The sequence below is a fragment of the Antechinus flavipes genome, chromosome 5, assembly GCF_016432865.1.
Source record: "Antechinus flavipes isolate AdamAnt ecotype Samford, QLD, Australia chromosome 5, AdamAnt_v2, whole genome shotgun sequence".
Classification (NCBI taxonomy): domain Eukaryota; kingdom Metazoa; phylum Chordata; class Mammalia; order Dasyuromorphia; family Dasyuridae; genus Antechinus; species Antechinus flavipes.
The window spans coordinates 66,876,068-67,164,425 of NC_067402.1; the positions used below are offsets into that span (position 1 = coordinate 66,876,068).

The 288,358-nt window shown below is 36.8% G+C and overlaps 1 protein-coding gene and 1 long non-coding RNA gene across 4 annotated transcripts; both read left to right on the forward strand.

The window, feature by feature from the left end:
* Positions 1-4,617: 4,617 nt before the first annotated feature.
* Positions 4,618-197,354, forward strand: ZEB1 (zinc finger E-box binding homeobox 1). 3 transcript variants are annotated; one of them, XM_051961227.1, is made up of 9 exons: positions 4,618-4,715; positions 150,763-150,963; positions 158,462-158,521; positions 165,238-165,399; positions 174,279-174,481; positions 184,302-184,407; positions 188,362-190,145; positions 193,150-193,330; positions 194,809-197,354. In XM_051961227.1, exons 1-9 carry the CDS (start codon positions 4,658-4,660, stop codon positions 195,408-195,410), a joined length of 3,357 nt encoding a protein of 1,118 aa, XP_051817187.1. In that variant the 5' UTR covers positions 4,618-4,657; the 3' UTR covers positions 195,411-197,354. The 3 variants fall into 3 exon arrangements, with proteins under 3 accessions (XP_051817187.1, XP_051817188.1, XP_051817189.1); XM_051961229.1 differs by lacking the exon at positions 4,618-4,715 and adding an exon at positions 73,895-74,000; XM_051961228.1 differs by lacking the exon at positions 165,238-165,399.
* On the forward strand, positions 57,756-64,324 carry LOC127537898 (uncharacterized). Its single transcript, XR_007947639.1, has 2 exons — positions 57,756-59,191; positions 64,228-64,324. It is a non-coding gene; the product is annotated as an uncharacterized LOC127537898 (long non-coding RNA).
* Positions 197,355-288,358: the final 91,004 nt, after the last annotated feature.

Here is a 288,358-nt window from a genome sequence, read left to right on the forward strand (position 1 = left end):
TCTATGTAAAGGAGAGAAATACTTCTGAGGACAGTTAGATTTCAAAAGTCCTTGAAGAGTCAAAAGGGAGTTTTGACAAGCTGAGAAGAGGTATTTCAGGCACAGGACAAAACAATACCAAAACAATAAAAGGGGGAATAAGATGATGAAGAGATATGACAGTATTCTTGCCTCTAAGTCAGCAGAATGGGCAAAGGAATAAAGAAAATGAAGGCCTTATAGGACAAAATATTTGAAGGCAATTTGACTAAAGACTTTACTTCAAGAAAAACTTTAGACTTATGCATGAAATTGCTTCTGATGCATTGCTTTTTGACTACAAATGAAATATTTAAAATCTATACTTGCAATACTTAATATGCATACAACTTACCTGTTCTCCAAGAATTTTATCAGCAATTTAATTGAGAGAAAAGTGGAAGAAAGGAGCTGGAAATCAAAGGTCTAATCAGGACTAACAACAAAAACAGCAAATGATATGTGAAGTCAAAAAAGTCAAACAAAAGTTTGCGACAAAAGACAAGTGGCATGAACCACATATCTGTAGACTATCATTTGTGGAATGTGCCTAAAACAAGCCAAAAGGCAAAAGATATAGCATTCTGTCTGAAGAAGTATATTATTTCTCATCTTGTATGGTGGAAAATGAAATTTTAGTCATGCAATCCAATAATATTAGGAAATGAACTGTTTATAAATATGCCTTTTAAGGTGACAGTTTGGGGAAGCATTCCATTTTAAATATAAATTATGATTTGGGGGAAAATTATTTTATTTAGTACTTATTTAATGATAGCTTATGAATAGCATACTGATAATATATTTATATATAATCTCAAAAAGAGGTCTACGAAAAATTCATTGTCTAACTCTTTTTGTTGCCCATTGACTAACAATTAGTTTCAATATGGTATAAAGGAAGAGTTATCAGATTTACAATCAAAGAATTGGTTTAAAATTCCTGCTCTGTCATTTACCATCTCTGTTACTTTGCACAACTCCCAAAACCCTCTGGGAACTTATTTCCTCATCTTTAAAATAAGGGTGTATTAATGAACATTGTGTGACATCTCAAGTCCCTTTTTGCTCTAATTCATGATCCTATAAAAAACCACCATGACCACAACTGCACTTCAAGTTGGAAAGAAGTTCTTGTTCTTAGAAAGTCTCGTTGGGAGAGGAGGGGCTGAACTGGGCCCTCACTGTGTCTCATTCTGTCGTTTTTTTTGAGCCTCACTGCTTGCAGAATTTTGCTGCTGATACTATGACACAAGAGCTTTTGCTTCTGCTCCATAAACACTGGGGAGGAATCAGCAGGCTAGATGGGAACTTAAAATTCTATGAGTTTGGGGATAATATACCAACACTTTCATCAATTCTGTACTATCAATATATTGCATATTGAATTCTATAATAGGATCAATTGATTCTTCTGATCATCAATGTAATCAATCTTTTCTTTTTGAAGCATATTATAAGAATATTAGCATATATAAATATTGCAATCAATAACTGGGTATTATATAAATGTTTTATTCATATTGTCTTATGGTCTTCTTGCTTCCATTATGATGTTATATGAATACTGAAAACCTAAAAAAATTAAAATACCTACCAGGTGACTAAAAGGACAACAAAGAAAGAGATATCAGCTCAGCCAGGCTTTGGAATTTGCTAACACATACATGCAAGAATTAGGGATATCATCCAGAAAATAGTTGACCCAAATGTACATGAAGCAGAAATGAAAGATAATGGAAAAACTGAGTATTATTTAGCCATGATATATAAAGAAGAATGTTGGCTTTGAAGCTGGAAGATTTAAAGGTTCAAATCATATAGTCCTAACATGTATGACTTGTGAAATCATAGGCAAGTCACCTCAAAACTCTAACTCTCTGTTTAGTCATTGTATAATGAGGATTTGGGGCTAAATGTCCTTCCAGGTCTGATTCTATGAGAGTTTATGGAATGAAAGACAGCTTCTCTGTGGAAGATATAGGTGAAGATATTTTCAAGAATACCAACACAAAATATGATACAACATGAATATCCAGCAAAAAAGTAAAAAAAAAAAAAAGAAAAAGAAAAAAAGGGCAAGAATATGATCCTAATGCATTTTAGAATTACATATAAGAAAAGGCTATCAGTCCATTTGTGCATTATGCATATCTTTGTTAATACACGTTTATATATGTCTCTGAACATAAATGGATACTGTCTGTAAAAGATTTTGACAAGATAAAAAGAATACTTTTTGTTTTTTCCAAATTCACAAAACGTTAATTTTTCCCACCCTAATCTGAAACTCTAGGTGGAGGGGTTAAGTATGGAAGTTGAGAAGAAGAGGCAATTCCTGGAGTTACTAAATCCTGGTACTTCTAGCAGCACTATTGAAAAACCGTGAAAAGGAAAAGAACAAATCCCTTAATCATTAGATTTGGGTTCATGTCTTGATTCTGAAACTGGATTATGATTCTGTCCTAATCATTTCTCTTCTCTGGGGATCAATTTCTTCATTTATAAAATGGGGATATGTACTATATACATCAAAGGATTGTTCTAAGAAAAATGCTTTCCAAACCTGAAAATGCTATACAGAAATGTCCCTCTATATGCATTTAAGTGGAACATAGTTTCATGATATTTAAACATATATTTGAAAAGTGAAAACAATAAGGAATGGGGGTGTGTGTGATTAGAATCCAATGAGAACAACTTTATGTAGTACAGAATCAAGAATAAAGTACAGAAAAACTTAGACAAGACATGTCAGAAAAGAAATGGCACATATAAAGTATCCTGAAAGTAGCAAATAAATTTGTCTAATTGAAGCATACAAATGAAGTAAAATGAAACAAAATTAGAGAAGAGCAGCTAATTAAAAAGATAATCAGTTAATCTACCAAACTTAAAATCTAAAAGTCACGGGAGTCATTGGAAGGCCCTGAGAAATGATATATGAGAAATGCTAATTAAAGGCAGGCAAAGTCTTGATTCTTTGCAGATCTGTAATACTAATCTCATTCATTTTCAAGCATATCTTGAATATCAATAAGCAGCACATATACCTCTCTAAAAAGTCTATACCTAAATATATACAAGACATGGAACTGTCATTTACCTACAGAAGTAAATCTTCTAAAAATAAAAATTATCCTGTTTCATTATTCATACTTTTAAACATAATTTAAAGTTAGTAGACTTTACTCTTCCTGATTTCAAGGAAGGCTGTAAGAGTCCATTACAGAATTTTCCAAAATTAAGTAGGATGTATTAGGAAGGCAATTTTCACAGAACAAGGAAAAACTGAATGCATTGCATGTTAATAGAATATAGACAGAGAATATATCTACTTTCTCTGTCCTATGAAGGAAGAAACTTCTACCATTGATATTTTTCATATTGTCCAATTACAATTAGTGTATTTCAAACATATCTAAGTTAATCCAATGGGTACTTAAAAGTTGATCCTAACCCTCTCCATGTGCAACTACTATACTCAAGACACATCTAATAGATTAATTTATGGGGAACTTAAAAGTTGATAACCAAATTTTTCATTTTAACTAGTGTATTTAAAATACATTTAGGCCCATCTATTGGGAATTTGAACTTTCCATTTGCAATTAATGTATATTTAAAGTACATCTAAGCTTATTTATTTGGAACTTAAAAGATTCCAAAACTTTATAATTTCCATTTGCAACTGGTATTTACTGGATACTTAAATTTTGTGGAGGTTTCATGCTGTCTCGGGGGTGGGAAGCCAACCTCTCCAGTTCAGTTAAGGTTAGATCCGGGTGGTGGCCAGGGCCAAGGGGCATCAGGTGATCTTTATTGTACCGGGTCCCCCGCTTTTTTCTGAACTTCGCTCTCCCCACTTTTCCCCCAAATAAATCAGGACCGGTCAATCCGCTAACTCTCCAGCCCAGACGGCTCACAATCCGTTATGTCTGCCCGGAGGGTGGGGGAGGGGCCGGAAGGCTGTGGCCATCACAGGTGAGATCCGGGCCGGGTGCCCCACCTCATTCGTTGCGCTTAAGCGGGGCTCCTTGCGTCCTCCCCCTCCCCCCCATTCCCGTCCGAACACCCCGGATGCTCGGAGGCGGGGGGGAGGGAAGGGTACGACTGCTGTCAGAGACCTCAGGACGTGTCCATGCGACAATCCCCCAACTGCGCGTCATGGATGGGAGGGGTGGCTGAGGCTCCGGGAGAGGGCGCAGCGGGGGCGTCCCGGGGCAGGGAGGGGGCACAAGGGACATGAACGCGTTGCTTCGTTCGACTCGCTCTTTACCTTGCCCAGCCCAGGTCCCAGCAGTCTCCCGCTTCCCCGCCACCCACTGGGTACCTGAGGGGAAACTTTTCCCTCGGCCCCTCAGTTGCAAAGCTCGCCAGCGCCCACCGTTGCCGCAAACCGCCCTCGCCCTAGCAACAAGGTTCCGGTCGTAGAGCGAGAGCCTCTAGGTGTAAGGAAGGTGATGTCGTAAAGCCGCGAGTGTCGTAAACCAGGTGCGGTGGGGAGCCCGGGGAGGGGGGAGCGGAGGGAGGGAGGGAGGGAGGGAGGGGTGGAGGCGGAGGGGTGAGGGGGGGAAGGGGGAGGGAGGGAGGGAGGGGGAGGAGGTGACTCGAGCATTTAGACACAAGCGAGAGGATCATGGCGGATGGCCCCAGGTGTAAGCGCAGAAAGCAGGCGAACCCGCGGCGCAATAACGGTGAGTCCGCGGACGGGCCCGGAGAGCGGCGGGGCCCAGGGCGAGCCCGGCCGCCGGGGCGCGCCCGGGGCTGAGGAGGGAGAGCCGGACCGGGCTGGGGGGCTGCGGGGCGAGAAACGGGGAAAGTCGAGTGGGAAAGTAGAAAGTAGTGCTGGGAGCCCCCCGCCGCCTCCTCCCGGCTGGGCTGGAGCCGGAGCCGGAGCCGGAGCCGGAGTCGGAGCCGGAGCCGAGCCGAGCCGAGCCGAGCCGAGCCTATGCCCCAGCCCGGCGGCCGTGCTGCCTCTGCCTGAACCGTTAGCTCGGCTGCCCTTACCTGGCGTCTCTCCGCCTAGCGGCTCCCGCCGCGCCTGCCTCCCTGGACCGTTAGCCGCCGCCGCCGCCGCCGCGGCTGCATCCCGGCCCCCTCGGGGCGGTGGGGCCACTTCTCGGGCTGCGGGCGGAGCCGCCGATGAGGCTTTTCGCACTTTTCCCCTCTTCGGCTCTCTCTCGCTTCTCCCCCCTCTCTTCCTCCTCCTTATCCTCCCGCTCCCTGTTCAGTGTCATTCTCCAGCAACCCGGAGGCCCCCAGGAGCCCGAGGAACAAACTTGTTCCCCGCGTCCCCAGAGGCTAAAGTGGGCCCCCCGCCCCCTGCACCCGCGCGGCCGGGGGGGCATGCTGTTTGCATTGCCCCGGGAGGGAAGAGGGAGCGTTGAGAACTGTTTTGGGTGCGCCAGGAGGGGCGGGGAGCTCCTGCCGCCCCCCCCCCCCACATTCAGCTCCCAGGGCAGGGGCGAGGGGAAGCTCGAAGTTGTCTCTCCCGAGTGGAGAGAGCGGATGCGTGGGGGAGGCTGCTGTCCGCCCGCTCTGGGTGGTGCCCGCGGCCGTCGGGCAAGTTACCTGGCTCGGGAGCCCCGCTGCCCAGGGAGCTGGGCCCGGAGCGCCGGGGGGCACGTGGGGGAGAGGGGTCGGTGCGCGTGTGTGTTGTTGGGGAAGTTGTTACCTGGGGGAGACGCGCTGAGCCGAGCTTGAAGCTGTCTGCGGCTGGAGTGGGAGGGGAAGGGGGGAACTGACGGACAGGCGGCCCCGGCTGCAGCTGCAGTGGTGCCTATTGATCCGGGCTGATTGGCGGGCGAAGCCCCCCACCGCCACCCCCACCTTCCCATCGGCTGCCCCCGGGCGGCTGCTTGGCTCGGGCCGCCGAGCCCTCGTAAGTTTTTTGCGTCTCCGCTCGAGTCCTTCCTGGCCGGCCTGAAACTCCCCTGGCCGGGCGAGCTCTCCTGGCGTGCCCGGCCCCGCGGCTGCCTTTCTACCTGCGTGGACAGTCATGGGTGGGAGTGGTGTGGCCGAGTCGCCGAGGCTATATAAAGAGAGACGGACGTCTCGGATCTAGGGCTCGGGGCCGCTTTAGGGCGATGGGGATTCTTTTTGAAATGAGTTTGAGGAGGGGGCGATGGGCATCCCGTGCCAGTGACAGCGGCTCCATCCTGTGGAAAAATGAGGGGCTGTGCTGAAGCAGGAACACTCGTCTCCCCCTCCTGTGGGCTCGGTAACCTTTCCAGCAATTTGAGGTGTTGTGTGTGGGGGGCTTCCTGTCTAGAGGTGGCGAGGAAGCTCCGAGTTGCTCCCTCCAGCCCGGGAGCGGGCTCCACAATAGATCTGGACCAGCCCTGCGGCTCCGGGCCTTGCATTTCGGGGACCCCTGAATCGCGTCAGTCTGCACCCCCGGGGAAAAGAACGCGCGAAGTTGCGGTGGAAAGTTGCGTGGTGCCGTCACCGCCGCGGGCCCGGGGGCGGCCGGGGGCGGCGGGGGCGGGAGGGCGCGCCGCCCAACCTCGGCCGGCTCCCCTGGCCCGGTAGGCAGCGCCCGGGCGTGGGGGCTGCGGGAAAGGTAAGTTCGGAAAGCGCGGCGCCGTCTCTCCGGATTACGGGGTTGGGCGTCCGAGGAAGGGGCTTTTCTTGTTGCTGACGACATGTGTGTGACATGTGAGTCTGAGCCACCAGTGTCTGTGCAGCTGCTGTAAACATGTTTACCTGCCCGGGAGAGAGAATGGATCTTCTCCTCCGCAGCCCGTCCTAGGCTTTTCTCGGGCCGAGCCATATCAACAGATGACCTAAGGGGAAAAGGCGTTCCGGAAAGGTCCGGGAGATCCCCCGTGGAGAGAGACCGACTCCCGATCGCCGCGGCAAATGGCAACTTGTGCAGGTAGACAGACACAAAGATGGGGTTGAGTTTTCTGCTGCCGCCGGCATGTCAGCCCCCTCCTGTCTGCCGCCTTGTCCTCCGGGGACGCCTTTATTTACCGCGATGCCTGTCAGTGTTTTTCCTTTGTGTTTAATATTAGACAAACAGATTTGAGGCTGCTTAGCGCAAAACGGTTTGTCTGCGGCATGCATCACACAGAAAACAAAAGGTGTCTGAGATAGTACTATTACAGGTACCTTCCATTTTCATCACTTTGGGATCCTGGCATTGCATCTTTTTCTGTCGTTGTTCTGAAATGCATTTCATTCATAGATAATTAGCATAGCCATGTTCTAGGTTGTAAATAGCAATATATCTTGCGAATTAAAAATGAGCTTGTCATGCTATTGCAGTGAAATCTCAGGATGGGCACTGGTTAATATTTCTTAGCAACGCAGTCATGTTTAAGTTGCAGATATTTTCTGAGGAGAACTGCCAGTAAAAATGTTAACCCTCAAAGGCTTATGGTTAACAAATAAGCATTGATTACAGTGGGAGGTGTTCATAGAGGTGTTTAATTTCATTTGTATGGAAATAATTTTTGTTCATACCAGATTGAAGCATAGCAGATTGTGTTGCTTATGTAAATAAAACATTTTAATTTCCGTTCTGGAATATGTCTTCTGGGTGGGGGTGACGTACAATGAGGTGGCAAGTACTGTTAAGTTGACATCTAGTCAGCCAGTTGACTTGTGTTTGCCCATGGAACAAACCTTACCCAGTGAGCAGTGACTTTTATGTTAATGTTGTTTGTTAGTCATCTGTAATGGAGGTAAATCAGAGCTACTTAAGTGGATTTCAAAATGACCCTGATTGCTTTGTGTATTATATATTATATATATTTTAAGAGTTAAATTTTCTTACTTCCTACTTCTTAGAATCTTTTTTTTTTTTTTTTAAAGTCTACTCCAGTATCTTATGCCTGTCATTCTGGTATATTAACCAAATGGAAAGGTACATGCATATGTTAGAGGCACTTTTCCTTGCTGTCTTTGGAATCCACCAGTAGAGGATGCTAACAAAAGAGATATATTGTGTACTACTCTACCATGAGTCTTTTTACCTCCTACTGTGTTTGAAACCTTTAGTATTCTGGGGTTTTTTGTGAAATTATTTCACATTGTGCTAGTTTTAAGTAGCAGATGTAACATAATTGAAATTTAGATAGAAATATTTTCAAATTTAGCAATCTTTACCTTAAAATTGCAATCGAACCAAACTGTTTTGCTAAAAGGCCTGTATTCTTAATTTTTCTTTATCTTTTATACTGGTGCGTGTGTGTGTGTGTGTGTGTGTGTGTGTGTGTGTGTGTCTTTTGGGAGTGGAGCTTGAGAACTTAATGGCTTTGCCATAGTGGTTATATTTTAATTACAAATGGAGCAGAGCAAATGTGAAATCTCATGAAAATTCTGATAACAGAATGGCAATCATATCTTTTTTCCCTCATGAGGAAATATTATAATTCTTGAAATAAGTAAAGAAATTTTAGAAATTATTCCTGTATCTCTCTTTAAAAAGTAAACAGAGATTTAAAAAAAAATTTTTTTAAAGTAAACAGAGATGATGTGGCAGTTAAGTGAACTTTAAGGTGTTACCAGTAGACTACAGACATTAATAACTTAAGGATACTCCTCTCATTTTTAGTCTTCCTTATTTGTCCTTTAATATACCTTCTCTTCATCTTCTCCTCACCTTCTCCACTCTCATCCTTCTCAGTAGGGTGCATGTTTTGTATGAATTTAAATTGCCAACTCAAAGTAGTACTGTTTTCAATCCAATACAGTCTTACATAAAAATTGAAATTACAGTTTTAAAAATGTATGTTTTGTTTAATGAAGTTAACTCCAAAGGCAGTATGGTATAGGGGATAAAGGGCTGTCCTTACATTCAGAAAGTTTGGGTTCAAGTTTGGTTTTAACCTCTACTGGTTATATTATGACTATGATCAGGTCAGTTGTCCCTTTGGGCTCAATTTACTTCTGAAACTGCCCACTTACCTGCACAGGAATGGGGTTTCTTTTCCAGTTGCTCATCATACTAATGAAATTTCAGATTTGGATCACTAAAAGAAAATCTCTTTGTGGTTGGAATCTTTCATCAGTTGTATAAATACACTATTAAATTGCTTTTTATAAATCTTTTAATTTGGTTCAAATGTCAGAAATATCTTATTGCCCACTTATTGTAACATTGTGTAAATATACCACCATTTTTAATAAAAAGTGATAGTTATACCTTTTTATCTTACAATAAACATGAAACTTAATACCATAAAAATAAGATTTGTTTTTACATAATTTTTCTTAGTGTTATCATGTAAATAGTGTAGGCTTTTATAATTAGGTCACCTTAGAGGCGTTACTTAAATTTGACATTCTCATAATTATCAAGAGCCTAGCCGAAAATGTAGTGTTGCTGATCATACTTTTTTCTGAATTGCTGAAACTTATTATTTTTTAAAATAACATATTGTAGCATGGAGTAAAATGTCAATATAATGTTTATTTTTTAAAGTAAGACCCACCTCTCACTAATGTGTTATTTAGTTTAACTTACACTCAGTCATACATTTTCTTCCTCTCTTTATCAACTGTTGCTAAGTGCCATGATGCCTTTCCATTCTAAATATGGCCAAAGGATCCTAATTAGCAATGCAGGATTTTTAATAATGACAGTATTACTTATTATAGTGGTTAAGCTTCTCTTATTTTTTTTAACCTTTTCTGGTTAATCACTTTCAAACATTTGAGGAGAGCCAGATGTAAAAAACAGATGCTCTATCATGTGGGATTACATTAGTGGCTCCTCAACTATTTTGTGTACTGATTTGAGGTGGGGGAGGGAGGAAGCAGCTCTGCAGGTGTTAAATGTAGATATGCCCCTAGTATGCCAAAGTGCAGAGGGAAAGTTCCTGAAAAAAAGGTCTAGGGGCTTGGTGAAATTACTATCTACAAACACTTTGGACTTTGAAGATGTGACTTACGTGAAACATTTGTGTCTAGAAATAGAAAATAAAAGTGGAAATTGTACTTGGTATGGGACACATTTCAGACTTTTTTAGTAGAGAGGATAGAAAGAATTCTTGGGCTTCCTGTTAGCACTGGATCTCTGAAGCAGTTAGCTGGTGGAGTAAGAAACTAAAGGAATGAAATTTGAACCACTTGTAATATATCAAAGCCTCTTTGCCACTGGAAAGCAGTGCTTTGGTCCATCCTCTTTGATGAGAGAGTGATCAGAAGGCACACCTTGCCTTGCCATTCCTTTTGATGGTAGACATCATTCTATATTCTCAGAGTACTTCCTATGGAAGAAAACTACTATGAATTTCCATCATGCTATGGGCATGTGTGGATTTTCACTGGGCTGCATTTGGTATTTTGAAAAAAGAAAAGAAAATTTACTATGAAAAGTTGGCATTTTTTTAAATTTAGAAGTGACTCTGTCCTTTTGACAGTTTAATTTTTTTTTAATATGTAAAATTAGAATGTCTTCAAAGTTGAGGTTTCTGAAGTGTCTAACATAAGCATAGATACTTTATGGTGTTCTCCATTTGTTAAGCTCCAAATCTTTTCTATTCAGTTTCTATCTTCATTTATTGCTCCTCACTTAAGTGGTTAGTCTCTTGAGATAATTGCATGCTGATTCATCCAGTTCTGTACTTCATATACAGTCATTAGGGTGAGGATAGGCAGTTGGTTTTTCTTTTGAAGTGATGATGGGTTGCATTATTCTATATCTTTTTTCTTGATCCCTCTAGTGACCAGTAACAATCATTTGTGAAAACTATAGGTTGTTTGAGTGTAGGTTATGGACTATACTTTTACCAGACGATACAACTTAATATACCAAATTGGGAAAATTCCCTAAATCATCTGTCAATTGTTACAAGCACTGAATCACCAAATATGTAACTGGCTTGACTGGTAATTGCTGTTTTATTCATACTTGTTACTTCTGCTCACTTCATAACATTTCATTTTTTAATATAAATATAAAATGAATCTAACAACTTAAATTTGTCAGAGCTACATTTGCCTGATGAAAGAATTCATGAAGTTTTCTCTCTTCTTTTTTCTTTATACTTCCCTATTGGTTTAATGCCTTACAAAATTATAATTCACATACTATCTGGCATTTTAAAAGTTATTTTTAAATGTTGTTTTTTGGATTTAGGACTTTTCCTTTGATTTTATCTTACCAGAATCTGTTTAGTTTAAGATTGTAGCATATTATCTGCTTCTCTATTTCAAGAGAAACTTCTTGGAAATTGGAACAAGGCATCCGAGTAGGAAATCTGCAGAAAGTTATGTGGCCATAATCTTAAATATGGGGTCTTCTAACATTTCATAAAGAACCTCAATTTCTTTGTTAAATATATAACAGAATTTCCTATGAACCCTCTTCACACTACTGAGAACAGTGTAGTTTAATGGGAAGAGCTCTTGGTAGGCTCCTGTCCTCTCACTTGTGTCATTTGCTGCTTGTGAAATCTTAATTTGTTAATTTGTTCTTTCTGCTTTTCAATTCTTCACCTGTAAAAGGGGGAAGTTGGATTGGATGATCTCTAAGGACTCCTCTACCTCTAAATCATAAGATGAAATTTTCCCTAAATCGTACAGGGACTACTCTGGCAATATTTGCCCCATTGTAGAGGAAGCAATAGTAAAGGAATCAATGTCATCATAATAGTAACTAATTAGTTAGCACATCAAGATTTACAAAACATTTTACATTTTCACATTGATACTCACAATAACCTCATGAGACACTAGCTATTATTATCCCCATTCTGTAGAGGCAAAAACTGAGAAGTTAGTGGATTTGTTCCAGGAGTCACATAGCTAGTAAGTATCTGAGATAGGATTCAAACTCATATCTTCCTAATGCTAAGTCTAGGGCTTTATCCACCAAACCACCAAGTTTCCACTTAAGTTTTGAATTAGTAAAATTAATCTAATGTATCATTTAGAAGGGTGAATCTTGAGAATTTTTTGGACATTGTTTTTAATCCTAGATTTTTATTTTCCATTGCGCCTTCCCTCCTCATTTGGCCCCTATTTGTACTCCATTTTCTCTAATGAAGTTATTCTGCTTTCCCAAATTCCTTATAATGAACCTAATGCTTTATTTAAAATTGATTACTTTTAATTTCTCCCCACTTTTTAAACTTGTTTTTGCCTCTCTTTAGTGTCATATGCTAATTCTAGGCATTAATTTGATAATTTTGTCCTTTTGTATTTAGAATTCTAATCATAATGTAATAGAATGTCAGTGTAAAAGACAGGAGGCCTGGATGGCAGGTAAGTCTCTGCAGCTCAGTAGTATGATCTGTGGCAAAGTGCTTAACCTTTCTGAGCTGGTCTTTCCTTATATAGAATTGGAATAAAGTTCTGATTCTGAATAGAAAGATAGCTGTGTATTTCAAATCCACGCTGAAAATTTCCTATTTTCTGGTTCTTTTTACAATTCTATCAATTTATTCTATCAAAATGTAGACTGCTCCATCCAGAGTTGTCTTTCTGCAACAACACTTGGGCTATACTTTGATTTAGGATAATTTTTGATACCATTTAAGCTAATATATTTTGAATTCTGTTTACTAAAAAAAAAAAAGACAAACAAACAACAATTTGGGAGTTGTGAGGCACTCCACTGGCCATGGCAGCCTGAGAAACAAATCTGATTCATAGCTGGTTTGTGTATGGTCCATGAGTTAAGTAATGTTTTTGCATTTTAAGTATTTACTATACTTTATATTATTTAAGTTGTATTAACTTAAAGATGTTTTTTCTAAGCTCCCCTTTAATGACACAAGTGATGATTCAACTTAAGGGAGAAAGTTGTTTGTTTTTAATTATGAAAGAACAGTGCTGTAAAGGCAAGAGTACATGATTAAGATATCTAAAATAATTACTGGTATAGTCGTTAAGATTTAGCAGTGCTTTTTGTGGATCAAGAATCATAAATTTAGAATTGGAAAGTCCTGGGGTCCAAACCTCCTTATTTGAAAAATGAGGAAACTAAGGCTGAGAAAAAGTCCATGACCTCCATGTAGTAAGATTTAAACCCAGATATTTTTTGACTACCCAGTCCAGCATTCTGTTTACTACTTGTGTACAGTTTTAGCCTCTCCTGAATGAATTTGACCTCCTGAAGGATTTAGTAAAGAGCCACTTTTGATATAGTTTAAGATAGCCTTTAGAACACTTTGAAGTTCAGAAGTGGATCATTGAGCTCATCAGTGGGGTGATCATCTGTGCCCCTCTGGACCAAGACCTCCCCTCAGTTTCCCATAAGTAGTTGACTCACCTGCCTGGGCCTTTTTTCCTTTTTTTTTTTTTTTGGCATTCTAAGGACAGCTGCAGACCATCATTTATCCCTTACTTCCCTTTTGCCATGTGGTACTCTTCTTCTCCTTTTTTTTTTTTTTTTTTTTTCAAATCACACGTCTTTCTTTGACAATATCTTCAATGCTGGTTCTTCATACATTTATTGTGCAACCATGCTGTGTAGATGGTTAGGGCAGATTTTTTTTGGAATGATTGTCTTTTTTTGGTCCACATATCTCTGTGATGGCGCTCAGTATGCCATCCACACACGAGCATTTGTAGGACATAATCATATAGCAGGATTCTAAGGCTGGGGCTCATGAACTTGGATGGGGAAAAAACAATCTTTATTTTCACTCACCTCTAACTGAAATTTAATATTTCCTTCAGTTACCTAAAAACATTAGTGTGATTAGTCCCCTAAGTTTCACCAGACTGATCAAGTGATCCATGATCCAAAAAAGGTTAAGAATTCCAAACTCTGAAGAACCCCCTTTAATTTGGACTTTGGACATGCATTCAAGCACTCCAAGCTTACATCTTTCTATTTTATGCCCTATCTAATATTAATAAGAGGATCACAAAACAAAATTCTCTGCTGTTATATATTTCCAGGAATTTTGCAAAATTTTAATGTATACATGGGAAGCTAGAGGCTTTAAGGAAATGGTTTGCTCTGCTAAATGGAAAGACTTTTTTTTTCTAAAAAGTCAGTTATAAATACAGTATATTATGTGATCTGCATCTTTTGATACTTGTATATAAAGAGATGCTCTTCCAATGAAAGAATACTTAGAGTAACCTATATTACCCCTCATTATATATGTCATTGACAGGTAGAACATCCCCAAAGTTTCAGTGCAGCTTTAATCAAAGCTTAAAGCCTTTAATAAAGACTTACAGGTACACCATTTTTATACATCCTATATGTGTAATTTATTTCCATGAAAATTTTTTATAGATGAAAAAACAGACTTATAAAGCAATGGCTGTTGATGGTCTCCTAATTGGTTTTGGAGGGGGTGGTGATAATATCCAAGATTATTCTTACACACACACACACACATATGTACGTATGTGTATATGTGTGTATATATATAATATATATATATGTGTGTGTGTGTGGTGTGTGTGTGTGTATGTATATATATATATATATGTTATATACATATATATGTATATATATATCTTTCACTTCCAAATAGTTTGTGAATCAGTAATTTCATAACTATTTATTCTAATTCAAATCTCTTCCTTGATGTTCATTTCGTCTGATCCACCCTTTTATCCTGATTTTGTATTTTTGTTGTCACTTCTACTTCATCTATAGGTAAAACCATTACTGAGGTAAATTAAGAGTTCCCACAACAGTAGATTCATAGTGATAGATGACAAAAATTAACTGGGCATACAAGTATTCACAGTTCTTTTATATACATCTATTGATTGACCTTTCAGTTTCATCCTTAAGTTTCTTTTCCTTAGTTGTCTTATCAGGTTTTCTTCAAACTAGTTTTTAGTTTTTACCTATTATTGTATGTCTATCTCTTAGATAGTGGGAGACTATTCATTATTTTCTACCATCCTACTCTGTAAATTTCAAAATACATACATAAAATATGTATGTATTTATAAATAATCTAATTCTAGGCTTGCCCTTGGCTATCATATCTCTTGACTTGATGAGTCAAGTACTTGTACTTGTACGGCACTTAATAGGCTCCTTCAGCCTCTTCATCCTGGCACTTGACTTACATCTGTCTCATAAAAAGGTTTTGTTATTGGTGTTTGTTCTTTCTTACATCTGTATCCCATTGTTGCCATTACTAACTTGTTTAGGACACATTGAAATTGTGTTAATTGCATACCTTTTTTCGCGTCTTATTCTTCTAGCTTTATGCTTCTTTGTCTGAAAAATCCATGATTTTGCATATAGAATTATTTTTGAAATGATTCCCATATTAGTGACAAATTATTTCTTCATTATTAAAAATAGACTTTTATTTTATTTCATTTTTAAAAAAATTTTCATTATGCTCAATACCTTTTAATGCTTTTCTCAGAAATGGAAAACTAAGGCTGAGAAAAAGTCCCATTTGGAATTTTCTTGGCAAAGATACCAGAGGGGTGTTCCATTTTCTTCTCCAACTCATTTTATAGATGAGAAACTGAGGTAAATAGGGTTAAGTGACTTGCCCAGGGTTATTCAATTAGTAAAGTGTCTGAGGCCAGATTTGAACTAAGGAGGATGAGGCTTCCAGACTCCAGGCTTAGCACTTTATGCACTGAGCCAACTGGCTGCTTTCCTCAAAAATAATAGTTAATCTTTAATACGCAGTATTTATATAGGACTTTATAGTTTGCAAAACTCTTGATCTCACAACAACCCTTTTAAGGTAGGTGATATTATCATTGGAATTTTACAAGTGAGGAAACTGATGCTGAGAAATTAGATAATTTAATTAAATTAGGATCCCAGAGTTAGTAAATTGTCTTAAGTAGGATTCAAACTCTGGTCTTCCTCAGTCCAAATATAATCCTCAGGATTTGTATGATTAACATAAGTCTCCAGGGTTTTCATCATGTTCGTTATCACTTATTCCTGACCCCTCTTTTTCAATTTATTTTTTCATTTCTAAATCTATGTTTTCACAGATTCATTTGAGTATTTTTTTGTTGTCTTCATCTTCATTTATTGGCCCCTCCCACAACTTCCATTTAAGGAGGACACCTAGGCTAGCCAGCCATCTCTTCATTAACTTTTAAAAATTCATTTTAAGTTAAATACAAAAAGATCCCCTAAAATCTATTTCTATATACACAGCACAACATAACAAGAGTCTTCAGTATAAACCCATGAATTTCCATTTCACACATAAATTGCTCTTCAGGCTCCATTCTGGACTTCTCCGCTGGCCCCAGTCACTTGAATTCCTTTTGGAATTCTCACTTTGGATCCTTGCTCTTAGGGGACCTTCTCTCTGATTGGATGACTCCTAGTATGTGGATGTAAGGAGGGTTTCTAGGACAGCTATTTCTTTGTCTCTCACCAGGCTGTAATCCAATCTTCTCCATCATAGCCATCATATCTCTCCCCAATTTTCACTTTCCTTTTAGGTATTCTCGCAATAGATTATCAGCTCTCTGAGGACAGGGGCTTTTTTTTTTTTGCTTGAATTTGTAGTCATAGTACTTAACATATATAGAGATCACTTAATAAATGCTTGTTGTGTGGCCTACTATTCACTGTTCTTACCTTTGCATTGATCTTGTCCAATATCAGTTAATTTGGAAACCTTGTTGAGTTTTTTATTGAATATACTTCTTTATCCTATATAAAGATGTTAACACCTAAGGTCTAATTATTTTCATGTTGACCTTTTTGAAAGAACTTATCACAAGCACAGCAATGCTTATTGACTAATAAATGACTGGTGATACCTTTCCTCAAGGCTTTGTTTCATTAAACCAATACCTTTTTATTTTGCCTGTACAATAAAAACCTCTGTGAACCTTCTGTCCATTTAGCTACAGCTACCTCTCATCTTCTGATTTTATTTACAGTAAAAATGTTAACATTGATGTGATTCAGTTCTTTCAATAATTAAGTTCACCTATTTGGACAAAGATCTCACATGGAGAGCAGCCCCAACCAAGTTAAAGTTTCTAGGCGTGTGATCTTATTACCTTCTGCCTTGTTGTCCACAATTGTCAGTTTAAAATAAATGGTCTACATTAAGCTGAGCACCATTTTGTATTTTTCTTTATTTCTTGTATTGTAGTTGCCAAGGAATTCAGTGCCAAATAGCCAGTTTCCTTGTTACAAACCTCTCCATCCTTATCTTGATGGGTACTTAGAAAGCTCACTATATCTATTCCCAGGACTGTACTTGAAATCCCTCCAGCTTTGTAGAAAAGTTAAGAGTTTGCAGTCCTTTGGACAACCTTTTAAAAGCCAGGACTATGAGTACACTGCAATGAGGTATGAAGTCAGGACCCAAACGCAAAAGCATTTGAAACATAGGAGCAAAAACATTTGTTCTTTACTAGAAAGGAAACCAGTTAGGCTTATCTGCCTAACACTCTTTAAAACTTACATGAAATGCAATTATCTAATGCTTTTATAGTTCATCTAAGACAATTCTGTAAGATAGCAGAGAACCAAGAAGTAAGCAAGAATAGTTTCTGAGCAAGTAAGATACTTGAAAACATTTATGATTACATCAGTGTGGCTAATCCTTCCACTGATGTAGGTCACAACCTCTCCATGCCTTAGTAGATTTGCTGTGGCTAAAATAATTTAATCACCTGTTGTCACCTGGTGACAAATCTTTCCAAATTTAGTTGAACTTGTCATGACAAATACAGATTTGATTGCTTGGCTTGTATTTAAAACCGTGACAAGTTAGTATGATCCATAAGTTTTACGCTCAACTTTTATATACAGAATAACCCACTGCCCTGGCTACAGTATAAGAAGGTATAAGAATAGCATATTAATGGAGTGCTCAGAGGGTAGAGATTGGCAGAATGAAGCTGATTTGTGTTGGAAAGAACACTACATTTGTTGTAAGTTATGTGGCCTTGAACAGAGCAGTTAGCTTTACTGTGCTTTAGTTCCTTCAACAAGGAAGGATCATGACACTTGAATTTCCTACCTCAGAGAGTTGAAGTTCAGATAAGATCATGTATAAAATATGCAATATATGTTTGAGTTGACTATTGGTTTGCAAAGGCCATGAACAACAATTTTCTGACATGCAGGCCCTTAGAGCCTTCTTTTTATTTAATTTTTATACTTTATGAATTAGTCTTTCAGTAATTAGGTGTCACATGTGAGAAAGATTGCTTAAAAGCAGGCATATATGGTGACTCCTCCAAACCACAACTAACAGAGAAAGGGGGACCCCTAGAGGTATGAAATTTGACTAGTTGACCTCTTAAATTTCTTCCAACTCCTTTATGAAATTTCACAGAAAAACTAAGGGAAACAACAGAAGAATTTCTAAAATTGAAGCCTTTTGGGGCTCTTTAATGTTGAGAGAAATAGCTCTACATTGTTTAGTAGTGCTTGAGATCATTTCTGTATTATCACTATATTTAGCACGTTAAAAATCAAAATAAGTTCATTATCTCATTATCTTCTATTAAGGAAAGATAGTTAATGACATTTTAAAAGGTTTGCATTTTTTTAAAAAGTTTATTACTTAAAAAGAATAAGCTTCAATTATTTGGACATTTCATTTTGGAGGATCTTACTCTCAAATGCTGTGGGATAACATTTTTTGGAAGATTCCTTACATGTCTAAATGAGGAAATTGTTATGAATAACATATCTGGATTTGACCATTTTTCATGATCTCCTTGTGGGGACTTTTCTATCCACTGTGAGCCAGGAACAAGACACCCTGATGCACACTAGCTCTGTAATCTAGGCAGATCCATTCCCTTAATTTCCCATTTTAATTTCTCTGGGCTCTAAACAACTCTCAGAGAAGGTGTTGTTGGTGTTTCCTCTTAAGGGAATTTCTCTATTACTGATACAGCCCCTTTCTCTACCAGCTAGTCTCAAGCTTCTTGACAGAAATGCGCATAACCTATAACTCATTTGTACTATCCAGTCCTTCTTCTGAACCTGAAAGTTAGGGGAATGCTTTGTAAGTTTGAGCTTCCTAAGAGAACTGGCACGGGGAGAAGCTGGGGATCCTGAAACAAGTAGCAGCGAAAGGAAGCAACAACCCTTTAAGTGATATTCATAATTTGGCATCTGGTGAATATCTGAGGAGTATTGATAGGAAAAATGATGGACAAGATTAATAGAGGTTATTAAAGAAAAATGTCCAGATTATAAATGCTTATTGTTTTGTTTTCACATAACATGGACTGCAAGTTTTTGTTTTACACGGTCATGGGATGAGTTGTTCAAAGAGTGATTATAATATTACTGATTTTAGGAACTAGAATATACCTCTTTATGCCAAACAATATTGAATATAATTTAAGTCAGTTGCTGAGTCACAAGGCACCTTGTTTTTGTGGAGCTTCAGCAAAATTCCCAAGAATATCAGTTATCACAAAACTCTCTTGTGGAGCACAGATGGGGATCCAAACCTGAGATCTTCTTCAGTGTGGCCAACCTCGGGGTGGGGGCACTTCCAGCTGCTGATTTTCTCCCCAGTGCACTGTTTAACTTGGAGCCTTGGGCACAGAGCCCGCAGAAAGCAGAGATTGCACTGGGTCTTGCTTGTCCAGACCCCGATGCCAAATCTCTACTTGCCAGGCCATATTGCTTCTCTCTACAGTGTATTATAAATGTGCCTGAAAAGATGAACTAGTGGAGTTCATCAGCTTTCACAGTATACCTGATTAAATAGGAATATTTTGAATAGTAACTGGATGTGACACACACTTCTGGATATCTTCACATGCATTGCCACATGCTGTGCCAGGTTTAGAGTCAGAAGTCTTGAGTTAAATCGCCAGCACTCAGACTTATTATCTTGGTGCCCTTAGTTAAGTGATCTAACCCCTGATCCTCAGTTTCTTTCTTTGTAAAATAAAAGCATTAGATTAGGTGACTTCTCAAGTCAGTAGATCTCATTCAATCTTCTGTTTAGAGAATGAAAACAGCAGGATGGGGAAGACCGAGAAAGAGGCAAGAAAGACAGACCTCCAGCCCGGGAAGTTAAGAGGAGAAAGAGATTATTACTTTCTCTTTATTTGCTATAGAATAAGTTATAGCGGTTTTATGGGTCATTAAAATCATTGTAAATTCTTTGAATTTCACAAGTCATTATTATTACATTACTTAGGTTTTCAGATGGAAAGATTTGCTAGTTTTCTTTCATATATCAGCTTCCTTATCTATTTTTTTAACACATAAAATGAGAAAGGAGCTCTGTAAACATGAGGACTGTTGAAGAGCTTGATCACCTGTGGAACTTTGATCCCCACTGGACCTCCGGTCTCCGAAGTGGCTCCTTCCCGATGTTTAGCATGCACGCAGACCTTTCTCCCCTAATTAGGACTGTTGTTTGTGGCCTTGGACACACCTGGAATGCTGGGCTCTTCTAATTCATTTGTTTTTGTAGGGGTAGCCAAGCAGCAGGGGATTTTTCCCTGGTCAACTCCATTGTCATAGGAAGCCATACCTTGGAGGAAATCTTTTTTAAAATCTAAGGCATTTTGAATGGACTCTTGAAGAATGGATAGGATTTCAGCAGGTGGACCTTCTAGTTAGAGGAATAGAATGTCAGGAATCAAGAAAAAGGTGAATAGTCTAGTTTGGCCATAATTTAAGCTCATGAGAGAGAAAAGATGGAAACAAAAAGAGCCATCCAGAGTATGGGGCTCTTGAATGCCTTAAGAATTAAAATTTTGGAATGAAAGTCAGTAGTCAGTAATTGGACATTGTTTTTCTGTTGTTTGTTTATTTTTCATCAACATACAAGTGGTGTGATTAAGAACTGTGCTTGATAGGAAGAATAGGATACATTTGAGAGGAGTGTTAGGCATGGAGAATGTGATAGAAGCAGGAAAGTCAGGGATGAGGCTCCTGTAATAGGACAGGACAGGTCCAGAGTTCCTCAAGCTAGTTTCACTACCTTTGCCATGCAAGAGAGGAGATAAGAGTTGAGGTAAATAGTGGAAGTGGGAGCTCAACAAAGACTTTTGCCTCTGATTGGATAAGAGTGTGGAAAGACCATAACTCTTAAGATATTGAGCCAGCTTTCCTGAAGAGATCATTAACATCCCAGGAAGACAGAAGATGGAGCAGGAATGAAATGGACCCACGATCCCACAAACTTATAAAATGTCTTCAGGCTTATGTAGTTCTACTTTGTATTGTTAATGTGTGTGATCTGATATAAATTGATTACCTAGATAAGGCTACTTTAAAAATTAGATGATCACAATTGTTCCGGGTCTTTAAAATTAAATGTTTCAGTACTATTATGGCATGTATTGTTTCAGTACTATTGTGGTCCTAAATTAAATGAACTTGATAAAGTACCTTGGGTGTTTCTATATACATTAAAATTAAGTAGCATCTATATAGTGTTTTAAGGATTTTCAATTTAAGCATTTACATACATATATATGCATACACACATATACATATATATCTTATTTGAATCATTATAAGCTCTACCTACATTTGAAAACTTTTAAATTTGAAATAAGACTCAAATTCAATAGTTTGAAAACTTAATGATATAGAATTTCTGTAATTCAAACATAACTTAAACAATTATTATTGAATAACAGCTCAGAATAATATCTTCTTCTTGGAATTTGAGGTAAATCAAGATCTAAAATTAGCAGCTTTTCCAAACCCCAGACCAAAGAAATTAGATTTCTTTATTATACCATCAGAAGACCTTACCCTTGTCAGATGGTTTAATATTCAAAAAGGATATGTTCTACTATTGGATATCATGTTAAAGATGCACAATTATCTTCTGCTTTTGCTGTTGTACTTCAAGAACCAATAGGCCTTTTTTCTCTTAAATTGGAATTAAAATCTATTAAATATGCTGTCACCCCTATTAGCATTTGAGTACTTGAGACTATGGACTTTATTTTCTATTTGTATTTCTAGGATTTAACACAATACTTTGTAGTAAGCACTTAATAAAATTTTTCCCCTTTCATTCATGTCTGAGTCCAATTATGTAACCCTAATATATTCAGGAAAAGTCCAATAAATTAATTATATTTAGGGAATTTTATATTTGATCAATGCAATCAATCATGCAAAGTTTATCTTATGAATATAACTTTTTTTATAATGTTATTTTACTTATGTGTGTTTAAACTTTAATTTGTTACATGTGGTATACTACAAAACAATGAAACTATTCTTCTTTGATAGTGTTATATAATACTCTTTTTATGGCATTCATTTTATTCTTTGAAGACTAGTTCCATGACTCACAGCCACACACAACTACTCCCATAGATTATTAGCATTAAAAAGATTTAAAAGCCTTTATTTCTGGAAGAAATTTGGGGTCATTAAAGGACCATTGCAGTTTCACGAAGGCAATCCTAACTCCCCTTCCTTTCCTGTTTAATTTTGGTTCCAACTCATTGTCCATTTCTAGTACCTGTATAAAATAAGCTTTATACACTATCCAACTTCATGTCATAATCTGGAAAATGGTCATTTTTCATCCATTTGTTTTTTCTATCTTCATGGTTAAGCCAAATTTTTAATTGGTTATGCATCATACATGAGAGATAATAGAAGTATATTAATATGAGCAGGCTGCAACACCAAAAGTTTTAGAAACAAACTGGAATATAGATAATCAAGAAAATATTTGATTAAAAAAAACAAATTGGTCATTTAGCAAGAGTAAAGGATAACTGGTGGACTGCCTGTATTCTCTCAATCTAATTTTTCTGATGTTAAAAGAAGACCAGTATGTTAGGTAGAGGTCCACATTTATGGGAAGATGCAGGCAGGAAAAGTGCAGATGAATGGACAGGGATATAGTAATCAGTATCATTAAGGGGGATACCCATATTGATGAGATCATAGAGCTTTTTGACTTTCATGCTATAGACTTTTCATTGAGATTTAGTAGCTTAAAAAATCCCTTCCATTTTTCAGAATAGATTTTATTTTATTATCAACTTTTAAAAGGGGTTGATTTGGTCTAGATTAGAAATTTCATCAGTAATCTTCTTGGGAAGCATATAAAGCAGATGACAGATACATTGAATTTTATTTTTAAATTCTTTTAGGATCAGAGTCCAATATGTTTATATCATCTGGTTTTTTTTTAACTTAGGAGTGTGGAATCTAGTCTCTCTGTTTAGTATCTGAAGAAAGTATACCCAGTAATGTTAGGGGCACCAAAGTAGGAACGCTGTTTTTCCACAGCCACAGTCCTTGAATTCTGCATACCTTATGCTGCTAAATTTAGATGTTTTTGGCTCTTCTTTCTTGATGAATCTGGACAGTGATATATACAGTACTGTATAAAATAGAACATTGGAGTATTTACTATACAGTAGCTTCCTTAGTCATCTTCTGACAGGTGGCATCATCATTTATTATCAATTATTGACTAATAGATATTAGACTAGTGGTAGGTAATGGTGAAAGTATAGTTGAAGACAGAGATAGTTGAAGACATTCTGACTTCATGGAGTGCATGTTACCAGTTTGTTGTTTTTATTTAATTTAACAAATACATAATAATTCCTTTTTAATTTTTAACACACATTGCTTTATGAATCATTTTGGGAGAGAAAAATCAGAACAAAAGTGAAAAACCATGGGAGATATTTTTAAAAAAAAAAAGAAGTAAATATAGTGTATTGTTGATTTACATTCAGTTTCCTTAGTTATTTTTCTGGATGCAGATGACATTTTCTGTCCAAAGTCTATTGGGATCGCTTTGGATCACTGAAACAATTAGAACCAAGGCTTGCATAGTTGATCATCACACATTCTTGCTGTTATTGTGTGCAATGTATTCCTGATTTTTCTTGTTTCATTCAGTATCAGTTTGTGTAAAATCTTTCTAGGCCTTTCTATAATCAGCTTTTCATCGTTTTTTATAGAACAATAATATTCCATTATCTTAATTTACCGCAACTTATCCAGCCATTCCCCAATTAATGGGCATCTCCTCAGTTTCCAATTCTTTGCTACCACAAAAAAAGCTGCTTCATGTAATAATTCTCAACCAAAATTACTGTGTTTTACAAATGAGTACAACAGGAACTCAAAGAAAGGTGAACTGGAGCAGTAAGGGAAGGTTGATGGGACTGGAACTGGGCCTTTAAGGTTGAAGGTGTGACTAGGCAGAATATTCCACAAAGGGTTATCTGAGTAGGAGAACAAAAACACCATGAAGATTTTGAGATGAGCTCTCTCTCTTATTCAGGAGGGAAGTTTAGCTGCCACACTTGAGCATGGGAACTTTGACCTGTTCAGTGTTTAACTTCTGTTGGTTTACTCCTTTTTAGGCAGCTGGTAGCCCCCAGACTTACTGGGAATATATGATAGGAAGCTCCCTACAGCTCAGAACTCATGAGCTCAAGATCAACTACATTCAGCCTCCCCAGTAACAGGAATTACAAATGAGAACCACTCTCTCTGGCAGTTTGGACTCTTAAAAATTTTTTTTGATTATTGAATTCATATTGACCTATAATTATCTTAATAATTTAATCCATAGCTCTACATCACAGATTAGAATAGGAGATAATGTGGGGAAAGTATATTGTTACAATAAATAGAAATTTTATCTCAGAAACCTGACAGCAATATTTTGCAGGACTAGAGAAAGTTCTGTGGTGTTTGTCTTTCATAAAACTATATATACATGGTTGGAACAATATTGTAATAAAACTTGTCTGTATTCAAAAAAGAATACAAAAAAGGTATGATGTGTCAAACAGCTTAGGTTTATCTGTTAATCAGATGATCATAGCATTTGAAAAATTTGGATGTGATTGCCATGGATGATTTTGTAAAAGTACCTTTTTAAAAAATCCAGTTCTTTAAAAAATAGTATACACTTAAAATAAAGACCTATGACTTTTGAAATAGAATAAAAGCAAAACCATCTCTGATAGTATTAATCCAATACTTATAATTCTCTAACTAGATAAAATTTTAATGTGATTCTTAAGGAAATCTCAGTTTTGCCCTTTGGGTATTTGATTATAGGTACATGAACCTGAGCTATCACAATCAGAAATATTTTTTTTCAATGAGAAATATTTCAAAAAAGGGAGAAGAGTACTAAATGTGAAGTGTTGATATGTTAGGACCAAAATCCAATGTAATTCACATCTTTTTTGTTTCAGACTGAAAATGTAGTGAGAAAATGGTGAGTGATTATAGACTAGTTATAGAATATTTTCTTTTTGAAATAAAATAGACCTACCAATTTTAATAAGAATGAAGTGTTAGAATTAAACAAGTTTTAAGTTACAGATGTAGAGTTTAGATTAATGGTCATTAGATATTTATTGTGTCCTTGACGAAGAGGTAAGATTCTATGATTTCTTAAGGGTTGTTAGGGACCTTTCAGATTCATGTGTTCAACCTCCTGTTACATATAGGGGTGCACTCTACAACATACATCCCAATTTGGCCTCTTTTTGAATATTTTCTGTGACGTGAAACTCTTAATCTTATCATGGAACTCATTCTCATTGGAACAGTTTTAATCATTCCACTTAAAATTGAGCTGAAATCTGCCGCAGTTGTGTCTTCTGATGATGCTATATTGATTAAATGCTTAATCTTAAATCTTGAAAATACCTATCACATCTCCCCTTTCCTCATCCCTTAAAATCATCTCTTCTCTAGGCTAAACATTCCCAATCCTTTCAGCTCTTCCTCATATGGCACATTTTTAAGATTTTACCATCTTTGTTGCCCTTTAGTTTACTAATATCCTTTAAAATTTTGGCACCCAAATCTGAATACTATACTGTACTCTGTGCTAATCAGCACATCTAGAATACAAGGGTTATTTCTCTTGTAATGAGCATTAATATGCTTTAAGATTTCATTAGCTATGTTGTATTGTGTGGTTGTATTTGCAACTTGACTGCTGACTTAAAAAACAGTCCTGAAAAATCTTTAAAAGATGGGAATGGTTTGGGAATGCTTAAGAGAATTCCCAGTCTGGCTCTGGAGAAGAAAATACTACATTATAACACAATATATATATATATATAATATATATATATATATATATATATATATATATATATATATATATATATATATTAACACAATATATATATATATATATATATATATTAACACAATACTATATATATATATATAACACAATACTATATATATATATATATATATATATATATATATATATAATATATATATATATATGGTGTGGGGCACACACATACACATATGTATGTATATATGTGTATATATGACTCAGCAATAGCATGAATAATAACTTTGTAAGGAAAGTGGTATTAGATGTAGGGGGATTGGAATGATGCATCCTAGGAATGTCGTCAGGAATTAGGGATTTTGAAAACAAAAGTGGAAAAGAAAGATTCCATGTAAACAGCATTTGGAAAGATGAAACAATATTGATTACTTAGACGGGAGGAGCAAGAAATATTGACATTTTGAGAGTATCTTTTTTGGGATGTTATCTCTTTGTAAAACCTTAAGCCACAGTTACATAAAATTGTTCTGGAATCCCTAGCTCTGGCTATTGCTTTTCTGTTTTTATTCTTATGGGCTCTGTGCAACAAATAATGCTTTTCAAATAGATGACTTGATTGCACAAAGTGCATTGATGCTTTAGACTTTTGTGTTTGAGGGAAGATGTATTCTTTAATTTCCCTCTGTGCTAAATTTGCCTTCACATTTTTTAGAAGAGATGAATTCCCATTTAATTTGAGAGAAGTGACCTATTTTGCCTTTGAATTTAAGTACATATATGTTGTATACATGTTACAAGCACTTTAAAGTATTAGAATAGAAAAAGGCAATGGCTACCGAAGGCAAAAAAAAAATTTAGTAAATTTGTTTAAAAATATAGGCTAGAACTCTCAAATTCAGACAGCTCTTGAAAATCTTTTGAGATCCAATTGAAGTCCATCCATCCACCACAGCTGGCAAATGTTTTGTTTATTTCTTTACTCCAGAAAGTAGCTGAATAATATATTGTTTAATATTGTCTTGATTTCTTCCTGAAAAGAAACATTTTAGGATTTAGTCACATAAATTATGAGGGTGATGAATTAAGAATTACATGTTCATTACAGAATTTTGGACAAACTTTCAATATCTAAGGTAATAAACTATCGTTATACAGGATGGTTGCTAGTGAAGAAGCAGAATTCTCTGTAATCTCAGTATTAGAATTGTGCACTGAGAATGTTTAGGTATTTCCTGAAGAAAGAAATAATAAATAATCACTTAATTTTCATCACCAGTTTTTGATGACTATAGAATTTGGGAATTGATGATCGATTTGAGTTAGAATTTACAAATTTGAAATAAACATGGTTTTTGCTTTCTTGGTAGTTAGTTTTACTGGACAACTTTATGTAGGATGCAACTTAAAAACTGAATTTCTATTGATATTAGACTATACATATATAAGCAAGTAATATTTTATTAAGTAAAATGAGAATTGGTACATAGATGTTTTGCTATTCCATGCTTAAATGTTTTTATTAATGTATATCAGTAATGTTCCAATCACTTCTCTTCCAAAAGAATTCCCACATCTTTTCCTATAGTAACTGAGTAATATATCTGTGCTGATTTGTGTGACAGCCAGACTTGATTCTTTTCCTCAACTAAGAATGTTCACTTCACAAAGATAGGAAAACAATACACATTTATTTTTGCTTCCAGTGCTATCACTGTCTCACAGTTTTTTTTTTCTTTTCCTATTTCCATACCCATTTTTCCTTTCCACTTAGTTTTAAAGTATTTGAGTAGTCTTGTTTTAAGAAACGCCTTAGTAACTTTTTTTCTTTCCAGACTTTGTGGTGAGACAGTTACACTCATTTCAAAAGTACATTCTCATTGACTCCTTAAGTTTAGCATTTTCAAAATATTAATGTACAGAGAAAATAAGTTCTCTACATTGAACTTTAGAAGGACCGGTAAATATGATCTTTAGTTAATTAGGCAGGGGAGCATATTTGTATTTTGATGGTATTGTAACTTGTAGTAGTTGTTTCCCTTTTTTAAAAAAGTGAAAATATAGCAATTTATAGCAGAATCATATTAGAGATTGTTATGTACATTAAAATTTACATTGTCTATACATGAATTTTGTAGTTGGATGATTACGCAAATTTAAATTTTATATATTCTATAGTAATCTTTTCTCCTTTTCCTTTAAGAAACTATGTGCTAAATAAATAGGTTATTCAGTTCTTTAAACATATGACAAATGACAATTTTCTCATATCAGTGCATCTTTTGTACAGTAGATATAGGGTTAAAATTAGCCATTTAAATCTTAGTAGGCAGCAGCTGATATACTGCTAAATGACCTTTGACATAGGAACCCATGAATGCCCCAAGTATGATTTCACTTTCACCATGTTCTTTGAAAACCTGAATGCTTGTCAAATCAGATGTGTGTTTAGACCTTTTCACTGAATGTGCCTTGAGGGGGAGAACAAAGCTTGGGGTCAACTTGGCATAATCCCCACGTTTATCTTATTCTATTATGGTGAGGTGTGGGGGCTGGGATAACTATTCTTTCTGAGGTGAAAGTGCCAGCAGCGTGTAGGTAGACTATCAGTCTTTTCTTCTAGACTTTTCCCAACATGGAGTTGGTCCCTTGTGATTTATACTCATTAATGTATGGCTGACTGTGTAGGGTGCTGATTGAAATGCACGATTACTATTTGTTCCACACACTGCTGTTATGTAACAGGCACATCAATTGCCTAATTATAAGAAGCAAACAAAATATACAGCCTTGGGCAGTAAATCTGCTTTTCCTTTTTCATTAAAGAAGGCAATGATATCACAATGCTGTATCTTTTAAAAAGATGTTTCATTTAGATGTATTAACTAGTAAGGTAATTCTAATTTATGTATAGGTATGTAAAATTTTGTGGATTTAGTTTATCTTCTTTAAAACTCTTGAATAACATAAACAGTGGAGCATAAATCTTAACATTCAAATTAGTAAATTTTTATTTAAAAACCTATTAGTGCTATATAGGTACTAGGAACAGGGATCACAAAGATGATAAACTAAAAGCTTATATCAATACTAGCTAGTTTTAAAGGCTGAATTCTTGGATCTTAAAATATTATTCCTTCCAAATCTAGCTGTCTTAAAAGTATCAAATTTTATAAATATAGTTTGTTTGTATGTGCATATGTATAGTGTATGTATGTATGAATATATGTATATGCTGCATGTTGTATTTATGTTTTAGAGCAGAAACCACAGTTTCTTTCCTGAATTTGGTTAGTTGAAATCAATAGTTATCATTCTACGTTAAAGGAATTTGAGTGGATCTTGTGACAAAAGGCTGAGTTACCTTTACAGTTTGTTCGCTGTACCTCATAGACTTTGTTTCAGAAGAAAAGCTCTATTCAGTGCCTTGTGTGAAAGACAGACTATGGCCTCCTTACACACAAGGCTTGTGGGAAACTTCTTTCCAATTTGTGCAGTTTAACTTGTTCAAGCCTATTTTGAACATACTTAGATTGGGCTTAGAACCATTGTGAACTTAGCTTATTTTTTAAAGTGATTTTTGCTGATTCAACACTTATGAATAAAATATGCAAATACTTTTTAAAGTTCATCTTAACAAAGAGGAACAAACACTCACAGTTTCAAACCTTATTTAAATAAAAGTCTTCTATAAAAGATTATTCAATAGTTATTGCATTTAATAAAATATAAAAATCAAATATTTAAAGATAGTTTATTTAGTTTTTAGTATTTGATGAGAAGAGGAAATATTTTAAAGTAGAAGAAGTAAGAAGTTCCTAGTCTTGAAACACAATTCTATTTGTTAGGTAACTCCTATGTGTCAGACATAGCACTAGATGATGTGTACAGAAAGTCCCTAAAAAAAGCCTTTTTATGTCCTTAAAGAGCCCTTTTTTGTAATTTAATATCTTTGATTGTTTCTTCTAGATCATTCATATTTCCAGAACTTCTTTTTGACATTTGTTAGGGTTGCTGGCTGGTGAAGGAGTTATTAGAATGGATTAAAGGAGAATTTTATGGGGATGTTTTCCTCTTCATGATGTATAGCATAAAAATATCAAGATTGCTAAAGATTAAAATAGGTATAATACAAAGTGAAACACAAATTTGCATTTGATTCAGAAGTTCCTTGCTGCCAAAAGATGGACTTAGAAGGTTGCAATCTCTGGTAATGTCCTCAATATACTTGTAGTGTTCTTAGGTCATCTGTCTCTACAGAGGCAAGGATGTTGTGTATGAAGCTGATTAAGGAGACCACTTTGCCTGGAATGCACCATGTGTGAAGGGCAGTAGTGGGTGATGTTCCTGAGAAGGTGGGCTGGAGTTAGATTGTGAATGACCCTTGATAACTAGCAGGAGAGTTTCTTATTTATTAATTTATTAATAAGCAGCAGATTATTAATCTGCTTTTATTATTATAAATTATTATATTAGAGAGTATATTATATTAGAGAGTGGGTGACCAGTTAGTAAGCATTCAACAAGCACCAGCCATAGGCCAGACATTGTGCTAGGTGCTAGAGTACAGACATAAAAGTGAGACAGCCTCTGTTCTCAACAATATGAAACTAGGAGATCCGAGAGATGGAGGTGCCCCTGACAAATATAGGGAAGCTAGCCGAATGGGTTTTTTGGGGAAAGATGAATTCTGGTATATACATATACATGTGCATATATATACATATATAACATGTACACACACATAGACGGATAGACATATACATATATATACATATACACATATACACAATACACCTATTTCCAATATACAGACATAAAATATACAAATATGCAGACATATATACATACACATAGACACATGTGTGTGTATGTTGAATTTGAATCGGAGATCCAGGAACCTTCTCTTGGATCTATCCTTCAGTGATTGTTAAGATATCTGGGACCAAATGTAATAAGTCTGATCAAACTTCTTCTATATGATGACCCCTCAAAAACTTGAAAACAGTCATTGTATCTACCTTTGGTTTTTACTTAAGTCTAAACATTCTCGGTTCCTTCAGTTGTTCATTATATGTCTTTAACTTGAGAGTCCCTTCTCCATCTTCTCATTCTGCAAAAATTCTAACTAGAATATAGTGCCCAGAACTATAGCAGCACCAGATATGGAGTGATAAGTTGCAACTACACTGTGACCTCCACGATCCTCTTGGTCATTATTTTTCTCTTAATGCATTGGAAAACAGTATTAGCTGCATTGACTATTGTTTCACATTAAGCTCAGTCCATGGAAACCTCCAACTGATTTTCAAATTGCTGTACTACACTCCCCCTCCCCATTTTGTACTTAAGAAGTTGACATTTTTGGTTTTTAAGTTAAGCATAATACTACATTTATTTCTATTAAGTTTTATAGTTATTGGAAATACTAATTCTGCCATCTTTCCTTTGTGTACCTTCAAATTTGATCAAGGTACAGATAGCACACTTATCCAAGCTATTGGTAAAAATGTTCTGTATCGCAGGACCAACAACAGAACCTCCTTCCAAATTGACATTGAACTCTTAATCTAATTCTGTTTCCATGTAATTGTGCCATCATCTAGGTTACACCTCTTTATCTTGTCCACTGTAATAACTTGAACAAAAGAAAAAGTATGTTAAATATTTACTGTGTGTCATGCATTGAGCTATCAAGTGCTAAAGTTCCAGATAGAAAAGCACAGGAATCTATTCTCTAAAGTAACTCATATCCTGATTGGTGGAGAGAACACTTAGAAGAGAGCTCAGATCAGCAGAGTGCCCTGGCCCTGGGCTCCAGCGGTTTATTGCTGAGGCAGAGGACATTATCAAAGGATCTCAAGGGTTTAGCAGGGTGTTGGACATTCAAGTGTAGAGGGATTCAGGAAATGGTGTCAGTGCAATGATCAGGCCTCCTGATCCTCCATTTCACTGGAAGGATCAGAGCTTTGGCTTGTTCTCATCCAAGAGAGACTTTTAAAAATACTTTAATTTAAACTAGATAAACTATTTTTGAGCATTCCCCTGACATTTCAGTCTAATAATGTTGTCACAAAAGGAAATAAGGTTAGTCTGGTATGTAACTTCTTGATGAAACCATGCTGGCTCTTTGTCATTTTCTGTTTTTCTGGATGCACTCTAGCCATCGTTTTATTAGTACATTATAACAATTCACCAAGAGTCAAAACCAATATGTATATATAAACTATACCAGAAGCCTTGTAGGGATTGCTGTGAGATAAGGATTAGGCGAGGTCAATGAGAAATGCTGCAAAATGCCCCTTGTGACTGCCAATCCTGACTCACAGGGCTGGTTCCCCGACCTCAGCTATCCCAAGTGCAGAGTATCTTATAGGTCTCTGCCGAGGTGGATAGCTTATGAGCCCCTCCTGGAGAGAGGCTCAAGGAGCCCAGTGGTGAAGCAGCTTGATCTCCAGCACTGCTGAGCCACTGGGTGTCTTCTCACGTTACCTTTGTGCTCCCTTCCCGAGGGACATCGATCGTCTTTGCTGAACTCGTGGCTCTTTTGAACCTCCACTTCTGGTTCTGGACATAGCAGCCAGTCCCAGTATGTGGCAGTGGTGACTATGATGGATCTTGTCTCCATCATCTAGTAGTGCTGAAATGCTGACCTAGGATTTGGGGAGGCCTTTTGCCAAAGAGAGCTGGGATTCCTTCCTCCTGAAATCAACAGTCCCCTTGCCAGAGATCCCCCAGTTATAGATCTGAATCCTGGGGCCAGAGAGCAAACATTTTCCCTTCTCATGACAATTTGACTCTCCCCCAAATTTGCACCTGGACAGGCATCCTACCACAAGATACCCTTATCACAATGGGAAGGAGCACCTCTGTAAGCAAAGGAAATAAATTTTATTGAAATAAAGATACAACTTTCCCCCTTTAAGTTCACAGATCCCCTGAATTCTACCTATAGCCTCCCTTGGAGTTAATAGTTCCTGTCTTGATTATTTCTCAAGTTACTGTTGGCTAGGGGCAGTGAACCAAAGAGATAAAGAGCAAGTCTAACCTCCCCTACCTTTAGGGGGTAAGCCTTCTTAGGATGAATCCTATTCATCCAAGCCTCTTGAAGGGCAAGGAGGCATCTAAGCTATAGATCCCATGGTAATATACTGTTATTATCTATATCATCTTTTCTCCTTTTAAGAAAAATTCAGAAGAATTAGATTTTAGAAAGAAATTAATTTTGTTCCCACCCAAGACTTTAATACTGAGGTTAAGGGTGAAGCTGGACCTCAGTATAGCTTAAAGAAGGACTTAAAGAAAAAGGACTTTTATTCTTTCAAGATAGATCAGTTACATCTTCTTCTTTGAAGTCTTCTTAAATTTTCCTTGAACTATATACTTGTTCAAATGCATGTTAGACATTTACAGTAGAATGTAACCCCTTGAAGACAAGGAGGTTTTTACCCCCCTTCAATGTTTCTAGGATTTATCATAATGCCTGATACTTAACAGTGTAGGTGCTTTATAAATGTTAGTTTAATTGATGCAAGAGCAATACAAGATCTAAGATTATTTTTTTCTGAATCAAAAACTTAAAATACCATTGATAAAAGCTGCAAGAGATGAAATGTTTTAGAATTGACATTAAAAATGACTGAATTTTAAATTTATTTTAAACATAAAATATTTAGATATATATTTAGGATATATATGTGTATATATATATATATATATATATATATATAGGAACAGGCAATCACTATTCTTTTCTCTGACATGTCTTAAGTCTCTTAAGAAAAGAACTCTCTATCTCTGGGGCAGCTAGCTGGTGCAGTGAATCTAGAGCATCAGCCCTGAAGTCAGGAGGACCTGAGTTCAAATGTGACCTCAGACACTTAACACTTCTTAGCTGTGTGACCCTGGGCAAGTCATTTAACCCCAGTTGCCTCAGCCAAAAAAAAAAAAAAAAAAAAAAAAAGAAAGAAAGAAAAGAACTCTCTCTTGCCATAGGATGGAAAATAAAATGAGAAAGGAAAATAACATATAAAATCAACTTTTCCTTTATGGCTTCAGCAGTTGATTTTCATTGTGAATTGTAATATTAACAGTCTCTTCATTTGCATAGATCATTCACCAGTTCATTTCTTTGCAGTTCAATTACATTTTTATCAATTGTCAGTTGTCAGTTAAAAAGTTCTGTATCATGATTGGCTGAATAACTTCTCATAAATACACTCAGTAATTTTCTTTTTTTTTTTTTTTTTTTTTTTTTTTTTTTTTTTTTTTGCTATCATGTAACCTGTGACAAGTTCCCAAGCTGTGGCTTTATATGGAGCAGGTTCAGTCTTGCCCTTCTAAAAATGTCTTACTTTTGGGCCATTTTGTCCCATCTAGACTTTCCTTAGATGACCACAAAATATAGTTTGTGAACTTTAGCCCCATATGAGCCCTCAAGATCTGACCTAAAATTCTATAGTCTGATGCAATGGAATGAATCACTGGATTGAATACTGGTTGTGATAACCTATGCCTGAATCTTGCTTCTGACTCATACTAGCTATGTGATCATGGTCAAGTTATTGGGTTTTCCAAAGTCTTCATTTGCTTCTGTCCATTCTTCCATTGAACAAGAACGTCCTTGGTACTGACTATGGAATTATTGTGAAGCTCAAATACAATAGTGTGTTTTCAAAAAAATGAAAGGGGAAAAAAAGTGCTTGCTTTTTCTAGGAAGACCTCATTTCATATTCCAAATGGTAATACTTTCACCCTAGGGACCACTATACTAATCCTAAGGTTTAGTTCCTACTTTGGGGCTACTAAACAACCCACTTTCCTTTAGAGATCTGCATTGTATGAATAATCCACCATTGAAATGGATGACAAAGTTCACATTTTATACATCATGTCTTAATCTCTTGTTGCTCTTCCAGCTTTAGTTCTCAAATCCAGATTATTAAAAACTCTTACCCTTCTATAAGTAGGATAATAATCATTCACCATAAAGGAGTACTTAGGCCCCATTAACCCTTCCCCCCCCCACCCCCTACACCTTGAGCAGACTGAGGATTTACCTGCCCTTTCTACAGATAGATGCTGTCAAATGTCTACTGCCCTAGAACCTCACCAAGTTTATCAGACTTTGTTTGTATTCAGATGCTATGTTTCATTCTGGTGTTTTCCTTCCTATTTAAAACAAATGCAAAAAGTATATACTTCTTAGTCCTCAATTTAAGAGGAACTTGACATTCATAAATACTTAGATGTGTTTACTTGTAATGGAGCCAAATATGATCCAAAGTTCAAAAAAATTATTTGGAATAAAAGTGTATCTTCCCTTGATTTTTTAAAAAAAAACAACCCTCAGTTCTCTGGCACATTGCAGTTTTGAGGTTCTGTCAGATAATGAATGGGCATTAAGAACTGGAAAGGACCTCAGAAATCATCTAGCTTCAACCATCTATTTTTTCAGATGAAGAAACTGAAGCCCAGAGAGAGAAAGTGACTGGCTTAAATTCACATAGGTAGAAAGTAGCAAAAATGTGATAGAATTCCGATCTTAAATTCCAGTGTTCTTTCATGGGGGTCCAGGGTGTAGGTTTATGTATGGCAGGGCAGGGTCTGGAATAGCAACCTTTAATGAACAGTCATTCATTCTGTTTAGGGAATTTTACTTATATTAAAATGGGTTACTTTATGTAATTTTCTCTTTAGAAAGTATAACCTTATGCAGTTTAATGGTACCAAAAATATAAAGGAGAAAAATGCATATGAAAATGTCCTAATTTACTCTGAAGTAAATAGGCTCAATAGTATTAGCATCAAAAATTTTGTAATACATACTATAAAAACCACTATTAAATGCCTTCCAAAGGTCATATAATATCTGTATTATGTGACATTCTTGTATAAGTTTAAGATGATGTTTTGTAGAAACTTGGAACTAGATGACTTCTAAAGTCCCTTTCACCTCTAAAACGGTGATCCCACAAACATATTCAAGTATATGTTTGGGTTGTACATTTTTAATGGCAAACCTCTCTGCATTGTCTGAACTGGGCAATTTAGTTTTACTTAGTCAGTAGAATACTTGAAGTAACTCATTACAAGAATTTTGGTCGTCTCCATTTTTGGATCTTTGTCTGAATGTCATGCACAGATCTTGTCTGAAGTCTAGAAGTTAGTTCTTGGTAGGCAGAAAGTTATAGAGTTAGTCTGTAGACCACTTTTTAGAGTTAGAGAGAATTCCTTGGTTAAAGGATTTTAAAACAGGTGGCTGTGGAAAAAGATCTAAAATATGGACAAATTAGAGGGAGCTGTCAGTGCAATTAAGAGAGCTTCTGAAAAGAGAATAAGCTGTCTCTTTTTAGGCCCACATCATATCGTAGCATGATAGGGCTTGAAGGTCATTATAATCTAGGGTTTCTTAACATGTTATTCATGGAATTAAGGATTTTCTTTTGTTTTGTTTTTACATTTTGATAATTATATTTTAAGGGTAGCTAGTTGGCACATTGAATAGAGTGCCGTGTCTGGGGATTTGACTTCAAATCCAGCATCAGACATTAACTAGTTGTTGACCTTGGGGGAAGTCACTTAACCCGGTTTGTCTCATTTTCCATCTGAAAATGATTTGGAGAAGGATTAGCAAATTACTCCAGTACCTTTGTCAGGAAGACACCAGTTGGGGACACAAAGTGTCAGACATGACTGAAAATGACTGAACAACAAAATCTGTTAATAATTGGTTTCCTTTGTAAACTTAAACATTTTGTATTTAAAAACATGAAGAGAAAGGTCCTATAGGCTCCACCAGACTTCCAGAGAGGTCCATGACAGGAAAAAGATTAAGAACCTAGTCCAACTTCCTCATTCTACAGGTGAGGGGACCAAGACTCAGAGAGGTTCAGTAACGCAGCACATGGAGAGCAGAGCCTGTAACTTTCAGTCAGTGGTAACTCTGTTGTTCTGGGCTGCCCTTGCTAGAGGCACATTCAGGTCCAGAGTAGAAAAACCTATTCAGTAGAGGCGATCAGTGCCAATCTTATTAACTAGACATGTCTGAAATAAAAGCAAAGGCAGAATCAAGGACATAGCCATTTTATAGAAGGGACACATAGAGACATAAAGTTAGGGATCACAATGTGTGATCAATCACAAGGTTCAGGACAACCCCTTTACTTTACACATGAAAAAATGACACCCAAAGAGGGTGAGATGATTTACTCAAAATCGGTGGCTGATCACTGACAGAATCAGGACAAAAACATGGGCCTCAACTGCTAATCCAGTGATTATATGCCATTATGTTATACTCCATTATTTTGTGCTATCTTGTATCTTCTAGACATCAAGAATGCTTGGGGCTTTGAATTAAAACAGGTTTTATGGATTTTAAAAAGACTTTTTGAATTTGTAAATGAGAATCTTTACAAAGCTAAATGTGATGTACTAAAGTCTTTCAGGGAATTGTTTCAAACTTGTCTTATATATTTCAGTCACACAAGTCTACAAGGAGTTAAGCGTAGAAACTAAGTTAAAGACATGAAAAATTAAAATTTGTACCAATGATAGAAATTTTAATTTCTTCTCTACTTACTATAATTTATATTGAAGAAGAGGAGGAAATGTATAACAAATGTATAGAAAAACGAATTACTTTAATAGAAACTGCTACCCTTTTTTTTTAAATTTGTATTTAATAATTACTTTATATTGACAGAATCCATGCCAGGGTAATTTTTTTTTACAACCTTATCCTTTGCACTCGTTTCTGTTCCAATTTTTTCCCCTCCCTCCCTCTACCCCTCCTCTAGATGGCAAGCAGTCCTTTATATGTTGGATATGTTGCAGTATATCCTAGATACAATATATGTTTGCAGAACCGAACAGTTCTCTTGTTGCATAGGGAGAATTGGATTCAGAAGGTATAAATAACCCGGGAAGAAAAACAAAAATGCAGATAGTTCACATTCGTTTCCAAGTGTTCTTTCTTTGGGTGTAGCTGCTTTTGTCTGTCATTTATCATTTGAAACTCAGTTAGGTCTCTTTGTCAAAGAAATCCACTTCCATCAAAATATGTCCTCATACAATATCATTGTCGAAGTGTATAATGATCTCCTGGTTCTGCTCATTTCACTTAGCATCAGTTCATGTAAGTCTCGCCAGTCCTCTCTGTATTCATCCTGCTGGTCATTTCTTACAGAACAATAATATTCCATAACATTCATATACCACAATTTACCCAGCCATTCTCCAATTGATGGACATCCATTCATTTTCCAGTTTCTAGCCACTACAAATAGGGCTGCTACAAACATTTTGGCACATACAGGTCCCTTTCCCTTCTTTAGTATTTCTTTGGGATATAAGCCCAATAGAAACACTGCTGGATCAAAGGGTATGCACTTTTTGATAACTTTTTGGGCATAATTCCAGATTGCTCTCCAGAATGGTTGGATTCGTTCACAACTCCACCAACAATGCATCAGTGTCCCAGTTTTCCCGCATCCCCTCCAACATTCATCATTATTTTTTCCTGTCATCTTAGCCAATCTGACAGGTGTGTAGTGGTATCTCAGAGTTGTCTTAATTTGCATTTCTCTGATCAATAATGATTTGGAACACTCTTTCATATGAGTGGTAATAGTTTCAATTTCATCCTCTGAAAATTGTCTGTTCATATCCTTTGACCATTTATCAATTGGAGAATGGCTTGATTTCTTATAAATTTGAATCAGTTCTCTATATATTTTGGAAATGAGGCCTTTATCAGAACCTTTAACTGTGAAGATGTTTTCCCAGTTTGTTGCTTCCCTTCTAATCTTGTTTGCATTAGTTTTGTTTGTACAAAGGCTTTTTAATTTGATGTAATCAAAATTTTCTATTTTGTGATCAGTAATGGTCTCTAGTTCATCTTTGGTCACAAATTTCTTTCTCCTCCACAAGTTTGAGAGATAAACTATTCTATGTTCCTCTAATTTATTTATAATCTCGTTCTTTATGCCTAGGTCATGGACCCATTTTGATCTTATCTTGGTATATGGTGTTAAGTGTGGGTCCATGCCTAATTTCTGCCATACTAATTTCCAATTATCCCAAAACTGCTATCCTTTTGAAAAAAGCAGGTAACTTATCGCTACCCTTTATCTCTATTCTTATCCAAAGGAGAATTAATCTCTATTAAAAATGTAGGCAACCAAACATCACTAATGGATGTGAGTAAAGTGTGACTCTGCTCTGACCGTGTTGATTAAATAACCAGCACCACTTTGCTGAGGCTTCTGTAGAAAGAAATCTTGTTGTCATTCTCAGAAGTAGAGATAGTGTTTATGGAATAAGTTTAAGGTGGTTATCAAACAATCCAATGAGATCCCCCCCCCCAAAAAAATTTAAATCTCAGGAAAGAAAGTGAGAATTTGAGATTTGCCACAATTCGTTTTATGACTGAATAATGCCAAAAGAAGAACAACACATAGATTACTAATTCATCAAAATGTCTATAAAATGTTTTTTTAGTTAATTTGAAATTTTAGTTTTCTTGTCTTGATATGATTTATAAAATTCATGTGTTTGACTCAGGGAGGTTCAGTAACCTCTGTTTTTAATTTAGTTAACTTAAAGTTCTGTTTTTCAGAATTTGTTTACAGTAGATTTTCTGAATAGTAAACATTTTTAAAAATTTAGTAGCCTGTGATGCCACTGTTTGGAGTTCCCTGATAGATGTGTTAGGGTTAGTTCATTGCTCAACTGAATAATTCACAAGGCACAAAAGGCGCTTTTTCTTTCTTCCCAATTCCTTTCTCCCCATTATATTCACCTTCTCCCTTTAAAAAAGCTCCTTTATAGCCAGAAAGTAACAGGGTGTGAATGTGCAGGGGCCTGGCATAGTCTTAGCCCTTATGTCAACCGAGTCGGGAGGGGGAGGAGGACAGCTTGTGAGAGAGAGGAGACACAGATTTGAATTGGATCTTCTTCAGGAAAGGCTTCAAAAGGAATGCACCCGAAGCCATACTCTGCTTCTATCTACATGGATGGGCAGAAGCCTCATAACAGGGTTTACTATAAATTATGATTGTAGTCCTCCTGGTGTCTGGCTGAAGTCATGGTTTTTAAAACATAATGAAAATTATTAACCTGTAATACATTTTCAGAAGCCCTTCTATCCCAAAGACAGTAATACTAATATCTAAATTAAACTTTACTTTTCTCTTAATTTATGAAAAGTTTTAAACTGTAATCTATTTTCAGAAGTCCTTCTATCCTGAAAACATTAATACTAACTTCTACATAAAACCTTACTTTTTTCTTAACTTAGTATTTTAAGTTCTTCGAAATTTGTTTTGTTTTTAATTAAGGAGATTGTTTTAAGCATCTCTGTAGAATTCATGATCTGTGTTCTTGGTTCAGCTAAGCTAGTACTATACCTGTGATAGTGGCACTGAAGGTTATTATTAAGATGATTGCCCCTTCCTCCCCAAAAGTCAGCTTCCTCTTGTGTTTTCCTTAACCTTTTACAAATTTTTCATCTGCAAGTTTAAATGCTGTCTCATGATAACACATTCTAGGCTAATTATTTACCAGTTGTATAAAAGTGAACGACAGCCTCTTAATCGAGGAGTATTTAAAAGCCACAGAGCTTGTAACTCACTTCCCCAGTACAAACCAATCCTTAATTAATCCTATGCATGTTCTGAATTCAGTTTTATTCATTCCATCGAAACTGTTCTCTCATTCCAAAATCCAGTGGTGTTTTTCCATCCTTAATTGTCTGTAACATTTGACTCTGTTAATTAGCTTTTTATTTTTAATCCCTTGGCTTCTGTGGCTCATGGTTGTTTCATTGTTTTGTTTTGTTGTTTTGTTTTTACTCATGGTTTTCCTCCTCCCTCATGAGCATTTCTATTATAACTGAACACACCCCTTTATTTGGTTTAGCAAGCATACAGAATAGGCATTTAATTGTTTAGGAAATCAAAATAAAGACAATTCCTGACTACAAAAAATGCAACTTTCTACTTGGAGGAAACAAGGAACACATGAATAAAGTGTAAAATCCATATAAAACTACTTCAAAAAGAAGGGAAGGGAAGCACTCACACAGAAGACGTCATGAAAAATATGGCATCTGAGTCATAGGCAAAAAGGTAGAGCATTAAACGCAAGGACTAACAACAGGTAGGTCAATTTTGATGGAAGATAAAGTAGAAGGGGAAAGAACTCTGTGATATGATATGAAATCAGTCTAAAAGTATATGCAACCTTACTGCATAACTACTATTTTAAATTCTTTTAGTGCTGAATAACTAATACTGGTCTGTTATTTTAGTGTAATTGGCCAATTTGCTGCTATTTTTGGAAATTTCTAGGTCCTTAATAGTTTCAGAACCTTGGGACAGTATTTCTTCCATCAGAACAGATCTCACACCTTAACTCCCTTGTTCACCTCTTACCCGCCCCCTCCTTCAGTAAACGTCAGTGACTATTACCATAAGGATCAAAAATGAATTCTTCTGCTCGGCTTTCCAAGTCCTTCACAGCCTGGCCCCCTTTCGGCCTTTGCAGTCTTCTTGTGCCTTACTCCTTCCACATATTCTCTAAGATCTGGTGACTCTGGTTTCTTGTTCTTCCTTTCCTTGAGGCATTTTTGTCCAGTATCTTCTGTGCCTAAATTGCTCTCCCTTTTTTATGTCTGAGGTTTCCTACATTCCCTTGGCTTCCTTTCAGGCTTAGTTAAAAACTGAAATATTGAGCAGTTGATGATGCATGATTAGTATTCAAGAAGAGTTGAAGATTCAAATAGATTTGGAAGTTGGCTGTTATATGTGATCTTAAGAGAATGGAGGAGATTTCCCAGAGAGAAAAGAGACTGGGACAGAGCCTTAAGATGATGGGTGGGAGATGGCTAGCTGAAAAGGAACACTTAGGTAGTAGAAGAGCCTCCCCAAAGTGGTCCATGGAGCCGTGGAGGAAGGTGATAATATCAGGTGTCTTGGAATGGTCATGAAGGATAAGGACTGGACTTAGTAATGAAGAGATCATTGGTAACTTTGGAGAACTGTGGGGATAGAAGCCAGATTGCATGGGATTGAGAAGGGGAAGGAGAGTGAGATATTGAGTATAGCAAGGACAAATGACTCTTTCCAGACATGTAGAGGTAAAAATGTAAGGGGAGCAAGGATTATGGCTTTAGATGAATGGCAGGGCCAAGTGAGGATTTTGGTAGGGCTGGATAGTACTGAGTAGGTTTGTATGTAGGCAGCTTGAAAAGAGCCAAAGAAAGAGAAACGTTGATTGTGACAAAGAGTATAATTGAAAGAAGGCTGAATATGGTGCCCCCCAAAATGGCCCAACCTCTCAGTATCTGTATAATCCTGGTAATGTCCCATAATCTCTCTGGTTTAGTTCCTCTTTTTTGACAGGGAAGACAGGGATAGAGATGGAAGCAAAATTAGGGGGTAGGTCTAGATAACTTTTAATGTTCCCTCTAACTCTCATTGTTAGGAATTATTAGTAGGAAAAGCTCCTGATGTAGGAGCAGATAGAGTGTGCTAGTAGAAGGATTAACTTTGACTCCTTCCCCCCAAAAAAAGGATAGAGCTCGGGTGAGCAAAAATGAGGTGGAATTTTGATGTGTGGCCATGAAAACATGTGACTTTTCTGAATAAAATAGAAGCCAGAATATCTGTAGGAGAGAAAGGGGAGAGAGGAATTTGATATTTGGGGGGAAGAGCGCTTCTTTTTCTAGACTACATTTCCCTTAGTTACACCAAATGTTGGCAGTCCCAGGAATTTCTTGACTTTTAACTTGTCATAGTTAAAAGAGATTTATCTTAGAGGGAACAGAGGATATAATGAGAGTTACACAAAAGTTGTAAGGAGAATGGTGTAGGTGGCCATTTACTTAATTTGTGAAACATGGTGTCAGATTAAATCACAGGTTTAATTCCCATGTGCATTATCTATTCTCTGTTTTGTTGCTGGTTGCATTTTAACCTCAACCTTAAAGTGCCTTCTCTTGGTCCCAAGGAAAACCAAGGAAGACTTTGAAATGAAACAAATTATATATCACCAGTACTGAGGGGAGAAAACAAGTCAAAATGCTTCTTTTGAATATCTTTGAAATACATCTCGAGGAAGGAACCTGATTAATCAGTTATGAATCTCCTTAGAACAAGAGAAAACAAAATTAGGTTAAAAATGAAAATAATAAGGTAACTATAAGAAAGACTAGACAATAAAGATGATTGAAAACTAAGCAAGCTTCTGTGGAGGTAATACGTGGCACTTGTTTTTATAGATGATTTACCCAATGCTTAGAATGGGAGAAGAACCAAAATTAGGGGGCTAGTCTGAGTTTTTCAGAACTTCAGAATTAGAAAGTTCCTTAGAAATTAGCTCATCTGACCCCTACTTGAAAAATTAATTCTCCATACATCAACTGTGACAAACAATCTGGTCTCTGATGGCAAACCTACCCACTGTTCTCTTGAGTTAGCCAGTTTCTTTTGGAACATCCCTAATTGTTAGTTGGATTTTCCTTTTAGTGAATGAGATCACCTGTAGTAGATTTCACTTATTCTCTTCCATAGTAAAACAGAAAGGGCTTAAAAAATGACATTCTTGATTCTCTCTTTTTTTTGCAGTTTTCCAAATTAAATATTATTAATATCTTCGGTTAGTTCTCTATGACATAACTTTTAGTCTCTGTATAATCCTGGGTTTGTTCCAGGATTTGTTTGTTCCTGGATTTGTTCCATCCACGTTTGTTCCAGTTTGACATTATCTTTTATAAAATATGATATCTAGACCTAGACACAATATATTAGATATGATCTGATAGGGATTAAGTATAGCTAGATTATTGCTACCTCTGTTTTTGGCAATTATTCTTAAATTAATGAAGACCAAAATTTACATGGGTGTTTTTGACCGCTCATTTATGTTACATGTGTAGTTGACAAAAACCATAGAACATTTTTCATATATGTGTATGTGTATATATGTCTAGAAGGCATTTAAAATTTCTCTGTCATCTCCCCCTTCTTCTCTGTTACACACATATACACAGACACACACACACCCATATGTGTATGTGTTGCATTCTGCCCATGTCTTTTTCCTCTTTGCCATGTGTAGATTCATCTTTAAAATATGTGGAACTTTTATATTTATCTCTCTTAGTTCATTTTAACTTTGATGCACTCTTTCAGTTGCACCTGTCAGGATCTTTTGGAGTCACAGCCTAGCACTGAGACTTGTAGAAGGAATGCTTAAACAGAATTTTTTTAGACCATCCACTACATACCAGACACTGTGCTAAACTCTTTACAAATATTTTTTCACTTAATCCTTATAACAGTCCTGTGAGATAGGTCGTGTTATCTATCTTACAGTTTAGAAAACTAAGTGACATACCAGCTAAGCAAGTATCTGAGGCCAGGTTTAAACTCAGGTCCTTCAGTACTCTTGCTGTACCACCTAAATATTTGGGAACTTCCAGTGTAGCCTTAGAGTTGCATGAGATTCAAAGGTTAAATGACATTGCTACAATTAATGTGTCAGAGGTGAAGTTTAAACTTAAGAGTTTCTTCTAACTCAATTCTAAGACTCTGTACAGTGTCATCAATTTCTTTAAAAATTTGACCAGATATATTTACATTCTACTTATTTGGATATCATATTTTAGGTAAATTGAAATTTAGGACAGAGCAAAGAACTTAGAAAGAAGTAAAAGAAGTCCATTCAATTTTACTTGTTAGGAAAGGTAAATGTAAATAAGAGGGCATATTAGGAGCATAGGAATAATATGTTTTAAAAAAAGTAACTTCACTTATATTCACTTATATTAGGTTGACCCTAACATAATCACACTTAAGTAGTTCCTGAGGATTTTAGTGTATTATGGGACATTGTTTTATGGATTGATTACCATTAAAGACAGTGAAATATAATATTTTTAGATCGCATAAAATAAATAGGAAAAAACATTGGTATTTTAGGAATGATGTTTCACTTACCTGAAAAACTCGCTTATAGGACAGTGCATACCTCTATTGTTACTGAAAATGAGGTGTTACATACTTTTATTCATACTGAAAAAAATATATATTATGAATTTCTAGGGAGAAAGTAAGAAAAGTTAAAAGTTTTTGTCTTATTTTCCCCAGGTACATCATGTTACCAGATTTCTCAGCAGAAAAAAAAAAGGCTTCATTGAGTTTTTATCATTTAACATAAATTTTGATTTTTATTTAGAACAGTCCATACTTGAGCCTTAGTGGCTCCATTGAAGATTTGTGTAAAAATCAGTTCCTTCAAACAAGCCTAATTAGTTTGGATAATTGTTTTTATGTTCTAATAAGTGTGATCTAATACAATCTAAGAAGTGAAGTAGAATTCACTATATTTGTGTCATCTTTAGTCATATGTTTTTTAAAATTTTAGTCGAATCTTATTAAAGTCAGTGTGTGTGTGTGTGTGTATAGAGATAGAGAGATAATTTAGCTACATATACATTCTCATAGATTTTTCTTTTGGCTTCTTTGTTTAGAATTTATGAACATTAGCTAGACTATTTAGTAATATCATTACAAGTAGACTAAAAAAAAGCTACATACTTCTTTCTCAGTTGTTAGTTTGGGTCTGTCTTTGATCATTCTTGGACTTTTTTCATCATTGCTTTGCACTTTCTCTTTCTCTCTTTTGAAGAACTGTACCCTGTTAATTCTTTATACCATGCCTGTCTCTCTGTTTTCTCATTTTTTAAATGATGGTAATGAAGCAAATAGATGACTGCAGTTTTGGCCGTTATAGTTTAGAATTGTTGCCGTGCAAAGGGTCATACATGTTAAATTACCTACTGCTGAGCTGACTATTGTGTGAGGCCCTGTTTAAAATGGTCAGGCTATGCTTTGGTACTTCTGCTGTTAAGATTTTCTAAATCTTAATGATTTAAGATCAAATGCCAGCAAACCCTTTTTTGAGATTATACATGAAATGAAAAATATATAGCCTTTTTGCCTTGTTGGGACTAAGCAAGGTAGCCTTTTTCTTCCTCTAAGAAAAAAAAGGCAGATATAGAGGGGGTGGGGGATGAAGGGTAAGGGTGGAGCTGATCAGGAGATAGGGGGAGAAAGGATATTATATCATTGGAAGAGGCTAGCTCTAATTAATTTTTTATTTTATTAATTTATTTTAATTTTCACCAGAAACTCATCTTTGACTTTGAATGACATTTAATAGATAAGTGAATTTGTCAGCTGTTTTGAAAATAAAACCACTATGATAAAGTGGCAATTCTACAAATTTCAGATAGATTTTTAAATGTGCATTTAAATTTTGACATGACAGACTTAATTTTTAAAAGAAATTTTAATGTGTTTTATTTTTACATAACACACATTTATTTTTACATAGCACACATTTCTCAACTTAGGTAATATAATATTTCTTTTCCTTCCAGACTGCTATTCATTCTCATTCTCTCTCTCTCTCTCTCTCTCTCTCTCTCTCTCTCTCTCTCTCTCTCTCAATGTGTGTGTGTGATAACAGAATTAACCAACACATTGAAGAAGTCTGGTTTCTGTCAGTGTTCCATAGCTATAGTTTGCCTCATTGGCAAAGGGAAAGAGGTGTTTACTTTGCCTTCTTTAGAGCCAGTCTTGGTCATTATATTTTTACAGCACTCAGTTTCACTTGCTTTATTGTTCTTAGTATCATTATTGTCATGTATGTTGTTTTCTTGATTGTAGATAATTTCATTTTGCATCAATTCATAGGGTCTTCATTGCCTTTCTGTCTTTTTTTTTGAAACATGGTCATGTCGTGGCCATTATATTCATTTGTTTGTTCTTCATTTTAGAAGAGGACCATGATATCAGGGGGGTGATGCTGTGACATATAAGTGAATTGGATTTAAGTGAGAGTGCCTGGGCAAGGTCCAGAGCTAGCCCGATTCAGTGGCCAGATAGAGATGAGGATGATTAGAGAGGACCCTAGATGTAAGGGGAGCCCTTGGCGGTTTTAAGCTAAGGTTTTCAATAAATCTCAGTCTGACTGAGGCTGCACCTATTCAATGATTAAGGCTGGATAGCAGTTGAGGCAAAGAATCTCTTCTTTTACCTATTCAAAAAAAAACTAAATGAATGAATTAATGAATAAATGAATCAGTTTGGGAGGTAAGGGCTTTGAAGTAGGGTGATAGCAGTAGAGAAAAGAGGAAGAGAAAGTTACAAAGAGGTATTATTAACATAGAATCACAAGGACTTGGCAACTGACTGAATAAGAGAGAGTTTGGGAAGAAGTATGCATGCCTTCAAGGTTTTGAGTCTGAGGGACAGAATTCTTGAACATTCCTTCATTAATCAACTAATTATTAATAAAGGTTTGTTATATGTATTAAGTCATTCCCAAAACAATGGATATCTCTATTCCCTAGTTCTAAAGGCTTTAACTGTACATTGCAGAATGATAACATGGAAGGATGTTCAACTTTTGAAGAAGAAAAGGCAAGATAAAGATAGTTATTGCCAGCTCCTTTTCTTATCATCGCAGTCATTTTTAATATTGCCATCTCTATTGGTGTATTATTTACAGATATTGTTTAGCAAGTATGCAAAAGAAATGCTGGTTAAGATATAGGGATGCTGTGATCAGTAGACACCAAAATCACTGTTATTTCTTCTTTAAGTTCTGACTCTGAAAAGGGTTTCTCTTCTACTCTGGCTGGGATACTCTGTTTCCACTCTATATTTATAATCAGGAATTCTGTTGTGTTTTACCACAAATGTGCTAGTGTCAATATATGGGTATATATAAAGTGTTTATTTTTAATCATTTACCTCCTTGGAAAAATCTGTGTGAAGCAATGGAATCTCTGAGATAAAGGTAAGAACTATAACTTGTAATGAAGTGACTTAATCATTACAAGCCTAATCATTTTTTTATTTTGAATTTTGAAATATTGAGAGCTGTGTGTGTATTGCTTTGCTAAATTAAGATGGCCATCTTCATATGAATATCATACTTAGGGACATATGATTTTATTTAAATAAATGATTTACATACTTATACAAAGAAATTAATAAATGATTTTTTTATTCAGTCATTTTCCATATAATTGAAATTTAATCCTTTTAGAGCCAAATTTTTTTTTGTTTACAATTCTCCATGTTTTCACTCTTCCATCTTTCTTAGAGTATAAAGAACATAACTTTGTAATGAATCAGGATTGTCATTTATTAATCTAAGTTATTGTATTGTACCAAATAATACAGTGAGAGGTTATTCAGGCATATAACTCTATTTGCCAGGCACTGTGCCAAATTCCGGAGAAACAAAGGTGAAAACAGCCTCTGTTCTCTAGGAATTCACAGTTTAAAAGGGGAGACCAGCATGCAAATCACTAGGTCCATACTATAAGGTTATTCCCTTAACCTTTCTACCTCAGTTTCTTCATCTGTAAAATGAGGAAGGCTAGTGTCTAAAGTTTTCCCTAGTTCTAAACCTATGGTCCAGTGCTCCATTGTAACATCTTATGAATTGAGAAAGCAGATAACCAAATTTGTAAGGATTGTGTGTGTGTGTAAACTAAGAGTATCTAGGCTTGGAGTGAAAGAGAAACTCCTCAAAGTAAAACACATCTTGATAGCATTTAGTGCATAATGAAATCAGTTTTGACTGGACAGGCTTTTTTTTTTTAAACTTTTTTTCTAGTTATCAGCTATTTTTTAATAAATCTAAGTTGCCAGATAAATGGGCATTGGTACATTTTGAACATGTGAACTATTTATATCAGAAAGATATTGGAAGATCATTAAATCTGTATACTTAAGATATCTTGAAAAACTGTGTGACAAAAAGACCATCAAATTACTTTAATCGGTAATGGAAATAAAATACATATCTAGGTTATTCTAAACCTTAGAACTTGTTTGAAGAAATATACGAATAAAAGTAACTAAGTTAACAAATAGGAATTGTAAATAATCTGTCCATTGAATCTAGCAATCTTCTCATTAATCTCAATAATTCCCTGGAAAATCAAATCAGTACATTGGCTTTGGAGTCAGATGACCCTGGTTCAAGTCTTGACGCTCTCACTCAGTACATGGGGGCTCATAGGCAACCACTTAGCTACTTGAATCATCACCTGTGAAATGAACAGGTAGAACTAACTAGCATTTAAAGAAAGACCTTATCAGCTCTCTATGATAAGTAGGATCCTAAGGCTAACACCTAAAAAGACTAAAGCTAAAGTCTATTTTTATGACAAGATAAAGGTTATACAGAATTCTAGTGGAACTCACCAACTTAATTGGCAAAAACTATTACTATATTTGTCTCTTGCTAGTGTTAGCTTAGCCTCAAAGACAATCCAGGATTAGAAGTTAGATGTTTATAATGTTCTAGATTTTAAGATAAGTGTAGGTGTATAAAAACTTAATAATACATAAATGTAGAAGAGAATCAAAACTTTGAACTAAAACTTGAATAATTGTTTCATATTTGAGGAAGAGCTTAGAATTAGGCAAATGAATTATAAATAAATATTTATAACTCTCACAAATTCATATTCCTAGATAGAATTGTGATTCATCTTATGTCTGGAAACATTTCTTAAAATTCTTAACTTACTAATGCTAGTAACACAAGAAAAACAGTAAGCCAGATTTAGTTACTGACAGCTAAGTTACTTAAGTTTCATTCATTCTTTAAAGAAAAGATAGTTCCCAGCAACAAATTGTCATATGGCAAAGGAAAATAATCTCTACAGACAGTGGAGATGATGATGGAATTTATATTATACTTGAATGTTTTTGACTTTTGAAATTAGCTAACTTTTAACTTCATCTAACAGTATTTCAGTATATATGTGATTATTGTGAGATGTGAGATGTGAGATTATTGCAATCTAGCCAAGCATTCTCATTTGGTACAATTTGTGTTCATGTGCCCCTCTCTGTGGATACTATTACAATATTTCATGTTGTCTGTTTTTTGTCCTCCCAGTCTTGCTGAGGTTATACATATCTTGTATAATAATGTCTTTTATTCTACTTCGTACACATAGATCATCATTGAAAATGGATTGCAGCCTTCTTATGACTCCTTTCCCCCACTTTTCTATCACATCTTTTGTCTTTGAGTTCTTTAGATATTGTGGTGTATTAATATTAGCAGCCATAAAGCATTCTGTTCTAAGAGGATCTCATCTTAATTCCTCTGTAATAAACTAACAGTCTGATGTTCAAAGCCTCTAGAGGTTCATAGATAACACTTTATATAATGTTTAATAAATACTTATTGACTGACTGACTGAAGGTAAGAAATATTTTCCCCTATGACTTATTTCATGATAAGGACCTTATGAAAGAGCATTGGAAGCTAGGTATGGAGTTCTGTATGTACTATCTCATTCTGTATTCGCACTGTGATAATCTCTGAATTTGGATAAGGCCTCATAGAATACAGTGTGCCTTAGTTTCACAGTCGGTTAATTGGCTATCAAAATTCTCAACCTTATTTTGTTATCAGAATAAAAAATGTAATAAATGTACAAACCTCCAAATGAATAGAATTTGTTACTTTTCTGGGTGTATAGGTTGAGGCAGGGTTAGGAGGAGTAATGGTGTCATAAAGGAAAATACATCTTTAGAGAACTGGGGAGCTTTGTTTTCATCAGTCAGTGCATTTATAGTTTCTAGTTGTTTGGGAGGCTCTGCCTATAAGAGATTATTACATCTTTTCTTAAATTTTATATGAGAATTACTAATCCACCAAATAATGTTTTATAAACGAGTTTGAGTAGTACTAATGAAATGTGAAATGGTCATAATGAAGTTTTGACAAAATGCAAATAAATCCAACAAGATTTTACTTTATCTCTTTGGCAGCCCAGGTGTGTCTTCAGTTTAACCCAACAGCTCTCTTGTGATAGCCCTCTTGGAGATGGAATTACAACCACAATGCCATGTGAAGGGAGGCCTTCCACAGGCTAATCAACATGGGACCTTTACGAATCATTTGTATTAGTCTCAGGCCACTGTATTCTTAATGACTCAAAACGTGATTTTAAAATAAGGAATTCTTTTTTTTGCAGATAAAGTTTTGAATTGTTTTTCTTTTACATTAAGAATTAATTTCAATAGAATAAGTTATTTCATATATAAAGCACATCAGGGATATTTGGCAGGTTTCTTTTTTTAATAACTTTTTATTGCTAGAACCCAAGCCAGGGTAATTTTTTACAGCATCATCCCTTACACTCACTTCTGTTCTGATTTTTCCCTTCCCTCCATCCAGCCCCTCCCCCAGATGGCAAGCAGTCTTATACACGTTAAATAGGTTACAGTATATTCTAGATACAATATATGTATGCAGAACTAAACAGTTTTCTTGTTGCACAGGGAGAATTGGATTCAGAAAGTATAAATAACCTGGGAAGAAAAACAAAAATGCAAACAGTTTATATTCATTTCCCAGTGTTCTTTTTTTGGGTGTAGCTGCTTCTGTCCATCCTTGATCAATTGAAACTGAATTAGCTCTCTTTATCGAAGAGATCCACTTCCATCAGAATAAATCCTCAAACAGTATCGTTGTTGAGGTATATAATGATCTCCTGGTTCTGCTCATTTCACTTAGCATCACTTAGACTCGCCAGTCCTCTCTATATTCATCCTGCTGGTCATTCCTTACAGAACAATAATATTATTTGGCAGGTTTCTTAAAACAACTTATATTTATTTCAAGTATTCTATCCAACAAATCAATTAAGTACCAACTATGTTCCAGAGGAACATAGGGAATATACAAGTACAAAATACAGAAAAATAAAGGGAAGTGAGAGGGGGAAGATCCAGATCAGATTATTTTTAGGTGGGAGAGAGATTGTCTTCAATTACAGAAATCTGGAATCCTTCAAGGAAGAGGTAGTATCTGAGCCCAGAGCTCAAAGAAAAAGAAAGATTTTATCAGACATAGCTCTAATAAGGAGTGTATTCAGGCTATATTCCCTCCTCTCCTCTTCCCTTCTTCCCTCCCTTCACCTCTACTCCCTCTCCTCTCTGTCTCTGCCTCTCTATCTATCTCTCTCCCCCCTTACTTTTTTTGTAAGTCAAATAAAATAAAGTCTCATGTTGCCCTAGTACAAAAATGTATATCTCATTCTTATCTAGACTGTCACTTTTCTGTTAGGAAAAGTGCTGTTATTGTCATCTTTTGTTCTCTGGAATTGTGGTTTTTCATTGCCTCAGTAAAGAGTTCTAAAGCCTTTCAATGTTGTTTTTGTTCATTAATGTTTCCATTGTATGAATTATGCCCCTAGTTCTGCTCACTTTACTCTCCATGAATTCACAGAAATCTTTAGTTTCCTCTGTAAATGTCCATTTTGTCCTTGTTAACTCTATGATATTCCATTCCCTTCACCCAGCATAATTTATTCAGTCTTTCCCCGGTTGAAGGATATCTCTCCCCTTAGTTCCAAGAGCTTTTTCCTGAAAATGAAAAAAGCTGCTAGAAATATTTTCCTACACATTGATCCTTTTCCTCTTCCTTTGATCTCTCTGGTATATATGCCTAGGAGGTGTAATATTAGGTCAAAGGAAAGTCTCAGGTTAGTGACTTGGAAGTAGGGGAGTGTAATTCCAAATTGTTTCCCGAATGACCAAACTAATTCATTTACTAATTCATAGATAAATTTGTACCTTTGAAAAATGTTTGGTCATATCTCTAGGATTATTTATTATAATAACTTAGTCTTATAAATTTGAATTAATCCCTTACATATTTTTGGATATGAGATCTTTATTAGAAAAAAACTTACTATAGAGATTTTTTTTTCCTAGTTTGTTTTCCTAGTATGTGGGGAGTGGGTAGGGATATGTGCAAAAACTTTTTAATATATAAACAAAATTTTATCATGTTATCTTCCGTGATTTTCTGAATCGCATATTTGGTCTTGAACTCTTCTTCTGCTCACTTTATTCTTCATTAATTCATAGAAATCTTTAGTTTCCTCTGAAAGTGTCCATTTTGTCCTTGTGGCTCTATGATATTCCATTCTGTGGAATGTGATCCTCGGTATCCCATATTTGGTCTTGAACTCTTCTTTCAAAGTAATTTCTTACTTGCTTTTCTAATTGCCTCATGATGTAACCTTTTATGTCATATATTTGAAGTTTATTTGGGCAATACAATATGAGATAATATTGTCCTGTACCTCAGTTATTATAAATATAATTGCCATGTAGGTTTTATGCCTGGAAGGATAAGATAGAAGGGGTAATATAGTGACAGCTATTTTCATTCTACATGGGAGCTTTCTTTAATTATTAATCTTTGCCATTCTGAAAGATTGAGGAAAAAGATAAGCATTTAATATAGTTATGGTATTAGTACAACTGATTATTTTTGACAAATGCTTTTTTCTGTTTTAAGTCACTGCTTCTTGTCGCAATATTTGTAAAGCTTTATATAAATTGATCCAACATCTTTACATGTTTCTCTTTAAATAAGATCATCCCTCTAGAAACCAGCATCACTAAAATTATAAAGGCACAAATTGTATAGAAAAAGTCAGATTTTTCATTTTGACATTCAGGGTTCCTTGCTAGAAGTGGTGCATGAATGAACCTGCTCATTATTATTGTTGCATTTTTTTTTCCCTGCAGGAATTATTACCTTAAGGGAAAATTATTATTATACTTTTAATGCAGCTTTGTTCTTGGAAAGATAAAAAAATGATTTTTTGGTATTCTGTGCTGAGTAGATATGCCCTCTATACTCCACTAAAATATTTGTTACAATGCTAGTGAAATATCTTTTTTAAAACGCTATTATAATTGTCACTCTGTGATAGAGTATTTTCAGTTAACTAGAAAGTTTTAGTTAGATTCATAAGAACAATTCTTTCAAATATACAATTCATAAGAACAATTCTTTCAAATATACATGATAAATTATATTGCTTAGTGTCTGTGTAGAATGTAACTAAGCTTCTAAAACTTACCCATATCTCTGTAATTAAAATTTTTCAATGACAATAAAAAGATTTTATTTTTAAGTGATAAAATCTTTGGTTCTGTTTCTGTAATAAATGGCAGTCAAGAGCAAAGCACACAGACTGAGTCAAAACTAGTTTTTAAGCTTTTTTGCCCATTTAATGGAGATATGTCGAATAATTTTTATTTATGTGAACTATGACTTGTGTCCTGTTAAAACAAATTTTCTTTATATAGAAATTTGACTCAAATTTATAAGAAATCAAGCCATTTTCCAATTGGTAAATGGTCAAAGGATATGAACAATTTTCAGATGAAGAAATTGAAACCATTTTTAGTCATATGAAAAGGTGCTCTAAATCATTATTGATCAGAAAAATGCAAATTAAGACAACTCTGAGATACCACTACACACCTCTTAAATTGGCAAGGATGACAGAAAAAGATAATGCTGAATGTTGGAGGGGTTGTTCAAAAACTGGGACACTGGCACATTGTTGGTGGAATTGTGAATGCATTCAGCCATTCTGGAGAGCAATTTGGAACTATGCTCAAAAAGTTATCAAACTGTGCATACCCTTTGACCCAACAGTGTTTCTACTGGGCTTATATCCCAAAGAGATTTTAAAGAAGGGAAAGGGACCTGTATGTACAAGAATGTTTGTGGCAGTCCTTTCTGTAGTGGCTAGAAGCTGGAAAGTGAGTAGATGCCTATCAATTGGAGAATGGCTGAATAAGCTGAGGTATATGAATGCTATGGAATATTATTGCTCTATTAGAAACAATCAGCAGGATAATTTCAGAGAGGCCTGGAGAGACTTACACGAACTGATGCTGACTGAAATGAGCAGAATTAGGACATCATTGTACACAGCAACAACAAGATTATACAGTGATCAATTCTGAAGGACGTGGCTCTCTTCAACAATGAGATAATTGATGCCAGTTCCAATGATCTTGTGATAGAGCCATGTATACCCAAAGAGAGGGTTGTGGGAACTGAATATAGATCACAACATAGCATTTTCACTCTTTTTGTCAGTTTGTTTGAACTTTTATTTTCTTTCTCATTTTTTTCCTTTTTGATTTGATTCTTCTTGTGCAACAAGATAATTATATAAATATGTATGCCTATATTGGATATATATATGTGTGTGTGTGTGTGTGTGTGTGTGTATAATTTTTTTTTTACTATGTTTTAACACATATTGGATAACTTGCCATCTAGGAGAGGAGGAGGTAGAAGAAAGGGAGGGAAATTGAAACACAAGATTTTGCAAGGGTCAATGGTGAAAAATTATCCTTGCATATGTTTTAAAAATAAAAAAGTTTCGATAAATAAAATAAACTAATTTACTTGTTATTCTTTACTAGATATAACTTGTGAATTGTAACTTGAAGAAGCTAGACCATGGCTAATTTTATCTTTAGAACTTAGAAAAATCCCAATTTGACCTTTCTTTTTGGAATTTCTACTAATACTTATTCATAATATTCTTTTTTTCTGTGAACTCATGTTACAAGCTTAAGTGTAAATCTTGTTGCAGTCCAGGAAAGACTCTGGAATTGTAGCTCAAACTCTAGTTGTTAGTACTTCTCCTCTCTGAAATTGTTTTGTATTTACTTCTGTGTTTAGGATAAGCCCTCCTTCAGAAGGAGAACTGTTTCTTTTTTATTCATGTGTCTCCAGTGCTTAGCACAATGTCTGCCACCCAGTAAAAGTTATTTTACCCCAAACATGACTAGTCAATGGCTGACCTCCATGCCTGAAATCCCCTCTTTCCACATCTCTGTCTCTCCTTCCTTAACTCCCTCCTCAACTCAGATCCCATCTTCTTTTTCTGGTCTGTCCTACCACCCTGTTAGGTCCTGGAGTCTTCCTTCTGAGATGAGCTTCCCTCTATTTTGTGTCTGTCTTATATCTACAGTTATTTACACATTGTATTCCTCATTAGAATGTGAACTCCCTGAAGATAAGGATAGTGATCTTGCCTTTGCATCCTCCACTTTTGGCATATTGCGTGGCATGTAATGAGTACTTAACAAATGCTAGTTGGCCTGAGTTGGAGTATCCTGGGTAATAACTTAGAATCATCTGTAAAGAACTGAGTAAAATGAAATACCAGAAAGAATAAAGTAATTTATTTATGGTGTTCAAGCCTGTTATAACAAATTTGGGGGGGGTACCCTTTTCTTTATTTCTTGGAACTGACATTCATAATCTGTAAGCATTAAAGATGAAACACTAATAACTTAAGTTGTATTGAATTACCAATTGAAAAGAAGTACTTTGAATTCTGTAAAGAGGTTATTTAATTTAACAAGCAAATATTTAACACCTGTTGTGTCCATGGTATTCAATAGATCCTAGAAATATAAAGATAAAAGTAAACAGCATGTGCCTTTGGGAAGTTTACAAACTCCAGGGAAAAAACAACACATGAACACATAAGTAAATACAAAAGAATTTCAGGGAGGGGGAGCACTTATCTCCAAGAGAATCATTGAGCTGGGCCTTGAAAAGAACTAAAGGATCCATAAAACAGAGAATGGGAAAACATTACAAGCAGAGAGAATGACAGTCTTACATCTCTCTTTCCTTCTCTAACATTTCTGATGTGGCTATGTCAGTAGTTTTTACTGGCAGCTAGGATTGCCATGTTTGAAAATAAGCAGAGAAAAGATTAACATGGCTACTTCTTGACAGTATCAAGAGTCCACCATTAGGTTCTTCCTCAAAAATGACTGTTGGATACAGTCACAAAAGCCCTATTCTAAAGAATTTGTTGTCATCAGTTAGGACTAGCAAACCATCCTGGGGAGTACAAAAGAGATTTTGTAGATCAGAATTCTTTATAATACCCTTTGTTTAGTAGAATTTGATCCATATTCTTTGTCCCATGGTTTTGTTGACTTGATTTCTGTATTAGGAACCAAGTTTTGATAATTAGGACATTTGTAAAGATAAATACAGTTCAGAAAGGCAGCATTGCCTCTACTTTAATTTCCTAACCTAAATTAGCCAAGAAATTTCTCTTTGGATCTCTTCTAGCTTGTGAAAATCTAGGCAACTTCATCCTTGCCCTGGATTTAATGTCATTTTCTTTGAGGTTCTCATCAGGCTGAACGAGAAGAAAATAACTATATGTGCTATGATTGATTCAAATTTGCTTCTTAAAGAAGAGCATACTCCAGTAAACCCCATATCCGTGTCTGCGCAGAATGGTAAAAAGAACTGAGATTTGTATCTTTATTGTTAGTGTGAGCAAGTCATTCCTACGCAGACTTGAGTTTCTTGATGTACACACTGTTGCTGTAGATGACCTCTCTTATTTTAAGGCTGCTCCTAAATCTAAATTCTTTTTCTGGTAACACATAGCAGAATGGTGTGGTAGAAGTATGATGAACCTGAGAGCCAACAAAATGGGCAGTATTGGGCAGTAGAAAGGATTCTGAATTTAGGATCATAAGATCTAGGTTCAGAATCTAGCTCTGCTAATTTCTGCCTATGAAACCTTTAGCAAGCCATTTACCTTTCTGGGTCTTAGGTTCCTCATCTGTAAAATGAGAAGTTTGGGCTCCTATAGCCCCTAAGATTCTTTTTAGTTCTTCAACTTTATCAATGCCTGGCCATGTGTGAACTTAGACAAGCCTTAAATTCATCATCTGTAAAATGAAAGAGTTTGGTAAAATGATCTTTGAGATTCACTTCAGTTCATAAAACCAAAGTTACATAATATGATTGGTTGTGCTTTTTGTTTTAAATTGGTCTTTATGTATTTTGGGCACTATTAGATTATAAACTGTATTTTCATTTGTTCTTTTCAATGTTCCTTAAATATTAACTTCTGGTTAGAATTTTCAATGAAAATTATTTATCTACTCTTGGATTGCCTTGCTTCAGTGGAGCAAGATCCAGACAAGAAAAGTGGATTCTCTACTTTATGAAACATCTCTGATTTTCTCTCATTTGTTGCCCATCTGCGTCTCAACTGTTTTCCATGGTGCTACATCAGTTAAGGGAGAAATTGGTACTAGATATGGAATGGGTAGATAAGTAAGTATTATATGAATGTCTCATTTTTTTCACAAGTCTAGATAATTTTGTAATCTGTGCTTTCACTCTGCTACATTAGCAATCATGCAGTTTCTGCATATGAATATAGAGGTTCTGTGCTTCACATATGGGACCAACTTTGTCAATGGTAAGGATTGTCCATGGATAGATACTTTAACATGTGAAGTGCAATTGGTCCACTGATACTGACTGTTGTCATTTTTATTCTGTTTCATGGAACTGAGTATATGATGAGAATGGAAAATGACAAAGTACATAGCAGTTATGCTTTGAAGTAAGCTACTACTGTACTAAAGGCAAGATGAATTATTTTAGGGATCTGTAATATAAAACTGAAAACCATACTAAAGCAGTAGGATTATCGTGGAAAGTAGAACAAGAGATGAAATACTTTGCTTCTTCATCTTTCTCAGGAGTTACAGGTAGACAAAGTGAGTCACTGTGAGAAATGTACTGATAGTTAAGACCAAACTAATAATGATGATAATAATATACCCCATGTTTTTGGCATTGAAAATCCATCAAAATATTCATTACAGCTTTTGTGCAATATGTTTATGGCAACCATCAATAGTTAATAAGGATATAACAGTTCAACTAGTTGGTAAATTGAGGGTAGTAGTCTTCTCTAAAGAATGCTGTAGAATCTCTTTGACATTTAGCCCCACATTAAAAAGTATTTATGTTTGATTATATTTTTACAATACTTGTAATAGAATGTGTTTAATTTGTAAATGCCAGTGAATATGCCATCTTTGTTTTACATAACTGTAGGTTGCAGGGTACTGAGGGAAACAGTTTTGTCAATGATTTATTCAAACTCTATCCTCACAAAATATGTACTGAGGCTATTTTTATTACCCATTTGTTTATTTTCAGTTTCTATCTTCTGTTTCTTGAGCCTAAAAGGAAGAAAAACTAGTGAGAAGATCCTTTGCTTTCAGTTTCCATTAGTACAAATTCTTCTCTCTTGAACATTTGGTGGGTCTGGGAGCATCTTAATAAAGTCTGGGTAATTTAGTTTTCAGTTTAAATTCTCAACTGGCAATTGGCCGAAAGGACACGTGTCTGAAGATTTGAGCATCCAAATGCCATTTTTGTGATTGGCTACTATCTGCTTGACATAGGCGGGCCCTATCAAGAAAGTCTAAAGGAATGACTAGTCATCGAAGAGAAATCAAAGGGTAAGAAATTTTCATTTTAACTATATTTATGTAAAATAACTATTTTCAAATAGGAATATTACTGATGTATCTTAATACTTGCTTATTTCAATGATTAAAACATGAGTAATAAAACATCAATGCTTTTATGGAATGAGAATGTATTATGTTGGTAATTGCAATATAACATATTTAACATTTTAACGTATCAACTATACTTGAGTGATGGATTCAATTGGTATGTGAGATAAACATATCATCAATTTTAAATCTTTATTTTTGCCATTTAGTTAAAGATCAGTTTTTATTAGGACTAGGTTGTGCTATAGTAATCTTGACAGATTGGTCTAGTTCTGTTTTAAGCACAACAATAAGTATTCCTTATTACTGAATAAAAATTACTTTGGCTTGCTATCATGAAGCTTCCTTTTTTAAAATTTCTGTTATAAATAGTCATTCCATTAGTGGGGGGAGTTGTTTTTGGATATAATAAAATTATACCATGAATATTAGTAAGCCTTTTAAAATCAAAGATTTAAAATTCATTACCTTAATACCATTATGGGAAAACATAAGCAAAACTGAACTAAAGATGAACATTCCCCCCCAAAAAAAACTCAGTAGCAATACTATAACTGAAAACATCATAAAAACCCAAACAATTCAGTTATGCTATGAAAAAATTTGGCTATATTTTTCACCAGATTCATACCATTTTAGCCCTTGTTTATCCATATACCTATAAATTCTCTTTCTAAAAAAGTTTCCTTTTCTCATCTTTTTTTCCCCTTAACTTCTGTAGAGGTTGGTACAGTATCTTTTCCTAGGAGGTAACAGTCCTCAGTTATAGCAGGGGAAGCTGGTTCACTTTCCCTAGACTTGGTAGGTTTTCTGACGAATTCTGTCTCATAGTGTTTAGGAAACTAGCAGGTGGTGTCTACTAACTATTCCTGTTCTCCAATTTATGTAATAACTTGTGCTCTTCTCAAAGAATGTTACCATATCAAAATTGGTTAAGCCTGCTCAGGTTCTAATACTTGTCAGATCTTAATGAGAGTGTGAGTGTTTGGAACACTCACATAGCATGGCATTTCAGGTAATCAGGGGTAGCAGGAAATAACTAAATGGATAGTACCCCTCAAATTTTGTGAGTTCAGTTAGTTCTGTTCTTTCAAATATTTTAAAACAGTTTGGGTTCAGAATTTGTAAGCATTTGCTATAAGATTAAGAAATCTTAAATTTCTTAATGATGAATATGGAGGCCTTATCATAGCATTATTCTAGTTTTACCTTATAGGTAAGAGTATATTTTCAAAGACTTTTTTAGTTTATAAGGCACTAAGATCTCTTGCTCTGGAAAATATTAGAGTACTTTTATCAGAGTAGCAGCTTAAGAATTCAGCTGTTACAGTTGCCATTTGGATAGAGTTTTTTGCTTTTTGTTTTTGGTCAATGTGTTTGGGCTTAATTTACCTCAGTTTTCCTAAGTTTTTTAAAATTATAACTGATAATTTAGTTTACTCAGCTAACTTTTGCTTTTGTGGTAGACAGAATTTTTCTGAACATCAAGAAAATTAGAAACTTACTATGTTGTAAGAAGTTAAGGCCCTGGGCTTCAGTTCAAGTTAGAAAGAATCAAAATAATTATTTTAAACTTATATGACATACATTTCTGGGAAATTCTAGACTCAACAGCTTAATAGCCAGTTATTAACATTTTGGTAGGACAAACTAAAAGACTTTATGAGGTGTTAAAAAATCCCTCAGATTCTTAGAATAGATTTGTTGGCGCTTTAAACCTCTGAAAATAGAGGTTGTACTGCTTCAGTTGGGCTAATAAGTTCTTCCCAGTGGCTGGTCTCAGAGGTATACTGAATCCAAAGATGATTTTATCCAGTTCAGGACTTTTGATAGATTTGACACTTATTATATCTTCTCCTAGTATATAATATGCAAGTCATGTTAAAAGTCAAAGCAATGTAAATACTTTTTTATGCATTTTTTAAATGCTTTAATCAAAATTAAAATCAGTTGTAAAGTATTCCACATCAGTATATGAAATTTAATTTGTGTTGATGTCTGGATTTATTATTTTCCAGATAAACCTGGAAAAGAGCTATTAGACTGGCAAGTAAGAAATAGATTTGGGCTTTTCAACTTAAAGACCTGGGCAGTTTCCTTGAACCCTGCTGAAAGAGAGAAGCTAGTGTGCTGGGATTATTCTAATCCTCACACATAAAGATTCACACATGCAAAATAGTCAGATGGAGCAAGAATATAAATATGACACATTAGTTTGTGATGTATACCAAAAATATTTCTTGCTCATAAGTAACTCTTCAGGCAGGAATTCTAACTAATTTAATTTTCACTGCAGAAAAAAATGCAGTTCCAAGCTTGGGCCTATCTTAAGTAAAGATATCAAAATGTGAGCATCCTGAAAATGTCAGCTTAGTATATAATAATAAGTTCTGGGGGTCTTGCTTTCAGAAGAAATAAGAATTTAAAAGAGTAATGATACAGAAATGGATGAATAGAAATTGAGATTGGGACTATGAAAAAGAAAAAACTAATACCTAATAAATTGTTTTTGTAGTCTTACATGATAGAACTATGGGAAGAACAGATATATATGATTATAAATAACTAAGTTGGATAATCACTATGGAGGAAAAAACTTTTACAATAATGCTCAAGTATAATATATCTGAAGATGTTCATCTCCTGTTAGAAAGCCTTTCTTTATGATAGTATTTTTATTGAATTAAATTTAAAAGTAGAAAAGCAAACCTGAAAATTGCCCAAAGCCAATCTAAACAAAACATAGAAAAGCCTTGTATTTTTAGGTTACCTAATGAAAGAATAAATTTAATTTTCTTATGCAGTGATGAAGCCCATTTTGATATGTAGATTGCATAACTTTCAGTAGAATTGATACATACCTGTTTGGGGATTATTTGAGACTGATTTAAAAAAAAATTAGTGAAGCTACTAATTTAAACAATTCTGTGTTACTGGTGTAAAGCAAAAAGGTTGCATGTGACTGTGTGTGAGTGAATAAGAACAGAATAGCAGAGGAGTACTTATAGGGTTGGTTGCTTGGTTGGTTTTTAAATCTAGGGTTTATATTTTAAAAAAAACCTTTAAAAGAAAATGTCCTGAAACTAACCCCCAAAACAATCTTCACCCAGAATAATGTAACCTGCTTAATGAAAATTTCAGTTATTCACTCATTAAAATATCTCGTATGAAAATGCATTAACCTAGCTATCTTTATTTTTTTTAAGCTCTTCTACCAGGAGCTTAGATCTTTCTTTAGTTTGTGGTTAAAATGGCATCTGGACCAGACAGTCTGAAAAACAGTTGTTATGAAAGAATGGTATTTCTTATCTCTATTTTGATTAACCCTCAATTAATGAAAACTATAGAATTTGTTGAAAATATAAGACCCCCAAATTTCAGCCAGATTTTTAATGTATATCTTTAGCTGCCTAATAGCAGGTAATGTTCCAAGGCATGGGAAAAAATCCTTAAATCTAATATATTTATCAGTATTGTGCCATGTTTACAAATGAAGTGATGGGAAGGTATTGATTATAAAGCATCATTGTCTTCCTGAATTTCACCAAGGCCATGTTTGAATTGAAATAGAAAGATGCCCCATTATTATTGATAGAAAATTTAATATACAGAATGTTGAATTTTGTAGGTTGTTTAAGAAACTTGTATTTGCATATGAACCAATTCATACTGATTGAATAAAGACCATTCTCTTTCAGAGTATGTCTTATTTTTATGCATTAGCTAATTTATACTCCTTTTCCATAAAGTCAACCACATAAAGACATGTTGTCAAACATGCTTTTATAACTATTCTCCCATGTACCATATCTTATCCTGTACAATTCAGAAATGAAAAGATCAAGATCTTTTTTTTTTTACACTTATGTAATATTTTCCTCTTTGGGGCTCTTTAGGAACCTAAGAACTCACGTACAAAGCTATAATGCAAATTATTTGTATACATAGTATAATATACAGATTTATGCAACTTGACAGAATACATACTTTATTACATACAGAATATGTAGTAAAAGAAATTTACCTCTAGGTACTTAAAAATCAATAAAATCCATTAACATTCTTTGGCCTTAAATCTGTAGCATTTCTAGTGATTTAATATTTAAAGATCCCAATATCTTAAGTCATTCTTTGAATTTATAAGTTTTAAGGTTATTTCTAAATTTGCCCTTAGACAAAGCTCAATCCAGACCACAAAGATAAAATGACCTACCTTCTGAGAAAAGAAGCCAGAGAGATCTCCCTTGGTTTGTACCCAAGACAGGTCAACACACACATGGACAAACTATTCAATTTCAACTTAGGAGGAGCACATTATAGTTACAATAATGTTCTTCTGTCTGTTCCTAACACATTACAGAGAATGGTCCCTTTCTAAAAATCTGTCCTATATTTTGTAGCTTTCTAGCCAGTAAAGTAGGCAATAGAAGGGATTCCAGAAGAAAAAACGAGATTTTGAAATATTCTTGTCAAAGTTCTCAATAAGGTAGAGGCTTAGTCAGGTTGGTAGCCTAAACTGATTAAGCAAACTACAATCACTTCTCAAAACCTGAACTGATTAGCACTTTTAACATTCCAGGAAGATATAATTTAAAATAATATCAGTGGACAGAGAGATTTTCAGTATTGCATAGAAGAAAGGACAGGGAGAAGGGTTTGGAAGCAATATATTGCTTCTCCTCTAAACTGGAAAGAGTTTCCTTATCCCTAAGGAGATAAGGAGACATAGACATAGGGACTGGCTTAAGAAATAGCCTTACCAAAGTCTCTTTGTGATCCTAGTAACCAGTTAAAACAAGCAGACACTTTCAAGGGAAGTTTCCAGGGTAAAACTTGAAAGGAAAGGAAATATGTCATCTGAAGGGTTTGTGATACATTTGTCTCCCTGATGAAGGCACTTATGAATTGTAGTGAAAGATGTTCTCCTTGCTAAAGGAGAAAATTAAGGGTTTGAAGAATGCTTCTCTGTGTTCCAGTTTGTCAGGATGAAGAGTTACTGAACAGATGGAGTGAAATAATCTATGAAGAGGAAACCAGGGAGAAACTCTGAACCATGTGGTCCTATACAACAGGTATGAGTCCTTTCCCATAGAGGATAAATCTGGGTTTCTAAAGGCGCAGCACCGTACATTTCATTGGACAATGAAGTATATTCACAGGCATTTAATAGTGTCTTTGCAGTTGCAAAAAAAAAAAAAAAAACTAATAGTGGTCCAGAGGAAGAGATATGTTCTTGTGGTTGGTGACCTCATGTTGAGAGGTATGGCTACAACTGATTGTAGACAGGATTCCCTGGAAAGCAGGGGTTGCCTCTTTCTGGAATAGGAATCCAGGCCATGACAGAATCTTTTCAGATTGCCCACTTCTGCTTACCCAGATGAAAACAAATTATTCCAGCAGTAGAAAATTTAGCAATAATGAAAGCCTTATCCAAATACAACAAGCATTTCCTTGGTATCTATTATGTGCTGAGTTCCAAGGATACAAATGAAATGAAAAATAGCCTCTGCCCTGAAAGAATCTAGATCCCCTGGGTGGAAAAAGAAGGAACTAGAAAGAGAGGAACCATTTCATTTCTGCCTTAAAACTTTCATTTCTAGAAGAAAAAGGAGAGGATGGAGGGATAAACAACTGAATTTTGAAAGGGTGCTTAAGGGCAGGGTTTGTTTTCCTTGATATAACTTAACATGTCAGTCCTGGTTAGGGACAATTTTGTCTCTCTCAAACATTAAGAAAGGCATGTTTGGAAAATGACTCGCTGATCTAATCAAGAGGCCTTTAAAACTGAAATTTGAAAGCAAGTGAGAAAAGTGTTTAGATACAGCCTGTAAAAATCTAAAGTACAAGAGGACAAGCAAACATGAAAAAATTATTAACAAACATTTATTAAATTCCTTCTGGTGTGTTAGATGCTAGGAATCCAAATGAAAAAGTCCCTGATCTCAAAAAAGCTTCTAGTTTATAGTGGGAAACAATAGACTATTAGTATAAATCATGGTAGGTGGGGGTGTCACATAGGAGAATGTCATAGAGAACCTCATGTGACATTTGAACCATGCTTTTACAGGAAATGCACAAAGGTCCAGAAATCTGGGAGCTAGAGTGTCATGTTAGAGAGAAACAAGGAGTCTGGTTTGGCTGCCAGAGCACTATGTAAAGGGGAATAATAAGACTGGAAAGGTGAATGAGTCAGAATCGTGAAGGTAGCCTAGCAACACTGTATGGTCAAAAAGAGGCATCTCTGCTTGGAGATCAGTGCAACAGAGAGTGGGAGCATGGTGGAGAGACCTGAAAGCAATACAGTGGGGGCCAAATGTATGCACAGACGGCATGTCTAATGGGGTCAGAAACAGATCTTGAAGCAAAAGGGCTGAAATGCCTTCTGATCCATAAAGAACTTGTGATTTTCACTTTCACTTCCTGTGACATGAGGATGAAAAAACACTTGATCTTGATGATGGCATTTCTTTTCTCTGAACCTTCTGAAATTTCTCTTCTATTAGCAGAGAGATTACATGTATCAGTAAATATGGATACAGAAAGATAGGAAATTTTAAAACACACTGTTCGAACAGTATACCTACAAATTATCATGATTTGGAGGACAGGATGGGGATTGAAGAAATCAAGGAAGTTACACATACATTCTGTGAACTCAGATTTTTTAAGGACAAGTGCAAAAGCTAGATAGATAAAATTATTTCAAAAGAATGACAAGAACCTATAAAATACAGTGTTAGAAAAATTCCATCCCAAAAAGATTAGAGAAAATATGAAGAATGATAAGAATAATAAACACTTTTAGTTATTTTAAACAATATGGGCTAATATTTTGAGGATGGCATATTGCTAAAAGTTGACAGAAAACAAAAAAACTTCTGAATTTCTCTTGCTTAAATCTTCTCTGTATAATCTTCACACTAGAACACTTAGAACATATTTTAAAAGAAATAAGTGAAGAAATGCTTAAATGTCTAGGTTCTCTTTTAAGTTAAGTCTTATAAAAATTTGCAGATCCAGTTATAGAGCCCTCTTAGTAATTTTTAAAGAAATATAGCCTGTTGGAGAGAGATGTCAGAAATAGGAAATCTGCAAATACTGTTCTCTTTAGAAAATGCTTTGCAAAGGGAAGCCTTCTGCATTTGGAATTAAAAGACTAAGCTTAGTATGCTGATTCTTCATTTTGCTTCCTGCGGGATCCTGGATAAGTTACTCAGTAGTCTTGAATGAAGACAATTCTCCATTTGTGATATTTAAAACCACTGCCATAGGAGAAATGGATAAAGTAAGTAGCAGTATATAACCTGGAAAGAAGAGGTTGGAGAATTGGGGCAAAGATAACCTGTCACTAATCTTATTCAGAAAAAGGAGAAATCCATCTCCAAGAGATGTAGAGGGAATTGATTACATGAAGCAGAATATAAGACTAGATGTACTTCTAGTCCTTTTCACTTTTCAATCAACAAATATGGTGATCACTATTTTGTTCTTTTTTGTAGTTTACTTTTATTCAGTTTCTTCCCCTTATAAACAGTTTTCAACATTTTAACGTGGTCTCATAAAACAAAATTATCTTCATCATAGAAGATAAAAAACTCTGTATTTAACAGTTTTCATGGTTTAATTTAAACACTGAAATATATATAAGAATAAGTAGGATTTATTTAATTTTCTTGGGAAGACATGTAAAGTGATTTTTAGACAAAAAATGTAGCTACGTGTAATTTTTAAGAAAAAATAAGAGTAGCACTAAGGGTACCTTTTCTTAAAATTTTTTGTTAAGTCTTAGTATATAAAAGTTTCACAATTTTGATCTATAAATATTTTCTTAAAAGGTAAAGTAATAAACAAAGGTAAAAAAAGCTTATTTTAATTTGATTCTCTGAAATTTTTTTCACTGAAAATCTTATGTGTTTTTATATTTTCAATATAGAATGTCTTCTTCCTCTATTGATGTAGATTGTTTGCATTCTCTATGAGGAGGAATGTAGAGGGAGGAAGAGAAAGATTTTGGAACTCATCAAGTTTTTTAAGTGAATGTTAAAAATTGTTTTTACATTATAATTGGGGGAAAATAAAATACTAAGCTGAAAAAACAAGAATTTTTTTTAAATCCCAGAAAAATCAACCAATAAGTTATTCTCAAACCAAAAAAGAAAAAAGAAAGAAAGAAAGTAAGGAAGAAGGAAAGAAGGAGGAAAGGAGGGGGGAGAGAAGAGAAGGGAAGAGAAAGAGGAAGGAAGGAATCAAGGAATCCTATAGTTTTAAGACTCTAAAGAGATCAGGAAAAAATGATGTGTCTGGGTATCACCTTCTCAATCCACAAAACGAGCAAGTTGGACCAATGATGTCATAAAATCCTTTTCTGCTATAAAAATTCTATAGTTTTAGAGCTATATAAATGTGTTGTTGATAATTTTATTTCTTCCTCAGCTTTAGTTTGCCTAAGTTTAACTTTTTTTTCTTCAGAGTTTAAACTATAAAATATAAATGCCAGAGAGATTAGAATTTCAGAACAAATCCTTCATGGAATGATCTTTCAATTTACTTTAAAAAGGAAATTGGACCTTGATATGAAAGTACATACTCTATATTCCAAACTGAGATTACACAATTCATTATTTCATATGCCATTATAAATTATTATTTGTATACCTATTCTATTATCTCACAATGGGAAAAAAGTTAAAGAAATTTTCTGACTAGCAATACATAGTCTCCTTTAAAAAATTTGTAACCTTTAATCATTTTCATAAAACATACTGCTAATGACAAAAAAAGAACCGAAAAAGACAGAACTATTCTAGAAGGATTGCATTATTAAGCACAGAAATTCTTCAGTCAAGAAAATGCTATACCAGTAATCACTATTCATTCCAATTTTGCTAATGAATATAATTTGATCCAGTGTTGTGTTATGTATAAAAATGGTCAAGATGAGAGATCTAAAAATGAGGATACCAACTAGTAAGTTTATAGTAATCTTTTGGGAAGGCATTTGGAAACATTTCTTATCAAAATACATAAACTCCTTCTAAGTCTACCAGATTATCTGATTCATTAGACCATTAACAGCCATTCCTTTCTACCCTTCTATCTCATGCCCACCATATCTACCATAACAGAAAAAAAATAATAAACCTATTTAGATACCTATCTCTTGAATAGTGCTCCTACCAACTCAGACTTTTATGATTTTGTCAAGAATTCTGTCCTAATGTTACTATATTTTATAGATAACAAATATTTAGAATTTTTAAAGGAAAAGTATGATATGAATCAAAAACTATTGTTAACCCTTAAGCCCCTTGTATGGCTGATTCAAAGAGAACTCTCTACTAGATGCTGTTACATTCCTAAATTATAAAAAAGTTTTAAGGATACAAAAAGAATTCAGTAGAGTTAAATTTAAATGATATTATAGAAGATGTATAACTACTCAAAGAAATTCATTCTTAAGTTCAAAAGTTTTGAACAACATTATAACATCTTAAATTGAAAACAATTTGGGAGTAAGGTTAATCTTCAAAATTAATAAATGTTTTATGAAAAAGAAGTTGGAGACAGCTAGATGGTGCAATGGGAAGAGCATTAGTCCTAGAGTCAGGAGAATCTGAGTTCAAATCCAGCCTCAGGCACTTACTAGCTGTATGATCCTGGGCAAATCATTTAACCCAATTGCCTTCCTCCCCCCCCCAAAAAAAAAACTATTAATAGGAAAACTTTTATAGTCAGGTATGTAAAAACTAAAATGCATTGAAAGATGCTGAAATTACAATATGGAAAATTTTTATTCCCTTGTAAGAATTACTTGCTATGGAATAAAAGTTAACATAAAAATCAAAAAGTAAATATAAGTTTACTAAAAAGAGAGTAGTTAAATAACATACATTAAAAATCATGTGCAGTTGAAAGGGCAGGTTTGCTAAATAAAGACAAATTTATCATATTCACAATATTTATTGGCTTTCTCTGCCTCCCCCGTTTTAGAGTACACTAAAAATTGAGATACAGATGAGACAATACTGTCATATAGTACATAGGATGGATTAATCATCTATTTCCAAAATAGGATGTTAAGAAGCTCTTTTTCAAGAGAGAAGATTATATAGATCATTTCAGATAGATAAGGAAAGAAGATGTACAGATTATCAACTAAACATCAATAATGGATTCACAAATTTCTCTTTTCAAATGAACATATGTTTTGATTGAAGCTTGTCAGTCTCACCTTGAAAAAATTGTTTTAATAATAGCACTTTTTCTGAAGTTTAACTGAATATATGCAATCTTGCTCTCAGTAAGCATTTATTAAATTCCTTCTATGTGCCAAAATGGATTAAGCAGTCTGAATGAACTGTATACTTTTTTGAGAAGCTAAAGAGCAGCATAAAGGCACTAGAGAATAAGGATAAAGGTGTACCAGAAGTAGAAAAAGGAAAGGAAAAAAATTGAGCCACTTAGATAGCATAGAATTATTGGGGGGGGGTGCAGTACGATTTGGAAGGAGCTTCATAGGTCATGTAGGGATAGTAACCATATAAGATATGAATGTTGAGACAGGAAGCAGGCAATTTCTTGAATCATCAACTGCTTATTAAAATAAATTATAGTTTTCAATGGTCAGTGGATATCAACTTACAAATTCCAGTCCTCTTAATGCTTAGAAAATTGCTTGTTATATTAGTTACCTATTCAACTGCTACAAAGGTATGAATTGATATAGTTTTTATATTTTACACTAAATAGGCAGTAGTTCTGAAGGAAGTCTGGAGACTTCACCTGTTTCATATTCCTGCCTTCAAAGCAGTTCAGAAAATAACCACTTGCCTTATTAGTCTTTCCAACCTAACCTTCCAGGAAAATATGATATGTTTGCTCATGTGAAAAACACTACAACATGTAACTGATTCAGATGTTCTATGCACAGCCTCTCCTTTACAACTAAAATCTTGCCCTGTAGAACAGATGTCATAGCATGCTGAGTCCTGGACATGTTATAGAATTCTGTTGTTGTGAGTGATCAGGCAGACCCCAGAAAATGATACCTAGAATTCTGAAAGCATGAAAAGTGCTTCCTGCAATGCCTGATTTTATACCTGGATGTGAATAAGACCACTAAGGGGAACCTATCTTAAGGAAAATACATTTTAGCGGGGCAGACACTACTTTGTACAAAAGGAAGACTTAAAAAATCTTTTGGTGTTGAATTGAATGAATATAGAGTACAGGTGAATATGCAGTTAAGCCATACATAATTAGGGAGAATACACTTTGGTCACATAGAATTTATGATTTTTATCTCTTGGCTTAGTTGCAGGAATCTTTGTAAGAAGATATGAAAGGATATCTTCTAAGGAAGATATGGGTGATGAGTAGGATTAGATCAAGGGAATATTTTCCCAAGATTACCCTATTAGGCAGTAAGATTTCTTTTTGTTGACTTTCTGTGGATTTCTAGTAAATATTCTTGATCATTTTGCTATTATATTATGAATATAAGCAAAATGATATAACATATTGGTAACTGAATTGACATAATTGAAAATAATTTCACATACTCTCTCTTGAATCATGTAACTTTATTATTGTTAAAGAAACCATTAAATTATGAGTTATAAAGTCTAGTCTGACTGTTTACTAATTTTATGACCATAGAAAAATCACTTAAGTCAGTTTCCTTCTATGTAAAATAAAAATACTTCACCCACTTACATAGAACTCATAGAAGGTTATGAATAACAAATGAAATAATAGATGTAAAAGCACTAGCTCTGTCTATGCAGAATGTAAGGGGATGGTAATGTTAGCTATTATAGAAAAAAACATAAAACATAAATGCAGAAAAATGAGCTTAATAATAGCCATCTAAGTGATAGAAGTTATTGTAAATGTCGACAAGATTAAAAATGTTTTGCTTCAAATGTTAGGGGAAAAAAATCACAACATTGGTATACATGATCAATCAGTACTTTGCTGAAGCCTTGGACATGTCATGGACATATCTACAAATTAGTGACAAAAGAAATATATATATATGGAAGTTTATTAGTGATTTGGGAGGGAGGAAGGGAGGAGCAAATGCCAAAAGAGGAACCACAACAAGAAGTATATTTTTAGACACCCTACCATCAGTTTGCTAGTTTTGTGTAACTAAAGGGAAAGAAATGAAGTGTTAGTACTATTAATATAACTATTTTTACAGAGCCAATATATGAGAACACTAAAACCTCTGGATCTAAGACTAATAGATGAATCTTATTTACACTCTCTAGTAAATTTTGGTAAAAGGCCAACTGTTTATGAAGAAGAGATTCCATGAAATCTGCTCTCAATCCCTTGTTCAGTTCTGCTGAAAGAATGTTGTTGATCCTACTCCCCAGAGCAGATCCTCATTCCCCATTCCATTTGTTCAGTAAATCTATATTCTCTTCTAGAGATTCCATTTGCCTATAATGTGGAATACAATCTAACACGTTTCATTTAGCAGACAACCTTCTGCTTTGTCCCTACCTTCCTTCAAAAAATTCTAAAGATCAAGAATTATTTGCACAGAATGAAACCATCAGGAAATTGATGAAATGTGCTTTGAACTTCTATCATCTAAGTTAATGTTTTAAATGTTTAAGACTTTCTATTGTGATCAGAAGTGTTAACCAAAGGAAATATTTGAACTTGGACATCTAATCAAAAATGGAACACTTAAAAAATTTAAGAATATTTGGTGAAATATAATTTTCATATAATCAAGGTGTAATATATTTTAAAATTAGCTTTGACAATTTGATTATAAATGGAAATATAATTTACACATTAGCTAATTGCTTTCTCATTTCTATTGGCTGTTTACTAAAGAATAGCCTACTAAATCAAGAGAATGCCCCTTCTTTAGTTTGCTAACAAGAAGTAACTTTATTAAATTTTATTTATTTTATTTTGATGGTTAAGAAGCACAACAATGTTCTTTTTCCTGATTAATGTGATCCTACACCAAAACATTATAACCCCTTCACATATGTAGGTTGGCCTGGCTAAAAATCTATTACCTAGTGGCTAAACTCCTCCACTTACCTAGATGACATCTTTGGCAGCCAAGTTTTTCCAACTAAGAAAGACCCAGCAGAACTTGTGTTTTGGACATAGGTGTTCTGAATCTCTGGAACTCAAATTGACTGTCAACTAAGAGGAGGTGTCATCTTTCAAATGTGATTGAATCAAAGAAGAAATGCTAAAAGTTGTCCAGTTTAATGAATTTGTTTTGTAACACTTATGTTTTATCAACCAACCATTTCCTCTTTTGACATGAAAAAGAATTTATTCAATTAATTTGGCATTTATGAAGAGCTTCAAATGTGCCAGGTACTATGCTAGGTAATACATAGGAAACCAACAAAGATTTATAGTGTCTAGTGTATTTAAGACAAATCAACAGGTTTGTTCTTCCTTTCCCCTTCCCCTCCCTGTATTTGGGAGGACCTGTTATGGTATGGTGGATAGAATACGGGGCCAAGTCAACGAGGCCCGAAATTAAATCTTACATCAGTGAGATCATATTTGTAAGGAACTTTGCAAACTTTAAAGCACTATAGAAATATTAGCTATTACTATTATTTTATTGATAATTTGGTTTAAGTTACTATTTGAATAATTTACTGGTATAAGACAACCCTACATAGAGGTTTTTTGTGTATTGCTAAAGTAGATTTACTTTTCAATAATTGAACTAGCTTGCCATGTTATCAAAATGAAGTTTAAAAATTAGTTTGAAATTCAATACAGTGTTAATATGTCTTTCTATTTTTTGCCTAATTGAAAAGTATTATGTATGGTAATGTGCTATAGGCACAATTTGCGATTTCTTGGGCCTTTATTCCAAAGCTTTATTTTCTTCTATTTTGAAAAGTCATAGTTTCCTTCTGCTCTTTTTATCTCAGATGTTTTCAGGTTCATGTTTGGAGCTGTGTGGATATTAGGTCATATAAGGTGGCTGTTGGCATTTTTATAAAATACTTGCTTGTTTCATCAAATATCTCTGAATGGGATTCCAATAATGTAGAATACCCAACCCCTAACAGTGACTACTTGCCCGAAAGTAAGAAGACATGGAAACTTTAGATCCCCTTGGCAGTGACTTGGTCTGCAGGTGACTGCTCCTTAGTCTTCTGCTTCCAGCACAGCTTGCTGTTTGAGTTTTTTGCCCTTTGTCAGGCAAGGGCTTGGATCATTCCTTTGAAAGAGAGGAGTAGAAAAGAGTTCCGTGGGGCTTCTCCCATGTTTTCCCTGTCTCTACCGCTTTTGAATGAATTTGCCTTGGTCATGTGAAGGTTGAGTTTAATTCCAGGTGTGACCGTTCATCAGGTCAGACATCAATTGTTCCTTCCCATTTCTCAGCCCCTCATCTGTTCTTTTAGTGACATACTAGACTTGCACTCATTTGAAGGATGTAGGCTTAATGTGGGTAGGAAAAAAAGTAGCTCTCTAGGAAATATTACTTGTTATTAGAGCCAACCTCTTCAAAGACTAAATTTTACAGGCCAGAATCATCATCTTGGATCAGATAAGTCACAGCCCCAATATAATCTCTTATTCTTCTCTCCTTCCTCAGGAAAATTCTAAACTACCACCACAAGAAGATTAAAAAGATGTCCCTCCTGCACCAAGAAAGATCTGAAGATCTTTTTCAGTGTTGTTGGAGGTGTGGGGTGTAAGAGCTTGATCTGTTGGTGCCCATCCACCTTGTTCTCTAAAGGTAAGCCACGTACATTATATGCACAATCCAGACCCATGCTCTGGCATGTGACTGATGGTGGAATGTGCCATGACTAGCTTCTAACTGTTAGATTAAACCCCCTCACCAGAGGGTAGTAAACACCTGTCACTGTGAACATCAGGTCACAACCAGCATCTTTCTGTGGTCCCTTTTCATTGTGCAGAAGTAACATTCCTTACTGATTTTTTGACACAATCTTTATTCTAGAAATTTGTTGGGAGGGTTCCTTTAAAATAATATATTTTTAAAAAAGACTTTCTTGCAAAAACTTCACTTTCTCTTGCAACTGGTTCAAAATTTAAATTGATAGTTGGTAATGGTGTTGCTCTTATGAAAGTTCCTTCATAGATTCATGACATTTGAGTTTTGATTTATCAAAATGTTCTTTGAAAGGTCAGCCATTAAAGCCATTTAATTAACTTTAATTAACTTAAATTCACTAAATCATCATGGGCATTTCTGAAAATATTTTCTTCTTAAATTTTGCTCTAGAAAGGATCATAATATAGAAAGATAGACAGATTTTTCAAATGGCTCAGAAAGATTCAGAATCAGCTCTTTAGATTATTTGTAGCCTCTGAACCTTCAAGAGTGTCTCAAGGCTCATCTTCCTAAGTTATGGTGAAGTGATTTCTGAGGTGGGATCTGAACTTATATATAGTTACTCAAATGGAGTCTCCTTTTCTTGCTACTAAACAGTAAGTGAAGGGGGTAATAACAAGGGCTGTTTTCTCAAGTAGATAACAAGTCTACTGAAGACGCCGATTCAGCAGGGAGAGAATGGTGAAGACTGTTCAGGTGCAGTGGCAATGTTGGTGATGATACCAACAGAAAACCTCTTGCTGTACGTTCTGCTGGCCACTCTCAAAATGATCAGTCCTCAATGAAGTAGTAACTCACAGCCTCTTCTCTCCGTCTCAGAACACAGTTGCAGGTTGAACTTGAGGATTTTTTAAAAGACTAGAAATGTGTCAGTAGGAATCACTTTAAGAACTGCTTTGGCTGCCAGGAAGCAGTACACCACTCTTAGTCAGATTTTCTGCTATTTTACCCGTATATCCCTCAGGACATGGCAACCCTAAAGATGAGGGCATCATCTTTGTTCAGTTTTGAGTCTCACTTCCTTTATTGGATCAGAGTTCTGAAAAAGAAGGCAATTCCAGAAGTCTGAACTCTACATGGCTTTTGTTATTTTCTGCAAATTCTTTTCTTGATGACACTGTACCATTGATGGAAATGACTGAGTTTTCCTTCCAGACGACTCTCTTTGCATTCTCTGTCCTATATCAGGCTTTGAAGAGAAGGAGTCTCTTTTGGATTAACTGATTAATAGTATTTCTCTACTCCAGGGATCTTCACTTTCATTCTTTATACTTCTTTCATCATGGCACATGCTTCTCTATACATCACCACTTTCCTCTGATCCAGTAGTTGATCTAAAATTGCTGTAGCCAAAAAATTTATCACCTTGAGGCCAACCTGTTCAGGGAAAAGCTTCTCTCTACTAATATTGTTTGGCAGTAGTGTTAACAAAAACATACTCTTTATGCAAAAAAAAAATTCCCAATGCAATGAAATTCTTGATGTCAGGAGAATAAAATCTAGCCTGCTTATTAGACTACAGCACCTTTTGAAGGAGAAAAATTGAAATAGATATTAAGTGAACATGGAAGCTTACAGTTTGGTGGTAGATATTTGAGCAGCTTAGGTATAATTTTAAAGAATGAATGTTAACTTTTCTAGTTAACTGAAAAAAATGCTTTGGAATAAAACCAAGACCTACTAGAGTTTATAATTTTTGTTATTAAATTAACCAAAGTGAACTAGTATATTTGAACTTGTCAGCTTTATATCTCATCTGTTCATCTGATTTTTCATGAGATGTTTTCAATTAATTCTTCAGTTTCATTGATCACTAGTTTTATCTGAGTTTTTAGAACATTTCTTCCTTTTTCCAAAATATCTGCCAATTGATATTCTGATTTTAAAAGGAAGTCTTACAATTTTCTACTTGTATAAACAGAAATTCTATGTGTATTTAAAATAATAAGTAAAATCTTGCCACCCCCCACATCCTCAGGAATGTTTTGCTTTACTGTTAACATTGCTCTTGGTAATTTGTATAGAATAATTTGGTATTTTAATTTATATCTCTTAACAGAGATCCTAACCTTTATCAATTTTGATTTTTGGTGATGACTGAATATTTTTACTGAAAAATAAACTCAATGGAAATATTTATTTTTATGTATACTAATGTTTGTTTTCGTCTCTGTAAATTTTTTAGAGGAAACTTAGCAAAGATTAAAAATCCTTCATTTGCCTCACCAACCCAATAAGTTGTTCCATATTTTTTTAATCTTCATAATCAGATGTTTAAATCAAGTAAAATCTCTTAAAGCTAGCCTTACTAGAAAGTCTGTTTTCTTGGTATAATAGAAATCATTTTACTATCTTGATTAAATTAGGTACACATAATGCTCTGGGAACCATTTTTTACATATACAAAATTAACATTGAGACTGAATAAGAGAGGCAAGTAACTCCATCGTTACAGTATCCCTTCAGTAGAAACATAGATCCCCATAAGTAACAATGCAATTAGAGTCATGGTGTTCTTGAAAGTGAGTGAATGAAGCATGTACTGTTTACATACTGTTAAGCATAAGTTATTTTCAGTCCATCCCTCTCTTTAGGACCTTTAGAGATATGGGGGAGCATTAAGCTCAGTCCCAGCATCGCCAAGCAGTGATGTGGGAATCATCAGACAGGCTGCCAAGAAGTGTATGTGACAGAAGAACAAAGCCTCCTCTTTTGTGCAACTTTAAGAATGTTTAGTAAAGCTGCTAGTACACTGTGCTGTTGCAAAGGCAGGAGTTCCCTTGTTCCTTGCTTTCCCTGGTTCTGTGAGATTTTAAAAGGAACAGAAGGGGATGAGCTAGTCTTTGTTTCTTCTCCCACTTCCCACCTTTCTCCTTAAGTCCCTGTGTATCCCATCTGAAGAGAGCTTTCATCTCCAAGTCTTACTTTTTGTTTTAAACCTGGGTAATTTATTCCCTTGATCTGGAGAGTTTGTGAAATGCTTGTAAGAGTTGACTCATTCAAGATTAAAGGTCATAAAATATACATTGATTCTTCTATTACTTGATATATGAAAAATATTCAGTATGAATATTTGATTTGATGGTCTTATAAGTGATTACTATACAGATACCAAGCAGCATTTGAATTGTCAGGTATTTGGTTCTTTTTTAAAAAAACTAAAAAGGCGATGATATAATTCTCTGATGGTAAAGTTCTATTATGCCATAATAAGAGCAACTTTTCATTCTTTATATCTTTGTAGGTAAGTATAATCACATCCATTGTGAATACTCACAAATCTTATCTCAATGTCTTCTATCATGGCTTAGTCAAGAAGTACTTCTTAAAACAAGATCATTATGCACTTATGCAAGGAATAGCCCTCATTTCCATGAGTAACTCTTTTTGAGCTACTGTCACCCACTCTTGTTTTTATCTTTTTCTTAACAAAGTTTTACTACATTTGGGGAGTGTGGATTAGATAGACTTACCTTCTAGAAAAGAGGTAACAAATTATAATACTTGTTTTCTGAAGGCCATATTAAATATGTGTGTGTTTCACACACACACACATACATGTAGGGGAATATTTGCCTTTTCTAATAAAAATTAGCCGTAGTTATTCATCACTGGCAGACATGCCAGCTGTAGGATATGCATTTTTAATAGTTTATTTTTTAAGGATTATGATGTGTTCCAAAGCCATTCACACACCAGAAATTTTGTGTGTGAAATAGAGATTAGAATTACTGCATTTCCTTCAGAAAACCAAAAAATGCAAGTAAACTACCCTCTCTATTACTAAATGGGAACAGAAAACAGAACATTCCAGGGCCTGATTTTTTCCATGACAAATCATGAGACTAAAGGTAATGCTACAAGAGATTACTTCTAAAATTTTTTAAACTTTTTAAGATTATTTTAAATGCATTTAAAACTTAGATACAAAATAGAAAAAGAAAAAAAAAACATTGCCATGTACACAGCAGAACACGAGAGAGAATTTAAAAATATGAAATGTATTCCTTTTCAAGAAAGCCTATATAATAAATACTATATATTTCATTCAGAGTTATCCACCTTTTTCCTGCTTCCTTGTAGGTTTTCTCTTGTTCTCTGATACACACTTTTTGCTTTATTCTTTTTTTCCCTTTCCCCTCCCCCTCCTCTCCCAAGAAGAAGGTTACAATTTAGTATGAATATATTTAGTAAGTATATGAAATTTTTCTTTAGGTATCCTTGCAAACTGTGAATATCTACTATCTGTTTTTCGTGTCTAAAACAACTCCCTAGGGTTTGTTAATTTTGGAGAAAATCTGGGATAAAATATTTGTAAAAAATGAGTAATGAGGTTACATAGATAAAAAAAAATCTATCTTTTCTTGGTTAATGGCTTTAACAAGGATGAATAATGAACAAGCTGGTGTATCCTATTTTATACTCTTCTTTAATCTTAGGTCTCCTTAGATTTTTAGATAGAAACATTTCTGTCCTGAAAAAAAGAACCCATATTTGTAGAATGAAATTTAAAGCATGTCAAAATTCAACTATATTTGTGAAATGCAAATAAATGTTTATTTACTTGTGGCTTAATCCTTCACTTATATTGCCTTTGAGGTTAAAAGTTTAAATAAACAGTTAATGAAGTTGCCTGATTGTTTTTCTCTCCTATGGATGTTTGCCAAGTTTCTTTAACTATTACACCCTGTACCTTCTCTTAGCAAAGACAAGGAATAAAAATTACCTCCAACTATAAGAAGGCCTTTTAATTCTAGCTATAGATTATAGATAAAATGGATTATTCTGTTAGACTTTCCCTCTTCTATTATCTCTACTTTTGTGTATTTTAGCACTAGCTTTTTCTGAAAACAAAAAGCCAAAACCTCAAGAAAATAAGAAACTTATTATTTGAAAATACTTCATGAATTTTGAATGAGTGCTTTAACAAATGTTATTTTCTTCATCATTACAGTCTCTTAAAGCTTCTAATCACCTAGTTTAAAAAATATTGTATTAAGCAGTATTGTTTTCCAGTTAACTGATAGTTATTAGGGAATTCTTTATCCTTTTAAAAATATACCTTGATACTACCAGTTTATTTAGAAATTGATGACTGTTAATAAAAATCATTATCTTGAAATAAAAGTATACTCTAACAAAGATGTATTTAATACTTAAAATTGCTTAATCACATTTGTTGTGAATTGAAGTCAACACTTTTTTTGGAGGGGTCTCCATTTCTATTATTTAAGTTTGATAGAATTAAAGATGAAGTGCAAACACCAGAAAGTTAGGTCCAAGAAAACAGAGCAATTCATCAAAACCTATTTTTTGTCTTGGTTTTAGTTATCCTTTTAGTTCTATTTGACAAAAAAACCCATTGTAATAAAGAACTTGAATTTTTTCTCTTGGAGTTATTTTTCCTATGAGAATTACCACACACCTAAGGTTTAGGGTCATGAATTTGTATTACTCCTTTTGTAGTAATGATCTTTTCAGTGAGATATAGTTTTACTTTTTGCTCAAAGGTAGGATCCTTAAATAGTAAACTTTGATCAGCTCTTGTATTTCTTAAAGCTATGACTTAAAAGAAAAAAGTATATCATTTTTTTCCTGTCAGAATCCTTATTCTAAATTACCTTTAAAACAACTTCTTTTCCTTTGAGAAACTTGGAAAACATTTTCTTTTTGAAGTGAAGCAAATAGTGAATATGTTTGACTTTGAAATTTGAAAATTTGAGATATAGGGTGTGTGTGTGTGTGTGTGTGTGTGTGTGTGTGTGTGTGTGTGTGTGTGTGTGTATGATGTATATACAGAATTAGAAGTAACACTCGGACCGTATGGTCCAACATCTTCATTGTTCAGATATGGAAACAGGCCTGGGCAGATCAAGTGCCTTGGCCAAAATCACTCCGGTAAGAAGCATCAGAGATGCCTAAGCCAGGGTGTGTCAAGAAATTAGTGACAAACCCTTGTTCAGCATGGGCTAAGGGCTGCAGACAAAGGAAATGGGGTTTGAATTCCTAATATTTGGACACTCAGTTTATAATCACTAACAAGTAATTTAACCTCTCTGAATCACAGTTTTCTTGTCTGTAAAATGGAAAGTAATTTTACTAGTACAACCTGTAACATAAGTTCTGTAGAAGAAAATACTGTGTGCACCAAAAAGTAGTGTGTGAATGTGAGTCAGAATAATATTTATTTGTTTTTTATTTCAAAATATCATACCTTAAGTTCAAATAGTTAAAAATCTAATGTCTCCATTCAGAGAGCAAGTAGAAATAGATGCTTTGGTGACTTGTGCTTTAGAATAAGATTATTGCTACCTTGAAACATAGAACTTAGAGCTGTTCAGAATCTTAAAAGCATCATGAACAATCCAGTTAAGTGAACGTTGATTAAGAACTTACATGTAAAGAAACATACTTAGGTACAAAGGATGCAAAAATGAACCTCTCGCTGTTGACTTCCAGAGACTTCACTGACTATGTAACCTATCTCTTCTTCAGGCAGGATAGGGCTATGGCCACCCAGGGCTGAAAGCTAAGTGTAGAAAGGGGCATGATTCCTGATTAGCAGGAAGACTTTGAACTTGATGCTGCATACCTGTTTAAGAGACTTTCTTAGTGGGTTCCAAAGCTTCTTTAGAGAGATAGGTGGATAGAAAACACTCCAAAGGGAAGAGAAGAAAGAGTAAGATAGAAGTTGAAAGGGAGGGAAGGAGAGACCAAAAAAATAGCAGTGAGTCTGACCCTCTCAGTGACTTTAGAATGCAGAATTGTAGAAGTGCATGAAAAATCTGGACCCGTTATATTTTTATTTCGGTTGAAATTAAAGAGAATACTAGAATGGACCTCTTTTGGGTAAGATTGGTTTTTTTCCTCCTGCTTTGGTGTTGAGTTCTTTATCTCTCTCCTAGATGAAGAAGTGATTTGGTCTTGTATTTTGTTTGCTATATTCTAATCTGTATTATTGCAAAAATTATGGAGTGATTTGCCCTTTCCTTCTCCTATTCATTTTACAGATGAGGAATCTTCAAGGTGAGATAATTATAAAGTATCCATGTCAAAAAAAAATTGCTAGTAGGCGGTTCATAAATTGGGGCTGACACTTAGAAGTAACATGGTCTAAGTAGATCTGGGAATCATCTCTATAGAAATGATAATTGAAACCCATGAATGCTGGTGAACTTACCAAATGAGGAAGTGCCTGGAGAGAAGAGAGCCCCATACCAACCCTTGGGATGTACACAGTTAGATGATGCTGATGCTGAATCTAGCAAAAGAGCCTAAGAAGGAGCAGGAAGACAAGTAGAAGAACCAAGAGAGACCAGTGACACAAAAGCCCAAAAAGGAGAGAATATTAGGGAAGAAAGGGTGATCAGAAATGTTTGATTGTGCCATGAGATAAAGAAATGAAGTTCTTTATAAAAAGAAAAGGAGAGAGAAGTGGGGAGAGAGAAAGGGAAAGGAAGGAAGAAAGAGACACAGAAAGAAGATAAAGGAGAGGGGACAGGAAGAGACCTAGAGAGGGAGAAGAGGTGAGGGATGGAATCCAAATTGGAGGGATTTACATAACAATTTGTAAACTTCATCTCATTCTAATAATGGGGAGTTACTTAGTCTTAAGCAAGGGAATGAAATGATCAGGACATAAGAAAGAAAATTCTGTGAACTGTTAATAATTGGAGAAAAAAATACTAGAGGGAGAAAGACCATTTCAAAGACATTGAAATAGTCCAGTTGATAATTTTGGCCTAGTGATGGACTGAACCAAAGTGATAGTTGTATGAATTGACAGGAAAAGGGTAACATGACAAATATTGGGGCAAGGTAAAATTTAATAACATGGATGATAAGTATAACTGGCATTTGATTATTATTTTAGGGCAGCTGTGACTTAAGATATGGCAACCAAATTGATATGAGGTGCAAACTAAAAGAAAGTGTCAGAGATGAATAAAATTTGGGGCCTAGAGAGAGAGAACATTTATTAAGCATCTTGTGCTAAGCACTGGGAAATACAAAAAAAAAAAAAAAATGACCAGTCCTAAGACAGTCCTTGTCCTTGAGGAGATTACATTCTAGTGCAAGAAGATGATACATATAGGAATGCTTGGGGAATAAATATGATGTGGCATGGTCTGGAAATGGCAAGAAAGTGAAATGAGGTCTACATCTAGGAGAAAACCTATTTGTCAGATAGTAAGCTAACTTCTGGGCAAAGTACACATTTCTGAGGCAGAAGGAATGTAGTGAGGGAGGAGATCTGGATGAAAACTGGAGTGGAGTGACTGTGATTTGGGGATAGCTAGGAAGTCAGATGAAAGGAAGATGGTGGTACCATCAACATAATGGATACTTTTAAATCATAGAGCATATTAATACCTTTTTTCTAATTTGCTTTGGGGGGGGGAGGGATAAAGCACTTTGGTTTTTCTTCTCTTGATATTTAGATTAGGATCTTCTACTAAGATGGATATGTTTTCATTGGTGTTTTTATTCTTTCTAATAGTGTGGATCACTTTTATCTATTTCCAATCATTTTCTTACTCTTGTCCATATCTTCCTATTCTGCACCCACTGACCTAAGTACCTTCTTGTTGATCACTTGCCATTCCATGGGTAGCAGGTACAGGAGGCCTCTATCCATAACTTATTCTGAAGTTTAAGCAGTGATTTTCTATTCTGTGTTGAGTTGAGTCACCAAATACAAGATATATGGAGAGTTTCTATTGTTAACTAAATACAACATTATTATAAAGAACCTTAAAAATTCTGTATCTCAGGAAAGAAACATCAGATGAAAATGCCAAATTATTGTAGTTGTATGCAAGTGTTTGTTAGTATTTGTCTAAACAAATATTGTAAGTAGAAAAAATGGAAAATGAGTAGTGTATGTATTATTGTAAAACAGTTTTGAATTCATGTGGGAAAAAGTAAAAATATTGAAAAAGGATTCAATATAAGTTCATTGGGGAAATAGGTAATTGATATAAAAACCTTAGTTACTTGATAGCAGCTTTCTTTTAATTTTGTTTTAGGGCCATAAAAATCTTGTGTAAATAGTTTGTTGTTCATATGTTTCAGTAATGTTTCTTTGTGATCCCCTGTGGGATTTTCTTGGCAAAAATTATGGAGTCATTTGCCATTTCCTTCTCCTACTCATTTTACAGATAAGGAATCTTCAAGGTGACACAGCTAATAAGCATCCAAGGCCAGATTTGAACTCAGGAAAATAAGTCTTCCTTACTCCAGGCCTGGTACTTTATCTGCCTTACTACCTTGCTGCTTATAAGTCTGCCAGGACTTAAAAATTGAATGATCATCCTTCCCCATATCTCTTCATATTCTACAAAACAATTCATACAGTATTAACTGGGAGCTTTTATGTGCAGAATTTTTCACTAAAAGTTTTTTAAGGGGAGTTATTTTTAGATTTTGAATGTTTAATTCAAAACTGCGTTCCTAAATGAAAAACAAAGCCAATAATCCTTGCTGTATCTAGGGAGTATAAAGGTGAGAGAATGTAAGGACCGGAATTATGATATGTAAAGATGTATATTCTGGATTGTGTTATGCTTAAGATCACCTCACTTACTGGTGGTTCCCTTTGCGCTGATTACTTTGTCTTCTCATTTTCTCTCATGTGCAAAATAATCTTGCTTCTGAGTACATGAATCCTATCCGTTACATGTTCTAGGATTAAAATCATGAAGTAGGTACAAAATTAATTTCACAAGGAAGTTCTATTGTGGTGATCTTCCCAAATGCAGCCAGGTGATAAAAGTTCAGATCTTTTATTGTCTCTAATATAGCCCGGTTAGTTTAGAGCCCTCCGAATATCTCCAAATCCAAGGGTTTTGTCCTTCAGCTTCTGCCTCTGCTTTCTTCAGCCTTCAATCCAGCTCCAAGTTGAATCTGCCTTGCCTCCGAGATAGGGCTTCTGGCTCTCAATCTCCCAAAGTGCTCTGTGTCTGCACCAGAGTGCTCCTCTCCAGTCCAGCTGAACTCTCTTCTGCTACCAGCCAGCCAAGTGGAAAATATTCCTTCTTGCCTCAGAGAGAGGGCTTCTGGCGTAATTCCGCTGAATTCTCCCTGACAGCCTCTGTCTGTTTCTTTTATACAAGAGGGAGGAATTGTGGGATATGAGAGAGAGGGATTATGGGTTTTCTCCCATAGTGCTCTCTGGCCCTAAGAGCTTCAAGGGAGGTGTGAATTCACAAAGTTACAAAGTTTACTTTGTGAAGCTGGCATACTTGTGAACTCCAATGAGTAAAGGTGCAAACACAAGCATTGTACTAATTAGTTCTACTTAGTACCTTGTTTCAGGTTCTGCCCAAAACATCTTCTTGTAAGATCAGATCAATAATCTATCAACTCTAATGAGTTAGCAGTTTGTAAAGATTCCAACATTCTATGAATTCAGAGAAAAAGAAGTAACTGAAGGCTGATAATGAAAATCTGAATAGTGAGAAACTAGAATTTGTGCTAGGCCTTAAAAAATAGGAAGAATTTGGTTATGCATTCCAGGAAAGGGGAGCATCCTGAGAACAATCTCAGAAGAAAGATTAATTTTGCAGATGAGAGAACATGAGAAGACTGGCTTGACTAAAATGGAAGGTACAAGTTAATAAGTGGTGAGAGATGAGGTGGGATGAGAATGGGAAGGGCTAGTCTCATGGACGTGCTTAAACTTATTCCAATGATATGATTTCCTTTCTTAAATGGAAGTAGTAACATGAGGAAATGGGTGTTTTAGGAAGGTATTTTGGCATCTATATTCAGACTGGATTAGAGGCAGAAGGGTTAAAAAAATGTTTTTCCCTGGTTTGGCAAATACTTTAGTTTTCTTACAGAAAATTCGGTTTAAGACTTGTTTTCATTTTGGTTTTCTCTTAATAGAAAACATGTTGGGAAGAGAGAAAGCATTAACAAATAATAGGGAGAATGGGTCAGGGAAGATTGTATAGCAGAGATGATATCTGAATTGAGCTTTCAAGGAAGAATCAAGGATTCTGAAAGGTAAAGAGGAGATGTAAGAGTTCATCTCTCATAATGAGAGATGATCTAAATCTGGAAACAGGAGATGGGATGCTAAGCTTGGATAGTTAGTAACTCGTCCTGTACATTTTTTAAAATGCTGAAATTAGGATAAATTTCATTTTAAGTCAAAATAGGTTTGAAATATTAACCAGTAAGATTCAAAGTATTCATTTAATAAATGCTTATTTTTTCTACAATATATAAAAATAAAAATAGCTTAACATAGAAATACAAGGCCTCATAGCCATAATGGAACAATATTTTTACTTTTATATGTAATATGAATTATTTAATGAATTGTTTTATATAATATTTTATTTACAGTCTTTATTTTGTTAATGTTGCCTACGTGTCATTGGATTAATTTTCAGATTTATTATTTTCTCCCCAAATTTCTCTCCTTTCTTAATTTTTAAGGTATACTTTTTGTATACATTTGTACAAAAAAGAAAATGCATAGGGCTGATCATATGTTCTCTCTCATTTCTATTTTCAGCTTTAACAAATTGGGAGAAATAATTTGAGAAATATGAACTCATCTATACTGACTTCCATTAGATGAAATCTCTTCCCACTAGGGTCTTTGTAAGGTCCAGGCCTGACTCAGAGTGAAATTCTGTTCTGGTTTGAGCTACTAGTCCATTCAACTATTCACAACTTGGGATTTATAGAGAATGGATATTCTACAAATATACTTTAGCAACTTAGCTTGGGTTTCCTTGTTTCAGTATGGAAACATATTCATCATCATAGGTTCACATGCCTGGTCCAGTGACTTCTGCAATCTTAGGATATCCACCGAAGTCTGAAGGGCTCAACTATAATATATGGACCTTTTTCTTCCCTTAGGTGATCAGAAAGCCTAGTCATTATGGCCAGATATTGTCCCAAATATTCAATAATGAATTCAGTATGAATTGTTCAGTATCAACACTGACTATTCATTATCATGTTTAAATGGTATCAATCTGCTGATTCATTTTTTTAAATTTTTAGTTGAACAGCCTCAATGAGTCTAAATAATAGAATAGACAAGCCAAAGAACAAAGTAAAAATTAAAACCCAAACTCTTCACATTTTGTCACATTTGTCACTGTGTCTTCCCAAGATTAACATGGGTAACTTAATGAACTACCCTTCAAAGTCTTATTTCCTCATCAGAGCAATTTTAGTCTGTTCTCTGATGATGTTCTTAGAAAGTTTTGTTGCTATTTTCTCCCCATACATAATCAATGTGTATATTCTTTATTTTGTATCAGTTTCATGTATCTTAACATATTCCTTTATATTTGTTTTCATTTTATGGTGATTGATTTTTATAATTATATCTATATATAACTCAACTTGTTTCTCAGTCATTGCAAATATAGGATGTTTTTTTCCTGGATATTTTTACATTTTGCAAAAACACAGTCCTATATTTGCATAGAAACAGAAGTATACATATTTGCCCAATGCATAGCCTCAGTAAGATTTTCTTACTTAAAAAATCTTGAAAAAAAAAAGACCCTGAAAAAATTTATTTATGGAATTTGCACATGATGTTCTACAATCTGGAGATTTGTTATTGTCTTTTAGCTTTCAGAGAACATTGATTTTTAAGTAAATATTCCCACAGTAAATTCTTAATAAATCTTTATCAAATCTCTTCTAGTATTTCAGGAGAATGGAAATTGAGGCATCAAGTGAAGCAGGAAGGTAGAAGAAAGTATTTTTCCCTGAGGTGAGAGTATCAAAAAAATCCCTTCCAATTCTGAGTGGGTATAGGATTTATAGAATCTTAATCACCTTCTTCTATCTGTACAGTGGGCTTTTAATCTGTTTTACATATTTTAATATATCTTTAATACTTAATATATTTTCATTATTTTAATCTTTTTTGTATTTCTTAGCATTTGAGTTCAAAAAGATCAGCAAGTTAAGATTCAGGAAATCTTAATTCGATTTCCTTGCTCATATTGACAGAATATTTCTGAGATGAATAAGATTCTACCTTTTATAAGCTTATGTAGGTTTATATGTTTATAAAAGGTTTATATAAAACCTATAGTTTTGATTTTTTTAGCAAAAGATTTTTGTAACATTTCATTTTCAGTTTTTGCACGTTGATTGTGGTTGGGTGTGAGTATGTGTCTATGTGGCTAGGGAGTGCAGCAGCTGTTTAATGAAGGATCCTAGTGCTCTCTAGCAGCACTGTTGCGCTCCTCAGACAACCTGGTAGTCCTCTTGTAGGCTGCCCACCTTGGTGCTAGTGAGAACATCCAACAAGATTTAGATATATTGAAGCTTAGGACTTCAAGTTCAAGTGGTGAGAGCCCTCACTAAGATGGTAGCTTTGTTATTGGAGACATACTACTGAGATGGGAGAGGAAGTGGAAATGATACAAATCGAAGATGTTTTGACTCCTGGGGCAACTTGTAATGAAAAAAGTATTAGTTTTAAAGTCAGACATTCTGGGTTCCAATCAAATTTGCACTTAGTCCATTATGTATTTAATCTTATACATACAATTCATTTTTCATCTCTGGATTTCAGTTTCCTTATTTTAGCTGCAAATGTATATGAGGTTGTCTTGCACATTGTCTGTCAATGATCACTTGATAGTTGTTTTGTGTATTTTTAATAGGATTTTTCCCCCCTGAGGCAGTTGGGGTTAAGTGACTTGCCTAAGGTCACACAGCTAGGAATGTTAAGTGTCTGAAGGGGGATTTGAACTCAGGTCCTCCTGACTCCAGGGCCTGCACTTTATCCACTCTAGCCATCTAGCTGCCCCATTGGATTTTCTAAGAATAGATTTAGCATTAGAAGGGACCTTTGAGATCCTTTAGTGCTGTGGTTACTGATCACATAACATCAGTCAAAAATTTTTAGCACTCCCCCCATTAATGTGTATTTATTTATAAATTTCATATGTGTGTGTGTATGTGTTTGTGTATACTGTTACAATGATTTTGTTTTAAATGTACATACATCATAATGGAAAATTAAGAAGATGGAATAAAGAAAATAATATTTGTAAATTCTTTCATTTATTAGTGGAAGGAGGGGGAAAAGTGTTTTTGAGCTCCATACTAAGGATTAAAATACAAGCAAACTGTTAAAGACAGTTTCTGCCATCAAGTTTACATCTTACTTAGAGAAGATAACATATAGAGGAACTATAAAGTAGTGAGAAGAAGGAGAAGGCAGAACCTAGGGGGAAGTCCATAAGTCAGACTCTGAACCAGGAGCTGAGTGCAACTAGCTCAGAACGAGAAAGTGAGAGACAGTGAGGCCCAGTAAAAAAGAGAGCTGGCGGGGCAAAGACAGAAAGAACCGAGTTCAAGTCCAGCCTTTGATCTGCTTGACTGAATTACTAATAATATAGCTAAATGAGAAGACTAATATTTTAAAAAACTTTTAGGTTCAATAAGAAAGCCTCTTATGTTAAATAAGTACATTTGGTATGATATGGTTAGATCTGCACTTCAGAAAAATCATTTTGATGGGTATGTTGAGTATGGTTTATAGAGCGGAGATGCTTGAGTTAGGAAAATCATTTGAACTTGACGATAATCTAGATGAGAGGTGATCATGGCCTGAATTAAGTGATAGGTGGGTAAAGTAAAAGGGGTATGTCCCAGAAATGTTTGGAAAGAAATGATGGTATTTGGCAACTGATTGAGGGGGGCAAGTGAAAGGGGAGGAATTCAGGTCACAAATCTGGATGACAGGAAAAATTAGGGAAGTTCTGAAGAGAAGAGGGGAGGTTTAAGAAGAAAGTGACTCACTACCCCACACAAAATGAAAAAGGGCAGGGAAGGATCATTTCTTGAAGCACAGAGCCAGCTCACTGAGAGCCACCTGCTGCAGCTGCAAGGTGAGGGGCTGCAAGAGGAAGCAGTGTTGGGGAGGGGGATTTCCTCAATGGTGTCTATACTGCTGCTGCTGCACCCAATGAGCCTTAGCACTAGCCTCCTGATCTCTGTATCTTTCTTCCCATAGATACTGAATAGTTCAGCTCCAAGTGATTAATTTTTCAAGACTTAAACTATTCTTCCTACCTAAAAATACAATAAAGCTTACTTTTATTTTAGAATCTCCTTACCAGTGTAAAAATGATTTTGCATAAAGTTGGCATGTTAAATAGCTTTGAGATGTTCATTTCCCTCCAAAGCTCATTTTAAGCCTTCATTATTGTTATATTTGCAGATGTCTAGAATTTGTCTCTGGGAAAATATCTTGACTATTCTTCCCACCAATTTTTCTTGAAGCACAATGTAAAAACTCTTAGCATTTATTTTAATGGGCAAAGAATGTTAATTATTTACCACATAGAGGAAGGTTTGTTTGTTTTTGGGTTTTTTTGCCTATACTTAGATCGTCAGAGGGTGATTTCTCATTAGAGTATCTCATAACAAACCTGTGAAACTTGTAAAATTGCCAGCCTTATTGGAAATTGACTTGCCTTTTATTTGCAACATTACATAGGACAGCTTTTCATAAGTTTTCATTAATATTTCATTTTCCTTGGAGAGGACTTGATGAAGAGTAGAGGATTGATGATTCCCTTAAACTAGTTTGTTTTAAGGCATTTATCAATTTACCATAAGTAGGTTATACATTAAATGTTTTAGTTGAATTTTGCTTGCTACTTTTCTTACTATTCCTAGATATTAAAGTCTAGAATACTGATAAATGTTTCCAAAGGAGAGAATTTATGCATCTTCATTACTATGAAGTTCTGTGTAAAAATTGGTCCAAGGTCAGTGTTGAATTATTTAACATTTCATCAAGAAAAGCTCTAATGTTAAAATTCTCTTTACCTTTATTTTCTTTCCACATCTTAAGAAATAATCTTAAATTAGTGGAACTTAAATGGGGTTAGTTTTTACATTTGCTTACATTTTGTTGTTTTGAATGACATAATATTTGTCATTTTGATCTGAGAACACATAGATATAAGTATTACAGATTTCAAATAAGAATTATTTATTTCTCGAATTTGTTGATTTTCTTGAAAGTGATGGTCCTCCAAAATATCAATCCATAAAATTACTAGGAGCTCCTTAGTTCATTTACAATAACAATACTAAAGTAAAGTTTATAAATCTTAATAAGAGAATACTAAATAGATTTGGAATATAATTGGATGATAATTGATTATAATCCCCTTAAAAAAAAAAACCTGGGGTATAGGGAAGCTAAAGAAATCATATGCAAAGCTAGAAGTGACTTCATATAATCAAATATATGTGTGTATATGTATGTATGTATCCTTCAAAAACATTATCTAAGTAGCACAGTCTGAATTTAAACAGACACCATTTCCAGAAGTCTGTAAATTATATCATGAAATTAAGACAACAATTTCTAAAAGATGAAATCTTATGTCACATCTAAAAATGGATAGAGTGCATCAGAGTCTTAAGGCTTCAGACTAGCATCAAAAAAGATGAATCTGAAGTATTAAATCAGTTACAGAATAAGTATAAAGAAATAGTCATATTATTTAGAAATATACATTGAAGTAAAGTTCCCAAGTAAAGGTCTTTCCATTCCAAGTCCTACTTAAATCAGTAGATTAAAAGTAAGAGAAATTTGTAATTAGTATGTTACAAACATGAGCTTAAATGGATACTTGCAAAGCACTTGAAAAAGTATATAAGTGCTAAATATTCCAGTGGCAGTCTTTTTAGCTGGAAAATTGCTAAATAAATTCTTCTTTTAAGGGAAAAGGACCCGCATGAGCAAACATGTTTGTAGCAGCTCTTTTTGTGGTAGCAAATAATTGAAAAATGAGCAGATGCCCATCAAGTAGAGAATGGCTAAATATATTGTGGTATATGAAGATAATGGAATATTATTCTATAAAAAATAATGAACAATCTGACTTTAAAAAGACATGGAAAGATTTACACAAACTGATGCTAAGTGAAACAAGCAGAACCAGGAATGCATTGTACACAATAATAGAAAGAATGTGTGATGATCAGCTATGAAAGACTTGGTTATTCTCAGTAGTTCAGTGATCCAAAGCAATTCCAATAGACTTTGGACAGAAAGTGCCATCTACATCCAGAAAAAGAACTATGGAGATTGAATGTAAATCAACACAAACTTTTTTTTCCACTTATTTTTTCTGGGGGTTTTTTCCTTTCCCATGATTTTTCCCGTTTGCTCTGATTTTCTCTCCCTACATGATTCATAAAGCAATGTCTATTAAAAATAAATAAATCTTTCTTTTATAAAAGGTAAACTTTAATTCGATATGAATTATGATAACTTGTGAATTAATGTGACATACATTATAAAATTTTAAATATATAATAATACGTCATTCTTCAAATCATTTTAGACCAGAGCTTTATGGTTACCAGAAGAAAAAGTTTTCATATTCCCCTTCCCTATCATTACTTCAGAAGTGATGCATTAGTAATCTGATAAGCAGATTAGTGTTGTAAGTTGTAGTTATAATTTGTTGATTTTACTATCTGAGTTTTCAGTTAATTTTTAAAAACAGATTCTAGGCTTTAATATCATGATTAACTTAATTTTTAGATAGTATTAGACAGAATCTGAAATTCTAATTGTAATTTCTCCAAGAACAATTCAAATTTGGAGCAAAGATTTTCTTCTGAGAGAATGAGAAGAGGTTATAGTGGTTTTCCAAATGACCACAGTTATGCTGAATTCCTTAAAAAAATTAACCTATTTGTGAAAATTTATGTAAAACAGGGCATCCTTATATAGCTTCCTAAAAATGATTTAACAATAAAAACCAGAGATGCTTGGGGGTGATAGATTTTGCTCCAAGAGCACTGAAATAGAAAACCACAAAACTTGGGGCATTGCTCTTAGCAAAGAATCTCATCCTATACTAGTCACCATGGTCAGTCACCATGATACCAGTGGACTCCAGGCCTCATGGAAGATCAGCACAACTCCTCACTCTTCTAGTGACTAGGAGAAAGGGTAGAACAGACGCAGGAAATAGAAGTTAGAATGGGAGAGGTGTTATTTTATTTTCTTAACTAGATCATCCCTTCAAAGAGTTCTAGATTTCATAGAATTTGAAACTTACTAATGGGGGGTTTATATCCTTCTACTGAAATTTTTACTGTAATTATAAATGTATCCATGTAGAATTGTCAGATACTCAGCTAATCACTTATTCTTGAAGTCTCCAAAACATATCATGAATTTAGAAAAAAAGAATTCAAATATAATTTTATCTATAATTGTCTGGAGCTCTTCCATAACAAATTTGCCATAAAATTGGTCTAGGTATATTGAGAAATGTTTAAGTGATTTTTCTTAAAAATTCTATGTACAGCTAACACTTAGGTTCAGATAAATTCACCTTGACTGAGACAGCTCTGTCTGTTAAATGTCTACATGCTATATTGAATCCTCTGGTAGAGCAAATAATGACCCAGCTGTTTAATCTCTTTGGATCTCTTTGATTAAATCACAGTGGTAGCTATTAGATATCTCCACAGGGGCCTGTGGTATAGTGGGTTCTCGTCATTGCAAAATTTGAGATTCTTAAGAGAAAGAACCACATCAAAGGAGAGCTATCATTAATAAGCTTACGCAGCAGGCTTGCCCATGGTAGGGATTTTTTGCTTTAAATGGAAATGAAGAATTCTGTTGTTCTGTGGCTTTTGAATTACCAGTAATAGAAATATTTTTAATATCCCACTTTGCTCACCTAGTGGGCACCTTCATCCTATCAGAAAAGGCTGGCAAAGCAGCCTTCATTTGGCAACTTAGAACAGGGGTAGTGAACCTGTCCTTGGTGAGGAATACTCTCAAAACATGCCCTTATAATTCACCCAACATGCATCATTAAGTCCTTAGTTAAGGATTCCTATTGCCTCTATTCACAAAGAAAACAAAACGAAACAAAATTTGGAGAGAGCAAGTTTGTGTATTTTATCTTTTCTCAAACAGAGTTATGGGGAGGAGGAATATGATGGAAGAGAGTAAGAGAACTGGTGGGCATGCATCCTCTGGGACTCCTTGGTGAGGTCGGTGCACGTGGGTCTGAGAAGAGGCCCTGGCTCACGGGTATTTATGACTTGTCTTTTAGCTGTTTATTTACTAGTTTTATCTAGAACTTTTTCTTCAAAGACATGGATCAGCTATATGAGCCTAATCTGTTGGGCCATTTCAGTCACAAATGCAGAAGGCAAATCTTACATTTTCTTCAAGATTTTCTTAGTTTCAGTTTGTTGTTTTAAAGTTTAAAGTTTCTGAGTAATGATAGAAAATTTTAATACATATTTTTGTGACCCAAGTAATATGGCACACCCAAACCCTTGTGCATAGTATATCAGACATTAAATATGTTGGCCAAAATTTTTGAAGGACAGACATTACTTGATAGGGCAACCAACAAATGAGGAATTCCCTAAAATTTGTTTCAGATTTCTTGCTATAAATAAGAGCATTTTAAATGTTTTTTTAATTTTCTAAAATTTTTAAACTTAGTTTTTAAGTGAGTTGGTTATCTGGATAACTTTAAATAACCCTTCAAAATGCTGTTTTATTTTTATCAATTTTCTCCCTGGCTATTTCTTTCAACCACATAAAGAAGAAAAAAAAAACTTCTGTTCTCTTTTCTTGCCGTTTAGAAAACAACTATAAATCAGTATATTAAAGAACTAATAAAAATTGCATTCCCTTTAAGGAAATAATTGGTACTGTTTTGATGATAGAATTGATTATTATGAACATCACATAGACATAAATACCAGTTGAAAATTGCTATGGAGAATTGACAGGTGTTTGTATTATGACTTCTTTTGGATGGTTTTTGTGCTTTAGATTTTTTTAACAAGAGATGTAAATAACAAATTAAGGAAAACTGCCTCATTTTTAAAACTGCCTCATTTTTCACATTTGCATTGTCTGAATTCTCCTTATAACTTAGATTCTATATTTCTGACATTTATTAAGCAAAATGAAACCTAAATTTTTCCTCAGACATTATCTGCATGGTATAACTTGTTAATCTGCTTATCCTTAAACAATGTGATAATAATCATCTAAATATCTTCCATTTCATCTGTGAGAATTTTTTTCCTATATTAGTACAATGTTCAATAAAGGATTTTCTTTATTTTTGCGTAATTTCCACAAAAGATCTGGGTTTTGATAAGTATTCCTGATAGAAGAGCGACCATTTGTTCATTCAGTAGGACTATGATAGCAAAGTTTATATATTTTTATTGTGACTAATGAATAATCCTTAATATGTGATATGTTATCATCACCCTTTAGCACTATTTATCATTGTGATAAATACACTATATATACACACATGCAAAACACATATAAAATGCATACAAGGTAACTGGCAGCACTCGAGCAAAGTCTGAAGGAAATCAGGGATTCTGTGAGCTAAAAGGGAATCTACCATGTAGGATGGAAGCCAATGTGTGAAGAACTTTGAATGTCACATAAAAGAATTTCTATTTGATCTAATGAAGCTAGGGAGCCATTGAAGTTATGGAGCCATCTTCTTTTCATTTCTCAATTAAGTAATATCAAAACATGATCTAAGTTATAGGACTTTGTGACTTTGTTGTTTTAGAATCTTCCTACCTGTTATCATACATATATTGCTATAGCTGCATAAATGAAAATAAACTACACGAGAGGCAGCATGGTACAATAGAAAGTTGACTTCAGAGTCAGAAATAACACCCCTGATATGTGACTCTGGCCACGTCAATCATATAACCTCTCAGTTCTCAGATGAATGAGACATCTCATAAGTTGCAGAGCAGATAGAAATGTGCATTGGTAGTGGGAGTTCACTCTACCAATGCAGTCATTGGTGTTTTCCAAAGGGAAATAGTCTGCTTAAAAGATATAACTCATTAGCTTCCAGAATGTTTTCTTACCCATATGCTACCTAGCAAAATTTAGGAGACAGTCACTCATAGGTATCTCATATGGAAAGAAGGAATATATATATATATATATATATATATTTCACCCTTTGACGATTTTGATTGATTTACAGAAAAGTCATGTATATAATCAAGTGTTCTATTATGATATTTCAAATCAAACATCTTGTTTTGGTTTTGTCTATAAAACTTTAACATCATCACACAGAATTTTAAACATTTAAAAGAACTTGTCAATTAATTCTTAGAAATTGCTACAAAGCCCTGAGAATATCTTATGTAACCTTTAAGAAATGAATTTTGGGTTTTGATTAATACTTTTGGGGGAATCAGTATTCTAATACTAAAATAATTCAGTTGTAATATAAAATATATGGATTAAACTTAATGTTATTTGAAGTTGTATCACTACTAAGCATATTAATTTACAGAAATGGCAATTTTTTAAGATTGTAGATAGTGATTTTTTAAAAAATGCCAGTAATTCCCTATATATTATGTAAGTTAAATATTCAATTAGTAGTTCAGATTTCTAGAGTCTGCAATTCAGTTCAACAACAATCAACCATTTATTAAGTATATTATATGTCAAACATTTTGCCACATACTTGGGAAAAATAGATTGTAAGGAGCTTACATTCTCTTGGTGAAGTAGGTAGTAGTGAACATATACATAGATAACTGCAAAGTACACATACAGTAAATGAAGAATCATTTCAGTAGAGGTAGGGAAAGAATGGACAATTGGAGGATCGTGAACAACTTTATTTAGTTCATGAGATTGGTCTGCAGGCAGGAGAGCATTCCAGGATGAGGGGAGAGCCTGTATAAAGTCAAATGTAGAGAAAAGGATGTCATGTATAAGAAATTATTAGGGCAGAATGGAAACATATGGTGTGTGAGAGAAAATAATGTGAAATCTGTCCAATAAGAATTTTTTGTTGTTCAGTCATTTCAGTTGTGTCCAACTCATTGTGACCCTATCTGGGGTTTTCATGGCAAATATACTGGAGTGGTGTGCCCTTTCCTTCTCTAGATCATTTTATAAATGAGGAAACTGAGGCAAACAGGATTATGTGACTTGCCCAGACTCACACAGCTAAGTGTCTATAGTTGAATTTATTGGATTAAAGTTGGATCTGTTCACTGCACCACCTTGCTGCCCTTCCAGAAGGAATAGATCGAGGCAAATTGTGAAGAGAGTTTTAAATGCCAAACAGAGGGTTATATATTTTATTGTAGAGATCATCGGGAGTCTTTGAAATTTTTTATGCAAAGGAATAACAGAGTCAGATTTACAGTTTAGGAAAATCAATATAATTGTTATGTGGTGGCTAGAAAGAAAAAGGGACCAGATAGTCTATTCTAGTCTATTTCTTTTCTATTTCAATAGTTCCAGGTAAAATGGAACAAACCTGGCAACTTGGGAAAAACAGAGATGGGACTGGGCAAGTGCATATAAGTTGGGAAAATGAAGAGCCAATAATAGATCTGATGTTATCAGTCTAGTTAGCTGTAAAGACAGTGATGCCTTTGGGAGAAATATGAAAGTTTTGAGAAGAAATTGCTTTGGATGGAAGTATGTATATAGCATGTGTTCAGTTACAAGTATCTGAACTAAATATATATTTCTCACGGTCAACTAGAACATTAATGTTGTTTATGAAAAGTTCACATGGCATCTGTTCATTTGAAATACTGCCAACAAAGTTTAGATCTCATTACTTTTGTTAGGTTTTGAGGATAGGTAAAAATGAGAATGTGGACAGCATAAATAGAAAAATGCTGGTTACAGTTATACAGAACTTCAGGAAGAAAATACTATTTAAAAATTAAAAAAGAAAAGTCATACAAACTGGTCTCTGTTGGTGACACTATTAAATTCAGTGCTTTTCTTTTTTTTTGTGAAGATTCCTGTAAAAACTTGGTAAACATTTCCTCTATTCTATATAAATAGGTTGACATCTTGTATTTAATTGATATTTAATATATTGTCATAGTTATATTTATCACCCCTCAAATGCTTAGCCTCCAATAAAATGCAATTCACAATGAAAATTTTTTAAAATTTAAATGATTCTATATAACCCTTTTAGAAGCTTAATATACTTCAGGATCATTGCAAATGTCATTTTGTCATTTACTTGACTATATATACTAAATGAATGAATTATGTAAATGGGATAAGCTAGACTGTTTTGTATAAAATTGGTTTTTTGTTATTTTATACATTTTATTATTGTCATTTTCTTTTAGTAAAGTACAAGAGAAAGATTTTTGGTTATTTGAGCTTTCTTGTTTCTTGGTATCTGAATAAATGGGAACTTATAGTTAGGATATATTTTTTATTTTAAAAGTACTAGTTTGTATTACAGTAGTAATAATTCTTGTCCAAGTCGTACATAAACCATGCAGTTGAAGAAAATAATCCTAAGGTTGACCAATTTAAAGATTTTTCTAACATTTTTAAAAGAACTGCTTTTTAAAATAAGCTTTTATATTTGTGCTTTTGATAGATGTACTTGAACATAATACCTTTTGTGTACTTGGACAGATAGATAATCATGTTGGACATGTTTTTAGAAATTTAAAAAAACTCAAATTTTAGTTTTGACATTTAGTATCTTGTATGATTTTGAACAAGTCATTTAAGCAAAACATGACTTTCCTTTTCTGTAAGATAGGGTTAATACTTGAACTATGGGACAGCAAGGTGTTGCAGGAGATAAAGCACTGGGCCCAGAAGGAAGGAGACACATCTTCCTGAATTCAAATCTGGCCTCGACACTAACTGTGGAATCCTAGGCAAGTCACTTACCACTATGTGCCTCAGTTTCTTCATCTGTTAAATGAGCAGGAAAAGGAAATGGCAAGCCACTTCAGTATCTTTGGCAAGAAAACCCCAAATAGGGTCACAAAAGAGTTGGACGTGATTAACATGACTCAACAGAAAAGGACTTTATAAATGTAAATTATCATCATTATCATCGGTCACTCTAAATCCAATTGGACTTTTTTTTACTCAAATATATAATCTCTTTGAGGGCAGGGATTGTGTTATGTTCTTGTATTGCATTTAGCACATTGCAAATTGGCAGCATTAGTTGAAACAGAAAAATCCATTTCTGTTTTAAAGCAAATCTGATCTTTAAAAAATTAGGGCCAAAGAATCAGTCATTGCTATAAATCAAAGCACAAGGTAATTTGAGAGAAGCCATTGAGACTGCAGTTGTGGAGCCCAACTGTGACAGGTTCCTGCAGGATTGGTGTAGTCTCTCAGACGGCTTCCCTAAGAAAGAACTGCCACCTGTTCTATCCTTTATTTGTCTCAAACAAGTCAATCCTTGTACAGCTGTGGTAGACCTTACATTTTTATATTTATCTGAAGGTTAGTGAAAATTTTTTAAAGTATGTTCATAACTATATTAGAGTATAAGTGGTTTCCTTTGTAATCCAGGTTATTTTATATTATGCACTTAAAAGCATGATTCTGAGAAAGGGATCCAGAGGCTTCAACCAGAAGACCCAATGGTACTGAAAAAACTTAGAACTTCTGTAAAGCTAAATCAGTTGAATTTTGGTCAGGAAGATTGATCACAGGTTTCATGGACGGCATTTTCAGAGGAATTTGAGCTACACCTTAAAGAATATAAGTTGATGAAGATGAGAAAAGGAACATTTTGAATAAAGAACCTAAGCAAAGATCCAGTGAAAGAAAAATACTGACAGTTTGGGGAATTACAAGTGACCTGAATGGCAGGCTTGTGTTGTGGGAGGTCAGGAGGGAAGGGCAGAGGCAAATATGTTCTGGCATACTTCCCTGCTGTCATGGTTCTCTTTCCCAACGCAGGACCAACTACAACAGCTGACTTCCAGCAGTGCTTTAGGGAGCTCCGCAGTTAGGGCGGGCAGGAAGGGCTCCTGAGTTGCTGACCAGCTAAAGCAGCTGCAGTAATGGAGGGGGCCAAATGAGAGCCTGCACTAGGTTAGTGGAACAAAAATGGAAAGGAAGAAATAGTAGTTTCCATTCTCAAGGAAATCTCTGGCTAGATTTTCCAATAGTTTGAATAGAAGAGACTAAAAAGGGAGAAACCAAGCATCAGTGTAAAATTTAAGTGACTGAGTAGGTCAGGGCTGGGGAGCAAAATTGAGTTAGATTTTCTTGTACTTTCTTTACACTTTAATCAACTGCTTTACTATTTACTGTAAGTTATTTTCTGCTGCAGTGAAAATTATGCTTTGTTATAGTAAGTTTCCTTTAAAGTTTTTATTGCCATGATATTAATCTACCATATTTCAATATTAACACTTCCCTCCAAAATATTTATCTTAATTTCTTCCAGGATTATGAAAAATGTAATTTACAATGAAGAGGATATAAGTTTAAGTCTCATTAAAAGAGATGTCTATTGAGTTGCAAAATACTTTGCATAAGTGTCAAGGTTAACTTTTCTTTTAGTCTTCTCTGCCATAAAAGATTCAAATGAAGATTTAGGGCAAATAATTGAATTATTTAATGGCAAAACTTTAAAAATAAATACTAAATGTCACTTCCAATGCATACTTTCTTCCATTACAAAAATAGTGATAGCCAGTTGGTCCCATGAGGGTGAGAGTGGAAAAAGTAGTTTGTTTTATTTTGATTTCTTAAACACATAGATTGCAATATCCTAGTTTAATAGAAGATGTTTGTTTCCATTTCTAAAAATCTATCTTGTGTTGAAGTACTTAGTACCACGTCTTTTTTACAGTTACATATTTTATTTAGGCTCAGATGACATTAAGTTTTTGTGACAGCTGTTTAATAACCCTGTGATTAATTATTGTTAAAAATCTAAACCCCCAAAGTATGGTTAACATATAGAATGCTTAATGGACATTACAGCTTATCAAAATAGTACTGCTATATAAGTGTATGTGTACTTCTTGCCATTGTACAAATCATAGACCCCATCATGCTGCCTTACTTTCGATGCATTGAGGCAAGTTATTTAAATATTCTCATCTGTTTCTTCATTTCTCAAGTGAGACGATTAGATTACATAATTACTAAAGCTCTAATGCCACTTCAATAATATTTAGTAGTTTAATATTAATGTTATTATACAAACATATTTATATTGATTTTGGTATTACTTAAAATTATATTAAATTATAGTATTTTTAATAACAGTTAATAATTTAATTGTAATAAGAATAAATATTCTTATTTATTTTTCAAATAAATAAGCTTTCAAAGGCTTTCAAGTCAAAACTAAAATTGAGGTAATATTAGGTACTTTAGATGGCATGCAGAGAAAATTGAACTAAAGTCTTATTTTTATTTTTAAAAACATAATCTTTACTTAGTTTATTATTACAGATAAATAAGCTTATAATACTTCCCACGTAATATCAAACAAATGCTACTCCAGATTCTTTAAACACTAGGTACACAGGTTTCAAATCTATTTATAGTGACAGGAAGTATAGTTACTTCTAGTTATAGGGAAAACCTGAAATAGTGCTATCACCTCCAATTTATTAAATATATTGAATGGTCAGATATTGAAATGCTTCACACACACACACACACACACAGTAAAACAAGAATCATTAGGTAGACAGTTTGGGAGGCAGCTTTTATTTCACTAATAGCTGTCTGAAAATAAATTGGGTCTTCTCAACAGTGAATGACTTCTCTATCTCAAGAGGACATGCAATAGGAATTGAGTGACCCCTTGTTGGGCACCATTATAATAGACACTTCTTTTTCTTTGAACACATGCTATACCAATTAAGGTTTTGAATTGCTTTATTTTGTATACCTTCATGTGAACATCAGCATTAGGTTTTACTTCCCAAGGTGATTTGACTGTAAAGAGGGTAAATGTTCTTTTTTAAAAGTGCTTTCACAAAGCAATATGCTAATCCTTTGGTGGAGTATATTTTTCCCCCTCAAATAGGGGGTTTAATTCTAGACATTATTGATTTGATGTATATTTTTGAGTAAGACCAAAATAGTTTGAAAAAGGGAATAGTAAAGGGAGCTGTTATATAATGGACTTCAAAGCTTTGAAGAAAACAAATTGAATTTTCCTTGAACAGGTATTAAAATTACTCAAAAATCATAGCTTTAACCATAAAGATATACAATAAAAAAATCTTAGGGATAAAAAAGTTGGAGATCCAACAAAGTACTTAGAAGCTACTTGTATTAAGTGTATGTAATATTTAAATAGATTTTGGATTTAGTTTCTGGAGCATCATCTTTTGGCTTAAAAGTAAGAATGCTATATTCATTCTTATTGCTAAAATTTAAGTCGAAAAAATGAGTATGGATTTTGCATCCTAAAAATATTTTGGAAGGAAGGCAGCAAATAAAAGTAAAATTAATTTCACAAAAGCTGACCTTAAGGAAGCTAATAGAGGTATAAGGAAGGATTTGGTCAAAAGAAAGTATACAAATCAGAGCATTCCAGGAGTATTCAATGTATAGAAGGGCAATCTTATCAGAAAGCCAGTTATATAACCTAATTTTGACATACCATGCCACCACAATGAACAAGAAGATAAAAAATATCTCCAGTGTGTAAAAAGAAGAAAATCAAAAAGATTCTTCTCTAAAAAGACAAAAATAGTTTTATCATTTATCATTCAGAAAAGAATATATTTACCCTCATTCTGTGAGGGGTAGATGTTGGCATGCCAGAAGCTTTTAATAATTTTTCTTCTTTACAAGTCTGCATAAAAAGTAAATTATCTGAAATGATCTGAACCTATATATCTAGTGTTGGGATCCATTAAATCAGAATAGGAAAGATAAATGATTTCAAATGATCAAATCCCCTTAATCACTTGAATTTCAGAGTTCTTAAGGCTTTGGCACATATAATCTTTTCCATTTATTATCTCTGCAGTCTTACCATTTTTGCACCAGGATATCCTGATATGTAGGCCTTTCCATAGATGCTATAGAACATATACCCTGTTTGTTTTCTGATCCTGTAAGTTTTCAGAATGATATGTGCCTTCAAGTGTATGAAGATTTATAAAGTAGAAGAGAGTTTGCCATTGTTCTTAGCCTCAGACAGAATTAAAATAGGAGCTGTTGGTAAAGGTTGAAGAGAATCAGATTTAGGTTTTCTGTGATAAAATGTTCCCCGACATTTAGAGCTGTCCAGAAGGATTGAGTAGTTTAAAATGGTGAGCTCTCCCTCACTGGAATGTTCAAGCAAAGGTTTGCAGCTCACTAGAGATGTTGAAGGGATTTTTCTTCCCTTTTAATTCTGAGATTCCATGTTTTCCTGACTTGATGTTTATTTGTAGGTAAACTTATGTTTCTTTTCAGTTTATTCAAGGAAATGTTACCTGAAAAAAATCCTACTTGGAAAAAACATGAGCCACTGTTTGACTTTAATTATGTAGCTATCTATTACTGTCTAGTTGTTACATTCCCCTGGGCAATCCAGTGCCCTGACAGTTTAAAGGACTTGCAAGGATTTTTACTTTGAATTTGAGAGAAATTCATGTCCAGATTTTAGATTTTGAGTTTTATTTTTGTTATTCTTAAGTTACTATTTTTTCCTGCATAAAAAAGTGGGGTGCAATGATTCAGTGCCTGTTTTCTTGAGGACCAACCTAGCTATTTTCAGAGATTCATCATTAGATTGGCACAGGTTGAGTTTCTTGAATATGGTAATGCTTAAATTTCTACTTTTTTTAAAAAAAAAGTTGATGTATTTTTATTTTATTTACATTTTCCGATGTATACATTTCTCTACCTCCACATAGCAATAAATATAAATATATTTATTTATAAATAGCAATAAAAAAGAGGAAAAAACAATTCAGCAAAGCTTACCAGTCAGCCAAGAAACATTCTGATTAAGCACTTAAACTTCTCCACAACCAGCTCCTTCCTTCCTTCCCAGTCTTCTTGCATTTTATTGAACTCCAGAACTTGGCTTCTTAAACTTTTTCCACTTGCAACCCTTTTTCTCAGAAGAAATGTTTATGTGACCCTGGGTATGTAGATATATATACACATATACATATATACAATAGGTATACAAATCAAACATTTATTCATAATACATCATAATTTCATGACCCTCACATTCAGTTACAAGACCCAATATGTGGTCATGAAGCACTGTTTAAGAAGCTGGGCTCTCTAGAGCATGGAAGGGAGGAGACAGAGATGGGTCCCTCACACTCTCTCCATCTTTGGTTTTTGTGTCTTTGTGCTTCTTATTTCCCCTAGCTTCCTTTCCCACTTGACTCAAATCCCTCCCACCTTCTTGAGTACGTCTTTCTTGGTCCTGCAACAGTTAGTACCTTCTCGAGATCACCTTCCATCCATTCTACATATATCTTGAATGTTTGTTTCTTTTTTTCAAATGAGAACTCTATCAGGTTAGAGACTTGTTTTTATTTTCTTTGAATACCCAGCATTATTAGTACGGTGCCTGAAACATAATAAAAATTTAAACTTTTTTGCCTGACTCCCAAACATGATATGAGCCTTTCATCTCAAGGAGCATGAATTATAATAGGGGAGACAGAATCCCAATAATTATGTACATACAAGATATATACAGGGTAAATGGAAGGTGTTCTCAGAGGAAAAGGATGAGCAATGGCAGGATCCAGAGGGATTGGCAAAGGTCTGTTATGGAAGGAGTATTGAAAGAAGCTGAAAAAGTTAAGAACAGGGGAGGAGGACAAGCTTCAAGGCACTGGGAATCACCTGTGCAAAGACAAGGAACGGGATGTCATGGGTGAGGAATAAGCTGGCCAAAAAGCTGAATCCAAAAGGGAATGAATGAGAAGAAGCTCTTAATATTTGTTTCTATAGACAACAGAGAATCATTGATATCTCTCTTCTTTGAGACCAAGTTTAGTCATTTAGTCACAGCATTCAGGTTAGGCTGTATGTTGTTTTTACTATTTCCATCTGTATTGTAGCTTCTGTGAATGTGGTTTTCCTTGTTCAGTTTACTTCACTTTGTATTAGTTCATGTAAGTATGCTTCGCTGTATTCATCATATTTATAGCACAATAACTTTCCATTACATTCATGCATTGTAGTTTGTTTAGCCAATTTCCAGTTGACAGGTGTCTTTGTTTCCAACTCTTGCTACCACAAACATTGCTGCTATAAATATTTTGGCATATGGAGCCTTTTATCAACGAGGTCTTTGGGCATATATCTGTCAGTAGGCTTTAGCACAAAGAATATAGGCATTTTAGTCACTTTCTTAACATAACTCCAAATTACCAATGAAGTTATTGAGATGTTACAATCTGCCTCAATGAGGGGCACACAGAATATATTAGCAATCCTTGAAATATTGAGGTACTTTCTTAGGCAGGAGGCACTCCCTTATGATGAGGTCTATTGGTTATTAATAGGTTTCTCCTGTAAAGAACCATTCCATGAATTTGCTTAACTTTGGATGAAGTGAGTAATATAAGATACTTCACTCAAGTACAGTTGCCCTTAAATAAGTTAGAATAGAGCCTTAAGAGATTTTAAATTCATTTTATATTAAAGACATTTAATATAGTGGTTGAGATTCAAAACTCTACAAAAGCGATCTTTCTTTCTCAAAGCAGTTTTTTAAAATTATTTTTATTTGGTGTTTATTTTCATCAATTACATATAAAAAACAATTTTAACTTTCAGTTATCATATTTTGAGTTCCAGATTCTCTCCCTTTTTCCCTCCCCATCACCTCTCATTGAGAATTCAAGCGAATCAATATAGATTCTGCATGTGCAAAGCATTTCCATAATGGTCATGTTGTGATAGAAAAACTTAAGAGAAAAAACCCTCAAGAAAAAAGTTTTTTTTAAATATGCTTCAATTTATATTCAGACACCTTCAATTCTTTTGAGTATGAATAGCGTTTTTCATCATAATTCCTTCAGCGTTGTCTTGGATCATTCTATTGCTGAAAATAGTTATGTCATTCACAGCTGAACATCTTATAATATTGCTGTTATTTTGTACACAGTATATTTCACTTTGCACCCATTCATGTAAATCTTTCAAGGTTTTTCTGAGAACATACAGCTCATCATTTCTTAAGCATATTCCATCATAATCACATACCACAATTTATTCAGCAGTTCTCCAACTGATGAACATCCTTGCAATTTCCTGTTCTTTGCCCCTAGAAAAGAGTTACTATAAATATTTGTGTACGTCTAGGTCTTCCTTTGTTTATCATCTCTTTGGGGATTTCTAGGACAAAGGGTGTGCATAGTTTTATAGCCCTTTGAGAATAGTCCCAAATTGTTCTACAGAGTAGTTGCATCAGTTGACAGTACCACCAACAATGTATTAATGTCTCATTTCCCCCAGATCCTTTCCAACATTAGTCTTTTTCCTTTTCTATCCTATTAGCCAACCTAATAATAGGTATGTTGGTAGTACTTCAAAATTGTTTTAGTTTGCATTTCTCCAACAAATAGTGAGAGCATTTTGAAAGCAGTTTTCCATGGGTTGTTCTGATGTGCCCTTGAATTTGAAGGAAATAAGCTTTGTGCATTTGGTTTCTTAATCTTTAAAGCAGTTTGCAACAAGGACTTGGCTTCAATAGATGAACTCTAAAAGTTCATTTGAAAATTTGTCTTTCTGCAAACTGCCCACTTGGAGATAAAATTGTTTGAATTTTAGCTAGACTGATTTTTGGAACATAGAGCCCATCCCAGATTGTTACTCAAAGCCTTTCAAGTTTAGTAAAACACCTAATAATTTCTCCATCGCCAAATGCTGTGGTCTTTTCACTCAGTCTTCATCTCTTTTGGTCTCTTGGCAACCTTGGACATTCTTGATCACTCAGTTTTTCTGGATACTACCTTTTCTCTGGGTTTTTTGTTACATTGCTCTCATCTGATTCTCCTCTAGTTCACCTATGACCTTTGTGACAGTCTTTTTGGCTGCATCTTCACCTAGACCACTCCTCAAGGCTTTGTACTCTTTCTCTTGATGAGCTCAGTAGCTTCAGGGTTTCAATTATCATCTGTAAGCAGCTGACCATCAGATCTATTTGTCTAGACCTTTAGTGTCTCATCTCCAGCTGCCTCTTGGACATCTTGAACAATATCTCTCATGGACATTGGAAACTCAGTATATCCAAAATTGGAACTCTTTACTTCTGCAGAAACCTTCCCCTCTCTGACTTCCTGATACAATGGAGAGCATCAGCAAGGCCCAGCCATTTAAGCTCATAATCTGCTTGTCACCTTCCTCTCTTTGCTGTCACTCTCCATTTCCAATCAGTTGCTAAGACCTGTTGCTCCCCTTCATCACATCTCTGTATTGTGACATTTACCACTCTGGTTGTCGTCCTCATCAATCACAACTAGGCCATTAGAATAGCCTTAGCACTGGTCTTCCTGACTCAAGACTAGTGCTTTAGCAAAATCAATCTGACAATTGAGTGGAGGGTAGATTGTAGTGGGGAGAAACTTGAGTCAGGAAGACCAATCTGTTTCTGCTTTCCAGTCTTACTTTATCTTACTTCTTGTTTGTGCTCCAGTGATCCTGCTCTTTTCATCTCCTGACTCAAAGCATTTCTCGTGGCTAATATCTTTCCCTCCTTATTCACATCTCTCCCTTGAAAGAAGGGCCAGCTAAGACTTTACTTTCTACAAAAACTCTTTCCCAGTGCCTGAATCTATCTTGTTTGTGCACATTTGTTTTGATGTTGTCTCTGCTGTTAAATTATGAGCTTTTTGAAAGTAAGGACTATCTTTTCCCTTTCTTTGAATCTCTATCATTTAGCACAGTGTCTGGTACATAGTAGATAATTAATAAATGCTTGTTGTTAATTTGTGTACCCTTGGAATAGCTTTGGAGAGCTCAAGAACACCTTGATCCTGATTAGATGAGACATATAAGTAGAACTTTGGTATAGAAAGGTGCATTTTTTTCATTTATCCAAGGAAGCTATGTGTGAGTGGTTCTCACATCTGGGTCAGAGTACCAGATGGAATCACACTGCAGGGTACACCTGTCAAACCAAAATGCAACTGTGCTAAACAGCAAGTTCAAGGAGAACAGAAACCTCCTGTGAATTAGAAGGATAAGAGATCCCTTGAGTTTGGTTTTTAGTAGAAATAATAGACTCAGAAAGGGTATCATTGTAGAACTTCTGACCTTTAGGGTTTTTAGATAGGAAGAGTCTGAAAAATAAAGTCAAGCCACTTAGCTTTTAGATCCAACTCTCATATCTGTTCCACTAGATTCCAGAATACCTTCCACCAAAGATATTGTTCACCCATTTATCTGTATTAGACCACTTGCAAATTGACACTTCACAAAAGCTATTTGAAATTCTAATCCTTTATTTAAAAGAATCCATCACTGAAGATTTCAGTAATTTGACTGTCAAATCTTTATTCCCGTTCCCACCCCCCTCAGCAAGATTCAGAATTAGTCACATCTTTACTTACATGTAGTATTATTGTGACTCAGAATCACCTGTGCAGACCACGGACACAAATAATGATCTGGTCCCAGGTGGCTAAAATGAATATATTTTGGTCTGTTGTAGCTAAGTTTATTAAGTTGTAATATTTTTCTTCTTCTTAAAGAGAAGTTATTCTAAAACTAGCATGGCTTTCCTTTCTTAGTTGTTGGATTAAAAGATAGTTATAAATTACCCTCTTATATGACAAGCATACTACTGTCAAAGTATCTGAATCCTATTTCAAATTAATATTATGCTTTATCTTACCAAAAAAAAAAAACCTGATATGATGAGGAAATGGGGTACATATTGGTCAGTGTTGTGGTCAATAGTTGATAATTATCATGTACCATAAATGAACTGCCAATTTGAAAAGAATTGGAAAATTTTACTCAGACCAGTATTGAACAATTATTGATCTTTATTTCTTCTAAAACAACTTCAAAAACAGAGCCTCAAAGACATAATTATGAACATTGGTTGCCATTGTTCTAGTCAGATATTTCTAGTTGATGTGGAATTTTGGGAGGAGGGAGAAAGTTTTTGTTTTACTCAATTTAAAGGGAACATAAACTGCTAAACTATTTTCTTTAAAAATGTTAATGCTATATTTATTCCATTTTGCCTTTTGTAAAACACATCCTAAATCCCTTAAGGTAATACTTTAAAATTCTAAACTACCTCACTCAATATACAATTACTTTGACCAAAAGTTAATAATTTTGATGATTCTTAATGAAATCTGTATTTCATACCTCTTATGTGAAATAATAAAAAAAACTCTCAAAAATAGATGCAAAAAGTATAAAAAATTTTGCTGTAAATTTAAATGTTTTAACAATATAAATATATATTTGCATTGTTTGAATATGTAAGCATAAACTTGGTAATTCAAAATGAAACTTTTCTAATAAGTGTATTTAAATTTTTTCCATATATTATGTTGTACTCTTCAAATTGGCATAGTGAGTAATTTTGTATATTTTTTAAAAAATTCATTCTTAGGCCCACATTTACCTCTCTGTATTTTTACTATTATAATTATGCATTGGATTCTCGTTGGAACCATTTTTAACTCCTCTCAATATATATCTTCATTACATATGCCTTTAATTCTTATTATGGTTCCAGAAATTGTAAATGAATATTTGCTTGAGGGTAACTTTTTTTCCTTCTTAACTTTTATATAATATTGAAAGAATTGAAAATTGTTCTCATTTATTGATATAAGTTAACTCAGGGAATTCTCTTTTTACTTTTTGTATTTAAAACTTAAATACAAATTAGGAATACAAAATAGGAAAAGAAAAAAATTTCTATGAGAAGGAGAGAGGGGGAAGAGAAGGGAAGGGAGAAAAGAAGTAAAAGAGGAAAGAAGAAGAGGAGGATAAGGAGAGAAATAAATGAATCGAACTTAAACATATCTCGTTACCAAAAACTTTTCTTACTCCCTATTTGGGCATGGGAAGGGAGCAAACAAGCATTTATTAAGTACCTGCAATGTGCCAAGCATTGTGTTTAAGTGCTTTATGAATATTAGCTCAATTTATCCTCACAAAACCCCTGTGAGAAAGGTGCCCTCTGAGATCCCTTACAAGTTTGAGTTTCTGTGATTTAAGGAATATAACTCACAAACAAAATTTGCTTCATATATTGTATTTTCCAAATTCTCCTAGCTGAATGCCTAAAATTCAAAAAGTTAACAGTTTACCATCTAAGCTCAGAATTCCAAAGGTTGAAACAAATATAGTTACAGAAATGCAGTATGGCTTATTGTTTTAACTCGGTTGCAAAGCTGTTTTTAACCTTCAAAAATAAGGATGATAACTTTTAGGAAAAATAGGTACTTTAGAAAGCCAAAATATTTCACAGAAGATTTAAAGCATAATTGCAGTGATTTAAATCAAGAGTCCACCTAACCTCCTTTTTACACAGCCTAGAAATTAGAGGCAAAAATGTGAACAAAAGACTTGTCCAAAAACCCAGTGAGTAATTGGTTGAGTTGCAGACTCCTTCCCCTGCCCTATTCACTGATTGGTCGGGTGAATGGTTAGTTGGATGGATAATTAGATGATTAGTTTTCACCTGTCTTCAAGCACAATGTTTATGATTCTTCTCTATTCCCTTCCACCACTCCATTGGCCATTCCTGAAAATGTATTCTATGTTCTTGCATTCTCTGTTCCAGCCAAACTTATCTTGATTGCTGTCCCTTGAATTTGAGCTTCAATTTCTCATCTTCTTGACATTTCTCGAGTTAATCTCCATACTGGTTCTTAACTACTAGCAACATTATTAGGTTTATCTTGAGGCCCTCTCCTACAGGAAAACTTTCCTGATCTTCTCAGCCCTACCCAAGGTATTAGAATTCTCTACTTCAGATTATCTTGGTTTAACTTATCTATTCACCTGTTTTGTTTCTCCTTGTAACTTTTAAAATTACAAAGTGCATAGCATAATGCCTCGCATAGTTGCTGTGTAATACATGCTTGAATTGGATTCTGTCATAATTTCTTCTGTTACCAAGTATCAGTTTACACCGTCATTTTCTTTTACCCAGTTCTGCATAGAGTTTGTCTTTCAAAAATAAAAACTGGATTTGTCCTTCCCTTTAATGTAAGTTGGTTACCTCTCAATGGAGAGGATTTTTATGAATCATATATTATATTTTTAATTCATAAATCCTGTCAGAGAATAATGTGTTGTTAACTAAAGTCTTTAACATGCTGTCTCTTTCACACATTTACTATGGTTGTAGTTTTTCAGTGTGTGGTTTTCAAGCTAGCTGCTTTTTTTTATGGGACTCGGCCTTCCTTTAGTTTTGACTTCATCCTTTGAGGACTGACTATGGTTCTAATTAACATGCCTCAAGTTTAGCCTAAAGCCCTTACTTTCCCAGAACACTATTTTTTTTTCACTTTTAGCAGTTCTTTTTCGTCTCCTCTTCTCTTCTTGTACCCCAATCAGATAGTTTGTGTTGATTGGAAGATTAGGCTAAGGGTAAAGCCAAGGGAAAATGTTAAAATTTTATAATGAGAAAAAAGTGAAAGGGATTCAAGTGAGAAAAAGAATAAGCAATTTGTAAATGTGCTAAAAGAACAGAATTTAACTAAATTTCTAAATTTATTATCCTCTGTACCACAAAAAGATGCTTTATTATCAAATTCTTTTGAAGACCTTGAGCACTTATGTCCCTTATTAGGTGTTGGGGAGAATTTAAAATTAACTCAAGAATATTAGGCATACCATTATACTGATGAGACTTTTTTGTAAGGTTGTTTTTTTTAATGCAATGAGATTGGGGATTTGGAAAAAGAAAAATTAACAGAATACTCATTTACTAAATTATGTTTTAAGGTCTTGAACTCCTTACCAAATGTTCATTCATATACCTAGGAAATTTTTCCTTTTAAGAGGCTAGCTTAAAATTAGCCAACTGGCACTTTATGACTTGATAGATTTTGAATTCCTAAAATTTAGTGATACTAGTTAATCACCATTCAGTTTTTACATGTGATAGTGGATTTTTTTGCCACTAAAGAGCTATTTATAATTCATAAATCTCAAGTAATTGTGTCTTACAATTATCCCTGCCAGAATATTGCTGCATTTGCTCCTTGCATGATCAGTTGATCATTTATCAAGAAATCTACTTACTCCAGGCCAGACACAGGGTAAGGATCTGAGGGAACAAAGACAAAAAGCAAAAAAGCGAAAATCTATTTGAGAAGATAAGTACATATCAAAACTATGCAAGGCAATTGTGGGGCAAGATAAAATTGGTCACAATATGTAGTGTGTCCCAAAATATATGTGTGTGATATATAGTCATAGAGTAAGCAGATACATACATACATATGCACATGTACACACACACACACACACACACACACACACACACACACACACACTGTTTATATAGGTACTAGTTGATTGGGTGGTAAGAAAAAGGCCTGTATTGAAGGAAGTACCAGAGCTAATTCTCGAAGGGGATTAGGGCTTCTAAGAGATAGTGAGGAGAAACACCCATTTCAGACATGGGAGATGGCTAATGCACAAGAAGCAAGTGGGCTAGACTGACAGGGCAGGAAGGGGGAGTAATGTATAAGAAGAGTAGAAAGGTAGATTGGAAAAGGGCTGGGAAAGAACAACTTAAAGCTTTCTATTTGATCCCAGAGGAGTTTATTGAGAAAAGAAATTACATGGTCAAATATAGTTTTGGGGAAATCCTATAAAACTGACAGATTCAAGAGAGAAAGGTAGGTAAAACAGGAAGCCCAATAAGGAAATTGTTGTAATAGTCAAGGTAAGGAGGAGGCTGAGATGGGTGGGAAAGATGTGCAAGTTGCTATGACACAGTTTGGCAGCTGAATGGTTCGGATTAAGGAGGACCCCCAAATTAGTAAGGTTTGCATGTGATTTGCTGACTTGATTCATCAGAATTGTGTGTGTGTCATAATCTCCCAAGTAGAATATCACAATGGAAATACGCAAACCTCTATCTGAAATGTCTCAAATGTATATACTATAGAGCTTTTTACTTAGCTCATCCAGCTTTTCCTGCCCCACTTTCCAAATCCTCCTATGAAATAAGATTAAATACTACTGACTGTACACATTTTAATTACAGGTATTTGGAAATGGTCTTATCAGCTCTAGACCTCTTTTGCATATTTCATAATGAGGAAACTGTCTCTTAAATGTTATAAAAGTAGTATTCTATAAAGCTCAAATGGCAGTGAAAGACAGGAAATTCAAGTTAGCAGTGAAGGTCATACAAATGTAACAGACTAGATACTAACCCCACCCTCTCAGGGCCACGCCTGTTATATTTTTACTCTTCCCTGGTAGTTCTTCAGTACCTTGGCCGAGGGGGGGGGGGGGTGAGTCTTTATTTCATAATTCAAGCTCCCATTGGTAATGTTTCCCCCTTTTTTCTCAGGGCTTAATCCTGAATTCCATTTAACCACTTAATGTTGGATTGGCTTTTGCAAAGAGACATTTGCTTCAAAAAAGATAGCAAATGCATATTCATATAATTTCCCCATACCATCTTGTTGATTTTTGTTTATTTTGGGTGAAAGGAAGGCTTCGACTCACAGTTTAACTCAGTTTCTACATAGCATTTGTCCCACCAGGTTTAAGTCCAAAGCTTATAGTAATGCTGGCTGGGGCTGGTATCTACAGAACTGTTATTCCTTAGGTCCTCACAACTGGGTTGGTTCCTAGATTCCTGAGCCAAATTGGCGACTCAAATCAGAGCACCTGAACTAACTAAGGCAACTGTAGGGACCCATTTCTCAGGCTCCACACATCTGGGGTCCTCCCCTAATACACACCTAGGTGTTAGGTGCTAGAGCAGAGCCTTAAAAGGGAGTAGGGTTTCTAAGAGGTGGTGGTCAGGGTCTGAGAGGCAGCTAGTGCACAAGAAATGAAATTCAGAACCAATGAAAAGGCCAGCCTCAGTCACAAGTGTTGCCAAAAACCCCACCAATGCCAAGTGAAGCAATTTAAAAGAAAACAATTCTGCTTATACAGTCAATGGAATGACAGTGCTCCCAGTGAACTAATTCTAAAAGTGCATACATGCTTCCCCCTCTTCAGTCTTCAGAAAGCAGTCCCCATGTGAAATATTCCACATGGATGATGCTATCTAACTTGGTCTAGATGTGCACCAAACCCCCATTACATAAGGAGCTAGTAATCAAGATTGTGTTCTGAGCAAGTTTTATGATTAATCTCTTCACTTGCTATGATTTTAACAATTCTGTTACTCTCCTATCAGCAGTAGTTTATCGTGTTGGACTTGGAGTCAGACCTAAATTTGAATCCAGCTTGAGACCCTTAATAGTAATACAGTCCTGGAAGTCACAATCTTTTTTAGCCTGTGTTACATCCTTAAAATGGGGGGGGATAATACCTTTTACCTTTAGTTCGCAAGGTTGTTGTAAGTATTCAAATGAAATGATGCATGTAAAGCTCTTTGGAAACCTTAAAGTGTTATTTTCATTAACTTGATTTGGATCCATTTTGAGCATCAATAGATTCCAAAATTCATCTCTCTGAAATCCACTACTGGAATGGAAAATAATTGTTCCCCCAGAAGAGTTAGCAAGCCTATAAGGGAAATTATATTCCTGTGAGCAAACAGGATTGAGGAAGCTTTTTAAATTCTTCATTATCATTGCCAAAGTGGTAATCAAAAAAATTGCCGATGTAGTAGAGATTAGTTGGTGTTTTGAACATCTAGGAGATCCAGTGAGTTCCTAAATTAACATTCACAACATCTCCCTTGGGAAATTGTAATGTAGGCTTCTTTTGGGGAAAAAATTTCTAAAAATATTGAAGCTATATATACATAAAGAAACTATTGTAGTGATATATATATATATATGTATACATATATATACATATATATACACATATACACACATCTATATGTATACACACACACACACACACACACACACACACACACACACACACACACATTTAAAGTTGATAGGAGAAGCAACATAGCATAGTGGGTAGAGAAGTCTGAGACTCAGTAAACCTTGCATTAAAATCCCATCTCTGACACATATTGGCTATATGACCCAAGGCGAGTCACCTTTAACCCTTCAGGGAACTCTCTGAGGTTCTGAAGTTGCAGAGAAGATGCTAACCTGTATTTCTAGCCTGAGTTTCCTCACTTGGACATTTCCTATACCAGCGAAATCACAAAGTTATTCCTTAATCCTACACTTTTCTAAGAGAGACAGGGCAACTAGGACTATTTAATGGGTCAGTTTAAGTAAACGAGGAAATCTTATCAATGATGGGCTTTTAAAAATTATTATGGATACATAACTTTATAATAAAGACTATTATCATAATTTTACTTACAGGTATAGCCCCCATATAGATATATTTTATCTATATAAGTTAGAACAGCGGGACCTTAAGCTTTTTTATGCCAGGTTCCCCTTGGCAGTCTGGGGAAACCTACAGACTCTTAGAATAATGCTTTTTAAATTCATAATTGAAGGAAATGCCAGTGTTACTTAGAGATTAATAAAATAAAAATATAAATTTTTCTCTGTCCAACTTCACAGGGTCTCTGAGTCCTCTTTTAAGAATTCCTGTTCTTCCGAGTGCAAGGGATAATGTTGTAAAAAAATTACCCTGGCATGGGTTCTGTCAATAAAAAGGTATTTTAAAATTAAATTTAATTAATTTTTTTAAAAAAGAATTCCTGTTCTTGTTTTCCATTCTAATTTTAAGGAACGATGAAAAATCCTTTTTGGTGCAAATTCTTTAGAGAATTTTGTCTTTTAAACATAATCTTATCTAGATTACCAACTTTGTACCCAGAGGAAAAGCAACGTAGTGATTTAAGAATTGCTTTGTAAAGTAATTTTAAATGGGTAGTTTTGTTTGATAGGTCTTTATAACTGCATGATTAGCAATAGCAAATGTTAGTTTTCTCTTCCATAATGAGCAAGCAGCCAGTTAGAATTCCCTAATGTTCTGAGAGCTCCATAAGATGACACTCAGAAAAATAAGAGGACTTCAGAACATTGGGAAGCCCTGATGTTGATTGAGGCTGTAATGATTTTTATTGATCTTCTCATGTAAACACTAATGACTTGTGTGTTTTTTTGTATTTTTGCTGTACGCCTAAGGCAAAAATGAGTTGCTGGAAATTTATATTTGAATGCTTAAAAGTTACTTCCTCATAAAATCTCCATAACTGATTTTGTGATTTAATAAATATAAATATAATTACCTAAAAAACAAAGCTTTATGTATTCCTTTTTTAAAATATAAAGTGTTGTACAAGTACAAGTCAGTTCACTATAAATATCTGCTTAAAAGGAATATCTCAACTAAATGTTTGTTACTTGTTTTGTTATATCTTGATCTTACTAATTCTTACATTATTTCTACCATGTAAATAACATTTGTCTGGTGTTTAAAAGTATAGAGTATAGGGGCAGCTAGGTGGCGCAGTGGATAGAGCACCAGCCCTGAAGTCAGGAGGATCTGAGTTCAAATTTGATCTCAGACATTTAACACTTCCTAGCTGTGTAAACCTGGGCAAGTCACTTAATTCCCTCAGCAAAAAGAAAAAAGAAAAAAAATAGAGTATATCTTACAGACAATGGGGATAGACAGTTATTTTTAATACTATACCACAATAAATTCAAATTAAATAATTTGCCCTTGATTTCAGATACTGTTGATATATTTTACAGTTTTCTTAATCTGGTGATAAATTTACATTAAGGTGTATCTAGAGGTGTGGGTATGTATCTTCTGCTTGGATGATACAGTTCAGAGACATGTAAATCTAAGAGAAAGGTAAACAAGAAGAAAACTTGGTGCCAAACAGATTGTTAGAAAAATTGAAGGATTAAAAGTACTTTGGAGATTTTCTTAATGGAAACATTAAATATTATGCATATTGCTCAGTACTTTATGTTATTGTTAACAAAAACCAATTTTATACTAAAGCAGAAAAAAACAAATTATCATAGTTTTGCATCATTTCCATTCAGTTCTTTGTGAATAATGTGCTACAACCTATCCATGCTCATTTTGCATCTTTCTATTGCCCTTTAAATAAAATGAAACTTAAATTCTACTTACTTAATTCTTATAGTCCTCAAATTAAATAGGCAGTGGAGAGCATTGGGATGGCCATTAGGTAGTGCTTTTAATGACCTTGGTACCCAAGTTTCTCTTTGGAACAACGACTTTTTTTTTTTAAAGGGCAGTTCTTTCTGGGGTGAATCCTCTCGGCCTTTGTGCAGACATATGCTTGCTCCCGTGACCCTCTCTTTTTCCCTGCTTCTTCACCTAGCACAAATGCACCTGGAATCTTGGAGTCCTGAATGTTTGAGCAATGGCGGCATTGTGATTGCCTCCTGACTGACTTCCCTCTAGTCTTTTCTCCACAGAGTTGTCAATCATTACCTTAATACCCATCTGACCACATATCTAAAACCCTTAGGCTCTAGGTAGCCCTGGGCATCAAAGGCTGGGCTTGGAGCCAGGAAGACCCCCATTTGACCCTGTTTCCAATTTGGGCAAGGCACAGATCCCTGATGTTCTCGCAGAGGCAAGGAGGAACACAAGATAGCCCTTAATTAAAGTGCCACATAATGTCTAGCTGTTGATAAAATACAGATACCTGGGGTCTAGCCCTCGGGGTCCGGCCTCAGCAGGGACTGTCCATCATGATAAATCCTCTACCACATCCAGCGGGAATTTTGTATAGTTGCGTACTCTTGTTCTTCTCTTTCCTGTCTCCGTGCTTAAGAGAGGTTCCCTCCATCTCCTGAACCCTCCGCACCACCACCTGGTGACTCCTCCCTGGCTTAGCTCATGAATTCCTTCTTCCTCTGTGGAACTCTTCCATGCAGTTACTCCATTCTAAACTGTATTATAAATGGGAACTTGTTTATTATAACTATATAATTATAAACACTTTTTAGACAAGCACTGTTTAAATTTAATTGTTGTTCCTCAGCATCTGAGTATGTTGCACTTTAAGAAGAAATCTAAACCAGCCAAATAGGTGTTTTCTTGTGTAAAATGACAGGTGTATGTGAGACAATCTCCCAGGTTCCTTTCACCTTTCTCAGGTTCTTGTAAAGATGAACTGCATGGCATCACATTCTGTGATCATAATGTGGCTACTGGGTACAGGTTAAGAGGAGATGCAAGTGTGACAATTTGCAACTAAATGTTCTTTCCAGAACTTTTAGATTGGTTCTTTTTAAATCTGTTGATAAAGATAGAATTTTAATACCAGAAAGGCTTTTTTTCTTTTCTGAAAATAATTATTGTGTATCAATCCATTTAACCTAAGCACAGCCTATGACTATGATATAATTTGTATCAAATCATGCCATCAATTAAGTAAACTGAATAAATTGAAGAAAGGGTAAGGGGAGGAGTAGGGAGCAAGGATAAGGGGTAACCCAAAAGTCATAATCATATCCAATATATGAATCCCACCACACTCTTCAGTTGTAAAAACTCTATAAGAAAACTGCTAGTATCCCCAAAACTCCAGTTTTTGTTTACTTGGCATCACTCATCAGGCCCGACTTATTTGTTTGGATTTATATTAAAGATCCTTTAAGGGAGACACTGTAAGATGGTTTGGGGCAGAATTGTGCTTTGCATAAGTTTGTGTTGTAATAGATTTTGTATTTCTTGCCTTCTCAAAGGATGAAGAAGGGAAGGAAAGAAAGGAGAGAAATTATAATAGAAAATAAAATTAGTTTAATTTTTTTTAATTCCACAAAAACAAAAATATATGAAATAACAGGGATAGTTGATCTCTTTTTTGTAGGTGCAGTAGTGATCAGGAACACTTTAGTGGCTAAGAAACTCAAGTCAAATCTGGAAGTTAGAGTGATTTCTGAAATTCTTGCTTTTTAAACAAACTGCTGTCCTATACTTCTGCTTTATTTCTTTCAAAGTGATTTTGCCATCCTGTTAAAATATTTTATAAGTTATTTTCTATATACCCATCATACCCATGTATTTATAATATCAGTTCTTGAGTACCTCTATCATGACCATCTTTGGAAAGTGTAATCTTTCAAGAATTATGCTTTAAAGATCTAGGTGCTTCATCATGACTTTACCAAGTAGTAATCAACAAGCATTTATTGAGTGCCTCCTACATGCCATGTACTGTGCTATAGTTTAGATATACAAATTGTTTCTTTATATTTTTTCTTGTGTTTTATTGCATTGTGAATATAAGGCAATTGTGGTGGATGAGTTTTAATAGTAAGTTTTCGTTAAAGCTGCTGCTGTGTAAACTGTTATAATTTAACTATTCCATTGATTCTATAGAGAGTACCTTCTTGACATTTGCTGTACTAGTTAATAAAAGGTTTTGTTAGCTCTTTAAATTGAACATTTGAGTAAAAGCACAGTTCTGTTCTATTTTTTAAATCTAATTGCTTTTGTGCTAGAATATTTACTACCTGCTTTGTTGTTTCATTTTGGTATGACCTTATTTAAAAATGTATGAGGCTATTTATAATCGACTCTGTGGCAGTGATTAAAGAGGTGTGAATAATAGGTTATTGGAAGTTGACAGCTCCTTGTTTGCTAAACCACTGTTAGAACATTTATGCTGCTCAAGTGTACCTCATTTTTCTAAAATGGAATACTAAATTTTGACATCTATGCAGTGGGTATTTGTGTCTGTATGATGTAAGTTTTCCTTCTAAGAAATTAATCACCAACATTGTGAGTTTGGGGGATTTTGTGGTTGTTATTTCATTTTAAACCTTCTTGAACATAATGAATAAAAATCTGTGCTTAATGATTAAGTCAGGTCCAAGTCAGGACCTGATATAATCATCTACTTGACCTTTATAGGGAGAATTATGGTCTTCCTAATAAGGATCGGTATTTTTTGTAAATATGATCAGTAATTTTTATAAGAAGATACTTTTTGCAAAGAAAATGTGAGAATTTTTGGAAGTTGAGAGAGAAGTAAGAGTCTGAAATAATTGCTGAAATAATTGTCAGTCATAGATAGTAGGGGTAAATTGGGGAAATAGAAGAAGGAACAAATTATAGTGGAAAGCTATATTCACTTAGGGGTATGCTGAGTTTAAAGGGGTGTGTTAATAAATAACTGGAAATCCTAGAAGTTCAAGAAAGAGGTTAAAACTAGAGATAGATATTTGGGAATCTTCCTTATAGAAGGAAGGTGGTTATAGTTGAAGCTAAAAGAGTCAACGAGATTCACAGGTAAGAAAGTATACAGTTCATATATGGAACTTAACAATGCCTATATATAATTAAAGCTTTCTGAAACTCAAATGGGATAATTCATAAGTAATGAGGGCCCTTTCCCTTAACTTCCTTTTTTTAGTGTTTTAAGCAGAAGCCAGGGGAGTCACCTGTCAGTAATAGTTTAGAAGGGTTACTGCAAAAATGAGATTATTTTTGAGGACTTCTTCAAATATAAGATGTTAACATTAAGTAATGTTTCAGACCTGAAACAAAAGCATTAAGACTTTAATGAACTAGAAGAACTTAAAAAGGGAAATCTCTCATTAACTTGCGTTTTTTCATATTAATAATAGAAATTACTTTTATCCTTAAATACTTACCATAATATCTTTGTAGTTCTATGTGAAACTTTCTGAAATAACTAAAGAGATGCAAAAACCTCCATTATCAGTAAAGAAAGATTTTTTAAAAAGCAGAATTTAAAACTTTTAAAGAAGAAAACAAAAGAATAAGCAAGGGTGGAGGACATAATTTTGTTTTTCAAAGTAGGAGATTCCTTGAAAAAGAGAACAACAAAGAAGTCAAAACTAAAGTAGTATAAAAAAACAAATTGAAATTAAATCAAAACACAATGAGATTAGAAGAAAAGATGAAAATTTTCAAAGCCAAATATAATGACTTTGAAGATAAACTGCATAAAAACAGTACAAGTCATAAATATTCCAGAAAAAACTCATTGAAATTGAAACCTGGATAGTGTCACTTAGAAAATAATAGTTGAAAATTCCCCAGAAGTAATTGGGAAAGAACGCAAAATATAGACGGAACAGTAGAGTATCCCAAGAAATATTGTGATCAATCTTCAAAACTCCAAAAAAAGAAAAGCCAGGGAGAAACACTTAACACAAAGAAAAAATATCTGAATTTTCTGTCTATTCACTAAGGAAAATCATAAGAAAAAATTGGAATGTGTTATTCAAAAAAATTAAGATTTTTGCACCCCAGTATAATATATACAATTCAACTGAGCTTTTAATCATTAGTGAAAAAAAGTAGGCTTCCATCCCCTCCTCTTGTTTTAAAGAAAGTAATTCCTAATTAGCTCTGGTTCCATGAGGGAAAAGATGCTGGCCTCAGGCCTGACCAGTGGTAAATAAACAGGCTTTGAATCAGAACACATTCACACTAAAAGTACACTCTGCCTCTTTACTGAGTACATAAGAGAACAGCAGATCTGAAACTCAAAGTACAGTGAAACAAAGGAGAAAAGGGAACAGAACAGAAAAATAAAATCAAGATGATGAAAATAGAAGAAAACATGTGCTCTTGATGATCTAGAACATGTTACCACATTACCTCTATGAGTTAACATTCTTGGGAATGGGACTTCTCCAAAGATGATACTTTTAAAAAATAGAGGGAGAAGGGAAAGAATGAGAACTTTTAAAGAAAGGATATGTAAGTGAAAAGCTCTTGAATGGGAGATTAAATTCTATAATATCTTAGGGAAAGAAATAACAAAGGAGATTAAATAAGTTAACATTTTTTGGAAATAGAATATATAAATATATATTCTAATTAAAGTGGATGGGATAAAGAAATTATAATTCTATACAACATTTTTATCCAGGCTGGGAAAATAAAAGGCAGAAAGAAATGGGGAAAGTATCAGGGAGATAGAGGAAATAGTGAATGACAAGATGATAAACCCAATTTAATATTGGTAATATCAAAGTAGTGAGAACAATAGAGGAGAATCTATAGAAAGAGACCAAAATTAAATGAATATAAGCAAAAAATCCACAGAGATCAATTGCTGATTTAAAGAAGAGGGAGGAAATACTGCAACAATGTTAAGGAAAAAACTAAACTTAATTATACCCAAATATGAATGGATTAAACTTCCTAGTAAAGTGAGAAAGTAGCCAAAAATAATGAATCCCAAAAATTCATGCTATAAGCACCTTTAAAATATACAAAGTGGAAATTGGGACTAAAATAAAATTAATTTTGCTTTTAATCATTCCAAAAGGAGAGAAGTTGAGTCATGATTTCAAATAAAACAAGAATGTTAAATATAAAGAAATATAAACAAGGAAGCTTTGTTATATTCAAGGATACTATAGACAACTAAATAGGCACCATAAAGAGACACCATAATGTACTAGATAAATAAGTGACCTCAAAGCTAGTAAGACAGTTTCAGATTGGGTATCTGACACATAATTGACTGTGTGATTCTATGCACCTAACCTCTTTGTTCCCCAGGCAAATATATAAGAGAAGGTGCAGGTCTGCATCCATAGTTTTGAGAATTCTGTGTATTTTTCAAAATCATTGGCCTAAAACATATGTATCAACTGTGATAGCATGAAAGTTCTTAGTGGAAAGTTGGCAAGAATTCTATCACTACCTCCAAAAAAGGAAACTCAACCCAGAGATGGTAACACACAATAGTTATAGTAGACATTTAATATTCTTCCAGAGCTTCCATAAATTTGCAGAAAGGAGATAAAAAGGAACATATATAAGTGAATAGATTGTTGAAAAAATTCAATTTTACTGCCTTTTTTTTTTACAACTAAGGGGAACCATTAAGGAATATACTCATTCTCAGCATCATATAGCAGTTTGGAAGAAAGAAAAAATTGATCATGTTAGGACATAAAGAATAAATAAATGTAAAAAGAAAAGCTAAATACATCCTTTTCTGAATATTTAAAAAGATAATGTTAAAGGAAATGTCAATAATGAAAGTAATAGCATTTTAAATAATGAGTGGCCAGAAGGGGGGAAATGATCATTTAAAAGAGAATAATAAATAGCATACAAAAATTTACATGTAGTTATGATTTCCTCAGAAGAAAATATGTTTAAATATATATTATACAAAAAAGAGGATTAATAAATGAGCATTAGATAATATCATCCCAACACAAGTCTATAAGAAGCTCATGATCAGAAGACAAAGAAAATTGAATATAAATGATTTACTAACAAGCCATTAGGTAAAAACAAAAAAGGACTTTTTTCAGTTGATCTGTGATCTTGTTGATATGAATATTCCCATCAAGATATATTATAGGCTGTGCCCAACCTGCAAAACTATTGTAGATGTTAAATCTGGTAAATCTACCATCAAATGTTCTTTCCTAGCATGTTAGAGGACTTCTAGCATTATGCAAATATCAGTGGAACAAGCAGGCTGTCAATTTTTCATTCCTTGTTCTTACTCACTCTGTGAGCAAAGTTACCTGTGTACATCATTGCTGCTTCTACTAGGCTCTCATTGTAAAGTATTTTAGACTCATCACCCCCACTATGTGCCTTTTCACTATCCTCTGCTTCAGTTCTTCAAAAATTTGGTAATTATAACTCACATCTATACATTATTAAAGGAAAATTTTGGTGATAAAAAGATGAATCTTTCTTTGGGTCATAAGAACTGCATCATTTCCCAGAAGCAATTTAGTTTACTCTGCTTTTCTGTTCAATTTTGGGCTAAGTTCATTGTCCATTTGTAATACCCATGCAAGATTTTATGTGCTGATAGATGAGCTCTATGGGTTGCCAACTCATCTACATATCATGGTCTTAGTTTTTCCGAAGTATGCAATTAAGCTGGTTCCTTTTGAGAGATCATGATCCTGGTTGATTTGGAACGTGACACAATCAGCAAAATGTCTTTTGCAAATAGTAATATCTGGAGAATTTCACCATCTATATGGAATTCCTCTTCAATTTGGATTTTGCCACCAAACCTTTGGCAAGCATCTTTTCCTATTTCAAGCATTGTTTAATAATAAAAAAATCAAACAGCAAAAACACATATACATACTCAATACTTGCAGTAAAAAGAAGAGAAAGTTTAAAACTACTATACATGATTGTATATCTACAAAATTGGTCATTTAAAAGAAATTGATAATTATCTTCAAAATGCCTAAATTAACAAAAAAATATAAATCTTAATCAAATTTAAGAGAAGCCATAAATGAACTACCAAAGAGGGAAATATAACTGGCAATAAGAAAACTGCCTGTGATAAAGAAGATATTCATTATATAAATCTGCCTCATTTCCTTACATAAAACCAAGCCATTTTCCAACAAGAAAGAGGTCAAAGATATGAACAAGTAGACTTCAAAAGCATGAATGCGTTTATTGGCAAATAAGAAAAATGTTCAGAATGATAAGCAAAATTTTAAATAATTTGATAACCAACAAAATAACAATTAGAAAAGAATAAAATTATCAGTATTAAAAGGTTCTATGAAGACTGATAAACAATTACTCTGTCATCGTAGCTGTGTGTTTGTCCGTGCATTTGAAAACAATTTGAAATTATATGAAAAAAGTTATTAAGCATAATAAAAGAAAAAATGATAGGTCATAAGAGAAGCAGAAGAGGTGAAAACAAGATCTTAACACCACTGATAACTAATCTAGAGCAAGACATCCTAGGGAATCAAGTCAAGTGGGCATTGCTGACATGACAATAACAATGACATAAAAAGTGGACATGACCGAATTCCAAATGATCTATTTAAAAGGTGATGCTATTAAAATGCTACACTCAAAATACTAGCAAATCTGGAAAACTCGCCAGTGGCCATTGGATTGGAAAAGATTAGTTTAATGTTTCAATCCTAAAGAAGGATATTGCCAAAGAATGTTCAAATCACCAAACAGCTGCACTCATTTCACACACCGGTAAAATTGCACTTAAGATTGTGCAAGTTAGACTTCAGCAAATTATGAACCACGAATTACCAGAATATAAAGTTGATTTTTCAAGTGGCAAAAGAACTAGAGACCGAATTGCCAACATTCATTAGATTATACAAAAAGCAAGAGAGTTCTAGAAAAGAAACTGCTTTGTTGAATACACTAAGGTTTTTGTGAATCAAATGTGTTAAGCTCTCAAAGAGATGGCAGTATCAGATCATTTTATTTGTCGCCTGAAGAACCTATGTTCAAATCAAGAAATAAAAGAATGAAACAATCAATTGGTTTAATATTGGAGGAGTACAATAAGGCCATAACTTATTTATTTCACTTTTATGCAGAGGACATCATGCAAAATGCCAGGCTGGATGAATCAAAAACCAGAATTAAGATTGCTAGGAGAAATATCAATAATACACAATATTCAGACAATACCTGATGGCAGAAAGTAAAAAAGAATTAATAAGCCTCTTGATGAGGGCGAAAGAGGAGAGTGTAAAGACTGGCTTGAAGTTTGACATAAAAATACTGATATGATGGCAACTGGTCCCATCAAGACTTGACAAGAGGAAGAAGAAAAGTGTCCGATTTTATATTCTACAGATGGTAGCTGCAGCCATGAAATTTAAAAAGAGACTTGCTCCTTGGAAATAAAGTTATAAGAAACATGGACAACATACCAAAAAACATAATCATCATCTTTCCAACAAAGGTCAACCATGTAGGTCAAAGGTATAGTTTTCCAAAAGTGCTGTATGTATGCCTTTGAAAGATGGACTTTAAGGCAAGCTGAGTACTGCAGAATCAATGTTTTTGAATTATGGTGCTGGAGAAGACTTTTTAGGGTCCCTTAGACAGCAAGGAGATCAAATCAGTCAATACTTACAGAAAATTAATTCAGGTTTCTCACTGGAAGGTCAGATAGTGAAGCTGAAGTTTAAACACTTTGGCCACATAATAGAAGGACAGAACTCTTATAAAAGACCCTGATAGTGGAAAAGATTGAAAGCAAAGAGAGAAGGGAGTGACAGGATGAGAGAGAGTTCTTCGGGAGATAGTGGAGAATATAGGGGTCTAGCATGCTATGTCCCATTGGGTAATGAAAAATCAAACAGGGCTTAATCATTGAACAACAAAAAAGTTATTACTACAACAAGACCTACTAATTCTAATATTTGGCATATGCCACAAATAGGTCAATAAAGGCCCGATGTGTAGCAAAATATTTCTCACTGCATTTTTTGAAAAATGCAAACAAAATTAGGGAATTTTATTAATGTGGGAATGATAGACAAAGTATAGTATAACAATATTATTGCCTTATAAAGAACGATGACTATTTGAGTTCAGAGAAACCTAGGAAAATGAGAAAAAAACTGCTACAGAGTGAAGAATGGAGAAAGAGAAGAAAAATATTTAATGAATATGATAACACAATGGAAACAACAATAAAAGACAATGTAACTCAGATAAAATGCATCCTTATTGGTTCATTATATCTGTTCTTGTGTTAAAAATAGCATTAAAATACACTAACACAAGGGAAAGATAAATCTGTATGTGCTCCTTCAGAGTAAGTAATATAATAACATCAAAAACAAATTATTACTACTCATTTCCTATTCTTCTTACCTCTGTTCAATCATGTAGAATTCTCTTTAGACTTGTAAGGTGAAAGACAATTAACTGAGGTAATTGAAGACCAAATGGGAATGGCTACTCTAAATAAATTCAAGTCTCCAGAGTTGGTGATATATCTGAATCTCTGGGAGAATTTAAAAGATATAATCACAGAATCCCTGCATATGTATAATTGCTTGCTCTTGAATTCCTTCTCCTTGTAGTCTGTTTGGACTGACAGAAATAGAACCAGCACAGGAAAGTTATACTTATAGGCAGTCAGAAGTTAACTATGCATGGAAAAGCTTTTCTGACATGAATAGTTGTATATCAGTGGAGTTTTTGCCTTACTGGAAGTTTTCAAGAAGGGGTTGTATTATCACGACTGCTATATAAAGAGAATTTCTGCTTTGGGTGAGAGAATGGAAGATTCTTCCAGGATCCATCCCAAAGCTAAGTTTCTCTTATTTCATTAAGTCCATAATAACTTAAATTTGTTAAAATTAACTTCCAATTATAAGCAATATTGAAATTATGTGATATTTGATAGTCTTTTGATAGATTACTTGTAGGTAACTTCCTGAAACCAAGGTGTGCTAGGGAAGAGTAGAGAATAACTCAAAATGCCTTTGTTAACTTTTTCAGTTCCCATGTTTTCATGCTTATATTTACTAATCAGTAGGCTTCTCTTGTGAGCCAGAGTACACAACCTTGCAGCAATTACAACCTGTACTGTTATTTCTTTTTTTTTCAGTTGGGTGATTAATTAGTCTATGTTCAGCTGATAAAATGTTATTACCTTCATTTTTATTCTGTGCAGATTTATTAAGTCTTGCACATTGAAATGTAAATAAGATATTATGCATCTTAAAATCTATTTTTAGTTATGATATTTTTAATATTTAACCAGTAAAAGACTCTTTAAAGCCTCTAAGAATCAGTATGTTATAAAATTCCAAATTTAAGGGACTTGCATTTGAATTCTGCCTAGAAACTAAATGGCTCTGTAACTATAGGTAAGTCCCTTGACCTGCTTCTGAACCTCAGTTTCTTCATTTGTACAATGAGAAAGAGTAATAATATATATGGTACCTACCTCCAAAGTTTGTGTAAAAGTACTTTGGAAAAACTAATGTGGTATTACACAATAGAGTATAATCAGTTGCTATCATTAGTAAATCTTTAGTTTTGGAATAATGTTACACGAAAAATTATTTTATTACACTAAGCTAACTAGATCTGTAAAACTTAGAAGGCAGAGGTCATCTAAGCTAACCTCCTCATTTGACAGATGTGGAGACTTTTATTTATGTGGAGCATAAAGCTTTTTAGTTTAGGAATAAACATATGCTTCATTTCATTGAGCTTTAAGAAACAATTCATACAATTGAGATACATATTCTTGTTTGGAATACAGGTAGTATGGAAGATACCAAGTCAAGAAGTCTTCTTTGGGCTTACATGGGATTCTAAATATAGATAAATAGATACAGATGTAAGTATGTATATAGGATTGGATCTGTGGATAATTTCTTCCTAATAGTCCCCCAAAGAGAAAATGAAGGAACAGAAGATATCTGTGGCTCAGAAACTGCCAGTGAGGTAACATCTGGTGGGACAGAGCACAGCCCCAACCTGAGAGTGGAGCAAAGACCCCTCCTTCCCTGTACTAGCCTTCTCCCCAATGGCATCTCTTAGAAGGGAAAGTAAGAAGGCCTGGCCAAAAGCCCAAATGCCTCTCCTGCTTGGATTTGGAAGCAAGAACCAAAGAGAGGTTAGGGAGGGAGGGGAACTCATGATGACATGAGTCTTTAAATACTACTTGGGAATCAGGAGTCTCTAGAAGCCCAGAGGGCAGTGTTAAACCAAAGTAGCAAATTCTATGCCAACCAGATTCCAATTATTTTTAGAAAATGCTAAGTTTGCAGAAAATTCACAAGGCAAAATTTCTTTTCATTTTACTTTTACATTTTTTCTTTCTTTAGAGTCATTTGGCATGTTTGATGGGGGGAGGGGAGAGAGCAGGGAAGGTGAGGGTTATAAAATTAAAATGTAGCACCACAAACTCAAAAAAGTTTAGGGACCATTATTTTACAGGGAGAAGATGTAAATATGTGAATATGATACTCTTTCCTACAGGCAAAATTTTGTCATTGTCAGTTAACAAAACTAATGGAAGTAGACAGTGTTTTAGAATTAGTTATATGTATAGATGTTATAATAGATTTAAAGCAAGAAGGAGAGGCAGCTTGGGCATGGTGAGGAGAGAGTTGACCTCAGTTAAAGTGACCCAGGTTCAAGCTTAGCTGTAGGACACCTGACTGTGTCACCTGGGAAAATCAAGTGACCTCTCATTGCTCTAGAAAGCTCTTTTAAGACTAGAAGTAGAAGAGAAGGTGCCAGCTTGTCTTTGCAAGGATCCCAGGGCCAGTCCCTATCCTGAAGGCAATAAAACGTAGATTAAAAGTAGCGCAGCTATCCAAGGTCTCTCAGGTAGTAAGCATCAGAGATAGGACTTGAACACAGACCCTTTAACTCCAGAATCCATATTACTCCCATTGTACCATACTCCCTCCCTCTTTTATATTTAATTTGGTATATTTTAAAACTATTTAAGTTCAGTTATCTGGACAGAAGTTTTTGGAAGATCACACAAAGCAATGATTTATGTAATATAAATGGTAAAAATTATCCACACACAACTCAGTAGTCAAATATTTATGTAAATGAAAAATAAAATAGGTTTGGGTTAATTATTTTGGCAAGTGGTAGGAATTATAGCAGTAGTACATTACTTTTACACCTACAAGAAGAAGATGACAATTGTTTTTTAGAATTTAATTTTTTTTCTTAAATACTAAATACAATGAACATTTCTGCATGTCATAAAGCAAAGAAGGGGGATTAGAAAAGAAACCGAATTATCTTTTCATTTTTAATGCCTATTTATATAATAAATAGTATGTGATATATAATGACATAATATGAAGCATATACTAATATATGTTTATATGATAGAATACTGTCATAAATGCAACATAAATTTTCAAAGCTCTTCTTGCCTTATGATTATAAATCTTGTAACTGTTTCTGATTTTTTGTTATCTTCTTTGCATTGAAAATTTTTTTTTCCTTTCTGTCTTTGACTTTTTCTATCCTTTCCCTATTCTTCCCTTGAAATCTGAAAAAGGAAAGGAAAGGCAAAAATTCTTGTAATGTATGTGCATAGTTAAAAAAAAGTGATTCTTACTTTGGCCAGGTCTGAAAATACCTTATTCTGCATCTTGAAAAGTCATTTGTCTTTCAGAAGGTGAGGGTGCATGATTCATTCATTAGCCCTCTGAAAGTATGGATAGTTATTGAAAGAATTGTTGTTCTTGTTATATGTTGTTTTCACATATGTTATTGTGATTCCACTTATTTCATGCTGCTTCATTTCATACAAATCTTGCAAAGTTTCTTTCAAACCATCCCTTTACATCATTTCTCATGTCACAATTATGTTCCCTTATATTCATATGCTATAGTATTTTCAGCCATTCCACAATTTATGGATAACCCTTAAAGGATTCTGGTTTTCTGAAGGCTACCACAAAAAGACGGGTTTTTGTACATTTTTATACATATTTTTTGTACAAAGGAGTCCTTTTTTTTCCATTAGCTCTTTGTGATATAGCCTCACATTATTGCCGAGTCACACACTCTGCATAGTTCAGTGATTTGGGGGACAGTTTCATAATACTTTCCAGAGTAACTAAATCAAGTCAGAACTCTAACCCTACATCTATGCTTCCCACCCTCACTCCAACATTTGTCATTTTTTTTCCTTTTGATCAGTGTGAGATAGAACTTCAAAGTCGTTATGCCCAAAGGGCTATCAGATTTTGCATACCCTTTGATCCACCTGTGTCTCCACTGAACCTGTATCCCAAAGAGATCTTAAAGGAGGGAAAGGGACCGTCATGTGCAAAAATGTTTGTGGCAGCCCTTTTTGTAATGGCAAGAAACTGGAAACTGAGTGGACGCACATCAAATGGAGAATGGCTGAATGAGTTATGGTATATGAATGTTATGGGATATTATTGTTCTGTAAGAAATGACCAGCAGGATGATTTCAGACAGGCCTGGAGAGACTTACATGAACTGATGCTGAGTGAAACGAGCAGAACCAGAATATTGTACATGGCAACAGTAAGATTGTGTGACGATCCACTATGATAGACTTAGTTCTCAGCAATACAATGATCCAAGACAATTCCAATAGACTTTTGATGGAAGGAGCCATCTGCATCCAGAGAGAGAAAGATGGACACTGAGTGTGGAACAAAACATGCTATTTTCATTTGTTTTTGTTTTTTCTTTCTCATGTTTTTTTCCCTTTATTATTTTTCTTTAACAACATAATTAATATGGAAACATGTCTAAAATAATTGTGAATACTTACCCTATATCAGATTGTTTGTTGTCTTGGGAAGGGAAGACTTCAGAAAGGAGGGAAGGAGAAAAAATTTGGAACTTAAAATCTTACAAAATGAATATTAAGAGCTATCATTACCTGTAATTGGAAAACATAAAATACTATTAAGTGGAAAGAAAAAAGAATTTCAAAGAAATTTTAATTTGCATGGGGCAGCTAGGTGAAACACAGTGGATACAGTGCCGCATGCTTAGACTCATAATAGCTCCTCTTCCTGAGTCCAGATTTTGCCTCATATGCCTATTTAGGCAAGTCACTTAACCTTTCCCTCCTTTAAGATCTCTTTGGGATACAGGTTCAGTGGAGACACAGCTGGATCAATTCCCTCATCTGTAACATAAGCTGAAGAAGAAAATAGCCAAATATACCAATATCTTTGCCAAGAAAACCCCAAAAGGAAGCATGAAGTGTCAGGCAAGACTGAAAATGTCTAACCAACAATAAAATTACTCGTGATTTAGAGTATATTTTCGTGTGATTGTCAAAAGCTTGTATTTCTTCATTTATGTCCTTAAACCAATAATCTGTTGTAGAATGGATTTTATTCTTAGACATTTGAATTAATTTCTTGGACAAAATTAGAACTTTATCAAAGGAGTTCATTACAGATATTTTTCCCATTTAATTATTTTATACAATAATAATTTTAACTATATTAGATTTGTTTTGCAAAAACTTTTAAATTTTTTGTGATAACAATTGTACATTTTATTTTATGTAATCCTCACTATCACTTATTTGGTCATGACTGCTTCTTTTATCCATAGTTGCAAAGGGAATTGCTGTGTTGTTTCATTTAATCTATTTGTGAGGTAATCACATTAATTTGTACATTTAGCTTATCCTGGTATATGATATGTGGTATTAGGCAGTTTTAATTTATGCCAGACTGCTTGCTTTATAGTTATCCCAGAAATTTTTGTCAAAGATTGAGTACTTGCCTAATATCCTTACTAAAGTTTTCAATAACTGGGGTTACTGGTCGATCTTTTTTTTTTCCCTAACCAGCACCAAATAATTGTGATTATTACTGCTTTAAGTATAATTTGAGATCTGGTATTGCTAGGACAGACAACTACATAACACAGTGGATAAAATGAGCCTGGAGATGGGAAGACTCATCTTCCTGAGTTCAAATTTAGTCTCAAACCCTTCCTAACTGTGACCCTGAGCCAGTTATTTAATCCTGAATTCCTCTGTTTCCTCGTCAATAATATGAGATGGAAAAAGAAATAGCAAACATTTCCAGTATCTTTGCCAAGAAAACCCAAAAAAAGTGGTCATGAAGAGTCAGACATAAATGAAACAGCCATTACTAGGCAGCACTCTAACTCCCTAAAAGTAATCCTTTAGGAATTGAGTTGGCATGTCACTGAGTATGTAAACTGATATAAATAATATTGTCATAATGTTAGTGCTGTCTTCTTATAAATAACATTTCTCCAATTATTTACATTTGTTTTTATTATTGTAAAGAGTATTTTGTTGTATTCATATAGTTTAGTTTCTTTGTGTGTTTGGTAGATAAATTCCCAAACATTTTATATATTCTGTAAACTTGGGGGTAAGAATTTCTCTTGTCTCTTCACCCTCGGTGGATTTTCTGGGTAATAATAGGGATACCAGTGATTTCTGTGGGTTTGTTTGTTGAATTTATTGTTTCAAGTAATTTTTAATTCTTTTGGGTTCCCTAAATAGGCTATTTTATATCCAAAAAGGTGGCCTTTTTTCTTTTTATCTATGCTAATTATTTTATTACATCCTGATATATATTGTTACAAGTTATTTCCTTGCCTTATTGCTATAGGTAGAATTTCTAGCACTATGTTAAACAATAGTCATGATAATGATCATCTTACTTTGGTAAACCCCTGTTGATTTTGGAAAAATCTCTAGTCTTTCTTCATAATGTATATTATACTGTCTTCACACAGCAGATATGACCAAGCTTCATCAGCACATCTACAAAGAGCTGTATCCCTACAAATTCACTGTGTGAACCTTGGACCCCAAGCCCCCAACCCTATGTGAAGGGCTGGAGAACATCTTTCCCCTCCCCCGATCTGCAAAATCCTGTTCCTCTTTCTCCCCAGACTCTGTGATTCCCTCGTGTACTTATTTGTTTTCCATATTTAAATTTTTCCCTTGGTTTCTTTTCTTTAGATAGATACTTCTTAATCATATTAAGGAAAGCTTTCCTAAAGAACTGTACTTTAGAGTGTGTATGTGTTTGTATGTATGTGTCTGTTTTAACAGAAATATGTATCAGAGTTTGAAGAAAGAAAGACAGATTGAGAGAGAAAGAAAGAGAGAAACTTTCAGTATTGGTAATCACATGATTTCATTATTTTTGTTATGAATATGGTTTACTATATTTGTGTTTTTCCCTATATTGAATCAACCCTTTGTTCCTGACATAAATCAATTTGGTTATAACATAAAATTTTTAATATATTGCTATGGTTTCTTTATTAATATTTTATTTAATATTTTTACTCAATGTTCATTGAAGATATTGGTCTGTAGTTTTCTTGTCTTCAAAGATTTTAGAGCAATACCTTTTCTTCTCATTTTGTAAATAGTTTATGTTTAAATGTCTGATACAATTTTTTAAATGTCTGATACAATGCACTTGTCAATCTATCTGGTCCTGGGAAGTTTGTTTTTTTTTTTTACCTTTGGAAGTTGATGTATGATTTATCAAGATTTTTTTCTGTTATTGGGTTATATGAGTAACCTGTAAACATCCATCCATTTCATCTAACTTATTAGTAATATTAAGCTATAATTGGGGAAAATGGTTTCTGAAAAACTCTTAGTTTTGTTTATCAATCCAGTGGGATTTTTGTTTTCAGTACAAACATTTTCTTTGATTTTCAGAATTTTTACTTTAGTGTTTACTTGGGGGGTTTTGATTTGTGTCTTTTCTAAGATTTTTTAGGTTCATAGGGCTATCCTACTGCCTTTGTGGCTTAGTGATACTGTGTTGTGGATCATTCCTTTCAGACATTAACCTCTGCTTTCTCGTTCCTCGTCGATTATATCCCTCCACAGCCCTTTTCCCACTCTTTTCTTCCCTTCTGTTGTGCCCCCTGAAAAGCATGTTCTGTTGTTAATAAAGTGCCATTCATAGTAGCCTGTGCTCTTCACTCTGGAAATACCTGGATATGTATTTATTGGTATCTATTTAGCTATTTGTGGGTTGTTTCTCCTCAATAAAATTCCTTAAGAGCAAAGGCTTTTGTCTTTGTTTCCCCAGCTTTAGAAAAGATAGCATATAGTAGGCTCTTAATAAAGGCTGCTTAAATTAAAATTATTCTCTGAAAAGTCAAATAAGCACAGAAAATAGAACACCTTTTGTAGGTCTTCTAAACTTATATTAATAGATCTAGAGCTGGAAGAGGCTTTAGAAGCCATTTATACCAAGCCCCTAACTTTACAGAGATAGATTAAAAACAAGGTCAAATGTAATTGAGTAGTAGTACCCTGGACAGAGTGGTAGACTTGGAATCAAATAAAAAATGCTTCACTTTCCTCATCTGTCAAATTTAAAAAATAACCCTTTTTACTTCACAGGCTTCTTTATAAGGAAAGTTATTTATAAAATTGAAAGATTATATATAAATGTAAGGAGCTATATAAATGTTTGTATTATTTCTACCCTTAGTAGCCGTGTAGTTTGACTTGACCAAGATATTGCATATAGTAAATGACAAAGTCCTGGAATATTTTTGTTTGTTTGTTTTACTGCTGAGGCAATTGAGATTAAGTAACTTGCCCAGGGTCGCACACTAGAAAGTGTTAAGTATCTGAGACCAAATTTCAACTCAGGTCCTCCTGACTTCAGGGCTAGTGCTCTATCTACTGCACCAACTAGCTGCCCCCATATTTTAATATTTTTTGTAAAAAATCTGTGATTTCACTTATGTGGATCCACTAATGCAGATCACACCATCTAGTCTCTGATGAAAAAATAAGAGAAGTCTGCTTATCTTTTGAAATTGTTTCTCTCTATCCAAACTCCATTCGCATTTGCATGTATGTTTCCCTATAAAGTTTAAGTGAAATCAGAAAAAAAGGATTGGTCAGAGAGAGAATAGAAAGGCATGTTTTAGAACTTTGAACTTTAAAAAGCAGTAGTGAAGGACTTGGGCTAATCCCTAGGACCTGAAAAAAAAAAAACAAAGGAGCAGAACAATGATCAATCCTATTGCTGTTGTTCAGTTGCATCTGACTCTTCATGACCTGTCTAGGGTATTCTTGGCAAAGATACTGGATTATTTTGCCATTTCCTTCTCCTGCTCATTTTACAGATGAGCAAAGTGACAAACAGGGCGAAGTGATTTGCTCAAGGTCACATAGTTTGGAGTGTCTGAAGCCAGATTTTGAACTGAGAAAAGTTGACACTATGATTCCAGGCCTAACACTTTTATCAGCTGAGCCATCCTGGGACACCAAAAAAAGGTCTATGGAGTGGCAGTTACATCAATAGTAGGCTCTATCCTTTTCACTCCTGATAGTCTGGACATTGGTGCACTTGCAGTCAGAAAAGCCTGACTCTGTTTTCCTCATCTGTCAAATAACCCTTTCTATATCATATAAAGAAGTTATTTTAAAACTGAATGTCCTACGTAAATGTGAGGTGCTTTTAGTCCCTCTCTTTTCAGAACCTAGGCCATGTAATTTATGCCAGAGAGCTTCAGCTTCAAATATTGTGAATGATTTAGAGATTACTAAATGTACATTATGAGTTAAATTTTACACACCTGAAGATTTAACCAGTACATACTATGGGAAAATACATGCTAAATACTAAACAATCAACTTAAACCTTTAGTAAAATAGAAACACTAATAGAACAAAGTATTTGAAGATCTAAGTTCAAGTAGAGCAGTTTTTATCTAAATTAGGTATGTTGGTATCTAGAACAGTAAATGGAAAAGTATGGCTAATGCTGAATTTAATAGAGAAATGTATATGATTTCTTCCCCAAATTCATGTCAACTTCGTTAATAAGAGGTCTTTTAGTAGCACTAAAGATAGAATACCTGCCTCATCTATATACTAAAAACTAGCATGAGTGTTAGAACTAAGTCAAGGTTTCCTGGCATTGTCTCAAGCACATGGTTCAAGAGTTTTAAACTATTCCTATCAAATAGAGATACTATTCAAGTAAGTCAAACCTATCAACGAACTAACAGAAAATTGGGAATAATATAACTTTAGCTACCTCTGGTTACTTCTGGTTACTTCTGCCTCCAACAGCACTCCGTACTATACATTCCACTCCTTTAAAGGGAGTTGTAAACTGTCCAAGCAGAGGAACTCTTGTCTATTTTTGCATTTAGTAACAGCTAACCCTCCTTCCAAAATTACCTTGTAGCTGATTACTTTGTATCTATTTGTTTATATTCATTTTGTGTTTTTGTTCATTTTTTTCATGTGTCTCCTTTAAAAAGTAATCTCTTTTTCCAGGAGGAAGTGTTTCATTCTTGTTATTTATAACCCTTAGTTCAGTGGTCTAGCATATAATTGTGTGATTGATTCATTGTTGTGATATTTTTTTCTGTGCTAGAAACTCAATAAATGTTTACTAATAGGGACCTTATGGATAATTTTCTTCTAAAATATTTATCCCTGGGGCAGGTAGATGGCACAACAGATAAAGCAGTGGCCCTGAAGTCAGGAGGACCCGAGTTCAAATTCCACTTCAGACACTTAACACTTACTAGCTGTGTAACTCTGGGCAAGTCACTTAAACCCCAATTGCCTCACAAAAACAAAACAAATGTTATTCATAACATATTTGTTCCTTGGAAAATATCACATTAAGTAATGTGACAGTTTTGGAAGAGGCTATTGTTAATATTTAAGGAGTAAAAGATTGTGACTATAAAAATATTTATCAAAAGAAATTTAAAGGTTAAGAGGGTCACAGATGTGGAGATTAAAAGATTATCAGAGCAGAGATTTAGAGGTAAGATAGACCTCATCTAGTCAATCCCTTTATTTGGCTTTGGGGGAAACTGACATCTAAAAATTTACAATGACTTGTCCAAGGTTACATAGGAGAAAAGGGCAAAGCCAGGATCACAGGAGACAGCACATATTCTCAAAGGAACCAGTGCATCTTGTTACTAAGAAAATCTTTGTAAGGAAATGAAAAAGAAGTACAGCGTACCTTGTCACAAGTTCTTGAGTATAAAACAAATCTTGAGACATGAAGTATATAGAATAAGATAAAAAGATAACAGATAATAAAATACTAAAGGTGTCATATTTCAGGGTTCAGAAAACAAATTTTAGAGCACATTATGAAGAGAAGGGCATAAATATTGATTGAAACTATCACCAAATAGTTTTACAGACACATTGAGATATGAGATGAACCTTAAAGACATATTTACATTGAAATACAACTCTATCAAACCATAAATCTCTCCTAAAATAATTATGCTAAATATTAAAGTTATTGAAAATTTAATCAGTTTTAATTTTGTTGACTTTTTTAAAAGAATTTAGGAGGGCATTTGAGGAATAATTTATGCTGTCTAATTAAGTATATTATAAAAAACTGAAAGAAAAATTTGTATGATGATGCTTTTTGTCCCCCTCAATTAGTAAGTACTGTCATTCTGAAATTATTATGTTGTCCTTAGGATTATGTCCAGAGTAATGAGTGCACAGTATATATTTTATTTTTCAGAGTACAGATTTAGAGCCAGAAAGGACCTTTTTAATTGTATTTAATATTACTCTTCTTCAAGAATCTTGTGTTCCAGCAAACCTATACTTCCTAAATTTAATATCCCATCTCCCTACTTCCCATTTCTAAAATATACTCTTCATCTCAACCTTTCAGAATATTTATCTTCCTCAGTTTACTTTATACCTCCTTCATGAAGTCTTCCTTTTTCCACTTCCCCAGATACTGGTGCTTTCTCTCTCCTTAGTTTTCTGTGTCCTGACGATAGGGACTGTTTATTTTTTAATTCATCTCCCCAGTGCCTAAAACAATGTCTTATCATATATCATCTGCTTACTAAGTGTTTGTTAAATTAAATGCAAGACAATAAATATTCTGGTATTCCCAGGGAAGGCCCTAGCTGGGGAACACAAGCCAAAGTGTGTGATTTTTGAGAGGTTGTTGTTTGGTCATGTCCACTTCTTTGTAACTTCTTTTGGATTTTCTTAGCATAGATACTATGTGTCTGAGGTCAGATTTGAACTTGGGTCTTTCTTACTTTGGACCTGGTATGCTATCTATTCTGCCATCTCTTGTCCCTTTTCAGAGGTACCTAAGTTTTAAACCCAGAGATTTAGTAATGGGCTGTATTTTTAAATCCTATGTAATTTAGAATGATTAAATCAGTTACATGGGTTTTTTAATCCACTGTGGTTATTTTCATTGTTTCTAAGTTTACTATTTGCATTGATTTGTATAGCCTTTTTTTAGTGGTCCAGTTAAAGGTGTTTTCAATATACATGACTTTCAAAAGGCATTTAAAATATCTTACTAGTTCTTGTGTATCAGATTTACCTTTCAAATATTTGCTTTTGCTTTTTTAATAGTAGCTTTTTATTTTTAAAATACTTACAAAGATAATTTTAAATATTCACCCTTGCAAAGTCTTGTGTTTCAAATTCTTCTTCCTCCCTTCCTTCTATCCTCTCCCTTAGATAGCAAGTAATCCAATCTATGTTAAGCTTGTGCAATTCTTCTAAACATATTTCCAAATTTATTATTCTGCATAAGGAAAATCTGATCAAAAAGGGAAAAAATTAGAAAGGAAAGAAAAAGCAAACAACAAAAAATAGTAAGAATACTATGTTGTGATTCACATTCAGTCTCTATAGTTCTCCCTCTGGCTGCAGATGGTTCTCTACATCACAAGTCTATTGGAATTGACCTAAATCACTTCATGTTGAAGAGAGCTAAGCTCCTCTCAGTTAATCATCACATAATCTTGTTGTTGCTGTGTTTTCTTGGTTTTATTCATTTCACTTAGCATCAGTTCAGTCTCTCTGAAATCATCCTGCTGATTGTTTCTTATAGAATAATAATATTCTATTACTTTCATATACCCAAACTTACTTAACCTCCCTCAACTAATGGGCATCCATTCAGTTTCCACTACAAAAAAGAGTTTCTACAAACATTTTAGCACACACTGGTCCTTTTCCCTTTTTTATGATTTCTTTGGGATATAAACATGGCAGGGACACTTATAGATCAAAGGGTATGCACAATTTGATAGGCCTTTGGGCATAATTCCAAATTATATGTAGAATGATTAGACCAGTTCACAACTCCATCAGCAATGTATTCATGTCCCAGTTTTCCCACATCTCCTCTAACATTTGTCATTATCTTTTCCTATCACCTTAGCTAATATGAGAGGTATGTAGTAGTAGTACCTTAGAGTTGTCTTAATTTGCATTTCTATGATCAATAATGATTTGGAACACCTTTTCATATGACTAGAAATAGTTTCAATTTCTTCCATCTGAAAATTGTCTGTTCATATCCTTGGACTATTTATCAATTGGAAAATGGCTTGATTTCTTACAAATTTGATTCAATTCTTTGTATATTTTGGAAATGAGACCTTTATCAGAAACTTTGAATGTGATTTAGAGCATAAATATTTGCTTTTTCAAAAATTTATAATCCCTTATTCCAAAATCATGATGTAAAGTCCACAGAAACAAACAAAAATTTTTTTGTTAGATGTTCCATGTTTTTCTGAAATGGCATCTTTCCAAATAAGATCTCAACTCCCACCATTCCAAAAATTCCTTGGTATATATTCTGATAATTTCTAAACAACATATTCCAAACTAAATATAAAAGTTTTTTAAAAAGATTTTAATAATGTTCTTCCTCTGATGTCTATGGAGATGATAGGGAACCATTTTCCTGGCCCTAGTGATGAAGCTCATGCCTCTTTCCCTATCCTAAGTCACTGTCTGTGTAACACAGTTTGTCGCTTGATTATGTCATTTTGAAATGTTCTCTTTTTTTCTCATGTACCCTGACATGTACTATCCTTCCTAGATGATAGACTTGAAGGGACTATCTTAAATGTGTTATTATTCTTCCACAGAGCCTAGCAATGTTAGACCTAGAGAAGATGCAGAATCAACAACTTTTCAGAAGCAATAAGTCCAATCTTTTATTCTTTGTAATTTAGAAAATGAGGCCTACTTCCATATTTCTGTGTAGACCTACTTCACTCTTTCTACGAGAGGCAGCCTGGCCTGGTGTCTAGAGGGAAGACAAGGCCTGCCTCTCATAGCCTCAGCCTGGAGCAGTCACTCTCTGTTATTCGGATTTCCAGAAAGGATGCAGACCCCTTCTTCCAGGAGTGGGGACTATCGAGGGATTTGAGGACTGTCATTAGCATCCTTCCATGTGTTTCTCCCAGGAAGCCATCTGGAAGAAGGCAGATGAGATTTTGACACTGGAGTGATTGCCCTCTGAACATGGGGTTGGTCATCCCCTTCTCCGCCCCACTCCTCTGCCATTCTCTTTCTATCTTGTATCTCTAGACACTTGCACGTCCCTGTCTCCCCATTGAAAACTCAAGAGGCAGGAACTGGGGCTGCCTTCTTTGGCATCCTCCGTGGTTCACATAGCTCAGGCACGCTGTTGTGATTCAGTGAGGTCCCTGCAGACCCTTCTGTCTGTGGGATTTCCTGGCAAAAAAATGTTTGCTAGAGGGTTTGCCATTTGCTTCTCTGGGGGATTATGGCAAGCAGAGGTTACATGATTTGCCCAGAGTCACACAGCTAGGAAGTATCTGAGGCCAGTCTTGTGCTCAGCCTTCTCGACTCCAGGCTCAGCACTCTATCCTTCCTAGCACAAAGTAAGCACTTAATGAGAACCTGCTGGCCACTGACTAGTCCTCCACCTCTCTGAGGTTTTCCTCACCCCTGTTTCTCCAGCACTTATTAACTATGTGTCCCATCCTACTCACAACCAAGAACTCCTTTATGTCCGTTAGGCACTGTGCTTTACACATATCCTATTTGATTGCTGGTTTCAGTTGATTAGTAGCAATACTTTTAAAAAGTAAAAGAAAGCATTTTTAAATGTTTTTAAAACTTCATTTTAAAATTATTAAAATGCATCTCTTAGTGTTATTCTTGGCTTTCTTAATGACCCAAGAGAGGATGAAAACTTGTATAGAAACAGCAATGAATCCTCAAGCCTTTACTGGAACCAAGGCCAGCTCTGCTGTCAGAGAGACTGCAGCATCCAACATCTGGCATGAGCTGTGGTACCTCATGTCACCAACTTTCCTGGGTCTGTGAAACGAAAAGGTTAACTGGAGGTCCATAGTACTGGAGAAGGGACAGCTTGTGTAGCTTTGGTTTGTTTGTTTTGGTCAACTTTATAAAGCTATCCAATATTTAACAGAAAGCAATTGACAATTAACCTGTCTAATCACATTGTCATTACCTGAAAAGTTAGTTTTGTTTACATGGTTTTTTAATATTTCCAAAAGTGACCATGTTAAAATGCAATGATTTTTACTATCTATAGGAAAATACACAAATTTGGTAAATACTAATGTAGAATATTTGGGTTTTGTTTCTTTTTTCAAAGATCTGTCTGCTTTTAACTCAAGGACAAAATGGAATTTTTCCCAAATTCTTTCTGGGTATAGTGTATCTACAGCTATTTTCCATTACTAAGAAATAAGCAATTTTAACTTACACTTTAGATTATTCACTCCTTGTGATTCTTCTATCTAGCATTCTTCTAAATCATCTTTCCTTTTCATTAAGATGTAAATGTTCAGGAAGTGAAGATATCCTTCATTTTACACAGATGTGCTCTTACACATCAATTAAGTCTAATTTTATAGCCCAAACTATATTTCACATGTACCAACAGACTAATCATTTAAAAGAATATGAAGGCATGTAACATTTGTGTGACTATCTTACTGATATTTTTTCTTTTTTATATATTTCCCTAATTATCTCTTTTTTGATATGTAAATCTTCATTTTTAGTTATCAGATTTGCTTAAAGTAGAAAATAATCATGTATACTAAATTAATCATTTACCACTAAGCATAATATAACAAGAAAAAAAAATTTACTCAAGTATTTTTAGATTTTATGCAGTTTCTTATTTTCCATGATATTGCACAGACTTCCTTGTCTCTACTCCATTGGGCAAATTAAGAACTAGCAATATAGTTCCTTAACTAAAGAAATATAAATTATTAGAACTCATAATTTCCTCTAAGCATATAGCAATTTGGGAGTTTTAATAAAGTCTCTTAATATCTCAATAGCAATAACATTAATAGCTTGGAGAATATTTTTGATCTTTTAAAAAAACTTGTATATATGTGTCTTTTGGTGATAATACCAACAAAATTAATTCTTTGACTTTTTTTCCATTTTACAAGCTTTTTAAATGGAATAATGTAGCATCAATACTTTTAAAAATATTATGGACCTTAATAAGTAAGCCATGTTTTTTCTTCCCATTTCTTGCACCTTAGAGTCACAAAATATTTTACCTGGAAGGAACTTTTCTCCTCTCCAATTTCCTGAAGTTAGCGAATTGCTTGAGTTGTTGCTATCATTATTCATTTAACAAATACTGATTAAACATTCTCTGTGAATAAGATACAGTCTTGCCTTGGCATTATGGGAGAAGATGAATGAGGCTTATATCCTGGTAAACAAGACTTGGACCCATCCCTGTTAGTGCCAGGCAGTACAGAATAAGAGAACAGAGACAGCACTTTATGTCTGCGGTCTGGAAGGTCACCTTGGCAGAAGTAGCTTTGGAGTTACACTTTAAAGGTTGGACAGCAATCCCGCAGATAAAGCAAGAGAGGAAACACATTTTGGGGATCAGGAACAGCATGAACAAATGAGTTACAAAGTCAGGAAAATAGTTTATTTGAGGAATTATAGTTTGTACAGTTTGGCTGGAGAATTGGGAGAAGGTAGGAGAAAATTCTTGCAAATCACATTGGGCTCAGATTGTGGAAGGGTCTGGAGACAGACTAAGAAAGTTAATTCTATTTGATGGAGTACCAATTGATTTTTTTTCTGATGATGGCCCAAGCCAAGCAGTATTATTTATTCTCCTAGTTATGTGCAAAATGAATTATTAGTGGGAGAGACAAAAGATAAGAAACCAATTAGGAGCCTGTTAAAATAGCATGAAGGCTAAGTTAGTATGTTGGTAGTGTGATTACTTGTAGGCAGGTAGTAGAAACAGTGGGAACAAAATATCCCCAGAATCTGAAGAGCCATGGGTAATTGGAAATGGAGGGACAGAGTGAAGTCAAAGATAATTATTTCTAGCTTAGCCAACTTTGTTATTTAAGCATTGGTGGAAGGAAATTGAGATGTTTAGCTTAGAGAACTCTTTACTTGCTGTATTCAAGTTATGAAAAGGTTGCCCCAAGAAGTATTAGAGGATTCTACATGATCTCTGTGAGTAGCACAGAGATATTTATAAGAAAATACTTTCTAATAGGCTGCCTCTAGAAAGAGTTAAATTTTCTTTAAGCCATAGCTGAATAACTCTTTGAGAAATGCACTGAACTCTGTGAACTTGCTAGAGAGATAAGAGACTGAGAGACACAGAGAATGTTAAATATGTGAATATGCTATAAAGCTATAGATAAAACATATACAAATATATTTGTATATGTTCTACATGTAAATATTATATATATCATGTATTTGGATAATTTCATTTCTGTTTATTTTCCTTTGCAATCTTATATATTTTACTATTCTGAAAAAGGAGTCATAGGCTTTAACCAGATTGCCAAAGAGATTTATGATACAAAAATGAATTAAGAACCCAGAGTCTAGTTGTTCTTCCTATACAGTGCAGTGTTTACTAAATGATCTCAGAGAGTTCTTTCAACTGTGAGATACTTTAATTCCGAGAATTATATTACCAGTAGTTAGCACAAATAAGGAAATCAAAAGATACTTAAGTCAATATATGACCTGGAGGAATTTAATACTATTTGAATTTGACACTTCTGCACTCTATATGTTCCTATATTGCTTACTATCAAGAATAATTCCTCAATGTAATGAATGAATGGCAAAGCATTCCTAAAGCACATATTCTGCATGAATTGTTTCTTCAAAAGAAATATAACACATTCATTTCCTTAAGTATATAATAATTAAAACTACTTTTATAATAGAATAATTCTACCCTAGAACATTTCATTCCCTAGACAGAATTTCAGGACCATTAGTTTTTCCTCTAGGTTTCTTTTCCTATGTATAGTCCTGATAGAAAACAAGGCATTTCTTCAGAGATGCTCCCACCAACCTCTTTGATCTCCTAGAGATGATGGGAAATCTTTCCTATCTCGTAGAATTCTCCTGAAATTTTGGGCTGGGCAAAGTTAATATTGTAGTCATTTAAAATATTTTACTGATTCATTGAGTGTTCCATGCTCTGAAAAGCACACTTGATGGTAGGTTGGGTTTTTTTCTCTCTCTTTCAGGATTTTCTCCTCCTATTTGTAGATGTTATGTGAAAGTTTTGTCTTCTCATACTGTGACTGTGGGGTTTTGGGTGAAGATGGACAGAGTACAATTAGATCTGTATTAATTTAGCCTTAATAACAGGATAGTTATGTTCTTTGTGTCAGTAGTATAAAGAAATGTCCTCTAACTATTGTCTTGGGTAACGCATGATACTATTAACACCTGAAGGGAATTAAAAGTTAATCTTTGTTTTATATTATCCTACATCCATCCCAGAGCTCAAAGCTACCGTTCATATTATGTACTATGTAATTGTATTATTTTAAAACATTTGAACTTCCTTGCTAATGGCTTCATGATGTAATATGAGATTATAAGGAATCATAATTGTATTTGTTTCAATATTAGTAGTGTTCTTTTGTTGAACTGTATTCATTTAATTTTTATTAAAATAATTTTTTGCTTTAATTATCTGAGAAACAGATGTTTTTAACAGCATGGGGCCATGATTGGCATGGTTTATATGGATTATGTGCAAACATACTAATTCACTAATACTGAAAAGAATATATTATGTGAATGTACTTTAAAGGATGTATAGATACAGTGAATAGAGATGATACATTCAAGTTTTCCTACAACTGTTTGGAGAAAAACAGTGTTATTTTGAATTATGGTGAGGTTCTGATTGTTTAAACTTGTGATTTTCTTAGGATGTTATGTTTGTAATGAATTTTGTTATTTATAGGTTTCCAAAGTATCCATACCATTCTAAACACAAAAATTATAATTTCAGTGGTATATAGTTAGAATAGTGCTATTGAGACTTATTTAAGTAAGAATATGATTAATGGGATATAGTTTTTTCTGCTGAAATTAAAAATAATTTATTATTTTCCATGTGATTCTAATGATGAGAACATATTAATTTTTTTAATGTCATATACTTTTTCCTCTAGGTTCATGGTATTCTCTTACTTTAATTAAATCTAGGAGCGTAATGAATTGTGTGACAGTTAAGTTGAGAATGTATCACTGCTTAACTAACCAACAGATACTGTATTTCTTTAGCCACGGTTGTGGGCATTCTGGCCTCTATAGACTTTTGAGTATAAAGGAGTATCTGTTATACCTTGGGTGAGCTCTTGTTTTTATTCTGTTGTCTATGAATAGAAACAGTGACATTTTATGCATACAAGTTTGGTTGTTTGCTAAATTAATATAACCACTAATGTATCCTGTTTGGGGTTTTGAATTGTCTGTTGCAAAATTTCCTATACAATCATAGTACTCCTTGGAACATCCACAATAACATATATTTTTTCCACTAAAATCTTACTTTACCATAACCCAGCATTGCCAAGCTCTGAGCTTACCAGACCAGATTCAATCTTGAGAACAACCTTAAAATCTTATCTCTTTAGTTAATTTCATCTCCATCCAGTGTTACCTCGCAGGACCTCAAACATAATTTGTCCCTTGTACAAGACACTCCCATCTCCCTTTGCCTTTTTAATGGCTAGCTCCCCCACCCCTATATGTGAATAGTAGATCACTAGCTCCCATATAAACATAGAAAGTAACAATTTATATTGGGTACAGGGTCATTTCATAAGCAGAATTCAAAAAAATTCAAAGGATTCCAATAGGCCAAAATCAATTGATACAATTCTTTTCCTCTTTGGTGAGTCTCACCTTCTCAAGAACCTGCCCACACAGTCCTTTAGATTTATAGTGTCATTTTGTAGTTTGTATGCCCCTCAGAATGGAAATGAAAAAAGAACTGCGAGTCACCTCTTTTCCCATCTGGATAAATATACTTTGCCACTGGCCTTTGCTAATGCTTTTTGGACAGTGATATGGGCTATGCAATAGCAGCGTCTTCTTCAAAGCTCCCTAAGAAATCACAAAAATGAGCCTGTGTGAAGACACACAGTCTTTCTCTTCCTAGAACATGATTCACTCTCAGATCTCCTAGATTTCTCCAGCCCATGTTCAGTTCTTTCAGAATCTTCCAAGGGACCAATTTTACCCTTAAGATTTCCCACTACAAAGAAGTATTTTGGATCCCCTCAAGTACCAAGTATTGGTCAACACACTCATAACCCTCCATTAAACAGATACAGTCAAAATCCCAAAGACTTACTTCCCCTTGACTCCATCAAAATTCACCATGTTCCCTTGATCAATTTTACATAATTAAATGATGAAATTGGATGCCTACCAAAAGTACATATTATATGATATTATTAACAAGAAATTGGCATCTGCAGTTGTGTGGTTTGGTTATTTGTTAGGGAGAAGGGAGAGTAGAAGGAAGAAACGGAGAGATAGAATTCTAAAGAGTCCAGAATAGATCTAAATTAGAGACAGGTCTTCCAAAAAAGCTTTTTGCTAAAGAATCAGACCAAAGCAGTCACAGAAATAGTTAAACAGAATCATAGACCCAAAGCAGCTCCCAACTTTTTATGAGCATTTGAGATTATAGCCTGACCCACTGAAATGCATTGACTTGCTATGTAGAAAGAAGTCAGCCTTTTCTTTAGAACACTGAGGTGTGGAAACAAAAGGAATGAGAAAGAAAATCATGAAAAGTAGCACAATTAGAAGTCATTATCAGCAGACACTCACAATAGAGAAGAAGTCAGTGGTAACAAGGCAGAAGAAAAACATCCCTGAGAAAGACAGAAGCCCAAATCAACCAGCTCTCTAAGGAGAAAAAGGGACAGCAGCTGATGACTCCTAAGGAGCCACTTTCTCGTCTAAGTGGTGAAGGAAAACCCCCTAACGAGTACTGGGAATGATTGGCAAAGGGTGATAAGAAAGAGATGCGGTTAGATGGACTCCAGGCTACCAGGGACTACTACTCCTTGGAAGAAGTGCGATAAAGGGAAAGAAAAAACTATCTTGTCTCTTCACATACCTTGCTCATCCTCACAAGGGAGCAATCATTTGGTCATTCTTGACCAGCCTGAATTCACAGCAGTTCACATGTTTTGGTTTATCATTTCTCCCTCCTTTGCCCTTCAGAATATACCATCCCATGTGTTTCTGGTTTCCTCATATTTCTTATTTTTTAAGGTACAGTATTATGCATTGCATTCATATACCACCACTTATTCAGTCATTCCCCAGTCGATTAGGAAGTGCCTACTTTGTTTCTAGTTTTTTGTTACTACAAAAAGTGTTGTTAGGAATATTTTGGTAATGGTAATATTTTGGCCTTCTTTTCTATCATTAACATCCTAGGGATATATGTCTGGTTATGTACAGTCTCCAGGCTCTGAATAGCTTGGTGACTTTTTTGGTATAATTATAAATTGTTTTCCAGAACAGTGAGACTAGTTCACAGCTCTATTGACTGTGTGTTGGTTTGTTTTCCCACCTCCAACTTAAGACTATTTCTATCTGTTAATAATTCTGCCATTTTGCTGGGTATATATGAAGTTCTCAGATTTTAATGTGCGTTTTCCTTATTAGTTATATGAAGCAATATAATTGTTGTTAGTTTATAATTATCTTGAAAATTAATTCAAAATATAAAATTAAGGTTGACAAAATGCATCTTTATCCCTTCACTACAAAGGTGAAACTTATTTTCTGCCAAACAGCTTTAGATTTTTCTCAACAGCTCTTGTCAAATAGAGAATCCTCACAATATTATGTGAATTCTTGAATTCGTTCCATTGATTCTTGCTCTAGTTTTGTTTCTAGAGGGGCATAAGATACATTTATCTTAATGTATCTGAATTCAACTTTTTAAATCAATTAATGATCATTTTAATTTGTATCTAAATTTATTGAGTTCTTCCATATCATCCTCTATTAAACCCCTCATCATACAGGGCATAAAGGTGCTACTCTATTTTACATCAAACATAAAGGTGTTTTACCTATCAAAAATAGACTTAAGCAACTATAGAAAACAGTATGGGGGTTATAAAATTATGACTCATTATCAGTAAATGTTTGATTTGTATACCTGTTTTACATACCTGTATACCCTGGGTCATGTAAAAATTTATTGGACAAAAAGGGGTCACAAGTGGCAAAATTTTAAGAAGCTCTGCATTACACTACTGCTAATGGCTTCTCCACCTTTGGAGTCCACCTGATTCACCCAACTCTCACCTATGGCTCCTCAGAAATAAAGCCTATACAACAACCACACCCTGGTAACACCGTCTCAGCAGACAGTCTAAACCAGATGGAGAGTAACCAACAAGCTCAGGCCTTTTGATGAGTTAAAGAAATATCTTTCCCAAGTATATACAGACTTTCCCCAAAGGAATGGGGAGGACAATTTTTTCCATGGTTATGAAGACAGCTGCAGGAGGCAGGGGGGAGAACATGGCCAACAATGCCCCTGCACTCCAGTCCATTGCCAACCATGCTGACTTTGTCCTACTACTGGACTTCTGTGACTCTGGAGGAGAGCATAAAAATGAATGCAGCTCTGCCCCACTTACCCAACTGGCCCTGTGATCTCATTGATGCACTTTGAAAACAAAGGACAAAAAAACAACTAGTGACTAAATACTGTTGACTAAATAGTAGTCTAAAGTTTACTAGGTTTTAATCACTGAATGGGTATAGCCTCAATCAAACTGAAAACGTGTAAAAGATATTAACTGAACAAGTCCAAGGTCTCCTACTGCATCCAGAGCCAGATCCAGTCATCCTGATCTATATCTGGCTACTGGACCCAAATGGTTCTGGAGGGAAAGTAAAGCAGGTGATTTGCACAGCCTTCTCGCTTAAATCCAATTCACTTGCTTGTCATTGCCCTCTTTGAAAATGAAGGATAAAGCACAACTTTGATAGTAAAAATTCTTTTTCACTATATCTCACAGAAAGAACATTATTTTTCACAATTCACAATTTTTCACAAAAGAAAAACATTAATACAATGAATTAGATAATACTTTAAATTCAGTGAAAAATCCTAGTTTGGGGTTTGTCTTAATATGTGTGTGACCTTGCACAAGTCAGATAACCTTTCAGATCTCTTTAAAATATGGATGGCAATGTCAAAGTTACTAACAAAGTTATTAGAAAGGGCAGGCAATAAAAATCATAAAGCATTTTATGCCTTTATGTTCATCAATTAAAATATTTAGCATTTATTTCTTTGATATATCTGCAAGTTGTGACACCTAATGGGTAAATAATTTACAGATTATCAACTATCTCTCTAAAAGCTAAAAAGACAAATTCTCAGTGAACAAAATCCACACTTTCCAAATAGTTCTGTATTTAAATAATATGTGTAGGTGGGCACAGATAAGCATAAACAATTACATATACATAGGCCTGTGCATATAACCATTAAACATTAATAAGCTTCTAAAAAGCATGAGACTTTTTATTCTTTTAAATTGATGTATGCAAAAAAAATTGTCTGAGAATGAGGATTAAATACTGTCCACTATCAGCCAGTAGATGAATTCTATATATAATAGCTTACTAAAATACAGCAAATGTACCAGATTCTGATTCTTGTTGGCAGAAGTTCTAGATATCCTACTTCTGACACTTAGTAGCTTTGTGCTTGGGCAAGTTACTAAATATGTTTACTTTGGTTTCTTCAATGGTAAAATGGACATAAATAGTAATATAAAAATAAACAGAAGAATTGTTGTGATGATCAGATGAAATACTTGAAAATATATTTTCATGAATTCAGTTTTCTAAATAGTTTTTAACTTGGATATTATGACATAAATGAAAAGTCTAAGGGTCAGGTTAATTGGATCACTTGTAATTACTTACTAGTTACTAGTTTGTTCATACAATTGTTCAAAAGTGTCACTAAAAACTATAAACAGAGCAGTATCCTGAGTGTAGAAAAATGAGTGCTTATCTTTCCATTTTGCGTGGAATTTTATGAATGCTTATTCTGACACGTCCTAATAAAGTGGCAAAATGATCATAAGAATGACCATAAGATCACTTTTTTAAAAATGATTGTTTAATTCATTCAAAATAGTGAGTGAGTTCAACATCAAGGTCAACCTTGTTTTAAAATAAGCAATTTTCAGATTACAATACATAAGCAGCCATTTCTTTGCGCCTTTTCCCATATGTTGTTACCTTCCTTTTCCTTTTGTGGACAGTACTGATTTTGTTGTATTTAAGAGTTTAATTGAAATACTTTTGGCAATAATAGAGAGCAGTTGGAAGGAATTGCTGCTGCCTATTAGTGGTCAGAGCCGAAGGAGGCTAAAATCTTTCTTCTTTCCTTTCATTCCTCTCCTCCCTCCGTCACCCTTGTTTTTAATAAGTGATAAATGCTCTGTCAAAAGCATTTAAACATGGGAACATTCAGCAATTCTTATAATTTGCATGCTATCACAATGGTGGGGCAGCGTTGTATTGTATTGTGTTATATATTGTGTTATTTACTGTGAAATATCTAATTGTAACCATATTAGTAATTCACAATTATTAGTGATTTCTTGAAAAGGAGTCTTTATATAAAAATGCCTTTTCAAAAGGGCATAACTCTCATTGTGATTTTAAATGTACAGAATTTTTACATTAACTATATAAACCTGGATCTACTTTACTTTTACTGTATAGAGTCCATGTAATTCTGGTGTTGTGAATAGAGGACTAACTTTGTTGCCAGGAAGATCTGATTTCAAATATATATGTGATTTGTGTGAATAGAGGAAGTCAGTTAACTTCTCATTGCTCTAGGCAGATTGGCAGATGTTGTACATCATATACCCATCTATACATACACACACACACACACACACACACACACACACACACACACACACACATATATATATCAGCAAGTATACATATATACATACATATGTATTTGTGTGTGTGTGTGTGTGTGTGTGTGTGTGTGTATCAGCAAGTTTGCCACAGTGCAAGGAGATTTTCTGTATGCATGAGCTCCCCATACATTTGTAATCACAGATTCAGGTCAAAAATAAATTGTAAACATCATCTTGTAAACTAACATAGTGGAAACAAATATTTACCAATTATCTAAATATAATATAAAATAAAGTATCATAAAAATAAAATAAAATATTGCAATACTCAACCTGGAGCATTTTATTATAAAGATTTCCATTTGTGAGTATGTTTAAATTGTGATTTTTACTGGCAGATTTTGATTTTTATTTATTCTTTTATTTCAGTTACAAATTATAATAATGTGGTAGAAACAAATTCGGATTCAGATGATGAAGACAAACTACATATTGTGGAAGAAGAAAGTGTTACTGATGCAGGAGATTGTGATGCTAGTGTGCCAGAAGATGATTTGCCAACAGACCAGACAGTGTTACCAGAAAGCCATGAACAAGAAGGAAGTGCCAGCAGTTGCTGGGAAGATGATGGTATGTTTTATTTGATGTTGATGCTTGATTTTTTAAAATTGAAATTGCATGGATGAAAATTTTAAATGATCAGTGAAAATGTTTTTAACAATTAACTGATAGAAAAATTATTATCTTATCTATCATATTGCTCTAAGACACCTTCAGATCATTAATGGTAAGTGCTCTTCTTAATTCTGAATTCTGATTAAGAATTGGACTCATGAAATTATATCAGCTATTTATCATAGTAATTACAATATGTTGCTTGTTAATAACACTTTTGAGGAATTCAAGATCACCGACTCTTAAAGAAGGGACTTTAAGAAGCCATGTAGTCTTTTCCATTCTTGACCAAGAGTCACTTCTTTAGTATTCCTAATAAATGGACATGCAGCTTTCACTTGAGCAAATCTAGTGAAGGTAAATCCACTTGACAACTCAGTCTACTTTCAGTAGCTTTAATTGTTAGGAAGTCTCTATTTATTTCAAAGCATTTCACATAAGCTACTATGCCATTTTGAAACCATTTAGTCTTAAGTTTCATTTTGCATAAAACACTATACAAAATATCTGTAAAGTGCACCCAGCTTATAATAACACATTTACTAATGTTTCAAGCCATCCATTCTACCAATATCTAACGTAGAATTTGATCATCCAATAAGAATATTTTCATTATGGAAATTTCGCTTTGCAAAAGAATTCATCTTGGGATTCTTTTAGATATTAAGTTATCCTAGTGCACTTAAAATGAAATGTTATTTCTAAAACGTTTTATAGTCTCTCGTGAATAAATCTATTATATATACCATGGGATGCACTTGTGTTTAGAATCTGGCATATATGTGATATTTTTTGCATTTTCATGCACTTTAAAATTTTAATGAAATATTACATATTTGTGGCATAATAGAAAAAACACTAGAAATCAAAAGACTGGAGTTTCAGTATCTTTTTTGCCACAAAATGACAGTGTAACTTTGGGGAAACTGTTTTAATTTCTATGGTACTCAGTTTTCTTATCAGTAGAATTAAGAGGCTTGACTTAAAGGATCTCCAAGGTTTCTTTCTGTTCTAAGATTCTGTAATGCTGTTCTTTGTCATTTATCGAAGTAAATAAGGTTTGTGCCAAGAATTAAACAGCAACAGTTTGAGGAGGAATCGGGATCTGGAATTTGGCCAGAAGAGAGATAGGCATATATGTATCATAAATCAAATGGTCTACTAGGCAAGTTCTAGGAAGGTTTAAAAAAAAAAAGAAAAAGAAAAAAAGGCTGTCAGGTCAGTGGGCAGGGTGCTGACCATGGTGCTGAATCAACGGAGCCCATGAATGTTTTGATAGCTAAGTTCTTCAGGAGAGTACATTTTTTAGCAATAACAACTAGAATCAGCATCTTCTGTAAAACTCAGCAAGGCACCCAGGATAGTCATAATATGCGGTTGTACCCACCACCATCATCTCAGCATGCAGAGGGATTTCTTCCAAAATAGAGAGCTAAAATGATAAGTATGCCTTTGCCTGACTTGGCCAGGGTCCATAAAGAATCCTTATGTTATACTTCAGGTTTTCCTGTGTCTGTAAGAGACATGATGCTGTAGGGAAGCAGGCCCTAGTCAGTATCTGGTGCTTAGTTTGGCTGTCAGTTTTTCTTATATACTTCTATTGGGTTATAATATTCTGATTATCCGCTGTATCAATTAATAGGGGGAATTAGAAAAAAAGACACATAAAGGAGGTTAGCTAAGAATAGGAGACTAGAGAACAAAAGAGTCAGGGCTCAGGCCTGAAAGTTTGAAGAATAGTATGTCACAAGGCATCCAAGTAGCAGATCCTCAGAAGCACAGAACTGATACTCCAATTTGACCAAGACCACACAGCCAGAGGTGTGATACATGCTTCCTGCCAGAATTGATCTCTGACTGTGAGTGAGCATTGGGAATAAAAGGCAAATCCTTTCAGAACTCCAGTTGATCAATGAAAAAATAAAGGAATAGGCTTTTCATCCAGGCTGTTTTCTATATCTTAAAAGGACAAATAAAAGTGACTATTAAGAACATCTTGAAAGAAATCTAAGTTATAAATGTCATGAATAAAGGTTATAATATTTAACACAAAAGGAGTATTAGTAGAATCACTGAGCATTTATTAAGTACCTACCATTTACCAAGCACTGTGCTGGGCTGTAGAAGGTCAGACAAAGAAGAAAACAATCCCTACTTTAAAGGGCCTTCTGTTTTTTGGATTTATATTTTTGTTACTATTTGATAGATATTAAAAATTTGGGAATAGATAATAACTGGAGACTCTCTAAGGGACAATTCAATATCCAGTCACATATGATTAACAGTTCAGTAGAAATTCTGTGATTCAACCAAATGTTTACATAGGATATCATCAGGGCCACAGTTCTGTACCTAAAGAGAATCCTAAGAATTCCTATGACTCGGAATGGACAAAATATCTCTTATAGTTCTAGAAGTCTTTCTTCTACATGGCTCAATGCCAGAGATTCTGGGAATAAGAAGATATAATAAACTTGAATTAAGTCAGGCCTCCAGATTTTGAAGTCTATAGAGAGTAGTTTCAAAGAGTGCCAGACTACTCAAACTGCCTTGTCCTGAAACCTGCAATCCCTGCCTTGAGCATCTCCTCTGTTCATGGCACCTTATTTCAATGAATTTGTCATCTCATTGACACTCATAGTCCTTCCTGCATCATAGATTGACACCTGTCTACTCACTGTATGTGAGTCTTGTCCATCTGCTTTCATAATACAAAATGTTTGGAGGCCTTCCTTAAAGACTTTTTAAACAAATCTATAACAAATTGTCACTTCTAGCATGACTTTCTTTGGGCCTTTATGTGGTTTTTGTCTTCCTTAGTGCTATTTCTACTTCTTCATTGTATATTGAAATGTTAGAATCTAGAGCTAAGAATGGCCTGTTATATAAATGCTAATACATCTGCTCCATTGTTGATCTATTACCCTCCCTTTTCATCTGTAAAGGTACATGAGATCACCTGGCTTAATTAGATCTCATATTCTAGGTTTACAGCCTAGATTTCTGCTTTACTACTCTTTACTTCCCTTTGAAACAGTACGATTCATAATGTTACCACCTTCATAACACTTTAAAAGTTGTGTTTATCTCTTGGTTTTTTGTTAAGTTTATTTCCAAATATATCCTTTCTTAGTCAGTATTCATTGAGCTTTCTGTTGTGACAATTTTTTACAACGGTTCAGCAGAACCAACAATATACTTTCACTGTGACTTTATATGCAGCATACTACTTCTGTTGTCTCTTATCTCTAACAAAAACAGGGAGGTGTTTTCTCATCTTTTTTTGTAGGTTATGTTTGATCCTTAGAATTACTGCATATTCAGTTTTTTAGTTTTATTTCTTTATCCATTCATTCATTTGTTTAGATTTACATTGTTGTCATTCCATATATTGTTTTCCTGGTTCCATTTACTTACACTTGCATCAATTCATATCAGTTCTTCCATGTTTATCCAAATTCTTCAGAGTCATTTCTTAGAATACATTAAGATTTCCACTATATCCTTCGTAATATTTAACAAATAAAATTATATTCAGATAATGGTGTTTTTAGGCAAATGCCAATTCTCTCCACATTGTGAAAAGAATGTTTGCTGACTGAACTGTTTCTGGGAGTTTTTGCCTTTCTTATTACAGGGATAATTTTATATCAATTCATTTTCCATGGGAAATCATGAGAGTTTGTGTTAATATCATTTCCCATATTTCAGTTTTGATAGCATGTTTGAGTATGTCTTATTATAGACTTGATAAGGGCATACAGTTTCTCATATTTGAGTTTCTTGGTTTTAATTTTTCTTTTTGTTCAAACTGGTCAGTAGTCTTAAATACATGACAACTCAATCAGAAATTTTCCTACATCAGTAACTAATCAATTTTTTTACTATTATATACTAAAGTTCATTATTGTAATAATTGTTACTCACCATATCTAATGCCTTTTAACTTTCTTCTTATAGAAAATATTCATGACAAATAAGTATGATGCTTTTGAATATCCTAGGATCTCAGTTGGAGGGACTTCATTCTCATGTAAGAATTGAATGGTATTGAATTAGCTTAGTCTCCACAAATGTGGAGCTGTGCCTTCCTATTTTTCATTATCTCTCTTTGTGTTACCTCGTCACCTCTTCATTAATGTAATCAAATAGCAGTGTATTTTTCATAGCTTGAGGCAGAATTTTACCCAATTCTTCAAAGAATTCATTGATGGTATATAAGCTGTAGTTATCTTCAGTCTTTGTGGTCATAATCATAATGACTACTACACTACAATATGAGATGAACAAATGAACCATAGAATTGTATTTGTTACTATCTTCGAGCAAATGAAACCAATTCCTTTATTTACCTTTCCAAAGAGCACTTAAATGTTCTCCCTTCATTTAGATTATAATTTGCTATTATGTCTTCTTATCCTCATTTATAACAAGAATTTATAGCAAGATTTGGTTCAGTTTTTCCACAAGTGCTATATCATCTTGTTGGCTGATGGTCAAAAATCTCACATAGACAATACCATGAATAAATAGAGAGAGAGCCTAAAACTGTGATTCTTAGTGCCTCTTGATCTTTTGCCACTTTGCCAACATTCCTAGAGAAGTAAAATAGGATAGGGGCTATATAGGACTAATGGATCAGTGTGTATTATTTTTTATTTAATGGATTACCATTGCCAATCTTTCTAAACTTTATTAGGCAGGTCCTTAAGATGGTAGACATTCTGTCACTAGGAATATATTCAAAGCCCTTCTGATTTAATAGGACCTGCCACTACTTCACACAGCTGCCATGAGCCTAGGGTCATCTGCGCTTCACAGTAAGGTTTTAGAGTAAGGCTTGTATGAAAAGACTAAGTACTGAATATGATGGCCAGAAGCCTAATACTGTTACCATTTTCAACTTTAAAGGGAAAGGAAGGACTTCACAGGGGAAAATCAGATCTTCTCATAGAGTGGCTTCTTTCTTACACATCAGACTGTTAAAGGAATACAATATATTCATTTACAGTAAAAAGAAAAGGCAAGATTTTTACCCCCTGAAGACATTCTTCTTAACTGATAATAATAATATTTAACATTTTTATTGTTCTTTAAGGTTTGCAGAGAACTTTACATGCATATTTTATCTCATTGGTTCCTCACAATGTTGTGAAATAGGTGCTTTTTAACCCCCATTTTACAGATGAGGAAACTGAGTCCACAGAAGTTAAATGTTTTGTCCATGGTTACACAGTTGATTAGTATTTCAAAGTGGACTTGAATTCAGATCTTCTAAACTCAAAACCAGATGCATTCTGTTCACTGTGCCACAAAATGGAGAATGCCTCCATGTACCTGAATGCTGATAGTGCATAGAATCAGGGATAAGACAGCCTGATGGGAGCAAAAAATTAGTTAATGAAAACACAATGTCTTCCTGGAAGGTTTTGAAACAACAGTAGAAAATGTCTTGATTTGTTTACTGGTATAATTTCTAGTACCTAAGAGTAAAGAAAGCAAAAAGAGATTAGCATTTGGTCTGTCTTGTGTCTCCCTCTCTTTCTCTTCCTATCTCCATCTCCCTCTCTTTTCCCAAAGTTTGTTCAGTAGAGCACCTGGCCAGTGAACAACTTTTGGCTGTGTAGATGCTTGAACCTTCCTTAAATGAGCCAAAGCCTCCTAAAGCAATGGGGCCATATCATGATCTCTGACAAGTAGTTTTCTGCAGACTTTGACAGAAGAGGCAGAATCGTCATCAGGAAAACAGACATCATTCACCCTGCTTTAGACTAGGAAGGTTTCACCTCACATGCTAATGAGATGTTAAGCTATGTAATCAAGTTCTATAAAGCAATTCTGGCCTTTAAGTGGAATCTTGAACCAAAATCAAATTTTCATTGAACTGCACCTCAGTTTCTCCATCTCTATAATGACAGGGTCAGAGAAATTGAACTCAAAAGGCCTCTTCTACTACAAATAAATGTAATTTAGTGCCATTCTTGCAATAGGGAGCTCACAAAAGAAATATTTGTGTCATATATTGTATGCACTATGTAATATTTATGTAACTTAAAGAGTAACATATTTCATGTGATGAAGCATCAGCTTTCATATCATTTTTAAGAAGGAAAATATAATTTTTAGACATACTAGTATTGGAACACTGCCATAAGGGATTCATGTGGTTCAGTCAGAATCTCTCAAGCTTATGTCAGTTAAACCTCTTAAAATACATATACCTTACTTTTGAGACACCTGTTGTATAGGTCTCGCAGAATTTCAGTTAAAATGAATGGAAATGAAAGGAAAGTGATCTGATATAATGTACAGTTGAACATAGTTTTTTGTATTGGGAAAAGAAAAAAGTCTGAAGTCCAATTTGCAAAGATAAGTATGTCATGTTGCACAATAAAGCTCACTCTACTTCTTTAAATACTTCATACCTTTTTAATACCTTTAAAATACTTCAATACCTTGTTGAATTGATTTCCATAAAATTATTTTCAAAAATCTAATTTAAAGAAAGTATTCTTTCTTGAAAGCAGGCTTCCCAATATCCTTCTAGGAGGTTCAGTTTTTCCTTCAAGAAGGCTTAATCTACTTCTAGTTAGTTTGTCACATTTAGTACTTATTTGTTCTTTTATTTAGTTTAACTTTATCTTTCCATCTGTATTATAATCTCTTTGAAAGTACTTGTGGTTTATTTTTCTTTATATCCCTTGTAAGCTAACAATACTAGATGCTCAGTCAACTGATTGCTTTTAATTTTTCCTTCTTCTTTTTGCTGTGAAAAATTAATCAACATAAGAAAAAGAATAAAGGGGAGGGTCTCAGTGGCTGTACTGTGCACACCAAACTTAGCATCAACAGACAACAGTGCCTTTTTTATTGGTTAGCCTCACTTTGTCCTGTCTGGATCTTATTTGTACACTATCTTCAATATGTTGTCCCCCATTGGGCTATGAGCTTCTCAAAGGCAGAGCGTTGTTTGCCTTTCTTTGTGTACCCAGCCCTTAGGACAGTGTCTGGCATAAAAGAAGTGCTTAATAAATGCTTTTTGACTGAGAGCTTTTAACTCTTCATAGCTTAGCCAACACCAGTTATTCTTCGATCTTCTCACCTTCCCCTATCTTAAATATCTTAACCACCTTTACTAGGTAAATCCCACCAAGAACCCTTTCAAAATCAAATTGCACACAAAGTCTAGAAACTGTGATTTCAGTAATGAACAATATTTAGGTTTAAATCCTTTAGTAGGTTTCTGGAAATCTGCAAACCTTCCAAAAGCTTGAAATCCAAGCATTTCTTCCTTGATCTGACTTTCTGAAAGAGCCTCTACCTGACCTGGCATAGCCCTCATCATCTCATGTTTGTTGACTGACAACAATCATAAACAAGATTATATTTCTATTTGATTCTATTTGAATTCTTTGTTGGAATATATTTTAACATGGAATTTTTGTTTTAACAGGAAAGGAAGGAAAAGAAATCCTGGGGCCTGAAGCTCAGGCAGATGAAGCGGGATGTGCAGGTACTTTTCTGCTTGCCTTGTTTGCTATTTATCTTGCAGTTTAGGCTCTTTTGTGTCACAAATTTTTGTCTTTTAGTCCTTTTATTCATGATGGCATAGAGAAAAGAATTCCAGAACAAGAGACAGAAGACCTGGGTTAAAGTCCTAGCTTATATACTTGGTCACATAATGTCCATAAGCCTCAGTTTTCATTTGCAAGTAATAGTAGTCCTTTCCCAAGAATTCTACATAGCTGTTTTTTGAGGAAAGCGCTTTATGAACAGTAACTACTCCACAAAGTTAAGATGCTGTTATATCAAGTATTCTTCAAAGTTGCAGCCACTATCTCCCTAGCATTTTGAATTCTATAAAGGCACATGGCATAATCCAATTTTTAATATGAAATACTGAATAGATAATTCACAGATAATCCAAAAACAGCCAGTGAGTTGTTTCTCCTACCTCTTCCAAGTATTTTATGAGTACTTTAAAAACAAATACTTTTGAGTATCACTCTTAGTTAAGTTACCCTTTGGTTAAAAGACTGATAAGTGCATGATAAAAGGCATGACAGTGAATTAACCCCCAAAATAGGTTTGCAAATAGGAAAATAGGCCAATAGGACAATTATTCTGAAAACTGGATATGAACTTGGCAAAATCTCAAAATCATTGTTTTTTATTTTCTCTTATTGAAGGAGTGCTTGCTTTTATAAGCTTCTAATTGAACTAAACAAGGAAACTTGTTTTTAAGAACCAAAAGCACTCTTTAGGAATCTTTAGTCTACTCTTTTACAGTAAGCTCAGAAAATATTGGTCCAAGGAACAAAAAAGGAAAATATCAAATTTAAAAATAAGTAATAGTAATCAAACCACAAACATTTGTTCAGTGTTTTCTGCATGCCAATAAAAATTATAATGGTTCACATTTATATAAATTATAAAGGATTTTCAAGTGCATTCTCTTATTTAATAGTAACATGAAGTAATTTTAGGGTAGCATCAAGGTGACTCCAAGCTCTCAAGGGCTGTTCCAAAGGAAGGCCAACTGTGACATGTTCTTCCATGTCCTTTTGTGCTGGAAGGCTTCTAAGTAGAGCAACAGGGTGGTTTTCAAAGACTGAGCTCCAAATACAGAAGAATGTAGCACTACTAGTAGACTAGCCACTTGGTGATGAATTCTTTGGTCATGGTAACATAGGAAACAAAGAAATGCACACAGTGACCCACAGTCACATGAGTGACCACAGGAGAGAGCTGGGAAGGGGAGCAGAGGATTCTAACAATCACATGGGGTTAAGATGGCCCCTCACTAGTAATTATCAACACTTCAAAAGTTGGGTCCTTCTCGTCTAGTGACCAACAGATATTAGAGGAACAGAATCATTTCAGTTTTTACAATCTCACCATAACTGAAAACAGAAGACAAAAGTAGATTGCAACTGAATGGAAGATTGGCTCAGTGATTTTCTTTGAAGAAGCACAATCCTAAGGCCACAAGACCTCATTTCATGGGATACTTTGTCGTCTGTTATTGCAACGTTAATGATAAGAATTTTGAAAAAATTCCATTTTAAAGATTATCGCAATTTATGAGCCACTTCAGTTGTTGAAAGCGTCCAAGAAGAAATCAGAAATATTTCTAAACTGAATCAGCATATATTTCGCCATGCTCTGACCTTCAGTGCAAAGATCGGCATAAGGGAGAAAAGCAAATAAAATGTTGTGAAGCATGATTTATGATGATAAAATTAGAAAAAACCAAAGGCTTGTAGACAAAACAAAAATGTCTCACCATTTCTTTAGTGAACTTTTTTTTCTGAATTTCTCACAAATTGAATAAATTCAGTGGCAGGCTCCACTTTGAAAACTGAGATTATCGTTACCCATCTAGTTCTGCAGTCCCTCTCCCATTCTCCAGAAACTTTTAAAGTTCACTGTCAGTTGCTCAGCATTCACACCTGCCCACTGTTTGAGGACCTGAGGCTGTAATTCACCCTAGACCAAATGACTGAAGTTCATCAAGAGCAGGAAGGGGCTCTTTTTTTTTTACAGTCTTCTTTCTTATCCTGAGATCAGCTCATTTTTAGCCAGTTTTTTCTAAGGTTGTCCTTCTCAGGAGAGGAAACCAGCAAAATAAAGTTTGAATAAACTGTCTCTTTTTTGAGTCTTTTCTTTCTTCCCCAGAAAAAAATACTGAACCAGTAAATCAGGAGAATCCGTAGCTATATAGTTCACATTTATTTTAGCATGGTATTTGATAGAGTCTCATGATATTCTTGTGGAAAACATGGAGGCCTGTGGCACAAGTGACAATGCAATTTAATTTAGAACTGTTGAAATGATTGGAGTTGAAGAGTCTCTAATGGTTCAATGGGGAGAGGTCTCCAGTGGATCCTTCCAAGAGCTCTGTTTGGTCATATGTCATCAATATTTTTATCAGTTTTGCAGATGATGCAAAGCTGAGAGAGTGGATTACTAGCAAGCAAGTTGGCAGCATCCAAAAAAAAATCTTGACAAACTAGAACATCAGACTGAATTTATTAATAAGCTACATTTCACTAAGGAGAAATGTAAACATTTATACTTAGATTTTTTAAAAAACCAGCTTTGTAAGTATAGGAAGGAAGGGGCATGGTTAGGCAACAGTGTGTCTTTAAAAGATGATGGGGGAGTGAATGAAGTCTTGAATGTAGGTGGACTATGGTTTTGCTGGGAGCTGTGCCAAACAGCAAGGTATAGATACCTGAGTGGCAGCATCAGGATTCAAGCAGATTCTCTGGCTCCAAATCTGTGAATTTGTGGATCTCCAAATCCAAACCACAGTGCCATAGACATTTGCATTCAATTATCAGAACTACAGAACCTGTTTCCATCATAATGTTTTAATTATGGGCTTTTTCTTCTACTCATCTGTAGTTTAACATTTGCAGATTTTTCCTTGGGATTAATTTTTAGCAATAAATCAAGGACCCTTATAAATTATTTCATGTTATGTAAAGTGAAGATATTCTTATGTGATAATTATCATAAATAGGTTTTCACTTCTAATAAATACTGGTAATCTCATACTTATAATTTCACACTATGAAATGAATGGTAAAGATTTGTTGTCTTATTAAAGATAAGCTTCAAATTAATAACTGAAGATGGACTGTACAATGGTAATTTATTATGCCTACATGAGAAGCCTGGATACAATTTATTTAGCTGGATTATGTGTAACCTGCATAAATAATGTATTCAAGCAAATAGCTACTAGCAAATATTTCTCATGCTACAGCTTATATAAAATATTTAAATGGAGTGTTTGTTATTAATCTAATGCTAGTTTTAGTGAAGGCCAAAATTATTGTTTTTCCTAAGGAAATTCCTTTTCTGAGACCTAAAATGCAATAACCCGAATCGCATCAGACAAAAATTACTGAAAAAGTCATTCAGAGTTTTGAAACTTATTGTATTTCACCTTATCCTCTCTTGAAAAAATGAAGCTGTCCTTTCTGCTCCTGCTTGTAAAGACAGTATAAATTAGGCAAATTATGATTAGAATTTGTGATTTCAGGAGTGTGGAAAAGTAGCAGTGTAAGAAACTCTTCACCTAAGCAAAGCAGCTTCCAACCCATCTGGGACTTTGCTTGTAGAATCCTAAGATCTTAGATCTAGAGCTGGACCTAAGGAAAACTACAGATTTTATAGATGAAAGAAAACTGGGGGCATAAATGTTAAATATCTTGCCCAAGGTCACATGGATATCTAGTATATTCAGTAAGATTTCCTACTCCAGCCCCAAAACTCTAACCACTAGAGTATCTCTAAGGCAGCAAGTTATCTTAGACTCCTCAGAATAAACTGACTTTGCTAATATAATGCATAACATCCTTGGTGGAGTTTGGGCCCAAATCTTTCAGATTCCAAGTGTTATCCACTATGCAAAGCTGCCCTTCTCTCTAAGAATCCCCCGTGGAAGACAGCTTGCCTGGGCCGCCATGACTGCTGGAATTTGTCGTTTTCACTCTGATATTCTCCTCCCAAACAAATTCCAGAGTGGGAGGCAACAGTGAAGTCTCATGATAATCAATCTTGTGTATGCTTTAAAGAAAAAAAATCGAAATTTAGACTTTTTTAGCAGTTAAAGTTTTTAAATTATTTATTTTGTTTCAGCCTTAGCTTTTACTTTAAGGAAATTACATGCTGACAGAAAATAAAAATAACAATTGTACAGAGACAGTTACTGTCATTAGTTTTGAACTTTGAGTCAATTTTTCCTTGTAACTGATTTTTCTTTTCTGTTCTCATAATAGCTAAAAGAGCCCTAGTACTAACTATTTTGTGAGGGAAAAAAGCTTCTGGAGCATTTTTTTTTCTTTCAGGACATCTCTTTCTTATGTATACAGTTAATAATTATCTCAGAACTTCAAAGATTGTGAATAAAGAGAGTAGGAAGTTCAGACTTTTCATTTGCAATGATAGGAAAGAGAATTTAGATGGTTTAAAAAAATTGTAATCACAGTAAGTGATTTCTTTTCTATTTGTTGATTGTCTTTTCTAATGTGTCACTACCATAATCGTTGTCACAGGATATGGTATTGACAGGTCAGAGTTTTGATATGTCTTTGAATATTTTTTAAGTTTTTATCTGCCTTATGATCTGAAAACTTGACATTTTCCATAGAATTTTTAAACATTGTGTGCTGCATAAAATAGAATTTTAATTTTTGTTCAGTTTTAATTTTTCAAATAAGTTTAATGTGTCAATGTTTAATTTGTTTTGTTTTGTTATCTGTGAGCCATGCCATAGAATAAACTAACTTCTCAATTTGATATCAACTCAGTAACTATGGGCTCAAAGTTAATTAAAAAGTGCAAAGAAAAGAATGTTGACATCTCTTTCTCAGATTCTGTGCTGGTCCTAATATATCAGCTCATTCTGAAGGATATATTCTTTTACCTCTATTGCTACATTGTGATCATCACCATTAATATCTCTAGGAATACCCTTTGAGCTGGTAACCACATTAATGACTAAGGAGGTCAATGAAAGAAAAGGGCATTGTGTCCTAAAGAAACCCTAGCAATTCTTTTTATGGTTGCCTGTTGTCTCCATTCACAGTCTCAAGCCCTCATTTACCTGAACTATTGAAATCATCTTTTTCTTGACCTCCCTGCTTCCAGTCACTCCTCTTCTAGTCAAGCTGTTATATGATATTATATAAGGACATATATGTGTACATATATATATATATATATATATATGAAGAAGAATATTCCCAAAACCACAGACCTCATCTTTCTAGCACCTCATATAGTTCATGGCATAGAATAAGCTCTCAGTAAATGCCTACTAAATAATTGTTAATGTTACTTCTCAAAAATCTTGGATGGCTCCCTGTGCTTCTAGATTAAAATTCAAATTCTTCAGCCCGGTACTTAAGGCTCTGAGTAATCTGGGTCCTTGCTAGCTTTCCAAATGTATTTTACATTATTCCCTTGGACACATCTTCCACATCAAGAAAACCAGCCTTTTTTATTTTTTCCTTAAATTCAGCAGTCTTTCCTGTTTGTGTGCCTTTGTTCCAGTATTGAAACACTCTTTCTTCACCTGAACCTATTAGATTTCCAAGTTTCCTTCAAAGCCCAGGTCTCCAGCCACTGCCCAGGCAAGGACAGTAATGACTCTTCCAGAAATCAAGAAACCAAAGACTGAAATAGAACACTCATTTTGCTATCACTGAAGTGATACTTATCCCCATTTTGCATACGAGGGTAGTGACATTTGGAGGTCTGTCTGTCCACTATCCCAGAGCCTATAAGTATTAGAAGCAGGATTCAAACCCAGGGCTGTGCTTGAATTCAGTCAAAACAAACTACTTCATCCTGAAGCAGGGTTTAAGGGTGGGGGGAGGGAATAAAAGCAATGGACTAGAATCTAAGAGAATACCCTTCAACTGGGAATTGGCCAAGTAGACTGGTATGTATATGTAGTGGAATAATACTGCCTTCTGAGAAGGGATGAGAGGGATCAGAAAATCCTAGAAAAGAGGAATTCATGCAAAGTGAGGCAAGTAGAACCAGGATAGTAATTTATACAAAGACAACAACATGATAAGCAGAATTCTGATCAATAAGTGACCAAACATGTTCCCGAAGACCAATGAAGAAGGATGTCATCCTCCTGACAGAGAGAGGATGAATTCGGGGAACAAAACAAGCCATACGTTTTTTGAAATAGCCCCCTGTGGACTTTTTTGGGGGGGAGAAGCTTGGCTTGACTATGCCTATTTGTCACATCATCTTTTTTTTTCTTTTTTTAATGAGAAAGGATAATGAAGGGATAAGTGAACCATAGTGACACCAATGATAAAAAGACCATTGAAACTTTTTTGAGCACAAAAGGGAAGAAAAGAAATTTTAGAAAGAAGCACAGATGAGCCAGAGAACTTTGAAAGTAACTTTTAGAAGTATTATATGCTTTTTAAAGGAAGTATTATGAATTGGAAATTCAATTTAATTTACTATGTTCTATGTCTGTGGAAATAACTCTCCTTTTTTAAGTTTGTAAGCTCAGGATAAAAATACTAAAATAAAAAACAAACTTAGGGCTCTCTTAACTTCAGATCCAGGGCTTTTGCCACTATACCCTCTTGCTTTTGAGAAACACATTAAAAATTTTATAGACTTAAATTCTTGTTAGGTTATGGTGGCGAGCTTGCTCTTTTATAAAACCTGTATTTCTTTTAGTAAAAGAGGATGAATGTGACTCAGATGCAGAAAATGAACAAAACCATGATCCTAATGTTGAAGAATTCCTGCAACAAGAAGATACAGCTGTTATCTATCCTGAAGCACCAGAGGAAGACCAGAGACAAGGCACCCCAGAAGCTAGTGGTCATGATGAAAATGGTAATTGACACTTGGTTAATAAGTACTTCCTATGTGCCACACACAGGGTCTTAAGTACTCTGTTAACCTAGTAGAATCTCCCCACCAAAAATTTGTCCTGGTATTTGTTTTTTTAATATTGATTATTCCTAAATATATGTGTACCTGTTTTTTGTTTTTCTCTGTTTTGACTCTTTTAGGTCAGGGACTATTTTTGTCTTGTGGCCCCAGAGTCCCCAAACAGAACAAGTATTATACGAATACTAGGTGCAAGACTATGTTGAATAATTTTAATTAATTGACTTTAGCCCAACTTTGGGTCATAGAGATATATAACTGCTTGTACTATGTAATTAGGTTTATTCATGTGATTGGTTTTTTTTTTCAGTGTTAGTAGCACAGAGTTATATTGGTAGCTGCTCCCATGACATGGTAGTGTTGGACATAATAGTATCCCTGTACTTGAAGAAGCCAGGAAAGAAATAAGCATGAAGCACTATCAGGCAATGCAAAAACTTGCTGGATTTGGAGCCCCAGAACCTGGATTTAAATCTTGGTTTTCTTACTGTCTTAGTCACTTAATCAATAAGCATTCACCAGGGTACTTTCCTTCTCTTAGCCTCAGTTTCCTTATTTACAAATAAGAGAAGCCTTTTCACCTCTCAATCTGTGATCCCAAAGATTAGAAATGTTATCAATTTCTTTCCAGTAGCACTGTTCAGTATAATTCTGGAAGAGTTGATCTGTAATTTCCTGATATTTTTTCCTCTATTGTTCAATCACTAAGCTAAAATCTATGTTCTAGTTCTAAATTCTGATTATTTGGAAGACTAGATCTTTTCATTCAATAACTACCAGAAATCTATCACATTTACCTTCTAAAGTTCTATTTAGGGGCAGGTAGGTGGCATAGTGGGTAGAGCACTGGGCTTTGAATCAGGAAGACTTGATGAGTTCAAATCTAACCTCAGATACTTATTAACAAAGTATAATATATTTTCCTGGAACTCATTTATTTATTTATGTTTAATATGCATTGCTTTATAAATCACATTGGAAGAGAGAAATCAGAACCCAAGGGGAAAATCATGGGAGAGGGGAAAAAAACAGAAAAAAGAAGTAAACATAGCATATGATTTACATTCAATCTCCATAGTTCTTTTTTCTGAATGTATCCAAAGTCCATTGGGATTACCTTGAATCACTGAACCACTGAGAAGACTCAAGTCTTTCATAATTGATCATTGTATATTCTTGCTGTTATTCTGTACAATATATTCCTGGTTCTGCTTGTTTTGCTCAGCATCAGTTTGTGTAAATCTTTGCTGGAGCTCATTTTAACTATATATAAATTTGTCTCAAGCACGTTTCTAATAAGCAGAAAATTGAGTTTTGCTTCGTAATCCATTCTATCTTCTGTTTAATGAATAATTTCATCTCATTCATGTTGATTGGTACAATTGTTATTTGCTTATATTATTCTGTGTTCTTATGCTTTTCTCCCTTTTTGTTCCCCACTTGTGTTTTAGTTTGTTTTTGGTGGGGCACAGGGTTAAATCCTATTTATTTTCAAGTCTGCATCTCTCTCTGATTTTACTTCTTGCCATTCTTTCACTATTTCTCACAGTATAATAGTGTTCCATCATGTTTGTATGCCACAGTCCCTTCAGCCATTCCCTAGTTGATGGGCAAGCCCCTCCATTTTCAATTCTTCACCACCATGAGAAAAAAATATTGTAAATATTTTTGTCCAAGTGGGTTCTTTTCTTCTTTCTTTGATCTCTTTTGGATGTGGACATGGTAGTAATATCACTTGAGTTAAAGAGTATACACAGTTTAATCATTTGTGGGTCATAGTTACAAACTACTTTCCAGATTGGCTGGATCAGTTCACAGTTGTCATGCATCCTATTTATGATATGGTAAATCTTAGCCATTTGTTCCTGATTTCTTACTTATTCCTTTTTCCTTCCTTTTTCTTTCTTTTCCTAATGCTACCAACAGAGAAAAAAAACCAATCCTCTGCTTATCTTATTTAATTACCGATTTCTATGATCCTTGTAGAGTTTAGGATTCTGAAAAGTCATTTGTCTCTTCTCTCTTAAAGAATACAAGTTCTTGGTCATCCTTAAGCCCCTCCTAGTTGCTTATGCATTCCTTGTCTAGGTTTTTCTTGACTCTCCCATCATCTTATTTTCAAAGTTTATATGCATCTCTAGTCTTTCTGTCAGAAATTCTTGAAAGATATAAAGATAAAGTTTTTTTTTTTATCCCAGTCCTTTTTATCCCTTTAGAATTAAACTGTCTTGCAGTCTTAAGGTATTCTTAGAGCTATAAGCCTTTATTTTTTTTTTTGCAAGATTTTCTGTCTTAACAACACTTGCATATTCTGACTATGGTTCTTTGGTACTTGAATTCTTTTATTTCTGGCTCTCTGCTAGAAAGAAGCTCTGGATTTTGAAATATGACCTAAAAGTGCAGGATTTTGAGCATGATATTCCTGAGAGTTTTCCTTGATAGTCAAGGGTCAAGATTAAGAAACTTTTTTCATTTCATGGACTCCTCTGGAAATCTAGTGAACCCTTCTTAGAATGTTTTTAAATTATAAATAAAATATATAAGATTAGAAAAGAAACCAGTTATACTGAAATATTTTTCCCACTTAAATTTATGAACTGCCTGTTTTAGGGTTTCTTTCAATAAGTAACTGGAATATTTTTCCTATTTTCACTTTCCCCTCTGGTTCTAGAAAATATGAACAGTTTTAAGTTATGATTTTTTAAAAAATATGATGTATAGGCTTTTTGGTCATAGTTTTTAGGAGTCCAATGAGTCTTAAAGTATCTCTCCTTGATTTGTTTTTAGGTAAGATTTTTGTTTTTAACAAGAATTTTCTTCTACTTTTTAAAAAATCTTTTGATTTTGTTCTAGTATTTCTTGTTGTCTTATAGAGTCATTGAGTTCTGTTTAGTCTTTCCTAATTTTTGTGGGATCTACTACTTACGTAAGGTTTCTACTTTCTATTCTAAGCTATTTATCCTGCTTCCCTTATTTTATTCTGAGATTTTTGGATTTTTTTCAGTTTTTTTATCTCTTTACTGCTTTCTGATACTTTTGTAGTTCTTGTGATCACTGCCATCTTTTTCTTGAGGCTCTGCTTATATTTGAGGAGCTATCTCTTATTCTTAGTTTTTCCTTCTTGATATTTCTTGCCCTATGCTATTTTTTCATAATATCCATTGCCTTCTGTTTAGTCATAGCATCAGCTTCAGTTTCTGATTAGTAATTTTACACCAGGATCAGGTACTGCCCACTGCCCCTTTTTATTCTCTTGGATGGGATAGGCAGGCCCTATCTGGACTTTGAGAGAAAGTATCTTTCTATTAGAATCATGAGCGATTGCTAAATTAGGATCCAGATTTTTCTCCTCTGTTTCTCCCAGCTCTTGCTTTTCTGTTGTGGGCAGACCCCACTCAACCAGGAGACCTTACTTCTGTTTAGAGTATTATCAGAATCCAGTCCAAGGGAGTTCTTACCCCAGAGGAAATGACCCCCTTTCTTTATATAATCCCTCCATTAGAATTTGGGTTGACTTAATTCATTAAAGAGAAAACTAACCTTCCTTTGTCCCGATTGTTAGAGGCAGGGAATCTCATGATTAAGCCACATTCTAAGCAAGAGGAGTTGAAGATTTCTAACTCAAGTCCTCATTAAATGTCCACCAATTAGGGTTGGTTTTCAGTTGTCAAGGGAATTAATTCCCTTTCAAGGATTATTTAAAGATTTCAAACTTCCTATGTCTTTCGTCACTGGTTACCAAGAGAAAGCACTGATCACTAATATATTGATTATTAGTTAACATAATTAATAAATTTATGATTAATTACTCAGGAACTCTTGTCTCTCAGTTTTTCATCTACCCCACCATCTTGATGTCAGTTACTGGGTCTCCTGCCCCTGGCTTTTACCCAGCTTATCCCAACTCCAAGTACTGAGAGACATCAGGGGCCCTGATCAGAGCACTGCTGGACTGTATCCTGCCTTTTTTGGCAGGATCTTTCTTTCAATGAATCCCTGCTAGAGTGTAATGGGAAGAGCTAAGCTCTTAGATATACTTCCATTCTACTACCTTTACCAGAAAATGAGGTTTATGATTCTCACACACACACACACACACACACACACACACACACACACACACACACCATGATACTTTTGTTGGTAGGAAAGACTTTAGCAGATATAAAGAAATGCTGTTAGGGTTCAAATTATCTTGAGCTTTTTTAGTTAAATGGCCATACTTCTCTACCATTTCTTCCTCTACAATACCACAAAAGTACATCTCTAAAGAACGTAGAAGAATCATTATCTCTAGAAAACTCTTCCATCCAGTTATACAAGCATTTACTAAGTGCCCACAATGTGTATTATATTAAATCCTAAGGATACAGAAACCAAACAAAAAAAATAATCCCTACCCTGAAGGTGTTCATCTTCTACAAATGACTGTCTATGTGGTGGTTAGAGGAGATAGAGAGTATTAACAAGTAAGGACAGCAATAAAGAATTTTTATAGAAAGAAATATTTAAGGGAGCTAGAGGCTCCAGAAGGTGGGTTCCAAGAATGAATGACAGTCTGTACAGAGCCATGGAAGATAAGAGGTGGAATGCTATGCTCAAGAAGCAATAGCAGAATGTCAAGGCAGTCTTGAGTTGTAGGCCTGAATAGGCAGATTAAAGCTCTACTGTAGAGAATTGGAAAATCCGGCCTGAATAATTTGTTTTTTTATCCAAGATGCAATAAGGATCTCCTGAAGGTACTTGAGCAGGGAGATAATATGGCCAAGTATTTGCTTTAGGGACCTGGATTTGACAATTGCATATAGGATGGCTTTAGGAGGAAAGGCTGGAATCCATGTGCTGAATTGTGAGGCTCCTGTCATGTCCTGGTGAAAGATATCAGTTCTGCTGCCAAGATAAGACTTGTCAACTAGTTAGAAGTGGAGGTGAGGGATAAGAACATGTTCAAGAGGACTCTGAGGTAGCAAACCTAGATGATGAGAAAGATCATGGCTCCCTCCATAAAAATACAAAAATTTGGAGGAAGGGGAAACTTAGGGGGAAAGAAGTTCCATTTTGGAGATTCCGTGCTTGAAATATCTTGTAGATGGAATGTATGAGAAGAGATGTCCACAAGCCCATACTAAGGAAGGCCAAGAGCTCATGTGAGAGGTGAGGGCTGGAGACAAAGAGCTAGGAGACATGGGAGTCTATGGGATTTGATGAGGTCACCAAGATTTTATTACTAATTAATATTCTGAGTAATGAGGTCAACAGTTATTGGGACTTCAACAGTGTGATTCTTTGACATTACTGCCACAGGTTTTATATACAAAAAACTTTTTATCAGCTCTTGAAGAAAAAATAGTTTGTAGTAGAAACTATAAAGGGCCATCATAAAAAAATAGAACTAAGTTAAATAGAAAGAATGATCCTTAAGTGAACAGTGAAAGAATGTAGTTTAAAAAACCTAATGAAATGTTCTTTTGCTTACATGTGGAGGTAAACCAAAAGTTAGTAAGTGTACAGGAAATGTAGTAAAACCTTACTGATTCAAATTAGGGGTACACTCAGAATTCAGGGGGGTGTCCATTTTAAAATAAAAGTAGTTTTGTTATTTGAATAATAATTATAATAATGACTAACATTTATATAATGCAATATATTACCTCATTTGATCCTTGCAACACCTCTTTTGGATAGGTTTATTTATTGTTGTCCTCCTTTTACAGGTGGAGAAATTGAGGCACAGAGGTTAATTAAGTTAAGTTGTCTAGGGTCACACAGCTAGTGTCAGAGGCCATGTTTAACTCTAAATTTGTCAGCATTCGAGGCCATCAGTAAACATGGATTAAGGGCCTGCTGTATGCAAGCACTAGGGATAATAATCAGAAAAAGAAAGACAAATCTAAAAAATGGAGGTAGGGGTAGGGGTTGGGTGAGAAATGCAAAGTTACCTGGGCTCTGCTTTCCACCCTTTCATCCAGAAGGGCAAGGGCACTGATAAAGTGTAGACACCAAGCTAAAGCTGGGACATTTCTCCAGAGCATAATAATGAGATGTCCGGTCCCAGGAGGACAATTGGTGAGAATAAGCCTTCCTGACTCCAAATTCAACTCTGACCATGATGCTAATAAATTGTTTCCAGGAAGAGTTCCTTCCAAACCTTCTTTGACAAACTCAGAAAATTAACTATAATTAACAGTATTTTATATATGAATCACTAACATCCTAAATGATTGGAGCTTCTAATATATATTAAATATTTCTTCTGAAGTCTAGCTTGTGCTCCTAATTTGTTTAACAAATAGGGTTTCTATAGATTAACCTAGGTAAACAAGCCCAATAAGTTGAATTATTAAAAAACATTTAACAAATTGAGGCAACACAAAGGATTAAAATGCAATATTATTTCATGTAATATCAACCTGAAATGCTTGTTGCAAAGGAGAATGTTGAAAGATTTATTTTTGTAAAAGGACATGAATTTATGGTCTCAGTGATGAATAAAAGTACAAAAGTATTATTCTATAGTTATACAGAAATAATTTTATTTAATAATAAATGATTAAGAATGTTTTAGAAATTCTGAGAAATAAAAATCAACAACATTTTGATGTGATTAATCCCATCTCTAAAAATAATGTAACTTACTTTTTTTACTTTAAAAATTTATTATTTTACTTTAAAAAAAAACATTTTTAAAAGATAGGGAAAAGTTACATTTGGTTGAAAGTGAGAAAATTGTTATATAATATTCTAAAAACAGGAGCACACATGAAGTGAGTACTGATTCTGTTAGATTAAAGTAGGATTGTAGGAAGTTTTTCAGATTGTTAAACAATAATAGTGATGGGGAAAGTGTGGTATTTGAGGTCTGGGTAGAGCTGAACTCCAATCATCCCTGTGAGATTTACCTAGCAGTTTTCAACCTCATACCCTCACTGAACTGCAGTGTCTTCATCTGACAAATGGACATAATACCTGTCCTTCCTTCCTCACACATTTGTTGTGAAGATGAATTGTGAGAACATGTAAAGCATTTTATAAATCATACATCAATTACTGCTATTAAGTGGTACCCTAGCCTAAAGTAGACTATACTTTAAAGTCAAGGAGTAATTGAAATACTATTGCTATATTTGAGTATTTATCAATAATAAGGAAATACTATATCACCAATAATTTACTATATATGATAATTACTAATTAAGTATGTCATAGTGTGGTGAAGAGTTGCCCATAGAGTCAGAATATCTCACATTCAAACCCTGGCTCTAACATAGACTGAGTATCCTGGTAAATCATTTATCTGCTCAGATAGCATGAACGAGATTATTCTGACTCTCTGCTAATCCTATCAGAATACTTTAAAAGTTGCTTTACTTGGATAAATTTCGGTTTTAATTTAATCATTTAATTTTTATTTGTCTCTTTCTCATAAAAATGGGATGGGGGAATACATCAGTTATTTGAGCTGGTCATTTGGTCATTGGTCATAAACACAAATTTCCTGTGCTAAATTCCTTTTTTAAAAAATTTTCAGTATAAAAGCATTTTTCCTCCAACCCCCCCCCCATTAAAAAATTGTAACAGACACACAATCAAGCAAAACATATTCCTATATTGTCCATGAACAAAAATTGATGTTTCATTCTCATCTTGAAGTCAACTCTCTTGGTAAGTGTCCAGCACTTAGCACAGTACCTGGTACACAATAAGCACTTAATACAGTAGTTCATTACCAGCCCTCTGGAATCATGCTTAGTCATTGCATTGATGAGTTCTTAAATTCCTCAAAGTTGTTTATCTTTACAATACAATTTTTGTTATTGTATAAACTATTCTCAGTTCTTTTTATTCTCAACTCTTGCAAGTCTTCCCAGAGTTCTTGAACCATTCCTCCCATCATTTCTAATAGCACTACAATATTCCATTACATTCATATAATTTACTTAAAATTTTTAAGAATAAAAGTCATTCTCCAATTAATATTAACAAAAGATATCTAAGCCATCAATATCCATATGAAAAAAAGATTCCATATCACTATTAGAGAAGAGTAATTTAAAGCAACAGTGAAGTTTCACCTCACATGCATTAGATTGGCAAAGATGACAAAAAGGATACATTTATTCATTGTTAAAGTTGAGAATTGATATAGCCATTCTGGAAAGCAATTTGGAACTTTGTCCTAAAAAGCACCAAGTTGTGCACACTTTTTGCCCCAGTAATGCCTCTATTAGGGTTATATCCCAAAGAGAGCAAAGAAAATGGAAGAGGAGGACCGGTATATAAAAATATATACAACTGTTCTTTTTGTGGTGGCAAAGAACTGGCAACTAAAAGAACCTACTCATCAGTTAGGAAATGACTGCTCTAACGTCAGTGTGCACCTTCTCTACTCCAAGCATTCGTAATTTGTCGCAGTTATCTTCTTAAATGAAACATCAACTTTCATCAGAATTGCCAAGAGCCAGTTAGCCTCCCACAGAAGAGAGCCATGTTCCAAGATTGCCGACTGAAAACCTTACTCCGCGGTCGCAAGACAAACCAGACAAAAGAAGGAATATTTTAAGTTACCAGTTCCTCATCACTGCTGAACACCATCTCAGCGAGCCTGTGTCCCGCTGGGGGCTGATCGGGAGAGTCATTCTTATCTGCAGAGAAAGGCCTATAAAGGGAAGGATGGGAAGGAATGGGAAACGTAACCCTTCCTCAAGTCCGTCTGTGAGGCAGAGGCAGACCCCAACAATACCTGCACTTGGACCTCAGGGGAGTTAGGTTTGGTCATCATCTCAATGTTGTGAGATAAAAATTTGTTTTTTTTTCCCTTTCAGGAACACCAGATGCATTTTCTCAACTTCTTACCTGCCCATATTGTGACCGAGGCTACAAACGCTTTACCTCTCTGAAAGAACACATCAAATATCGCCATGAAAAAAATGAGGACAATTTTAGTTGTTCCCTGTGCAGTTACACGTTTGCATACAGAACACAACTTGAACGTCACATGACATCCCATAAATCAGGAAGAGATCAAGTAAGTGAGATGGCAGAGTTCACTGACTCTTTGCTTTTATAAATGGATAAGCATCAGCAAAATTTGATTTAAAAATTCAATTCAGTCCTTTATTGTGGTGCATTACATGTGGTGTCTGCACACAAGAAAAGGGTTAATCCACCTGAAAATTTACCTATATGGGAGACATCTGTTTGTACAAGACTTTACAAAAGAGAGGAAAAGTAATTTTAAATATTAACTTCTGGGCCTCTTGTTTCATTCAGCTTCTCCATTTCACCAGTATTGTAGTTTCCTTTTTTACTTAATGGCGTAAAAATAGTTTCTCCAACTGATTTGACCAGCCAAGTCAGCAATCATTTATTAAGTGCCTTGTGTATACATGCATGCATGCCAGGCACTGAGCTCAGCACAGGGGAAACAAAAAGCAAACAATTGTGTGTGAACGCTAGAGAGCGAATGAATTAGTGATGATCTCAGAAAGAAGGCGCTGGCAGTCAAGGGGATTGGCAAAGGCTTCTTGCAGAAAGTGGGATTTTTAACTGTGACTTCAGGGAAGCCAGGAGACAACAGATGAAGAGAGAGACTTCTAAGTACTTAGTGGGGGGAGGGGGATGTTTGGAAAAACAAGCAGGAGCCTAGTAATACTTTATTACAGAGGTCTAGTGGGGAGGACCTCAGTCAGGAGAGTGAGGAGCCACTGGAGGTAAGTTACCTTCTCAAGTCACTGTAGAAATTTTATAGAAAAAGTAAATGCTGATTAGGCAAAATAACATAATGCCATAAATATTGTATGAATAGGAAGTTAAAATTTAATTTTTGGTAATCATTGCTGTAATTTCTTTTATTCTGCAGAAATAATTGAATCCTATATTAAATGTATGCATTTTCCTTTTTGAGGATTCATTTATGGTTTTTTTCTAGTTCCTTTCAAGGACCTGTTTTTAGGTAGAGAGATGAAACTTGTATTAAATGCTTACCATTTTCCAGTCATTGTGCTAAGGACTAGGGATAAAAATAACTAGCAAGGCAGCCCCTGTCCTCAAGGAGTTTTCATTCTAATGGGAGAAAATCACACTTGGGAAGAAATCAGGAGAATGAGGCCTGAGTGCAGAAGAATAGAGACAGAGATTAAAGCTCACCTATAAAAGTCCAGGTTTCTAGTATAGAAGAAATGGGAATGATGGCCAGTGGAGGTGGCAGTTCTGAAGCAGTTGAATCTAAATAATTCTGATTGTAAACTAAATATATTCTATTGGTACAAAACTAAGGATTAGACTGACCCTTAGCATCAGGGACAGTTACCAAGTTAAATCACCTTTGTAAATGTCCCTTATAGCAATTTAAGTCTTTTTTTTAAAGTTAGAATTCATATCTTACTAAATTTTATATATCAGCTCACAAAAAATCCCATGAATAGAATAAAGCTAGCATAGCAGCTTGTATCAGTAAAAGTTAAAAAAAAAAAAAAAAAACTGTGTGTGTGTGAGCCCAATAGGACCATGCCCTCAGTTATCTCAGAAATATCTCATATGAATGTTTGTCTCTGCAACAAGCTTCCTCATGGTTCCACTGATTGTGAAGGGCCCTTCATCTAGAGACAGATTGCTGGAAGGAGCCAAAAGAGACAGCTGCTCGTGAAGACAGTGAGTCTGTGTGGTACCAGGACTCCAGGCAGCATAGGAACCAGATCCCAGAGTTCATTAAATAGGAGGTGATCAAGCCCAGGGGAGCCACTGAAGCCGACAGGACAAGCCCAAAGAGAGCAAAAAAGTCCTGAATGGAACAGAGCAGGAGAGTAGGGGGCCAAGGGACTGGAACTCTCAGCAAAAGTCAGAACACCCCATCCAGATGGAAGGAGCATGTAAAACTGGTGGACAGGAGAATGGAAGGGGGCCCAGTAAAGAGGGAGAAATGGAGGACAATTAAGAGAAATTGAAACACTCTCTAACTTTTGATTCAGGATCTGTGAATGGGTGACAGTTTAGGGGGCTTCAAATCCCTTGTTTCCTCTTCCAGAGACTAGGCAACTGACCAAAGTCCAGACATAAAGATAGCTGGGATAATGACTGACCTCAAGAATCATTTTATTTTAGTGAAGTTTAAACAGTTATCACATTTTCCACACAAACCCATTCCAAAGGTAGGTTCCTGTTTAGAAATGGCTGTCATGAGTTTGTTTTCTGCAAGTCCAGCCTTTCCATTTTAATCTCTACAATAGAACATCACCTAGCCCAATGTCTTGTTACAGAGTAAGTACTCAATGTTTATTGATTTAGAATTAAATTAACTAAGGCCTCCTGTGGAATAAGTAGAGGACAGAAGGTACCATAATTTATCATCAGGCTACATAATCCCCAGAGTTTAACCAAAGTCTAACTGTGAGGGTTTTAGGGGAGTCCCAGTTAAGCAGAGAATCCCCAAAAGGTGATATGTTGGCCCCAAAGCAAAATAACCAATTCATTCTCAAATACAGTCTCTGTATATCTAGATTACTATATGATCATCTTCCCTTCTCTTCCAGAAGAAATATATAGGAAAAGAATCCTAGACTGGGATTCTGAAAATATGGGCTTAGGTCCTAGCTCTGCTCCTAATTAGCTATAAGATCTTAGACAAGTCACATCTTGAGGATTCAGCTGTATGGTGAAGGGGCTGAGCTATGATCTACTCTAACTTTCAGCAGTCCAAAAACCCAGTACTAGAAGCCTTTAACATTTTAAGAAGATTTATTTTATGCTAAATGAAATACTAATGCTCTCTTTTAAAGCCATTTATCCATATCAGCCTCTCCATGTAGGCTATTGTATTTTTAGTAAACATTAATTTTCAACTCCATTAAGAATAAAAGAGGAGCATAAATTTAGTTTTCTGTGTTACCAACTGTTAAACTGAAAGGAGATGCTTCTAAGCAAATCATTAACTATATTTAACATCCTTTGTGGTTTTTTAACAATATTAATATGCATCAATGCTTCAAAAAATGAGTGAGTTCATCACCAGCATAGTTCCTAGCTGCTCCACACTTCAGGAGGCTAAGAGTTTGTGACTGAAAAAAAATTGGTCATTTGACCCAGGCTATGAAGCTGTCACTGATTAGGCTAATCCAGTGATCCTCAAACTTTTATTCTCAATATCTTTATCCTATTAAAAATGATTGAGGATCTGTCCAAAGAGTTTTGTTTATGTGATTTATAATTATAGATATTGATCACATTAAAAATAAAAACTAATCATGAATTTGTAGACTCTAAAAGAATTTCAGAGATTCCCAGGATGCTCTGGACCAGACTTTGAGAACCACTGCTAGTCCTTAGAAGACCCTCACCATGTCCTTAAAGGCATATCCTGCTTTGCTGGGACCTTCCCTAGCTTGCTTTCTATGGCATCACTTCCATATCACAATGAGGCATCAGAGTAGAATTTTAGTGGCAGAGTGTTAATAAGGAAAAATAGCTCAGTAGTGATTTATGATGTGTAGAAAGATTACTATTAATAGAAAAAATTTGATGTAAAGTTACACTTTTAAACTGTGGTTGTTCTTTAAGGAAGAGAGAAAATGACTTCTATTTCAGAAAAGCAGAAAGTAAGATTGTCTGCTAATAGTGAAAGAGTTAAGTGGGATTGGGAAAAAAGAGAGGAAAGTGCTCAAAAGAATTTTTAAAAAAAGATCATTGCAAAGACTGCCTTGTATGTTGTTATCTTTTCATTTATATATATGTCCTTTCCCCAGCTGTATTGTAAACTCTTAAAGGTTGGATATAAAGTGTGGTCCCTCTTGATGTCTCTCACAGTGCGTTGTGCACTAATACTTAGTGTAGATAATTTTTGACTAATTATAAATGATAAACAGTGCCCAAAATATAAACATTTAGTTCTTTTGAATGGAATTACAGATTTTTATTTTTAACTTCAACTAATCTATTACCAGGACTTAAAAATAGTTGTGTAGAGATCATGCTTGGTTGTGAAAATCTATAGCAATCTGTTATGATTCTTCCCCTCAAATAAATTTGGTAAGTTGATTCAACTTTCTTTTTAAAAGAAAGCAATCTTCATTTTCCTCAAAAAGGCCTGTATATAAAAAATGACTTGAGTCAGAAGGAGCCTCATAAAGGCCCACCCCTCATTTTGCAGCTAAGGAACCCAAGGCTCATAGGAATTAGGGAACTGGTCTCAAGCTGTATTGATAGAAAGTAGCAAAACTGGAGTTTGAAATCATTTTATTGATTTACTGCTAATGCAGAGTTTGTGTCCTCTTTTTTGTTTTTACCAGCTGTTTGCTTACCAGCAAGGCAGGGTGGCAAAGTATTAGTTTGAGGCTTAGACCCAAAAAAACCTGTATCTAAGACCTGCCTTTGCCATTGAACCCAAATAAGCAGCTCTTTAAAGACTTGTAGTTACTGCCTTCATGCTAATGAAATCACACATCTTCAAAAAACACTCAGCAAGGGGAAAACAGTTCTCCAAACTTGAGAAATAAGGAAAAAAAAATTTTTTAACTATGTCTATCTTTTTTTTCTTTATTTGTGTAAAGGAAAAGGTGTTGGACTACACACACACACACACACACACACACACACACACACACATACACATATTTGACATGCAACCTCCAAGTTTATAAAATATGCTGAAGTTTTTAACATTTTAACATACGTGTTCCCTTTAACAGTCCCACAGTTTACTTACTACTTTATTCTTTAAAGTAACATCAACAAATTACCTACAGAACTTTTCATCTTAATCATTCATAAAAACAATGAATGTGATCTTTCTGCCTTGTTCTACACTAGAACTCTGGAAACCGGTTGACTTTATTTCCCACAACATAGCACTTAATATTTTGACATAAAACTTGTATTTTAAAATGTTAAGCCTTTTATTGTGATTTCTGTACAAGTGCTCCTAGTTAAAGACTAAACTATGGGGTATTCGGGGGGAAGCACTATGGAAGAGGTGAAATCTGAGCTTTGCTTTTGACATATGGGGTAGATAGGATTTTGACAGGCAGAGATTAGGAGAGAACAATCCAGAAGAAATAGAATGATATAAGGCACAAGAGCAGAAGAGTGGTTTCCGTGTTAAGGGAATATTTCCCAGGATACATTGATGAGATTGTGGGAATGAAGACTAAAAAAAGTGTGTTGGCATCAGAGGAACCTGGAAAGTATTACCAGGTATTATAAAGACTTGGGCAAGAAACTGAGGACCAGAATGATGTCATTATAAATAAGAGATACAAAAGAAAACTTTTGATTTGGAAGTATCTGAGAATAAAATTTATTTTTCTGGATCACAGCATAAAATGCAGTAAGACACTCCTAAGTAGAGGTGAGATGCAACCAGAAAAGCTCCTAACAATGTATTTTGCCTCTCATCTTACAAATCTCATAGAAAAGGCTTTTGATTTTTTTTAATGGGAAGAAAGAAAACTGCTTCAATATGTACCCCAAGTTAGATTTTATAAAGAGTAGCTCTAATGAAGAATGGCAGGTAAAACACCACAACTTCACAGGAATAAAATACAAGAAAGGAGCTAATACATACATGTGTCAATACACAAATGCCTGAGTTCAGGCAACCAACATCAGGAATTAGAAATGCTTATCCAAAGAAGCAACTTTGATTGCATAAATATTAGACTTGATGGAATAAAATCCCTGTCTGAAGCGCAGCCCAAATTGCCAAGGAGGGAAAACAGCAGATAAAAGCTTTGAATCGATCAGAATGAGATTGAGCCTGTGAGACCCAAAGTTGAATGAAGAGAGGGATGGAGAGTTAGGGAATTAGGAGAGCACTGTGGATTATGAATGATGAAGGTAATAAGTGGAAAACTACTAACCAGAAGGGGAAATATAACTGAGAATTTGGGGGTGATGATTAGTGAACAAAAAAAAGCTGTTTTGTCAACAGGAATATACTCTAGACCACATAAACACTAGAAACAAATAAATGAAGAAACAACTTAAAAACTTGTCACAGAGGCATGCCATAAAAGTGAGGGAGACTCAATAATGACAGTAGCTGACCTTCCTTTAGCTTGGAGACTCACCATGTGGACGCTATAAAAGTGGGTACTGTTAGCATCTCCATTTTACATAGAGGAAAATGAAGGTAAGAGAAGTTCAAGGGCCTGTCCCAGGTCACCCAGCCTAAGGCAGGTTCAGAACTTGGGCCTTCTGGGTCTGAGACCTGTTCTCTCTCCACTCTGCCACCTAACTGCCTCATTTATCCAGGTATCTCTCTGCTTTTGCTTTCACTTTGCCAAAAGCAGAGCAACTTATCATTTCTTGACTTGACTTTAAATCATTTTTAAACTCCTATTTTGTGGCAACCACTATACTAAGCACTTTGATGACAATTTCATCACTCAAAAGATGAAAGAACCAACTGACAGAAACTGGTATGAATAGGGGATGGTGATATAGGAAATGACTACTGACTCCTGGAGTTTGAGATAGAGGAGAAGAAAAGAAAATCCTACTATGTACACTGGATTTTTTAGAGAACAGATTTCAGAAGTTAGCTAAATAGGATTCCATGGACTAAAATTCTATAGGAAAAGCTATCCCAAGATTGATTTAAAAAAAAAATTCTTAAGAATGAAATTCTGAAAACAAAAAGTGAAACCGTTTTGATTAGGAAAGACAGCGGGAATCATCTAAAAAGAATAATATGAATGCATTTAACTCGACAACCACATAATATTTTTTAAAAGTATGAATGGAAGTGACAAGAAGACACAAGACAGGCTAGTTGCGTAAGATGAATTGTGTTAAAGCTCAGCATAAGCATCTGGTAAGAATGTTAAGGACCAAAGGAAAGCTAGTGAACAGTATGTGTTAGGTCTGCTGAGAGAAATGGGGTTATAGAAGGACTAAATCCATGAGGGGATAGGATGGCAGTAACTGACAGTAGAAACAGAGATGGTCGGGTCTTTTTGTTTGTTTGTTTTCTCTGCCAGTACAAATGACCTTTGGGCTAGAAATGACAGAACAAAAATATCCAAGAGAGAGTTGATGCCAAAAGGTACTACCTAAGAGATGAATTAAAAAGAATACCTAACTGTCCTTGATGAATTCAGATTACCTGGCACAGATCAACTGCATCCTTAGGGACAGCAGATAGAATTGCTAAGCCACCATCAGTGATACTAGGAAAATCATAGAGAATAAGACTGGAGAAAAGCAAATGTCCCAGTTTTCAAAAAAAAAGAAGAGAGAATAGAATGACCAACTTATAGCCAAATAAGTTTTTACTTCAGTTACTAGAGAAAACACAGAATAGACCCAGTAAAGAAATAAGTAGTGGATATCTGGCAAATATGTCTACCTGGCTTTTTCATCAAGAACAGATTGTGCTATTTAAAACTTGTTTCTTCTTTTCAACTGTTAAATCCAGGGAATGGTCTAAAAATATGGTTGACTTAAATTTTATCAAGGCATTTGAAAAAGCACCTAACACTTTGCTTGTGGAAAAAACAAGAGATGTGGCTTAAATGATGTATAACAACAAAGTGGCTTTCGAAAATGTTGACTCCCTAGACTCAAAAGAGTAGTCATTGATAATTGTGTTAGCCTGACAAGAGATCTTCAGTGAAGTACCCTCAATGTCTTTGAGGCATGGCTAATAGATTAAGAATCCAAAAGATGTTTACAGGTGAAAGTGCTGCTCTAAATCTAATAAGAAATTCACTATGGATAAATGTAAAATCTTATGCTTGGGTTCAAAAAACAATCTTCATATGGATAGGAAAGGAAATTGACCTAGAGATGAAAATAGAAAACAAAGCATCAGAGATGGAAGAGGAAAACCATTATCCCTACCTAGGGAAGAACATAGTACTAAATAGCAAGAAAAAGTGTTAGATGCTTTAGATGCCAAGAATGAGAACTGAAAAGGGATCATTGAGTTTGACAGATGGTATTAGGCAAGTGATAAATGCAGAAGCAGATCAGTGGCACATGGATGGAGACAAAAAAGGGAACTTCATCTTTGGAGGAGACTTGGTAAGTTCAAGAAATAGCCAAGTTAAAAGAGATATTTCCCCAAAATGGGATTTAGAAGTAAACTGAGAATTGGGCTTATATTGGCAGCACTCCCAAGACTTTATAATCAGAGAGTGTTATGTATGCCACAGGCAAACTGTCATTTGTGATTCTCATAAAATAGCAAGATCTAGGTATAGTTGCTGCTTTACCAGCAATATGTTTTAATCTTTTTAGACTCCAATATTCAATAGGTATCGAATCAGACAACAAACCAGATTTTCTGAGTGAGACACTTTGAATGGATGATCTTGTAACCCAGAATAAAGCAAAAATATTACTTTATCCTTTCACTATCCTCCCCATCAATTATACTCAATGACTCTTGTTCAGAATTCCTTTATGTGTGCTTCTTTTGTTGTCAGAAGCTTGCTGTCAATATATTTAAATAAAGTATAGAAATACTAATTCACCCTGATCTTAGAAAACGAGAAATTAACTGTCTCTTCCCAAATATGTCCATCTGCTTGTATGTTTTAATTTGTGAGCTGTGTCAGCTTATATTAAGAGATTTCTTTCTCTGTCCTATATTCTAAGTTTCTTTTCAAAGGAATATGATATAATTTTAAAGAAAATCCACTTCTTGTTCTTACTGATCTAGCAGATAGAAGGATCAGGATAGAGAATGTAGCTTTTCCTTTAAAGGATTCTTTGAAATTTGATCTGTAATCTATTTGATTTGATGTGGACCTTCTGATATATGTAGGAGAATAATTTGGATTTGGGACTCTGTTGTTCCCATATTTCTCTGGCCTCCCTTTTTGACAATAAAAAGTAGAACTATAGAAATGAAATTTTAGCCAGTGATAAAAGTTTATCCTTGAAATGTTAAATGTAAAGAAGTAATGCAGCGTATAATATGGAGCATAAATCCTAAGAATCAAAATGTCGATTTTTGTTCCAAATCTTGTTCTAATTGACTTTGTGACTCTAGGCTATTCACTTACAATGAAGGAACTGAACTGAACAACTTTGTCTATATAGGGTCATCAGTAAAAAGGGGAAATGGAAAAATGAAAACTCATAGCAATTGTTTTAAAGACTCTCTTTGCAAATGTAATAATTGTATCACTATAGGCAGGTCACAGAAGCTCTCTCAGGAAATTCTTTCTGCATTGATAATTCCCTATTCTGATAAAATCACAGAACAAACCAACCAACCAAACCCCGGCTTACTTAGGGAATTGCAGCTATTGTATAGGAGTGACAGTTTCATAGGATTATTTTTTGAAAGATTCTCTGAGCCAAGATCTATTCTCAAAGTGCCTGATAAAATTAGAGAATTTTGGCAAATTAGAAAAATCACTTTGTAAAATCCTACTTTTCATAGGTTAGATGAGAGAAGGGACATGGTATTCTAAAAAGAAAATTCGACTTGGAAAGAGACCTGTAGATTTGAACTTCACCATTGACTGATGCCAGGCAAGGAGTTTCTCCTTATTTATAAATTGGGAATAATAATGTCCTTACCCTAGTTCTTAGTGCTGTTGGGTTCAGATTGGAGAAGTGCAAGGAGCCAAGGGACCCAGCACCCTTCTTAACCTGGAGGACCTCACCTCTCTTAGCCTCAGCTTTCACCCTTGTAAGATGAGAAATTTGGAGAGGTGACCCCTGAGGTCACTTAGGAAGCACTCATTGAGGTCGGTTATCACTTAGGGTGCACATTTTGTAGTGACAGTTTATACTTTTTAAAATATTACAAATGCTTACCTGGAGTTTTTGGATACATTCTATTCTCTCTCATATTCAGAACTCTCTTGTACTACGAATAAACTATTTTTTTTTTACAGAGACATGTGACCCAGTCTGGGGGTAACCGGAAATTCAAGTGCACAGAATGCGGAAAAGCTTTCAAGTACAAACACCACCTTAAGGAGCACTTAAGGATCCATAGCGGTAAATATTGGGCCTATCTCCATGCAGTGTGAGAATTAATACATTTGGTATATTTTGGAATTAATACAAATGGTATATTTTGTATTAAATAAGACAAGTGTGGCTCTCCAAATATATCATAATTAACCTGTGCCCATTTTCTAGTTATCTGCATGCTGCTGGGACAACTACAGAAAGGACCTAATGTGACTGACATCTTTCAAAAATGTCACAAAGAATGGCCGTTCACAGTAGTCACTTTAGGAGATCACACATTATTTCAGTGATTCTACCATTACTCAAGCTCCACAGTCTTTTGAACAACCACAGTGAAAGAGCAGCAGCCGAACACTGGGCTGAGGGATGGAGATACAGAGTCAGAAAGTCCCCAAGCATGAGGTGACCGGGGAAGGCCCAGGGATGGTGGGTAGAGGCAGAAGATGCCTCTGGACTAAGTTGATTTTGGTTCCCCAAGCAACAGATGGAAAGGAGGGATTGGGGAGTAGCGTATGCATGTGGTGGAAGAGGTCACACAAAAGTCATTAAGGTGAAGGGGGGTTGACTCGCCAGGTGAAAAGGGACTGGGGATGTGATCTCTGAAGATACAGAACAGACGCAAGAAGATAGCAGGTCAGTGAGCCACATGTGAGTCAGCACTCACCACTAAAACTATCTCAGTCCCAAGGCAAGAGTGCTGCCTAATTTCAGCAAATATTTTCCTACAAGGATGAATTTTGTTTTTAAAAACTGTAAAACATCACTCAGAAACACATCTGGCAAATAAGGTGATTATTTGTTGTTGAGTCATTTTTCAATTGTCTCTGACTCTTTGTGATCCCATTTAAGGTTTTCTTGGCAGAGATACTGGAGTGGTTTTGCATTATCTTCTCCAGCTCATTTTTGCAGATGTAAAGAGGGTTAAAGGTCACACAGCTAGCAAATATCTGAGGTCAGATTTGAACTCAGGAAAATGTCTTCCTGACTGAAGGCCAGGCACTCTATCCTCTGCACCACCAAACTGGAAGGGAACGCAAAAGCGCTCTGACATTAGACAATGTTTTTTTGACAGTATGGTTAATATATAATCTTCCATCATAGATTCTTTGAAAGGTCACATTAATTTAGATGTATAAATTCTGAAATGTTGGGTTTTTTGAAAACAGCCTGAGTCTCATTTAATCACATGTTCTGTGTAACAATTTTTATAAACATACATAAAATCTGCCTTAAAAAATCTAATAGACAAAAATCCAAACCTAATTATATGAAATTCTGGGTCATTATTTATTTCAATAGAATTTCTTGAAATAGCACTTTCCATAGAGCATTTAAGTATGTGTGTGCTATAGACCATTAACTGCTTGACAAAAGATCTGATGATATTCCCCACCCTACCCCAAGAGAAACTTAAAGCTGATGTATTAAAAGCTTCTTTGAATTGAAGAGCAATGAGAAATGAACTTTAAAACAGGTTTGAAATTATTTGGTGATTCAGTAGGGAACAGAATCACTAGGAATTTTTCAGAAGCAAAGTTATTTGATAAAGCAAAGTATTCTGTTACTTTTGACATTAGGAACATGCATGTTTCCTTCTTACAAATTGACAGCATTAACATATAATTAAGTTAATATATGACACAGTTCCCAATTAGAAGATATTAAATTCTAATTTTATTTAAGAAATTCTAAGAACTTTTCCCCTTTCTGCTTAACATTCATTTCGTTACCTTCTTTTACAAAGTGAATAGGGCATTGAAAAAATGGGGGGAAAGAGGCAGAGATTGGATGGGAAGATAGAGATGGAAGATGAATGAGGAATGAAAACATGGAACTGTGAAGAGGTGAAATCAGTCAAAGAATCGATGGGGTGGCATACCTGTGTGATTTTACTTCAGTTAGCTGCTTAAGAGAAAAATAGACCCATAAAAAATACCTAATGTTTCTTTATAAAGTGCTTTTCATTGGGAAGTACATTTATGGATCTTTAAAGTTTGCTGGCTCTTTACAATCTCACCTTATCTTCACTACAATGTGGAAGGTAGGTGCTATTATTAGTTCTATTTTGTAGATAAGGAAATGGTGGCAGAGAGAAGATAAATAATTTGTGCAAGGTTAAGTAGCCAGTAAGAGTCTAAGGCCACATTTGAACTCAGATCTTTCTTTTGCCAAGTCCAGTGCCCCATCCTCTACACCAGCTCACATAAAAGTTTAAATAGAAAAGTTTACTGGTATCCATCCCACTTGACAGTTCACAGTCTGCTAGTAGTCCCCTGGGGAACTGAACACAATTCTAGTAATGTTAATTGGGTCTTAAGAATTTTTTTTGTCTTTTTTAAAGATATTATTATCTAGTGTTTAGAAAAGTGATTGTATTTAGGTTTTTGGTAGTGGATCTGTGATTTCATCAGTTTAGGGAATTCCCCCACTTATAGATATAATCAACTCCTTGTAATGTTTAATCATAGACAGTTAACCAAGAAGCCGACTAGTCCATGGTAGCAGAATCAGGATATCTCTGCTACTAAACTTGAACCTCGGTCCTGTCTTACCCCAAGACAAACTCTCTACCCCTTTTCTTGACTAGGCCTGGCTACAGCTATCAGTGACTATAAAATTTTGCAAACATTGTATTTTAACATATTGAAAAATGACAGCTCAATAACTGACTATAGTATTTTTCCTTACAATGGATATCTGGGTTTGTTTTGGAAATTAAGTCCTAAAAATGTTAGGGTGTTGAGTGTTAATTATGAAACATAGTGTTCTTTTCACTTTTTTACACCACCAGCTCAAGATTCTTGAAAATTGATTTAGTCAACCTTATTTCCACATTGTCTCTTGGAGTACCACAGGGTTTCCTCCCTTTCATAGGAAATAGAAATATTTAAGCTCTATAATCACATATGAGAAAGGATTCCTTGCTGAAGAGTAGGTTATAATACCAAGTTATAAAGTCCCTTCCAATACTAATTTCTTGGGTTGCTTAGAATTATAAGACCAGTTAACATTTCTGAGAGTATTATATTCAATTGTACACTTTTGAATTTATAATTTTAACACTGACATTTTTTAAAGTTATTTTTAATTTTGTAATGAGAGAAAAACTATTCTTTGTCTTTATATGATGCAGTTGATGCAATTTCAGATCATAAATACTCAATCCTATGAGAAATAAGAGATAAGAGACAGCATGGCCTGGTGTAGAGGGAGCTAGTCTCAAAAGTCAGGAAGAGCTAGGGGTGATAAAGATGCTGGATAACTCTGATAAAGCACAAAACCTCTCATTGTGCCAGAGCTGGTCTTGAAGGTGATAATTAGCAGAATAAGTGCTAATCTGTAATGGGGAAAGAGTTTCCTCATCCTATGACACTTATGTAATGAAATTGCCAAACTAGCCCAAGGGCCAAAAATATGTTGTATGTGTGTGTGTAAAACATGTTCAAAATATGTATAAGATTTTCTATTTTAGAATTAGAAAAGTTGTGTTTTATTTCTTTTCATGGGAAATCCTCTCAAGGTAACCTTGTAGAATTTTGAACTTTGTTGGTTAAAATTGAATATTCAACTTTGAAAGAACATCATCCCAGCTTCCTCTGTCCTTCCTTTCCCTCCTCATACTTAACCCACAACCTAGTTAATTCTCCCTTAAATTGGCTAGTTTGAGATAAGTAAATTGTCTGGAGATGATAAGCTAGAATAATGAAAAGTATTGTTTTGAAAGATTCTGAAGTTGAACCAGAACACTAAGGGGAGACTCTTTTGGCCTCTATAATTACTCTGGTTGAGTTTTAAGGAGCAGAATCAGATATATGAAAAAATATCTTATCTGTAAAAACAGATAGTACCAACTAAGATGTCCTAAGTATCTGTGCTGTTTCTGTAGCTTTTGAAGGGCTAGGCTATTTGTTTAGGAAATGTTTGGACTTTGGACCGTTCTTTAATAAAACAGTGACTGTCATTTTTGTTGCTGTTTAGGAGAGAAGCCATATGAATGCCCAAACTGCAAGAAACGTTTTTCCCATTCTGGTTCCTATAGCTCACACATCAGCAGTAAAAAATGCATCGGTTTGATGCCTGTGAATGGCCGGTCCAGAACAGGGCTCAAGCCATCGCAGTGCTCCTCGCCATCTCTGTCAGCATCTCCAGGCAGTCCCGCCAGGCCTCAGATCCGGCAGAAGATGGAAAACAAGCCCTTGCAAGAACAACTTCCAGTGAACCAAATTAAAACGGAACCTGTGGATTATGAATTCAAACCCATTGTGGTTACTTCAGGAATCAACTGTTCGGCCCCTTTACAAAATGGGGTTTTCAGTGGCGGTAGCCCCTTACAGGCTACCAGTTCTCCTCAGGGTGTGGTGCAAGCTGTTGTCCTCCCAACAGTAGGGTTGGTGTCTCCCATAAGTATTAATTTGAGTGATATTCAAAATGTGCTCAAAGTGGCGGTGGATGGTAATGTAATACGGCAAGTTCTGGAGAACAATCATGCCAATCTTGCATCCAAAGATCAAGAAACAATCGGCTCGCCAACCATACAGCCAGGCGGCCATTCCCTCATTTCGGCTATCAGTCTTCCTTTGGTTGACCAGGATGGAACAACCAAAATCATCATCAACTATAGCCTTGAGCAGCCTGGTCAGCTTCAGGTTGTTCCCCAGAATCTGAAAAAAGAAAACTCTGTCCCCACCAATAGTTGCAAAAGTGAAAAGTTGCCTGAAGACCTTACCGTGAAGTCTGAGAAGGAAAAGCACTTTGAAGGGGAGCCCGACGACAGCACTTGCCTAATGTGTGAGGACTGCCCCGGAGATCTGAAGGCCCCTCCAGAATTCCAGCCCCATGACCCAAAGCAGCCAGCTCCACTCAGTGCCCCCGAGGCCGGGAAGCCCGAGCCCCCCGTCCCCACAGACCCTGGCGAGGGCCGCCTGTCTCCCAGCCAGCCGCCCCTAAAAAACCTCCTGTCTCTCCTCAAAGCATACTATGCTCTGAACGCACAGCCAAACGCAGAAGAACTTTCCAAAATCGCAGACTCGGTTAACCTGCCCTTGGATGTGGTAAAAAAGTGGTTTGAAAAGATGCAAGCCGGACAGGTTTCAGTCCAGCCATCGGAGCCGTCCTCCCCCGAGCCCAGCCAAGGAAGCATCCCCAGCGGTGACAGCGATCCCCCGGCACCTGCGAATGCTGACGAACCCGAGGCCAGCACAGGAAGCCCAAGGAAGGCTGCCCAGTCTCCCGTCGGGCCGGCTGCGAGCGGGCCTGGGAGCCGCACACCATCCCCATCGCCACTCAACCTTTCTTCAACGCGAAACACCCAGGGTTACTTGTACACAGCAGAAGGTGCCCCTGAAGAGCCTCAAGTCGAACCTCTTGATCTTTCACTACCAAAGCAACATGGAGAACTATTGGAGAGATCCACCATCACTAGTGTTTACCAGAACAGTGTTTATTCTGTCCAGGAAGAGCCCTTGAACTTGTCATGTGCAAAAAAGGATCCGCAGAAGGACAGTGGTGTGACAGACTCAGACCCAGTTGTAAATGTGATCCCACCAAGTGCCAACCCCATCAATATCGCCATCCCCACCGTCACTGCCCAGTTACCTACAATCGTGGCCATTGCTGACCAGAACAGTGTTCCGTGCTTACGAGCACTTGCTGCCAATAAGCAGACCATCCTGATTCCCCAAGTGGCGTATACGTATTCTACTACGGTCAGCCCTGCAGTCCAAGAAGCACCCACAAAGGTGGCCCAGCCTAATGGAAATCAGGTAACCGAACTCTCAACTGAGCATGTCCATGTTTTCTCGTGCATCCTATTTCAGTTTTTTCTCACTCTACTGTAAACAAGATCAGATCAAGAGGAAATGCTCTTTTATTTCAACTTTGTAGTATGTTGGGGAGAAAGGGGCTTAATGTTAAGATTTAAATATGATGGTTAGAAGTAATTTATTTAGATTAATTATTACCTGCAGTGTGTTATGTAGGTTCTCTAGGAACAATCTGTGAAAGGACAGGGGGACAGCAATTACAGAGGATAAAATGGCATGGATGGGTGTAACTACACCCCAGTAGAAGGATGCATGCCAACTGAGATGAGGTCATAGATCATCTAGTAAAATAGACATATAGACACACCTAAACATCTTCATAGCTAAGTCAGAAACAATGCTTAAGACTGCTATTTCCAAAATTAGAAAAGAGCTTCTTCTTCAATTAAAACAATAAATAAAAGTGTCTTGTCTTTCACATCAGGAACCAAAGCAAATAATAGTTAGCCTTGGTAACATAAAGATCTACAAAAAGATAACTAATGAATTCGCTCGATATTCTTACTGGCTTTAGGCATTAGGCAGTGTTTGGTTATAGTTAGTGTGTATCAGGAAAAATGCACATACACACACATATTGAGAGGTCTTCCACATGGCTAAATGATGAATCATTTTCTCTCTTCTGTTCTCTCCAAAAGCACCATAACTCTTTGGTGAGCTACCCTACCTAGTATCAGCTATATTGTTCTTCTATATGAACTCAAACTGTAACATCTCCATATTTGATCCTATTTCTGATTTAGAAGAAACATCAGTGGTTTTTTATAGTATCCATTTTATCCTGCCTTTCAGAGTAGATGCTGCAATTCACATTAGATTTATAAATTTTAGGAAAGAAATTGTTTTATGACCAGAAAAACATTTCAAAGTGTTTATCCACAGACCTCCATTGTGTATTGTCACATTAAAAGGTCTACCTGGCCCATTGAGCTATAGACCATAACTAAGCACCTGACCAGATGACGTGAAAATCATAGGCATGAACCATTACTTAAATGTGATATAATAGAAGGCTGAAATACAGAGTGTGTTGCAAAGCTTTTTTGTTGTTTTTCTATGATTTTTGTGGTATAGAATTTTAGAAATGGAAATTATCTTTAAGATCATCCAGTTCAAAGATTCTTTTTATAGCTGAGGAAATGCTGGTCCGTCAAGGTGAAGTGAAAAATTTGCCCGGGGTTATTGATGCTACAACTGTTCTATCCAGCTACAAAATTTAAAAATTAATCAGCTTCCTTTGGCCTTTCAGCTACTTTCTTATAAATATCAAAATGAAAGTAACTTAAAAGTAAATCAAAGGGCACATAAATAGTTTTAGAATATTACAGCTCATCATTGTTGTTGTCAAATCACAAATGACTTTTCACAATCCCATTTGGGATTTTTTCGACCAAGATACTGTAGTGGTTTGCCATTTCCTTCTCCAGTTCATTTTACAGATGAGGAAACCGAGGCAGACTTGCCCAGCGTCACACAGCTAGGAAGTGTCTGAGGCCAGGTTTGAATTCAGAAAGGTGAATCTTCCGACCTCCATGCCCAGTGTTCTATTCATTGAGCCATCTACCTGCCCATTATTATTGTAATGATTCACTATTCCAGTGTAGTCTGTCATATATTAACAATCTTTATACAGTTATATAATAATATAACAGTTCCAGTTATAGAGCTATAATATTCTACAAACTATTGGGATTATTACAGAGAGAGAATAGGAACTAGACTGTGATTTTGTGAATGTAGAGAGTCCTATGTGATGAAAAGAACGTGTCCCAGGACAGGGAACACCTGCTCCACAGCTTAGCTTCCTGAGGCCCTGCCTGAGGCTTGCCACACAGCCAGCTTGGGGCAGTCAGTGGTGGGACTTGCCAGATCTCTGTCAGCTACAAGACACTGCTTCTTTTGTATGGTGTAAACATTGGTGTTTTTTTTTTTTCAGCAAAGTCCTTAAGGCCTTTCCTTTGGGCTTCGCTCCAAACATTCCTCTTCTTTCTAGACCGTCTTTCCCAGTATGTGAAAGGCCTGTGATCCAGGTGTGATTCTGCCCACCTGGCAAGCTTTCTATTCCCAAAGTTCACTGAGACCAAAAGCCAAAAATTGACACCCACCACTCCATTCCCACCAGTGCTTTTAGAAATGATGATGAGCCTCAGAAGCCTCTTTTAGCATCCTCCATAGTCTTCAGTATCCTGGCAGGGATGGCTGGGCTTTGACCCAGCTCACTGTAGGAATCAGGAGCAGAAAAAGTCAGGAAATTGTGTTGGGCCTTCATCCTATACCATTCTGCTATGTTACAGTAGCAAATGTATCATGCATGTGCTATTATTGGCTGTTCTAGTCTTGAATCAAATGTCACAAAGTTATTATATAATAAAAAGAATCATAAGTCAGGATAATTACTGAAGAGTCTTTTGCAAATAAATGGTTCTAAATGGTAAGATGGCTGCCAAAAAAATGAAAAGGTGATTTTAATTCTTGAAAATGTGTCATTTGTGCAAATGTGGTTGAGCAGTAGTTTTTTACATTTTCTTAAGACTGTAAAATGTGAAATGCCTACTTTTCATTCCCGCAATTCTGACAACATTGCCCCCAAGTCTAACAGGTCATTAGATCTGGATCTCACATGACCCTCGGTTCCCATCTCCCTATCTGAACACTTAGAATGTAATTGTGAACCATGCAGTTCTGTTGGCCAAGATTGGAGATGTGGGGTTGGGGGAAGGAGAGGCAGGGTTTAGTGTTTGGATTTACTAGCTCATATGCCAGTTCATTGAAAATACAAATCAAAGCTTTCATTCTTATAAACATTCCCAATATATTTTTGGTTTTTGCTTTTAAATTTTATCTATTTTGCCCCTGTTGCTTTCACTATATAAAAATTCCTGCTGCATTCATGTTTTTGAGTGTGTATGTATATGTTTTTAATTTGTCCACTTTTCCCCCATAGGATGAAAGGCAAGACACTAGCTCAGAAGGAGTATCTAATGTGGAGGATCAGAATGATTCTGATTCTACACCACCCAAAAAGAAAATGCGGAAGACAGAAAATGGAATGTATGCCTGTGATTTGTGTGATAAGATATTCCAGAAAAGCAGTTCACTGTTAAGACATAAATATGAGCATACAGGTAAGTTGGTGATTCATAGTACTGCATTGAAAAAGATCTGTGATCCAATGTAATAGGAAGATGTTTGATTTAAAACAAACAAGCCAAAAGCACTCATGCCCAGCATTACCTATTGCCCCTCCATCACTTTGATCTTACAATAGCTCCCTGTTTTGACAACCTGTTCTTTATAAATTATTTTATGAAAGATCCATTCGTGAAATAAGTATTTGTTTTCTCATTCCTATAAGCTGTCACAGCGCTTGATGTTTTTAGTCTCATTGCTACATTCCTGTGGGTTTTTACTGGAGTAAGATGGCTTCAAAGTAAGATGGCTGGAGGAGCTGGGGGACCTTCTCTTCACAGAGCCTCTCAGGCTTCCTAGAGCCACATTTTAGAGCAGTGTAAGCAAAGCAGTTTTTGTATAAAGTTTATGAAGGACTTTGCTACAATAGCATTCAGCAGTTGCCCAATTCTAATATTGTTTCTGTGCTTTAGATCCAAGAGATCTAAGGCAGGGAGAGAAGTGAGGAAGTATATGGATGAGGAAAAAAATTACATCTCTCTTTTCCCTGACTCACTGAAATTTAGTCTTGCCTTTCATTATTTCAGACAAAAGGGGAGAACCTCTGGTCACCAGTATTGGATTTTACACATACCTGCTTACTGACTTAAGGGAGAATATGGTTGTGTATGTAATGTTCCTTCTGTCTTTGGAGAAAAGGGATGCTCCCATTTCTTTTCTGTGAATACTCCCTATTGGTTAAAAAATAAATCTGGTCCTTGAAGTATAAAGGTGAATACTCCTGGTAGAAGAGCAATCCTCAGTTAGACCCTCTTTTAATGCCCTTCCTATAATCTCTTCTACTCTAAAAATCAGAAAAATTAGACTCCCTACACACAGACACTGAGCAAAAAATTAAAGATTTAGTCAGAATCAAATTGTCTATAAGGAAGGAACTCTAATGTTGCAAAGTGTAGACAAATACATGGTCCCTGACATTTTTTTTTTTTAAAAAAAGGAAAGAACCTGAATTTTTAAAGTTAAGTCATTTGACCTCGTTGGATACTAAAGTAATGATATCTATGTCATGATCAAATTTCTGTCATTTTCCTTAAATACAGCCTTGCCATCTCTTCTAACTTTTCTCTTTTAGCAGCACTCTGCTCACTTTTGCACTTGGCTTTTAAAATAGCCATCAAGATGTTTGTCTAGGTGGCATTTCAATTAATTTTAGTTACCAACATTCTTAATTGAAGAGTAGAGCCTGTACATTAAATATCAGAAAGATTGTTTACTTTCCCATTAATACAGGCTCAATTTTCCCTGAATTCCATATTATTTTTAACAAAAACTTGGTAAATGTACAGACTTGGCCATTTTCAAAAGATGAAATGAGAAACCCTGGAAATGTCTTCTTACAGACCACATCAGGTAACATTCTGAAGCATTAGAAAAGTGAAATTGGGAAATAACTAAATGGTTCTTTGATTTGCAGGTAAACGACCTCACGAGTGCGGAATCTGCAAAAAGGCATTCAAACACAAACATCATTTAATCGAACATATGCGACTGCATTCTGGAGAAAAGCCTTATCAATGTGACAAATGCGGAAAGCGTTTCTCCCACTCGGGGTCTTACTCCCAGCACATGAACCACCGCTACTCCTACTGCAAGAGAGAAGCCGAGGAGCGAGACGGCCCAGAGCAGGAAGAGGCCGGCCCTGGAGCCCTGGGTCACGAGCACACGGGCACCAGGGCCTCTCCCTCCCCGATGGACTCGGACGAGAGAGAGAGCCTGACCCGAGAAGAGGAGGAAGACAGCGAAAAGGAGGAAGATGACGAGGAAGAAAAGGAGCTGGAGGAACTTCAGGAAGAAAAGGCATGTGGAAAACCCCAGGAGGAGGAAGATGGAGAGGAGGAGGAGGAGGAGGAAGAAGAGGAAGGGGGGGAGGAGGAGGAGGAGGAGGAGGAGGGAGAAAGAGCAGACACTGAAGGTACGAGGAAGGCCGGAGAGACCCCGGAGCAAGCTGGTGGTGTAGAACAAGAAATCACAGAGAATGGGGAACAAGGATCAAAGGAGAAAACACATGAAGCCTAATGGTTTTTTCCTAAAAGGAAAATTAATTCTTATTGGTAATGAAGTTTGTTCTATACTATACATGCTTTTCATGGAAACATGGTAGCTTGCATACCATGCTTCCTCTTCACTACTGTGTTAAAAAAAAAAAAAAAGCTAAAAAATATATATACAAAAATCCACTAAAAAAAAAAAAATATCCAGGTGTGCCTGAACCTCAAACCTAGTAATTTTTCACGCAATTTTCAAAGTTAGGAACAAGTTTGTAACATGAAGCAGATTAGAAAAATAAATATAGTGACTCTGAAAGCAAAGATTTAACAGGTTGAAGGAAACCTGATTTATTAGACAAGCATCTGGCATCATTTTCTTTCATCAGTATTAATTTTTCATTCTTTTGTTGATTAATTTTTGAGCTGTACAATTGGGAGAGATTTATATAATTTTTTATTGGTAAAACATTTGCTAAATCCGCTTCAGTATTTTATTATGTTTTTTAAAATGTGAGAACTTCTGCACTACAAAATTCCCTACCCAGAAGTACGATGCAGTTCCAAACCGCGCTGGCTACCTTCTGTCACATCCGTCTCAGAGGTAGTTCATGTCTAACATTTAGATGGTGTAGTAGAGCATTTTATCATTTCAAGTGTGGTGTTAGCCTTCAGAAAGCAGCCCATAGAAGAACTGAAGTTTCTTACTCATGTGGTTTAAAACGTAGTTTATAAGATTGTCGTTGAGTTCTGATTGCAGGGACTAACAGTGTTAATACTGATAAGGACAGCGAAGTCGTCAAAAATCAGTGTTTGTAATTGTGTTTGAGTATGTAGTAACAAATATGAAGGATATGATATGAAGCTTTGTATCTCCTTTGGCCTTAAGCAAGACCTGTGTGTGCTGTAAGTGCCATTGATCAGTATTTTAAAGGCTCTCCAGCCTTGTTCAATGTGTGGCCTACAATAACTAGCATTTGTTGATCTGTATCAAAGTTCTAAAATCAAACGTCAGAACACCAAATCTGTCATTAGAGAAACAGAATCCCTGGAACATTTCATCCTTTAATTACTCGATATTCGTTTTAGTTTAATTGACTTTCAGAATTTTTCTTCAGTAATGACAAGGGAAAATTTCTAATCTGCTCTATCCATTGGTTTTAATTTTAGATACAGACACTTCATCTTTATTTGGCTCATAACTGTTTTCAAATGTTAGTTATTATGGACCCCATTTATTAACAGTTAGCTGATTTGTACCTATCAGTATTATTTTTATTTCTTTTAGTTTATAGATCTGTGCAACATTTTTGTACTGTATGTCTTCGAACCTCGCAGTATTAATACCCTTCTTACTGACATATGTACCTTTTTAGTTTTAGAAAACTTTTATATTTATGTGTCTTATTTTTATATTTCTTTATTTATTACACAGTGTAGTGTATAATACTGTAGTTTGTATTAATACAATAATATATTTTAGTATGAAAATTTGGAAAGTTGATAAGATTTAAAGTAGAGATGCAATTGGTTCTCTTGCATTGAGATTTGATTTAACAGTATTATGTTAACATTTATACTTGCCTTGGACTGTAGAACAGAAGATTAAAATGGGAATGTATTAGTTTTACAATTACAATCAAGTCATTTTACCTTTACCCAGTTTTTAATATAAAACTCTTAAATTTTGAGATTCACCGTGTGACTAATCGCATGATGCTCTGCAGTTTTATTAAGGAATTAGCCTGACCATAAAGCTCTCATTTCCTTAGAAAGCCAAACTAGAATAACCTTCTAGAAACAGCATTGGGAACAATGTCTAACAGTTCTGTGCCAATTTGTTCCTGTATTCATGTATGTAAGTTACAAATCTGAATCTTCATTTTTAAGTTCCACCATGTTGTTACACCATGGTCATTTTCTAGTTTTTTACCAGACTCCCCCATCTCACAATAAAATGCGTCAACAAGCCTGACTCGCTCTCATTTCTTTTTATTGTACTCAAGATTGGTTTTTGGGAAGCTCTGCGAGGTGGGCTTACTCTGCTTGGGTGAAATCTCTTCCCTGAGCCAAAACTGAGAAAGAACCATTAACATTTGTAAAGTATTCAAAGAAAGAGAAGCCTCTATCTTCTGAGCAACTCAACACGCTCCCTCGCAGTTCAGCACACATTCACAAATCCAACCTATCCACCCCTCTCTCTCTCTCTCTCTCTCTCTCTCTCTCTCTCTCTCTCTCTCTCTCTCTCTCTCTCTCTCTCTCTCTCTCTCTCCCCCCTCTCCCTCTCTCTCCTCTCTCTCCTTGTCTGTCTGTCTCCCTCTTTCTCCCTCTCTCTCTCCCTCTCTCGTGTGTTCTTGGTTCTTTTGCCGGTGGGGTTTTCTTTGTAGACTCAGGCCCTGGGGGAGGATGGAGAGGAGCGGTGATCTCTGAGGGCAAGTGCTTGGACCCCCATCTGGTAAAGTTCCCTTGCAACATGGATGGGGCCGCACCTGTGACCAAGAGGAGACGCAGATCCAGTGGGAGAAGGATCCAGTTTGTAGCATCTTCCCCCTGTTCTCATCCTTCCTCTTTTGGGCTTACCATTGTCCAATTTTTGCATCCCTCTCATAACCATGAAAAACTCAAATCATATTGTGGTTTTTAGAACTGATTGTGTTACTCCTCCCAGGGGCAGGCCCATTTTGTTTAAAAGTCTCCAGGAAAAAGACAGTGTTTAGTGCACAGAAATCAATTTCTAATTGTGTAATTGTGGGCATCAGTGGACGTTTGGGGGTTAGGACTACTATCCCAGTGCTATGGAAGTCCAGTAAAGATTTTTGCTGCTTTCAAGTCCGCACTTGCTATAGGACAAAGTGAAAGCATTCATTTTTTTAAGTGGATATGAACATTTTTTGGACCTATGAGCAAAATTAAATTATCCTTCCTTTTCCCCCAAAATGCACTTTTTGAAGCACCATGATTAAGTCAATTGTTTTTTTAAAAATTTGTTTAAGCCTAGGAACGAAACCTCTAAAGATATTTTGAACAGAAAATGGATTAAAAATGAGTAGGAGTCCATGTTTAGATTTCAAGGCCTAAAGAGGAACCAGTTAGCCTAGACAATTTCCAGTATAACAGCAACTATGATACTGGACTGCCTGATGTTTCTATCACTAGTACCAAGATGCAATTTAGAAAAAAAAGGATCAAGCTTCCCTGAAGCCACTCTCAAAGGGCTAGAGACTTAAAAACTAATGTAATATTTGCTGTCCTGCTGTTATAGTCCCTATTCTTTGGCATTTTTGTCTTGTTTTTTGAAAGAATTGCTTTTTAGCAGAATCTGTTGGCCAGGCTTTTGTGGTCTTTCAGCCTTAGAGGTTTGGGGAGGTCCCCAGTGAGATTCATGCAGGTTTAAATTGGGCCAGATGATCTTGGAGATCCCATCTAACTTTGAGATTCTTTGATTGACAGACTCAAATTAAGAATATGTCAACATGGCGTCATTCCTAAGAGATTTTGCTCTTCAAGATTTGGGACCTAGAGCAGGTCATAAATAATCCCAACAAACACCCAGAAAACCAGCTCAGTTATCCTATAGGTAGAAACTGCTTTTAAAATTGAGGTCTCCAAAGTGTTTGAGAAAAATTGAATGAAGTGTATTTAACAAATATCCTGGGCTAAGGTTTACTCTAGGCCATGGGAAGGTCCAGCCTGCCAGAGAAATCATTTGCTATACCAACCACAGGCCATGACCACCTTAAAGCTTTGTGTGGACCACAAATGATGTTATAAATATCCAAAAGATCCTGGGGGGGAGGTTCCCCAACCCTGCTCCAGGACATGCCCAAGGAGCTCATTTCATAGGAAAACTTTCAGAAAAAGTCCTCCTTGCTTCCATTTCTGCACTTCCTTTCACTTCTCAACTTGTCCACCTCTGGGCTGACACTGCTTTCTCCATTCAAACCCCTTTTACTTACTACACCCAATGGCTTTCCCCAGCCTCATCCTCCTGAATCTTTCTGGCACTTTTGACCTGATTGCCTAGCTGGCAATCTCTCAGACTCTCTTCTTGGATCAGCATCTGTTTTCTACTGAACCAGGCCATCCTCTATTCTTTCATTCATACCCATTCTCTCTCTCTCTCCCTTCCTCTCTCTCTTTTCCTCCCTCTCTCTCTCCCTCTTTTTCTCTTCCTCCCGCTCTCTCTCCCTCTCTCTTTCCTCCCTCTTTCTCTCCCTCTCTCCCTCCCTCTTCCTCCCTCTTTCCCTCTCTCTCCCTCCTCTCTTTCTCCCTCTTTCCTCCCTCTCTCTCCCTCCCTCTCTCTTCTTCCCTCTTTCCTTCCCTCTCTCTCCCTCTCTCTTCCTCCCTCTTTCTCTTCTTCCCTCTTTCTCTCCCTCTCCCTCTCTCTTTCTCTCTCTCTTCCTCTCTCTTCTTTCTCTCCCTCTCTGTCTCCCTCTCTCTCTCTCTCTCTCTCCTCCTTCGCTCCTTTCTCTCTCTCTCCTCTCTCTCTCTCTCTCTTTCCTTTCTCTCTCCTTTCTCTCTCCTCTCTCTCTCTATCCTCTCTCTCCTCCCTTTCTTCTCTCTCTCTTCTCTCCCTCTCTCCCTCTCTCTCTCTCATTCTCTCTCATTCTCTATCTCTCATTCGCTCTCTCTCCTCTCTCCTCTCCAGATGACCCCAAAAAGACCCCAAAAATAAATAGACTTGTTAATCCCATCTCTCCCAGGTAACAGCCCTACAGCTCCTGCTACCTGCTGGACACTCGTGATCTTTCCTCCCAAACAAATGGGAGATTGTCATTCTCTGGCTAGCTGCTATACCTCCCATTCTTTGCTGGATCTGATTTTGGAGCCACAGAAGACAGTTTCTAGTTCCCCATCTCTTCTTTTTAATCTCCCTGTTTCTGCAGCCTCCTGAGCACTCTAGATCACAGCCTTGGAGTCATTAATTTCACGCTCTATAGCCAGAAAATTCTATCTACCTCCATAACATATATTCCTTTTTTTATACACACAGGCCCTGGTCATCTTTTGTCTAGACTATTGTGATAGTTTTCTATCTCATCTTTTATTTCCTTTCCAATCCATTCTCTCCAGAGCTACCAAAGTGCAAATCTGGCCATTTCATTTCCATGCTCAAGAAGCTTCAATGGCTCTCTACCGCCCTAGGATAAAACACAAACTTGCCCTTTACAACCTAAGCCTTCCTACACTGATTTCATCTCTCTCTCCCCCACAAACTTGATACTAGTCATGTCAAACTCAAGTAGAGGGGGAAGGCACGCTGGCTTAGCAAAACCACATATTAACGTTTCATTAGATTTTTATTTTGCTGTAATTTCCCAATTACATTTTAATCTGGTTTGGGGAACATTTGCAGTCGGTATGCCGCATGGTTGGCACCTGCTTCACATTCTAACCAAACGGGACCCATTGGCTGTTCCCTGCATGTGGTGTTTCATTCATTCCTGGTCTGTCTCCAGCCCCCTAGCCCGAGAGGCTCCCCCTGCTCACCCATGTTTCTTAGGGTTCCTTGCTCACTTCAAAACTCAGTTCAAAAACAATTTTCTACACAAGGTTTTCCCAGTTTTTACCCATCTTGATCCCAAATGCATACACACACTCACAGAGTAGGTGGTCTCCTTTCTTCCCCCTCAAAAAAATTACTGAATTTGTACGTGTCCTTTATTAATATATGCATAGGTTCTTTGTCTCCCTCATACCACATCCCCAGGAAATGAATCAGTAAGCATTTATTAAGAATCTGCTCTACGCAGGGCAGTGTGCGAGACACCAGAAATAAAAATAGAAAATTTGTGTAGTCCCTGTCTGTAGGGCTTACATTTCACTGGATGGGATATTAGAGCAGATACAAATTAGTAAATGTTTGGGCTTGGGGGGCACCAATGTATTGCACTGACAACCAAATCAGAGAGGGCTTCTTAAAGGAGATGGTGGCAGTCAAAGGGATCCTAAGCAAGGCTGGAGGGCACTCCCAGCATCAGGGATGGCCTGTGCTAAGACGGAATGTCCAAGGAGCAAGCACTGAGTCGGGAGACGAGCGTGCACGAGGATTGCAGGGGAGCCGCCGAAACTTCACATGGAGAAGACAACGTGGTCCCAGCTGAGCTCTCATGTGGGCAGGCAGCTGTGTGGGAGAGATCGGATGCTCACAGACCCACCGTTAGCCTATGGTAATAGCCTTCCTAGAGAGGATGGGGGCTGACCCGGGCTGGCCGGAGCATGAGAAGAAAGGGAGGGAAATCAGCTCACATCCACTGAAACGTCCCTTTGGTAAAGGGCAGAACTTGGGACAAAAAAGGCAGGTAATAAATGCTTGTTGGCTGAATAGACAGATCAAATAATCCCTTTTAAGTACCAAAGAATTATTGAAAACAAGATTCGTGGATGGAAATCAGTGATGTTTTTTGTCTTGTAAAAGATTCTTCATTTCATCTGACTAAAGACAAAAATACACATTCCTAAAGACCATGGGTTTGTAGCAAAACCAGAAGCAATAATAATCTCAAAAATAAAATAAAACAAATAATCTCTTGGGGGAAGTGATTAAGTTCCAAAGCAGCATTATTAGTATTTTGTTAAAAAAAATTGATTTTTATGTTGAACGGTTTCTTAAAAGTTCAACAAATCTTTAGACAGTTTTCCCCATCAGAGAATAAGGAAGCATAGGAATCACTGAAGAGATACTCTTATATTGGTTTAGAAAAGCTGTCAAGCTATGAAAAAGAGAAGAAATAAACATCCCCTCCTCTCCTTAGAACACATCAAAGGTCAAGCAGATATTGTCTAACCCAAGGATATAAATAGATTAAAAATTAGTGTTTTCCCTCCCAGAGCTTCCACTTATATAAAACTGTAAGTGGCACAAAATAGGTACAAAGTTATGAAGGAACAGGTCAGAATTGGCAAGTGGGAAGAAAGGTCTCCCTATAAAAAATGGCATTTAAATTGTGTCAAAGAGTGTTCGTACAAGAAGCAAAAGTGAAATGTGACTATATCCTAGGCAGGGAAGACAGAAAATGGAATGACATGTATCTGAAATAGGAGTCAAGACATTTTGGCTGAAATGTTCAGTGTGTGAAGGGAAATGGCAAATAATAAACCTGGAAAGGTAGAGTGGAGCCAGATTATCAAGGACTTAAAATGTTTATAGATGACAAGAATACTTTAAGGATTAGTATCAGCTATTAAACATACCTATTTATAAAGTAAATGATAAGGAAATAAGACACAAAATTATATTAAATAGTAATTACTTTAATGTTTACTTGAGATTTCCAAATTATTTGATAAAATTGAGTGGAAAGTATATTGGAGAGAGGGAAGCACAAGATAAATAAATGTGGAAATTATGGCAGTCACATGCTCTTGACTAAAATGAAATGGCTTACTGGATCTCAATCAGACTTTTAAGAACATGAAATTTAATTCAGCCCATGACCAACAGTACATTTATGAAGCAAAAAGGGAACTAAATAAATGTGAGAATGTCATTAGTTAACTGGTGTACCTTACATTTTTTGCTGGATATTCTAAGAGAAGGAAGTTGCTAGCCCAACAAACCCAGGTATGTTCTTTCTACAAAAACTGAAAAATGACACAAAGTAGAAAAGTTAATCAGTAGGGAGTCTCTTTCTCTTTCCTATAAGACAGTGTCAAGAAAAGTCATCAAAAAAGAAAAAACATGAAAAATGAACAGGGGCTTTCTTAAAGTAATCATAGTCAACTTAGGAATTAACTAGCTAGTAGCAATATTACCACAAGTTTTACATTTTTTTTTACCTAAAAAAAAGAGAACAGAAGTTTCTACTTCTGGTAAATGACTATGACTGCATTCATTACTTTATTTCAGAACAGAATGAATAATAGCTATTAAACCCTGACTTCCTGATCCCCATTCAGCCATTTGAATGTACATTTTATATTTCTATCACAATTTTGCCAGATATAGACCTCTTTTATTATTTATTCACAAAGAAAGACTCATTTTTAGGACTGTTCACAAAATGAACTAATTCTGATGTACCCCCAGTTTTCCTTCATGCCTTGAGAGAGGTGGCTTTAAATCCCACATTGCTAATTTAGCAATGGGTTTTCCTTATCTATACTTAATAGGCAACTAATGTTTCTTCATATTGTCACTGAGACTTGAAGCTGAAATTAATAATTTTTTTTAAATTAAGAATAAGGGAAGTGAGACTGGATGTTTCCTTGTACATTTAATACACTACAATACAATACAGTACATACAATACAATAAGTACTTTACTATGCCAAATAAGGGGAGATTTTCCCAGAAAAATAAAGTGAGGATATAGATCATGGAGAAAAATTATAGTAAACCGATTTAAAGTCTTGGATGTACTTAAACATAACATTCCTTTTTGTTGTTGTTTTGTTGTTTGACTCTTTCTTGCCAATATGGTACCACCAAACTCCTTAGAGATTCTTTAAATCCATGAGAAATGCATACTCTGTTTAAAATAAATTGTAAAACTGGGCAAATTCCAAATCACTCTTGACCTCTCACAAAATCATAAACCAAGGAGGCTCACGTGTGTCTCTGTACATAGAGCAAAAGTTCTTGACTTTGTCTTTGCTGCCAAAGGGGCATGTAAAATCTGGTAATGCTTATGGACCACATCTCAGAATGAGCTTTTTAAATCATATAATTCATAGGATTACAAAAGGTTAATAAAAATAAAAAACATTTTCCCCATCCAATTTCCTTAACCCCCTAACCACAAACTCTGGTTGTGCAGTAATAGCAGACAGGGGGGTGAGATTTCAAACAGAAAGGGAAAAATTATGTTTTCAAATCCAGTACCATCATTTGGTGGCCAAGGAAACTGGGTCCCTTTAAATTTAGTCATAGATAAGGAGCAGGAATTGAACCCTGGTCCTTTCACTCCAATGCTTTTTCACTCTTCCTGGCATCTTGAATGAATTACCTGAACAAATATAGCTATTCAATTTTTTAAAAGTATAGACTCCCCAACCTTCCCTTTCTGTTTCTTCCAGTCCTTCCAGTTCCATGCACCCACTTGCAGATTAACAGTAAGCAAAAATTACTGGCCAAGTCAACAAAAGAGCCCTAAAAAGATTAGCTCTCTAGAAGCAATTTCTGAAATACCCAAGGAACCTCTCTCCAGTAGAATGTTGTTAAATTTGTTAGATATTCCCAGTGAACCTCCTAAAGGAAAAAAAAATGTATAGTTTTATTGTTTGTGTAATCCCCAAGGCTACTTATGGAGGAAATGTTTAGATAATCAGATCTTGCCCTCTTAAAGCTTCTCTCCATAGCTTTTTGTAGTATAGGGCACTTTCTCCTCCTTGGGAATCCTTCAAACCTTTAGCTTGAAAGAATGTTTAATCAATAGGTTTCCTCTGATACCCACCTAAATGCTCCTCTCATCTCCTGGGTGGACTATTTTATTCCCTCCCACCTCTCTGGGGTGGCCCAGTTTCAATGCTCAATGTTTCCCCCGGTTTGATGGTGTCTCTCTAATTCTCTCTATGTCTCTATCTCTGTGTGTCTCCATCTCATCCAAACTTGCCCACACAGTTAGGGAAGTTGAGGCCCCAGGGAGGGATAGTAACCTTCAAGTTTTGAGCCAGGTCTCCCATTCTTGCAAGAATTTTCCAAAAAATCCATCATAGATGGTGAGGTATAAGTGGAGTCAGCGAACAGCAAATAGATCAGTTAAACACAAGAAGAAAATAGTGTGAGATAAAGTTTGAGCCATCTTGTGGAAGGCCTTAAATGTTACTCTATATCCACAAGCCCATGGGCTTTTATTATATCTTCAATATGCTACGTTCTGGGGATATAAAGAAAGGCCAAAAACAATCTTAAGGCATTCACCTTCTAATGGATGTGACATGTCCACACTAGTTATATAAAAGATGAATTGGGTATATTCTCAGCAGGAAGGTACTAAAACTTGAGGACCTCCCCAAAAAGGCTTCTTGCAAGAAGGCAACATGTTGGCTGGAACTTAAAAGAAGCCAGAAGGAAAAATTGAGAGTTCCAGGTGTAGACCACCAGTCAGTAAAAATGTCCAGAATTGGATCTCATGGAACAGCAAGAAAGTATCATTGGTTGAGAAGACTAGAAACGTCCGTGTTAGGAAGGGCTTTCAAAGCCAAAGAAAAGATTTCAATTGGATCCTGGATGTCTTTGAACAGACAATGGTTTCCCAGTGAACAATTTCAAGCACAGGGCTGATTTTAATTAGAAGAGTTCTATATACATAACAACAGTTGGATATGAGGAACGTGAATAAGACAAATGCAGCAGTTTTGTGCTTTTGATAAAGAAGGTGATTTGTTTCTCACCTCCCCAGGATCCATGGTAGAAATGTTTCTGTTATCATGCTTAACATTTTGTTGATGATTAGCATTGCAAACAGCATCTATTAGAAAACCGATTCAAAATATTCCCACAGCAGCTTCTTGGAAACAAGCTCCATCATTTCTGAACCAGTCTCGCAGATGGGCAGCCCACCTACCCTTTGATGAACCAGGACAAGGTTTTAGGAAATGACCAAAAGTCTGTCCTTTCAGGGAACCTTAATCTAACTCATTCTCGCTGTCTCCACCAAATTGACACCATGTGAATCATTTTGGTTAATCCCAAAAGCTTATGTTTAGTCCAGTCTGTTGGCCTTATCAACATAAAAATAGGCAAATGAGCCTAACTAGAGGCAGTTAAATATCACTTTCTGAAGAAACTGGTATGAAATCACTGGATTTGTAATCAGAGAACCTTAGATCCCAACCCTGTAACTAATTATATAGCCATATACAAGTCGCTTCATCTTATCAACTGGTCCTTATCAATAAAATGAGATTAGACTAGATGGACTCATCTTTTCCCCCTAAATTTCTCATACATGCACATACACACTTACGCTCACATTCTCTCTCACTCTCTCTCCCCTTCTCTCTCTGTTGCCAAGGCCTGTCTACTTCATCTTTGTAATATCTCTGGAACATTAATATCAAATATGGAATATCCTATAACCTCACCCCCACTCTGATGCAGACCTTCATCCCTTCATGTCTGAACTATTACAATAACTCATTGGTGGGTCTGCCTGCCTCAAGTCTCTCCCCACACATTCCAATCCATCATTCATTTAGCCATTAAAATATAGATTTTCCTGAAGTACAAGTCCAACCACATCACTCCCCTGGACTCAATAAACTCCAGTGGCTTCCTAATTTTTTATATAAAAGTATATTTTTCCCCAGACACATGACAAAAATTTTAGCATTCATTTTTATGAGATTTTTAAGTTCCATTATGCCCAAGGGGCTATAAAACTGCATACTCTTTGATTCAGCAATGTCTCTACTGGGCCTGTATCACAAAGAAATCATAAAAAGGGGCATAGGACCCACATGTGCAAAAATATATTTGTGTTAGCCCTTTTTGTAGTGGCAAAAAAACTGGAAACAGTAGATGCCCATCAGCTGGGGAATGGCTGAATAAGTTATGGTATATGAAGGTTATGGAATATCATTCTGTAAGAAACAATCAGCAGGATGATTTCAGAGAAGCCTGGAGAGACTTACACGAACTGATGCTGAGTGAAATGAGTAGAACCAGGAGATTATACACAGCAGCAAGATTATGTGATGATCAACTGTGATGGATGTGGCTCTTTTCAACAATGAAGTAATTCCGGGCAATTCCAATTTTTTGATAGATCCATATCCAGAAAGAGAAATATGAAGACTGAATGTGGATCAAGACATGATATTTTCACTTCTTTTGTTGTTTAAGTTTTTTTTCCCTCTTGTGTTTTTTTTCTTTTTGATCCAATTTTTCTTGCACAGAATGTGCAAATATGGGAATATGTTTAGAAGAATTGAATATGTTTAACCTATATTGGATTACTTCCTGCCTAGGAGAGGGGGAAGTGGCCAACAGAGGGAGAAAATTTTGGAATGCAATTTTGTAAGGGTGAATGTTGAAAACTTGCTTTGCATGTCTTTTGAAAAATAAATTTTTTAATAAAAAATTTTTTTAGTTCCAAACTTTTTTTCTTCCCCCCTTCCCTCCCCTCTTCCAAAGATGGTAAGCAGTTTGAGATGTTTGTAAAACATATTTCCATGTTAGTCACAGTTGTGAAAGAAAAAACAGATCAAAAAGGGAAAAAGACAAAGAATAAAGTAAATTTTAAAATCTGCTTTGATCTTCATTCAAAATCCATTCGTCCTTTATCTGGTTATGTATAGCATTTTCCTTTGTGAGTTCATATGCTTGTCTTAGATCATTGTGTTGCTGAAAAGAGCAGTCATTTCATAGCTGATGATCACAAAATGTTGATACTGTGTACAGTGTTTTCTTAGTTCTGCTCATTTCACTTTGCATCAGTTCATATAAGTCTTTCCAGGTTTTTCCGAAATCTGCCTGTTTTTATTGTACATAGTATTCCATTACATTCATATACTACAGCTTATTCATCCATTCCCTAATTGATGGACATCCCCTCAATTTCCAATATTTCATCACCACAAAAGAGCTGCTATAAATATATTTGTACATGCATGTCCTATTCCCACTTTAATGATCTCTTTGAAATACAGACTTAGTAGTGGTATTGCTGGATCAAAGGATATACATATATATATATATATAATATGTATATGTATGTACATATAATTTGGTTGCCCTTTGGGCATAGTTCCAGATTGCTCTCCAGAATGATTGGATCAGTTCACAACTCCACCAACAGTGCATTAATGTCCTAATTTCTCCACATCCTCGCCAACATTTATCAACTTCCTTGTTTTGTCATTGCACTATGTTTTTTTTTTTTTATTGCCTTCAGGATTAAATGCAAAATATTTTATCTGGCACTCAAAGCCCCTCATAACCTAGCCCCCTTGTTATATCTTACTCCCTGCACGGACTCTGATCTCTGATACCGGCTTCCCAGCTGTTCCATGAACAAGACGCTCCATCTCTCAGCTCGCAGCATTTTCTCAGACTGTCCCCTAAGCCTGGAATGCTCCTCTTCCTCTGCTCCAACTACTTACCTCCATGGTTCCTGTTAAATAAGTTTTGACTAAATTCTCACCCTTCCCCCAACCTTTCTTCATTCCAGTACCTTCCTTCTGTTCATTATTTCCTATTTATCCTGTATCCAAAGCTGTTTTGTATGTATTTGTTTGCAGGTTGTTCCCAAACCTATCCCCATCAGATTATAAGCTCCTTGAAGACTAGAAATACCTTTTTTTTTTTTTGCATCTCCATTGCTTAGCACAATTCCCAGCACACAGTAAGTGCTTAATAAATTTCCATTGATTGATTGATGATGTTTAAGGTCCTTTGGAACTCTTAATCTGAAATCCCATGACAATCAGTTTCTTCCCTCTCTAAATTGTAGCCAGAGTATGTTCTCAATGAGTTGTTCGAAACAGACTTGAAAATTCCCTAACCTGGGTAAGATGAGTGGCAAATATAAGTAAGGAATTTTGAGAATGGGTGCAAACTTCCATTATGACCCAGAGAGCTAAATCATGTGGACATTTGAAACAAAATTATCTTAGTGATAATTCTCTAGATATGATCCGGGCCACTAACTCTGTGAAGGAGCAGGAGATGCTGGCATGTTTTTCCAGCACTAATGAATCTTTGGGGAATGTGTGATTAGCAAGACTTAGCTAAAAGATTAGGTGATGATCAACAGTGATGGACTTGGCTCTTTTCAACAGTGTGGCAATTCAGGGCAATTCCAATAAACTTGTGATGGAGAGAGCTATCTTTATCCAGAATGAGAACTATGGGCACTGAATGTGGATACAACATAGTATTTTCACCTTTGTTATTGTTGCTTGCTTGCTTTTTTTCTTCCTCTCATTTTTTCCCTTTTTGGTCTGATTTTTCTTATGTAGCATGACAAATGTGGAAATACATTTAGAAGAACTGCACATGTTTAACCAATATTGGATTACTTGCTGTCTACAGGAGGGAGGAGATAGGGAGAGAGGGAGACAAATTTGGAACACAAGGTTTTGCAAGGGTGAATGTTGAAAACTATCTTTGCATATATTTTGAAAAATAAAAAGCTAATATTATAAACAAATTAGATGCAAAAGAACTCAAAAAAGAACAAAAAACAAAAAAGAAGATTTAACTAGTAGACCTGGAAATGCAAGCAGCAGCCTTAACCCTTTAGTCATGGTCAAGGTTCAAAGCAGCAATTCATAAGCACGTGAGCAGAGCCAGGGTAGCTGCTAAGTAAGCAGAGGTATAGAACTGATGATTGGTCCACTATGGCCAAACCCACGGAGTTAGTTACCTGTAGTACTTTCTTTCATGTCAGCAAACGTGTTCACTGCTTTCCAAAGTCACCCCAGCCCTCCACCTTTAATGTACAACAGCTGCAGACTCAACAAGCATTAATTGCTTTTGAGTCAGACATGATCCTTAGCACAAGAAATACAAAGAAAGGTAAAAGCACATCCCTGTCTCCGAGGACTTCACATTCTAACCATGCAAACTGCTACATGCATATGAGATGCAAGCAGGATAAACTGTGGAGAGAGAGGGGGAGAGTAAAGCCTCCCACAAAAGGTGGGATTTAAGCCCAGTATTAAAGGGAACTAGGGGGCAGAGGCTAAGGAGGAGTCAGCCAGGAAAAAAGCACAGATTGTCCTATGCCAGAAGCAGTACATTGTCTCAAAGGATCACTATTATATTTCTTAACTCCGGTGACTTTTAAATTCCATATGCAAATAAATCTCAACTTTTTTCATTTGTTTTTTATTATTTCCAATTCACATAGGATAATTCCAAATCGTCCCAACTGATGTTTAAAAGTGAAGACTCCTCCAATATACCTTGGAAGGTTTAGTTCAGGCTCTTAAAATGCTCTCTTTATAGTCATTCTCCCAAGGAAGTAAATAAGAATTGTAAGACTTCTAACTTTTCTCTCATTTCCCACCCCCCCAATATTAAAACAACATTCCTTCAATATAAAAACTTCATCATCCCATAACCAATGGAGAGAGGTTTGGCCTGTGGCGAGCACATTTCCCAACCTAATTTGCCAGACACGCAAGGGCCAGCCCGCCTTGGGTGACAGACTCTCCCAGAAGTCTTCCCAGTTTGCCAGGTCCCCCGGACCCTGATGACACAGCCTTCTTAAGGCTCATACCCTGCTCCAACGCTGCTTCAAAACCCAACTTTAGCAAGAAACTGACACCTAAATCTCAGTGTATTTTGTGATCAAAGTTTTGCCTTCTTTGTCTCTGGTTCAGAGCTTGCTGTGACAGGAAAATATCAAATACAAAAATAGATTAATGATAAATAGTCTCTTTCCAACGGCAGGAAGTCTCAGGCTCATCATCACTTGACTTCCAAATGCTACGGGCACGACAGCTGGTGATTTCCCTCCCTTGTACAGCAGGACCCTCCTCCCCTCTTACTACAAAAGCCCTGGCTTAGTTCCTTCCCCCCATTACCAGAGCTACATACAAAAGCTGTCTGTCCTCCTTGCCTCTTCCCTCCCCACTGGCGGCGGCTGCTGCTGCTGCCAGAATCTTCCCTCCCCGTTGCCATGGGAACTGCTTCCCCAATCGGCACCCTTCCTTCCTACCCTTTTTAGGGTTTGTAGGGACTCAAAACTCAGAGGCACCCAGGAACCCAGTAAGAGGCCATGACCCCCCAGGTTATTATCATTTCATTCATATTATGAGTAAGATTTGCTTTTATGGACTGACCTGAGAAGCTCATAGTATAATAGAAAAGGCATAGAACCTGGTGTCTAGGACACCAAAGTTCAAATCTTAATTCTTCTAACTTCCTACATGGCTTTGAACAAGTTAATATTAATAATAGCCAGCATTTATATAGTGCTGTAAAGTCCACAAAATGCTTTTCAAATAATCATTTCATTTTATCATTTATCATTTCACTTTGTCGTTTAATTTTATATTTTATTTTACAAAAGGACACTGGGAAGTAGATGCTTTTATTCTCATTTTACAGATGAGGAAATTGAGGCAAGCAGATCTAAGTGACTTACCAGGATCATGAAGCTAGAATGAGTGACTGAGGTCAATTTGGCACACAGGAGGCCTTCCTGACTCCAGGGCCAGTTTATCTATCCATCATGCCCTACCTCCTTTCCCCTGCTTCTGCTTTTAAGTACTTACCTCATTAGCACCCCCAGGCCAGTTTAGAGGAAATCAGCTGTAACCGAAAATGGGGACACCTGGGGAAGAGTTCAGGGTGAGAAGCCTGGAGAGGGACCAAGAGACCAGACATGGGAAAGGAACATGGGAAAGGAAACTCCCCCAGGGAAATGAGCCTTTCTCTCTTCCCCTTAATGGATGACTCCCCTTCACTGGGAAGAAAATCATGATGGCAGTATGTCTCTCTCAACTCTGGGATTAGAAAGACCTGGATGGAGACCAAGGGGAGCTGATCAGGCTGGGGGAGGGATAAGGAATTACTGGAGGTACAAGGGTGGACCTCAGCTGAGACGGGAGATCCCTCCCCTTGGACAGCAGGCCCTGGTCTCCCATCTGCCCCTCCCTAAACTCCAGACTTGTTTAACCCCACCCCCTGGGTTGCCATGGTAACCCACCTCTGCCAAGGCGGCTTAGGCAGATGCTGAGTTCTTATGGAACTCCTCCCTTTCGTTGGTCTCGGGATGCTGCGAGTCAGGAGGAATGGGTTATTTGTCTCCCAGCAGAGGCTGGGGCCGTCCATCCAGAGAAGGTTTATCCCACCTGCCCTCCCTGATGATACATGTCCCAGGGCTTTGCCACCCAAAAGCTTTACTGGGTGATTTGTGCATACAGTGGAAGAGATTTTTTTAATGAGCTGTTAGAATAGAGCAGAGAATTCACGCTTAAGAATATTCAAAGCAAGAGTTAGGGACGAACAAGTCTCATTATTATTAAATCAGTGATTTGGCAAATGGAAGGAGAATTTTGTAGGCTGGCTATTTTTAAATATGATTTGTTGTTATTGTTCAATTATGTCCCACTCTTCAGAGACCCCTGGACCACAATGTCCATGGGGTTTTCTTGGCAAAGATACTGGAATGGCTTACCATTTCCCTCTCCAACTTGACAGATGAGTAAAATGAGGCAATTGGGGTTAAGTGACTTGCCCAGGATGACAGAACTAGTATCCAAGACCAGATTTAAACTCTGGCCTTCACAGGGAAGCATGAAGTACTTCTCTCAATTACATGTAAAATCCCTGATTTTTATTTCTCCTTCTCCCCACCTTAATTGGACCATTGTCCTAAACTGTCACTTTTCTATATTTTTACAAGGATTTTGGTAAATAAAATCAAAGGGACAAGAACAGTTTTTCTCTCTCTAGGGCAAATCTTCTTCAACTGTGGTGTTTGACTCCATATGCAGGAGCATAACTGAATGTGGGAAGGTCAAAAAAAGTATCAAATATTTCTCCAGGATTTAATTCTTCATGTAAAAATAAATCAGTCATCCATCTTATTAGTATGCAAATTTGCTTTTGGCTTTAACAAATTATAAGATCACATGTGTACCAAAAAATTGTTTTAAAATAAATTTCTTTATGATTTATTATCAGAAAATGTTTGATTTGCATACTATTTTATATACCTATATACCTGGGATCGTGTAAAAATTTCTCAGGCAAAAAAGGAATCAAGTAGAAAAAGTTTTAAGATAGGGAAGCCTTTTTTGTCTCCCAACCCATCGCCAGCTTAGGGCTTAGGGAAGCTGAGGATAGAGTCCACAAGAGCATTTGAAGATTCTTTACTCTCTGATACAAAGAATTGTAGATTTAAACACCCTTTATAGACGTCTTATAATACAACTCCTTCGTTTTACAATAAGAAAATTGAACTCGGGTTCAATGACTGGCCCAATTTTTGCAGCTTGTTGAGTGCAGTAGTGAAAACTGCAGAGCTGACCTTCTAAGGGGATGGCCCTGGAGCACAAAGCCGGCCACTGTTTCAGCAAAGGCGTCGTAAGCTCCCACTATACATAACAAGGCGCTGTGCTAGGTGCTGGAAGTACAAAGACAAAAATGAACTGGTCCCTGCTCCAAAGGAGATCTCATTCATTAGTGGCATAAGTAACAAGGGCTGGAGGGGCCAACAGTAATTACTTGTTTCTTCCCTAGTTCTTTTGCTCTGTAGCTCCTTGCAGGCAGTTCTGCTCTCTCAGAATTTTATCAAACACATTTGGACTCTGCTGAAGCCCTACTATGCCCACCCTTGCCAGGAGATCTGTGTGGGAATGGGTCTCTGTTGTCTACAAAATGAGAAATCTGACCAGAACCCCCCAAACTCTGAAAAATTTAGATTTTCCTGCTCCAGGAGCTGGCTGCAACTTTGGCTTATAAACAACACCAAACACCAATCTGGGAGTACATTGGACATCAGTAAGAAAAAGACACAAATCCCATGCCAACTTTTAGATATTTATTCAGACCATGAAATAAGGTGCTGCCTGCAAGAATACAAATGAAGTCTCATCCCCTGGTTTTTGCCTTTTTCAGGTTCTCACTCTATGCATGTGCCACAAATTCAGCCAATACTCTAAAATGCGTTGGGTGGATTACCTGTAATTACCTCTAATGCAAAATGATTAACGCCATGTAACTATCAAATTTTTGTAAATCTAGGGGAACTGATTGGATAGTGATGTATATCTTGTCTTGCTTTCCAAAAAAAGTCACCCATTAAGAAAAAAAAACCAAGTCAGAAAAATCTAGGATTTCCTTCCCTTTTTTTCCTTTTCCATTCTGTGCCTTGTTTTGCTGCTCTACTGCTAATGGATGCAATACAAAGGTTCTCTTGCATGTTGTCTGTCCGTATCCTCAAGGGCAAAGTGCTTGTCCATTAGAGCCCGTGTCCATCAACACTGGCTCATGGTGAGTGGATGTCCATGAGTCCAGCCAATTACTCCCTACATGGCACCCCCCTTGAGATACTCTCCCTCCCCAAGGGGGTAATCCTTAAAGAGGCTGCAGCCTTTGATCCAGATTCTGGAGGGAGGAGGGAGGGCTGTTACATCAGCCTCTGGTTGGCATCTGGGCAGCTCTTCCCAGGACAGGTGAAAGCCCTGAGATCCCCCCCCTTCCCTCAGCCTTACCACAATGTCCCAGTCAGTGAATATTTACTCTGATTTGGTTTCTGTGGGCTGGACTTCCTGGCCTAGAATGGCATGAGGTTTGAGGAGAAGGAGGACTTCTCCCTTAGGGCTGGCCCAGAAGCAAGAAAGGGGTCCTCTCGGATGGCTTGTTTTCCTTCAAAGGAATGAGAGAAGAAATGAGGTCTCCTCAGCAAAAGTCACAGTCCTCTTCTTCCTCTCTTTCCCCAACTTCAAGTAGTTTGCGCTCATGAAATCTTCATGCTCTATCTTAGGTTATAGGGAATGAGATTTTTACCCCTCAGGAAAATTTCATCAACTGTATCCACACAGTCATTAAACTGAGCCAGAAAGAGAAACAAGTCTCCAAATGGTGGCAGTTCTGGCACTTGCAGCTCTTCAAGATGCCCTGGACCAAGCTATCCATGGGTTTTCTTGGCAAAGGTACTGGAATGGTTTCTTCTCCAAGTGGAAGAAGGAAAACACAAGTTAAGGGATTTGCCCAGGAAGTGGACAAAGGGAGAGCGGCCTTGAAACTAAGCGGCTCCTCAGTCAGATTCACTGAAAGGACCCCATCTATGGACTCAGAGACCCTGCGTTCACATCCTGATATTCACTGATATTTACTACCTATATAATTTTGTGGAAGTTACTTACATGCCGGGGACTTCAGATTTCTCACCTGCAAAGGAAAGATACTGATAGCCCCGAGGGTTCCTTCCAGCTCGGAATAAATGATCTCATGATCTCCAGGTTGGAAAGGAGCTCAGATGCCGTTCCATCCCAAATCTGAACAAGAATTGCATCCCTAACATATCTGGTCTCCAGCCTTCGTCTGAAGACTTCCATTACCTCCCAGGAAGCCCTTTGCTTATGGCAAGCCTACAACTTCCACCCGTTGTGTAGAACCAAGAGCACGAATCTAAACCCTCTTCCACTTAAAGGTTCAAACATTGGGAGACAGTTTTACCCTCCCCAATTCTTCTCTTCTCCAGACTAAACAACCCCAGGTCCTTCAGCTGAACCATCTACAACAAGAGCACCCGGGGAATTATGACCATCCTCCCTTCCTCCCGAGAACAGAACCAAGGGGAACAAACCGCGCCTGGTTCAGCCCTGCCCCAAGTACCGGAGAATGGCTTAGTTGACCTTTCAGAGCAAGGCAAAATCTCTGACCCAAGCTCCTCTTCACAAGCATGGATAGCATCAGCCAGAAGGAGGAAAAAGAACCCATTTCCCATCTTGGGGTACAAAGTTTGTTTTCCCTCAGATACTCAATAGCCTGTTTCTTGATACCATTTCTTATTCAAGCTACATTGGAAAATGTTGAAAGAAAAGGAGAAAGAATAGGAGAAAGGCGCGTACCAATTTTACTGAAGCAATGAGAGGAAATACATGAGATTGAAACTATCTGTGGGAGGGAGTTTGTAACAGTTTGGGGTATCAGTGCCTTTGAACAAATTACATAATAAGATCCACTGGGTTGGGTTTTTTAAAAATGTAATCACTAGATGAGTCATTCAACTCACAATTTAAATTTGATCATTAGCTTCTCAGTTTGTGCTTCAGCTGGCTTCCTACTTGGAGTGGGTGACCTTTTGCAGGCTAATGTTTTAGAAAAACCGAAATTGGATTGGAGTATCATGGGGCAGCCAATCAGACCCTGGACCGTACCTTCCGTTCCGTACTGAGCCTAAGCCCCGGGGGCCACCGTGAAGGGCATTTCCACCCGGGGAACACCACACATGGTGCTAATTGATATTTTCTTAAGGAAGAACAGAATGCGGGATTGAATAAAGGGCTGTCCTCCGAGTCAGGACAACATGGGTTCAAATACTATGGTAGGGAAATGCTTGTTTTATTCCATAAATTAACATCTTAATTCATTTTTTTAAATCCCACCTTTGTTCCAGAAAGCTCTCGAAAATTGAAAATTATAGAGTGGGTTCTGATCTGCTCTGGTAACAAGAATTCTCTAGGTCAGTGTAATAGATGTGTGTCTGTATGTGACTGTGTGTGTGTGTTTATGTGTGTGATTGGGTGGGTATATGTGTAGGTGATTATGTATATATGTGTGTGATTGTGTGATTGTGTGTATATATGTGTGTTATTGTGTGTCTACGTTGTATGTGTGTATGGTTTTATATATGTGTGTGTATTGTATGATTATGTGTATGTGTATATGTGACTGTATGTGTGTGACTGTGTGTATGTGTAGATGTAATTGTGTATATGATTGTATGTATATGTGTGTGTGCGTACGGTGTGTGATTTGTGTATATGCATGTACATGTATATTGTGTGATTGTCTGTGTACTCCTATTCTAAATCCCTGATCTTTGTTTCTAAATTTCTTTTCTTCTACCTGTGCTCTTAATCCTGTCTCTCCTCTAGCACTTGAATCCTTCAGTTATCCCCTAGACTTTTCCTATTATTCTTTTTCTGCTCTCAGGATCCTATCCTACTCTCTACAAACATACTTAGATCTCTTTCTCTCTCTCTCTTTCTTGCTCTCTCTCTATATATATATTTCTCTTTCTCTTCCTATTCCTCTTTCTGTTTGTTTATCTTTCTCTTCCTCTCTCTCTCTGTTTCTCTCTTTTCTTCTCTTTCTCTGTCTCTCTGTCTCTGTGTGTGTGTGTCTCTGTGTCTCTGTGTCTCTATCTCTGTCTCTGTCTCTGTCTCTCTCTGTCTCTCTCTCTCTGTGTGTCTCTCTCTCTGTCTCTCTCTGTCTCTATCTCTGTCTCTCTCTCTGTCTCTCTCTCTATCTGTCTCTCTCTCTCTCTCTCTCCCCTCTCTCTGTATTTCTCTTTCTCTTCCTCTTCCTCTTTCTGTTTGTTTCTCTTTCTCTTCCTCTCTCTCTCTGTTTCTCTCTTTTCTTCTCTTTCTCTGTCTCTGTCTCTGTCTCTCTCTCTCTCTCTGTGTCTCTCTCTCTGTCTATTTCTGTCTCTATCTCTGTCTCTCTCTCTGTCTCTCTCTCTCTGTCTGTCTCTCTCTCTGTCTCTCTCTCTCTCTGTCTCTCTGTCTCTCTCTCTCTCCCCTCTCTCTGTATTTCTCTTTCTCTTCCTCTTCCTCTTTCTGTTTGTTTCTCTTTCTCTTCCTCTCTCTCTCTGTTTCTCTCTTTTCTTCTCTTTCTCTGTCTCTGTCTCTGCATGTCTCTCTCTGTTTCTGTTCTCTATATCTGTCTTTGTCTCTGACCCTTATCTCTCTCTGTCTCTATGTCCGTCTCTCTCACTTTCTTTCCCTCCCTCCCCCCATTTGTCTATTCCCTTTACTAAGGGAATGCAAACAATTTCCCTCCCTCTATGTAGTTTCGACAATCTGCCTATATATTCCCATCACAATTCGTTCTTATTGTCCTGAAATCCAATTTCTTCCCCATCTTTGACAAACTTCTGCTTAAAAGGTCAATTCCTAATGAACAAATCCAGTGACCTTTTCTCAATCTTCATCTCCTGACCTTTCTATATTTATTAAGTCACCTTCTTCCTCCATGATACTCTTTTCTTGGCTTTTGTGCATTATCCTAGTTCTTCTGGTACGTTTTTGACCTTCCCCACCTCCTTCTCCATTGCCTCTTCATCTCACCCTTTCCAAAATGGGAGATGCCCGAGCTGCCGCCCACCACAGCCCTCCTCTCTCTCTATACACAGCCTCTGTGATCATATCAACTCCTGCTCCTTCAGCTATCAATGGCAGTCCCCCTAATCCCACTTTTATCATCCCAACTGTTTTCCTAATCTCTGTGTTTTCAACTGCCTGCCAGAATTCTTCATCTGGATAACCCATCAGCTCTTCAAACTCCTACCCAAAGCTGAGCTCATCTTTCTCCCCAAAGATGCTCTTCCTGCCTGCATCTCCTGTTCTGACATTCTCCCAGACATAGAAAATGAAAAACTCAGCATCCCTTTGTACTCCTCTCCTTCTGAATCCAATCAGTTCTAGAGCCCTGTGGACCCTGTCCCCAAAGGGCATGGAAATTTCTTCTTCTGCATAGCTTTTGCAACCACTCAACTTTATGCCCTTCTTACCTTGAGCTTGAGTTGCAAGCAATTATTATTTACAGAATATTTCTTAGAAATTACCCATACACACACATACACAAAATGTCCAAAAAATCTTAGTAAAGTTTTAAATTTTTGGTAGCTTTAATAAGGTTTAATATATGTACGTGTACACATACACATTATGAATGTGCTATATATATATATATATATATATATATATGTTCATACATTACAGGTATAGATATAATACATTCCATAAACATTAATGCTATTTTAATCTCTAATAAACTTTAATTTGTGTATATAAATACATACATAGACACCCTATGTGTCTATGTATGTGTATATATGTATATAAATGCACACATTGCTCTATATGTTACATGCATATATACACATGCATATTATATATACATACACATACTAATTCTTGTATATATGCACACTGAGTATTCCAAAAGTCTTAGTGATGTTTTAAGCTCTAAAAGCTTTAATATGCTTGTGCAAACACACACACATATATATGTATATATACTTACACAGAGTTCCCCAAAAGTCTTTATGTAATTTTAAGCCTGTAAGCCTTTAAACTAATTTTAATAACTCCAAAAAGACTTTTGGGATACTCTTTTGTGTGTATATGTATACGTGTGTGTATATGTGTGTGTATATAAATAAATTGATATGTAATTTCTTTATGTAGTTTATATAATTAAGAAATCTGTAAGCAATATGTCCAAATATAACCCTAAGTAGTAGAAGTAATTATAATAAAAAACAAAGTCTAAACAAGCACTCTTTAAAACCATAGTTCACATACCATCAGAATGAGCTAGCTATGATGAAATAAATGTATTTCTTCCCCTTATACCCACCCCACTCTGCCCTCTTCGCATCCCCAAAGCCATAGAATATTGCTGCTCCATACATTCCTGACCTATACCTTCATTATAAAACATTAGTTTTCCAACTTCTCACCTGAACCTGAATAAGAACTGCTACATACCTCCAAACCTGGAGATCATCAGAGAAGCCAGACAGCTCCTCCCCAGTTCAGGCTGGATAAGCGGAGTCAAATAAAGTTCTGAGAATAGCCAAACTGATCCCATAGGACTCCTCTCAGAACTCAGGAACCCATTTTGTCTTGAAGTCTCTGCCATGTGCACTTTTGCTCCAGATGTCTCTTCCAAATGGATGTTCTACCTTGTTCCCACTTCCCCTCCATTCCCATTCCACCCATCTGTATTCATCAAAAATCCCACCAGTACACCATTTCTTCCATGATGTCTTCCCTATCTCTCCTTCTTTAATTCCCATAACTCCAATTGGCTTGGACAGGCGGTACGGCATCCTGGAAGGAAAATTAGATTTAGAACAGAAAATCTAGGTGGAAAGCTTTATAATATATCTACCATGAGCCTTTAGACAAGTCAATTAACTCCTCTGAGCCTTATAAAACAGGAACTATAATACCTGTTCTACCCATTTTATGGGTTTGTTGTGAGAACCAAATGAAATAAAGCAAATAAGAACCCTTTCTAACTATATAATGATATCCAAATTGGAAGAGATCCCATTCCCACGCAGAGATTCCTTATATATTGCCTTATATTTTAGGTATTTCTTTATAGGCATTTTCTCCCCTTCTAGACTATAAACTTTCTAAGGCAGGGACCATGTCTTTGTTTTCCCCATTGAGCCTTGTGCATACTAAGTGTTCACAAAACATCTGTTAAATGCAGGGAGTGGAGTAATCCCACCATAAGCTTTGGCTGAGTCCTAGAAGAATTCCTGAACATATTATTAAAAGAATGCTTTGTGATCATCAAAAAAGAAGCAATCATCATTAATAGTATGTCTCCATCAATAACGGGACATTATCATTCAATTCATTTTATTTTTCTAAGATTATCAGACTAATAGAACAAGAAAATGCTGTGGCTATCCCTGCCTAGATTTTAACTAAGCGTCTGACAGAGCCTTTTGTGCTAATATAGACGAGAGAAAGATAGGCTCTAGATGTTGGCACAATTGGATAGATTCAGAATTAGTTGAATAACCAGGTAAAAAGAGCGGTAATTAATGGGTCTGTCAGAGGAACTGGGAATGTTTAGTCTGGAGAATAGAAGACATGAAGAAAGGGGAGGGGGGAAAGGAGATGTGATAGCTGCTTTTGAGTATCCGTGAGAATGCCACATGGAAAGGGTATTGGACTTTTCCCCTTAGGATTAGAAATAGTAGGAAGAAGGTTGAGAGAAACATATTTTGGCTTAATAAGAGAAAAATTTCCTAATAATCAGAATTATGAGAAAATGAAATGGGCTGCAGCAGAACATAATGTATGTCAAGAGATGGGAGAAAAGGAAATCTAGTTTTAGAGAGGGTGACAAGAAATATGGCATCTTCAGAAAGCTACAATGTGGAGGAAACCCAGGATAAAGAGGTTTGCTAACAATGAAGAAGGGTTTCAGAAGAAGAGAAAGAAAGGAGCATACTATGGCAGGGACATCCTGATCTTAGGTACCTTACCATGTGAGACTCTCACAAGAGGCCCCAGCTCAGATGGCAACATTCCCTTCTCCCCACCCCTAAAGGAGGAAGGTAGGACTGGGAGGAAGTATCTGATGCTCCATAGTGGGTATAGCCTGGTAGCCAGAATTTAAAGGAAAACAGAAAAAGTAGATCTGGCTAAGCTCTCATAGATCTACCATATTCCCACAGTCTAAGACCAGACTTGTAGTAAACAATTCTACAGGGCCAGATTTTTGGAGCTTGTGGCAGTCAACCCATTAAAATGTCGGGTGGGTTTTGTTGTTGTTGAACTTCCTTAGTTTCTATAAATGTAATGCAGTGTCACCTGTAGAAATGATATGGCCTAAGACAGCCTCATCCTTTCTGGTGGTCTATTGGAATTAGATTGATGCTCTACAGGAGACAATCAAATAAATTCTTTCTAAACCATAGCTAAAGAATTGAATAAAAGCTGAAAGACTAGAATGATGGTTCTCTCAAAAAAGGACTTCAGTTAGCCACAAAGTGGCTTTTGGATGGAGTGAGATAAATGAATATAAATTCCATTCCAAATGGGGCGAGATAAATGTAAAATGGAAGCTGCTTGAAGACAAGCTCCTGAATCATTTTTTCCTTTGTACTTTCTATGCCTAATCTATGAGGCACTAGATAACTGTTTAGTGGTTAATTGTACCCTGTGCTCCAGAAGGGAAGGCCAAACAACTGAAATTCCTGGTGGGGAAAAGAAAATGAAGGAGCAATTAAAAAATAGAGAGAGTAGGCTTTCTGTTTCAACTCAACTGCTTGGCACCTTGTACTTACCTCAGGATATCTTTCCCCAAAATGACTGATTTTGACCAATTTCAGATCATAGTAATCAGTATCAACACATGTGATAGGTCTAATTGGTGGTAGGTCTTTCTTTCTGAAACAAAATGACAGCTGACAAAAATTTTCAGACAGACATATTCTTTGTGATTGGTCTCAAAGCTGTATATAGTTCCTAAAACCGAGATCCTGTCTTGGGTTTATGTCTCCATTTTTCTAACTTGTTCACCCCAGAGGAGCAAACATATAAAAAGCAATGGTCATAACTAGTTTGTGAACAGAAATTGCCAAGGCTCCCTGAGGGCTCAGGTCTGTCTGATCTCTCACTTAGCTGCTCACTTTCAGTTCTTGTATTTGTCCAGAGAAAGCACTTTCTAGTCTGTCCATCGAATCATTGTACAAATGTAACATTTCATCTAAATCAGCTCCTAAAGGCCCTGACATGAGAACGACTTTATTGCTGAAGGAACAGAACAAAATCCATTTATGGGACCAAGAACATCTCAAAAATGTCCTTTCTTCCAGTTCCATTTGAACCATGATGACATTTTCACAAAAGGGGATGAGATAATAACATTTTTTGAGAACCCTGATTCCTTGGCTCTGTGCCACAGAATGAAATTAGCTAAATGTAATTACAGATAACAAATGGTTCTGCTTAGGCTCTCTGGCTCCCACTGTCCTCATTTCCCTGGCACATAGCTCTCCCTACTGTCCTTAGGATATTTACTTCCTCCCCACACCCAAGAGCCTCCCCCACCATCACCTGCAGACATAAAGGTTTGCTTAGGGATGCATCATTCAGCCATCTCTTCCAAGGACCCCAAAGGCACCAGATTGAAAATACTGCCCACTTCAATCCATCCTTTCTCCGTTATTTTGTTTACTTTGGCAACTGTTGTGAGGACAAATAGGACTTATGTCCCATGGAGGCCGGCTGGTTTGCAGCATAAATAAGAAATAACAAACAGAGAACTCAAGCTTCAGGCTAATGGAAACCAAGTAAAACTCCCCAGGCAATCACCCTGCTGGCTCCCACAGTCTCAACAGAGAATTCATCTGTTCTTTTACTAGCTCCATAGTCTGTTCTCCCCCCTCCTCCTTCATATTAACAAAGAATCACTCTCTCTGGAAAATGATTCAGGTCAGCAAAGATTCTTAGTCAAGCAGGTCATCGGTGTCCAACTGAACAATCTGAAGGTCTGAGCCTTAAAAGGAGCAGTTGCCAAGAAGACAACATCAGGTATGTCACACGGCACCTCTCACATTTGGACCATAGCCCTGGGATTTATTAATGAGCTACTATCATTAAGCCCGTGATTTCCGAGGGTCCCAAAGACCCCAGGTCACCAATGGACATCATTTTATCCAACTTGGGACCATCTCAAAGATATACTCCATGAAAGTTTTTCACAGTGCCTTGCCCATAAGAGGTGCTTAATAAATGCTTGTTGACATGTCAACTGGACTTGACAATAGAATGGCTTCCTGGAAATAGGGTAGAAGAAAACGGGCAAATCATCCAACAGGATGAAGTGGTAGATTGTCCTAGTTCCTAATCCTTTCTGGTGGGAGAACCTCTTTTTTAAGATTGAAAATTTTATCTCACCCCCCCCAATATGATAATAGTTACACTATTAGTATCCATTGATTGAAAAAATACATGTTACTAAATAGAAAGCTACTATGAATTCAGTAGTGCTTATAAATGAATTTATAATTTAATCACAATAGCATCTATTTACAATTTGATCATAATAGTATCTATTTATAAATTTAATTACAACAGTATTTACATAAACTTGAAAAATACTATCACATATATGTGAGACACTTAGGTTACAACAGGTATATCTGTCTATTCATGGCTTTCTGGACCTTTTGCAATAATGTCATAGTCCCTGTTGGTCTACAGCCCATAGTTTTAGAATCACCAGTCTACTATTTTTTTCCTCTGGCAGAAGAATCCAGCGCTGTTCCTGTAAACAAGTCATTTTCTCTCCTTTTTTTTTTTTTCAAAATCAGAAATACTTGCAGAAGCATGAATTTCCCAAGTCACTGTGCAAAAAAATGAAGACTTTTGTAGTCCTGCCCTCATCCCAAAGAGCATGAAGTTAACACTTCCCCAAGTGTAAGGAAAAACATCAGCTAAATTTAAACTCACAGGTGACAAAGGAGTAGCTTTATAGGAACATGATAGCAGGCCACAGGGGAAGCCACTTGCTAAAAGTCAGCTTTGGAAGAAGCAAGAAATGGCCTGTTTATTCCAGTCCCTAAGGGTCTACATTCCCAATTCCAGGCCCTGTCGGGTACGTGCTGAGACCAGATAATTAATTCAGAGGCCCTGTCTCTTCATACTAACAGTGCTTAGAGTTTACAGAAAAGAGAGCGAGGCAGTATTCAGGGAGTCAAAAGCTATGTCTTGCATTAGTTCTACTGATAGTCAATTTGTTTTATCTTTTTACAGATGATGAAAGATATTTTTTACCAAAGAGCCCTGAGAGATGTCTGTCAACTCCTGGAGTGAAAAACCCCATCCTCTCCATCCCCAGTTAGTCACACTCCAATTGCATGGGTCTTGTTGGCAATAGTTTCTTGAAAAATGGTCAATTTACTTCCATCCGTATTCCTGTGAAACTTCTAAACAGAATCTAAATTGTAAGGGAGAGGCCTTAGTACCCTCAAACTCCCTGAATATACCACAGAGAAAAACAATATGATAATTAGTTTGTTCTAATATATAAAGACAATATTACCCTTCCTATAATAAGAGGTATTTGCATTTTAATAAAGGGCAAAGTTTAACCCAAAGGGATGAATCTCTGACTATGGAATTTCAATTGCCAGGGTACATGAACAGGGACAATATTTAAGAGGCAGGAGGGTCTTCCTAATAATTCTTGTATCATGTTCTATGTTACTTAAGTAATTTATTAAGTACTAAGTACAGAGCCAAAAACTAGACAACTCTTTCCCTTAAAGAGCTTCTATTCTACTAGAAAGAAGAAACAACCTCGACACAGATAATATTAATAATAATAGCCAGGACTCTGAGGTTTGTCCAGCAAATATTCTTTCATTTTATCCTCATGACAATCCTCAGAGGTAGCTGCTATTATCCTCATTTTACAGATGAGAAAACTGAGGTAGTGAATGATTTGCCTGAGTTTGAAAAGCTTAGTATCTGGGACAAGATTTCAGCTTAGGTCTTCTTCTAGTATTCTGTGTACAATCATCTTCAGAAGGAGAAAGTATTAACAACTGGGGAGAATAGGAAAGATTTCCCCAAGCAGAAGGCAACAAAGCTTAAATCTAAAGGAAAAAGATTTGGAGAAGTAAAGGAGATGGGGGAAAAATGAATTCCTGGAATGGGGGAATAATTGTGTCAATGCATGTTAAGGAAATGACATGTCAAACGCAGGGAACAAGTTATAGATCAGATTGACTAATGTCATGTATAAGAGGAAATAATATGAGATAAGACTCAAAAGAGAGTTGTAAATGTCAAGCTGAGTTTGCATTTTAGGGCAATGGACAGACACTAAAAATTTTGAGCAGAAAGTGACAGTCAACTATGGACCTTAAGAAGATTGTTTTAGAGGGAAGATGGAAAAGGGGAGAGAATAGAAGCAAAGATTCCAATTGGGATGCTATAATAATAATCCAGGATAAAGATATCGAGGAAGATCTGAAAATAATGATGGATATGTGAGTGGGGAGAAGAGGTCAGATACAATAGCCATCCTAAAGGTAGAATCCACAAGATATGGAAATTGAGTACAAAGGGAGAAGGAAAGAAAAGAGACAAGGTAGCTCTGAAATGATGATTCTGAGCGATTAGGAGCAGGGCAGTACCCTCAAAAGATGGAAGTGTTGGGAGGGCAAGTTTAAAAGAGAAGAATAAGTTTTATTTTGCACTTGTAATTTGTCATGCCTATAGGACATACAGAAAGAGCTCACCAGCAGACAGCTCATGAGGAGAGGCCAAAATATAGGGGATTAAGGTTGGCTATGTAAATTTGAGGGTCATCCCAAACTTTGAGAGCTGATGAACTGTTGTCCAAAAGAGAAAGTGGAGACAGAAATGAGAAGACCCAGACCAGAGTCTGTGTTTAGGGGGGGGAACAGGTGTGTGTAATGATCCAGCAAATGGAGACTGAAAAAGAATGAGTGAGAATCAGCTGGAGGAGAATCAAGAGAGAGCAGTATCAGAAAAGCTAAGAGAGGAGAGAATACCCAGAAGAAGGCGTGATCCACAGTGTCAGGCTGAGGTCTGGGAACAGGACTGAGAAAGGGATACAGCATTAGGAGATCACTGATAACCTTTGAAAGGGCAGTTCCAGGAATGGGTGGTGAGGAAGTAGGAATAATGATAGGAGACAACTTTTCCTAGAATTTTGTCAGTGAAAGGAAAGACAAATGCAGGATGCTATACTGGAAAGGTTTTTAAATCAAGTAAAGAATTTTTTTTAAGATGTAGGAAATGTTTATGGATAGAAGGTGGGGAATCCATACATAAGGAAGGACTGAACATGAAAGGGATCATAGAGGAAGAAATTAAGGACACAGAGAAAGGGATTAGCCTTGACCAGAAAAAGGCTACCTCTTGCTCAGAAAGGATGAAAATGTAGATGATGGATTTTCAGGTCTGGAGGAGGGGAGATAAGAGAGTTCATGAATGATGACCTTGATTTTCTCACTAAAATAGGAATCTGGGTCATGTGCAAAAAAGACAGGGAGTGGGGGGTGGCAAGGGGCTTCAGGGGAAAAGAAAAGATTTGTGTTCTGAAAAATGTGAGTCAGTAGGAGAAGAATAAAAGGAGAAAGCTGATGGTGGGGGTTCCCAAGGCTGAGACGTGGCAGGGTAATGAACAAGAGGGATCCAAGAGTTAGGGTCAAAGCATTGTTGCGCTGGTTGACTTACAGTGTCAAGATTATTAAGGGAGAAAAAAGAGACCAGACCAGGGATGACAGTGGTCCTGGATAGTAGGGGGGCCTGGAGGAAGTGTGAGCTGAGGATGAGGAGAAGCGAGCCAGAAGGAGAGATGAAAGGAGACTTTTAGAGTTCAAGAGGACGATTCAGACTTTTTACTCCCAGTGCAGGTGTGAAGGCCGGGCAGGTATAGTACAAGGTGCTCCCAGCCCTTCAGAACAAGAATGAGGTAAACTCTGGACCCAGCCTCCAAAAGATCCCTCAGCTAGCATGTATTAAGTACTTACCATATCCTAGGCACTAAACAAGCCCTGGGGATGCAAACACGAAAATGAGACCATCTAGACCTTCACCAAGTAAAAGAGAGAACACATAGAGTGACTGCAAAGGCCATACAAGGAAACTTTTGGGGGGACACCGGCAGCTACCGGCACCAGGAAAAACCCTCCTGCAGCAGGGGACAATTGGGCTGCAGCTTGAAAGAAATCAGCGCGAAGGCCAATTTGTTTGGACTCTAGAACATGAAGAGAGAAATAACACTGTCCATGGTCACACTGTCAAGAGTTTTCAATACTTTTTGTAGTTCGGTCATTTTAATTCTGATCACATGATCCCATGAACCTCTATTCAAAGAGTTTTCTTGGCAAAGATACTGAAATGATTTGCCATTTCTTTCTCCACTGGCAAACAGAGATCTTAAATGTCTTGCCCAAGATCACACAGCTAGAAACTGTCAGGGGCTAGATTTGAATTCAGGTTTTCCTGACTTCAAGCCCAGTGCCCTATCTACTACACCACCTAGATGCCTCTTTCAATGCTAAACAGAGGCTTTTATATCTCATCCTGAACATAACCAGGAGCTGCTGGAGTTTACTGAGTAAGGGGATGACTAGGTCAGCTCTGCTCAAAAAATTAATTTGCCAATAATAATTAATTTGTGCAAGAGATGTTGGAGAGACAGAAATATTAAAATTTGGCAATTGATTGGATAGATGTGGTGAAAAAGAGAAAAAGGTCAAGGGTGATACAAGGTGAGGAAGGCAGATTAATTGAAAGCATGGTGATACCCTCCTCAAGAATGGGAAAATTTGGAAGAGGGAGAGTTTGGGAGAAAAACACGTTTTGTACTTGTTGAGTTAAATAGAGATGCCTCCAAATTACCCAATTCAAAATGTGTAATAGACAAGTGGAGATAGGGAAAGACTGGGGCTGCACATAGAGTTCTGAGAATCACTTTTCATAGAAGGAAGGAAATTTATTAAGAACCTACTATGCGCCAGGCACTGTGTCTGTAACATTAACAAATATTACATCCTCACAACAAGCCTAGAAAGCTATTATTTCCCCTATTTTACAACTAAGGCAAAATGAGGCACAGGTTAAGTGTCTTACACACAGCTAGTCTGAGACTGGATTTGAATTCAGATCTTCCCGACTCTCTCTAATGAGCCACTTAACTGTCTCTAGAGATACAGAGAGATGCTAAATTAATGGAAATTAATGGAATCACCAAGTGAGAGAGAAAAGAGAAAAAAGAGAGCCCAGAGTCAGTTGTTGGGGTACACTCACAGTCGAGGAGCAAAGTAAATATTGGTCCAGCAAAGGAGACTGAGAAGTGACCAAACAGGTAGAAGCAAAAGCAAGAGCAGATGTCATTGTCAAAAGAAAAAAAAAAAAACAGAAAAAAAAAGAGCATGGAATCTGCTGACTGATTGAGAGTCTGTGGTCCCAGGAGAGGGGAAAGTGCTAAGTGCTAAGTCGTAGGGGAAGGGGGCTTTCACTTTGGCAGATTCCAGCTGTTAAACCCAAGAATTAGGACAGCAGGAGGTGTTGGGAAGGCAGGTGCCATCTTCTGTCCTCCCAAGGTCCTCTATAAGATGTTCTTTCTCTCTATCTCGGACTCGGCTTGTGTCCCTATCTCTGTCTCTCTCCCTGTCTCCATCTTGTTCTGTCTCTATCTCTGCCCCTCTCTGTCCCAGTTAGTCTATTCCCTCCACTAGCGGAGAAACCTCCTGTCCTTTCATTTAGTCTTAAAGAGCTGCCAGCTTATCAGTGGGAAATGGGAAATAAGCTCATCCATTCCAAATCAGATAAGTGGCTCTGAGCTGGATCCTAGCAAAATTTCATCATTCATCCCTCCAATTCTGGTGGACTCTGTGTGTGGGCTCCCATGACCCACGCACCCAACCCAGATTCTTGTGAACAGCTGCGCTCGCTGCAATGGAGAGGGAAGGAAAGAGAGAGAGAGATATAAGAAAAGTGGGATTTAGAACTGGAAAGAACTTGGTAGCCTTGGAGTCCTCCCCTTTCCCACTTTAAAAATGACTAACTTCATCTACTACCAAGAGGTCCTAGGAGAACGTTCTCTTTGCCATGTGAGGAGCCATTTGTGCTCCTTTCTCAACCCTTTTCTTGACAGGAAACTGAGGCTCCAACAGGCTACATGAGACTAAGCCTGGACTCAAACGGAATTATCTCGGGAGTTAATTCTTTCTTCCCTTATTATATCACATTTCCTTCCCTTATACTTATATCATAGGCCAGTGGTTCTCAAGCTTTTTGGTCTCAAGATCCCTTTACATTCTTAAAAATTATTGAGGAGTTCCCAAAAAGTTTTTGCATAGGTTATTTCTACCAATATTTGCTGCATTTGAAATGAAATGTCTTACTATTGTTATGAAAATAATTTTGATCTAGCAGGCCCTTTAAAAGGGTCTCTGGGACCCCCAGGGGTCTACATTCCATGTTTTGAGAACCACTGGCATAAACCCTGTAAAGCCACTCCACCTTCTACAAGACAAGAGTCCCCTAGTAGTCCCCTGCTCCTTTCCCAAAGCCCCACAAGCTAAATCCTCCCCTTGAGAAGACATCATTCCTTCCTAGAACATCACCCTCCCATCCCCAATTTTTTATTCTCTCTGTAACCTCCTGCCAGCCCCAAGTATGAGGAATACTTACTTTTCTCAGTCTCTCAAACTGAAATAAGCCTAGGACCTGTTCCCAGGCCACTAAAAACTTGACCAATAAGGAAATGCTGAATGCAAGGGAAATTTGGGGACTCCTATCACCGAGGTGATGTGTGACTGGGATCAAGAAGCTTCATTTCTCTGGTTCTCCATTTTCAGATCCTCAAAATGAGGGGGTGGAAAGAAAAGTGGCTCTGAAGTTAGGAAACGCAGGTTCAAACCCCACCCACAATACCACCTGGGAGATTTGGGGTGGCCATTCGACCACCCTGCACTACAGGATCCTAATCTCCAAAATGAGCAACGAGTGAGTGGGACTAGATTCCTTCCAGCTGCAAACTTCTGATCCCCTGACCCTCTGGGTATTTTCTAAGGGCCTTTCCAGGTCTTCAAAAAGTCTGAGATCATAGATTTTAAGAGCTTAACTAACACAACAGACTGCTGGGTAATAAAGGATATCGGGGGAGGAGACACTGGGCTCTCAGTCCTCTCGGGCTATGTGGGTCACGAGCCCTCTGTGCTACATCTGTAGAATGAGAGTAGAACCCCAGATAGTTGTCTGGGCTTTCCACCCCCACCCACTCCCAAGCCCCCGTGCCGTAAGAGCCAATGAGATAATTCCCAGCAGACACAAAGTCCCATTATCCTCACCCTTATTAATCATCATTACACTTGTCCCCTCAGGGCAGGGTCAGACTTTCCCTGAATTGGCAGGCTGATTTCATTTGCTTCTGGAGCAAGGCAAGGAGGCTGAGAGGAGACGTCATCAAGTTTTCTCTGACAGAAAGGAATAAAAGTTTGTTGGGGGCTATTAAGCCACTGGAAATGTTCTTGGAAAAGCTGGAAGGGCTGTGTTTTGGGGAGAGGATTTTTTTTTCTGATACCCTCCTTTGCCTTTCTCCCTCCCCAACCCTCTTCTTTGAAATAGATTTCCCTCCCCCCTCCTCAAATAAGGAGAAAGATTGATGGAGGGGCAGTTTCCTTTGGTGCAACACTGAGTAATAAACATTCATGACTCTCAAGGAATCAAAGAGCTGGAAGGCACCTCAGAACCCACTTCATCCCACCCCCAACTTGCCCAAGATCACACGATTAAGTGGCAGGAACAAAACTCAAACCCAGGGCTTGTTCCTGCTTTTTCTACACAATATCTCTTCTCTGCTGAGGTCCCACTTCCCACTTCCTGATGACAGAAGCGGGCTTGAGTGAGAACCAAAGAGGAAAGACTGCGCTTTCCGATGAGTGGCCGAATTCTGTTGTAGGACACCTCTCTTCTTCCCTCTGTGACTCAGGGCTGAGTATTTCACAAACTCTTCAGGGCTTTGATCCTCTGAGGGGAATCCCAAACTGGACAATAACAGGAAGGTGCCTTAAATTCTAACCATCCAATGCATCTTCCACGCACCCGCCTCTGAGCATTCTGTCCCCCGTTCCAGAAATGTGCTCCCTCACACGCTCCATCTTGTGTTTTTTGGAAAGTGGGTTTCCCTGTCTCACCTAGGGCAGCAGGCAATGACCACTCGAGAGTCTGATCCCAACTGGGGATTGTGGGGAAGCTTTAACCTGCTTCATTTTTCTAATCTGGACTCATTCTCCCTCCCTCTGATCTGGTCTCATTCGCACTCCTCTTAATCTACCCTCATTCGCCCTCCTTTTAATCTACACTCATTCGCCGTCCCTCTGATCAGGACTCATTCGCCCTCCTCTTAATGTGGACTCATTCGCCCTCCTCTTAATGTGGACTCATTCTCCCTCCTTTTAATCTGGACTCATTCGCCCTCCTTCTAATCTGGATTTATTTATCCTCCTTATCTGGACTCATTTGCCCTCCTCTTAATCTGGACTCATTTTCCCTCTTAATCTGGACTCATTCGCCCTCTATAGAAGGCGTGTCAAGAGGTGTGATAGATGGCTCTCAGGTCCCCAGGAAATAGGGGGAGCTCCCTCAGTCAACACCTAGTGCTGGTCAAAGCTACACAGTCTGCCAGAGGATGAGATCATCCAGAGCACGAAGATTGTTGTTATTCCAAGCTCAGGGCACTTTGCTTGCTGGGTCTTAGCTCTGGGGAAGGGGGTGTCTCCAGAATATTTTGACAGGAGCCCAATGACCTAACGACTTCTGAGGATTTACCATCTTGCTACCCAGCTCAGTGCAGACACTCAACAGGCTTCAGTCCTTCTGCAACTCAAAACTCCTAAACACAAGTGATCCAGGAACCTCAGTCTCCTCTGCAGCCAAGACAATCAGCATTCTCCACCACTCCCAGCCCCCGATTTACACTCCAAATTTATACTTCCTGATCATTTAGTTGGGGAGCCCTTTTCCCCATCATTGCTCACAAAATATCCTCTTGTAGTTCCTGAATTCTGCTCATGGAATGATTGAGACACAGACTGGGACAACTGGAGCAAGGATTGCTTAAATCTAGAAGGGATTTTAAAGATGTTCTAGTCCAGCCTGTTCCTTTTACAGATGGGGAAACTGAGACCTAATGAAGTGATTTTGATAAGGTCACACAATTAATAAAACAAAAAAACCAATTAACCATTTCATGAGTAAAGTGGACAGTGGCTGGAACTGGGACCCTGCCACCTAGTAGTACCTTTGTCACATTTTATTAACCACTTAATATCTCTGTGCCTCAATTTCTTTACCCATAAAGTGAGGTGATCAAACTAGAGGGCTTTCATCTCTAAATCTATGATTCTGTAATTCAATATACAAAGCCAGAATATATTTCTTTCTTCTTTCTCCAAGTGTCAAAAAAAGAAAAGAAAAGAAAGCTGATACAGGTCACCCCATAAAAACTGGGTCACAGAAGAGCCCAAGGTAAAAGAACAGTATTGCTGTCTGAAAAAGAAATGTCCCCTTCATTAGGATCGTAATTGCCTGCGTTTATACAAGAGCCAGAGTGGAGTAGTGGGAAGAATGCTGGCTCTTGCACTGATGTTGGGATAAGTGACTTAGTCTGGATGACCTTCAAGGTCCAATCTGATGTCCATGGTCACATGTATCACTGTGCTAATAACAACCTGACACCTACTGCCTGGCACATAGTAGGTGCTTAATGGAGAGTTATTGGCTGGCCCATTGGAGCAAATGTGATTAATCCCAATTGGCAGATGAGGAAAATAAGGGATTGAGAGGTGAAATAGCTTGCCCAGGTTTATGCTTTAGGAGGTAGGTTTAAAATTGAGCTTTCTGACTTGTAGCACACACTCTGGGGTGTGTGTGTGTGTGTGTGTGTGTGTGTGTGTGTGTGTGTGTGTGTATACTTGTTTTAGATCAGGGGTTCTTAGCACCTTTTATGTTGTGAGTCCCCAGGCAGTCTAGTGAAATTTGTGGACCCTTTCTCAGAATTTTATTTTAAATGAATAAGTAAATTACATAGGGTTACAAAGGAAATCAATTATATTGAAATACAGTTCTCAAATTGTTTTTTTAAAAAAACTCATAGCCTCAAGGTTAAAAACCATGGTTAAGGGAATATTTACCCATGAAAATCTATGCATAAAAATAAGAAGGGAAGGCAGGGAAATGTCTTGTCAAATAAAATAATATTATGAATAAAATTGGAGGAAAGAGTAATAATGAATAAAATATATAATGTTACCAAGGAAACCAATTATATTAAATAGTTATTGCTAGGTGGTCCAGGATAGCCAGGTGGCTAATGCGTAGAGTACAGGGATGGAGTTAAGAAGACTCATCTTTGTGAATTCAAATCTGGCTTCAGAAACTTCCTAGTCATGTGACCCCACCTGTTTGTCTTAGTTTCCTCATCTGTAAAATGAGCTGGAAAAGGAAATGGCAAAGCACGCTAGTCTCCTTGCCAAGAAAACCCCAGATGGGGTCACAAAGAGTTGGACTGAAAATGACTAACCAAGAAAAACCAATTTTTTAAAAAGTGGGGCTCCAGGTTAAGAGCCACTGGTGGCTAAGCTGGTATTTACCCATGAAGATCTACATGTAAAATTAAACTGGGGGCTGGGAGGGTGTTTGCGCAACCAAAATAACGTTATGAGTAAGATTGGGACAAGGGTAATTACATGAGTAAGATTGGGAGGGAGAGGTTGGTGGGACCTACTTATGGACAGGGCATAGATCTGTGATTTCATTGCTAGGGGGTTTCCCTCCACTCTTGCAGATCAATGTTAGCTGCAATGTATAGAGTTAGATAATTGCTTGGATTATGAGATTAAATTACGTGCCCCAGAGCACACAGTCAGGATTTATCAAAAGCAAAACTGGAACTCAGATCTTCCTAACTCGAAATCTATCATATCACACTGCCTCTATGGCCCTTCTTAACAAAATAAATAGTTTGTTAGTAATTGCTTATTAATAATTAACAATTAACAATGATTAATGTTCCTATTTGTTTTTTAGTTTCAATAGTATTTTATTTCCCAAATACATGTAAAGAAAATTTTCTACATTTACTTTCATAAGACTTTGTGTTCCAAATTTTCCCCTCTTCTTCCCTTACCTCTCCCCTCCCCAAGACAGCAAGCAATCTAATATCGTTTAAACATGGGCAATCCTTTTACATTTTTTAAAATTTTAAAATCCTATTTGTTAAATGTCCTTTGAAAATTTTCATTTTCCATGAAAATGTGAGCTGGAAGATCATAAAATGACGCCCAGTAAATACTTGTTGATTGATTGAAATTTCTTAAAATAGTCTGTAATGGGAGAAAATGTTTTCTGAAAATGATTGCTATCCAAACAAAGCAATACATTTTTAAAAATAGAATTATTATTAAAAGTTCTCTGACTCCACTAGGAATCAGCCTGGCTGGCTGGAGAACCAGTCTCCAAGTTAGGAAGATCCTACTTCTGACACATACTGGGTGACCCTGAGTGCATCATTAAACATCTCAGTACCCCAAGGAAAATTGTTAAACCTATAAATCATAAAACAGCTATATGTCTATATTAGAATGACTGTCCTATGCCAATAAAATCAGAGATCCAGTTTAAAACAACAAGCTTTGCAAGCATGGAGCTTAATAAAATGCTAGTCCCTTTCTCCCTTCCTTATTGTCCCTGTGCCTGTGAATGCTCAGTCTGATCTATGAGCACTTCCTTAAATGGGGCTGGGGGAGAAGAGAAATTTCTCTTTTGCCCCTTCTCTTCCAAGGAGTAGCTTGTGCTTTACCAACAAGTACATATTACAACTCTGCCCATTCCCACCCTCCAAAGTCATGATAAGAAGGCCCCTAGCTGGTTCCATGATAAGGGAGCAGACGCCACGTGAACAAGGTCCCTTCTATCCAAACTATCAAAGCTCTGACCTAATGTAGGTTCTTGGTCTGTGAACTGGATAATACAACTAGACACCTTCAAGTGTGCCATCTGTTGGCTACCAATTATCAAGGGAGCCTGGCTTGTGGAATTCATTTGTGAACAGTTTTTACAGAAATAGTCTTAAGGCACTCTGGGAAAGGACAATGGTAGGAGCAAAGCTCAATGGAGAGCTCAGATGGGCACCTATAGCATCCGGGGCTGGTAAAAAACTTGTCACGGTGTTCCAAAAGGGATCTTCTCTGGGAAGAGATCTAGTCTCACCACAAAACAATGTGAAATTTCTGGGGTCACCAGCTAATAGTCTGCCTCTAGACATGAGTACAAAGCACGGGGAGGAAATCAATGGCCAATCACCTGGAAAAAAGGCAAGAAAATGGTGACCTAATTGCTCGAGATCAAGCCTGCAAAGGATGGAAAACTACTGACAAATGCGTCATAGAGTCGGATCGATTGGGAGTCTTATTTTAAAGATGAAGAAACAGAAAGCCAGATCTGACTCCAAATCCAGTTCTCTTTCCATGAAACTATTGCCGGAAACTTGGGGTTCTAAGAGGCAGCAGTTAGGAGGTAGTGGATTCTCAGCATGAGGTCAGCTAATGCAAAGGAGTAGAGAGTAAAGATAGAATTTTATTTTAAAAAGAAAGAAGGTTATCTTGGTGGGATCACTGTGTAAAATAAAAGAGAACACATAATAAGGCTAAACCATTGGGGGGGGGCTGCATTGTCAAGAGCATTAAATGCCAGATGATTGATCTTTGAAGTAATGGGGAGCCATTGGAGTTCGTAGAGCTCGGGAATGACACAGAAAGACCTAAACATTAAGAAAATCACTTTGTCAACGAGGCAGAATGTGAATTGGAGTAGGGAGAGATTTCAGGCATGGAGACTAATATTCTAGGGAAGCCCTTTCTTTCCTAACTTTAAGCCACAAGAGCAGTAGTATTTTGATGTAAAAAGAGAAGAGCCCTTAGTCTATGGGGAAAAACTTGAAATAAGTGAAGCTCTCCGTGCCCCTGATCCGTCTTCGTTTCTCTAACCTAAGCTTCAACAACTCCTTGAGAAATCTCATCTGCTACGATCTCTAGCCCCCTTCGCCATCCCGTCTTCCGGAAGCTTTCCAGCTCGTTGGCAAGCTTGATCAGATACGGCGCCCGGTTAGATGGAGCAGCAGACAGAGCACCTAGGAGTCCCACATCTGTGAGAGGGCTTGCTGTCTACATCTCCTCTAAACTTCTTCCAAGGATCCTGGGGCAGATTCACTTTTTTGGTTTATTTGCTTGTTTTAATTTCTGGAATGTCCAGAGCTTTGTTGAACCTTTGAACTTGGATTTGAAAAGAGAAGGGGGAGGAAGGAAGAAGGAATGGGAGTCTGGGGTGGGGAAGGGAAGAGGGCTGGTCCTTGTTCATGATCCGAAAATGAGCTCACCCCCTTGGGCGGAGGCCACAGCTGCACAATGCTTGGTGTTTCATCGTGAGCGTGCAATGGAGGTTGTACGGCCAGGGGAAGAGGCAGAGGTCCGGTGCCTTCTGCTTAGCTGGTGACTGGTCCTGGGCCGACGTAACAGGGCCCGCGCAGGGCCAGGATGACCACGCCCACCACCTTGGAGTCCAGAGGAGGGGTCTTTGAAGCCTCCTGGAAACTGGACGGCCGGGAGAATTCCCAGCTGCCAAAGACCCAGAAAGTCTCCAGAAAAGCCCTTTTCTTTCTCCTCGAGCTCTTTCTTCTGGAATTGGCTTCTCTGTTCCGTCCTCTATGTGATCATCCCGGTCCCTTCCTTTGGCCAAGGAGCCCGAGGCTGATGGGGAAACCTGGGATTTCTTTCCCCCAGGTAGGAATTAGCAGGAGCCCGGCAGCGGTCCCCGGAATTGGCAGATCCCGCTCACCCATCGGTCAGCCCTGCAGGCCCGTGACTAGTGTCCTCTGTGCTGAAAAGGACAAGAGACCCCTTTGAATCCTTCCTGAGCGTTCCCTCCAGAGGGGGGAGGGGGGAGCTTCCTCAGTGTCCAGACTCACACATTCCTGCTGCCAGGGAACAGCTTCTCCTGTTTCAAACTCTGAGCTAAGGCCTAGAGAGGAAATCCAAGCGGATCTCCTCCTGCCCTTGGAAATCCTTTCATCTTCACCCATCGGCAGCAGTCTTTTATTAACTGAAGTTGCCTAGCTTAGGATCTCCAAGGAAAATCACTCTGAACTATTGCACCCACATCCCACCTGCCCTTGTTCCCCTTTCCCAAGCACCTCCTCTTCCCCACCTCCAACAACTAGCAGATATCTCAAATTCTCAACTAGAAACAAGATAGTAGACTATAGTAGGTAGAAAAATCCACCTAAGAGCTAAAAAAAGATCTAAGTTTGAGGGCTCTTTTTATTTTTTTAATTTTTTAAATTTTTTTTATTTTTTAATAACTTTTTATTGACAGAGCCCATGCCTGGGTAACTTTTTACAACATTATCCCTTGCACTCACTTCTGTTCTGATTTTTCCCCTCCCTCCCTCCACCCCCTCCTTCAGATGACAAGCAGTCCTATACATGTTAAATATATCACAGTATATCCTAGATACAATATATGTGTGTGGAACCAAACAGTTCTCTTATTGCACAGGGAGAATTGGATTCAGAAGGTAAAAATAACCCAGGAAGAAAAACAAAAAGGCAAACAGTTCACATTCGTTTCCCAGTGTTCTTTCTTTCGGTGTAGCGGCTTCTGTCCGTCATTTATCAATTGAAACTGAGTTAGGTCTCTGTCAAAGAAATCCACTTCCATCAGAATACATCCTCATACAATATCGTTGTCGAACTGTATAATGATCTCCTGATTCTGCTCATTTCACTCAGCATCAGTTCATGTAAGTCTCGCCAGTCCTCTCTGTATTCATCCTGCTGGTCATTTCTTACAGAACAATAATATTCCATAACATTCATATACCACAATTTACCCAGCCATTCTCCAATTGATGGGCATCCATTCATTTTCCAGCTTCTAGCCACTACAAACATGGCTGCCACAAACATTTTGGCACATACAGGTCCTTGAGGGCTCTTTTTAGTAAATACTAAATGGCTCTCCATCTTCTAAGTCAATGGTGTCAAATTCATATAGAAATAAAGGCCACTAATCCATGGATGGCTGGAGGCAGATAGGGGGCTGAGCCCGAGTTCAAATCTGGCCTTGTTAGCTGTGTGACCAAAAACAAGCTGCCTAATCCTGTTTAAAAACCTCAATTTTCTCCTCTGTACAATGAGTTGGAGAAGCAAATGGTAAAACATTTTGGCATCTTTGCCAAGAAAACCTCATAGACAGTATTGCCATGCTACGGTCCACAGGATCATAAAGAATTGAGCATGGTGAGCAACAATCCATACATAAAAGGATCCTTGTGGACTACCCATTGGCTTCTTTTTCAAATGTGACATTATCTATGATTTATTATATTTTTATTTATTTTCTCAAATATTCCCCAATTACATTTTAAGATCTCCTCTGCCTATAGTGACTCTTTAAAGTTCTTTAAAAAAAAAAAGGCAATATGTTTCCTGCTTTCTAGGAGCTTACAATTTATTTTATTTATTTATTCATTTGTTGGTTTGTTCATTTATTTTGCTGAGGCAATGGAGTTAGCGACTTCTCGAAGGTCACACATCCTTTAAAGTTCTACGTTGAAAAAAGATACCAACTTGAATTGGCAGAGAACTCATGAGTTCCCCAAGTCAAGAGTGCTTGTCCCTATTCCCTATCCCATAGTGCTACAACTATCTGCATAAATTTCATCAATGTGGATATCGAAGGTCCGATTTTTATCCCCTATTCCTATCTGACCTAAAAATACTTATTTCTCGCAGTCTCAATTGATGGCCACCCAAATGAACCACTCTTAGAGAACAACCACAAAAATCTCCTTGTCTTCTTCTCAAATACATCACTTTTGTGAACTGCTGCTAGGTTTTTCAAATCGACTTCCCAGTTCCCTCATTCTTCTTTCTTCTCCCTTCTCCTCCCATTCCCAGTCTAATTCACCGAGGGTCAGAACACCCAGCAGGCAGGAAACAATTCACCATGGGTAAGGAGCTTCTTCCCCCCAGCAAGAGGAGAAAGGGGAAGAACGCCAAGGGACCAGCCCGATGCTTATAAGGAAATATTGCCTTTGACAGCCCCCAGGCATCATATTTCATAACTGAACCGAATGCAGAAAGGATTAGCTGTTTGGGCCAATAAACCGCATCTGTAGTTACATTCTGACTGGAATAAAATTACCAGGGTTATTAATCCTCATGCTTCAAGGCATAAGCTGCTCACCAGCTGGGGTCAGGGGGAAAGCTCCGTCCCAGCGCCCACCCTCACTGTAATGCAGGTGGGCAGGATGGGTTTGATTCCTCCATCTGATCTGCCCGGCACGAGCAACTATCGGGGACAGAATGGCACCGGGTCGAGTCTACGCGGCATAACAGCCCCAGGAAGGCAGCCGTTGCGGGGTAGGAGCAGGATTTGGGAGGGGGAGCCAGGATTCCCGTGTGGTTACAGGCATTTCCTGCCAGGAGAAGCCCAGAGTAGATCAGGTGGCCCCACAGGGACCCAGAGTGGATGGGGGGGGGGTGAATTTCTGCTGCCGCCGCCAATCAGGACGGAGACTTTCCCATCCCACTGAGACTATGATTGATGCTGCACTTTGCCCTTTCATTCAGTGAATGAAAGGCTAGAGCATTGTGGTGGAGTGGAAACAGGGCTGAATTTGGAATCAAAGGCTCTGAATCCCTGCTCTGCTCCTGAATGCCCGCTGACCCTGGGCAGGACCCAACCTCTCTGACCCGGCTTTCCTTGCCTATAAAATGAGGCAGTTGGGTTCAATTAGGGATAGATTTCAGGGATCTGTGAATTTTTTTTGAAAAATATCTTTCAATAACTACATTTCAGCATCCTCAGTTTCCTTTGTAATGCTACACATTTTATTTTATACATTTAAGAGCATGGTTCTCAGAAGGATCCATAAGGTTTCACATAGGAGTACATGAGTTGAGAACCTCCGGGCACATGGACTCTAAAGTCCTATGGTCCGAATTCCCTTTTCTGACCCCACCCCCTCCTCCCTTTGTCCTCCCAGGAGCCCCAGGAGCTTATATTTCCAGGAAGCCTAGAAAAGGGAGTTTACCCCCAAACCAGGGAATCGGTTAGTCACTTCAGAGAAGTGGTTTGGAGCCCAGAGTTCTTCAATTACTCTTGTTCACCAAAGACTCCGCCCGACAAGCGATAGGAAATAGCTCTGTTATTTAAAGGCAAGCTACAGCGGAGTCCCACAGTCTGGCCCATCAATATCCTGAAATGGAAGAGCAAAGGAATAAGTGGGATTTTTTTCCCTCCCTCTTCCTCTCTGCCGCTTCTTGCGGAGGAAGTCCATGCGGCAAACTTCCTTGGCACTCTAACCCTGCGCCTCCAAAACCCCCAAGAAATATGACTGGCAATATGCCTCCTCCCTTGATTCAATGTGGGTTTTGGGGAGTATCTGGACACACAATCACAGCAAATTTTCTACCAAACAGACCATGGAAGCCAGAAATCCAATAGTAAAAACATGTAATTAAGACAGTGGTGGAGTATAAATAACAGGAGAGAATCAAGTTATAGATTAGTTCTCATTTTTTTTCCATATGTAAACAGGTACACCCTCTTAGAGACTCTCAGAAAATTATAACCTAATTCGCCATGTAATCCTATCAGCAGATTGGGGGAGAGATACATTTTCATAAAAACTGAAGGCCTAGTGGTAAAAGCTTAGTTTCCTGACTTCTGTCTTTTATATAGTGATCCAAACAGACTTCTAAGATCAGACTGATAGTTGCTCGAAGCCCCTTGGGACAATCTAGCAATCTGTTGAAGCCTTGGGGAAGATTCTTCCAGGATTCTTAGACTTAGAAATATCTTGATTATTATTTTCCATATGTTCCCCTTCTGTCTTATCTCCCTACTATACCTGCAGCTTATATTCTGCTTCTCCCTCTTGCCTTCCTCCATCTTCAGCTGTCTCACTTTTTAAAGTTCATACCTAGGAGGAGCTCCTGTTACTTATCAGAATGCACCTGCTAACACTGCTATTCCATCCTGGAAATATGGCCCTCTAGAAAATGTAGTCCAGGAAATTGCTCCCAACAAGCACTGTTCTCGAAATCCCAAGCTTCATGAGAAATGAAGTCATCGTACCTTAATCATACCTACTTTGGAACTATAAAGGAAAAGGAGAAACTAGATTTCTGAGCATAGATGTGATTTACTTTGTAAAAAATGTTTATTATATCACCTGGATTATATTACCTGGTGATACAGGTAAGAAATGTTTATTATATCATCTGAATGGGGTACAGGTATGACATGTTTATTATATCATATGGATGGGGTAATACAGGTAAGAAATGTTTTTTATATCACCTGGATTGGGTAATACAGGTAAGAAATGTTTATTATATCACCTAGATGGGGTAAGACAGGTAAGAAATGTTTATTATATCATGTGGATGGGGTAATACAGGTAAGGTAATACAGGTAAAATAATGCAAGAAATACTAGAAGTGGTGATCTCCAAATTCTCCCAATACGTGATTCTCTTTCCCCATTCCACTGCCCACCCTTGCCATCACCCCTGGCCATTTTGAGGGTTGTCCATCTGGACATAAAAGTAGAACTGAGTGTATAATTTTCCTGAATCAGACACAGTTTGATTTTCATTAACTCATAGGGTTTCATAGGAAATCAAGATCAATAGCCTTTGGAAATCACTGGAATTATTGTCAAAAGACCCAAATTTTAAAAATCTAGACGCTATCATTGGCTAGTTTCATGGCACTGGATAATTCCCTGAAGCCCCTTTTTACCTTAGCTTCATCCTCTATAGAAACAGATGGGGGTTGGGTGGAGGGGAGGAATAATGGCTTCTCCATCTGGGAGTGGGGGTAGCTGCGAGAATAAAGGAGACCAGATACAAAAACTGAAAATTCCTCAGGGCCATACAGAAAGAGAAGGGCTATTATCCCCCAGTCCCTGGACCATATCATGGACCTTATTAACCAAGAAATGAGGAAGTTTTAGAGCTGGCAAGGCTCAGAGGAAGGAAGAGCATGGGGCTTCCCTCTGGTTTGAGCAGAGGTTTCCTAAGGGGGAGTAACAGAAGATGAACACAAAAAGTAAGTTAGGGCCATTTTATAGAAAGCCTTGAATGCCGGACCAAGGCATTTGGATATTATTTTGTATTGGTCTTTCTATGTTCTGTGCATGGTGGAGTAATCTCAGTATCTAGCAGATCTCATGAAGCTCCGTTTCCTACAGGTCAGAGGTATTGTCCATTTACCATCTACCATCTTTATTGGAATTGAAAACATCAGCCATATTCGGCTTGAGTAGGATGCATATATTTTTCAAAACTATATGGATTGGGGCACGTAGGTGGTACAGTAGATAATTCGTTCAAATCTGACTTTGACATTTACTAGCTATGTATATATATATATATATTTATATTTATAAATGTATTTAATATAAATATCTGATTCCCCCCATAAAAAAATAACCAAAAAAGCCATATAGATTACAATAGAGACAACGTGGTAAAGAGAATAGAAAGTCAGCCTCAGAATGGAGAAAACCTGGATTCAAGTTCTACCTGTGATCTCTATGTGGTTCTGTACAAATAGGGAACTGGGCTGCCCCAACAGCTCACGGATTGTAAAGCAAGTGCCCGTCTGCATGGGGAGAGGGCTGGGCAGAGCCACCTTCTCTAACAATAATTGCCCATTCTTGCATCACATAATTTTTCTTCAGGTCTAGGCTGGGCCAGAGATCCACTCCAGCGAGAGATCGGCCCTTCCATCATGGCAGAACTTCCTCTGTAGAGCCACTTGCTAATTAGCTACATTGGATCCTGGGAGGCTTGGTACTCCTGAAGTCATTTTGCAATGCAAATAATGGGAGCTGACAATTAAAGAGTAACCTCACAAAGACTAAAAACCAGGGAAGGGGCAGCTAAGTAGTACCATAAACAGATTCCTTAGGGAGAGAAGAAGACTCATCTTCATGAGTTCAAATCCAGCCTCCAACACGAGCTGGGTGACTCTGGGTAAGTCACTTCTTCCCTCTGTTCCCCTCCGTTTCCTCCATTGTAAATGAGCTGGAGAAAGAAATGGCAAAAGGCTGACTAAAAAAATACCCAAACAGGGTCACAAAGAGTCAGCCGTGACTGCAAAATGACTGAACAACCACAGAAACCAGAGAATCAAACCACCGCACACTAAATAAGTGTCTACTGTGTACAAGGCAGAGGATACTAAGATTATATTAGGGAGACTCAATTTAAAAAGAAAAAAATGTTTAAAATAAATAAATAACATTAAAAGAACTAGTATCCATGAGGGAAGAATTTGGTGGAGCACATGAAACTAAAAAGTGTAATATAGGAAGTGGATGGTAATGACACATGAGGACTCTAGAGAGAACGGGGGCCGAGCAGGGAAATCTGGTGGAAACCTGGGGATCGTGTGTCAGGCTGAGAGCAGCTCAAGGCAACAGCTCGGAAGGAGGGGTCTCCAACCAAGTGCCATTGCCCAGAGCGTGACCCTAAACGCAGGTGGATCGCCTCAGCCATCGGGGCCCTGTGATGGATGGGCCCGGCAGCGGCTCTGGGGGAGATGAGAGGAAACTGGCCCTGGATTAATCAATTAGGACTTCCCTGAGGAGCGAGAGATCAGAGCTTTTGTGAAATCAGAGGACAAGGGCCTCTCAGGTCTTTATGATTTACACAAGTCTCCGTACAGCTGGCAAAGCAAGACAGCCCCCCGCCCAGAGGCCCCTGGCCAGATGGGAGCAGAGGAGGGGACTCAGAAATGGATCCTGGGAATTCAAACAAGCAGAATGTTGGGTAAAAGATACCTAAAAGGGGGGGAGAAAATAGCCTTATCTATGAGGAAGGTATATTAATGTGGTCTTTCTTCTTGTAAATGCTTATAAGCTTGTAGATAGTTAGGGAAGTCCCAAGGCTTAGCTAAACAAACTCAACTCTTTCTTGGTTTTGTTCATATTCCTTCAATAACATGCATTCCTTCATTTTCTCCCATGAAAGAGGCTGGGCAGGTATTACTATCCCATTTCACAGATGAGTAAGATCATAAAATTAAGACTGAAAAGGATCATCTTTTTTAATTTTTGTTTATTATTTTTACAACATTTCTGTACCACAGCTTCTTAGCCATTCTGTAACCAATGGACATCAGTTTTGTTTCCAGTTCTTTGCAAACACATACAGCTGCACAGTGCTGCTATGAACATTTCAGTGTATTGGGGGCCTTTCTGTCTTGTACTTTGGGGTATATTCCTAGCAACGAAATGTCTAAGTCAAAGCACATTTACATTTGTGATCTCAACAAACCAGCACTGGGTCAGAACATTGTCCCATGTAGATTCCACCTGGCAGAAGGGGGAACAAACATATTTTGATAGATTTTATTGGAAAATAGCCATGTACCAGGTTCTGTACTGGGTTTTAGGGAGAGAGGCTGTAAAGGTGATCAAGTCTCCACCCTTGAAGAACAACCTTCCATAAACATATCCAAGCTTGTGTTCTGGATAATCAGAGGGTGGAAGGGCCTTCGTGAACCGTGGTACAAGAGCAATTGTGGTACAGAGTTTTAAGAAAAACACCGTATTTTTTGTACAATCTTGCATAATGGCCAGGACCGTGTAGAGCCCACAAATGTGGACCCAGCTGAAGGGGTCCAAAGTGAAAGCTGACCAAGAAAAAGAACTCTATTTGACTGCAACCCATTCAACATGTAAAGGACTCTTACCATCTGGGGGAAGGGGTGGAGGGAGGGAGGGGAAAAATCGGAACAGAAATGAATGCAAGGGATAATGCTGTAAAAAATTACCCTGGCATGCGTTCTATCAATAAAAAATTATTAAAAAAAAAAAAAAGAAAGAAAAGAAAGAAAAGAAAAAAAGAAAAAAAAAGAACTCTATTTGGAAGGATGGCCCATCCATCAGGGGGTCAACAAGCATTGGTTAAATGCCCCCTATTTCCCAAGCCCTGCCTTTGCAGAGCTTTCCTGGGGGGAACTCAAACATAGGCAAATAAGGCACCAAAAATATACCAACTATACAAAGAAGGAAGGCGGCAGCTCTGGGGACAGGAGGAGGATTGGGGCAGAAGGCAGCCCCTGAGAAGAGCTGTGAAAGAAATAAGGGATTTGGGGGGCTTGAGAGGGGGGCATTGTATTCAATGCCAAGGCCGAGGTGAGAAGGAGAAATGGGATCCTACGATGATGCTCCTATTGAGCAGAGGAAAGAAGTCAGGGAGGAAGGCATCTGGGACCACAGCCCAGGGATCAGGAATAAAGGCCTAATCACAGCCTTGACATTGAGATTGACCAGGATCTCGATGGCCCAGCTCCCTCCCTCCCTCCCTCGGTCTCTGGCAGTTTTCCAGGGTTATTATCTGCTGAGAAGTAGTGTAATCCCTTGGGCAGAATTTATGTCCATTTAGGGAGACAACCGTGTCCCCCACGTGGTATATTTGGGGAGCTCCAGATCTTTCCCAAAGTGATTTCCCATCTCCCCACTCTAGGCCCTGCTGGGAACCTTAAATTCCCCCCTTTCATCTTCAGTTCCACCTCCCAGGTAAGTAGCTGAGGGTTCAGTTTTATTGACATCAGGCCATAGGATACAGAAGATAGTATTGAATTTGGACTCAGAACCTGGGTTCAAATGAAGAGTTCACCTGGGTGTCCTTGAGTAAATTGCTGAACTTGGGGAGCGGGGAGGACAGTGTCCTTGGTTGTGAAACATTACACAGAATGTCAGATGTTTTTTTTCCAAAGTATTCATTGGCTTTACTGAATTTTTTCTACTTTTCTTCTTTAGAAACATTCTTTGCATGTATAACCTCTATCAGATTGTTACCATCTTGGGAAGGGAGAAAGGGAGAAAAAGATTGAAAACTTAAAATTTTATAAAAAATGAATGTTGAAAATTATCTCTATAGGTACTTGGGAAAAATAAAATATTATTTACCAAAAGAAAGAAGCATTCTTTGTTATGAGATGGCTCTCCAGGATGAGAGAGAGGAAAGTCTAGGTAATGAAAAACAAAAGTTATCTAAAAAATCTGTTGAAAACAAAACAAAACAAAAATGCGTCTCTGATGCAAAGTTTACAGAAACCTGCCCTGGCAGAAAAGACAGACTGGATTATGAACCACCACGAGGAAACAGAATTTTCCTAAGAAAATTATCTCCTGTGCTTTGCTGTGCTGGGAAATATAAATAAATGGGTGGTGGCCATTTTGGTTTTGCCATACTCCGATGGCACTTTGACATTTGTTGCATAAAGTCTGTAGCTTTGCAAATTGTACCGATGTCCTCAATTCTTAGACCTGCTGGATCCACCCCAATGCTCCCCAGGGCACTGTTCTCTTTGGAAACCCATAAAAGCTGCCAGACTGTCTGGGTCATACTCCTCTCAAGCTGAAGATAGTAGGAACAGGTACTTCTTAAGGAGAGTGAGCCCCACCTAAAAAAGACCATTTCCTGAATCTCCATGGACTTCTAGGGGGAAGTCACCTCAGGGGGATCACCTCTGGAGGAAGGGAAGCAGTTAACAAACTGCAACAAACAGGCAGGTAACAAAAACAGAAACAGATGGGGAGAAAAGAGAGAGAAGAAGGGAGGTGAGAAGAATCTATCAATTGAGAAATGTCAAAGAAATTGTGGTATACGAATATAATGGAATATCACTGTATTGTAACAAATGGAGAAAAAGCTTTCAGAGAAATCTGGGAAGAATGGTATGAACTGATACAGAGCAAAGTAAGCAAAATAAGAACAATTTATATTTCATAAGAGTATTGAGAAACTAAATAACTTTTAAAAGACTTGGCGGTGGTGGTCCAGCAAATTTCAAAAAGAACGAGTGACAATATAAGGATAATGTCTTGATTTTTGAGTGATTGTATTTAAGTGAGACAGAATTGTATGAAGTCAACAGTCTCACTCCCTATTTCAGCCAGTGATAAGACCTAAGGTAAGATGACTGGCAATAACTGGAAAGACTTAAGAACTCTAATTAAGGCAATGACCACTCATGAGTCCTGAAGACCAAAGGTGAAGAACTCCATTGGTAGAGGAAGTTCTTCAGTGGGAGCTCCCTACCTAGTTAAAATCACAATTTTAATATATGAGAGACAGAGACAGACAGAGATAGAGAGACAGACACAGAGACCGAGACAGAGATGATGTATGGATAGATAAATGATAGATGGATAAATGCATAGACAGATGATAGAGATCTAGTTAGATGATGGATGGATGGATAACTAGATGATAGGTCATGGATAGATAGATAATAGATAAATGGATAGATGAATGGATGGATAAATATAGACAGACAGATTAATGGATAGATAGATGATAGATGATGAATGGATAGATTGATGACTTATGGATATATAGTTGATAGCTAGATAGATGGGTGGATAGATGGTAGAGAGAGAGAAAGAGAGTGGATAGATGGATATATAGATAATCTTCATAGATAAATGGATAATCAATAATAGATATATGCTTATATACACATATTTATCTATGGATATGTACATAGTCAATAAGAAACTATATGGCACATATAGAATCAATAAAAAAAAATTATCACACAAAAAAACATTTAATAGCTCTTTCCACAGGCATTTTAATTTCTAGGTGCAGGTCCTGAGATAGGTCACATTTTGAGCCAAACTCCTAAGTTATAAGACAGAGTGGTAACTGACTAATCAAACAGAAAACCCTAGCAGTGGTCCTCAAAGTGTAGTCCAAAGAATTGTTGGGGTCTCTGAAACCCTTTCAGAGGGTCTACAAATTCCAATTTATTTTTTATTTCTAATATAGTAAATAGCTATAAATATAACCCATGTGAACAAAAACTCTTTGAACAGATCCTCGATAGTTTTTTAAAAACATGAAGAGACTGAGAACAAAAGTTTGAGAACCACGGCCCTAGAGCATTCCCAACCCTAAATCCTAACTTTTTCCTTGTGTACTTGGCCCCATTCTAGGGCACAGACCAGGCCCATGTATCTCTGTGACTGAGAACTAAACAGGGAACCTGAAGTCAGGGAAGGGGTAGTAACTGCGATAAAGGAGACAGTCTCCAAGAATAAGAAAAGAGCGGCAAACTCTGTCTAGCCACGGACTGGCCAGAAAGCAAAAACAACAAAGTGTCTGTGGTTGAGGACCACTGGGCTTTCCACCCAATGGCCACTCTCAGGTACAGGACAGCTCCAGAGCATCCAGAACCTCGGTAGACGATGAGATCTGCCCTGAGCCCAGAAGGAGTCCTGGAACACAAACATCTAGAAAGGGGGATGCTGAGAACATTTTGCTTAAAGAAAAAGTGGCTTTATTCTGAAACATGAGCTCGATGCAACAGCTGCATCTCTCAGGCTCCCAGACGCCACTTAGCCAGGAGAAAATGCACAGGCCTGGGGAAGGGCCATGGAGGCCAGGAGGTGAGCAGACGGGCCGGCTCGCAGGGTAGAAAGGAAGGAGAGGGGCTCAGACGGGGCAGAGCAAGGGAAAGCGTGAGTGGATTGGTTGCAATGTGTTGTCCAGGACTACAGAGTTAATAAAAATAATCCAAGGAATGAAAGGGCTAAAATCAGATGCCTATAAATAGTTTTCATTTTGAAACTTCCCTTTCCAAGGGAAACAGCTGCCAGGTTAATTTCTGGGTTCTTGCCTTTGGGGAAAGCAATACAGACCCTCTGTGGCTAATAAGCTTCTGGAGGGCAGGGGAAGCATTTTATCATCATTTCCCCCTCCCAACTCCCAAGCAGAACTTTGCACATCAGTCACAAATACAGGAGCCAGAAGTCACCTGGTGGAACCTCCTCGTTTTAACAAATGAGGAAACTGAGTCACACAGAAGGAGCGTGACTTGCCAAGATTGCAGAATGGGAATCCAGGTTCCCCGGCCACAAGTCTAACAAAATTTCCACTCGACCACACTGTAGGTACTTCATCAATGTCTGTTGCATTGGACATTCCAAAAAGTTTATTGCGTATGATCTCACAGTATTCGTAGCCAGCTTCCTAGAAATGTTCTTAGCTCCTTTATAGATGGAATGAACTCCTTAAGAATGGGACTATGTCACTCTGGTCCGCGTATCCTCAGAGCCTAGGTCATAGTAGGTGCTTAATAAATGCTCGTGGAAGGAATTGATAAATGAAAGAATCAGGCCCAGCGCAGAAGGAAATGGCAAGAAAAGCCCAAGTGGAGTCGTAAAGAGTTGGACATATGAAAAATGACTGACTAGCAATAAGACCCAGGCCCATAAGATTTCAGCTGATCTTTTATGACTATCATTATTGATTTATGAGAAGCCACATAGAAATGGTAACTTCAGAGCCAGGAAGATTTAGTTCAATTCCCCACTTTGATATAGGGACTTCTAGGTCCTGGGCAAATACTTGACCTTTCGGTAATTTTCTTAACATTGCATATGTTTAATATTGTACATTTATAACCTATATCAGATTGCTGGCTGTCTTGGGAAGAAGGAAAAAGGGGAAGAGAGGGAGAAAAAATTGGAACTTAAAAACTTATAAAAGTAAATGTTGAATACTAAAAAAAAAAAAAAGACTATACAGTTCATATATTTAATATTGTACATTTATAACTTAGATCATTTACCATCTTGAGGTGAGGGAAGAAGGAGAAAGAGATAACAAAAAATTGGAAGTCATAATCTTGTAAAAGTAAAGTTGAAAACAATTCAGAGAAGGTAGCACTGACTTCTCATGGGAGAGGGAATTTCCTCAAGAATTCTCTGTATCAATAAAATCTCTGGTTTTTATTTTTTTAGTATGTGATTTTACTTATATTAAAATTAGTTTATCTTATATTAATTTTATTCATACAAATGTTAGATAAGACTTTCATATTTACAGACTTGTCTTATCTGATCTTCACAACAACCCTGTGAAGTAGGTATTATTAACTCTATTTTACAAATAAGGAAACGGAAGCTAAGTAATTTTCCTAAGTAGGAAGCTAATAAATGGCTAGTATGTGTCAAGATTCGAACCCAGGTGTGACTGCTGCTCCAGATATGGTTTTATTCATTATACCTTTCTGCCTGACTATAATGCAGATGACCAGGACATTTAATAGTAATTTATCTGGATTCACAATGTCCAGAGATTACTGATGGGAAAATATCCAGTCTTCTACCTAGCTACAAGAAGCGAACACATTATTAGGGGCCCATGAGTGATTGTTAAAATGCAGACCCACAGGATAATTTGAACCTGGAATAACTGTTCACCAACAACATATTCTAATTAGTTAGGGGGTCCCTAACAAAAATAACCCCTTCTCTTCCTTCAAATTGGAACTTAACAGAATAGAAGAGTTAAACTAACAGTAGAAACGAGAAAAGGTCTCTATAGATCAGAAGTTATTGTGCTTTGGGGTCCATTTTCACAACTAGTAAAAATGCTCATTTTAATTCAATGCATCCTCTGGTTAGAATTTTAAAAGCTGGAGGAAAGCCCAAAAGGCAGAGATGTTAAACTTGACTTTCCCCACATGGTACAGCAGAGTGAGATCTTCCTCTCCCCCATCCAAGTTCCTTACACTCAAGATGCTTTGCAAGTTGAGATTAGAGGGTCTCTCAAAGTGGAAGGCAAACGGATGCCTGAAGAGTCATTTAAGGGCAGCTGTCATTGTGACTTCTCTGAGTCCTGCCCGCCCGTGCCCAGCCCTCTGGACTTAGAGCCCCCCAGTATGTTCCCAGGATTTAATGCATCCTCCCTCCTAATTCTCCATATCATCTCCCGGTCCTGAAGGCAGCCTGATGGACACCCGGTTGGCAGAGAATCATGGCACAGCTACCCACCTGACCCTAACTGGCGTTAAGCCAGGGGTTTAACGGTCTAACTCCAAGTCCTGTGCCATCCTCTCCCACTATCTGCACACAAAGTACCCCACGCCCCAGAAGGGGCTCCCCAGCTTCGCCCCCTCCTACTGAAACGTGTCTTTTCCTTCCAGGTTCGGCTTAGATGCCATAGAGGAGACCCCAAGAAACCTTTGCTCATCCTCCCATCGCCTATGAAAGTAACAATGTTCTCCTCTTAGCTTTTGCGCCCCCTGGGATCTTTTTTAAATGACGTGCCAAGTGACAGCACTTTCCTGCTGCCCGGGGCAGAGGTTCAAGGGCAAGGTATCTGCTGTGTGTTGGGAGGCGAGGGGGAGGTCGGGGAAACGCCAATCACTGACTCACCAATGGGAAGGGGCACGGGTGACAGCTGCCAACTTCGGAGGTTGGAAGCGGGTCTCGCAGATGGGAGGGAGGGGAGTCGGGTGCCAAAGAAAATTACCCTGCCCACCATCTTTGGCAGGAAAGGAGGGCTCTGCGTGTTTAACTCTGAGCTCCCGGGGGGCTGGACCAGTGGCTGCCTCTGTCTTAGCGGTTCTGAGCTCTGCCCAGCTGGGATAATCCAGCCCAACTTCTCAGAAATATGGCTGGAGGAGGGGGGAGGCTTCGTGGGCACTTCTCCAGGGAAGGCCTGCCACCTGCGAGCCTCCCTAAGTGGCAACGATGGCACCGATTTAACCGCGGCCAGGATCGGGGCCGGGAAGCTGCACACGGGAGCCTTCCACAAGCTGCTGGCCGCCCTGCTCACTTGCTGTTCTCCTGGCGAAGTTCACCCGGACGCCGAGGCCGGCCTCTAGCTCTGGGACCAGTCTGTCTGCCAGGAATGAGAGAGCCGGCCAGCTCCCCAGGAGGGAGGGCCCTGCGCACAAAGCCCAATTTGGAGAAATCACAGGCAGGGAGCCGGGGAGGGGGAGGAGGGAGCTAGATCGGGGCCGGGCAAGAGGGGGAGGGGAGGGGGGACGTCCTTCACCTGGGGTTCCCGAGATGAGAAACACCTGGTGCCGGCCTGAAGGCCCTGCTGGACCGCCGCAATCTGCTCCCGCCTTCTGGGCTGCTCCAGGGGGCTCCCACCTCACGTGGTGGTACAGGCCCATCGGGGCCTGGGCACTCAGGGCTTCTCCCTGGCGGCTCTCTCACCCAGTTGCTTCATCTCTGCGGTTTTCTCTCATTTTTTTTCTCTTATTTGTTCTCCACATTTATTTCTGCCTCCCTCCAGCTCTATTATTATTTCTTATCTTTTCTTTGTTTCCATCTCAGTCTCTCCCACTTATTTGTTTTGTTCAGTTTCCCTTTTATCTGCTTCTCTCCCATTTGCTCCTTCTATGTTTTTCTACCCTCCTTCTTTTCACTCTTACTCATCTCTTTTCCTTTCATTTTCTCTCTACCTCCTACCCTTTCTGTTAATCTGACTCTCTCTCTCTCTCTTTGTCTGTGTCTCTTTCTCCATCTCTGACTTTGTTTCTCTTTCCGGCTTTGTCTCCATCTTCATCTTTTTCTATCTCTTTCTGTCTCCGACTGTCTTTTTCTTTCTCTCTCTGTCTCTCTGTCCTTCTGTCTCTGTCTCCATCTCCATTCATCTTTGTCTTTTTGTCTCTCTTTTTGTATGTGTCTCTTGTCTCTGTCTCTTTTGTCTATCTCTCTCTCTCTCTCTGTCTCTGTCTTTCTGTGTCTCTCTCCATCTCCATCTGTTTCTCTTTTTGTCTCTGTCCTTGTCTCTCCGTCTCTCTCTCCGACCTTGTCTCTCTCCTTGTCTGGGTGTGTCTCTTTCTGTGTGTCTCTGTCTCTCCCTCTCCCTCTCTTCCTCAGTCCTCTCATTGTTTTCTTTGTATTAATCCATTTACAACCTTCTAGCTCGACTCCCCCTATTCCCCATATGGAACAAACAGAGGGAGTCCCCAGGGTCTGCCGAGACCCTCCCCCCACCCCCGGAGGCGGGGAGGAAGCGCTTTGGGCCAGCACCGAGGGGCGGGCAGGCGCGCTGCGCAGTTCCTGGCGGCGCCCCCGGGCCTCTCACTCACTCACCTGAGCAGAGGCGAGGGACCTGGACTTCTTAGGGATTCTAGAGAGGAGCCAGGCAGCCTCATTGCTGCGGCCGCTGAGTCACGCCGGGGAGAGAGCCAGGCCGCGCTCGTTGGGCGCCTGCTTGAACGAGCCCCAGGCCGCGGAACTGAGAAGTCCGGGCCTGGTTACCGCGGCTCGGCTATGCGGGGCCGAGAAGGGGGCTCCCCCGCCGGCTCCATCCCATGGACTCTTCAGCATTTGCATTTTTAATACTAACACCACAGGCTGGGTCCAAGCACGTGGCTGGGGTAATGGCGACGGGGCAGGACTCGGTATTTCCGCAGCCCAGGTTTCTTTGGGAAAGACAAGCGGAGACAACCCCACTGAAGAGAAAAAGAAGAAAAGGAGAATGGGATTGGAGAGGGAGAAGGAAAGGGAGAGAGGATAGAGAAAGAACAGAGACGAAAGAGGAAAAGAAAAGAAAAGAGAAAGGAAGAGGAAGAGAAGGGTAGGGAAAGATGGGAGAGAGAAGAGAAGAAGAAAAGGAAAAGAGAAGAAAGGCCACAAAATGTAAGGAAAGGAAAGGAAAGAAAGAGATAAAACGAAAAGCATGTTGCTCTAAGGCTATAGTATGTCCTTGGATCTGAGACCCAGGTGGGCCAGATCTGGCCATGAAGCTGAACCCCAGCAGGGGGGACCCCTTCCCCCATCCTCAATCCAGCTTTAGAGAAATGTCGTCAGCTGGAAATACATCAAAGAGGAAGGAGCAGATAGGACTGGTTAGTTTGGGTTGGTGCTGCTTTTGCCATTTAGGGGAAAGGGTGACGGGAGGACTGAAGAGCCAAATGGCCGGTTCTGTCAAAGGGCCCGCTTGGGGACTGGGGAGGAGAGCCCAGAGGGCCCCGGCCCCACCCAGTGCTGCAGGAATCTGGAGGCTGGCTCCTCCAGCACATGCGGTGTGTGTTATTCTTACCACAAACCAGAAATATGTTCCCATTCGAAATGCTTGGATCCACAGCTGTTTGAAAATCCCCTGGTACTCCGGAGACAAATGGTCCAAGTCAGCCTGTGCTAACAGGGTCAGCCTTAGAGCCAGGGGAGAGGTGCGCCTGATGCAGAATCCCTCCGATTCCTTCCCGGGCCCATCAATCACTGCCCAATGGAAACCCTGCGGGGCTGTCAGGCTGTCTTACAATGTTGTTTACTTTAGAAGATGATATGAGACGCCTCAAGCAAAAGGGAAAAAAAGAAAATCCAGGGGCCCAAGCGGAGGAGCAGCTCTGGGCCACCCCGAGATGCTTCGGAGGGTGGTCCCTGCCCAAGCCATGAAGAGAGGCGGGAGCATCCCAGAGCTGCCCGAGCCCCGACAGGACTAGTCCCCGTCATCCCCGAGGGTTCTGTTTCCCTGAGAGACTCTCTATTAAAAGTTCCCAGCATTTATCAGAATCTCCTTTAATATGTGATGGGGAGAGAAGAGGGGTCTCCTAATGGGAAAGTCCATTCTTGTCTCAGACCCTTTCTTGAAGATGGGCTGCTTGAACCACAAGAGGGAAGAAATCAATCGGGCGGCTCTTTGGCTGCCCCAACAGAAAGCGATGAAAGCCATCGCCAGAAACCGGAGGAAAAAAGAGAAGGAGCCATGAGTGTATATTGAGAAGGAAAATCTTCCAGCTGTTGCAGCTGCCAGACCTTGCTAAAGAAGGATTATGCACCTGTTTAATCTTGATAGAAAGCTCCCAAGTTACGGACTGTTCTGCTCTAACACACCCCATTAAATATACCCAGAGTCCAAATAGAGGGGAGGGAAAAAAAATACCTTTGAAGAAACGGGCTAGAAGTGATCTGGGTTGGCCCCATGTTATGTCTGAAAGAAGAGGTCCAGGTGCAGGGCTAAATTTCCCCGGAGGCCGTGTTGACCTCCTCAGTGGAAATCAATGGTAATAAGGTTTGGGGGAGTGAGAGGACGGGGATGGAGAAGGTGAGCCCTCCCTCACTGCTGGAGTGCAAGGGCTAACAGACAACCTCCCCTCAGGTCAGGTCCAGGGGCCTGATTACTTTCTGCTTCTGTTAAATTCATTATCCTAGAACAATCTTAATCTTCCTTTTAAATTGGGTGGGTTGCTTTGTCTTTGAATGATCCCAAGGAGATTTATAGAGGTTGGGTATAACCAAGTGAAGAACAAAAGCCCTCCTTTTGGATAAATAAGTCTAAAGGAGACCCAGATCTGGAAGGCACCAGGACTCGGGAGATAAACAAGAACCCTCCAGAATGAGCAAACTTCCAGTTGCTGAAGAGGTTGAGTGACCAGTTAACCCAGATTAGGAGATCCCTTTTCTCCCCCCATCATATATTAAAGGAGATTCTGATAAATGCCAGGGAAGCAGAACCCTCGGGGATGACGGGGACTGAGGAAAAACATCCTCAGTTTGTTGAACTCTCTTGACCATGTTTATCAGTTCTGGAGTTTTTTTAAAAAGTGGATTTTTCCTTGATGATCTTTTTTTTTAATATTGCCTAGATTTCTCCTATCGTTTTCCATTTCCTCTTCCAGAGAGCTCTCTCTTATAACAAAGAATTTTTAAAAAGAGGAGGACAAGGAAAAAAATTCAACAAAATCAATACATTGAAAAAAATCTGATGTTCTATTATATATTCCATGGACTCTGACTTCTATAAAGGAACAGGAAAAATGTTTTCTCATGTTTCTTCTTGAGGATCAAATTTATTTTTTATAATTTTGTAGCATTCAGCTTTGATTGTTTTGTTCTTTCTATTTATCTTGTGGTAGTCATTATCCTGGCCCTGCTTACTTCATATTGCATCAGTTCATTTAAGTCTTTCCATATTTCTCTGTATTTGTTATGGATCTAAGTGCCATTGGCCCTGGTCACAAAAACTGTTTTGGCTCTGGAAGGAATGGCTTACCTATCAATAAAGATTTTTCCTTAGCATCCATCTAATCTGTGTGTCATTGGTAAACTGTTTTTTTTTTCCCTGATCCTCTGAAAATTTACAGCCTCAGATAAAACAGACAGAAAAGCAACAAGGAACATCAAAGGCGACTAAAATAAATATTTGTGCAAAGGCTTCTGGAGGATCACTGCTTCACCTGGACTTTAGGTGGTTGCTAACCACTAACGGTTCACTTTGCTTCTTAATTCTGGAAAGTTTCTAGTTCCTTGGTTTGGTATTTACTATTCCTTCTCTGCTCTGGTTCAGCTCACCGGACACCCAGATCTTCCAACATTTGTCTGCCACAACTCGGGGACCATCGAGACTGAAGATTTCAACTCAAAACCGGCGACCTCAGTGGGACAAGGGCCTATTGAGTCAGGTGAAGCCTCATATAGTCAGGGCTGCAGGTGTCACAAAGCCCTTGGCCACCAGAGCGTTGCAGGTTCCTGGAGGAGGCTCTGAGCCCGATCAACTTCCTTGCTTTATTGATGTGACTTGGAATGGAGCTAACCATCCCGTTAGTGTTCACACCAGGGAGCAGCATGGAGTACCCACTCAGGAAGCTGCCTTGCCAAGGCTTCTCAGTGTCATCAGGTCTAGGGACCACTGACTTCACAGCCAAAGGCTGCTCCCCTTTCCCCACCCCCACACCCATATACCACCAGAGACCCCTGAGAACAAGGGCTCCATCCCCACACCAGAAAGGCGATTCTGGGCTTTGCCAAGTGCTAGATTTGGACAGTATCGCTAAATTCCCGGAATTATTCTGTGATGCAGACATACGCAGGCAATCTGCCTTCTCTCTGTGTCTTGAGTCAGAATCCCTGGCAGGTGGCTAATTGGTAAGTACTGCATTCCAGGTGCCATGCTTTGAACTTTGGCAGGGTCTGGGTGAGGACACGTGGAAAGCTGCCTTTCAAACCCTCACTGTGGGGATGCTGGGAAGTATTGATATATGAGTTCTTATCCACAACCCCTTAATCACGGAGATGATAGAGATGGATTGGCTGCCCCTTCCCTCCCTACATCTTGCTTTTCTTGACTCCTTTCTCTCTAGTCTGCACTCAGGCCCTCAGTCCTCGCAAACTACTTAAAGCCTCTCAGCATTCTGAGCCAAACAAGTCCCTATGGTATGATGAACTAATCAGATTTTCTCTTTACCCCAAGCCTCTAATTTTTAGAAAATCAAAGAATGTCAAAGCTAGAAGGAATCTTAGAGATCAGCTGATCTGGGGTTCTTAACCTACAATCCACAAACATCCAAAGTATCAGTGGGTAGAATTGGGGGAAGAAGAGAGATCTCTGAATCCAGATAAGAAAAAAATACATCTTTATTTCAATATAAATAGTTTTCTTTGTAATCCCTATTTTATTTTCTGAATTTTAAAATATCATTTAGGAAGGATTTCACCAGACTGCCAAAAAGAGAGAGCAAGTGCGCGCGCACACACACACACACACACACACACACACACACACACACACTAAGAACTAATAAGTTTCTCATTTTTATCAATGAGAAAACTAAAGATTAAATATCAAAATTGTCTTACTCTTGGCCAAATGGTTAATGGCCAAGTCAGAACTAGGATCCAGCTCTCCTAACACAACCCAGTGACCTTCTCATGATATCACATTGCTTCCTGGTTGCCAGCATTCTTTAAAATGCATCTACAGTCAAAATGGGCTCATGATTTAGACATAAAGAGTGATACTGTGAGCAAATTAGAAGAATAAAGGATAGTCTACCTCTCAGATCTGTGGAGAAGGAGAGAATTTGTGGTCAAAGAAGAACTAAAGTACATTATGGAATGCAAAATGGATCATTTTGATTATATTAAGTTGAAAAGTTTTTATACAAATAAAACCAATGTAGACAAGATTAGAAGGGAAGCTATTGGGAATATATATACCCAAGAGTTCTCATAAAAGCCTTGTTTCTAAATATATGGAGAATTGACTCAAATTTATAGCCATTCTGGAGAACAATGTGGAACTATGCTCAAAAAGTTATCAAACTATGTATCCCTTTGATCCAGCAGTGTTTCTACTGGGCTTATACCCCAAGGAGATACTAAAGAAGGGAAAGGGACCTGTATGTGCCAAAAGGTTTGTGGCAGCCCTGTTTGTAGTGGCTAGAAGCTGGAAAATGAATGGATGCCCATCAATTGGAGAATGGCTGGGTAAATTGTGATATATGTTATGGAATATTATTGTTCTGTAAGAAATGACCAGCAGGATGAATACAGAGAGGCTTGGAGAGACTTATGCGAAATGATGCTGAGTGAAATGAGCAGGACCAGGAGATCATTATACATGGCAACAAGAAGATTATAATACAATGACTAATTCTGAAGGATGTGGCTCTCTTCAACAATGAGATGATTCAGACCAGTTCCAGTGATCTTGAGATGAAGAGAGCCATCTACAGAGAGAGGGCTGTGGGGACTGAGTGTGGATTATAATATGGCATTTTCATTCTTTTTGTTGTTGTTTGCTTGCATTTTGTTCTCTACTCATTTTTTCCCTTTTTGATATGATTTTTCTTGTACAGCACAATAATTGTGGAAATTTGTAGAGAAGAACTGCACATGTTTAACCTATAATGGATTGCTGTCTAAGGGATGAGGTGGTAAGAAGAGGGAAGGAAAAATTTGAAACAAGGTTTTGCAAGGGTGGATGTTGAATATTATCTATGCATAAGTTTTGAAAATAAAAAACTTTAATAAAAAAATCCTCAAATAAATAAAATGCAGCTGCATTTAGGAAAGGTTTTTTTACATCTTGGAAAGGAGTCAGTTCTGCCCTTTTTGATCTGCAGTAAAGCACGTGAGGGCATTCTCTAGTTTCTTCAGAGATAGAAGTGTAACCCCAGAGAGTAGTGTGAAGAATATTATTTATGCCAGAGCAACCTGATATGGTGGTCAAGCTGGTCTTAGGAATAAGCGTAGATAGATTGTTCATGGGATATAATTTGAAAAACTTAGGGGAAAGTCACTCTGGCGGCAAAACGCCTCCTCACCTAACCCAGAGGATCAGAACACCTGAAATTTCCAGTGTGGGAGTCATTCTCTCCAAAACCTTCTCAAGAATTTAAACTGGGTTAAGAGGGTGTGGTTCAAGTCATGATAGTGGGAATAAACAGGATGCCTTTCTGGGTCAAGCCAGAGTTCAGTGGTAGCCAAGTCCAAGGGGCCAGGCAGAAGGCCAGGAAGGAGTCCAGAGCAATGGCTCAAAGCCAGGGAATCCAGAATGGACTCAGAGGGAAAAAGCAAGAAGAGGACAGGAAATGTCATCATGACAACAGTTCGCATTGTGCAACTATATCCTGGCCCAAATTCCTTTAGTCAGCTAACATCTTTTAAATGTCTACTCTGTGTAGGACTGTGTGTTATATGCTGTAGCTACAAAAATAACAACAGGAAAAAAAGAGTTTCTATTTGGTGGTTCAGTGGACTAAGGGCTAAAGCTGAACTCATGAAAACTGGGTTCTAGCACCTCGCTGGCAGCATGACCACAAGCAAATTATTTAACTTCCCTGAGCCTTAATTTTCTCGTCTGCAAAATGGAATAATACTATCTATAGTATTTATCTCCCAGGATTTTTGTGAGGACCAGTTGAATAGCCAATTTGCAAATACTTGTTATCACTCCCTCACACATTCTCCCATTATATAATAAAAAGAAAAATCTCATAGTAAATATGCATAATCCAAGAAAACAAATTTCCACCTAGACCATTCCTTAAGATGTACATCTTCTTCTCCATCACCTCTCTGGTCCATTTCATCTTTAATCCTCTGAACTCATGGTTTATCATTGACTGACATTCTAAAATCTTTGAAAGATCTTTTTCTAAAACACTGTTGTCATGATGTAAATCGTTCTCTGATTCTGTTCATTTCTTTCTATATCAATTCATAGAGATCTTCCTAGTTTCTTCTGAAATAATCCATTTCATCATTTCTTATGGCACAATAATATTCCATTTTATTTATGAAACATAATTGCTTAGCCAAAGGTGGTAAATAAATGGTAAAGATAAAGGTAGGCTTTCCTTGTTTTCTAGAGCTAGAAAAAGGGCGATAATAAACAGGTTTGTACATAAGGGTCTTTTTTCTCCCATTGATCTTTTTGCGTTATAGGATTAGTAGTGATATAGCTGGGTCAAAGGGTATTCCTTTTTAATAATTCCTTGTTATTTTAATTTTAATAATCCCTTATTAATTATTTTGCAGATATTGTTCTGCATTTGCTTTGCAAACTTTAAAGCATTGTGTAAATATCTATCACTATTATTCTACTGAGGGAAGACAACATAAAGGGCAGCAAATATAAGGTTATTGGAGGAGAGAAAAATTAAAACTGGACAGATCAGGGAAGGATTCCTAGAGCAAGTGCTCACTGAGCAGAGCATTGAAAGTCAGGGAGAAGAGATGGAAGTCCAAGCGTGAGGGGGACAGTCTATACAAAGGCATAGAGAGGAGATTGGAATGCCAAACAACTTGGCTGGAATGTATAGTATGTGAATGAGAGTCATGTGGAAATGACTCTAAAAGGTGGGTTGATATCAGATTGTTGGGGGCTTTTGATATGCCAGACTGAGGAGTTGGCATTTTATCATAAATGCAATAGAGAGTGTCTGAAAGGAAAGATGATAAAGTCAACTGTATGTCCAAATTGTCTGAAATATTTCCTGTGTGGGCAATTTCATACAACATTTCCTCTTTGAATACCCCAAATACACTTTCATGTTCTCCAACTGGGATAACTAATGTTGGAGCCAGACATAGACTATCATTAAAACTTCTTCCCTCTTTTCAGACTCTGGCAAATACAAGTTCTTCCAATATTCTAGCCTTTCCTTCTGCTTTGGGTAGGTGGGTTCCCTCTGTGTCCAAAGGTATTCTGTGTCTAAGGAGAAACGTTTAATTCCTATCAGAATCACCGCATCTTGCTTTATTCTAAGGGAATCATAACCTGTTATTTGCAGTTTATCTAAATCATTCTTTGTATTTTCTTTAAGAGTCACACATTCCAACAATGTATAATGTTCTCACTTGAAAGGAGAGTTTCCTTCTCCCTCGATTAAGCACAAATTTTCCTTTACATCAAAATTATAAGTACATGAAATAAGGAAACTTGTTCCAGCCAAATGGAAATATGTGTGAATTCAAATGATCTGTTTTTTGTATTAATTGGGACCCAGCTCTAATAATATTTCATTTCTGTCCTTTTTAGAAAGTCATCTCAGGTGATCAGATCAACCAAATTTTATTCAGCAAACATTCACAAAGTAGTCAGAAAAAGTGATACTAGGACGCTCTCAAGGTCTCTCTTTAGAACTTTAGAACTGATTGTATGACATGGGAGACACTGGGACAGGACTGTGTGCCCTCACTCGAAGCTCTAAGAGCAAAGCAGAATTAAATTAGCCCTAAGGAAACACGAGATGCCCAAAATTAGAGAAGCTAATTCATATGGACTATTTATGTCTGACCTGGGGCAGAGCATTCCCAGCTCGTATTAGTCTGATCAGCCACAACCAGACATACTGTAACTCATTCTAACAGAGTGATATCATGTTGATCCTCTTGGAGAACAAAGGACAATAATCAACCAAGACTATAAGGAAAGAGTGTCACATAAATTTAACCTTTTTAAAAATAGAGGAAATTTCAGAAAAGTAAATCTCAAATTAAGAAAGAAAATATTTAACAGAACTGAGGAGTAAAAGTTGGTCAGCCAGCAAGAAAGTAAAAATTGACAGACATTTTAAAGTATGTTTGCCATATTCCCCTTCATTCTCCTATCAGCAGACAGGCTGATCTAGCCTCAATCCCATGTGAAGAAAAGCATATGACTTAGAGAGGTTCCATCCAAAGAAAACTAGTTTCTAGAAAAAGAAAAAGGTATAAATTGAATCTATTAATAAGCAAATAAATAAAAACCTCCTATACATTAATTCATTTAAAAATTAATTTATTTGGTAAAGGAAAAAAAATTAAAAATTCCCAGTTATATTATATTGGCTCCATATAGGGTCAACTAGACAGTTGTTTGGACTGAAATACCCAATTTTTCACTTTTTCGCTGACTTTTGCTAACTATCATTACAGTTTAAAATAACTATCATTCAGAATAGCCCCGGTGCAGGGGGGTATTCTGAATATATGTAGGAAATATCTACTCAAACTAGCATCTGCATGGAAGTAGCAGGCAACTATTATTATCTATAAAGTACAAGAAAGTAGTAATCCAAGATGAAAAGATAATGAAGTCAGACTCCACCTTAGTTGCCTGATCCAGTAAAGCAGTGAGAAATTGTGTTTCTTTAATATCATTTTCTATGCTTCAATCGGAATCCTTCTCAGATACCTTATCATTGCTGGCCATGATCCTGAGTTCCTGGAAGTTAGGCTGATGGAAGGCAGACAGGGTGTGCTGGAGCCAGCTCTAACTGACTTGTGGGAGATCATTGTTCATTTTTTCAGTGTGAGCATTACCCCTCAGAAATTGGGTATCACCACAAATCAGAGCATCATTTAATTCCTTATTTCTATTCACGAGACTTTAATAAAGCAGCTTAAATGTAAAAGTACATGTTCATACTTTTTAAAAAAGAAACTGGCTGTTAAACATTTGCCAGCACACTCCTGTAAAAGTTTGTAAAGTTCTTTCTGTCCATTATCCCTTTGGCCCTCAAACCCTTGAACACAAGTTCTGGCTGGGCCTCCCAATATTTGCTACAGACTCAGGGAGGAGGAACCAGCCTAGAGATAAGTTCAGAGAGAAGCATTCACCAGGAGGTTGGTCTCAAGATGATAAATGTTACTTGGACAGGGTGTTGTGGGGTTGCAATCTGTATTTATTGAGGAAGCTCCTAGCCCAATGAAATTGCAGATCCCCTGAAGATGAAATTTGCCAAAGGAACTCAAAGCATTTAACATATCTCACCTAATACAGTTATTTTTTATAAAGAGCAAGGGACACAAAGAGATCATGAAAAAGGTAAAAGAACCCATGTGTACAAAAAATGTTTGTGACAGCTCTTTTTGTAATGGCAAGGAACTGGAAACTGAGTGGATGTGGATCACAACATAGTATCTTCAAATTTTTGTTGTTGTTTGCTTGATTTTTTTCTCATTTTTCCCCTTTTGATCTGATTTTCTTGTGCCTCATGATAAATGTGGAAATATGTATAGAAGAATTGAATATGTTTAACCTATATTGGATTATTTGCTGTCTAGGGGAGGGGTGGGAGAAAGGGAGAGAGAAAAATTTGGAATACGAGGTTCTGTAAGGGTGAATGCTGAAAACTATCTTTGCATGATTTTTGAAAATTAAAAGCTATTATAAAAAATAAAGATAAGAGACAACATGATGTCATGAATAAACACTAAGCAGAGTCAAGAAATATACCTTCTAGGCATAATTCTGTTCCTCTACTCTATAACTTTAAAAACATCACAGGTTCTTAATCTAGAGTCCACAGACCAGCCCCTGCCCAGGAGTCCCTGTGAAAATTTCAAGTCTATAAACTTGGATGGTTAAAAAAAATTAAATCTTTTTCTTGATATAATTGATTTGTATTGCAATTCTATGTGTTTTATTTTCTATTCTTAAAGATATACTTCTGAGAAGGGGCTATAGGTTGGATGGTTAAAATAAATAAATCTTTTTCTTGGTATAATTGATTTGTATTATAATCCTATGCATTCTATTTTCTACCCTTAAAAATATACTTCTGAGAAGGGGCTATAGTTTTCATCACACTGCCAAAGGGATCCATCATACCCTACATGCAAGGTTCAGCTCCCCTGCATGTTACTATCACTTTACAAAATGACAAGATTGAGGAACTTCAGATCAGAAGAACCTTTGGTGACCATCTAATCTAAACCACACCTGAAAAGGAATCTCCCCTCCAACCCACCTGAGAAGTGCTCATCCAGATTCTGTTTAAAGATCTACAAGCCAGTGAAAACTTATTACCATTCCAGGTTTCCACAGCTCTCATCTTGAGGAAGTGTTTCCACACATCAAGCTTAAATTGCCTCTTTATAAATTCCAGCCCATTTTTTCTGCTGGGGCCAAGCAGAGCAAATCTACTCCCTTTTCAATATGACAAGAACTGGAAGAGAGTTATCATGTAACCCTGCAAGCATCTCTTTGATAGGCTATGCATTCCACAATCCTTATACGGATGGCTCCATCATCCTCTGGACATACTCTAGCTTACTGATGTTCTTCCTAAAACATGGTACCAGAGTTGAACACGTTAGTCCAGTTGGGACTTGACCAGAACAGAGTGAAACTATCCTTTTTCTTAGATATATTCCTCTTGATATATACTTGTCTTATGCTTAAGTATAAATATAAGAAATATATGTAAGTATATTTCTATTAAGGCAGCCTAAAATTCCATTCACTTTTTTGGATGCCATATTAAGCTTGTTGACTCATATTGTTAACTAGTATTGAGTTTATAGTCCCTACAATCTTCAGCTCTTTATCATACAAGCTATCCATGCTTCCCCCATTTTGTATTCACTTATCTCAATTAAATTCAACTTATTCAATTCAGTCCAGCTAAATTGTCAAGAGCTTTTTTGAATTTCAACTCTTACCCATTCTATTAGCCTGTGTCTTTTGGAAATTTGAAAAGCATGCTATCTATGCCTTTTTTCCCACTAATCACTAATAAAAATGTTTAATGGCATAAGACCAAGCCCAGGTCCCAGGTGCACACCTCTGAAGACCTCCTTCCAAGGTAGGAACCATAAGGATTATACTTTGACCATTCAACCAGATCTGAATCTACTGCCTGTAACAGTAATCCAGCCCACACTCATCTTTTGCATTAGCAAAGCCTGAGAGACTTTGTCAGACACTTGGCCATAATCTATTCAAACTGCTTCTACCGTGATCCTTTGATCGATTGGTCTGGGAACTGCCAGAATGCAAAGTGAAGTTAGCCTGGCTCTATCTGTTCTTGAGGAAGCTTTGATGTCTCTATGGGATCATTCCCTTTTATTCTAGATGTGTAATAATAATGATAATAATAATGACAGAGATTGCATTTATGTAACACCTGCCATTGACAAACACTGCACTATTATCACACTTGATACAACAACCCTGGGAAGTCGGTGCTGTTGTGATACCATTTTATAGTTGAGGAAACTAAGGCAGAGATTAAGTGACTTGCTGAAGATCACTCAGGAAGTATCTGAAGAAGGATTCAAACTCATGTCTTTCTGACTAGATCCAGTGATATATTATCTAGATGCATGGCTATGATATTCACAAATTATCCCTTTAATAAGACTTTCTTGCAAGGTCACTAACCATGTTCCTTTCTTTTTAAAGATTCAGGACATCACTTGTCCTTCCTCAATCCTGTGGTCCCTCTCCTATATTAAAACTTTTCAAAGCCCTTGACCATATCTCAGCCATAACATCTTCTAGTTGTATTAACATCCTTCGTTTCATGAAGATCTGGCAGCTTTCTTGCTCCCCACCATCCTCTTCTGAGATTCCAAGTCCCCTTTAGCTATTTTTGTTCTTTTTTTTCTAGTACAGAGATTATTCTCATTCAAATTAATGTAACTCAAGGAACATTTGTCAATGACTGCAATGAACCAGACACTTTTTAGGTCCTGAAGACACAAAGGCAAAAACAAAATCATTCCTGTGCTCAAGGAGCTTAAATTCTCCCTGAAGTAAAAATAAAAACAAAACAAACACTGAATAACTTTGCCTTCACAATATCATCCATTATCATTATCTCAGCCATCCTACGCAGTGACTTAGGGACAAGAGTTCCCTCATTACAGCACAAAAAAAAAAACACCAAGAATAAGGTCAATATAGAAGATCCCAATCATTTGTCATATAGAAAAATGCTACTTATAAAAGACTATTTTGCAATTAAACACCCATAAAAAATGATTAATCATATTTATATTACTGAATTTATTTGAAAATGTGAGCAAATATAGACACTCACTAATGTCTTTAGCCAGTGGCCCCTCAGGACTAATTTTTGTTGTTGGGTTCTCAATAGTGTCCTCACTAGAAACAGACACACATACTTAATTTGAACTTACCCAAAGAAAAGAATTTTTTACTCATAGCATAACTAGAGTGGACAAAAACAGCAAAACATAGAATCAATACCATAAAAATTTAGATATTCAAAAGAGTATAAACAAAGAGTTCGTAAATGAAAAATTGCAAAATACTAACAAGAATGTTCCTGATCACTAATAGCCAAAAATATTTTCAAATCAAACCTAATTCAATATTAATAATTCAAATATAAATTCAAATAAAAACAACCCTAAGACTTTATTTCACACCCAGAAAATGGGCAAAATGACAAAGAATGGGAATAGTCAGTGGTAGGGGGTTATAAAAAACAATGGAGTTGTAAATTGGTACAATTATTCTGGAAAGTTATTTGGAATTTTGCAGATAAAACGATGAAATGTTCATACCCCTAAGAAAAGTCCCATCGACACCAAAAGATTTATAGCAGAGTTTTGGGGGAGGCGAGGAAATAGAAACAGAATAAATTCCTATCAATTGAGAAACAGCTAATGGACTATCATTGTATAAACATGGGATTTCTTAAAGTCACATGGCTTTTCATGGTAGTTACAATTAAAAACTTTCTTGGAATTCCCTCCTTCTATTTCAGGACTTTGGGTTGAATTTCTTTGATACTTGATAACTGATGAGATTAAGGAAGGAAAGTTGGCTTCCTCCCATGCCATTCCCCTTCCTTCAATTTTCATCTGTGAGAATTCAAGAATGGAACAATTATCACCTTTTATCACTTTCCTAACAGCACTCCTTCTTAGACATCTCATTTGCCTCAATTGCCTATTTAAGTTAAATACTCATAGAGCAAAAATTAGAGAGAGGGTACTAGATGATCTATTCCATTTTTTAAAGAAAGAATACTAATGTCAATACTATTATATTGTTATTCCTGTTTTATTATGATAATAATATGTCACTCCTAGACATAGACAATCTAGATAATCTGTCACTCCTGGAGTCAAAACTGTTGTCTCCAATCACCAAGATATATATCATTGCTCCATAAAAATTTAACACCAATATTTTTCTTAGATGTCACCATACCAAGAGAGCTTTCATCACCAAACTACATGGAATAAAATAAATAGCTGACTTTTATATATCACTTTTTTCACATATTTTACATTTTTACATATGTTACTTACATTTTATTCCTCTCCAGACTCCAGTTCCAGTTCTTCAGTCCAGTTCTGGACTTTTTTTTCTGATCTTCCACAGAAGCCTCCTCACCCAGAGAGGTCACTCCAGCTCTGGCGTGCACTGGAAATGTATTCTATTCCTAGAGCCCCCTCCTCTGACTACTTGGAACATAGTAGGTGCTTAATAAATGTTTCTTGATTGATTGATCTCCATTTTTAAGGAAAATACCCAGGCCAGCCATCTTCATTCCCCACCATTCCCCTTTCTTTCCCTACTTTGCTCCCACAAATGTACCCTTCCTTCCCTCCCTGCTTGTCTTCCCTTATGTGTTGTCTTCCTTCATTAGAATATAAGCTACATGAGGGCAGGAACTGTCTTTTCCCCTTCTTGTATTTGTTTTCTAAGCATTTAACCTGGCACAAAATAAGTGCTTGATGACTTGACATTTCACTTGATCCTCACAATAACCCTAGGAAATAAATGCTATTATTATGCCCTTTTTACTAGATAAGGAAATTGAGGCTAAACGATGCAAGTAGCTTGTCCAGGATCACATTCAGTTCAGCAAACAATCCACTACCCCATCTAGCCTCCTCTAATGAGAGGTTTTTTTTAAAATAAAGAGAACTATAAAAAATTATATTTATATATATTTACATTTATATAAAAACTATTTTTAAAACTATAAAAAAACCTTATAGAACTAAAACAAGATATAAGATATTCTACCTTGTCCTGCCTACAACTGGAGTTGTCCCAAAGATGATTTAGATTAGTCTATAGACGATGAGTTTGTATTACAATATTATTTAATAATTTAAAAAATCACCATTTTATCCCCCTACTCAATATCTTTATTACTACATCATTGGGGGATTATAAAGGAATTACTATCCTCTTTTTAATGGATGGGAAGTCACAAAGAAACAAGTTTTAGTCAAGCTCACTTAAATGAGCTGATTCCTAGTGTTATGTCCTGGAATTAGTTCACATTCTTTCCCAGGTTCTAGATTTTGTATAATCATAGTACCAAATAATTGTAGGATTGTAGACTTAGGGCTGTAAGGGACTTTGGAGTTCAGGTAGTCCTGCCCTCTCACTTTAAAAAAATGAGGGCTCCTTATCTCATTTAGGCTAGAAGTGCAAGGGCTACTATGGGCAGCACAAGAGTTTTATCCTTCTAAGGGCTCATCATTTGAATGCCAAATTTAGTAGATGCCTAATTGGCTTAGCCCACTGCAGCTTGGAACACCTGGGCTCAAGACCTCTTCAAACCTCAGCCTCCCTGGCAACAGGGATTATTAGTGTGGCCATCGCACTCTGCCCTAGGCCTTCATTTTACAGATGAGAGTCAGGGATTGCTGTGATAAGGCCACAAGGGCAGAAAGTGTCTGAGAATTATTACTTGTAATGATGACTTTTAGCAGAGCAAAACCTTTTTCTATCAAAGAAGGAGCCAATTATTTGCAGTGTGCTCTATTTACTAAGGCAAGGAAATAGGCTAAGGATTTTTAGAAATACTTTGATCATTTTTAAACTATAGTGCTTGAGCCATCAACCTCCTCAGTTAATCACATAGAAAAAATATTTTAATCAGAACATTGTACTCCATCTTTCCTATATTTTGTTTTCCCAAAGTTCTACTCTTTATAGTTTTAAAACACCATTTGCTTGGAATTTTTAAATTCATAGTATCAATGAGATTCATTCTGACTCTGCTACTTTCCCCATCACTACAATGAAGAGAAATCAAAATGACTGCCACAATGTCTCATCTCTCAAACTAACAAAAGAAAAATGTTTTAAAATTACTTAATTGTTTTACTCTCCAGGGTCTTCCTTCTAAGTGCTCCTTCTTAATTCGATAAAAGAACTTATCTGTGCTAATAAATGTCTATGGCTGCTCCAGCCTCAGAGTTTGTTACCTTGATGTATACTTATCATCAGTGAAGCGGGATGTCAGTCTCCTTTAGACTCCCCTGTTGGGAACTAGGCTGAACTAGGATCACAATCAAGAGCAGTTTCTATAACTCACCTGAAGGCAAGCCAATAGAATCTGATTATCCAAAGTAAACAAAACTAAACTACTGTATCTTAGATTCAATTTAATTTAATCATTCAGCAAACCCTATAGTTCAACTGGTGGGGATTCCATGATGATTAAATGCAGGATATATAAGGAATCAATACATAATGATATGGGTGGTCGGAATGGGGACAATAATGACTGATGGAAATAAAGAAAGGTAATGATACTTTTGATGAACCTTGATAATATTAGCAATAATTGAGCATTAGGGTTTACAAATCATATATATAGCATGGAGCACATAAGGATATGGAACGTATAGGGAAGGAAAAGAAGAGGAAGTAATGTTCCTGGAAAAAATGTCTCAGAGGAACAGTTAAGTGGTGAAAATGACACCAGAATTGAGGTCAGGAGGACCTGAGTCAAATCCATCCTCAGACACTTACTAGTTGTATGACTCTAAGCAAGTCACTTGATCTCAACTGCCCAAAAAAATATGCTGGACACAGACATGAAGGGACTTTAGATGCCAAAAAGAGGAATTTGTATTTTAAACTAAAAGTAGTAGGAAGTCACTAAAGCTTCTGGAGCAAAAGAATAATATGTACAAATATTAAAGAATATTAATTCAACTGATACATGGAGGATGAATTACAGAGAGGAGACATGGATCACAGGGAGACTAACCAGAAGGCTGCTACAAAGCCTGAGAGATGATAAAGACACGGACTAGGTGGTTTAGGTGTGAGACAGAAATGTGAGAAATTTTGAAAAGGTAGAATTGACCAGATTTAGACAATAGAATTGGTTATGGGCAGGAGAAGGAAAAAATAGTAGTCAAAGGTGACTCCTAAGTTGTCAACATTGGTGGACACCATAGATAGAAATAGGGAAATTAGGGGATTGTAAGGAAAGATAAATATTTTGGATATGTATGAGATGACTGTGGGACATACAGTTAGAGAGATCCCAAGTTAGAGATACTAGGCTAGAGCTCAGGAGAAAATGAAAGCTGGGTATATTTGAGAGCTGACAAAAAAAGTCACAAAATCCACTAAAAACAGGAGCAAAGGAGGAGAAGATGGTGGAGGACGCTGAGATTATTTGCAGTGTGGGAATGAGGAGAAAATGGAAATTTAAATGGATGTCCATGTTAATATAATTGAGATAAGCAACAGTGGGGGGGCTGGGAAGTGGGCTTATTCTAAGGTTTAAAACACAATTTCAGAATGATCCATATGTTGGGATTTAATTGAGATTTTCATTCACCTAGTCAAGGTCTTCAGCACCATGGAGAGGAAAAACCATTCTTTCTATACTGACAAGTGTCACTTCAAATATCTTTCCTTCCTCCTACACCCATACTCACCCTCCACCTAAATCTCTGGACAGTTGTTTGTCTCCATGGGTATGCCTATTCTCCCATTTGTAGTCTTAAAGAATTTCCTGGGTGTAGAAGATGTGGTAGTTAGAGAACCAGTCATATAGGAAGCCCTGGATTCAAGTTCTGAACTGATCAACATTTTACACACACACACATACTATACATCCCTGGAAAGTTAATTAACTTCTTGGGGTTTATTTATGCATTATGTAACATATTTGAATGATGTGTGTATGTGTGTGTGATAATGAAGTTTGGTTACTACCTGTCTCAGGAGCCCCCAAGTGCTGACTCTCAGAACAAAACTAACTGCAGGCAAGCTGAGTCTGATAATTGAGTAGGATTATCATCCAAGAATCACAACTGTTACCTGAATTAATCAATAAATGTCAACAACACACCCACCTGGTTCCTAAGAATGGGACCTCCATTAGGAAATAGGTATAGTTGCAGCCCTTGAGAAGCTTAAAGGAGACCAACCCCCTCTTCAATACTTACTGGGACATTTCACTCCATTATAGCATATGGAATTGGTTCTGGGATAATCAAGCCCCATTTCTTCCATAAAACCCTTCTTGAGCCATTCTGGACTCCATCAATATAGTTTATAGCATACAACTAGCACATAATTATACACTTCCTTTTTCTAGTTGTTCAGCTTCACAACTTATCTCTTTAACTATTACAAGGCTCAAATCACAAGGTCAGAATGATCCATAAGTTGGAATTTAATTGTGATACTCATTTTCCTTAAAGTTGGTCCAAAACATAGCCCCAGATGACTCCAAAGTCATATTCTGAAATGAGATCCATTTGAAAGGTAAATATGGAAATAAATGAGTGCAATATTACTGCAGTAAGACTTTTAGATTACCCTATATAGGTAGACAAGTACATACTGAAAATGATTACATACTTTATAAAATATATTTCCTATGCATTTTTTCATTTAAATTAAATGCTTTATTCATTTTCATCATTACTGCTTTCTTAGTCTCTGGCACTTTGTCATTTTTATGCCAAGTTGTCATTATAAACCATTTATTTATACCAATAGTATGATTACATACTAAATACAAGTTTTATATGTCATATGGGGTGGAGCCAAGGAAAAGAAAATGTAATACTGCACATTATTATAAATTCCTTGAGGGCAGGAACACTGTTTTTGTTTTTTCTATATTTAATATAGTACCTAGTAGGGGAGGTATAAAGGGAATAAGTGTTTACATAATGCCTACTATGGAGCAGGCTATGTGCTAAGTGCTTTTTTTAAAACAAATATAATTTCATCTTCACTGGAAGATAGATACTCTCTATTCTCCATTTTATAGCTGAGGAAACTAAGGTAAACAGAGACTTTTATAGGGTCACACAGACCAGATTGATCTTGGTTCTTCTTAACTCTGGGTCTAGCACTCTTTTCACTGCCCTACCAGCTGCCTCTAGTAGAGTACTAGATCCATAAAATATGGAGTTGAGTATTACTGATATGAGATTGAGAATAAAGGTATCATATATACATTCTGTAGCTGCAGAAACAATTGTTTTCTAGGCCCCAATACAAATCATGAGATCCCCAGGAAATTGGAGGAATGATGTTCAGATGTGATGCTGAGGAGTAGAAGGACCAGAGTCCAATACATCTCAGGCTCTACCGAAACAGCATCAAATTCTCCATCCCCTGGTAGACCTTAGTTAAGTTTATAGCAAACAGGAAGGGGTTCTATAATAAGTATATGGGAAAGATGGCTCATGATAAATGTTTCCCACCAAGCAACATACCTTTTCCTTCATGTTCTTCTTGTGCCCCCCCACCTCCCAATCTGTAAAGCAGAAGAAATAAACATACCCAGCCCTACTTGCTTCATGTAGTTTGGGGGAGAACCACCTGAAATGATGTATTCCCATATGAATATATTCAAAGGATCTGTAATTACCTCAAAAGTGAACTATGGATGTTCCAAGTCCCTCTGTCCAGAGAATCCTAACATGAAATAGCAGTTCCCGGGGAGTTGTGTCCTGCTCAGGGTCACCTAGCAAGTTCCAGAGTTAAGATTTGGACCTTGCAGATCTTTCTGACTACAAGACTACTAAGCAACATCATTATATGAAAGGATTATATAAATGGGAGTTGCCATCATCGTCTTAATACACACAAAAATCCAACCAACCGATGCTTGCATTGACATTTAATCTGTATCTTCTAAGTATTTACTTACACGATTTTGTTTCTGCCAGTGAAAACCGAAGACCCAACATTGTAATATGGATGGATCAGGTAGTTACAGCGAGATTAGTTGATTTCTAAAAATAGCTATCTAGCATTTCAAAGAGCACGTGGTGCTCTGTGGTTTAACAGGTGGCTCACTCAGGAGCTCTCTTGCCTTTTTATACTCAGGTTAAGTACTGGCCTCCAGCCAAATAGCCAACTCACCTCACTTAACAAAGGGGTTTAAAGGGAGAATTTGTGGGGGAGGGACCGTCAAAGTCAGGAGTCGGTGCGGGCTGCCCAGGTGAACCTTGGAGCTGAAAGCAGCGGACTGAAGTGGAGCTGACCAGAAGCTTAACTGGGATCTTTGTTAAAGGTCAAGGGGAAAAGAATGTCAGGTCTTAGTTGGAGCATTGAGGGAAGGAGAGTGCACCAAGAGGATCAGAGGGTAAGCAGTGACAGCTGACATCTGTCGATAGACGCAATTAAACCAAGAATACCCTCTGATCCAGCAATATCATTACTAGGTTTATATTCCAGAGATTTTTTTTTTAAGGGAAAAGGATCGATCTGTGCAAAAATATTTACAGCAGCTTTTTTGGGGTGGCAAAGAACTGGAAACTGAGGGGATGTCCATTCCTTGGGGAATGGCTGAACAAGTGATACATGATTGTAATGGAATGCTACTGTGCTATAAGATTTCAGGAAAACCCGGAAAGACTTACACAGATTGATGCAAAGTTAAGAGAGCAGAACCGGGGGGACATTGTACACTATTAACAGCAACACTATACAATGATTAGCTACGAATGATTCAGCTCATCTCAGCAATACAATGATCCAAGACAATTCCAAAGATTCAACTAATGGTGTCGGAATGAAGATCAAAATATACTATTTTTCATCTTCCTTTTTCATGGATTTTTTTCTTTTGGTCTATGTCTTCTTTAACAACATGACTAATATGGAAATATGTTTTGCATGATTGCACATGTATAATCTATGTCAGATTGCTTGCCATCTCAGGGAGGGGGGAAGTGAGAGAAAGAGGGAGATAATCTGGAACTCATTTTTTGTAAATGAATATTGAAAACTGTCTTTACATGTAATTGCGGGGGGGGAGGCAAAATATTATTTAAAATAAAACTTTTTTTTTAAGATAGATGCCAACTTCATCCTGTCTGGGAGAAAAAAAATATCCATTTAGTGGAAACCCAGGATACTTGGCTTTGAACTCTCTATCTCATCACTTTCCTCCTCATTTTTGCTCATCTGTTAAGGCAATAAGGCTTATACTGCTTACCTTGTAGGGGGTTATTCAGAAAGCCCAATCTGAAAGCCAGCTAGCATTTCCCTTTTCAGATCTCACTATCTGCCCAACTCATCTGCCCTTCCCTTTCAACTCGAAGCTTATTTGTAATTGTTGAATTGCATTTATACCTACGGCAGCTGTCCCTAGAATAAGAGGGTAACAACTTGACACAAGACTTTGTTTGAGAGACAATTACCTTAATGAGGAAAGGTTTGGTAAATGTTCTGTTGATAAAACATAGGGAAGTTGGCCACTCCCTGGCAAAACAGAAAGCTAATTTGTCCCTTTCTTTTAAAGTCTGGACAGAGTAAATGCTTGGACTGCCCTCATGACTAGACAGCAGCTAATTATTCGCACTCATTACCGAGCCCCGTGTCAGGTCATTGAGCTAGTGTGAATCAAAGACACTCACTGAGATTGTGGTGAATCCAGTAACTGGGGAACTGGAGCAGAACAAGATTGGAAGAACATGCCGCCAGGCAGAATGTGGGGGTCATATGGCATTTCACTTGGTTTCCAACATGTTTCTAGATGCTTGCTAAACACAGATGCAAATCCTGTTTCCAATCAGCAAAGAGGCTTCCTCAGCTTCTCCTTCCCTTCCAAGGACACCTGTTCAACCTGGTTTATTTCTGGGTTTATCTCTTGCCCAGAAGATTGCACCTATAAAAACCCTTTTAAAAATAACAATAACAGCCACCTTCTCTTATTCTTGATTTATTTTCATGGTAATTTGTGTTTATTACTAGATCTTAGTAGAAAAATATCTTTTTTCCTTCAGAGGGAATCTTTGAAATGCTAACAATAAAGAGTAAAAAAGGTACTTGCTGACTTCATTAATCCAAATTACAGTCCCAGTGACTATAGCCTTTAAAATAATTAAATGGGTATTTGCTTTCTCTCCCTCCCCCAACTCTACATGCTTAACCTGCGTCAACACAGGTAAAGCTTTTTCCACGGCTAAAGCAATTTTCCAGTGAATTCAGTCAATGTCTGCGTCTCTCTGCTGCCAAAGCAAACAGCTGTAAAGTGTGGAAAAGCAGATGTTTTGTCTCTGTGACACCCGGCAGTCAATCTGACTGTTTGGGGACTGAAGTGGGACTGTTTGGGTGGCTTCAGATTGATGCAGACATAGTTGGCAGCTTTTCCCGAAAGGCAAATTATCTTCTAAATTCCTTCGACTCATTTCACTGTTAGTGTAAATGCAACCTGAAATTCCTTGCCATTTTGTGTTGAAGATTAGTTACAGTATGTGGGTTCTAGAGAGACAGTCATACAGAGGGTGGGGTGAATAAGCAACTATTATAGACTTAGTTCGAGGCAGGAAAATATTCAGTCATTTTAATCTTCTTGACTTTCTGAGTCCATTTGGAGTTTTCTTGGCAAAGATACTAAAGCAGTTGGTCATCTCCTTCTCCAGCCCATTTTACAAATGAGGAAATGAGGCAAATAAGGTGAAGTGAGTCGCCCAAGGTCACACAGCTAGTAAATGTCTGAGGCTGGATTTGAACTCAGGATTTCCTGGCTCCACAGATGGCCCTATATCTAATGGGTCACCTAGTTCCCCAAAAAATGTAGATGGGTGCCTTTAAAAAAAAGTGTACACCCTCATGGTCTATGTCTCTAACAATGGGGGTTTGGCTTTTGAACATCCTTCCTTGCTACTTTTCTTCTGCCAACTTCATTTTCCACCTTGACTATGCATCTAGCATCCTGTCTCCAGAGAATTACTCCTTTTCCTGAATGACCTTGAGTTTCTTGGGTGCTCAGCTTCTCTGTGCCTTGATTTATCATTAAGTGAAGGGGTTAAACTAGATAATTTCTAAAGTCCCCTTTTGAAACGAAATCTCTGATGCTCAGAACTCCATTACCACATTTTTTAGACACCTCTCCTCCAGATAAGGTGCTTATATTTTAAGATCATAGGACCATTGGTTTAGGGTTGAAAGGAAGTTTAGTGATCATTTCATCTAACACTATCACTTTACAAATGAGGAAACTGGGCTCTAGATGGTGATTTATGGGACTTAAGTTCACAGAATTTAAGTAGCAAAATCAAGATTTGATTTGTTAAAATAACTTTTATTTTTCTTTTTTTTATTAAAGCTTCTTATTTACAAAACATATGCATGGGTAATTTTTCAACACTGACCCTTGCAAAATCTTGTGTTCTAAATTTTCCCCTCTTTCCCCTCACCCCCTCTCCTAGATGACAGATAATCCAATACACGTTAAATATGTTAAAAAATATGTTAAGTCATATATATATATATGTATGTATGTATATATACAGTTATCTTGCAGCACAAGAAAAAATCAAATCAAGAAAGAAAAAACTAAGAAAGAAAACAAAATGCAAGCAAACATCAACAGAAAAAATGAAACACAAAGAATGCTAAGTTGTAGTCATGCTCAGTATCCACAATCCTCTCTCTTTATCACAAGATTATTGGAACTGATCTGAATCATCTCATTGTTGAAGAGAGCCATATCCATCAGAATTGATCATCATATAGTCTTGCTGTTGCCATGTATAATAATCTCCTGGTCCTGCTCATTTCACTCAGCATCAGTTCATGTCAGTCTCTCCAGGCCTTTCTGAAATCATCCTGTTGGTCATTTCTTACAAAACAATAATATTCTATAACATTCATATGCCACAATTTATTCAGCCATTCTCTAATTGATGGGCATCCACTCAGTTTCCAGTTTCTAGCCACTACAAACCGGGCTGCCACAAACACTTTTGCACATGGAACAGAGTTCTTTTGATTCCACATTCATTATTCTTTCCTCTATAGGACAAGATCTTCGAATTTCTTGAAACTACCCTGTCAGGATCACTAAACTCTGAAATTTCTTTCTCTAAGCACAACCCTCTCTCTCCTGCTCCTATGTTCCCTACCTATCTCTACTTGTATTTGACCTTCACTTTGACCTTCCTCTTCCTCCCAATCCTTCCAATTTATCAACCTTATTCTGGCCTCACTTTTCTCCCTGTCCAGTCTTGTCCTGTGGTTGAGCTATTTCAATAAGACCCCTTTCTTTTTTACTCTTGAATACTTTGTCCCCCTGAGAGAGAGTGTGTTATCAAGCAGAAAGACTTCAGACTCAAGGCTTAGAGGATAGAGATACAATCCCTTGCTCTTACTTACTGATCAGGGGACTTTGGGCAACTCAGTCTCCCTGGACCTCAGTTTCCTCATCTGTTAAATTAACGGATTAGATTAGCTGACCCCTCCAGCTCTGGATCCATGACTTGTTTTCTTCTGTCCATTCCATATGGATAACCCTAACCCTGGCTAGTTGTTATTCAGTCTTTTTTTTTTTTTTTTTTGTCATGATCAACTCTTGTGATCCCATTGGGTTTTTGTCTTGTTTTCTTTTTGCAAAAATATTGTAATAGTTTGACATTTCCTTTTCCAGTTCATTTTACAAATGAGGAAACTGAGACAGAGATAAGTGACTTGCCCAGGGTCACACAATTAGTCCGTGTCTGAGGCCATATTTGAACTCAGATCTCCTTGACTTTGGGACTGGTGCTCTACCCACTGCACTCTGTAGCTGCTCCAATTCTTGTCACCCATCTCCCTTTTCCTCCATTTCTATTCTTTAGCAGTCAAACATTGCTGAAGAAAATAATTAAATCACCCTGACTAGTCAAATACAGATGAGTAATATCTAATTTCAACCGAGCACTCATCATAACAATAATCCTTTGGTTCATCTCTCATTGACTTTTATTTGTCTTTAATTTAATATTTTATTTTCCTCCAATCACATGTAAAAACAATTTTAACATTCTTTTTTTTTAAATGTTAAGTTCCCAATTCTCTCCCTCCTGACTCTCCCCTCATTAAGAGGGCAAACAAGTTGACATAGGATATACATGTGCAATCATCTCATCGACTCCTAGCACAAAATTGCTATTCCAGCCTTTCGCTTCTTTCTTCAAACCCCCAACTGTACTCCTGAACTTCTGAGCATGAACCAGATCCAGGTCCAGACTGCTGATAGAAAACAAACTGAAAATCAGGAAGGGGGAGGAAGCCAGAGCGCCAAGAAGGATAGTTTTAGAGTTTTCTGGAAGCAAAGCTGTTCAGGACTGCCATGAACCTAAATGAATTGGAGGCTTCAATGAGCCTGGTTGCCATGACAAGCAAGGTAAAGTGATTCCCAGATGGCACAGATTCTATGGGGTTTTTTCAAGGGAACAAGTTTATCTTTGCAAATTCCAACTTTCACTCCTTTTGGTCTGTGTTTAAAGGGCAGAATGACCCAGTTTGTATTCGAAAATTAAAGCTTCTGATGGTGTGACTAAGCATCCATGCTGACCCTCTCTGAGTCTTCTGGCTTTTTGTTATGTTTTAAACAATTCAATTAAATATTTATTGTAAACTTAATGGAAGCCAGAGTAATTAAAAAACAGCTGAGACTGGGATAACGGAAAAAAATAAAGGATAAAGGATAGGATAGAGGTGGTGAGCTATTTACTGATTAATAAGAATCCAAATCTTTAGGAATAAGTGATGTCATGTACAAAATGGAGGAGCTAAAGAAGAGGCTCTCAACTTTCTGAGAGCCTGAGAGAGCTTGACTCTTCCTTCTAATGCTGAGTGATGTACCGGACAGTTAAGGCTGAGCATTAGAGAGAAAGCAACAATTCTGATTTTGGTGCTCCCTTGTTACAGAGCCTTCTCTCAATTCTACAGAATTAAAAACTGAGGCCTAAAAGATTGAGTAATTGTCCTAAGTTCACACAGAAAATGAGAAGAAATGCTTGGATTTGCTTCCAGGCCTTCTGAGCTCTTGTCTACCATTTCTTCCATGATTCCTTCCCCAATATCATCCCCAGATCTCTCTTACCTCAAATTTCTCACAGTATTTTGTCTGAATTTCTCCCTTGCAGTTGTCATCTCTCCCATTTTAGATCTTTATGTAAGTGTTGTTCCCATTTAATAGCTCATAACCTTCTTGATTATAGGTACTTTGTTTTATTACCTTTGTAGCCTCGGGACCTAATGATGTCTCTAAATGTAGAATTAAAAAAAAAAAAAACTTCAGTAACAATGTCAACAAATACAATCAAATAAAGCTAGTGGATCTCTTGGACTAGAGGTTCTGAACTATACTGGATGTTCCCATTAAGACTAGAATTGATATGATGAGCTCCCAGGAGCAGGAGGCCACCAGGTTGCCTAAAGAGGGACAAATTGGTTCACATCAGAAATGGACTAGGTCAAGGTTCCTGTGAAAACTAGTGAAGAGATCTGCCATGGGTAACCTGTTCTTCTGACCCAGTCTTAGAGAGAGACAGAGAGAGGAAAGCAAATAAAATGAGGACTATAATAACATAGATTTATACTTAGATGAGACCTCAGAGGTGATCTAGTCCCATCTGCTCATTTTACAGATAAGGAAACTGAGGCTAAATGACTTGCCATATGCTGTGCTGCCATAAAATCCCAACCAATACCACAAACTCCAAACTACTCACATTGATAATTCATATTTTGATGTACGAGACACGCTGCCAGATCACTGACCACAAAGTCAAAAAGACTTGGAGCCAAAGCTCACTTCTGCTGTATAAAGACCATCTGGTTCTGGGTAAGCCTTTGAACATCTCTGTGCATCTGTCTAAGGCAGTAAGTTATAGCATAGTTGTCAGTCTATGATCACCCAGAAGTCCTTATAATGATGAAATCCAGACACCCTTTTCCCTGCCTACCACTAAAAGTCCCTCCACTCACATAACTTTCTAAGCTTCACAAAGCATTTTCCTCAAAAGAACTGTCAGATGGGTGATACAAGGAGTATTGTTCCTATTTTACAGATGAGAAGACCGAGGTCCTGAAAAGTTAAATACTTTGTTCACAATCCCCTACGTGGTAAATAAAATGTCTGAGGCAGGAGCCAAATCCAATAACCTCTGTGCCTAATATTATATTTTTCATTATTCCATGCTGCCTTGCAGAGATTCCAGGAACCTTTAATAGAATAACAATTTAAAAATAACAATCTATTTGTTCTATTTCTCCCCCCAACTATCCCCCATTAACTTTTCCACCTGGGTCCTTATAATATTCCTTTGTCATTTTATATCTAATCATAGATTTTAAAAATAATAATAATAATAAGCATGCATGTTGTTCTAATCCTGCTCCCTTTCTTATTCATCCGCATGCCCCTCCACACATCATCAACAATTCCCCAGGATGAGAAATGAGCTGAACTGAACAGTTCCTCAGGCTTAAGGAGGGAGCTGGGGTGGGAGGCAAGGAGCCCAGGCTGCTACATTGAGGCTGGAGGACTGTTAGGTCATTCATTATCACCAAAGCAGAAACTTCCAACACTGCCAACAGTCACACTCCAACTGATAGACAGTTTTGCATTCATTTGTAATGTTAAGTACTTAATCAACAAGTTAAATATCCTCCAATTTCACAAGTCTGATGACAGCTTCTGAAGAGCTTTCTGTGACTTAAGTGAGCTTAAATCTAAACCCATCAGGGTTTGTCTGATTAGGGCTGACAAATGTAGATAAGGAGCCTGCTAAGTAGATAATATATGCACACATACGTGCATACAGACACACATATGTACATACATACACACACATAGATACTTTTTCCTGGAAGAAATACAAATGTTAAGGTGTTTAGATTTTGATATCCCCTGATTTATCTGCTCCAAAGCCTTAGAAATAAATAGTATTCCATTAGTCCCACCTGCATCTGTTTATTAGAAACCCTTGTCAGAGTATCCATTCACTTGGGTGGGCTTTATGCAGGGCCAGAATCCCATACAAGGGAAAAAAAGCTTCTGAACTCAGCACTGGGTCAATATTTCATCGGCCTCTTTAAGGCTCTGTTTTACCATCTTCATAAAGGTCTTGCATCATTTGACTAGCTTTTTTTTAAGAGGCACCCAAGCTCTAAAACCCTCCCTCGCAAAAACTTATCCCACCTCTCTTTATGTCCCTTCTATGCTGATGTTAAAGAATGTCAGAGCTAGGAAAGATATGAGAAATCAAATAAGTTCACCCGTATAATTTTGTAGATGAGAAAACTGAAGTCCAGAATGTAAAAATGATTTGCCTAAACTTCCATAACAGAGCTTTTAAATCAAGACTTCCACCTACAAGTCCACTATGTTTTCCAATGCACCATGACGTCCCCTTTGCCCCTTTCGGTTTCTTGTTTAGGTTAGTACATGGAAATTCAGGTGAATTGGATTATCATGGAGCCCTAGCAGCCCAAAATATCTTAGCATGAAGAAGAGAATAAGGTTTCCCTTAGTTAGCTAACATGGCCCTGAGAAAATGAGACTTCAGGATTTTGATGATAATAACAGGATCAGGGGATGGGGTTAATTTGGAATTTAGAGGTGCTTCTGGGAAAGGTAAACCTAATTTTGTATGTGAGGTGGGGAGTAGGCAATCACAAGGAAACTGGGGATCTGGGAAGGAATTGGGTGTTAGGGAGAGTAGGGATTGACCAAAGGAACATAAGATGGAAGCCAAAAATAAATCCTTTCTACTTTCCTATCTGGGAATATTTCAGGTCTGAGACCCAAATGCTGTTACTAGTTGCTTGGCTCTAGACAAGCCACTTAGCTTTGAGCCTCAGTTTCCTCTTTTGGAAAGTGAAGTGGTTAGACTAGATGACTTCTAAGGTGCTTTTCAGCTCTAAATCATAGCTTGTGAAATGAAATAATCTATATAAAGCCCTTTATAGCCATAAAGTACTATATAAATATGACTTGTAGTTATAATTACCTAGGGCCAGCTCTGGTTTTATATTTCAATCCTCAAAATTGCCTTTCAAAATTGCTTACTTTCTTCTCCTGGAATCTGAGGACACACTTAACCTTCTCCTCCCATTCCCAATCCCACTGGCTAAAACATGAGATTTTCCATAATGCTGCTTTCCATTACAGCTCAGAGTGACTCAACCATGGGGACCAAAGCTTAGCGATAGAGGCCAGAATCATTCACACACACACACACACACACACACAAGGCATCTTGCAGAGGTCATAGCTAGTATGCTAAGTGCTAGGAGCAATTCTGGAGGATACCTTGGGCAAAGAGGGTTTTTCAAATCTGAGTTTTAATCCGAATTTTGTGCTACTAATTAGCTGTTTGACCTTGATAAATCAATTAATTTCTCTGAGTTTCAGTTAACCCCATCTATAAAAATAAGTTGTATTGGAGTTGTATTGGTCTCTTGTAGTTCTAAACTTCTATGATATTGTGAAATTATGTATAAGGCTATGTTTACTAAACCTGCAATTGAAGAGAATATAAAATATTCTCAGTCTCTAGCAGGGAACATAAAGTTTAAATACATTACATGAAAAATTAAATAACAAGAAAAGACAACATTTAAAGAGACACCATAAGGGCTTACATAATTAATTTTCAAATACATCACACAGGCAGTGAGTGCTATGATTCCCGGGGAAGGAGACATCCTTTTGGGAAGATTTGATGGAAGAATAAGAACTTGGTGTGGTCTTGAAGTTGATAAAAAGGGCATTTTTAAGGGTGGTTGGGCTTGAGAGAAGAAGGACATAATCAGAGGAAGGCAATGAGATTTTCTGTCTTTTTACCAAGGTACCTTTTTTTCAGATCTATCTACCCATTTATGGATTCCGAATATTGGTGCAGTGACCTCTATTAAAATCACTATATTCTTTGTGTTCCATTAGACTACTTCAATATGTCAATAGTTCATTATTTAAATAGTTAGGATATATCTTTCACTATTGCAAAATGCAACTACATTCTGCTACATTAGACTATTTCATGAATTGCCATGATCAAAAAAAATTAATTATTTGGAGAAAGGCTTTCTGGCAATGAGCCTCCCCAAACTTTCAGAATCACTGAGACTCAGAATTAGAAAAGATGCCAAAGTCCATTTAATACAACCTATACCTGAAAAAGAATCCCTTCTAAAACATTTCCAATAAATAGCCATCCAGATTCTGCTTACAGACTTCTAAAGATTAGGAGCCCACTAGTTTCTAAGGCAACATTTTTAGACCATTTTAATTGTTAGGAAGTTTTTCTCTTCATATCAAGAAGAAATGTCATTCTATAATTTCTACTCATTTTTCCTAATTCTACCCTCTAGAACTACTGTAGACAAATGCAGCCCAGAGTCCCATTGCTTTATTTTGCTTTCCACTGTTGACTCATTGAGTATGCAGTCCATGACCACTCTCTTGAGTTTCTTCTCACGTAGTTGTCCAACACAACTGTTGTCTCACACAAACTATTTGGGAAGCTTTAACCCCACATCCCTCCAATCCAGGCCTGTTTACTTTGTACTAGTGCAACTGTTTTTTTTTTTTTAACCCAAGTGTTGGATTTTACATTTATTCCTATTATATTTCATTTATTGGATTTGGCCCATCTTTCTAGCCCATTGAGTTAGTTTTTTATCCTGATGTTGTCATTCAGTATATGAGCCATGCAACAAATGAAGTAAAGCCAGATAACTGTTCCTTAGCTAAGTTAGTTCCCAACTTATGTTATGTTACAACACCAGACCCAAATCTTTCAGCTAAGTGGGCCTTAGAAAAGGATCAGAGTCAGAATGAACCTTAGAGATCATTCAGTCCAATACTCTTAATTTAAAAACAAAGAAACTGAGGCACCAAGCAGGGAAGCAACTTTCCCAAGAGTCCCTAATAAAGGAATGTTAGAAGAAAAGCCAGGATAATTTCCACATAGAGATGAGGAATGTAGAGTAAAATTTTGGCCAAATATGGAGGAAGAGAATATCAGAATATCAAAGCTAGTGCTTTGTGTGACTACTGCAGACACCTTAAGATTCAAAATGTATGACTTTCTACCTGTAGAAATAAATATTATAGACAAGTCTTGGTAAGACTCTGGATCCATTTGTAGCTTATTGTATCCTGAAGTCATCAATGCAATTTCCATTTTAGGAAAGTCCTCCCTCAGCATTTTTGATACAAAACCATTTGTATTTAATATGATATAGTGGAACCAAGGATATGCTGGTAAATGTTGAACAGCCATCTTGTGAGGAAAGGAGATGAAGGGAAGGGAGGAAATGTGCCCATAACACACTTTTAAATTTAATCTGTATTATTAACACTTTAATCATCACTTTTTTAAGTCTAGACAATCAGCAAAACAATAAATCAAGCTGTGATTTGTAGCATTTACCAGTTTCTGAAGTGTAAATGCTTACACTGAAAATTTGCCAATCAGCTATCTGTTTAAGCTGGCTCCACCACACCCCTAATTGTAACCCTTTTGGTTACTGTTACCTTAGTAGTTTTCTCTGAAGAATTTATTATAATTTCTTGTAACCTTTTTAGTTTGTCTCTTAACACGTCAACAGATTTTTCCCCCTTTGTAATTTTTGTGAGAAGACTTACTATGCAGGATTTCTCCCTCCAGCTCTAAGATAACAGCAGCTTCTTGGAGGTCATTTTCAGAATAATTATGAACACCTGTCATGAGAACATTACCCTCCGTGTAATGACAGCCGACTCTCAAGGTTGTCGGAAAGCTGAGCTGCCTAAAAGACCCATCATGAATTCAGAAAGACTTTCCACGAGCTCAGCCACTTGTGCTGTGATCTATCAGATGTCAGAAACCTTCAAGGCCAGATTAAAAGTGAGACTATTGATAAACTATAAAAATAAGCTAAAAATGCAGGTTCAAGTCATATTGCTACTAAAAGCATGAAGAATACTGGGAGGAGACACGCCTTTCTTCAGGCTCCCTTAGAGAAGTGCAAGCCTTTGCTTGAAGAACTGAGGAGATCTGGAATCAATACTGCACTAATTAGATAGCTGTACTATAAACTTGACAAATGTCACCTCTGTATGATTTTCTGAGATCAAGTCTCTGGGTCTCAGTTTACATACCTGTAAAATGTGGAGATTTGATTAGATGTCTTCTGACTTCCCTTCCTTTCTTTTACTGATGTTAATTAAGAACTGATCTGGCTAAGGTTGGACAGACTGACATTTTGGAGACAGCAGCTCTCAGACTACCAGTTAAGTCAGCATCAGTGGGAGGAGTACTTGAATCATTTCAGTCGTGTCTGAGTCTTTGTGATCCCATTCGGGGTTTTCTTGGCAAAGATACTAGAGTAGTTGGCCATTTCTTTCTCTAGCCCACTTGACAGATAAGGAAACTGAGGCAAACAGGGTTAAGTGACTTGCCCAGAGTCACACAGCTAGTCCGTGTCTGAGGACAAATTTGAACTCAGGAAGATGAATCTTCCCAACTCCATTCTCTCCAGCTAGTAAGAAAAACACCAATCCTTGCTGTATTGAGTTATATATAGATTTGTATATATGCATATGCACTTGTACACATTTTCAATTGCATCAGCCTTAGAAATCCCTTTTAAGGGCAATGCAATATAATGGAAAGAGAACAGATGGGGACAAAAACCTGGATTTGAATCTCTTCTGTGGCACTTGTACTGGCTATATGACCATGGCTAGTCACTTAACTTTTACGAACCTTATCTGTTAAATGATTATTGTATTACTTATACTACTTACAATTTCAAGGCAATTGTGAAGATTGTGAATATAAAATACTTTTAAAATCTCAAAGAATTATAATAATGTCAGTTATTATTACTACCTATGAAAAAATGAAGTGAAACTCATTAGTAGGAGAGAAGAAAAGTGCTAGGCTTGGAGTCAAATGTCCTAATTTCAGTTCCCAGTTCTGATAATTACTCCCTCTGTCATCTTAGGCAAGTCACTAAAGCTCCTTGGGCCTCGGTTTCCTCATCTGTAAAATGAAGAGGTGCAATTAGATGACTCCTCAGTGTTCAGGACTCTAGACCTGGGATCAACAATCTGACCTCAGACGCTTACTAGCTGTGTGAGCCTGAGCAAGTCACTCTGTTACTTATTTGCCTCAGTTTCTTCAGCTATAAAATGTAAATGATAACAGCACCTACTTCCCAGGATTGTTGTATCAAAGGAAATAATATTTGTACAATGTTTAGCACAAAGCCTGGCACATAATAATTAACAAATTAACAAATTCTTATTCTCTTCTTTCACAACTCTCCATTTATGAGCCTCTGATCATTCTCTGTCTTCAAGGGAATTCGTCTAAAAAGGGAAATAAGGCATATATGAAAATAACTAAGATAAAAGAGTAGAATGAACATGACCTGAAAGTTAAGGGGAAGAAGCAAAAATTTTCCTGAAGGAGTGAATGAGAACCCAGATTGTGGTTGAGGCAGAAAGTAAGAAAAAATACTTTTTCTATGGTAGTAGTAGTAACAGCACAAAACAGGTGGCTAAATGACAACATGGATAGAGAACTGGATCTGAAGTCAGGGAGACTTGAGTTCAAATGCAGCTTCAGACACTTTCTAGCTGTGTGATCCTGGGCACGTCGCTCCATTCTATTTGCCTCAGTTTCCTCATTTGTAGAAATGAGCTGGAGAAGGAAATGACGAACCACTCCAGTATCTTTAAGAAAACCCCAAATGGGGTCACGAGGAGCCAGACACGACTGAAAGAAGCCTGAATAAGATAACAAATAACATAAAAATGGCCTGGTATAAAACAACACTTCAGGAAGCGGAGGCGCATCCCTGAGCAGGCTCGAGTGGAACAGCCGGGCAGCGAGCCGGACCTGGAGCGGGCAGAGCCGCACTGCCAGTGGCTGGAGAGGAAGAGCCGCATGTAAATGAGATGGGGAGGGACGGGGGAAGGGGGCGGGACCTCGCGGGCTCTGGGAGCTGGGAGAGTGCAGGCGGGGAAGGGGAGGGGGAAATTCACCCATCTGTAGGGCTCCTTCAGACTATTAGCTCTGGCTCCCCAGCGCAGCTTGGGCGAGGGGAGAAAAGCTCGCCCTCCGCCCCCCCCCCCCCAAATGAGCATTTACTAATGTGGGAGTTGTTAGTTGCCATTAGCAGTAAACCAGGTGTTGACTATGTGAATATTTTAAGTCTAATTTAATTTAGCACTTAGATTAGATGTCTGCTATTTATAAACCAGTGACACCAGCCCAAACTCAAGGTCTTAGAGCAGGTGGGAGCCAATTTAGTGTATAGATGGAGTGCTCTGCATAATTCTGCCCGGGCTGGGCTGGGTTGGGCTGGGCTGGGCGGGCCTGTGGTTTAGCCCGGCCTGGCCCGAGGTTTGCGAAGGGCCGGCCTCTCCCAGGCCTGCGGCCTGCGTGTCAGACAATGGCAGATGCTCAGAGAGCAATCAGCCCACAAAGAAGAGTTCTGAACCGAACTAATTGAATCCAGCCTCCTTAACGGGGCTCGCCAGCGAGTCCTACGCTCTCGGCTACAGCACGCACAACTTACTGGACGGAAAGAAAGAACTTTTGTGCCTGAGAGCTCATCTAGGCGGGAGCAAGGTTTTTCCGGGGGAAAATGGTTTGCCCCATCTGCTCGGCCCTCCCTCTCCAAGGAGGGACTTTGGTATCTTCCGCTGGACACAAAGAAACTGCTTCCAAATGCCCTCACTCTGGCTGGGGGCGGAGAGCGCTCGCTGCCATGTGTCTGGCCCAGGCATTCACTGGGAGCCCAACTCCTGGCCCCTGGGGGCAGCCGGAATGACTTTTCCCAGGGCAGATTCTATGTGGGAAGCCTTGTCCTGGCCTGGAGGAGGCGGGCCCCCGGCACGGAGGGCTGCTGCCCGGGGCCAGGACGGCTGACCTGCAGGAATCTAAGCAGCTGCTAGAAGCCGGGCTGGGAGAGCCAGCAGGGGGTGGGCCAGCTGGAGCCCCCGCCCCGAACTATTTCTTTAAACAAAACTGGGCTGCTTCATTCAGGCAGAGGGGAAAAAAAAAGCAAAGGCCTTTCTCGGTGGAGTGGCTTTCTTGGGGGCGGGGGGGGGGGGAGGGGAAGGGGAGGCTGGGGTCCCCCGAGAGGCTTGGAAGTATGTAGATCATGGGCAAGCTAATGGTATTAAGTTTGAAGGCCTCTCAATATCCCCCTTATTGCAGCAATAAATCCAGGGTGTTAGTTTAGAGAATGTGTCCCAGAGATTGACTCTCTGCAATTAGGGACCTCTGACTCTAATCTAATAGCACCCAGGCCCCTCCGGAGAGCTCCTCTAAACCAAATACAATATTTGGGTTGTAAATAATGACCCTCACAACAGGTCTCGGAGAAATGCTGAGCAACGCCTTGTGGCTCACAGGCTGTATTTCATCCCGAGT

Bases quoted from the DNA above. Each gene is read 5' to 3' on its own strand.
- ZEB1 (XM_051961227.1), top strand. From the start codon at position 4,658: ATGGCGGATGGCCCCAGGTGTAAGCGCAGAAAGCAGGCGAACCCGCGG. The intron at 190,146-193,149 runs GTAACCGAACTC...TTTCCCCCATAG, and splicing joins CCCAGCCTAATGGAAATCAG to GATGAAAGGCAAGACACTAG. The intron at 193,331-194,808 runs GTAAGTTGGTGA...TTTGATTTGCAG, and splicing joins ACATAAATATGAGCATACAG to GTAAACGACCTCACGAGTGC.